The sequence below is a fragment of the Condylostylus longicornis genome, unplaced genomic scaffold (assembly GCF_029603195.1).
Source record: "Condylostylus longicornis isolate FDR11 unplaced genomic scaffold, ASM2960319v2 ptg000072l, whole genome shotgun sequence".
In the NCBI taxonomy this organism is placed as follows: domain Eukaryota; kingdom Metazoa; phylum Arthropoda; class Insecta; order Diptera; family Dolichopodidae; genus Condylostylus; species Condylostylus longicornis.
In genome coordinates, this window is record NW_026578040.1 from 3,238,308 (window position 1) to 3,447,025 (window position 208,718).

General features: G+C 25.2%; 3 protein-coding genes across 3 annotated transcripts; 1 reads left to right on the forward strand and 2 right to left on the reverse strand.

Annotated features, from left to right (window-relative positions):
* Positions 1–33,422: 33,422 nt before the first annotated feature.
* Positions 33,423–35,689, reverse strand: LOC129612428 (importin subunit alpha). Its single transcript, XM_055526014.1, has 5 exons — positions 35,474–35,689; positions 35,089–35,402; positions 34,371–34,941; positions 34,160–34,307; positions 33,423–34,099 (listed from the first exon to the last, which is right to left on the reverse strand). The coding sequence occupies exons 1-5, from the start codon at positions 35,534–35,536 to the stop codon at positions 33,627–33,629; spliced, it is 1,569 nt and encodes a 522-aa protein (XP_055381989.1). The 5' UTR covers positions 35,537–35,689; the 3' UTR covers positions 33,423–33,626.
* Positions 35,690–38,601: 2,912 nt separating this feature from the next.
* LOC129612470 (N-acetylneuraminate lyase A-like) lies at positions 38,602–40,049 on the forward strand. Its single transcript, XM_055526077.1, has 4 exons — positions 38,602–38,796; positions 38,898–38,974; positions 39,036–39,350; positions 39,451–40,049. The coding sequence occupies exons 1-4, from the start codon at positions 38,717–38,719 to the stop codon at positions 39,843–39,845; spliced, it is 867 nt and encodes a 288-aa protein (XP_055382052.1). The 5' UTR covers positions 38,602–38,716; the 3' UTR covers positions 39,846–40,049.
* Positions 40,050–42,661: 2,612 nt separating this feature from the next.
* LOC129612381 (uncharacterized) lies at positions 42,662–208,436 on the reverse strand. The gene is made up of 19 exons (XM_055525941.1): positions 208,374–208,436; positions 208,070–208,134; positions 206,843–207,005; positions 204,677–204,813; positions 171,653–171,758; positions 121,774–122,052; positions 120,526–120,816; positions 117,987–118,121; positions 108,430–108,546; positions 101,333–101,763; positions 101,098–101,247; positions 100,775–100,954; positions 98,097–98,235; positions 95,218–95,433; positions 73,273–73,916; positions 73,006–73,138; positions 49,985–50,177; positions 48,438–49,286; positions 42,662–45,081 (listed from the first exon to the last, which is right to left on the reverse strand). Exons 1-19 carry the CDS (start codon positions 208,434–208,436, stop codon positions 43,889–43,891), a joined length of 5,484 nt encoding a protein of 1,827 aa, XP_055381916.1. The 3' UTR covers positions 42,662–43,888.
* Between the last annotated feature and the right edge of the window lie 282 nt (positions 208,437–208,718).

The following is a 208,718-nucleotide window of genomic DNA, read 5'->3' on the forward strand; positions in this document are numbered from 1 at the left end:
GGATCAATGTCACTCCTGAGGATTTTATAAATATTTTGGATTTAAATTGACAAAAATTTTACTTTTTCGCTGTGAATTTATGATAGGCCGCTCGCTACTGTATACATAGTAAAATATAACAATAAAGCAATAAATTAAGAATTGATTTTTGTTTTTCCTGAAAAAAAAGAAAAAGTAAAAAGTAATTTTCAAGAATTTCAAGTTCAAATTTTCCATGAAAATGTGAATTTATTTGTTTCATATTTACTTAAAAAATATTGTAACATCCCTTTAAGATTATTGAGATTGAGAGGTTGACAATTTTAATAATGATTTTTGTAAAATTCTGCCGAATATTTGATAGAAACTTTTTTTTTCCATATTTAATTTTTAATTCGATGTGATTTACTCAAACAAAAATTTTTTTGGATTAAAGATTTAATTTTTATAAAGTTTGACAAAATAAATTTTGACATTGATTTAAAAAAATAACGAAGTAGTTCTTATCTTCATTGTAAAATCATAACCAAAACGATAAAAGCCAACCGCTAGCGATTTCCGTTGTTAACTCAGAACAAGAGCGGAACGACGAAATCAACTGAGTATTTCGCGTATAATGTCACACACACATAGAAACAAAGAATATAAAAAAAACCGCAAGCGGTAAAGAAGAAATTTAGCCTATTTTACTGCCAGTGTTGAAATTCCCAATAATTTCGCTTAATTCTGGGCAATCCCACTTAAATGTGTTTATTCTATATGTATTCTGACATTTCGCCGCGGAAAATCGCACTATTCTGTTTTCAAATTTTTAATTCTAGTATTATAAAGCAATCAAATAAAGTTCCTACCATATTAAACCCAAACCCAAAAAACCACGAGTTCGTATTGTGGGTATTTCGGATGATATAGCTGAAAATGATGTTGTTAAAAAATTAAAGCTTCAAAATGATTTTTTAAAAGATAGCGTTGTTGAACTAAAGGTATTCTTCAAAAATAAGTATAAATTTAACCCTTATGTGGCTGTGATAGAAACAGATGTAGTTTCTTATAATAATATTATGAAAGAAGGAAATGTTAGATTAGGTTGGAATTTATGTAAAGTATATGAGGGAATATACTTTAGGCGATGCTATAAATGCTTGGGTTACCAACATTCCAGTAAGGAGTGTACTGCTTCTACGAGGACTTGTTTTAAATGTGCAAAAGATTATGACGAAACTCACGAATGCAATATAGATATCTATGAATGCGTTAATTGTGTAAAAATGAATCGCGATTTCAAGTTAAATCTTGATACTCGTCATAATGCTTTTGACTCTGTGAATTGTGAAGTATTCAAAAGAAAATTAAACATGAAAAAGAAAAAAATATTTTAGCAATTAAATGAAACTTCAGTTCTAAGATGTGCTTATTTGAATATTGCTGGTTTACTGAATAACTTCAATGAATTAGAAGCTTATATAAAAAAACAAGACTTAGACATAATTTTTTTAAGTGAAACACATGTTACGGAAGAGATATATGAATCAGAGTTCTCGCATACTGGTGGCGTTTCTATTTATATTAAGAAAACATTAACTTTTGGCATTATGTATTCATTTAAAACGAATTATTTATGGATTTTGTCTATTAGAATTTTTCTCAGTGGTACAAGTTGGCTTTTTTCAGCTCTATACAGATCACCTGCAAGAGAATATTCCATTAGTCAATTTTATGATACATTTAGTGAATTTTGTAAAACCCATTTGGAAACAGAAACACACTGCTTAATTTTGGGTGATTTTAATATTGATTTATTAAAAGGAGAATCTCGCGAAATGATAAATAAAATAAATGATGAAGGGTTGAAGCAAATTATAAATGAACCTACTAGAATAACGCAAAATTCAATGACGCTAATTGATTATGCTTTAGTTAAAAATTATTGTGATAGCGTAATTTATAAAATTGATCATTGCAATCGTATATCTGACCACGAAACTGTTCAAATTGAAGTAAAAAATAGCAAATTTGAGAATAATAAATGTAAAAAAATCAGTAAAATTAAATATATCAGAGAAAATTATAATGAAATCTTAAATGCAATGAACTTTCAAGATATAACTTCATTTAATGACATACATAAAATGGCTTGGAACTTTCAAAACAATATGATAAAATCAGTTGAAAAAATTACAATATCAAGAATAATTACGCAAATAAATAAAATGCCAGGTTGGTATAACTGTGAGTTAGACCGTTTGAAACAAATAAAAACTACCAGTTACATGAATGCAGTATACAGTCGTGGAAATCCTGCTTGTTGGGATGAATATCGAAATATACGTAACTTTTATAAACAAGAAATAATAAAAACAAAGGACAAGTATATAAAAGACCAAATACAAATTAATGCAAAAGATCAGAAAGTACGTATTATGGAAGACTATAAAAAATTTGGTATTAAATAAAAGAAACGATAAAATATGAATAAAAAAAAGAATAAAAATATGAATAAGAAAAAAGATTGTAATGGTTTAGATATTAATATGTTACTGGATTCATTTGAAATTATTGGACCAGCGTTATTATCTATTGTAAATAGATCAATGAATACAGGATTATTTCCGGAAAGCTGGAAAAGGTCAATTGTTTTACCAGTTCTAAAAGTGAAAAATTCCACTAAAGCTGAAGATTTTCGTCCTATAAACATGCTGCCAATTTATGAAAAAGTGTTGGAAAAAGCTGTATGTATAAAATTAGAATCCTATCTCGAGCGGAACAATATTTTGGTACAGGAGCAATCAGGCTTCCGGAAAGGATTCTCTTGTGAAACGGCTTTAAACTGGGTTACGTTTGAATGGAAAGAAATATTTGATAATAATGGTGTTGTAGTTGCGGTCTTCCTTGATTTTAAACAGGCTTTTGAGACCATCGATAGGTACATTTTACTAGAAAAATTAAAGCAATATGGTATATGTGAAAAGGAGAATAATTGGTTTCGATCCTACTTAACGGGCAGATCACAAAATGTAAAAGTAAATGGCATCACATCAAGCAATAAATTAAATATTTTGGGAGTTCCCCAGGGCTCTGTGTTGGGAGTAATATTGTTTTTAATTTATATAAACGATATTGGTAACGTCTTACAATTTTGCAGAATCGCTTTACTTGCTGATGACTGTCTTGTATATATAACTAGGAAAAATGTAACGGAGTTGGTTTCAAAACTTAATCTTGATTTGCAAAACATTTATAATTGGTTAAATATGAATAAAATGAAACTAAATGTATCGGTATAAATACAACAGCAGAAATCAATTTGAACATAAATGGAGAAATGGTTGAGGTAGTATCAAGTATAAAATATCTAGGTGTTATAATAGATAATAAATTGAAGTTTGACGAACATCTAAACAAGGTCTGCTCAAAGATTTCCAAAAAAATTGGTTTTCTGAGGAGACTAAGAAATAGTATGAGCAAGTCAACATCATTAATGCTGTATAACTCCTTGGTATTACCTCATTTTGATTATTGTTCGACAATAATTTTTTCATGTTCGTCGGGGTTGAAAACAAGACTTCAAACTCTTCAAAATAAGGGCATGAGAACTATTTTAAAATGCAGTGTATATACACCTGTAATTTATATGTTGCAGAATCTTCAGTGGATGACAGTCAACCAAAGAATTGTATTTAAAATTTTAATTTTTGTATTTAAAATGAAATATAATTTGCTCTTACTTGGTTAGAAAACTTCAATATGTTAGCGATGTCTAACCGTACAACTTGAGAAACACAAACAATTTTAGACTTACAACGCAGAATTCTCTAATGTACAAAGGTTTACAGTTATATAATCATTTGCCAAATTTAATCAAAATTGAATCCAATATTAAAAAGTTCATAGCAGCAATAACTGATTTCATAAAACAAAATTTTTAATAAAAAGGATTTGGCAAAATCATTAAAGTTTTAAATTTTAAAATAACTTTGCATTTTACTTTCTTTGAAATTAAATGAATTACTTATAATATTAAAGTTTTAAATTTTGAATTTTTTATTAAAACTAAATATTAATTTGAATTTAATATTTTTCTTGGAAATTTTTAATCTAGATTTAATTAATTAAAATTGTAATTTATGCATTACACTTTAAATATAAAATTAATTTTACATTGTGATATGTTATAGACTACAAAAACTTGTAAATATGTATTATTGTTATATAAAGTAAAAGTTTTTTCAAAAACTAATAAATAAATAAATAAAAATAAAATAAATAAATAAATATTTATATTATTATTTTTTGAGAGAACACAAAGTGCTAGACTAATTTCGCAAAAAACTTGCAAATGACATTTCTGATTACAGATTTAATTCATATTGAATTTCTCGATTATAAACTTTTTTTACGGTTGTTACTCACTATAATCAATATAAAAAAGGTTTTCACGTAGCAATGCAAATAAGTCTAATATCGGAGCATCGGAGTCGCCAGAGCTATCACATCGGACGTCGGAGTATCGGAGCAGATATTATTGTTGTTTCATATAAAAAAAGTATGCATGGATGTTTTTTTAAAGACTAAAATATACTCGAAATTTTATAGTCAACGTTATGCATTCACCTGCACTTTTTTACTTTGAAATTTAAATTTTGTACTAGGTCGTTCCCATGAGAGACTGTGCACCAGTTTTATTTGATCTTACGACAATGAACAGCTTTGTGAAGACCCTCAATGTAAAGCACCATTATAATACTATAATATTATAATGTTAACATGTGCACATATATGTACATAGATATATTTAAGTGACTTACATTGTTTTGACTACAGAATAACGAATTTGATACTTTTTCGAGTTTTTGTTAGAAATTTGCTTTCATGTCCATACATTCAATTTTGATTTATCAAAACATTTTGTTTTTGTTCCAATTTTGTTTTTGGTGTTGTTGGCATTTTATAAAATTTATCATAGTATCTATATAGTTAGGCGGTTACTATAAAGATGAGACACATTAGTCTGGACACTACCATAAGTACCAATTTTTTAGATTATACGAGTATTTAATTAAATAAAGTGTACAACAAGCATATTGTGTAGGACATGAAAATTTTTTATTCATATTGTATTTATCAAAAAAAAAAAACTTTGTTAAAAGTTTTTGTATCTACAATTTAGTGTTCTAAATTATTTGAAAAGGTTTCAGGTTTTATTCTGCTTTAGAGTTAAATTATAAAAATTAATTTCTTGAAAATTAGCATTACCATTATGAAAATTAGATATACAAGAAAAATAAATAAAAATAATATAATAGAAACGCAATTTATAAAAAATTAAATAGTTTTCATACTAAAATTATTCTTTTATGTTCAGTGTGACAAGTCAAGTTGACAGCAGCAGCAGCTTCAGATGTAGTAACTGCGACTGTATTTTTGTGCTTTAAGATTCATAAAGTGTCACTTTGTTTATATTAGAATTATAAAAACAAGTGTAAATAAGTATAAAAATTAGTATAAAATTATTTTGTGAAATATAAAGCTATTGTCTTTGGTAGTCTCCAATTTTTCTCATGTTAGTGACATTTTTTGGGTATTGTTGGAAAGGTCACGAAGAGCATGGCCAATTTCGTTCAGCAATTTTTTTGAAAATTTTTATTAGAAGGCCTGAGGTTCCAAAAATGTGACACGGTCGCAAATTTTATCGAAGCGATCTAAAACTTTTGTCATAAAAAATAGCTTTGGAAACGAATTCTGGAATACATTTTTTACGTGTGTATATGTATATGTTTATTAATTGACATTATGACAAAATAATATCTTTATTAGCTACAGCACTTCTAGTTGAGTTGCCAAACATTAAAATTTCAATTTATTATGCCAAGATTCGTAGAAAATAATTATCTAATTATTAAAATAATTCAGAATTAATTTATATTTTATACATTAATGCAATATATACACATACATACATGCTTCTATATTTACAAACATAATTATGTTTTGATGATTTCTTGAAAAATATAGATTAAAAATAATAATTTCGCTTTCATATATGTAGACATGAAAATTTAATATTTTAAGAGTTTCATACTAAAAGAAGAGCATATAAATTTAATAAAATCAACACAAAAAAAAAAAAAAAAGTAGAAGTACAAAGATTTCCCAGAAAAATTTATTGAAAGCTTTATAATCACATTAACGTTTCGTTAAACTCACATTACTCCCATTTTCCTTGAAAATTTACTTATTTGTACAGCATTCTCATAATTTCATAGGGCTTGCATGTAAGTTAGAAAATAAAGTATGTGATTCTAACATTTGAACAATGATAAATTGTACAAAAAACAGAAAAAGAGGAGTTTGTATCACCAACTTAAAATGTCATATAAGGATTAAGAATTTTAAATACTATATAAAACCATTTTGAGCCCAATATTGTTAAAAGGCATGATAGAAAGGAGGAATGAAGATTTTTGTTAGTAAATGTGCACATGTAATAATAAAAGCGCGTGTATTAATAAGATGTATGTGAAAAGGGAAGAAAAAATCAAAGTTCCTTGCTTTATTATATTATATCAAGTATGTAAGTTTGTTAAACTTGAGTGATACAATTACGAGTTGAGGATAAAATTGGTTTGAATTTTATTACACCTATAAATTTGATTCGTTTTTTTTTTCACTTGGTTTTATGAAAGATGTTGGGTATAGATATTAGAAATAGACTAGAATTTCATATATACGTGTGTAAGTTAAACAAAAAAAAATTATTTTTCCATGTATTTAGATCAGAAATTCATAATCGGATATAAAAGACAGAAGAAAGTCTATAAAAGTGTAAATTCATCATCATATCAACACCCCAATCAACCTATTGTATGTCACATATGTATATGTTTTCAGTATATACGTTAGGTTATTTATGCGAGTTATATATGTGAATGTATAAAAAGAAAAAGAAACTGTTTAAAATTATAATTTATTTTTTACTTTCTCGTGATTATAAAGAAAATGGAAACACTGTCAATACTGTTTGTGGCTAAAATTATTAGCGCGGTCTTATTAAAGAACTTACCAATTAATATTAAAAAATATGATGTGGCCAGCACCTAACCAACCGCAAAGTGTGCTTTTTCGGCAATATATGAGGAAAACTCTATTAATCTAGCTCTTTTTTCTTACCTATTTTACTTTTCTACATCAAAATTAGTCATTTTTAATAATTAGTTTTTGTAAATGCAGTAACACTTGAATGCAAATTCAAAAAAAATTTAAAATGACAATTTTTTGCGCTAGTAAACCTGAAAAAAAAAACTGAAACTTATGACTTTGCAAAATTATGTGTAAATGACTTTTTAGAAAAGGGCCTCATTATTATTAGGAGAAGATTGTGAAAAAATATTCTTTAAATGCTTATTTAATCTTTTATGACAACGACTAGTACTAAGGGGGGTTTCGTTTATGTACGCTGCGTTGAAAGTTCTACTAAAATTTTTAAATCGCAGCGTTAAACAGTACCCAAATGTTTAGCTAAGTTTTTTTTTTGTTTACGCAGTCTACAAATTCTGAAACTTCTAAATAATCAGTCGTTCGAAAATAACAGAAATGATATTGTTTATGAAATGGTATCCCAATATTTTTCGCTTTCCAATTCACTGCAAAACAAGGAAATTTTAACAAGATTTGAAAACTGAAAGAAGACTTAGTTTAACAACCCTTCAATATCTGATTTTTGATTTTTAAATTAAAAAAAAAACAAAATTTCATGAGGCAGCGACAAAATTATAATAGAGGTTCGCGTTTTATTTTTTCAGGTTATGTACCGTGAATTTTCGAACGTACTACAAGCTAGAACTATTCTAGAACTGAATAATCGAAAACCCCCTAATCTTCTATTTAATAAGGTATACATCAAAATATTTAAATTTGGTTTTTAGAAGAGAATAGTTTTTAGTTATTCGATTTCCCTAAAAAGTTTTTCAGTTAGTTACGTTCGCAACTAGAACTCAAGTATTGACTTAGTAAAGAATTATGTTAAGGATTTTCTAAGGTATTCGACTGATTATTTTTCTATAAAAATGTCCCATAGCAAAACTTATCAGAAAGGTGTCAGAGTTGGTACAAAAAAACTATCGGAATTTTTTGAAAAAGGCAACCCTGAAAAAATGAGCTTTAGAAAAAATTATTTAGATTTCCAAAACCAACCGGGAAAGTTACTTAGTTTTTTTTTTCTTTGTTGAGTATAAAATGGAAGAAAAGAAAAGAGTGTACGATAAGCCAACAAAATTATCTTGGAAATGCTTTTAAAAATGATAAATTTTTTATTCATATATGCACTCAAGAGTCATATTTTTCTCCACAACTTTAGAACTCTTATATTTTTTATATCACTCTCCCCTGGAAATTATGTAAGAAAGTAATGTTTTTTTTCTCTTGTTTTGTTTTTTATCCTGATGCTTACTAAGTAGTTTATATCAGTTGGTGCCTTTCAATCTTGAATTTGTAAAAGTTATTTTGGCAGTAAAATGTTTCTGTTACTTTTATTAAAAAATTCTAATAAGAAAAAAAAATTCTTTTGATTTTCCAAATAAAAAAAAACAGAAAAGCAAAAAGATTTGAAAAAAAAAATTGGGACAAAATCAATTTTTAAGATAAGTTTGAGATTTTTAGAGAAAAAAAGGAAAGAACTTTGCAGATTACATACACAAATCGCATTTACTGTTATATTTAAATATTTAATGTCCTACTTTGGAAAATACATTTATGGTTAGCAAAAAAAAGTACAATTTAAGCATATTCTTTCAACTTTACAATGAAATAAAAATTTTCTTTCCGCCGTTGACCGCAGTTTACTAAAGAATTACTAAAATATTTTATATTGATCTTGGATTTAAATCTAAAGTTTATTTCTTCTTAGAATCAATTAACAAAAATTATAAAAGCAACCGATTTAGAATTCGGAATCATACTATGATTCCTAAGTCCAATTCTATGATATTTGCATTCCCAGGAAGACAAATTAATTTTAAGTTTAACAAAAAAAGTTTAAAAATTAAATTTAATTGATTGTGATCATAAAATTATTAATATAGCATAGTGTTGGAGAACAATCGATATATTGATCAATCGATATATTTTCGATATATCATCGCAAAACTGCCGCGATATATAGGCTGTTTCGTAAAGCAACCTTCATTTAATTTGTAAAGAAGCTTAATAGTAGTATATACATGATAGTGTGATTATAACCAAACTTGGAATGAATGAAACAAGTATATGAATAATATTATTTAAAAATTTACTAACGGCTTACACAGGCATTGTAATATGCATAATATTAACTTTCAATATTTTTATTATTTAATAAATAGTTTTCTTTTGCTAACTTTTCATTCTTTATTTTAACGATAAAAAAATATTTGCTGTTATGAACTTTTTGAATTTGTTATATGCTTAAGCAAAAAAAATTTTTTGTCGATTGTCGAAAAACTGGCAATTTGAGATATTTTAGAATATTAATAAAAGCATTATATACATTGCAACATTTATGCCAATAGTTCCTTAATATAAAGGTTCAGTTAAATTTGGTATTCAAAGGACATGTTGTGTGTTAAAATTTAACTTTGCCATAGCTAGTAGCAAGTTTTTTTTCTTGTTCCTTTGCAAAGAAGTGATATTAAGAATACAATGAAACTCAATGCTAAATTCACTTCAATTCACATTTTCACGAAATATTTAGAGTAAAATAAAAGAGCATAGAAATAGAAAGAAAAAATTTTCCATTTTCACTGACATAATAAATTAATGTGCGTACGTATGAACACAATGCTATGGAATTAATAAAATTCAAAACGATATTCTGTTTTTGCCCATTAAATTTATTAATTGCCAAAAACTGATGATTATTTGACGATAGTATTGTATCGACTTTAAAACCATCGATAGTTTCGATGGATGGATGGATGGTATAGATAGCACGATATTATTGATAAATATTCGACAAAATGAAAATCATCTTTCTCTAGTTGGACAGCTGGAAAGATGAGATAGAGTCTAAGGGCCTGATCGTCTATCTCGCTATTTTGTTGGCCAAGTGAGAAGAAAGTGAGTTACTATTATATATTTGTGTAATGTAATTTTCGAGTGATAAGAACTATTCGGTGTAGCGTATCTCGTTTTTTTTTTTAATGCATACAAATTTTATTTACTTTATTTTTGAAAGTGAGACGTTTAGTCGATAATTTGAGAAAAAATGCAAAAATCAATTTGAAAATATGAGTAATCTTACTGGAAAAATGAAATATCCATTAACAGAGAATTCTGATTTAAAAGTGAATAAAAAGTGAGTAAAAAAAGCGAGATACACGATTAGGCTGTAATTTTAATTATACAAACTGCTTTGTTAGAACCAAAATAGTATGGGCTTACAAAGTTAAAAAAATAGTTTTAGTAGCTGGTAAAGCTAGTAAACGTCCTTTGTGAAAAAGCAGTCAACAGCAACTGCGCATAAATTTCAAATTTGAAACTTATTCAGTTTTAACAACCGAATAATTCTTTTTATTCTTAAATTAATTTTTTTTAAAACACCGAAAAGCTGAATTTCCTGTTTCGTCGCATTTAAATCAAACTGTTTAGTGTTCATACAGTATTAAACTAAGTCGAATCAGGTAAGTCACTTTTATTAAGCTGATTCAACTCTTAATTTTATTTTTTCCTATTATGGAGCTTAATATTTTTCAGCTATTTTGGTTTGTACTCGTGCTTTTTCGGTTTCGAAAATAAATTATTACAAATATTTGTGTTATTAGAAATAAGTGCCATCATACGATAAATATGAAGTATTTAAAATTGTAAAAAAGTTTGTAGATTGCAGAATAGTGATTCATAGCGACATAAAAAAATTAGTCCTAGAATATTATCGGAATGGCATATCAAATAATTTATTTTGACGGGTAGATGACTCTATTACTGTAAATAAAAAAATTTGATTAAATCAAAAAAAATTCAGATTAAAATAATTAAAACAGTCTTAAGCAGTTTGTAAAAATTTTTACGAAGTTAATTTAATTTAAAAATTATAATTTTTAAATAATGAATAAAAAATAATAATTTAAAAATTAAAAGTTTCTGAAATTCTGAAAATTTCGAAAACATCATGTTAAAAAACTCACAATTGTCTTGCAATTTTGATTTTCCATAATCAAACAAAAATTTTTGGTTATCGAGTGTGTTTCACCTGACACCATTAGAGTTCTTTAAGTTAAATATCAACAATTATTATTAAAAATTATATTTTTGAACTCAGCATTTTTTATATAACATGGGTACGATTTAAATGCGCCGAATCAGCTTAATTTTCCTAATTTTTCCTAGTTCAATTTTGGTTTGTGTTTATGCTTTAAATTCGAATTCGAATATTGTTTTCTATATAAAATGAGCGCCATCGGGCGATAATGTAACGTATTAAAATTTAAGAAAAAACTTAGTTATGTGAAATATAGATGTCACTAGATATTCTATATGAAGATCGTGAAAGTATTTATTTTGACATTTAGATGACTCTGTTAAATAGGCTAAATTTGTAACAGAGTCATCCGTCATCTGTTCAATTAATTAACTATGCAATTGAGACATCTGAAAGTCAAAATGCAAAGCTTTCCGTATGTTTTACTAGGAATATTTACTGACATCTATGTATACTTTTCATAATTAATTTTTTTCTACATGTACGATCTGCAATTTTTCGGTTAAAAATAATAAATTAGTGATCTTATAGAAAGAATAATATTGATATTAATATTTCATAGAAACTTTTCTGGTTTATTCAACAGCGAATTTCCGTTTTTGGATGAAAATTCAAAAAATCGACAAGATCATTATTATTCTTACAATAAAAACTCGCCATAACCATTAAAATAAAAGTTTGTTGTCAGTATTTAAAATTATTTAATTCAAAGTTTATCTATTCAGCAAGTAGTTCGAATCTATTCGAGTCTGCGTCACACTTTCACAACTCTCAAAATATTTCATTTATATAAAGCAACAGAATATGGTAATAACAGAAATAAAATTTTATTAATGTTAAAAAAGTTGATTTAAAAAATGTTAAATAAAATTTAAATAAAATGAAAATAAAGATTAAATAAAATAAAAGATAAATATTAAAAAAATTGTTAGTTTATGTGAAAAAAAATAAAAATTTGATTATTAAAAAAAAATGCTTATATATACATACATACATATGTAGGTACAAACATAAGTATGTTAACTAACAAAACAAAAACAATGCAAAAATTACATACTTATGCTAAAAAAAATGTATGTATATCTTAAATGGCCATAGATAAGTTCGAAAATCATGAAAATCATTTCTGCCTTGTAAATAAAATATTTAACAAGTCGAAATATTTTTTCTCAAAGTTTTATATAACATGAACGTTTTCCAACTTCTTATAATTATTTCAATACGGATAATGATAGGATGTAAAGTATAACAATTTCGAAGATTTCCAATAAGGTCATATGAATGTTGTAATAAGGGTATAAAAATAGCTCTTTTAACAATAGCCCTTTATTGTTTTTCGAAATAAAATCTAGCTAAATAAAAACTACTTTGGTAAACATAGGTCTATCGGTATTTATATCAAAACAGTGTCAAATAAGAAAGAATTCAGAGTGCCCAATTATTTGAACGTGCTCTAAATATTTATCAATTCCTCAAAAAAATATTTTGAATTTGGCTACAAAATACATACAAAATTATTTTAGCCCATTCAGGAATTTTTTTTCTAACTAGATAATTTATTTTCAAAAGTATAACTAATTTAAAACAGTGTAACAGTATATGAAACTATTATAAGTAAATCATTTTCAAACTGAAAATAAGGGGGTAGAAAACAGATTTATGTGAAAATTAGTGATTTTGGATGGAAATATAAAGGTTCACTTTCTCCAGAGTAGTTCAAATCTCCATAGAAGTTCATCAGTTGTTTCCTGCTGTACACAGAACTCAAATATCAAAATCCACGGAAATCCATCAATTGGTTCCGTAGAAACGATAAAAAATGTAAAATTGCCCACGTTCGGTTTTGGAGTCCTCACATTTCCAAAAAAACTATTGGTTCATTGTTTTAAATTCTCGAATTTAAATATTAAATTGCAAATAAATTGGTAAATTATTTTCCTATATAAGTGCAAAAATGTAAAATTGGACCGCAAAATAGTCTTTTAATTTATTTTACATTTAACATTCAGTTAAATGTATATTTTTAGTTTTTTTGATCGGCGATTCAAGAAGTTTTTTTTTGGAAAAACAATGGGACGATGAAAGATAAAGTTTTGTGGGCCGTGCCTTAAGTGAAACAAACTCAAATGATGAAGTAAAATAAGTGGGACACCAGCTTTATTCAACCACCATCTTATTAAAGCTTCACCAAAAACCAGATAAATATAAAAGCTATGGAAGTTGCCACGGGACCTGATTCGGAAGATTTGGGTGAATTTGGGATTGTATTAGAATTATTCTCCTACTACTTCATAAATTTTCAATTACTTGAATTTTTGGAGAATAACTTAATTAATTTTATATATTTGTAGGTCATTCTACAGTATGCGTACATTTCGAAGCCCTTGTCCACCATCTCTACCACCATCAGTCCCACCACCATCAGTCCCAACACCATTAGTCCCACCACCATCAGTCCCACCACCACCAGTTCCAGAGTGACTCCAGTTCCACCACCATCAGTCCCACCACCACCAGTTCCACCACCATCAGTCCCCTCACCACATGTCTACTAACAGTCTCACCACCGCAATATCCACCGAAGCAGAGTAGAAACTATAAGAACAGAGTACGGCGTTTTTCAAATTTATAGCCGAAGCGTTGTTTACTGTAAGTACACAATAAAAATAAATATTATTTTAAAGAAAGTTTTGTTTTGACGCCGTTTAAGTTATGTTGTCATACGAAATATAAAAATAAAAATAACTACTTGTACAAATTTAAAACTAGCTACGATACAATTATTTATATCTAAAAACTTTAAATATTAATTAATTTAATACTAAGAAGCCGGACTATATTAATAAATTTGAAGAGCCGTGAATCGTTTACTAGGCTGAAAATGGGAATTAAGTTAATTACAAGCAATGAGAGTTCAGGAAAGTGAGATAAATTAGACAATGTTGGAGACAATTGTTAGAAAAGGTTTGGGTATCACTTACTTCGATAAATTTTCCTAACTTTTTTGCTAAGTTGGAGTACTTATTATTTTGAATATCAGGAATTAAAAACGAAGCAAGTTTTGCAAACCAAACGCGTAAGTTAATCCATTATGTCATCCTTCAACAAAAATTTGGAAATCATTCTAAAACAGATTATCTGTGATCTTAAAGTCTTGGAGAAAAAAATTCAACAGACATACAAGTTGATGCATTGAACACTTTAAAGATTTTTGCGAATTTGGAAGTTTTTTTCTCACATTTTGTCTTCAAATCGTATCGTATTGGTTGTTTGAAATGAAAAAAACAACTCAGTACTGGGCTTTCTGGGAAAATGTTTTGGAAAGAATAAATTGCCGCGCTCTTAAATTTGATAAATTAATCAGACTTCGACTACTTATATTTAATTTATTATTTAAGCATGGTGCTGTTTTTAAGCTGGGAAGTTGCTGTGGTGTAGAATTAGCTAAGGTTTTCAGAACTAGCAATTTATATAATTACAAAAAACTTAATTATTAATTTCAAAAGAAGTTTAAAATTAGCTCTATGCTATAATTTAATATTTTAATATTTAGTCCATAGTTTAACATAATTTAACATTATAATATTTAGTCCATTTAGTCCATATTTAGTCTCATTAAATTTAATTCAGATTCTTAAAAGAAAGCCTTTACACACATAATTGGAAATGTAAGGAAAAACCAAGGCCTTTATTTAATTAATCAACTTAAATTTTACATTATCTATTCAATGATTGTTAACATATGCTAAACTAGTAACACAAAGTTTCTACATAAAACAATTATTTTTTTCACATAAAAGATAAATTTATTACACAAAATATTATTAATTATGTTGTAATTTCATAAAAATGTCAAAAAAATAAATAATGCGATAAATGAAGGTATGTAAAAGAACTGGGAAAAGAAAATAATTAATTTTCTTTTTTCAAGGTTCAGGTCTCCCTTCTTTTGAGAAAAACCCGAAAAAAACAAAATTATCATACGAAAATGACATCAAAGAAATCCGATTGTGTATGTGTAGTGTGAGAATTGGGTTTTTTCGATTTATTTGCTCTTAAGAACACAAAATTCTAAATTTTATTATAGCGTTAAAAAAAAATTAAACTTGCAAGGGCTTTTCTAACGTAAGGATATAGTGGTATTATGCTGGTATATGAGTTCCACCTGCATAATTTTGCCTTCTGTGTTCAGTAAAATCATAAGTTATGACAATTTTCGTAGTTATTTTCTAAGAAACCTAGACTGATTTGGTGTTATTAAAACCGATTACGAGTACAATTTTCAATTAAAAATCGATGTTGAAATTTTAGATTAATTACAATAATATTGAATAAATTTTTATTACATCATATGATGAGCCTTAAACACGAAGAATTATTAGAGTCTTGTGAATCTCATAAAAAGTATTTTAAATTCACGCAACTTAGACTAAGATTTAAATTTAGATTCTTTCGGAAACGTCATTCTAACTTAGTACTAGATTGCAGTGTGTATGTTTAATATAAGAACGGCATAAAAGAAAATAACTAATGGAAATTGCTTCACACAACTCACAGAACAGATGGATGGCGTAATTGAAGATAAGTCAAGGCAACAAAAAATTCCAAAAATTGCTCCTTAAACTGGACTCAAACCAGTGACTTATCGATTTCTAGGTGGACGCTCTACCAACATAGCTACAGAATATGAAAAAATTACTGGCAAATTGTTCTTTGCATTGCTTTACAGTAATGTACATGATTACCAAGTATTTGTTTACATGTGATTGCTATATAAAATCTTCGAAACGTACAATCACAAGAACATAGGAATAGGTATTGCGCCTAATACTATGTTCTTGCCAATGTGTTTAGTTGATTATCTTTCAATGCAACGTGTAGTTGTTTATCTTTATTGTTGATTTCTTATGAGAATTTAATAAACTTAAATTAATTCTTAAACTTTACAGCAGTTCTTTTAAAAATGAAGAATATGTAGTTGTATTTTTTATGACTGCTACAATTACAAATAAGACATTTCAGAAATTTTAAGCAAATGGAGAATGAATCTCAACTTCCTTTAACAAGATTCAAATTTTTAATTAAAAATTTTTTTTGAAGAATGCATTGTTAAAAATAATTTAGCTAAGGACCTGCAAAAATATTTTACTTCTACAAATCAAACAATAAATTTTAAAAGTGGTAATCGGTGCAAAAAATTTCTTTTAGTTTTAACCTTGTTTTTGTTAAAAGAAGAACCTTGTTTTTATTAAAAATTTAAATAACCTAGACTCGTAGTTTCATTCCTACAAGCGGCTCTAATATGAAAATAATCACATATTCTGCATTTAGCATTAAAGTACAACGCGGTCTGATCTTTATTACCAATTGTTTACTTACAATTGCAATGACAACTACTTAGTTTTACAACCCAGATATTTTACCTCATTTCATAATTTTTATAGGAGTGTATCATCTAAAATTATTTAATAAACAAACAAAAAACCCATATGCAGTGAGAAGCAATGAAAAATAAAAATGCGATACCAGCAATAATATAAGGAAACTCGTACTCTTTAAGAGGAAAAATCCTTTTCAATTTTCGAAATTTAATTTGAAAACAAAAAAAAAGGAAATTTAAATTAAAAACGAAAAAAAGCAATAAAAAAATAAGATTCGTGTACTTTTAAGTATTTTTTTCTTATGAACCTTTTTTCGTTTTTTTCTCCTCATGTACGCGTAAAAGGAAATTTTCTTTTAAAAAAACACAATCAGTTTTACATTGTTTTCTTTTTGTTTCTGTTTTTTTTCTTTTTGGATTAAAGAAAAGTATCTGAAAATCATCATCAAATTTTGTTCCGTAAATAATGCCTTCGGACAAAGGATTTATCTTTTTTTTTTCTTTATTTAAGATCAAAAATGTAATTTGATCCAAAAATTAGGAAGAAAAAACAAAAAAAAATCCTTTTGAGTTTATTTTAATTTTTTTTTCATTTTGTTGTTGCACATATTATATAAAGAGTTAATCTTAACAATACTAAGAATGCTAAAAGAATCCAAAAAACGACAAGCTACAAATATCTGACCATTATTATAGACTCTTAGCTTGACTGGAAAGTGAAAGCCGGTGTTCAAATGAAAAAGAAAGGAAAATTTCTAGAATAGATTTTAGAGTAGATTTAGAATATCACAGCCTGAATATCACAGCCTGTAAAAAGCCTGTTGGTATTATACGATAGGGAGTATAGCAAAAACACGTTTTCATGAGCTCCAAAATCTGTACGGGCATGAGTACTGTACTCCAACCATGAATATAAAACTCGGTATACTAGCAATAAAATTAGAAATAAATTTCCAGATAAATAGTTAGACCAAACTAAAAATACCAATCAAGTTTAGGTAACACACAACAACAATACAAGATCTACAAAAAAATCACGTAACTACCTCTTCGAGCTGCACTAACTTCTTAATATTTTTAATATTTTTTATTTTCGAAATATTCAATTTTTTTTACATTTTTACTCTTTTGCTTTTAACACTGTTTTGCATAGTCGTAATTAAGTATAAATTTCAATACTAAATTAAATTCCTTTAGTTCCTGTTCGATTCCTTTTATTAGTACGATTGCTTTTTGTATTTAATTTTAAATTTTTTTATTAATTTGTAATGTTTAAAATCTCTAGACTTGCAGATGTGCTTTTTTCGAGATGAATTTCAAATAAATAAATAAAATAAGTAAAAACAAATACGTTCGTATGTGTGCGTAAATTAATAAATTTAAGGAAATTTTGATAAAAATTGAGTTGAATGTAGTTTATAATAGTGCAATGCAGTAGATAATAGTGCAATTTTTCTAATAATAATAATTATGGAGGCTAGAATTTTTAAAATCTTCATTTTAGAATTCTATAGTATTAATTATTACAGAGTAGTTGTAGAACACTCCAGAGTTAAAGTTGTATTCTACTTCACAAACCGGGGTAGATCGAAATACTAATCAAAAGTGAATTGAAAAGCATTATAAACTAAAATTTTACGACATATGTGTGTAGATTTCCAAATATTCAAAATCTCTTAAAATCTAATTTGGATACCTACATAATATTGTATAAGATGCCATGAGCTCTCATATCCTTTATCAAATATAATAATTATTCAAGAAGAAATAAAATTGGAAATAAAAGGAAAACAAATTTTTTTTTATTTCATTTTGATTCATTTTTAATTTAAAAACAATATTTCTTGTATTAATTTTGTATTTTTTCATGCTCCTCTTAATTCAATTTTAAGGTAAAGACAATACGAATAACAAAAATAAATAAAGAAAGAGGAAGAAATATTAAAAAATACGAATAACTCCTTAAAAATTTTTGTGTGCAGTTGTAGGAGTAAAATATATATACATATATATATATATATATATATGTACGTAGATTGAAATTGTTATATACGCATAGATGTAGTTTCATCATGGTACACGTGAGAATTTAATACTACACAGGTATATCAATATATTATATCAATTTGTATAAATGTATAACAGATAAATCTAATTGTTGGAAATAAAAGAATTCAATACAAATTGCTGGAAGCTGTGAGTATTAAAATCTTTTTCAATATGTAGAAGAGGTAAGGAGGTAGTACAGTTTATTTTCTAAAATAATGCCAAAAAGCGAGTGATATTTATAAATTGTTCTAATAAAAATTGAATGAATAGTTTTGATTTTATATAACTTTTTTTTTTAATTTTTGTAGGTATTTGAGGAAGAAGGTATTGTATATGATCTTAAAATTTTCAATTTGTATATGGAATTTTGCAAGTGACAAGAGATCTAAATGGTAATTATGAGATTTTTCATAATTTCTTATATAATTTGAATAATAATACTTTGGTAACTATAGTAAGGTGGATAATTGTTAATATTTTCAAAAAAAGTAAATGATTATGATTATATTTTTGATCTTACGAGTATATTAATTAGCATTAAATTCTGAAATTTCTGATTCGATATTCTGAAGTTTTGCTATTCCTGTTCTATTTTACACTACATATTAAGATATTTCGAAAATAACACTTTACTCGAACTAGTGTAGCAATAAATAAGCGCCTATATTCGCTTAATTGTGATTTCGTCCAAGTGATTTTACAATACGAATTGTGAAGTTCTTGCAAGAATTTTTAAGAAATGAAAAATTAGCATTTTTTAAATTGAAACAAAGTTTCATCTGCTAAGATTAAAAGCTCCTGATATTGTGCCAAATATTTTAGAAAATTTTCAATTGAAAAATCTCGAATTACTTTATGAATTATACTCTAGGCGCTAGGATAAATGTTATCAATTGGAAAATTATTCTAAATTTAATTATATTTCAAATTCTCTTATACAAAAAAGAAGTGTATCTAATTCCACAACCTATATAATGTTGAATCACCTTCAAATAACTATAGTTTTTCTATATTTTTGAATATTTGAATGTAATATTGGAAAATAATAAGAAAATGAAACACATTATAACTCTAAAACACCAACATGTAAAATTTGGAGTAAAATTAAAATAAGTTCTATATAATTGTATTTGTAGTACGTAATCATTTCCTTTCCAAAAAAAACTCAAATTATTAAAAAAATTTTTCATAAATTTTAAAAATTTTTACTGAATACCCCAATCTATCCTGGTCAACAAATGTAAATGCATCTTTAAGTTTTGTATTTTATTGTTATACTTAAAATTAGCTTCCTCACATACATAATGTATATAGTATTGTTATTCGTAATTTTGTTCGTAACATAAAACAAGAAATGATGAAAAATCCTTTATCTTTTTATTTCCTTTTATTTCATTTATTCATTTTTATATACGTTAAATCTTTATTGAATAAACATAAAGGATAATCTTGTATCTTAGTGTATTTGTTATATAACAATATTATGTATAAACATACTTATATATTTATATATATGATTTCTTAATGACCGTTATAAATATAACTAAGGAAATAATAATATTATTTTGTAGGTGAGCGAAAATTTTTTCACGATTGATAGAATATGGCTAGATATAGAATACTTTAGCTTTAATCAGTAGCCCATTTCATATATATATGTATGTATATAAAAGATAAACCAGAATCAATAAAAAGGATATTAAAGTAAGCATATAATATACATACAGAAAGTATGTCCATTCTTATGTATATTATGTACGCGTTTATTATATATAAAACAAAAAAGGATTCAATAGGGATTATAGTCTCGTATTTCGGTAAGAAAGAAGGCCATATAATCAATCGATCTTAAGAATATATTTCAAAACAATAGTCGAATATCCAAAAACAAAGTAAAACTAATCAAAATATAATAACCGAAAAACAAAACAAAAAAGAAATGGAATTAAGGTTTTCTTAAATGAGCCCTAAGAAAACGCTTCAAATTGGCATGGTACGTTTGTGGAAAATAAATTTGTATTATGAAATAAATTGGATAAGCTTCTTATTTAAGCTTTACTTAAAGAAAATTTTTAGAGTTGAATAACATTCATTCCAATTTATTAAAGTATTTTTTCTATTATTTCTGTTTTATCACCTGATGAAGATAAGAAGTACTCTAACATTTTATTAGAGTCACATAGTTTAGAACTAGTACGATAATGCGTATTGAAATTTTTATTTTAAAATTTAAAAAATAATCTAAAGCTGTCTTCAGGACTTTCTCAATTAAAATAACAACATCCTTGGGAAATTTAATTAAGAAATATTTGTTCTACAAAAAATAAATTTAAAAATTTATTGCAATATAAAACTCAAAGTTTTATGCCTGACTTACACTAGTATAAGTAAATATGCAAAATCTAATTAAAATTCAAATTTATAGAGCTAACTTTAACCTGTTAATTATAGACGTAAAGACTATATTGTTTCTTAATTGAAATTACTTACTTTAAACTAGCTTAATTTTTCTGGCTACTCCTATTCTGTCTCTCCTTCTTACCATGAACTTCACTTCCTTGTATTTAAAATCAATATTAGTAAAATGACCATTTTGATATTTTATTACTGGTTCCGTTTTTAGGTTGGCTTTCATCCAGGAAATTCAATTTTATAATTACGTAATTAATTTATTTATCATCCAAAAATCATTAAAAGATATGAAAAAAAAAAATGTTGTTTTAATGACCACAAAAAATTAAATTAAATTATTTTATAAAAAGTATTACTAAAAATACAATATTGTTTTTTGTTCTTAAAAAGAAAAAGAAAAAAAAGGAGTAAGTAGATAAAATTTTATCCAATAATGAGATCCATGTATATAAACTAATCCTTAAAAATTTACTCAGACGTTTAATTTAATTATATTAAAGGGTGATGAAAAATAAATGAATAACACAATTTATAACAAATTGAAAAAGGATATCTCTGATTATTGTTTTCTTCGACAGTATTGCACACAATAAGAAAGGTATTGTGTGACGACACTAAATTTCATATCTCAAGTTCACATATCAAAAATTTTACATTCAGTTTACTGGATTTGCATGGATTGATCTATTTTTGATTTACAATGAAATTTTGTGTTAAAACAATGAATTGAGAATTTTTTTAGAAAAATCAGGAATCGAAAACCGAACTTCTATTTACAATGACGATTTTACATTTTTTCGTTTTGTCTAAGTAACTAATTAACAGAATTTCTTTAAATTTAATATTTGAGTTCTTTTTATTAACAAACATTTTAAGAAAGTCGAATTTTTTAAGGTATTTTAATAAAAAGGGGTAGAATTTGAAATAAATGTGCTAAAACTATTATTTAATTTTACAATCTTGTCCATAGTTTCTTTACCTTAATAAAAGCTTAATATTGGAATTATATTATTCAAAATATCACTAATTACAAAATGTTAGATCGGAATTGTGCTAACCACATCAGATATTTTTTTAATGGTAGATATTTATTTTGTTAATGTAAAAACATATTGAAAATTTTAATTCTAAATTCCATTTTCTGTAATATTCTATAATCTTATATGTACAAAAATAATTTTATTTAAAAGAATTTAAAATTTATTTCTTTTGCAAATTAATTTTAGTATAATATTATTAAACAAAATGGGTGTAAACTAATAATTTAAACTTAATACGAGTATAATAAATTAAAAACTGAAAATTGTTTTATTCGAATATCTACAATTTCTACATCTAAATAAATAAGTACTTATAGAGTACATAATTTCAATTATACAATATAATTAGATTATATTTACACATATACCTATATACATATAGGCACAACTTTTCCACACGATCTTATATGGAAAATACAATAATTTTCATGTCTTACATCATGTTCCCACAAAACTTTTATACAATTCAACAGTATATTTATTTGTTGATTATATTTGTGCAATAAACGATTAGGAGAATATATGTATACTATATAGTGCAATATAATGCAATTAAGGTCAAAAATTAAAATAAATGCAAGTTTTAAACAATTCTTGTAATATTCTTTTGTTTGTAATAAATAAAATCTTATAGGGTATGTCCTTTGAATTTGATCCTATATTCTTAAAGGTATTTTAAATAATTTAAAACGCCTAAATTCAATTTATTAAATAACGGAACTCAATTATAGATTTGGGACGAGAGACAACTTATAACAAAATTTAATAGCTTCATTTGATGAGTAACTCTCAAGTTACTGAAAGAAAATTAAAGGTATTTAAAAATGAATTCAATTTTGTCTATGTCACAAACTTATGGAAATCTGCGTTTTTTTTTTGAAAATAGATCCTTTTACTTAATGAAAAGAACAACTAAAAAGTTTTTTTTTGGTAAATGCCATGTTGAATTTACGAATTTTTATAGATAATTAGAAATGTTCGATGTAAATATAAGAAATTGTCCTTTTCTCTGGTGTAATTATGCTTTTCCATAAATATTAAGATACCCAGAAAAACAATATTAAAGCGTAATTCGTCTTCCTATGCATTTTCCATGTTTATTTTAAAAATAAATTTGGAAAAATTAATAATAGTTCTTGTATTTTATAACCGAGGTTTTATGATTCTCCAAAGCAAAGATTCCGTGCTAGTGGAATGATTCAATATTGAAGACTTATTGATTTTCATTAAAAATTTATTTGAGTTCTTGCATACAGTTGTACACATAAATATGTAAATATAAATTCGGCCTCAAAATTTGGGAACACGATACTCAAATCAGGAACATGTTCAGCCTATGGTTGTTTTTAAATTTTTGATTCTAACTTTGTGCCGAGTCGGTAATTAAAAAATTTTGAAACTGTAATTCTGATTTTTCGACTCTGCAGCCATATGGTTTCAATGTAGTAATACTATGTAGTTCGTAAAAGATTAAAATAAGGAAGAAGTACTAAATTGTCTGTACTCTTTATGATTCTAATGAATTCGTAAATTCTTTATTTTTTTCTAATTGTTTATATAATTACTAATTCATTTGGAATAACACTGTGTAAAGTAAAAAGTGTATGCAACAATATAGTAAGAAGTGCATAATTAGTACAGAATCTAAAAATAAGAAGTCTACTTATTGCTCGTGTATATGCAATGATTCAGTAGATTTAATATTCCTTAACTTATCCTATAAATTAACAACTACTTTTTTTTTGTTTTGTCGTATTTTAAATTTCTCTTCTTATTTGAATTTTATATGTACAATATGCCTATGTATTGCAAGTTCAGTTAAAAGAAATAATGTAAATTTTCTATATGTGGGTATTTAATAAAAACTATTGTCGCATTATTAACATAATGTCTCTAGACATTATTTTATTTCACCTACTTGACTTTCAGAGTAAAAACAATATTCCATTTATGTATGTGTTAAACGTTTTTTTGTTTTGTCTAATATTCTTGTTAAGTTAAACAACATCCACATTTTTAAAGAATACGAAAAGACTGAAAAGAAAAAAACAAAATATTATTTTACTTAGTTTTAAAAATAATGTTATTATACAAAATGTATATATTAAATATATATGTGTAAGTGTATTTACACACACATTTGTTATAAGTTTTTGTGTGAACGTACGCCATTCAATCCATTTATACTACTGCTGCTTGTTGTATGAATGAAAATTGCAAAATTTTAATATCTGATCCTTTTAGAAACTTTAAATTTTTTAGTTATTTTATTGGATTATTACAGATAGTTGCTGGTTATTACATACGCTGTTATACATATGTTAGTTTGCTATGCTATTTAAGAACATTATACGTTTAGATAGATGATTTATATATGTATATATCGTAAATGTATATATATGTGTTATAAGATTTTGTGCAATAATATTAAAAATTTACATAACATGTCCTTTAGAAGTTGGTCAAACATGCATGTATACATCTATATATGCCCAAATCACATAATCATATTTGCATATTATACAACATAAGGTATTGTATAAGAAAATCATTTTCTATATACATACTACATATAAGTATCCAATAATATTTTTAAAGAATTTTCCAAAGTTTATACAAGAATTCCTTTGTATGAATGCTATCAAGAATTATTTTAGAATTAAATGCTTTAAGTACATATTATTAATATTAAATATACTACATTCATATAAACATGCATAAAATAAAATACAAAGGCACATATTGTATTCGGTAAGGATATTTGTAAAATCATTAAATTTTTGAATACCACTAGAATTAAACCAAAAGTCATTTAGACATTCTGTCGCTATTCACAATCTTAACAGTAATTTCCAATTGAATTGCTGCGCCATTTTTTGAATGACGAGAGGCATTTTACTGAGTATTAATCGTATCGTATAGCAAATAAACTTTAATGAAAACTAATCCAACTTTAATTATAAGTTGGATTAGAGCCGAGTTTTTAGAATTTGAGCTGATATTTTTATTTAATCTTAATTTTGGGTTAATCACCTAATCTTGTGTTTTAAACTAAATTTTCAACATCGTGATTTATTATTGGTACACAATATTTTTAAAATATTTTAAATTTTTTGATAGGCGAACAAATTTAATCAACTTTAGTTAGATTTTAGACTTGAGTAAAGAAAATTTTAAATTTCAATATAGAAACTAATATAGTTTAGGTTCCACTAATACAACAACTGAAATAAGTTCAAAAAACTATAGAATAAATGACAATTACATATTTTGGGCTACCATTATTTACTGCTTAAATCATTGTAATTGGGGCCCTTTTATGTAGATCAAATCAATTAAATAAAACTTCTTAATTAATAAAATTTTAATTAAAAAATTATAGCTATAATTGGTCTGTATATTTGTGAGAGCACTCTGAGTTTTCTTAATTCTGAGCTTTCAAAATCATATTTAATCATAGACGTACCTTAAACACCAACAAACCTAAAAAAAAATTTCCGTTTTAAATAAAATCAAAAAACAGTTTGAGGAATAATGAATAATGAAAGTTCAGAGTTTATAGAAATCGGTAAGGTTTTTTTCTTTTATTTCTCCACAATCAAGTTCTTTCAGTATAATTTTGTGTTAAATGGAAGATAATATAGACAGACAATTATTTTCTTAAGTGAAAGCGTAAAATTGTTTAAGAGAACAATTTCGAATAAAGGTAAAAATTTTCTTTATACCTATCTAAAGATTTCTTTATCTTTTCTTTACAAAAATAACTTTGAATATAATCACATACATAATACATTATATGTATATACATAAATGTAGAATGTACTTCTTTTTTCCATTCGTGAGAGCATTTTTTCCATTAAATTTATTCAACTTGCATGTACAACATTCCATGATTTCTAAAATCGATTGAAATTGTTGAAAATCTTAAATAAGAAAACTTTATTTTTTACAATTATAGTAAAATTAGAGATTATAATATGTATATAGAGAATGCACGAATCTTGCATCTTGAATACATTTCTGTTTTTGTATAAATTTTTCCTAAAGTAGTGAAACAGACTGATTTAAATTAACAAGTTTGTGTTGTGAGTGAAAAAATTAGAAATTGTGTATGTTTTGTTTCTCTAAACGCGTAAGCTGTTAAGAATTTTAAACTTGCCATTAGAATATTGTATTTGTGGTATGTAAATGAGTATATGTCCTTTTGTATAATAAGAAAACAAAATGAATAACTTATTTTAAAAAGTATAGTTTTGGAAGTAACAACCTCAAAACTATTTTATTTTCCCAATAGTGATAATTTTAAACATTCCAGTTTAAAAAAAATCTATGTAATCGCAGAGCATATTAAATGTACTTACAATATATCGCAATTTACTCAGATTTTTGAGTTACTTTAAACACAAATATTGCAGTATTCTTAATTATGAAGAAAATGGACTTAGATCATGTTCGAAACAGACGGTTTAAATATTTACGAGTAGTGTAAATTGTTTTTAATAATGATTAGCATTTATTTTCTCCTTGTTTTCTTAACGTATAAAAATTTAAAAAAAAAAAAAATTTAATTTCCGAAGCACTATTTCAAATTTTTTATTGCTAGAGAATATTTCATATAGATTTCGAATCTCTTCCAAATCTAGTTTCAAAATTTTTTTGTTCATTAATCGATTTGTAATTTTAGAATTCATTATATTTGAATTCTACTAATTTAAAAAAAATATTTATTTGCATTTCTAAATTTTAATGAAAATTCAAATAAAGACCCAAACATGCATTTTTTTAATTATCAAATTTTAAGGTTTTCTGATATTTTAAGTGAAGTTTTTTACGTATAGAATTATAAAAAATTCTTAAGATTTCTCAAGATAAGAATTAAATGTCCACTTTTTTTTTCTAGCTTTAATAAAAAAAAAGTTTTTAAAAATTTTATTTTTGTATTTTAAAGTTTCGTCCACAAATTACTATAAAAACGGTAGAGAAACATCCATAAAAATTTTACTAATAAAAACTAAAAACAAAAAAAAAGTGGAAAATCACGGAATAAAGCTAAAGAAATGATGAAGAAACTTATTACAGAAAAAGAAAACTATAACAATATTACAGAGATAGAATTGGGATGACAAAAAATAAAAAAGAACCGAAGAAAAACTCGAAAATGAGTAAGATACATTGCGTCAAAAATTAATCAAAAGTAAAGGCGCCATAAATCTCGTCTTATTTTGCAATTTTTAAATTTATTTCTTTTTTTTGGTACAAGAGCAACAGTAAAAATATCAATGTAAATATTTTTAACAAGGATATCAAAATATCGATAAGAATTTAAGGATCATATGACACAAAAAAAAAAATATGAAAAAAAATCATTGTAAATAATGAATTGACTATTTTGTTGCAGTCCCTTTTTTTTGAGCCATAAATTTGTTTCGTATTCAAAGCGATTTGATTTTGTTTTTAAAAAGCGCATATTACTGAAAAACTTATATTTTCTGATAAAGAAATTTTTTAAATTAATTAAAACATAAATGAGTTCTAGTTTGGATTTTATTTAAGAGCATGATTTAATAAAAATTATGTAAAAATTTCAGATTAAAATAGAAGCACTACAGCGAATCACATATCCTTTTTAATTAACGTTTAATTCTTTTATGCAAATGTTAGGCGTGTATGAAGTAGGGATTAACATATAACTGCTTTTGAATTAATAATAAAATTTTTTGAAATATTTCAGGAAGTCCAGGAAGTTTTAAAAATTTGGAATATAATTTTTAAAATAATTTGATTTTACTACATGATATATGATATGTATTTCATGAATTTCACTAAAAAATTTAATAATTCAATTGCAATTGTACAAATTTTCGTAACCACTATGATTCACATGATCCTTAAATTACATGAAAATATTACAAAATTGAAAAATAATTTTGAACTTAAATCCTTATCAATATTTAGTAATTTATTGTGTTCATATATAGAAATCAAAAATAATTTATATAATAATTTATCCATAGAATATTTGACTTGCAACAAATTTAATTCAAATTATAATTTTCTATACTTATACATATATACTCGTATTACACGATTTAGATGTGAAGAGTTCAGAAACTAAAATAAAAATGCTTGCACTAATGTGTTTGACTTCCAAAACGCAGTGAAAAGGTAAAATTTACGATGTAAAATATTCCAAAATGTATATTAAAAGCTCTTGGCATTCTAAAATTTATCGAATAACTAGTCGAAACGAAAAACAAAAGCAGAGCGTGTAGCGAAAAAAATTGAGATTGCTTTTTGTGTAAACATGTCATAAAAAGACTTACCAGAGTTTGTAATTCCCGAATTATAACATTTTTTTCAGAAAAAATATATACTAGTAAAAATAATTTTGAGATTAGTGAAATATTTAAAATATTTCTTGAAATAGCAAAGAAATGCGAGGACACACAAAGGCAAGAACAACAGAAAATTATTAAAATTAAATGACTGGTGTATTTTAGAAAATCTTTTAGTTTTATTATAATTATTTATTTACACGGGCACTTGTTTCAAAAATTTTAAATACAAACATAATACTCGTATTTTTTGGAACAAAGATTTATCAACAACAAATTTAAACAATAAAGAAGGTATAAAATGTGCATACTGCGTAATGTTTTTTTAATATACATTGATATTCTAAAATATAGCGAAAGTTTACATACAATGCAGCAGTTTCAAAAGCTTTTCGTTGTTATAAAACTGTACTTTTTAAATTTTATAATGAAATTAAAAAAATTTAAGGATTTGACTATTATAATATAATTGTCAGCAATAAATCCCAGGATAACTGAAATAATGGAGTAGAATTTAGATATTGCAAGAAATGCTTTTTTAAAAACTTTCTATCGCATGCCGGATTCTTTCATAATAAGGGCCAGTATTATTAGACTGTATTAAAATTTTTTATACTGCGTTTTGGAAGTCACGGTATTTAAAAGTGATTATTGTCAATTATATTTCGGGTATATTAACAAATATACTCGAAATTTAAGGTTTAAATTAATAAAAACAAAAAATGATATTAAAAATTTAACCATGTTTCCTATTCAATTCTAATAAAATGAGAATATTTCTGACTTGTATCTTAATATAATATAAAAATGAAAATTAACTTTAACGGCTTATTTCTTCATGCCTCTGTAGCTCAGTTGGTAGAGCGTCCGCCTAGAAAGCGGTAGGTCACTGGTTCGAGTCCAGTTCGAGGAGAAAAATTTTTTTAATGAATTTTTCTGCCTTTAACTCGTTCCTTTGATTACGTCATCCATCTGTTCTGCAGTTGCATGAAGAAATTTCCATTAAGATAAATTAGTAGTGTAATAAGCACATTCTTATTAATTCCGCAACTATGATGTTGTATTAGTAAAATTCATAATAAAATTAACTTTGATTATTTTAAAAATGTATAGTTTTTGAGATGATATACAAATGTATAAACTATATACTCGTATGTGTTACATCTATATGAACAACAATAACAGTTGCAGGTTATTCAATTATATAACACAAGTCATTCGTTAATATTCTATCAAACTATAATATAGAATATGTTTGTTATGTACTAGTATTCGTTGCATGTGTTATCTTTTTCTGTTGTCTTCTTCTTTAGATTTTCCATAATAAAAACATAGTAAAATGATTTCCTGTCAATAAATTTTATATTATCCTTTATATCGCTTGCAATTTAATAAACTATCCCTTTATGTATCTTTGATATTCTTATATAATTCTAAAAATAAAATAAAAAAAAACAGAGCTTTGTTTATTTGATTTCAAGCAATATAGTTCATACAAACAGAGGCAAATAGAAAATATTATTATAAAATAAAAAGAAAATTATAAAACACAATCATTATATTTGCTTTAAGGATACATAGCTAATAACACAACAAAGACAGATTTGAAATTGTTTCTCTGGTTACTCAATGATAATACACAATATAATAAAGAATAATATGAGAAATAAATATCCTTTTCTATATTTTTTTAGTTGAAATCAAAATATAAAAATGTTTTCTTTTTTTTTTTTTAAACCGATTATTACAAAGTGTAAATAACAGAAAAAAATAAGAAATAACCCATTCTCCTCCCCATATAATGACAAAAAATTATATGCAGAAATTATGATACTAGATCGATTTAGTTACTATATATTTTGGGCGGTATTTTGAAAAACAAGGAAAAATATTTAGTAATCTAAAATATTGACCAATTATTCATCATTAGAATAAAAAAAAAATAATAAAAGGACCTTGTATATCATAAATGTAATTTGTATTCTAAAATAAGGTTATAAATCTTTTTGTCGTATATAACACACACAATACATTCACAAATATAATAAATTTTTTAAGATATTGTAATAAATTTTCTTTCTATGATGTAATTTTGAAATTTATTTTAAAAGAAGAAAAGAATTCTTATGAAAAACAGAAAGAAAAATGTTTTAATTTAAAACCAATTTTCTACTATAAAATATTTTCATCCTGTTTAGGGTAAATTTGTTTCCTTGTTTTGCAATAATATTAATGTTCCAGTTAATTTCAGCTCTCCATTTGCCTAACTATGAAATATATTTTGTATGAGAACATTTATTAATATGGCAGAATGCGATCCGTCTAAAAACTTGCTTTTTCAATATAAAATTGAAATTTTAATAACTGCACAATTTAAAATCTAGTTAATTTTTCTAAAATTATCTTTAAGCTTTATAACTTTTTGTCTATTAAGCTACAAATATGAGCAGTTGAGATAAATCTGCAAAAAGTTATTAAAAGGCCATATGACATTTCTTAAATGCGGAAATCATTTACTAAATTTAAATAAGAATGCAAATATTTTTATTGTTTAATAGAAATTGAATTGCAATCAAACTTTCTAGTTTTTATTGATTATATTTTAAATACGATAGCTCTTGTAAGTTTCAATGATAGTGATGATCTTGACCTACTAACATAGTGCGATAGTTTTGCAATGAGTACCAAACGTTATCAAATTCAATAAAAAAAAACTTCAATAAAATAATTGTAATTTGGGTAATGTTGATATTCATATGTAGGTACTTATATCCTTACGAATCATAAAATAAAAAATTTTAATATAAAAACATTTCAAATCTATTGTCTCCACTTGTCAGAAAAAGGAAAATCCTTTTTAAGGATATTTTACTGAAAATATGAATTTCCCAGAAATTTCGTTGAGAGGAAATTTAATTTGCTTTTTACATATTTTGGAGACTTGTGGATTTTAAAATAAAATTAATGCGCATGTTTTTTTTAAAGAGTAAAAGTCCTTTCATAATTTCTTAGAGTTAGAATTCGCCGTATAGGATTTTACGTATCTCTTGAGAAAGGAATAAATACCTTTACATATTTCAAATTTAATTTTCTAGGTTATTTTAAAGTCAAATAAAATAAAATACAAATGTATTTTGAAAATGAAATCAGTTGAAAAATTTATTGTCCCCATTGAGGTAGGACTGTTTTTGCGTTAAAAGGATAATAAAAATATTGTTCGAAACTACAATTATGAATGTTCTGTGTAAGTAAATTTAAAATAAAAATTGGCAATTAAAAAATATTTTCAGGAATAAATTGCACAAACGCAATTGTGGTTAAATATTCCCAAATTCAAAATAAAATCGCAATTTTAAAATTCCTACAATGGAAACTATATACATATATATTACAGATTTAAAATGGTATGTTCATCTATGGGTATATTATGAGAAAGGACACAAAAGATAACTTTCGTTTAGGCTATCCTTTAAAAATTTTTTAGATGTTTGACTTATAATTCAAAAATTAAATTATAATAAAATAAGGAGATTTCGTTATTTAATCAGCAGTAAATATGGTAGTGATAAACACAGTAAAGTTAAATTATACCGATAAAACTAAATTTTCGGTTCCAGTTTAAACATATTAAATGTTTCCGTATATTGGACAAGGTTTACTAAATGCTACAGAATATTACTGAATAAGAAACCATTTGCGGGATATTTTTGTTTTTATTTTTGATCCAAAATATTAAATTTTTGAATGATAATGCATAATTTACATAATATATGTTTATTTATAATTGATGATTAAAGAAGAATTAAACTATTGCTGTTTACCGCCTCATATTAAAATTCTATTCATTTTTAGTGATATTTCAGTTTTAATAAACCACAATATACAATACAATTTAACATCAAAGAAGTTTTTATTTCCGCTCGAGTTATTCGAATTCAATTTTCTGTGAATAATAAAACATTAATCTCTTTGTTTTTTATATACATACATACTCTTTTGTTTTCACTTGTAAAATTAACTTGAAAAAAATTATCACTTTTTAAGCTTACTATCAAAAGCGAATTTTTAAAAACCAATCTGTAAAACAGTATAATCATGGGTTGTTCAAAACTTGAAGCAAGAATTTGACCCTTTTTAATGCCTAGGCTCATTCGTATATTTACCAGTTGAAACCCATAAACAATAAAAATTTACAAATTTCAATTCATCTATATTGAAAACCTTAATTCTATTGAGAAACTGTCCGTAATATGAAGCGATGCTTCTAAGAAAACATGGACGATTATAGAAAAAAAATTATGTTCTTTTTATAAACATCAATATTAATTAAGATTATTGAGCGATAAAGAAATTTTCCTATTATTATTTTTATGTACTTACATAATTTTTTTAATTTTTTCAAATTCTTTTGGTATAACAAGTTTCTGTAAATTTTTTTTGCAAACAAAACTTTTATTTGAATACTTATTCATTGAAAAAATAGCTATTATTGATGCAGTTTTTAATACATACATATAATTCGGTAAACACATAAAAAGCAATAAAAGCTAATTCTATGTTTATAGATTTTTAATGAGCTTGCTTGCAATTCAACTTAACATTTATGATTAACTCGAAATGGGCTTAAATATTTGTATAGGAACTTTTTTATGCTGGTGCATTGGCCTGTTGACTCACTCACATATAATTAAGATTTTTACCATTTTATATTTTTTTACTCATTAAGCATTACATTTTAATATATACCACATGCTTTAATGAAAATTGTACATGAACGTTCTAACAGATTTTAAAGCTCTTTTACAAATAGATGTTTAATTACAATAAATTATGTATAAAATAACCATTAAGTAACCACTAACTAAATAAGATATGGCTCTAAAGAAAATATAATTTAAGACTGGGATACAATTTCACATAATTTTGGAACTTTGTATAAGTTTTATTGAGATTTTAAATTATTTTCCAAATTTCCGTTCAAAACAAACGTTTTTTAAAATCTAAAAACAATTTATTGAAAAAAATTATATAATTATACATAAATTTTATAAAACTTTTTTAATTTAATAATTAGATCAAGTAATAAATGAAAACAGTAAATGAAACTTTTAAATATGTATAATGATAAGCAATGATTTTCAAATTTTAATAAAATATGTAAATTTTGTTCTATTTAAATAAATCAGACTTGAACGTCTCATTCAAAATGAAAAGCCACCTTTAGGATTATTTGCTGTTTGTGCGGAAAATTCAAAATTTCCTTCGGCTTCCTTGGGTTTTAATGCTTGTTCTACTTCATCACTTACATCCCCGAAGTATGTATCAATTAGAGCATAAGCTTTCTTATAAATTTCCTCATTTTCATGATTTTGTAATTTTTCCAATTTGTCAAGACCTTGATTTTCTTCAATTAATAAGCACAGATTTTCGGTTCCGCCTAATTTTTCAGCTAACATAAATAAGTTTGTTAAACCTGTCAAAACTACTTTTATTGTTTTAGGATCTTTTGACTCTAATAAATTACAAAATGGCAACAAAATATTATATTTCTCAATGAGATCAATTATTTGTTCAGCAGTTCCAGAAGTTGTGGTGTTTGTAACTGCCCAAGCTGCTTCTTTTTGAGCCCTGAAGTCACCTTTTTCAAGTACATTTCGAATGTGGACGAAAATACCTGTAAGACATTATTTTTTGTAATTGGTTTATGTTTCTAATTTTAAGAATACACACATACCAGCATCAATTACAGCTTGAATTTGCTTCTGATTCCCAGCTGTTATGTTACTTATTGTCCATGCTGCTTCTTTGACAATATTTTGTTTATTAGATTGCAAGAGTCTTCCCAATTTTTCAAGGCCGCCAGCGGCAATTACAGTATCTGTCTATATTTATAAAGAAATAAATTAATACTTATTGATAAAATATTAAATTATATAAATAGAAACCTGTTGATCAGAACCAGTTACAATATTGCCGACACTTCTTAAGGCAGGCACTATTACGTTCGGTTCATTTATATCCAATAACTCAACCAATTTTGGTACCGCATTAGTGTCAATAACAGCTTGTATTTTGTTATTCTCATCGTCGGTTACATACGATATAGCCCAACAGGTATCAGATAAAACTTGAAAATCACCATTATGCAATAAATGAGATAAAACTGGTAACAATAATTTAATTTGATCAAATGGCGGAGATGGATTTTTATTTCTGCATAGATTTGACATTAACCAAACTATATTTCTTAAAAATGATAATGGAGTTTCAGTGTTAATTAATGCTAATAAGCCCTCTACGGCATTGTGGTTTAGTACAATATCTCTTGCTGTAGCACCGTCACCAGCTATATTCCCAAGAGCCCATACAGCTTGTTCCGAAACATTCAGTACTGGAGACTGAAGTAGCGAAATAAACCTTGGGACTGCGTCAGCCTCAATTACAGTACGTGTTTGTTCCGAAGTTCCAGACGCAATATTTGTAAGTGCCCATGCTGCTTCAAATTGCAAAAGCGGGCTATAGATTTTGCAAGCAATTAATTTATTGTATTAATATATATTTAATATGACTCTTTTAATGTTAATCTTAATATATATTTGAAAAATAAAATACTAAGGCAATAGTATGCATAGCAATTGCTACTAGGTATAAACCACAACTTACTTGTCAAAACATTTCAAGAATTTAACACATATGGGAACTATTCCATGCCCAATGAGTAAATCAATAGGCGGATTTCTCTCCCTACTTAACATTTTCCTTGCAGCTTGTGTTCCATTATATTGACGTTCTGTTTCATTGCTATTCATAGCCGATACAATTTCCTCAATGCTCATTTGAACAGGAGATTGTCCATTATGATCTTTAAGGGGAGAAGTAACTTCCTCCTCATTTATATTCCTTCTTTTGAATAATTGATCATCTTTTTTGTTTTTACGAAGCTCAACTGTAAATTCATGGCGGCGATTTCTCAATTCCTTTACATTAAAAAACGGAAAATATAATCAAATTTTCTTTGTCTACGAGATGGGCGCGAAATTTCACTTACCTCCCTTCCTTTAGATGAATTTTTATATAATTGAATTCTTGAATTTGTACTATTTTCAGACATTTTGATTTTTAAATTAACTCAAGTTTTAGTGTAATATGTACGTAGGGTATATTTATATAAAAAATTTAAAAACGGCAAAAATATTGAAGAGTTCGGTGGTAAAATCACAAAATTGAAAGAACTATACAAAATAAAAGATGCCTTATTGCTCTCTCCAACAGTCTTCAATAAAATGATCAGTTAGAATTTCTAAATTCAAATTAAATTTCTTAAATATTCTCCAAGATGAAACAAAAAATCTACAAATCTGACATTCGATCAGTGTGACCGTCCTGACTGTCAAGAATATTGAAAAGATCTTCTTAGAAAGTTTAACCTGTGTTTATACCATTTAATCAAAATGTACGTATGTTTTTTAACAATTTTAAAAAACATTTTGACTTTTTGGATATTTTTCGAATTTTTATTATAATAATTTTCAAATGATTGCTCAGAATATCCAAATTTTTTTTTAAATATTGTAAGCAGTGATTTTTTATTGTATTGTGTGAGTTTAAAATAGCTTTTGATTCAGCATGACTTAAATTTTTGTTACAATTTACAAATCAATTTATTATATAAATGAAATTTACAATAAATGCGGTAAAACATAAATGCAATTTATGAATGCAAGGATGATATTTTTGATTTTTATGTGCGCATATACACGAAAACTGAATTTCTTTCAATTTCTATATTTTCTGCACGGCTATTTTTCTCCGTCTGAAGAAGTTGAATCAATTTTTAACTTTAGCACAGACGTTTTTGAAAATTTCATTTTATACTTCAAAAAATGACGTAAGATAATTTCTTTCAATTTTTTTTAAAATGGAGTAGACTAATATCAAAAAACTAAGTTCATCACTTTCAGACGAAACGATGAGAAATGAGATCATTAAAAGTAAAAATCTACCATTGAATTCACCTTTACTATTTCCAATTGAAGTTTATTATTATTATTATTAGTAGAATAATATGAAGTTAGTTTGTGTTGACACTACAGTATGTCGTTTCATACACTTATAATAATTTTATATCATTTCTTATATTATAAGATTATGTATTAAACAAGAGATGTAAGAACGAGAGATGCTGTATGACAAATTAACCTTACTCAATGAATCTTAAACACACAAAGTTTATTAATTGTCGCAGTATTAATATCCCCATATATTTTATATCTGTGTGCATAATTGCGTCAATATAATTTTTTTTTGTTTTTTGTTAGGTTTAGGTTTTGTTGTGCTCCTTTAATGTTTTTTGAACAATAATTAGAGTTTATAAGAATAATTATCCATGTAACATTTTTTATTATAAACTTTTTGTAGTACTTTCATTTCGTTGTGCGTTGTTTTCCATATTAAGAAATTTTTTTTTTTAAATAGGATATTGACGTAATTTAATGTAAAGGTTAAAAATGTATGTATGTTATTTTTGGAAAAATTTTGCTTTTTGCATAGATAAATATCAATGCAAAAGTAAAATATATTATATAAAATACTTTGGTATTATTATTCGATTTTTACAAAATTTTAAATTCAATCTTTAGAATCTGTGCGGATAACTGAATGTTTTGAGTAGCCAATTAAAAAATTTTTTAAATATATTTTTATTGTAAAGTTGGCACAAGTCAAGGTCTATAAATTATTAAGCACAACATTTATCACCTACAAAATTAGATCGAATCTGATGTGATTTTCAATTTACTTAGTTTTTAGTTAGATGGTTTTGGACCTGTGATGTTCACAAAAATTAAAGCATGTAAATAAAACTTAATAAAGTAAAATATATAACAGCTGTCAAAATTTTAGTTATAATAAAGTGTGAAATCTTAACTTTTAAGATGTGACAATTTCATATTATAGTGCTTTAATGAAAGTAATTAAATATTTACATTGAGATGGCGCTTACTTTAGTTACAAAAAATTTTTTTATACATTTTTGCATACATTTAGGATTGATTATTTTTTTATAGTAGAATGTGATATTTTTGTGTATAAAGATTCTTTTAGATATTCACCAAACGTATTGTGTGGAATATTGATTTTTGGAAAAAATTAAAGGTTACTTCCAAAAATAGAGGTCAAAGTTTTTATGGCTTAACTACTTACGTACGTATTATATGCGTATCTATATGCATAGGTATGTTATATATTAACATTAATACATAATATTAAGAATAGAAACTGTTATATTTAATGTATCAAATGTGTTACATTTAATTTGGTTTAACTCTAAATCATTGGCATTTTAATTCAAGAAAATAAAAATGGAAATTTTATTGTTAAAATCAAAACAAACATTTGCAATCACTTCTTAATTTATGTAAATTAAATATAAAAATTAAATTGTCAATATCTTTGTTTGTCTTAAAGTTAAAATCAATTAAACCCTCACAAAATGGCTTATTCAAATTGAGTAGAGGTTAACTTTTTAAAATAAAATTAAAATTGTTGTATCGTCTTTTAGAGTTAGTTTTGTAACTAAAACCTTCAGTAATTCCTTCTAATAGGAGTTAAGAATATTTGAAATTTTTGAGAAAGTATTTTTGAGAAGGTGCTTTCAAAGGCTAACTTCCCGTTTTTTTGCTTGGTAGAACAAATTAATATCTATAGAGTATATACTTTTCGAAATTTTCTCAAGCTAAAGACGTTAGTATAATACTATTATTATACATACAAAGCTTATATTGCTCAATTGCAATATGGTCAATGAAAAGGTAGGTATTTAATTCCTTTATGCTATTTTTCTAACTCGTTCAATTTTATGTCTGTCGTTTCAGCAGCACACAAATAGAAAGAGGGTTCAAGACGAACGTGCATGAGTTAAATCGCCTAAAAATTTCAGTTTTGCAGCACTCATGTCTCTTCATCTATCTCTCAAATAAACATTTATTTGTACGTAGAAATTTAAAAAAAATTTAAATAAATTTATGGTGTGTAAATATTTTTATATACGAGTTTTGATACTTTTTCAACTTTTAAATGTCCCAACTGTGCTTTATTGAATTATATTATTATTATCTTAGAAATAAAATACTTGTTTTGTTAGTGATAAGCATTACTCTGTTTTTGGGAATGATTTTGAACAGTTTGTTGCTCACATTCACGTAGCATAAACGCATTTTACAAGCATTTGAATTCGTTGAAAATAACTTTGTTTTTAAAATATTCTGTATTATTTTATTGTTTATTAAATTTAATGATCGAAATGGCTTATCGAATAAAATTTAATTTTAAAGGTTTAATGGCTCCTGTTTTCACGTTTTTCAATGATGATGTGTAGGTATTATGAATATTATTCCAAAAAAATAAAGAAAAAAAAAAATAAGCATCATTGTTTACTTAAATTTGTGTGATATAATTTGTTTTTTTAAAATTAGTGATAGGTCAGTAAATACTGATAGCATTGCAGATTATGCAGAATTTTTAAGTAAAAATGGAATTAAAGGTGTTCTAGGTAAAAATGTTTTATTTTTAATTTTCTCTTAGTAGCGCTTAAACATTATTTGCAATTTTAGTGAATGGAACAACAGGTGAAGGTCCAGTTATGTCAGTTAAGGAACGTAAACTTGTTACAGAAGCCTGGAAAAAATGTTGTCAGAAACTTGGTTTAACATTGATGGTACAAATTGGGGGTGCGCCACTACCTGATGTTATAGATTTGGCTAAACATGCTGAATCAATCAAAGTTGATGCCATTCTTTGTTTACCTGATTTATATTTTAAACCAAAAACAGTTGATCATTTAGTTTTATATTTGCAAAACATTGCAAGATATTGTTCAAATATCCCTATACTCTATTATCATATACCGATGTTTACTGGTTTAAATTGTAATTTTTTATTTTTTTATTTTATATATATATGATTAAAATTATTTTATCTTTTCTTATCTCTCGGTTTGCATACTTACTTTTTTATTATTATTTTTAGTGCATATGCCAACATTTTGTGAATCCGCTGAAAAAAATATAGTAAATTTTGTTGGACTTAAATATACTTCTGGTGATTTAGATCAAGGTAGTGATTGCTTAAAGGAAGGGCGTTCAGTATTTTTAGGAGCTGATACCATATTATCTGGTGCTTTAACATTAGGTTTTGATTCTGCCATTATGACAACATTAAATATTAGACCCGAGTTGGCTGTACAAATTATGAATGCAATGTCAAAAGGTCAAATAAAAGAAGCACAAAGATTACAAAAAGAATTAACTGATTTTGTTAAACATACTTTACAAATTGGTGGTGGTGAATGGGTACCATCTATGAAGAAAATTTTCAATATAGAAAGAAAAATAAATGCAGGGCCAGTAAGAATTATTGATTAAAATAATTTGTAACCACAAAATTAAAAAAAAATTATCGGAAGTCCAAATATTTTTTGTGTCTAAAAATTTCCCATAATATGTAATTTTCTAAAATTTGTTTTTATAAGATTTTATACATAAATATGTGTATGTATATGTGTTTACTAAAATGTATTTTTCATTTTATATAATAAATTGTTTAATAATAAACTTCATTATAATGATTTTTTCGTTGTTTTATAGTTGCAAATAAATTTAATTATAGTATTTAATCTTATTTAAATAATTTTAAATATTTCGAGATTTAAATACATAAAATAGGTATATAAGGAAAATTAAGAGTGGCATAAGGGGCAATGTAATACTCAATTTATTTAACAAACGTTTAAATTTGTTAGCCTTAAATATAAAGAGCGAAAATTTGCTATAGCTTAACTCAATAACAGCAACTATTTAAAAAAATTTAAAATTTTTGAAAGTTTATTGTTTTTTTTTTAAATGTTAAACTTTTCTGTAAAGTTAAACCTCTTTGTTTGGCGTCCAATCGACAATATCAAAATTGAAACACAATATAAACCATATTTACAAACTCAATTCATTCTCATTTTTTTGTAATGTTTGTAATAAAGTTTGCAGTTAAAATTTCTATTCTATATGCATATGAAGGTACTTAAAACTTTTTACTTGCTCTTGAAACAATGTAGGAATTTGCTCCGTTAAAAGTAATTTGCCCTTAAATATGAATATATTTCGTTATGGTATAAAGTTGAAATATTATTATACTTTAATAATCTTTATGTTATTCAGAAGGAATCTGCCTCTTTGAGTATTAGATTAGAATTTAAATTTGTTTTTATTCTTCTTTTTCTATACATTACCTCATTTCGATAGCTATAATGCATGTTAATAAATATAACATGTTTGTGTATTTAAAACCGGTTTGAAACATTTTAATTTTTAATCATTTTTTATATAATTATATTGCAATATAATATATTATTAAACTTTATATGTTACTATTGATTATTGTAAAGCTCAACTGAATAAACTGTTAAAATAATTAAACAGCTTTGAGGTACTAGCCGTAATATAGTGTATGACTTGAAATTTAAAATTTAACACAATTTCTTCGAGATTATTTTTAACGCTGTGTTCCGAAGTTTCAGGTTCGTCGGGTATAAATACCTGTTATTGCTTGCAAAAGGTCTATTTTTAGCACTTTTCCAAAAATTTTTTGAAAAAAAGTGCTTATTAGTTTCACTCTGTCCGTCCGTCCGTCCGTCCGTCCGTCCGTCCGTCCGTCCGTCCGTCCGTCTGTCCGTCCGTCCGTCCGTCCGTCCGTCCGTCTGTCCGTGTGTCTGTTTACAAAACTTCTACACCCTTGAAGATAGAAAGCTGAAATTTTATATGTACATAGATCTTTACTAGAAACTTATTTCCGTAGAACAAAATTTTTACCTATCTCCTCCCCTCTAAAAGTTATACCCCCCCAAAACCCTAAAAATGGCCTTTTTTAACTATTTGTTGCAATGAAACCATAAGCATTTTTGAAATTTTGCAAACGCAGAAAAGCAGCGGCTTGCTTCCCCTAGCGCGGCATACTATATTTGAACTTTAGAAAAATAAAATGGCCGTTCAAATTTACCGTTATCTAAAGTCCTTTTTTTGCAAATTTTTGATGTCGTTTTTTTTCCAAACTACAGCCTGTAGAAGCTTGAAATTTTAGGAGCTTTTAGACATTATCAAATAGTTCATTTCGCTAGAAGAAAATTTTTTCCCATCTCCACCCCCTCTCAAGTTATCGCCTCTTGAAATTTGTAAAATTTGAATTTTTAACACCTTATATTTCCGAAACCGCAAGCTTTTTCAAATTTCTATTAACGCAAAAAGTTAACGGTAAATTCCATGAAATTAAAAAATATAATTATTTTTCTTAACTCACAAAATTAAACCTTAAAATCGAGCATTATGTTAACCCCACTTTATATTAATTTTTGCTTTATTTCAAAGACTGCATAAATCATTCATCCTAAATATATGCAACCCTAGAAATAGTTTTGTATATGAATGAAAATAATTTTAATAGTGTGATAGGTACATAGACTACATAGACTGTATTTAAAAGCAAAATTTTCATTTGTTGAAGGGAAAAGTGCTACAATACAAACCATTGGTTTGACCCAACTTTATTAATTCAAGCAATAAAAATAATATTTCAATTTGAAAAGGTGCTCAGTTTTTTGCACTTTTTGCTAACTTTTATGACAGAAAATAGATTTATTACGTTATAATATAAGCAAAAATGATGTGTAACGGTGTTTAAAGATTTAGTTGCTTTACTTTTTGCCTTTTAAAAAATGAAAAAAAACTACAAAAAAATTAAATTTCAAATATTTTTATATTTCTTTCTTTGAAAACAGAGAAATAGATTTTTTTTATATAATATATTTTTTTATGATTTTTACTAAATTAATATTTTTGTTCACTTTTTATAATAATAATAATTTATTTTTTTTTTATTTATTTTTAAAAAGATGTTTTTCTTATTTTTATTTTTTCATTGTTGTTTTATTATTTCTAATTTTTCTAATTTTATAACTTAAAAATACAATTTTTTTTTAATTCTTTCTGGTTGAATATTATAATAATATTTAAAGGGATGTATACAAATTTCTATTTTAATTAAATTAATTATACTTTATAATCTAACTATGAATATTTTGCATGTAATGAAATATACATATATAAATTAATTATTATCTTATAAATTAAGGTTTTATTAAATTCTATAAAAAAAAAATCAATATTTATTAATAATCAGTAATCACTATGGAATGTACAGATTTTTCTTGTTTATACTATTTTAATTACCATTATATTTAATAATATTTATATTTTGTTTAATCCTATATAAAATTTATTTAGAATTTATTCTAACAATAATAATTTAATAGTCTCATTTTTCATTTTACCTTTTTTTCATTTTCCTGCTTAAATTAAGTTTATCTTTATTTAAATAATTTTACAGTCAACTTTAAATATGCATATTATGTATGTATGTATTTAAATTTTAAATTATATTGCAAAAACTTTCATACAAATTTCAAGTTTTTTAAGGTTATTCGTTGCTGGTAGTGTTTTTATTTTCTATGTATGTTTTTTCTGCATTAAGGATTTACCAGTTTTTATGACGTACATGAAATGTTTTTAAAATTTTAAAAAAATTTTCGGCAAAGTTTTTAGGAGAAAAACAAAAGTTGATTTTAAGTACTTTTGGGGTGTCTATTTTAAAAACTTAACGAGCTAATTTGTAAAAATTTACATTTTATAATTATTTTTTTTTCGTATAAATTGGTTTGCAATAATAAATTTTTAGATTTTTGTAAAACCTTTTGAAACTCAAGTAAATTCATTCAGCATAGCAAGAATTGAAAATTAATTTTAAATTAGGTTTAATTTGTTTTCAATTAAAATAAAAAGACTGAAATTGAAAATAATAATGGAAAATGCCAAAAAAATTATTCTTTATGCTAAGAATAAGGAAATTTTTATATTGTTATGTATAACTATATAACGTGCCTATACAGCATATCCTTGAAATGTGGTCATCTGTTCTTAGGAATTCAACGATTGTAATGTAATTTTATATGTGGAGAGTTGCAAATTTTAATATTTAACAGGATTCGATGCTGTAATTTCCTATTACCAATTAATATTTATAATTTAAGCAACTGAAGAAAATTAATAGATTTCGATACAAAAGTAATCTTTTTCTATTAAATTTTTATACAATTTAATAGAAAAATAAGAGAAAAAATTGTCTTCAAATTTGGTGCTCTTTCATGGCTTACTATAAACAAGTTATAAAGGGAAAAATGCATACACTGTGTTATATACATACATTAATGTATATTGTTTATATTTATTACTTACGTCTGTATATAAATATACCAACTGCATTTACGTATATATATATATATATATATATATATATACACGTAAATAGGTCTTATATTTATGCAATCTTATACTCGTAATATACTTAATTATAAATAAAAAAATTTCTATTCTTGTTCTGATTCTTCAATAATAACATCATGATGAATAATATTACTACTACGGCAATGTTGATTTGTTGATGATGACGGTGGTATATTTTCAACTGGTGGTAAAGTAGATGGTGGTAAAGGTGGAGGTGGTATAACATCATCATTATTACCACTATTTATACCGCTATTTATAGGACAATTAACACCAGTTTGTATCATGACAATTATTTCACTACCACTAGCGCTACCAGCACTGCTACTACCACTACTCATACGACGGATTGTTGAATTATTTGTTGTAATAGATGGAACTTCTGTTGTACGATTTAATAAATAATCTAAATCGTGTGTTATTCTATCTAACATGCTACCATCATTATCATCATCGTTAATAATATCAATATTATCTGTTGTATTAATATTATTGCCACCATTATTACCACCACTACTATTACCAATAATTATATTATCACTATTACTATTAATATTATTAATGTTTGTACTAGATTTATTAATATTATTATTATTACAAGAGTTTTGTGATGAATGTTGATGTTGTATAATTGTTCCTGATGTTGATCCCGAAATTCCTTTTCCTAATCCTATTAGTTTATTGGAATATGTTGTTGCTCCACTTGTTGGATCTGCATTACTACTATTTATATTACTATTACTACAACTGTTATTACTGCTATCATCTATAGATGATGTTGAGGTAATTGTTATAATAGGTGGTAAAGAAATGATATTTGACGTTGTTTCAGATAGACCACCACTTGTAGGTAATGTTGATGATGTTGGACCTATTCCTGTTACTAAAATTAAATTTGTTGATGATTGATGTTGTTGCTGTTGTTGTTGAACTTTATAATGATGATGTTGTAATATTGATGATGGTATATTACTGTTATTATTATTTAATGACTGTTTTGGTTCTTCTACAATTGTTACACGTTTTTGTGATTTTGGTGTTTGTGTTTTAACTGAAGATGTTATTGTTGTTGATGCATTCATAATTCCACTGCCGTCAGTTGAATGCTTTTTTAATGATGATGTTATTTGATTATGTGTCGAATCTACATATGATGATGATGATGAGGCTTGATGATTATGAGAGTATTGTTGTTGTTGATGATTAATATTAGGCCCGTTTGTCGAAGATGACGTTGTGCTTAATATTTTACTTGCTCGAATACCAATTATACTATCTGAAATAATAAAAAGAATGATATTTTTTTTGATTATTAAGTTTATTGTAAGTTCAAATTGCAAAATGTGGTAAAAAACTTTTACATTTAATTCCATACTTAAAGTAACTACATAAAACTACAAAAATTTCATAAAACAACAATATTATTTGTGCAGCTAGTAAAATTATCAAAGCATTAATATAACATTCGAATTCGATGACTAATTAAGACACTTATAACGGAAAATGATGTTTCTTTTTCTGAGAAGCTATTTCCAAAAACCTTAAGTTTTTTGCTTTTATAAAAATTTGAAAATATATAAAGAAAGGGAGCGAGGTAAAAATAAGTTTGTTGACTTTTGAAGTTGACTGAAAGTCTTAAACGATGTGGAAAATAGCTTGAAAAAATTAGCTTTAAGAAAACAGTTAATTTCAACTATCATTTTTCATCGCAAGTTTTGTCTCTACAGATCAAGAAGAAGCAAGACGATATAATAAATTATCAAAAAAGCCAATTCTATGCTTTTGAGAGGAAGTGGAGAGAACAATTTTTTTAAAAGTAATAAGCTATTTGCATAGAAAACTTCAGCTTTCTATCTTAAACCCTATAGCAGTTTGGTTAACAAACGGCAAGAGTGAAATAACACCTAATCGTAAAATGTTGTACTTTTGAAATGTGAAAGAAATTGAAACTGTTGCATGTCTTTGGAAATGCTTTTAATTTTACTTTAAAACAATATTTTTTAAGAATATGTCTAAATATGTTGATTATTAGGTTCATTACTGTGTTATGTTTTGTAACAAGTTGATTATGATAATAGCTTTTGTACATATTATTATAATCTTAATGAAATTTGAAAAGAACAAGATTTTAAAAATATTAAAACTAATAAACATTTATGGTTAAAAAAAGAATGAAATTAATAAAATGAAATATCGCGATACATGGTAGAAAGCAAGTGCAAAACCAGCAAAATATCATTAAAACTGTTCTAAGTAACGTTCTATATATAGATATGTACATAAAACCACCTTAATATTCGTTATAATATGTTATATTGTTTTAAGAGTAAAAATCTTTAATTACAAATTCATTTAAACTGGGATATTATGACGGTTTATATACAGCGGCACATACGAATATATTACATGCATTTAAGTTATATATATATGTGCATAAGAACGTAATATTGTAATAAAGGTTTTTGTTTTTCCAATTTTATTATTATGAAAGTATTTTACTTTTTTTGGGTACCGTTATTACTGCAGGTTGCTATCATATATGATTATATAAATATACACATATGATATTTATATGTACATTCACTTATACATGTACAAATTTTCCTGATTTTGGGTAAAAGTGAGGTGTAAAACATAATATATACCTCGAAAATATGTGCATATTAATATAATATCATACATATTATATTAATATGCACATATACATATATGTAGATACTAGCATATATAAATTAGGAAAAATGTGCTCATTAGTTTCGCTTTGCTTGTTCGATCACCATTTCATGCTTTCAGTTTACAAAACTTCAACACCTTTTGCGATAGAAAGTTGGAATAGTATACACAAGTAGAAAGAGCCGTAACAGAAAATTTTCCTACCTCGCTTTCTTTAAAAGTTGCAGTCCTACAAAGTGCTTACAGTTACCATTTTTTTGACAATTTGTTATATCGGAAAACAGACATTTAAGTTCTGCAAATACAGATAAATAGTGATTTGCTTTTCTAACAATTATGGTTGCTAAAAACATATAGGCAAACCAACTGTTTAACAATGAAATAACCATCATTACAAATTCTTTTTTTTTTAATCCCGCCTTTCTCAATTCCCTTCCAAATTATCGTCTCTAAAAACTATAGCGAAATTTAAATTTTCATGATCTTATTTTTAATTAACATTCTTACATAATATTGTTAGAATATCTCAGCGGTCGAATTCGACTGCTATTTTAAAACGTCTTTTAATTTTTGCTTTAATTCAAAGGTACGAAATTATTTTAATAAATTTTGATATATAAATGATAAAAATTTACCAAAGAACTTTTTTTCGAAAAAGCGTTTCCACTTGTTCCAGGGGAATGTAGTATTTTACAAACCATGGGGCTTGAATACAATTTATTTTACATTTATGTATAAATTTAAGAATACATACTTTCTAGCTAAAGAAATTCGTATAAAATTACGTACGTAATATTAAATAGAATATAAAATGTTTACAAAAAGGGGAGATAATACTTATAGAAAATATAATGTTACATACGTAGATATACATATTTTTGTGTAGTTATACCTGAGTATTGAGGGAAATATTGTATGTTCTTAAGAGAATTTTAAATAAAATAAGAGTAATGGAATATGATTGATTATTCAGTGTGAGCAGCGCAAATAGAAGTTCTTTTATCATACTGGTAGTTATACGAGTATCATCGCACGAAAATTTTCACGGGACAATTCCATTTTTTGACCGAGATGAATTTTTCAAGTCACTGTAAACAAAACAATTCGCGCTCGAATGACAAAACGTTCTGAGTGAAGTTGTCTTAAAAAATGTCAAACTTTCCAATGGAAGTGTCAGATTGCACCTGGCAGCACTAGTATTGCCAGGACCCGAAATATAAATAGTGACCCTCGTACTTTTATAAGAATTAAAAAAGGAAAGGAATTAAGTATGCAAACCCTGTAATTTATTTCTTCAAAAAACCTCTGAATGATTAACTATTGCATAATGATATTTCAATATTCTGACAACCAAAATGAACAACTGTAGCGGTTGAAGTGGAAAATAAGAAATTAAATCAAATTAGAGTATAACAAATTTTGTATATCTACTTATACTTGACAATCACGTTATGTTAATATGTAATTATGGCTTTTTATCAAACTGAATCGGAGATAATATGCTACATGAGTTTCATAATGACAACTCTGTAATTTTCAGTAAATTTTAATAATGAATTTGTAAAATGTTTTTGTGGTTGAAAATTAAATCATGTAAATTTTCCATGTATAGAATTAATTTTAATTTTATCGTTTCTGTAAATTTAAATGAAAAAGTTCAAAATTTATTTATAGTAAAGTAAATGAATAAATGTTTTAATTATGCTTATTATATTCTCGTTAACTATTATAACATTCTTTTAAAATATATTTAATGAAAACAATATATGTAATTAACAAAGTGGAGGTGAGAAACTTCATACATTAGAAAAACAAAAAACTTTTATTATAGTAAATAACATGATTGTGCCATTTAACAGCAATATAATTTTTAATTTTATAAAATGAGTAGCAGTGTGGAGAAGCATTAAAAATTATTTAAATATTTTTTAAAACAAAAAAAATTGAAGTTGTATTTACCTGGTGATACACCTTGTAAAATATCAAGTGTTTCAACACCAACAAATTCATGACTTTCTGCTATTGCCGATGTTGCAGTAGTAGTACCACTCTGATTTGGTATATAACGATGATATAAATTACTTGTATTAACAACATCACCCGTTGTTATAAGAATTTCATTATTACTATTAAATCTTATACAATCATTAACACAACAATTTGTATTTAGATTACCAATATTATTAGGATCACAATAGCAGCGTTTTGAATTACAATTATTATGTTCTGTGAATTTTTGATGATGGTATCCTCCAGCAGTTGTTGTTTTGGTTGTTTTTAATGAACCATTATTGGAGGGAATTTCCATTTCATGTAAAGATATGTCGCAAATTCCATCATGTTTTTTATTGTCAACAACAATACAATTCTTAATATTATTTGTAGTGGCAGTAACATTAGATGAATTCGTAACAGCAGAAGCAGCGGCCGCAGCGGCAGCACTTGCTGACAATATTATTGTATTACCATTGCCTAAATATGTTTCTACAGTTGACATTGTTGTTGTTGTTGTTGTTTGTGTTGTCTCACCAGCACCTACTAACATACCACTATTATTAATATTATTACCATCTATTGTTATTAATGATGAGGTTTGTGTTGACGTCGGTGGTTGTTGTAATGCACTACCACTATTTGAATTCATATTTTTACAAATTCCTGTCATTGTTGTTTGATGTGAATGTTGTTGATGTTGATGTTGCTGCTGCTGTTGTTGTTGAATTCTTTCTAAAGGACATCTTGATGTTGATATTATTGTTAATGGTAAAGGACCACTTTCGTTGTCTTTTTCTTTTTCATTTGAATAAACTATATAGAATAATATAATAAGAAAGAAGGTTATGTAGAATATATGTATAGCATGAAAAAATGACAATAATATTAAAAAAAAAGTTAAATAAAACATTTTACAACTGTGGGTGTGGGTGTGTGTATATATTTTAATATAAATAAGAGTAAAAGAAAAAAAAGCAATATGGCGGGATTAACATTTGATTATAATGTTAAAATAAGAAATGTATACAATACATAACGGTAAAAGTTATAAGAAAACAAATGAAAAGTTATATAAAATTTATTATAAAAAATAAAATAACAGTAAGAAAGATATTATTACATAGCTACATGAAAACACACATAGCTGTATGTAAATTAAAAAAAACCCGGTAAGGTAGAATAAAAATAAAAGAAAACATAAAACAATGAAAATTTATTTTAAAGTATAAAACAAAACAAAATAAAAATATGAAAGAAAACAAAGGACTACAATAAAAAGACAACAAAAAAGAGTAAACAAAAGTAAATGAAAATGAAAACAATAAATTCAAATCAAATAAATAATTATATGTTCTTGTAATATATTCAAACAAATAAACAAACAAGTAAGGAAAAACAAAAGGGAAAAAAATCAATTTCAAGACAACAAAAATAAATATAAAGAAAGGACATCCTTGAAAATTTTGTATTTTTTCATTTTTGTACAATATATTTGTATATGATGAACTTACAATTTAGAGGACTATTTATGGAACCAGAACAATATTCGTAATTGTCCTCTAAACTTGTTTTTGTACTTGTTTTCTTTAAATGAGTTCCTTGGGGATCTTTACCGCTACTGTTATTACTGCTATTACCACCCATCATAGATGTTCTCAAATTGAATTCAGCTTTTATAACAAAGCAAAATAATATCGCAAATCCCTGGTATTATACAACAAAAAAAAATTAACGAAATATTATTTTTTTATTTAAAATTTAGAATAAAAAAAATGAGTACTTACAATAAAAATTACATAGAATTTGGTTTTTTTAAATATATTTGCTAGTATTTTTTAAGTCCTATATTATTTTTTACTTAGTTAAGGTGATCAGATATTTAGAATTTAAGAAAAGTACCATCTACATAAATTTCAACTTCAATAATTAATCTTGTAACACAATTTAAGTAAGGCGCTTATTATATAGATAAAACATATGATAGCTATATGTAATTAGCAGTCTAAAGGCCAAGACATTCAGGTAGATATTGTAATTTTTCATTCGTAGACCAAAATTTCTTGTAACAATTAACCTCTTTCACAATAAGCGTTTTTGAAGAATGTAATTGTAGCATAAATTATCAGCTCCAGCTTTATGTATTTTTCAAAAAAAATCGGAAAATTGTTTGCCGAAAGAGAGATGGGGAAAGCAAAATTTTTCTTTTGTGTTACCATTTACTTTGCATACTGCTAAGCATTAAATGTAATAGTTTTAGAAATAAGCAAAAAATATTTGTAATTTGCGAAACTGGTTTTTAAAAACTGTTCAAATGAGTGTTATGCTGGTAAGCTTAAGATTAATACATATCTTCAATTAATAATTTTTCATAAATATTATAAAATTGGATTAATTGCATAGTTTCTAATTTGCTTTGAATTTTCCTGATCTTGTATTTTATTAGGACATGTAAGCTTTACAAAAAAAATCATATTTCTTAAGAAACGAAAAATTTGCTTAATAAAAATTGTAATTATTTTTAATACTCTTGTATGTACAAGATATTTATCAATTTAGGTTAAGCGCTTCATGGACTACTGTAATGGTGATTGGCAAATTACGATCAAAGATAAGAGTATTTGTTTATCTCCAGGGATCACGTATAATCAATTCCAACTGTTCTAAATAAATTTATTGAATGCGCGATTATAGCGATTATATATGTAACTTACATGGCAAATAAGTTGCTTGCATGCAAAGGTTTATAAACTCAAGTTTGTTTTTTTCACGCCCAATTTTTTTGATAGATAGAAGCATTTAACATTAGCAAATTGTATTTTAAGTGACCATTGATAGTTGAATTAATAAATAAATTTATACAATTACCATCTTTTAATTATTTCTATTCCTTTAACTTTTGTTTTTGAATTTAGGAGTTTTATTTTCCTTTCCTACAACTGATGTAAATACACGTTTATACGATTCGTATATGTATCAAAAATGAAAATCTTAATGGATTAATTTCCAAGTTCCAATAAGTACCAAAGAACCTCAAACAAATAATTATTTTTGTTACCCTTATACACATACATAGATGCATTCTATATGTCCCCTTTTTATAACCAAATCCTTATTTCAATTTCAAGCTACTTAACCGAATAAGAGAAAAATTAGAAATTAACCAGATTGTGCTGTCTTTATTCACAAATTTTGATTATAATGGTAAAAGAAAATTCAAAAAGATTTTCTATTTAGAATTTTATTTTCTTGTGTTTTGTTGGTTACTTTTCTATTTCTGATTTTGACAATATAAGCAGACAGTGAAAATATGATAAAAAAATTTTCGCCACTGAATTTCCAAAACATCAAATAAAATGAAAAAGAAGGAGAGAGAGAGCAAAAAAAAAACAGAAGAAAGTAAAATCAAAATTAAAGCTTTACGAACTATAATAAGATTTACTGTTATTCACAGTAGATTTATGGAATTCTCAATTTCCACTTTATACAATGAAAATTGAGAATTGTGGAAAAATAGAAAATTTAATGTTATTTAATAGGATTCTTTACATATGTATGTATATAGGTACTATATTTACTGATTTCGTTTATATATACATATGTGTCTCATTGCGATTAATATATTTTAAGTGGTTATGTGGGGAATGAATTATTTTTGATGGTTATTAAAACATGTATCTAATTCTAATACAAATTAATGGGTTAGGATTTAAAAGATTGCAGATCAAAGCGGAAATTTTTTTGTTCTTGCATTTTAATGTAACCGAATAACAAATGTGTAGGATTTTTTGCTGCAAAAATTGTAGAGGAGTGAAAATTAAAGTTGTTTAATAATCAATTACATTGTGTATTTGTAAAATAATATTGTATGTACGTATATTATTTGAAGTCAACCCATTAAAATTGAGAAATTAAAGACCTTTTTCATATTAATAATATTCTTGCAATGTAAATATTTTCATTTCATAAAACGTCTTTCATATTATGACGATCTAAGAGTACAATTATTGGAATATATGAAAAAGTGGTTAAAATGTATAAATCTTACGTTAGTTTGATTGTGGGTTTCTTATTGTAAACATATACGAGTACAGAATATTAAACCAAAAATTCTTTACAAAAATCCCTAATTGGAATATCAGTTAACCTATATTTGATTATCTGTAAAATTTATTTTATATAAGTTGATAGGAAAATGTTGGACATGTATGAATTTGAAGATACAGGAGGCAATCAATTTAGAAAATATTTTGTACTTAAGTGTGTAATTGATTTGACTTAGACGATCTGACACTGTTTTTATGCTATGCATAATGTAAGAGAGTTAAAAGTATGTTTAATTTTTAAAAGAGTTAAAGCGCTATTGATAAGAATATTAAATTGAATTTTTAATTAAAATATGAATTAAAAATTACGTTATATGGTAAATTTATGGTTTTCTTTATGTATGTAAGCGTATTTTTATTCTCTATATCTAATATTTGTATTGATAATCGCACTTCTATGTATTTTTCTTGACAAATATTTGCATCTCATAGGTATATTTTCAAGATGATAGATCTTTTTGCTCTTTAGGAAATAAAATATTTGTTTAAGAGAAAATGGAAATTTGTTTAAATAGGAAGCAAGAGTGCGGTCATATTCTATTACTGTATTAGATGCACTAACAAGCGTGAAAGAAAAATTTTTTCGTTTGAAAATGAAATCGTTTTTTATAAAATATTATATAGAGCTGTACTCAGACGCTGCTCCTTGTATTTAAAAAAAATTGATTAATTAAAAATTGAACAGCTCTAATTATCTTTTGAATTCAAGATGGTTTTAAGTTAAATGTGAACTTGCGGAAAATAAATTTTATTTTCAAGGAAATTTTTGGCGACTTGAATTATGCATATTTTTCCAGTTTCCAATAAAGTTTTGCTGTAGTACTTTTTTCAAAATGGTGAATTTTGTGAAATTTGTTTACTTTAAACTGCTCCTTGAAATAGTTAATCTCATTTTGTGTTACTTGATTAAATATTTTTGTTGAATAAATTTAACACAGAAGTTTTCCTTGTACTATATTTAAAATTTAGTTGTAAAGCACAACAATTAGAACAGTCAACTCATAAGTGTGACAGAAAAAAAATTGAAATATTTATAGCGCTAATAACTAAGTGAATGTATGTGTTACAACGGTAATTGTATTTTTCCATAACGGTAACAGGAAATATCTTTGTATACGCTATAATTCAAATTTTTTTTAAAGCGTTTCAATTGTGATTTATTATTTGTTTAGCTTTATTTATTTTGAAAATAAAATCAAAACATAATGTATAAAACTGCAATGTATCAATATTTATACATATATAGAAAAAAACCATTCTTAATCAAATAAAAAGTATATAGAGAAGAGAAAATAAAGGTTCAGTAGAAAGCTAACTAAGTATGTATTCGTACAAAGAGTGTAAGTAAATAAAAATGAATTAAATAGAATACAAAAATAAAGTTGAATCAAACCAATGGTTTGTAATATAGCACTTTTTTCTTTAAGGAGTAAAAGTACTGCTTTTAAAAATATCTATGTACTACATTATTAAAGTTATTTTTCATTCATATATGAATTTATTTCAGAAATTGCATATATTCAGGATAAGGAATGTATTCCATCCTTGAAATAAAACAGAAAAAAATTGAAAGAGGTTTTAACATAATACTTGAATTTAGGGGTTAATTGCGTGAAAAAAAAATATATTTTTTAAAGGCATTGCATTTATCGCTAACCTTCTGCTTTTATATATTTTTGGAAAAGCTTGCATTTTCGGAAATACAAGGTGCCGAAAATTTAAATTTTACAAATTTCGAGAGGCAATAACTTGATAGGGGTTGTAGGATGCAAAAAATTATCTACTAAAATTTTAGACCCTTACACCTGCTGTCTAGAAGAAAAACGACCTCAAAAATGTGAAAAAAAAACGGATTTTAGATAACGGTAAATTTCAACGGCCATTTTGTTTTTTTAAAGTTCAAATATACTATGCTGTGGTAGAGGAAGCCAGCCAAATTTTAAAAATGCTTACATTGAATGTTTGCTACAATAAATAATTGAAAAATAGCATTTTTATGCTTTTTGTGGACTATGACTTTTAAAGAGGGGAGAAAGGTTAAAAAGTTTTTTACAAATATAAGTTTCTGGTAAAAATCTATGTATATGCGAATGAAATTTCAACTTTTTATTTCAAGGGTACGAAAGACGGAGCGGCGAACAGAGTGAAACTAATAAGCACTTTTTTTTTAATTTTTTTAAAGAAGTGCTAAAAAGGAGAGATAAATGTGTACCCAAATAGTAACTATATAGCTTTGAGTTATTCAACTTTATAATAATTTGCTTCATACTATGAACTGTTAACTTTCAATTTTCACAAGTACTTGGATAATGTACTTAATTTCTATATGATAAATGTATGTACAAGTCTATGTGAACATAATATACGTGTTATGTTGATGGCAAAGCTCCGGTCTCTTTTAAAGTAGTATACATATATATATAATTATATAATAAATAGTAAATACAACTTAAATTAAAGATTATTGAGAGTTATATACACGGACGTTACTTATAAAAAAATTACATACCATAACCCAATATAGCATTAGATGACGAATTTTTGCAGGATGTTAGCACAGTACAAGAAAGGGGAATGGTATCTTTCAACTTTTTTTTCGTATCTAAGTATATAGATTAAAAGGAAAGAATATTATAATAATTCTTTTTAAAAGTATTATGAATTTATGAATATTGAACAGAATTTGCATATTATTATATTTTCTAAAATTATAGATTTTTTATTTTTATATACTAATATTTATTTTTAGTGAAAGAAAATTTGAATTATTGGACTTAAGTTTGTTGTATTGGAGAAGAGTTGGATTAATAATGCAAGAAAGCTACATTTTTAATTAAATACCGCGTTATTGCAATATAGAAGAACACTGCGTAGGAATAGAATTTGTGAAAACAAATTTTTTCAAGAAAATGAAATGAAGTTTAATTAAAAATAATAATAAAATTATTGGGTCAAACCAATGGTTTGTAATGAAGTACTTTTCCCTTCAGTAAATGAAAATGCAGATTTTAAAAACAGTCTAAGAAAGTGCTACATTGCTAAAATTACATTCATATACGAAACTATTTCAAGGATTGCATACAGTTAGGATGACGCAGCAAAAATAAATGAAAGAGGCGTTAACATAAAGCTCGAATTCAAGGGTTAATTGCGCGAGTTAAGAAAAATAAATTTATTTTTTAATGGAATGGTATTTACAGTTAGTATTAAAATTCAAATTTCGAGCGGCAATTAATAGAGAGCGGTGAAGGTGGAAAATACATTTCTTCTAACGAAATGAACAATTTATTAGTATCTGAAAGGTGTTAAAATTTCAGACTTCTACAACATACTAGAATAAAAACGATATAAAAAATTAAAAAAAAAATTGATTTTAAATAATGGAAAATTTTAATGGATATTTTGTTTTTTTGAAATTCAAATATAGTATGCCGCGTTAGAGGAAGCCAACCGCTATTTATCTGCGTTTGTAAAATTGAAAAAATTCTTACGGTTTCGTTTCAATAAATAGTTAGAAAATGACGTTTTTAGAGTTTTGGGCGAATATAACTTTTAGAGGGAGCAGATAGTCAAAATTTTTCAATTCTGCAATTTAAATTCTGCGCAAATAAATTTTTAAGTAAAGATCTATGGATATATGAATTTTCAAATTTCAATCTTCAAGGGTGTAGGTTTTATTAACATGTCCACGGACGGACAAGCGGGTGAACGGACAGAGCGAAACTAATAAACACCCTTTTCGAAATTTTTTTGAAAAAGTGCTAAAAAGGAATTAGTAACCCAAAAGTTTTCACGATCACTTGTTAGTGTAATAGCAATTCATTTATTAAGAATTTTGGAATCATTTGATAGAAATCTTTGTAAGGCTATTTTTGTACCACTTATATATTTAACTATACAATCAACAATTAAAGAACGTTATCAACAAGTTATGCCAGAAGTCAATTTTGTGTAAATTAAATTCAAATTTTATATTTATTTAATAATCACGATTTTCCTCTTAATTTTATTAAATTAAATTAAAAATATTATGAGAGTTAAGTATGTTTTATATTTTAATCCTATTTTTAAATTAGTATAATTAATTTTTCAATTCAATTTTTAGTTAAAATTTATATTTTTGATATGTATATGTGCTATTAGAAAAAAAATTATTTGATCACCGCATTCGCCCTACATTTTGTATAAAAAGAATTTAGTATGCTTAAACATGTTTAATTTTTATAAATATTTTTATAAAAATTTTATAATGCAACTGGCAAACAAGAGACTAAATAATTATCGTAATTAATATTTACTGATGCAATTGCATACGATAGGAGAAGCACTATGATCGCATCAAATTTTGCATATAAAATTTTAACGCAAACATTTGTTTTCAATGCAAAAACAAAATTAAATTTTTAACGGTATACTGAACAGATTTGCATATACAATATTATGCAAGCTAATCTCAGTTTCAATTAATGTGACTATTATGAAAATTTATATAAGAATTTATTTGTAAATGTGCTGAATTCTATGATTAAAATTTATTATTAACAGAAGCTGTTAACATTTCTATCAGTAGGGCTCTACTGACATTAAGGCGGTATTTTTGAATGTAATCTAAATGTTTTGAATTATTGTAATTAAATTTTCTTGAATATAAAGTAATTTTACAACGTTTTCACACCTTAACTAAGCCATTGTTCCATTTGATTAATATATACCAAAAGGTTTAATATTTTTTTCGAAATCATACAGAAATGCAAACTATGCGGTCGATAATGTGCTGTTCTCATCCTATCTTTCTTAATTTGTATATTATATATGAAAAAAATAATATAAGATATTCCTTTCTAAGTATTAAAACATATATGAGAATCGCGCTATTTAAATTAAATTTTATAATTCTAAAGTGTATTAAAATTTAATTTTTTTAGAGTTTATTAAATAACTCTACGCTCTATTGTAGTTTAAGGTTCCGATTATAAAATTATTTTACTTATAAAAATAAATTATTTATTAATTAGATTTTTTTTAAGAGGACTCTAAAAAGTGTTCTTGTTCTTTAGTACAGTGAAAATTTTTGAATTTTAAAAAATTTTCAGTGATATGTTCATATATATATTCAAAATTATATAATATAGTGGACACTTTTTAGCAAATAGGATATGTGCAAAAAAATTTAATTAAATTAATAGTTTAAATTATTTTTTCCTTAACATATTAAAATGTGTGATTGTTATGCATAAGTATATCGAATTTATAAAATGATAGAACATTTTTTATTTCCATATGACTATTGTACAAAGGTATATATAAACACTATTATTAATTGTATGAAATAAATACCCTTGGTTTTATTTATGTGTGATAAGATGTACAAAGTATGTGCGTTATCATACGTATAGATGCTATTCTAGTAAAAATTAATATAAAAATACCAACAAATCTACCATTTCTGATATACATTTTTTTTTCTAAAAATTATATACACTAAAATTTTCAAAGATAAATCAGTTATTTTTTTGGTTGGCTTATATCTTCTGAAGACCAATTTTATAAATTTAAGTATGAGTAGTAAAATTTCTTTTTTATTTAAATTGGTGAGTGGTGTTCTTTTTTATTTTAAAAATTTTATATAATAAACATACATAAAATTTTGGTCTCTCTATAATGTTAATACTTTGCTATTTATGCATGTCTTTATATTTTAATGACATATACACAATGTTAACGCGTACATATTCTATATACAGAGATATTTAGATTAATAATTTCAAAATTTATACAAGCAGATATTTTTATAATTCAGGTCATTTAATAGAATTATACATATTTATATATATACATATATATAAATACATATACATATTTATATATTTATATATTTCAGTTAAAACTTAAAACACAAAGTTAGGTGTCCTTAAAAATAATGAAATGAAAATATGATAATAATATACGCAAAAAATCTTTCATAAGAATTTGGGTCAAATCATATAATATGCATGCTGTATTATAATATGATGCAGGAGTTGTCCTGTACGCCTCCCCATGAAAAATATTTTTGATAATTTTTTTTTCTTTAATAATTAACCTAAATTCATGCTGGATAATGTATGAAAAGTATATGTACAACATAGGAAATATAAAATGATATGTATGGGTTATAGAATAAATTTTAAATTTGAAATAAAAATTTGTTAAAGAAAAGTTTTATGAATTTTCTGAAATATTTTGAGATGTGTGGTTTTTTTATAATAGTATTGATGCATATGTTTGTTGAGTTTATGCAATTAATATTTAATAATATAAAATTGAGAACTAATAAAACTACGTATACTTTAAAAATGTTATTGACCACAAAAATTTTTATGTGCATATGTATATGTACATATATTAATTGAAAAGTTGAGAATAAACCAATTATGATTCGGTCTTTTAGATATAAATAAGGGAACCATTGTACACTGAATCTTTCATTACTCAACTCTTTGACTCTTTTATTGCTTGTTTTAATTAGGTGAATTATAACTATAAAAATGCAGAATAAGTACAATAGTAACAATGCAAAAAAATTAACTATGTAGAAATGAAAAGACATTGCAGCTTAATAAACTGAACATATTTGGGTTGTATGAGATTAACCGCGATTTCAAATTGATTCAATTAATTTCGTTAAAAGTAGTTATTTTAATTTTAACTTAAAGGAAATTTCTTCATACAACTGCAGAACAGACAACCCGAAAACCTTTAAGGATTTTCTTATCAAATACATGCTAGTGTAAATATTATGCTAATTTAAAAACTAAATTGAATATTTTTAATTTAAGCTTCTATTATGAAAATTTTAAGCTCATTTGCTCTTTATACGTGTAGTCCATGTAGTATTTAATATAATAATAGAAACTTTTGTATGACGTGGATGAGGAATAAAATAAAGGATATGAATTGGTGATTTTATAATGTATATATTTTAACACAATGAATTTTAATTTATATTTTTAACAAAAAAAAAATTAAACAACATATTAATTATGAATGCAGAGTTTGTTTTATTACCTTTGAAATGTTAACAAACAATTTTTTTTATCTGACCTTAAAATTTAAAAAACTGAATACATTGACCTCAATGTAAAGTTTATTCAAATGTTAATCTCTCATACATATTATTATTTGTATACACTATTTTATAATGTGCATATTTAAATTTAAAAGTTTTAAATAGCTCTTTGAAAAAATAATAATAAGATAAAGTTGGCCGGATTAATTCAGTGGAACCCAAACGATAAAATCATTCTAAGAGACTGTCATAAGAATTTATATCATCTTAAACATTTCTTTTGGAACTATAGTATATGTAGAATTTTTATTAAAATAGTTGTTTTAAATATAAGTACTGTAAATGAAATAATTTCTTATATATATGATTTCATTATTTTTAAAGTAGTGTTAAGAACTTTTTTAATATCAAATGCTTTCTATGAGTTCATAAACTATATTGTATCGATTGTATTCGGCGATCGTAGTAAAAGAAGTTTTTGGCATTAATTGTTATGAATCATTTTGTGAAAATAGCTCAACAGTTTTAAGCAATCCTAAAGACCATCATTTTTCAGCGTTGGATCTGGAATGTTGAAAATTTTTTGTCAAGTCAACGTTTGCTTTTTTTGTATTTTATATGCGCCGAAACGATTTTAAAAACTAACATTTTGTTTGTAGTACACATTTTATATATATACGAGCATGATTATGAAACACAAAATGTGTAGCCATTCTAATTATTGATTACTAAGCTTAATAAAATCAAAATTTTATAATTAATTTTTTGGAGAATATGTTATATATACATACATTTATAGAAGCTTCTATAAGAATTTTGTACTCATATATTTGCAAACACTTCATATGCAGTATATTAGTTTTTATGTAATAATATATTGTAAATATTAAAGCAATAAAGAACGTTCAACTATGTGTCTGAAGGGTCTGCTTTGTTCTTTTATTTTTTAAATTTTTTCCTCTTTTAAATATAGAAATTACATAAAAAATGATTTTAACTAGCAGAAAAACTGAAAAGTTTAAAAAACGTGAGAATGATTGCCCCTAAAGCTATGCTATTTCATAAATCTACTATTTTATTTTTTTATAGTCACGTTTTTTTTACGATGAGAATTGAGTAATACATAATTTGTCTTCCTTTCTTTTTTTTAGTTCATGATTTATATAAAACTTATAACATAACTAATGGGCAGGATGTACTCAATGACCTGAATGTTCCACTTTAACAAAATTGAAAAACAAAAAAAAAAGGACAAAAAGAAATAATAAAAAAAAACAATCCCTTTTAAATTTTTTTTATATTTATTACAAACAGTTTTGAGAATCGTTTTCAATTTCAAATTCAATGAATTCACATTACAATTTTATAGTGGAATTTTAAAATGAAAAGAAAAAATGATGAAATAAAAAAGTTTTTTCTTTAATTTAAGTTGAGATCAGATTTTTTAAGGAGAATTTGTCTGTCATCAAACACATGTACTCGAAGCAAATTTAAAAACGTATAATATAGAGTGAATAACCAATCGTTTTATTGCGAAATACTATACAAACGAAAAATAACAAGAGAAAGGACCAGCTCTCGTGATGTTGAATCACAATTGAAATTACACGATGACAAGAACAAGAATTAATGAAAACAATAAAAAAATGGAGAGTTAGAGAATAGAGAAGCAAATAACGAAATTTGACTGATGAAATTATTTAAAACAAGAAAAAAAAAGCAAAGGAAAGCAAATCTTCCTTTATACCGCTTTAAATGTAGTAGGAGAAGGAGATGAATATAGAATTGATAATGTTATTTCATTATTAAGTTTAATTTTTTTTTGTTTTTATTATGGTTTTTTTTTATATTAATGCTCTGCAGTAATAATGAAATTATTCTTATTTTTGTAAATTTAAATAAGAAGACCAAAATTTAAAAAAAGGGAGAAGAGTCTTATTTACTTTTCTAATAAGTTGGTAAAAAACTAGAGAAGACAGTAATTTAAGAAATTTGTTTGTTTTTGGAATATTTTTAAGGAAATCGAAAAATAATGAAATTTCAAGGAAATCTTCGTAAAATTATAAAGAAAAACTCAAAGTACAAAAGAAAGTACTCTAAGTAAAACGGCAAGTTTAGAAAAATTCCTGGAAAGAAAATTTTAGAAGAAAAATTTTTACTTTTCTTACGGTAATGGCCGTCGAAATTAACCATTAATTACGTTTCTGTTCCAAATTTTTTATATTAACTTTATTCTACACAGTAAGTGCAGAAATCTGAAATTTAAACAGTTGGAGGACAGTAATAAATAGTTTATTTTGTGAAGAAAATGTTTTTTTTTTACATCCTACATTTACTAGGTTTTACCTCTTAAATTAAGCGAAATTAAAATTTCCATTTTCGGCTAGTTATGTTCTTGACACTGTAAGATTTTTTCAATTTCCATCAAAGCGAAAATCAGATCGGAAATATTTTTTTAAATATTAACTGACTTTATTTAGCATCTAACTTGACAGTGATATTAAATTTTATTTTTGACATTATATTTCTTTCTAAAGACATGCAATGAGAGGAGGAACATTCTTATAAAGTTAAGAAAATTGTATATATATTAATTTTAGCAAAGTGATTTTTTACTTGTTCTGAAGTTTTTGCTTGGAAAAGTGCTATTTTATTAAACATTAGTTTGATCAGAATCAGTTTGTTGTTGTATTTTATATCATTAGTTAGGGGGACATAGAATAGTGGGAGAAATCGAAACCTGATGAAAAAGCGAAGGAATTGTTAGCAATTGACAATTTGTAGAATTTAAGGAATTTATTTTTTCATTTCTTATTTTTTTTTTTATTTTAATAAAATTTAGTAAATGGAATGCGTTTTGAAAATTTATTGATTACAGTGAAAAAGAACAAATAGTATAAGCAGCTATATACCTACAAGTTGATGAACTTAATGTACTACAGCGTTTTTAACCTTAATATTTGTCAACATTATTATTTACTTACATTTCTTCCATACATATACAATTAACATAGTAAAAAATATAGTCAAACGTTATTTAGGAATTTTAATCAGGAGCAAAAATAAAATAAACAATGATCAAAAATTATAAAAGTAAAATATTTAATTTATTAAGTGAAAAATATGTTTAATTTATTTTTTAAATTACTTCAAAATAAATATTTGGTAGTCGTATAGAATATTAAAATAATTATGAAGCTTACATTTTTTAAGTTTTTAGGTATATACGAGTATAAGCTTTATGATTTTATCTAGGAAGACTGATATAATTTATACATTTCTAATAAAAAGACATGAGGGAAACAATCAATAGTTATAGCTTTCCTTATTTAAAAAAATAGTAATTAATAAAAATATACGAAATTATGTATAATTGCAATGTAAACCAATTAATTATTATTATTATATTACATGGCATCAGCTACAGTTAGAGAAATTCTTATAATTATAATATTCTCAATAATTTTCCATAAAAAAATTATATGTTTTTTGTTAAGACATGAAAACAATGGTGTACATATCGAGTGTTCGCCTATCATAAATGTGATTCAAAAAGACTTAAAAGACAAATTATTTTCTGCAAATACTCGTAATACTTTGTAATTTAATATGCTTCAACATTTTTCTTAAATTACGAAATTTTAAGTACTTTATTTTCAATTTACAGTAAAATTAATGAAAGATATTCAATTTTAATATTATAAAAAACAAAAAAAATATAGGTGAATGATAATTTTGTAAACATAATTTTTATAAAAAATACTACAACACGTAGCTACATACATTTTATATTTTTGTCAAATTAGTCTATATAAAAATATTCTTATAGAAATTAGACTATACACATTTAGAATACTTAAAAATATTTTATTAAAATTCATCATTGAATATTTTATTCATAATTTATATGTTTTTTTTATAGGAAATTTCTATTGTTTAAAATGAGAATCTTTTATTCAAAACATGAACGCAATCATATTGAATAGAATTAAATTTATGAATATTAAAAAAAAATTATACTTCATATTAAAATTACATAATAAAAGTAGTTATAGAAAATAAAATTTTATTCAATTGTATTTTTGTAGTGTTGTATGTGCTTGGAGAAAAATATATTTTTGTAATAAAAATAAAGTGTGAAGAATTCAATTTAATAAAAAACTCTAAATGAGTGTTTGTCAAAAATTTAATTTTAATAGTGTAAGAAATTTTTAAAGGAGAATAATTGAGAATTATTGGCGAAATATATTTTGATAGTAATAGGAAAAAAAACGATAAGAATTTAAAAATTTCATTATATTATTTTCGACCATAATCTTAAAAAATTGTGATTTTCGATTACAATACGTTTTTTAAATTTTCCCACATCCTGCGTTTAGCAAAATTTGTACAATTTTCATTTTGATTGCTTTCTTTCAGTTTCCCGTCATTTTCGAATCAGAAAAAAATTGTAACTGACCTTATTTACATTTAATTTAAAAAAGCTGGCTTTTTTAAATTTTTAGTACATTTTTATAAAATTTTGTCATTTTAGAATTACAATAGTACAGTTACGCTGCAATATTGTAATGCATTTATTCAATACGTAAAAATTAAGTTAATGCAATTTTTTGAAAAAATAGAATCTTCCTGAAAATTTTAACTTGAATATAATATATAATATAGATCATGTTCTGTAAGTAATTGAATTACGTCTTTACGTTTCTGGAAGCCAAATTTTGGAGCGCATCTAGGATGTAAATCTTGATACGTTTCGCACAATTTTTGCAGCTTAAATACATTTGGAGTGTATTAATTTTGCTTGAAATACATTAGCAAATCTGCTTAATTAAATAAATTTTATTCTCTATGTATGTATATAACTATGTATCTGTGACAATACTTTTACGTTAAGAGTAAAAAAGAAAGTCAAAAAAAAAGGACAAAACGACATTATTATTTCTTTAGGGCAATATCGGAATAATTAATTTTCTAAAAGCACAATATACTTTCATTCTTAGATTTAAATTTAATTTAGAACATTATTGCATAGATTGCTTATAGTGTACAAAGTGTTTCATACGTATTATGTAGATCTTAATGTGTTTAAGTATATATTCAAAAATGTGTTTCAAATAAAGTAAATAATGAGTTTAATTTGGAACATTTTCTATTCGAACTTAGGTCTTACTTCTTTAAATAAGAAAACTTGAATATTGTTTTACTCAAACATACTTTGTTTTACGTTATTTAGGTAACAAAATTATTAACTTGGAGTTAACTATTTTTTAAATGAAAAATACCTTCAAACTTTATTAAAATTTCATAATAGTTTTGTGTTTGCATTAAATGTTTTTTTGTGTACTCAATGTACTCATTTGAATACAAAACATCTTGTCTGTATACACAAACATTAAGTACATATTATATAAAATTTTTCTGTTGTTATAATATTAATTTAATTAAATTCTATTTAGAAATAAGGGTCGAAATTTTAAAACAATATGGCTGAATAACTTTTAAAAAATGTCCTCAACTCTTTGGTATAAATAAGAAGAACTTTTGGTCAAGAACAAATTATAACAATCAAACTTTTTTTTTTGCTTTCGAAAAATTTGTTCATTATTTTAAAATTTGTCTACTAAAATTACTTTTCATAGAAAAAAAAAACGAAAACAGAAAAAAAAACGACAACAAAAATTACAGTGAAAATGTTGGTCTTTCGATAAAAAAAACCAAAAAAAAAAAGAATAAATGTGATAAAAAGGATAATAGTAAAAAAAGGAAGAAATTTAGTTAGTATTTTCTTTTTTTTTAAATTACTTTTTAAATTTTCTTTTATAACTCTCCATACTCTATACGAAATTTGTTTTGTTTTTTGAAAAAGGATTTCAAAAGTTTAAACAAAAACATGTAAAAGTAATTTTGCTTTTTTTTTTCTTTGTATTGTAATTTTTCCAGTTTTTAAACTTTCCGTTCTTGTAAAAATTATCAAACAGAAAAATAATTTTCACTTTTATGATTTTTATTTCATTCTTCTATGGTTGATGCATTTTTATCTAAAGTTAAGCGAATACACATATATACATACGCATAGAGTAACATTTATATTTATATTTCATTTTTACTCTATTATAAAGTTGAAGTACTTCCGAAAGAATGTTACAATTCAAAACTAAATGTTGTATATATTTTTTAGTATGATAATGTAAAATCATTGTATTGAATTAAAAAATTCATTCGAGAACTCATAATAATTGTATATTATGAATAAAATAGCAAGTATAACATACATAAACTAGAAAATTTCAAAAACGTCCTATTGTTATAAGAGAAGGCAGTGAAGTAAATGTTTGCGTTGAACGTATGTGGTATTCCTGGAAAACATTTCATACATAATGATAACGAATTTCGATTCAAAAATCTGTGAATTTCAAAACGCAGTATGAAAAGTTTTAATACAGTTTAAATACTGTCTAAATATAGTTTTACAACAACAAAAAGAAACCTCTGCATTCTTTGTAAGCTTTCACTACATTTTGGAATATCAATATTGCGATGAAAATACATTACACAACATATGTACATACATGTTATGCGTTGTTTGATTTTCAAATTTGCTTGCGATAAATCTTTGTTCGAAAAAAAATATTTTTTGTATGTAAAATTTTTTTTTGTGAATAAGTAAAATAAGTAAAACAAATAATTATAATAAAAAAAATATACAAATATTTTATAAGACTTAATAATTTAACTTTAATAATTTGTTGTTCTGCCTTTATGTTTCCTCGAATATTTTAAAAACTTATTAAATACTTTTCTGAAATAATATCCTTAATGAATGTTTTAAAGAATATAATTGTAAACAACTAAAATATTCTAAACTAAAAATAATAGAAAGTATATTAAAAAAAAACCAAGAAGCTATTGCTATTATAATGAAAATAGACAAAAGATTTCAAAAACTCTAAATTTCTACCCTTTAATACAAAAATATCCAGATTAATACAAAAAGCAGTTTCAATTTTTTCGCTATATATACTACACGCTCTACTGCTTTTATTTTACGTCTTGATTGCGTATTCGATCAGTTTAGAATAGTGTGCAATGTCAAAAGCTTTTAATATACATTTTGGAATATGGTACATTATACATTTTAACTTTTCACTGATATTTGAAAGCCAAGAAAATTCACATTTCGTATAGTTGACAGAAAAATGTTTTCATCCTCTAAAAGGATAATCTCGGACAATATTTTTAAATATTCATTGTAATTTAGATCTAACCCGATATCAAATTTAATCATAAGAATGGTACTTTCAATCAATTATTAAAATTTAATTCTAGAATTATTCTTGCACTTGTAGCGCAAAATTTTGTACCTATGCGCTTAATTTCGATATATGCATTACACTGCACCATTTTTCAGGCAGTGTGACTGATCTTAGTAAAGAAAATATCTGATTGTTTCCAATGTGTACAATTTAATAAAAAATGCATACAATTTTTTTTCGTATATATATGTAAAAATTGTAAATTTTTCATCACTTCAAATATATATAGAAGATGAACACAAATTTAATAGTAATGAAACTTTAAAAGTTTGAAAAAATTGCTTTCAGCTGTTAAGTGCATGATTTCCTTTTGTTTTTTGTATTATTCAGAAAATTTCTCTTTATTTTCAAATTATTTTGTAATAATATTTAGGAAACTGAAGAGAAGAAATGTAAGAATAAGAATAAGAACAAGAATAATGTTGGAGTAAATGATTTGAAAAGCGCCTACAGTTATGCAATATACATTAAAATATTTATATAAAAAATTCTTTTGCTAATTTTAGTCTATTTTTTGCCTTTAAAATATGGAAAATTTTTTAAAAATGTTTTTTTATTAAACAAATGGCTTAAGAATTTTTATTTAATGTTATAAGAACTTTTTTTATATTTTAAATTTTTGTTTTAAAGTGTTAACAATTTTTCGTTGCTTCTCAACACTTAAGTATTGAATTTCTATTTTATATGAAATTTGTAACATTTCTCGTTAAAAGTAAATAAATAAAAAAAATAAATAATTTATTAAAAAATTAATTAATTGAAAGAATTCTATTATAAATAAAATTATAATATTTTTTTTTTTAATATTTTTTAAAAATAACGTAATTATCTTGAAAATCTTGAAATGTATCTTTTGTAAACCTTACTCCTGACTTTTTTTTCAATCTCAATGCGAAAAACGTTCTAAAAAGACACCAATTTAGTCGAAAATAGTTCTAAAAAAGCCGCCAATCTAGTATTACCAATATGGGAATTGAACTCAATCAGTGAGTCCAAATGGCCATAAAACAATATGGCCTAGTTATGTATATGTTTAACTACTTAATTAAAAATTTTAAAATGCTTTTTCATACATGTAGACATTTTCAACAAGATTGTAATTGGATTTGAAATATGGGAAAATTTTGTTGAATGTGACTAGAATATAAAGTGCCTCTGTTCTTGAAGATTTTTTGAAGAGAAAGGTTTAAAATTCGTTTTAAGCAAAATGGTAATTGGCATTTCGAACTTATATACCATCGAAAACGAATTTGAATAATTTGCAGAAAAATAATTTTTTAATTTTATTTCATTTCGAAAATTCTAAATTTAAATTTAAATGGCATTTCACATTCTCTTTTTCAAGAATGTACAAGCTTTCCAAGTTTGATGGTAATAAGGACATTTACTCCTACATCATAATTAGAGATTTTCAAATAAATTTCCTATAATTTTAAATATTACAAAACCATTTTTTTAATATAAACTCAAATAATATACAAATACAACGAATTTAAAATCTTCCAATTAAAAAAATAATATCTTCCTCCATATTGATTAATATAAATTTAAAATTTAATCAATATAAAACCGAAATTGATTATTTATTTTATTTATTTTTGTAATATTTTAATACTTAAATTAATTATGGTATCATAGGAACCATAAAAATTATTTTTTTTTATATAATTTTGTTATCTGATTTAATTCGTGCTATCATTTTGTCTCTTAATGTATATTTTGTATTAATTTATATATGGAGGTGTTTGTATCTATATATTGATATAATGAAGTAAATAGGTATATAAATTTATTTACACATTAAATATTTATCCTTTTTTTTCTCATGTAACCTAGTAAAACGGTATAGTAACAAAATAAATAAATTTTCGTTAATGTTTCTTAATTTAAATTACGCGTGAAATAGGATAATATATATAAGTTTATTTAGATATACATATACACCTATAGGTGCCTTTATTATGTGGTATACACATATTGTGTTCACATAACCTCCTATCTTGTCTTATGTGTGCATATAAATTTTTTATTGTAATTATATTAATATATCCGGATAATATCTTCTTATTTGCTATTAGAAAATATATAGAAAGAATGTATGTTAGAATTTATAAGTTGTATATGTACCTTAACATACGCGAATATATGTATATTTAATGATCTCACATTAGCGTTGGAAATTAATAAAACCAAACAAAAAAACAACTACAACGAATTTTAAGATTTTAAGATATTATGGCAACTATATTATAAAATAATATTATATATCAAGGCATTTAATAATATGTATCATTTTGTTCATCACATATTATATATTATAATATGAATTTGTGTATTTGTGTATACGCATAAATGTTAAATTTTTTGAAAAAGTTTAGGATAAAGGTAGGTGCTTTTATATTTTACTTATGCATTTTTTTTCTGTATCATTTCTTGTATAATATCTTAGTTTTAATTGAATATATATATATATATATATATACATATATATATATATATCTTCCTTAAACTCTCTGAAGTATAATAACATAGTAGTTATAAAGGTTGTTTTATAGAAATTTTGTCTAAATGATCAATTATAAGAATAGATTTACTGCCAAGAAAATTGAGTATAGAATTTTTGAGTAGTCAACTTTGATATTGTAATAATAAGCATGTGTGCGTGTAGTAACAAGGTATTAAATTGCACACAAAATTTTTAATACAAAAAATTATATTCGAAGTAAGTAAGATCGTATTAACAGAAGTTGCCATTGACTTAATTATCAAAGTGGTCCTCTGATCAAAATTAATAGGCTGTTATCTAAATATAAAAGAATTATTGAAGTTATAACGAAAATATACTGATTTTTTGCTCTCTCTTTGTTCCTTTAAAATCAAAATCTTACAAAAAAATTTAAAATGAAGTGGTGTAGTTTGTTATTCTTTCAATATGAAGTAATCTATTCAAATTAAACTCAAACTAACTGGTACCCCTTCAATTCAATAAAAAACATTAAATGAGTAAAAGGGTAAACTTTGTTTTCTAATTTTAAACTTGAGAAAGAATTAAAAAATTTCAAAAATTTAATGTTGTCTAGGTATTAAACTGTCTTTTCCTACATATTGGGCATACATTGCTCTTGCTTTAATTGAATGCGATAGTTGCTAATAGCTAAAATGTCAACCAACTATCTAATAGCAAATAAGTTTTGAGTGAATTGGTAATACCTTTTTTTTCGATTAAAAAGTAAAATGGAAGAAAATATTAAAATTTTCAGTTCATCTTGATTAACAAATACAAAAACCTTTCTTAAAGAAATTACACAATATCCTTTTATTTTATTTTAAAACCTAAAATTATAACACATCATATCCTTTCATATGAAAATTTAAAAATGTGAAAAATAAAAGTTACAAAAAATTAGTAAAAGGTATAAAAGATTTTTTTTTAATTTTTTTGTTCAAACATAAAACTCACTTTTGAGAAATTTTTATCTAGAATTTTTATCTAAAATTCTTTAAAGGAATTTTTATATTTTTAATTAAAAACAAAAAAAACAACAAAAAAATAGGAAAGAATAAGAAAAAAACATTTTTTTTATTCAAAAATTATAACAATGTTAAAAGTAGATATAAATGGCATTGAATACACACATAAACTCAAATTGAAGAGAATGAGAGAGGAAGGAGATTTGAGTGAAATTAAAAACAAAGGAAGAAATTAAATGTGCATATTGTAATAAAAAGCAAACAACAAAAAGAAAAAAAAAATAAGAGCGAATAAAATAAAAAAGGTTAAAAATTCTTTTGAGAACAAGGATTAACCTTTTAAGACAAATAAAAGGATGGTGGTAATAAGTGATGTTTTTTTTTTGGTAAACAATGAAGTTCTTTGTAATATAAATTTAAAGATTTTTTTTAATATTCCCTGTCTGCAAATTTTCTTTGTATTCATACTATTATAAAATATGTTAGCAAATATGAATTTTGATTAGTGTTGCCAAATATAAGTTAAAATAAAGTTATATAAGATTACCATCAATATATTTTATAAATTTAGTCATTACGATATTGTAGCAGGACTTTGCTTTTCAATTATTTAAATTTTGTCTTCAATTAAAAATTTAAGATAATTAAGATGAAGTTGGTAAGTATTGCGGTTTTATCTTGAAACTTATGCAAACTGCAGACATAATTTTTATCGACCGTATTGTGTATACAATAGGTATGTAGGTTATTTTCTTTTATAAGCGCAATAGACTTTATTTTGTGGAGTGTCTTTAAAAATGTATAAAATATATTAATCAGAATTTTAATCTTCCACACTTATAAAATAGAAATTTTAGTTTGATCGGTAAGACGGATCGCAATGTGTGACAATATTATTTTTTTTTAACTTGTATAAATATGCCCTTTGCTCATATAAAACATTATAAAAATATTATATTATATTGCATTACATATTTTTATTTATCTATGTTTGTAAAACACGCAAATTTCTATTAATGTAAATGAGTATGCGGTGATAGAGGTAATGAATACGAGATTTCTTTTGTTTTTGTTATTTTTAATTAGTAACATTTTGGAAAAATTGTAAATATATTACATGATGAAATTTTATACATAAATAGTATACTTGTGTATATGGAATAGGCAGGAATAGTGAGAAACACAGAGAATTTTTTAAAAGAGAAGAAAATTAAATTTTCATAAGATTCAAGTGAAATTTCTCGTTTAATCGTATATATATTCTGGAGCAAATTGAAAAAAAAACAAACAACAAAACAAAGCAATTACAGTATATTAAAGTTTGAATTTTTCTTTTGTTCTTCTGATTTCTGTAGCAGAAGTTTTTATTAGCACAAAATTTTGTTATTTATGTGATGGAATGTAAATAATGCCAGATTATATCCTTATTGTTCTGGTTTAACAGAAAATATTTATGTTCTTATGTGTTTCATAGGAGAAAACGAGAAATTAACTTGTTACCTACTTTAAAAAGAAATTTTGTTTTTTTTTTTTTATGTTTTGGTTCATTTTTCTTTTGTTTTTTAATTTTGTTTAATAACTTTTAAAGAAATTGAAAAGATAGATGACTAATTTTCAGGATATTTTAATTTTATAATTTAAACTGAATATTTGGACTATTTGAATTTATAAAATACAAAGGAAAATAAAAAGAATTTTTTTTAAATGATTAATCGTAAAGTTGATTTATAACTTTAATTTAACAGGATTCATTTACTTAACCGGAAATAATTAATATTGATAGCATATATTATGTATAATACGAGTAATTTATGTTAAACCGGACGGAAATTATTTTCTCACCGGAAGCTATAATGATATTTATGACACTATATAATTAATACAAACATTTAAATTAGGAAATAGTTTTGGTCAAAAAATTTGCTATATTAAATTTAATTTATTTAACATAATTACTAGTAGACAATAACACAATAAAAAGTTAAATACAAATTTTATGGGAATTGAATTTGTATAGAAATATTATAGCATTTTGAAAATTAAAGTGAATTTATTACAAGACAAATTTAGAATTTCATATAAACAGGTAAATTTATACTTATATGTATATAGCATATATGTATATGTAAATCTAGTACTTATTGATTAAAATTTATATTAGAGTATTGGGAAGGAATACGAGATTTAGAGTTAAGCTTTTGTGATATTGTCCACATTTCGTAAGAACAACTAAACTGTAAAAAGTAACTTTAAAATGAAGAAGACAGTCGGACAGACGGGCAGATATGGTTAAACCGACTCAGAATTCGACGGTGATCAAATACATGCTTATGTATGTCTATATCTCAGACCACCATTCCTTTGCGTTATAAACGGTAAGAGAAACATACTTTCGAACTTAAGTATAACGAAGAAATTTTTCACAATCTATTTCGAATTAACTTTCAATTTTATAGTATGCAACATATTTCATCGTCATTTCGAAAAATTATCTCCAAAATAATATAAGAATTAAAAGTAATTTAAATTTTCGCAAATATATTTAAAAAATTTTTAAAATAAAACTGAAAATTTGTTAAAATAACCATTTAACTTACCAATAATATACAACAAACTCCAAACATATGACTAATAATAACACCCTGATTAGTATTTAAATATATTAAAAATAGTGCATCCGTGCTCAATCTTATAAATAAAATAATCCCTGTACGATATAAAAGTCCAAGCCTATATTTATGCAAAAAATTTAAAATAAAACCACAAAAATTTTAAAATATTAAAAATTACGTACATAATTTATATATACAAAAAAAAACAAAATAATTTATATGTGCAATAAACATTGTAAATATCAAATTTACCTTCTCCATATTGAAGCATTATTATGTTTGTCATGTTTTTTTAATATCCAGGTTAATTTTTTTAACAACGTTATAAATAGTAATAAAAATAAACTAATTAATAATCCTTGAACAATGATAAATAATATAAAACCCGAACTATGATATTCTAACCACCAGAATAATGGCCATTTACCAATAATACTATATATAAGTGGTGAACATATTGCAAATAATATTGGAAACAACCAGCTAATACCAATAGCACCACGTATACCACCACTTGTCGCAGTACTACTACTACCACCACCGCTATTACTATTAAAACTTGTAACACCACCAATATTAATCCCTCCAGTACAACCAATACTGCTACTAATACCACCGCTATTGCCTCCTCCACCACCACCACCACCTCCTCCTCCACCGGTACCACCAACACCACCAGTAACAGTTAATAAAGTCGAAGGATTATTAATGCTGGTTGTTGTTGTTGCTGTAGATGCTGCTGCCGATGATGTTGATGATAATGCTGCGGCAGCAGCAGCAATATGAAATTTTTTTGGTACTAATTCTGATTGTATAACTAATAGCATTGCTACAAGAGTCGATAGACCTAAAATCATTAATGATGCCAATGTTGAACTAATTATGCTATGCCAGTCCTAAAAAGTACAAATATAAATGAAAATATATTTATATTTTATATTATTAAAGATTGAAAAAAAAAAAACAAAAAAAAAAAATAAAAAAAAATATTAACATTAATGGGTTTTATTAAGAAAAGTATAGTGAAAGCATTTTGGGAATTCTTAACGTAGAAATATATGGTATTAAAGGATTTAATATTCTAATACCCAAAGGATAACTATACATATATTCACATGTACATAGTATAAGTAGGTATATATGCATTAAATTGAAATATTATTTAAATATTAAAGACAGGCAGTGGTTCGGTTATAAGTGTATTTTATATTATGTATACATTTATATTGATGGAAAAATTTACTGTTACCAAAGAATAAAGAGATGATGGAGAAACTATTATGAAACTCACTTAATGAATTCTTGTTATTAATATGTATAAGATTATATTGTATGATTTCTTTGCAAAGTTAATGGAAAACATAACAATTTAAAATGCTTTCGAATTAATGTTAGTCGACATTTCGAATTATTTCAAAGAGTTTATTAGCAAAATATATAATTAAAAATCGCACCATTAGAATAAGTGATTAGTACTTTAGAAGTTATTTTTTATACCCGTACGAACTAAATTTGCCTTACCGTTTGTAACGCTGACAAATAATGCTCTGAGATATAGACTCAAATCTATGTTTTTGATCACCGTCGAATTCTGAGTCGATTTAGCTTAGTCTGTCTGCCTGTCGGTCCGTCCGTCCGTCAATCCGTCCTAACGACAACTCAAACATTAGTTTTAGAGCTAAGTTCACCAAATTTTCACAAAAAAATTATTGTAGTAAATGCCAGAACACTATTTAAATTGCACATGATCAGGGTACTGGTTGGGGTAGCTACCATACAACTTCAAAATTTATTTGACTATATCTTAGAAACTATAAAAGCATTGGTACTGAAATTTCGCACAAGTAAATATATAAGTTACGACAGGTTAATCATCTACCTAGTCAACTCTATGACGCTACGAAACTAAGGCATGATATCATGCACCAGCTCTTTGCTCCTCCTAGGAGTGAAGATAGGAAAAAAAAATATGTAAGTATATGTCTTTGATAAAAGTCGTTGAAATTTCTTGACACCTTCTGGTAGCTGCCATACAACTTCAAAAGTTATTTGGCTATGTCTCAGAAACTATAAAAGCTGTGATATTGAAATTTCGCACAAGCGAATATTCTAGTATTCGTATAAACAATGAGTTTTTTAACAAACAATGTGTTTGTTAAAATTCGGGCGAATTGCTTGCCTCTTCCATATAGCTGCCATACAACTTCAATAGTAGTTTGGCCATTGTTTAAAAAATATTGAAAACATAGTACTGAAATTTTGCATAAATTAATATGGTAATCTGCTATGATATATTTATTCGCACATACGATAATAAATTCGTACGGGTATCACAGAGTTGACACAGTCAACTCTATTTTTTCTCGTTTTAAATGAATTTTTCTCTTAAGAATTTAAAAAACTTATTAAAATTATTAAATTTATTAAAAAATTTAAGATCATTATGTTATCTATAGTTGAGGTTTTAATCAAATTGGCTGGTAAAATGAATTAGACACATGAAATAATGATTCTTTTATTTGTCAAGGCGCTGGAACCACTAAAATGCTAGCATAAGAGGTTGATTCTAAGAATTGAATTTGATATTCTTAAAATTCTAATTGCGGGGGTGCTATACGTTCGAAAACAGAACGCACGACTGCATTACAATTTTATATTCAAGGATTAACAATGATGTGTTTTCAATCTAGCAATTGAAATTTAATATAATTATCAATATTTTTTATATTTTAATGTACCTTATATTATATAAGTTAAGTTAATTATACACTCAATAACAATATTTGAATTTTTTCAAAACACATAAACAAATATTAAAGGGCTTTAATATTGTTGATGGTGAATTGTTAAGTTACACCACTTTCCATGCGTCAATTGTTTTCAAAATCGACATAAAAATTGTAATCGTATGTTTCTAAGCAGATTTTCTTGTACAAAACTTTTTACATATTATATATGGAAATAAAACTCGACTCACGTAGCTTCAAAAGAGAATGCTTTAATTAACATGCTGCAAAGGTATACAGAATTGTTTTTTTTACATAAAAACAAGGTTTTACCGAAAAGTATTATACATATAAATAAGATAATTTTGAAAATCTTGAGATCCTCTCCCAAATGCGTTCTTTCATAATAAGTTATTAAAGTTATTTGGTATTTCGGGCAGTTTCCAAACTAAATATATATTATTTAAGTGTTAGAGAAATTTAATATTAAGTTTTTAAAATTAAATATTACGATCAAAGAAAAGAACTATACGCGAACAGAATGTCCTTAATGCAAATGTATCCTTTATTTTGCTTTTTAATTTATTTTTAAATACATGTGTGGAATAATTTTGTGTGATAATTAAAGAAATCTATAAGTTTATACAAATTCGAATCAGAAATTGTATGAGCCAGAACTTGAATTGTTTGTGAAATTGGAGGAATGTTTATGTTGAAGGGCACTTGTAATTTGTTATACAATATTTGCATTTTGTAAAAATTCACACTTTTTTGATTGTGAATTTTGAGAGAGTGAACTAATTTGTGATTGTGGTTTGAAGGACTTAGGAGGGAAAATTTTATTCATTTAAGATTTTTTATTAAAAATTTTGTCATTAACAATTTTTTAATAAGTTTGGTTTAGTTTTTGGATTAGCAGCAAATTTCAGATGTAGAGTTTTCGGTGGGAACGCACTTCTCTATAGTAGGGAAGTGTAAAGAAACTATTTTTAGAGAGATGTCGGTCTGTTGGTCTGTGTGTGCACGTATTTCAAGATCGGCTAAACCGATTTTAATTAAATTTTATATGTGAGTTTGGTTTAGTTATGATATGAGCACGGATTGATCAACTTTTGAGACCTCGGGAACTGGACGTTATTAAGCAATTTCTTTGAAATTTAATATTAAATTTAGGGTGTTAAAACAATGAATCTATAATATTTTTTAGAAACCGAACTGGAGACCGATTTTACCATTTTTACCATATCTACGGAACGGACTAATAGAATTTCTTGAATATTGATATTTGAATTCTTGTTGTTACCAAACCAACCTGGTAAGCTTTTCAAGAAATTCGGGTGGCACAAAGTGGAATTTTACTAAGAGCCATATTCACACTTTTTTAGGTATGTTAATTAAGACTACATGAGATTTTTTTTAGGTCTTCTTTTTTGATTTTTTGTTCATATTTAAAATGAATTTTGAGTTATGAGATTTGTGTTTGTTATTTTTATTATTACAAGTCAAAATTGTTTTTAATTTTTACTTTAAGATGACTTAAAACGTTTTCGATTTACATGTACGTATTATTCTCATATGAGAGTTAATATTAAATTTCATATATTTCACATTTAATATCGCAAATATAAGAAGGTTCGAATTAAGATCGTAAACATTTAAATGTTTTTGAAAAAGGACTAAAGAGTTACAATAACAAAAACAGTAAAGTAAAAACCTGAAAAATATACCGAAAATGAACTTATCAAGACATAAGATATAATTGATATTATTTTTAGATAAAAAAAAATTATAGAAAACGTAAAAGAAAAACTTGTGAAAAATATAAAAAGGATTCATGTGTTATTTTTCGTTTTCTTTTTTTTTTTTTTTTTTTGTTGTTTTCACCATGGGTGAATAATCCGATTATGCGATTCGTATTCTAATATAGTATTATGGTAGTAAATTGAAAAAAATATTATTCTACAATTTATATACACAGACATGCAGGCAAACATATATTATAGGTGTACTGTGAGAAATATGTTTGCGACGTAAGGTGTGTATACAGCTTATATTAGAAAAATGCTGTATAAATAGAAGAAGTTAATAAAGTCAGAAATTTTGAAAGATGGATAGAGAGGTCAAGCAAAACAAAATAGAAAAAAGAAAAATATAAGGACAACAAAGTAAACAATTTTTATTGAGTCTTCATTTTCGCATCAGAACGATATGAGTTTTTATTTGCTATATTCGCTTGTTTGTTCTCTCTTGTGTAAAGAAAACATTGTTGCAATATGAAAGTGAATAATTTTTTTGTGCAACATAGTTTGGTCAATACCCATTCAAATAGAAATATTGTTATGTTTGATGGGTATGAAGAATTTTTGCTGTTTTTAAGTCGTATAGCACAAGAAAAAAAATTAATCTTTGAGAAGCAAAAATGCAAAAAACAAAAAATCAGAATTTTTATTATTATTTCTATGCTTTTTATTATAGTTGATCAGCAACAGCAGCAGTTTCAATAAGTTTGAGTAAGAGATTTCTTAGAAGTAAATTTTAAAAGTGAACTAAGAAAAAGAAGGACATCAGTTATGATTATAATCAGATTAATAGTTATCCTTTGAAAGAGTTTGAAATAGAAAAAGGAATAAATAAAATTTATTTATTCCACTTATAATTTGCTTGTTTTGTGGCATTGAGGCTCTATTAAATAAACAATGAGAAATTTATAATTTAATTCATATTTAAGATAGAAATGAACTTAAATTTGTCCTAAGAGACATAAAATGCAAATACTTAAGAATTAAAGTTTTTAAATTTAAAATGAAGTATTTTTTATAACTATAACAGAGAACAAAATATGTTTTTTTCTACATGGTTTAAATTAACAAAAGGGTTATCTCTTAATCCACCTGTTTTTCTTTTTAAAATTTTAATGCTACGCTTACTATTATCAGTAACTTCAAATTCGAATAATGTTTTACCAATTCCGAAAACTTATTAAATGTTGAATAAATTTCATATCACATACTCCTTTCATACCACAGTAACACAAGCCGTAGAAACGTAGATGCAGCAAGAAATATTCCAACTTCAATTAAAAATGTGAAAAAAAAATTTGGCTTTCTTAGTTGATAAAAATTTTGGTTTCCACCCGTGTAAAATGCAACAAAACCATTATATTCATCGCTGTTTGGCCCATCGCTGTTTCGCTGTATGTCACTCTTCAATCATCAAATTGTGCTTACTTATGAATTGCTTATATTAAATAACCGTGTACAGAGTGAAGCAATCGACAACTCGGCAAGATATTCTGCAGACCCTGCTAAATTTTGAACAATCTCCCTTTTTGATGCTTCAATGATTAATAATCCGGTAGCATTATCGAATTTATTAAAAATTGAAGATAGAGAGTCGCGCTGCACTCAAAAGAGACTGTTATCACAGTACGACCAATGATTTTTTTTTACTAGCTTCATCATCAAGACTATAGTTACGTAAAAATAGTATAAAAAATCTATAAATTTTTATTATTCAAAAAAATTAATACTGACTTGTACGTATTTTTCAATGAAATTCAGAAAAAAAAGGAGGAACCCTTTATCATTTTCACAGAGAAATAATTGTATCCATTTAGCTGACAGTTTAATTTCTGTTTCAAATTGAACATTATTTTGGACAAATTAATTTTCGTGACATATTTAATTTTAACATTATTTTTTGTAATAAAAATAAGTACATTCGTCTTAGCTAGATTGGGTTACACAATTGTTGCCCACTTTTAATTGTGTAGAATAAAACGAAATGTTTCGATACTGAATGGAAAATGAAAGAAATTTGCCATGTTTCGTTTGTTTTGTTTCTTCAATTAATTTTTTGAAACAATTGTTATAGACATCAATTTATTAAAAAGATTTTTTTCTTTTATATGGAATATTTATGCTTTTATGGTATTTTGTGTGGTTCAGGATCAATGAAATTTCTTTAATTATGGCTAGAAGAAATAAAGTTTTATTTTATAAGAAAATTAAATTTTTTTTTTCATCATATGCCTCTAGCCAGACAATATTTATGATACTGGAAAGCTTTATGTCTAAAAATTGATATTTATTTGGGTGTTCATAATATGATTTTTCTTTAGAAAAAATTTATTTGAATTGAATGCAATTAATCAATTTGAAAAAGAATTTAAGAATTAATTGCTGGCTATTGACTGATTTTTCGGGTAGATTTCTTTTTGAGATAATAAATAATAAGGTTTTCGTAATCTTTGTCTATTATAGAAAAATTATAAAGTTTAATGCCATTAGAACATTTTTTCCATAACAATGTCTTTGATATAACACAAAATTTTTTTTGTTATATTTATTTAAAAGGTTATGAAAAGTATTTATTATTCACAGTTATATTAAGACAAAAAAAGCGAAATCCTAAAAGTATGCAATTTTTTGTGGAGATAATATTGAACAGATTTTTAAAGGCCTGAATAAGTTTATTGTTCTCTAATAAAAATAATTTTTCAATTCTAATGACTCATATATTTAAATGATTGAAAGCCTGAGGAAAGGCTAGTCAATTTATTGAAAAGGTATTTGAGATTTAGTGTCTATGATAAATTAAATATATAAAATTGTTAATATCAAAGCATTGAATTTTTCATCAAAATCTTCTATGAAGGATTATGTATTTTGAACTCTTCAGAACGTTCAATACATTTTCTTTACTCTTAAATTATATCTATATTTGTTTATAGAAGTAAAGCAATATTATTTAATTGCGAAAATCTTGTCGGTTGAAATAACTGGAGCTTTAAGGCACAAATATAGACAATATATTTTTTTCAATAATCAGAAAAAAAAATGTTTATATGTTTAAAAAAGTTTAAATGTTACACGACTTCAGGCATTTTGTATTATTTCTCGTCTAAAAAAGAAAATATTGCCTGTAGAATAATTTCAATACAGTGAGTGTATAGCTATTAACAAAGTTGCTGTAATGAATATATTAATAATATAAAATAAAAATAATTGGGTAAAATAAAATAATAAATAAAAATGAGTCACCTAAAAGTATGCAATTTTGTCAGAAATTTTTTAATGTTATCCTTAAAGTTTTTTTTAATAATAACAAATTTAAAATGGGAGTGGCTGGATGCTAAAATAACCGAAACTCAATTTAATTTATCAAAAAAATGTCAAGAAAAATTGATATAGGATTCATTAATAAATTATCCTTACACAGCTTTCTAACAACTGAATTTGAATTTTTTGTTATTAATTTTAGCCTTAAAGTTTTAATTTTTTAATTATTTTTCAACAAAGGTATAAAAAACTGTTAAAGGGACCGCAATTCACTTTTTGTTTCAATATTTCTTTCATATTTTGTACCTTTTTTTGGTTCATTTTTTGTTTTGCTTTTTCTTCTCTTAAAATGTTTTAAGTAAGTGTCAGCTGAAGTAGGACAAAATGTTAACACTTTTAACTTTTGTTTGTTGTATAATAAGTATAATGACCTTTCCCATATTAATCAATTTATGTTCCCAGCGACGAAAAATTAGGGACATTTGATTTGTATTTAAAGTTAACGCTGTTATCTTGAAAAAATTTTAATTCCCTTTGTTCACAAATGTTATATAGAAAATTAAAAAAAAGGACATTACAATAAAATTGTAGATTATGGGAGAATTTTCAGAAGAATTTTTTGGTGTTACTTACAGTGTCTCTTTGGGTAATCGAAGAATTTCAAAATAGGAATAAAAAGAAGAAACAAAAAGTTTTTGTTTTCTGATAAGATTTAAGAAAATTGGAAAATTTTCACTTAAAATTGAAATTATTTTGTTTTTGTTTTCTTACTCTTGTTTTGTTAATGATCATTTGTGTACCTTTTTCTTTTTTCCATTCAATTTATATTAAAAAGTTTTTCTTTGTTTTGTGTCGCTACATTATTGTCATCTTGAATGTGAAACTTGAATTTTTAAAGAAAAAGGATTAAAATTGAAATACAATACAAGTAAAAGGTAATGAGATCATGATTAAACAAAAAATTCCGAATGCTACTTAGAAATTAATTCACAAAGAAACCAAACTTTTATGTATCCATTTTATTTTCAATTTTTGTTATTATTGTGCAAGGAAAATTTTGTTATTATTGTAAAATGTCCGCAACAAATAGCTAAGGATTAAATTTTGGTTATATCACATCGGGACCTTTTAATAAAAAGGTGAATTTTATTACTATACGCAAAATACAAGAAGAAACCAAAGAATATTCTAGAGAAAATTAATAAAGTCGTTAAAAAGTTTTTGATTGCCAAAAAGAGCATATTATGAAGAAAAATAAAAGTTTCTTAGTAGGTATTTTTTTTTTTTTGTTGTAGAAAAAGGGTTGACTTTAGACATTATGGTTATTTTCTTTTTATTTTTGTTTTTGCATAATAAATGGTTATGCCGTCGTTTTTGTGTAGTTAGCATTATTGCTGCGAACGTAAAAAAAACTTGGAGTTTTTAAAATCAAAAGTTATAGGGTCAGAAAAATTCATTTAGGAAAATAAAAAGAAAAACATGATGAAAATTTATGGTGGATAATGTTAATAAGAAAAGTACTCAACAGATGTTGGTTTGGTTGTTATTAAAGGAATAATAAAAACGAAATAAAAAAAAGGATTTTAGCGTAAATGGTTTGGAATTCCTTTGATGGTTTATCGGGACTCAAAGAAATATTTCTTCATTTTTACCATTGTTTTGTAATTGTAATGGACACTTTCTTAAATATTTTGACCAATTTGTTTTTCTTTTCGATTTGCAATATACAGTAATAGCTAAATATTTCTTAATTTTACATTTCAGTATTATGCAAATTAATTAATATATTGCATATTGTTAAGGTGACTGACTGACTTTTTTGTGATTTCTGTGGAAAAATTAAAGCAATATATGGATATAAGATGTTAGGGTTTTAAGTTAATATCAAAAGAAGTTTAATTAGTATCTGCTTTTAAATGACCTATTTCTGCATTTGATTTAGTAGATGTTATTAGAGGATTAAAATATTTCACTAATGGGTTGATAATTTGATTTATTCTACAATTTAAGTATATTTCACCTGCTAAGTTGTATATTGGTTATTTTTACTTTTTTTTTAAGTTTCTTATTGATAGAGTGCTTTTTTTTTTTAGTGAGAAACTAGCGTGTTTTTCATTTTTATATGGAACGATAATATATTTAGAAAAGATACTCTCATTCAGTCAACTAATTCAAAGAACATTTTTTTTTTAAATTAGAAAAAAAATTGTAAAACTGCGCATTAATGTTTGTTGAAGAAATTTGCAAATTGCATTGCATTAAAGCCATTTAAAAGTTTTGGTTTAGTTTTCTCGAATAATTCGAATGGCGAACTAAGCTAATTTAAAGTAATACACCTTGTTATTGTTCAAAAACGTTATATTGCTGCATTAACGAATCAAATCTGCCATGTGGTAGGGTAAATTTTACTACTCTTTTTTTTAAAGTGAATTCTCGTCCAATTGAATATATTTTAAAGTTTCTACCAAATTAATCTAAATTTTAAGAAAATTATTTGAAAATTATGACGTAAATTCAGAAAATTTTACACAAAATGTGGTATTGGTTTGTATATCAAATAAACTTCTTTTGTACGGTATGCTCTGATATTTTTAAATAGCTTTTGAAATTTATCCAGTGTAATAAAAATTTGTGCATAGCTGAAGTTCCAATTATTGCAGAATTTAGTTTTCGCATAGATTCTTGTAAATTTCCTTAAATTGCTTCTATTTCTTCTTCAATTAAATTTATTTTAGGTTAAAATCTTTTTTTCTACAAGGAAGAAATAACATACCTAGTTGGACAAACCAAAATATATACATACTATACAAATTATTATACGCAAAGGTATCAAAATTAATTATTCATATTATCATTTTTCTTTAATTTCTTCCTTGTATACTCGTAAAAAATGCAATTTACCGAGAATTTTAAAACATTTGAAATAAAAATTTGTTATAAATATTTGATTTTTTTCACTCAATTTAAAAAAAAAAGGAAAATATTTCGTACACTTACTCTGACGAGCACTTACGAATTTAAATTTCAAGTACTCAACAAAATGTCTTAAAAACGAATTGATAAATTTTTTACACCTTGTTTTAAAATATAAATTTTGTATTAAAATGAATATTTTAAATTTAGAATTGAAAAAACGTAGGTAAAACAGTAAAAATATCATGAGAATTCAGGAAAAGTGAAACAAATAAAATTTTTTTTATTTATCGTTCTTGGTTTTGATGACAGCTATAGATGAAGTAAAAAAAATTCAAGAACAAAAGAGAGGAACATTAAAAAAATATTTATTAAATTAAACATCTTCAGAATTAAATATCTAAAGATTTACATCAATTTTAGGCAACATTTGAATCGACAAATATGTTACAAAAAAAAATTTTTATGTCCACGTGTTTCATAAAATTTTTAATGGAATTTAAAAAGGAAAACTGAAATGAAAAACACACAAAAAATAAAACACAAATAATTTTAAACGTTTATCTATATTTTCGATATGAATTTTTTCAAGGAATTCTGGTTAAATGAAATGAAGGAAACGAAGATCAATTCATTGATTTTTCTCGGAATTCAATAAAAAAATATGAACAGACAGGAAACCTTTAAGATCAAAACACACAAATTAGAAATATATTGGCTAATTTTATTGGCCTTCTTTACCCTTGAAACAGAGTTCAAAAATAAACAAAAAGAAAACAAACGGAAAAAAAACCTTTTTAAAATTTTTGTTTTATAGATTTTTTTTTACTTTCCATCAGAGTTACCCTTTCAAAGTTTTAATAAATTATTTCTTCTTTTTTGATTTCAAAAGAAGGTTTTTTTTTCTTTTTTGATAAACTTTTGTACAAAGTTTGGAAAAATGTACATATTTAATATGAATTAAAACTTAATAAAAATTAAGGATTAAGACAATAAAAATTGAAAATATCTTGTGGTACAACATTTGATAGCAAAACCAAAGAATGAACAATGTTAATCTGTTACACAGCTAAGAAAAAAATTTCATTGTTTTTGGTATCGTATTGGGCCCTCTTTTCAGTTTTACCCTTTCAACATGTCTACTAGATGGATATCAAGTAATTTAACGAGTTAAAAAGAAAAAAAAACTTGGGATATAAAAACCATAAAATTTGTTTTCTTTTTCTTATAAATTTTTATAACAATTTAAAAAGAAAATATTAATTTAATGTTATAAAAAAAGAACTAAAATGGAAATGATGATGAAAACCATCATAAGAGAATGAAAATAATAAAATTTAAGAAAAGGATGCTAATAAAATTTTTTCTTAGTTGCCTCTAAAATATGATGAACTGAGATAAAAAAAAAATTGCCTTTTTCTTTCTAAAAAATGAGAGCTTATATTTCATTTATTTTTAGATACTCAAACAAAAATATATTATTACTAATTTATATATTTATTTTAAATTAAGAAAATTTAAATAATTTCAATTATGAGATTTAATTTTTTAATAATATGCATAGAGAAAACAAAAAGATTTGGATCAAATCAATGGTTTGCAAAGCAGCACATTTCCATTGAATAAGTGAAAATACGTTTTTTAAAAAATATTTGTTGTCATCTTAAATTATTTGGCTTTCCCATTAGGCATTATTTTATCGAAATTTCTATTAATTGTAAAATTTTTGCATAAGAACATTACAGGGTAAGAACAAAAATTAAAACCGGTATAATGATCGAATGCGATTGATAATTAAGTGAGTTGGAGTTTTTTAATGATGACTGGATAATTTTTTATTTTTAATTTTGGAAGAAATTTGGAAGAGCTTATAGATTCGCAAATATAAAGTGCCGAAAGTTAAAATTTTACTATAATTTTATTAGAAGGAGAAAGAGGTGGCTATAAATAAGCCATTTATGTGTAAATTTTTTTCAGATAGATTCAGATTTTAGATCTCAAAATTCTACAACTTAAAGCGCATGAAAAAAAGGAAATCAAAAATAAAAGAAAAAATGATTTAAGATAACAAAAATTATATCGGTCATTTTATCACTTTATTGCTTGCATATGCTGTTGTGTAGCATAAGAAAATTATCTTCTCCTTTTCTGCGAAACTTGAAAGATAATTGTGATTTCTTTATAATAATTTGGTTTTTTGAATGATCATGCAAAAATTTATTTCTAGAGAAATAGGGTTCTTGCACAGATATATTTGTGTATAAAATTTCAGTTTCTCTTTTAAAGAGTGCAGAAGTTTTATAAGCAAGCAAACGCATGGACGAACGAATATTATATTAGTGAAATCATTGAATAGATTATTTTCCAATGTAGTTGGAAATATGAAGAAATTTAAAGATCATTAATGCAGAAATAAATATTAAAATAAAAATAGTAATATTATTTTACCATTTCATATAAATCTATTGTGTGGGCTCAAACCTATTGGGTGTCACATTTTAAATTTAGGATCAATAATGAAATTTTTTCTTTGCCATAGCTAAATCTTTAAAAATTATTAGTAAAAAATTATGTTCGTTTCAAGAAAACAAATTCGAATTTCATGTATTTTTGAAATTTAAACACTTTACACAAATATAGTAAATATGTATACAGTTATAAAAAGTATGTATACAAATATTCAATAAATCAAAATCTGCAAAAAATAGGAAGAAAACTAAACTAAACCTAAAATTTGGAAGAGATTTTCATTTGAATAAAATTTTTCACAGCATTATTCGTGCCACACATAAAGTAATATGCACTTCAAATACGTGCTACATTAAATTACACAATTCTCGTTTTATGCTGACATGTATTGAATTAGAGCTTATTGTTATTAGTATGCTAAATGCTATGCCAAAAATTTAGACTTTCTCCGAATGAAATTTATTTTTGTTAGTTTTGTTATGCTTATACTACGTCATTTCTATTTATTTAATATTGAAACTACATATGTATATATAATATAATATATGTATATGTATGTAGTTATATTTATATAAATTTATATTTATATATACACTCATTTGTATTGAAAAAACAAAAACCGCACGCAAATTAATAAAGGACCATCTGTTGCATTTTTTATTAAATCTTTTTTATTTACTTTTTTTTTTTTGCCACAGCATTAATCCGATTTCATACTTTTGTATTTCCTTTTTATAGTATTTTTATTGTTTTCTTTTCATTTTCAATATTAAAAATTTAATTACTGTTCGTTTTTTTTTCTGAAATGTTCTATAAAAATGTTTTAAAACTAAAAGACTAAAGGAAATATAAAATAATTGCGATAAGAGTATGTATACGGAGTCATTCTTAACAATTTTCTTTTATTGCCAAAAATGGAAAAAAACGAGCTAATATAACACTTCTTAAGAAGTTTTATAACTACAAAGTACACGATAAAAATATCTTTCAGAGGAAGAACTACAAATTAGTAAATACAACTATAGCGGGAAAATTGAAAAGCAAAAATAAAATTTATCTAAAGTTGAAAATAAAATTATCTCCTTTTTTTTATTTTTTTTTCTTAAGTTTGTACATTTGTCCCTTATTAATGTAAAACTAAAATATAATCTGATTAAGAAGTGCATTTAGCTTGAACAGAAAAATGAAAAAAAATAATGATTATAAAATCCAAGTATCCACACATGTATACAAAACCAGAAAATGCACAAATAATTATATTAGTTTTTATGGCGGAGAATTTATACAAATTTTTTAGATTCAGAGAAGATTCAAGTACTTTCGAGTCTTTTTTATGATTACTAAAAACCGACTCAAAACTTATTTAATTTGGATTCGGTCCAAATTAAAAAACCATTTATTTCAAAACCCATTCAAACCACAATATTGAAATTTCTTACAACCAAGTTTAATAATAGGCAACCACTGAACAAAATTTTTCTAGGAGCTGTTTGTCAGTTGCGACTTAGCTCAATGATGACGAATAATTAAATGAGTACTACAGAATGGATACGGTTACAATTTTCTTTCGTTTCTCCTAAATCAGCAAAAGAAAAATAAAAATTAACAAAAATTTCATTTACAATTGGAGCTTACCAAAAATATTTTATAAAGGAAAACGAAGAATAATTTGTATGTGTTAGTTAAAAGTTTATATAAGCTTTAATTGAATGAGCCCCATGTTAGAGGATTACAAAGTCTTTAAACTACGAAAGGGAATTATTCACATTTTATTAATTACAATCTTTTGTACAATTTAAGAGGATTGAAAAATTTTGTATACAATCTTCATATTTTAATTTTGGCTTAAAAAAAAACAGCGAAATTTACCAAATATTCTTTCAGAGAAAGTGGAAAATATTAATAAAATTTTTAAGAAACTATAGAAGTAAGCAGAATTTTAAATAACTTATTTGAAGAATTTTCAATTTTGTTTTAAGTTGTTAAAGTGCTATGCATGCTTTGTTAAGTCCAATATCTGTATTGCATGTTTAATTAGGCGATAATAAATTTAAGAATACCTATTTGGTCACCATTAAATTTTATAGGATTACCAAGAAATAAATTTTTATATTACCGGAAAAATTTTTTGATGGAATCTTGTATGTACAGCTGCTTTGACCGATTTTGATCAATTGAACCATTGCTATAGAATATACTGGTTAAATTTGTTCAATAAGTATCAGATTTTCTCAAAGAGATAAAAAAGTTTTTTTCGAAAATCGAAAACAAGCTTTTTGCTAAGAATCAATTTTATAATTTCAGATCTTATTACACATTCTCAAGTTTGTAATAAGTTAATAAAAATATCTTTTGGTCCTCTTGTGTAGAATTTCGTCAAGATTAAAATTGATTAAATTGCAATTTGTAAACGTTATTCAGTTAATCAATTCAGATTTTTCATTATTTTCATAATATCTATAATAATATTTTAGAGAAGAGACATGTTATGTTGCATATTCTTATGGGCAGATTATTCATTGAAAATTCTAATAAAAATTTAATTTTTAAAATTTAAAGTTTTAATTCATTTAAATTTTCTTTACTTTATATAGGTATAAAAACAAACAGAGTATTTATTTTAACTTACATAATATAATTTCAACACATCTAGCCGCCTGCTGTTTTCCAATATATTGACAAAGAAGTAACATATGCATTGTTACATTATTAATAAATGGAACACAAGGGATGAAAAGTTGAAAATAATATGACACTCTAAATTCTTTCAACACTTCAAAATTGAAAATTAATTTTCTCTGTTCAATACTTTATACGACCATCTGTTGAGAACTAGCAGAACTATATTATATATGTATGTAAAAAAATCAATAAGATCACAATCATTTAATAGAATAGAAGTAGTATAGAAAAATAAAGTTATGATAGAAAAATAAAACTACACAAAACTAGAAAAGAACAATAAAATCACCTGTGGGAAAAATTCTGATCGGCACTTGATTTCTATAGTTTTACTTTGTTTTTCATATTTCTTATTCACTGCCATCGTCGTTATTACAACTATCATAACATATTGATGATAATTTAAAATAAATAATATAAAATAATAGGAATTTGGAAAAGGAGAAGATAAAAACAATCATACATAATAATTCGAAAAAAGAGAATAAAATTTTGTTCTCGTTTTCTTTATTGAAAGAGATTTTATATCTTTTATAGCAATAAAAACAGTTGACATTTATTTGGAATGAATTTTTACACGGTTAACAATCAAAAGTGTTGCCAGGTTGAATAACATATTTTTGTAATAGAATGAGGGGGGGACGGGGGTTAAAGAGCAGATTAATGGTTATTTGTAAATGTTCTCTAATAGGTCCTAATAGTAAAAATAATTAATACTTATGTCAAAGTTGTGGTGAGATTACTTGAGTACTTGTAATTTAATTTAAAAAATACATGTATGTTGAGATAAATTATAAATTTTAATTCAAATAATTAAATCAAATGCAAATAAGATTGAAAGTGGTTATAAGCCAAGGGACTTCAATATCTTTAACATAAAAACAATATTATTTTCTTATTTAACTACTACAATTTCAGTTTGGTATATACAAGTAGTATATTATACTACCATTGTATTTGTGGAAGATATATTACATTGTAATATAATTGAAATTGAAAATTAAAGATTTAAGGACAATTATGCTACATACTTGAATAAAATTATGGTAGGAATTCTAATTTTATTTGAGTTGATTTTGAAGTTTTGATAAGATCAAAACTAATAAGATGGTGCTAATAAGCTTAGATCTATATTTTCTGGTTAGTAATTCTTTATAAAATTATTATATTTTTTGGTTTTTATTTCTCCAGGAATTAACCCACAAACTTTCTGCCTCTCAAAATACGAGTAATATACTCAAAAATCTGCCCTTCATCATTTCCTTTTCAGTCCTCATTAAACGGTGGCGAATTTTCAAAGACTGTTTATGCTCTTTCATGTACTTTTAGCTTGAACAACAGTTGAATTCTTGCTTCAACAAGATTCAACAGTTGCTTTGTATAAGCAATTCTTCTAACAATATGATAACAATATAATAAAATAATAATAATATAAATTCAAATATAAATGAATAAGACAGTAAAACTATTGAACACTGAATACTTTTTTATTTTGGCCCAAAAAAATTTTCTAAAATAACTTTTATGTATAGTGAACAAAAAAGGATTGTTATAATCTTTTTCAATTTGCGGTTATTGGAAGGAAATATCAAAATCAAAATTTGATTCTAACTATCGCCGATTAAATTCATGAGCAAACGTCTTTATCAAATGTACCTTAACGATATATTTATAAAACAAGTACCACAGAGGATAATTTTTCACCGTTCTTTCAGTTTTAAAACAATTGTCTTGTTTCGGAATTTCCAATTTATTTTTCTCAAAATTTATAATTATTCGAATAATACAATTATAATATTATTTCTTTCAATTATTTTTTGAAGTACCTATCGTAGAAATTCAATTAAAGTTTTGAAATATTTACTTAAAGAAAATTTGTTTTCTTCAATTTTGTTGAAATTAAAAAATCTGCATAACTATTAACTGAGTTGATCTTAAAAATATTGAAACAATAAAAATTTTTTGCAACATCAGTTTTAATTTAAACTTTCAAATCTAATATTGCATTAATCAACATGGATTTAACTCATGGATGTAACGCAAATGATAATTTGATTTATCGCTCCCTGTGTGTGGAGCTAGTTCGCTTAAATAAATATTTTAATATTAATTTAGGTAACCTGGAAAAATTTAACAAACTCTTATATAATAAATTAATTTTCAATTAAACTTATAAAATTGATGTATCTAAAAAGCATTCTAATTCAGTGATAGACTAAAATGTATCACACAGTTTTGAATTGCAAACATCCACGTCATTGATTTCTACGCTGTGTATGTAAAAATGACTGATTTCACAAATAGTCTTCCCGTTTTTTCATCTATTTTTTCCTATTAGTCTTTTCCTTTCTATTCTTTTTTTTTTGTATTTCTTTTACATTTTTCTTTCATTTTCATTCTAGCTACTTTTTATTTAATTTCATTATTAGCATTAGAAATTGATTTTATTTTTGTGTAGAAAAAACAGAAAATTCCAAGAAAATTTCAATAGCAGGAAAACTTTAATTTAAGTAAAGTAATTTTTTTCATTTCTTTATTGGTTTTTATTTTTTTTTTTTGAAAATTGAAATGATTTTTTATGGACCAATTGGATTTTCAGCCTATTGTTATGCTATTATTCCTTCTTCAACATCATTTCGTTGCTAATGGAAAAGGAAGAAAAAAAATCATCGATTTTTTTTTCAATTTTATTGATTTGAGTTAGAAATCATTTTCTTGTTTAATTTTTTAGAACGGAGAGGGATATTGTCTGTTATCTAGGTTAAAACTTTGTAATTGCAAACTATATCGAAAGGGAATAATAATCTGATAAGTAGAGAAACAGTTGAAAACTTGTGTCATAATAAAAAATCGACTGAAATTGAAAATATTAACATCAACCACCAAGAAGACTTTTAATTAAAGAAAAGGTTTAGAAAAAAGCCAATCTACACGATCACAAGATAAGTTTATTCTTGTTATGATTATATGCTTATTGAAGTCAAAAAAAGTTTTAGCAAAATTTATAAGAAAGAGATACGGAAAATTTTGAAACCAACACGTATTCAGTAGGAAGCACTTAATTCTCTTTCAAGGTTTTGTTTTCAGTTTTAGTTTAATTTCTTTGTGCATAATTCTAGACGATAGATTTTTTTTCTAGTATTTTCATCAAATTTTTTTGTAATACTCGTACTAACACACAATATTTTTTTTACAGTTCGTCCAATTTTTGATTTCTATCTTGTTTATCAATTTACGTCTTACTTTATTGTATTACCTTGTTTTATTGCAATTATAATTTTTTAACTTAAGAGGTTTTAACTTTTGGCTGTACAGAATAAACTATAAATATTTTGCAAGCTAACATTTTCGTAATTAATTAGTTGCCAATTAGATATTTCATATTTAAAAGAGAAAAAAAATAATATCGTCCTTGAGCTCTATATTAAATTACTAGTGATCTAATGTAATATTTAAGTTAATGATTAAGCAATTTTAGTTTTGTTAGTAGTTAAATTAGTTATTTGAATTTTGTGTATATATTAAGTTAAAATTGCCAATCATTTTAATAAATTGAAAGTGATTTAGAATATTTGTATGTATTAATTTTTAGATATATGTACATATGTAAATGTATATATAAGATCTTTTTATACTCGTATTCATGAGCGTAAAGAAACAATTATGCAATATATTCAATACTAGATTTTTTTGCTTATTTTGAAAATTATTTTAAAAATCCAATTAATTTACGCCAAATAAGCCTAAAAACAGATTTTCGAAAAGTTAATGAGTTGGTGAAAATTCAGGAAAGTTTAAATCTCACCGAGGGTTTTAAGAAAATAAAGAACATTAGTACTATTATTATTTCAATAAATATAAAATAACAAAATTGCCATTTACTTGTAGCTATATAAACCTAACCAATTTAATTTCTTTACTTAAAATTTATTAAATATTTATTAAGTTAGAGTTTTTCTTTCTTTCTCCTTTGCTTCCTTTTATATATATATATGTGTACTAGTACTATGTAATATAAAAATTTGTTTTAAGCAATTTAGAAGTTTACAATTTTAATTAACTATACTTTAATCAGTACAGTACAAGTAGCTATCGTACTACTCTACTTTAACTGTGTATTGTATACCTTAATAAACAATGTACTTTGGAAATGTGTATCACCATCATGGGTACCTTAAAAATTAACGAAAGTATTCTTTTAAAAAATTCAAGGGGTACATACACTCACATACGGATATGATTGCCATTGAAGAAGGAAAAGATTGAGAAAATCTTGAAAAATTTTATAAATAAAAAATTATAAAATAAAAGTAAGAAGAAATTGAAAAGAAGAAGTTGAAAATTAAAAAAAGAATAGCAATTGTTTTTTTATATGTATTCTTCAAAGTTTAGGAATTTGATATCCTTAAAATTCTTATATTTGTTGTAATTTTCATACTTCTATCATCTACCTTGTTCATCCCTTTACATTATAATTTAAAAACTTAAATCATTACTGCAGCAACCATCATATAATCTGAAGTGGTCGTTGCGGCACATATACTTGCATGAAAATGAATTCAACCAGATCAATTTTAAAGTTCCTATAAATAAGAGCGCAGGACATTCCATATATGGAATTTGTAAAGGAGAAAATAAAAACAAATGAGTGAAACTAATGAGTGTAACCATGAATGTAGTACACAAGGACTATAATCATCTAACGTAGTGTTTCTCTATAATGTATTGAATTTAGTGTCGTTCTATTTGAATACATTTTTAAATTTCCCGCTTATTATACAAAAACAAAAATAAAATTTGATGATAAACATTTTATTTACTCAGGAAGTAGAAATTTATGTAAAACTTACAGTTTCCTTAAGTTAAATAAAAGGTCGAATAAAAAAACTTAACCACGTAATTTTACATAGCGATGATTTCTAGTTAAAAATTGCGTTTGACAGTTTTTATTGTGATACAAGACTAAAAATATTACACCTTTGCGCATAGTCTAAGAGGATTGCAAAGTTTCAAAGGTATTAATCCGTTAAAAGTCCAAATATGTGGTGTAGTTAATATTGAAAGGCGGTAAAATAACAAGTTTTCAAAAATATTTAAAACTAAAATGTGAAACTTATATTATTTAATACTAGTTAACCGAGAAAATTTCAAAAATTTCCTGATATTTGCTTTTTACTCGTAAAAATCGAAAATTAATTTGCGGGCTTGCTTATGTACAGTATTAGTAAAAATACATGCATGTGATGGTTATTTTAAATATTTATAAAAATATAAATCGGTTTTTTTATTCTTGTCGGAGAACCAACTAAACAATTTTTTGAAATATAAACAAAGTTTGCTTTGGTGCTTGACTATTTTAGAAATATAAGGATTAAAATTAATGGTCAGTTAAATTTTCCGTTGACATTATTATTTTATTATTTTTATTAACTTTAAATTGAACATAACGCTTGGTATAGCACAACAAAAATAATGATACTAATATTCCAGTAATTTCGAGTTGGTTATAAAAATTAAGAAAAAACTAGTGGAAATAAGAGAAAATATGTTGCTTCTATTCTAGTAGAATTAAAAATTACTGAGTCGTAACATGGTTATTGGTAGCATGGTTGATAAATAAAAATTTTTTCATGAATTTCTGAAATGTAGAACTAGTTTTATACACGTGGACACTTCAGAATTGGTTTCAGCTTGTAATGTAGAAAAAAAAATTTTCGTAATTTTTTGAATATAAAATTTTGGAAATTTATTTGGTTACCACGGGCACTGCTGCATATTTGCGATTTTTTTCAATTGCTTTAGAATAAATTGCAAGTTGAATAAGCATGTTTAAAATAATAATTAATAATTTCACATATGAAATTGGATTATATATAATAGAATTAAATTTGAGTAAGTTTTGAGCCGCTAGAAACAATAAGCTTTGTGTAGCTAGATTCATCGAATGCAATACTACCGAAATTATAAAGCATTTAACTATTTTAAGCAGTTTAGTTCAACTTCAGGCAAAAAGGATCTTTTTTTTTTACTTTTTGGAACTATTTTACAAATCGATATTTTTGTCTGTCGAAGAAAATTTCCGTTGTTTCTATCCATTAATCGAGAATAACAAAGAATATAGTAATAGGATAACATTTTGCCTCAAAAATGTTCAAGAAATTTTTTTAATTGCAAAAGATTATACAAGTATACTAGTATACTGGATATTAATTATGTATAACACTCAAATTATATATTACAAATATTTAAATAAACGTTCCATTAATGTATGCATATTGTGACCTTATATGTTAATGAATAATTAAAGATAAAATAAAATCACAGAAAAAGAAAAAAAAATTACTTACTTGTGGTAAAAGTTTTAAGAATCCTAGTAAATATATCGCCATTACTGTTGATGTTGATGTACAGAATTGCATTTTCAAAAATGTTATGGAACACTTTCTATTATATAATATTGGTATTAATATTGCAAATGCTGTACAAGATTGAAGGAAACAGCAACCACAACTGATTATCACAAAAATTGGACGTGTTGATGTACGATTTTCAATAGATGTTGGCTATATAAAAAAAGTATGTGTATTTATAAATAAATTTTTATACTATATTATATAACATTAGGTGAATACATATGTAGTACATATATTTATAAAATTAATGTATGTATTTAGTTTGTTGCTTGTAGGTATATTTAGACATTATTTTTTAATAAATAATAAACGTTCTGATGAAAGCTAAAATTGTTTTATTAAGAAACCCCCATTTTATCAATTAATTTTTTGAAATTAAGCTATTGCAGTTTTGACAAACTTTCATAATTTCCAGTTCTTGGCAATAACGTTGAAAAGTTTATATACATTGCAGTAATTGGGTTACTTGCCGAGGTACCTTATCTTACTTTTTTTTAATTCAAAAATTTCAGTTTCAGAAAAAGAAAAATATGGAATCTTTCTAAAAAAAAGGGCGGGCGGATGAACGTACTTAATTTTGAAGCAGGTAAAATTTTTTAATTAAAATTTTTGTTTTTTATTTATTTTCTTTAATTTTAATAAAAGTTTTAAGGTTTTGAAAATACCAGTTTATGTTAAATAGATTTTCAAAAATAATGTGTGTATGCTATAACAGATAATTTATATATGGTATCTCGGAATTAAAATGGATTTCTTAAAAGCTATTTTAAAAAGTCAAATTATATTTGATTTCGTGTGAATAACTCAAAAATAAAGTGAAACCATATAAAAAAAATCTGATTTTAGCTGTATTGCATTTTGTTTTATGGAAATAATATTGAGTTGGGAACTAATTAGAAAATTAAAATTTTTTAGAAAAAATTATGGATTGATTTTGCATCTATTACTTATACGTATATTATAGCTTCTCTATTGAGAATGTAATTGAGGGTTATGGTAAAAAAATATCTTTAATAAAGTAAGTGTGAGATATGTTTCTTTTAAATCATTTCTATTGAATTTTGTGTAGAAGTTTATTCTAAACAGAAAAGTCGCTGATTTTTCCAAATTTGAGGAAAATAGGGAAACCATGAATTAAATTTTTATATAAAATATTTTTTATAATGAGAAAACCTATGACTTCTGATACATGCTCGTATTAGCTGTAGTTGTAAAGAAGTCCAAAATTTTAATATGTGTATACGGTGCGGTGAAAATTTTTCCCTTAAATCGTAATTTTCAAGAAACTTTTCAGTAAATATAAAACTGGTAGGGCTTTCATAGTATTATCTATTTGGTGTCTCCAAACGTTAGGGTAGGGCTTATAATTTAGAAAAAAATTGACGGAATCATAAAAAAGTAATTAAAAAACGGTGTCATATTCCTAAACAGTAAGATATTATCAACATTAAAAATTGTAAAAAAAAACAAATTAGCGGGCTATATAAATTAATTGTATAGGATCCTTTTGAATTGCTTGAAATTCAACATATTTCAAGTAATTCTTTCATGCTCATCTGAAAGTTAAAAAATAAATTTTTTACTTAAAACATATTCCTCAAATATTGAAGTTAATCGATGTGAAATAAGTTTTTTTTTCTTTCTTATTTATTAAATAAAATCTTAGTTGACAATATTGTTCGTGTGTGCTAGTAGTTTTTCGGTTCATCAGTTTATTGAGAAAGAAAAAAAAAGTAAATTTTTTAGAATTGAATTCATACTGTTAAATTGAAAAAGATTGATGTCTAATCTATTGGTCACTAAATTTAACAATGTGTTAAATTTCAGATAAAAAAATCAAGGACTATAAGGTAAAGATCTAAAAAATAAGATGAAAATAAAATCATCATTCAAGACTGTAACAATATTAACGTAACAAAATATCCTTATTGATAATAACAATAATTTACAAAAGAATTGGAAAATTGATTGAAAATATCTTGAAAGATTTATATGGCTTTGGTTTTTCGGGTTAAACAACTATAATAATATGTGTGTATATGGAAAAGGATTAAAATGAAAAGTAAAATCTATCTTATAAATACGTTCAGGAATATGTTTAAATAGAAAAAAGTAGAATTATGAGAATTCCTTGAAATTTCCTTCGAAATCATTTTGACTCTGATATTTTAATGATATAGCAGATAAGTTATTGAAATTCAGATGATTTATTTAATAATACTAAAAGAATAAGAGGAATAAATTATGAGAATCAAGGTTTTCTTATAAAGATTATTAGGATGAAATTAATACTATTTCATAATATATATATATATTATGTTTCCCATAAGGATTTATCATATTTTTTTTTCAAGGAAAACATTTTGAAAAAAAGAAAAACAAAATTGATTGAAAAAAACTAGAAAGAAATTAATTACAAATCCTTGAATTTTCTCTCTTCGGGCTCCAGTAAAATAATATGCAAATACGTAATTTCTTCTTTTATAACTTTATAAAATGGTCTGAACTGAATCGTATTGAATCGTGAGTTTTTCAATTCAAAAACGCAATTTCACAAATTGATGAAAAGTTACAGTATTATTTTAATCATATGGACTTTTATATATATGCTTTCCGGTGGGTAGAAAAATTAAATTATTTTTATTAAATAATGTTATGCTATCTAATTTAAAATATACTTTTATTGTAAAAGTATAAAAATATTAATTTATGTTTTCTCTATGTAAAATACGTGTAGTAACACAAAACCATATCCATTAAAGATTATTTATTTATAAAATTAAATATTATAACAATTTATTTTGTATACTTACACCATAATTCTTCTTTGCCAACAATACCACAAATGTTCCTGACAAAGGACAAATACACCGGGTCATATTTTCCATTAAATTTTTTGTTATACACAAATCAGTTCGCCATGTTGATTCATACGTTGTACGCATTTCATGACTAAATTTCATAGAAGAAGAAAAAAAATACAATAGTCAAATTTTTATCTATGTTTAAATTTTACTCTTGTTTTTCATTTTTATATATTTTATAATAATTAGTTTTAACAAAAAAAATTTGTTAAAAAATCTAAATTTAGTATATAAATTTTCAATAAAAAAAACCATTTATACCAAAATAGCAAAATAATATTTTGATATCAAAAAATAGATAAGGTTTTTGTTGTATTTTCGGAAAACTAATATAAAAATAATAATTAAATAAAAAATTAATATCATCATCAAAGTTCATGACGATAATAATTATATAACGATAAAACAACAAAGAAAAAAAAATAGGTAGTAGCATAAAAATAGTATAATAGGGAATTAATAAATAAAGTTCATAGAAATGGCCCCCAGGAATATAGCAAGAGCAGAAATGTCCATTATTATTATTTTTGTTGGGAAATTAAAAACTAGGAATCGGATTCTCCAACAACAATTTTATTAAATGAACGTAGGCAATAAAATCAACATGAAAATATAATAAAAAACCCCCGACTACATACGCACATATAAAAGTAAAAAATAGAATAATAACAAAATTAATTAAAATTGTCAATTATTATTATATTAAATTTATGGTCTATACGATGAAACTGTACAGGATGTTTGCAAAAATACTTAAATTTCGCTTCTAAAACAAAATTTTACGACGGGAAAGTAATTATTTTACATACTTATTATTGAAAATTGTACTTATTAAAGTTATAATAACTTCATAAAAAAAATTTATTCCTCCTAACTTGAAATTTATTAGGTAGTTCGCATTTAAAAATCAATTAGATTGATAATTAAGTCTAAAACTAAAATAGCTACCAATCGAAATCATTCCTAAAAGATTTCTACAACGTTTTGCATATCTGTTGGAGTAAATTAGAGCAATAAATTATAATTAAGAGGGAGAAAATTAAGAAAATATTGTAATCAATTAAAATTTGAAAAAAAGTAAAGTTTCATTAAAAAAGATTAATAAAGCTTTAAAACTATCTTAAGTCCAAGATTTCATAAAAAACATCATAATGATTGGAATTTTATTGCACTTTCTGATATTTATTGAATAAATGCTGAGATTCCATCAGTAATCAGCCTCTTACGATGAAATTTTTCTTAAGTCTGATTTAAGCAAAATGTAATTGCATTTCTGAAAGGAAAATTCAGCTTTTCTCAATAAAGGTATAACTAAAGTGTGTTATACGAAATATCAAAAATTTCATTTCTGTATTAAATCTCTGTCAACAATATTAGAAAAGTTTTCAAAACTCTGTTCGGTTTTGAAAACTTTTTATTTGCAAACAAAATTCAAATGTAATAAAAGAAATTGGTTAATATTAAGCCCTTCTACTATTACGAACCCTTTTTTAAATTAACATGTTGATTAAAACAGTGCTTTTGTAGCTTTTAGTTTCGAGATAGACCAATGTCCATTGATTCTTCCGTTTCAAACAGAGTTTTTTATTAGATTGGAAAGGTATAAAATGAAAAAATTACTAAGTGTAATATTGTTAAGTAGAATGTTAAGTAGAGCAAGAAGACTGTTAAAATGCTGTTTTAAAAACCATGCCGTTCCCTTAAACCTTGACTATTTCATTTATTTAAAAAAAAACCAGAGCGAATTCGTCGATAACGGTTATCGAGAGCCATATTATACTCTTTCTATTTAATGGTTTAAAAAAATAAAAAAAAAAAAACAAATTGGTTTTCTATCAGTACAAAGACAAAAAAACGAACGTGAATGAATAAATTGAATAATTTTTTTTAAGGGTCAATTGAAGGTTTTATAATGTGTGAAATTTAATTATTTAAAATATTTGGAATGCATTTTCATATGAAATTTTTAAAATAAATTTGACTATGTGTGTTAATGATTATTTTATAAAAATAATCTATTAAATTTTAAATCACAATCAACAGTGTTTAAATTTTCATTTCCATATTTTTTTTCTTTATTGATTTTTTGACATTTTAATAGCTGTATCCTAATTTATATAAACGAATATAACGAGGATTATGTGTTCATAATTAAAATTAATTTATAAAGTGTTTAAAGGCTTGTTTACAACACAGAAATTGAGGTATTAATAAATAAATTTTTCCTTTTAATTAGATGAAAATATTGTGCCTTCTGAACTGAAACAATTTAATTTTGGGTAAAATTTGGTAAAGTTGGATTTTCATTATTCAAAGTGCATATATGTTGCATATTAAAGTTTTTTAAAGTAAAATAATTTTTAATAAATTTATTTAAAAATAAAAATAATGATGAAATTGATTTTTCACATAGAGTTAATTTTTTAATTATTTTAATTGCATATGCATAGGCGAACAATTTCTTAGATGTATTTAGCACTAAATTCCTTATATTAACATTTAGCGACAATAAATTTGAAATTATTGAATAAAAATCTGAATAAATAAGTAATACTGAGGAAGTAATTTAGCAATCTGTTTTGTTTCCAGTTCATTACAGTTCAAAAATGAAGTAAAAAAAAACTTACCCACAAACTGGTTGCCAATCGGTATTCTTTGGTACATTCTCATGTTGGAAAATAATTTCAACTCGACCCGATTCTAATGGTATATTTAATGGTTCAACATAATTATCATTTGACCGATTTGATTGAAATAACCATGTTGCAATTATACGTGAGGCTGGCATATAATCTGGACCCATATCGCTGTGAATATAACAAGTATTATAATCATTAATAGGGAAATGTTTAAAAAATATTTTTATGAAGATACTTCTCATATAATATTAATTTAATTTTAAAGGATGGGCACGCACATAATTATAAAAATATATGAATCTTTAACTCACCTTCCACGAGCATAATACGTTCTAGGCAAAAATTTTGTCAAATTTTTATATGAAATTACTGATGCAAAAACAGTTCCATTTGACATAATTTCCATAAGATTTTTTGTTGCTCGTATATCTAAATATAACTGGTCGGAAAATAAATCATCTCTACAACATAAATGAAAAAAAAATGTGTATTAAATATTTAATTGAGGTTATTATATTGATAAATATAATATTCTTCTTAACTTACCCATATATTCTTAAATTAAATGGTAAAGTTTTAATGGACGTTGTATAAATACGAAATGAATTTAATCTTTCTAATGTTAATTCGGTGTCAGCTATTGAATTATTATCATGATCATGATGATTAACCGATGATGATGGTGATGACCATTTATAACCTGAAGATATTTTACGTTGTATATCAGATGATAAATTAGATGAACTGGAAATTGAACCTGAATTGGATAATGATGATGATGATGAAGATATTGATATCCCTGTTGGCGATGATGATGATACACCAGAATTTGGAATTAATACAATATTTCCATTATTTATTGATGATGATTGTGACGATGATGATGATGAAGATGTTGATGTTGCCAATTGTGAAGCTGCTATTGTTTCACGATTTAATGCCGCTGATTGTGTTAACAGTTGAAATTTTTTTATTTGCTACAAAAAAAAAATAAGTTATAAAATTTAATTATTAGATTGAAAACAATTATACAATAATGACGTGTCGATACTTTTGTAATAATTTTTAAAATTTGCATGTATAAATTAAAAATTTTAAAATTATAAGCATTGAAAAATTTAATTTTGCTTTTTTCTCTATTAAATTTTAATATTAATTTAATGAGTATCGGATCTCTAAAATGTGTGTCATGAGAATTTTACAAAAAAAGAAAAATAATGTAAAAAATAGCTACAAGGAAATAATTAAAATTTCATTTTATGTACATAAATAATATACCTATGTAAACATACTTATAATTATATAATGTATAAAGAGATAAATAATGAATTATTTTCCTTTTTTTTAAACTTGGTGCATGAAGTATTCTTGTGTTCTCTGTACTCCATACTAAAATAGCGTAGTATTTATTAAAAATTTGAATTAAAAATTTTGTCGTTTTATGTTAATAGCAAGTTTATCCTTGAGACTATAGCATAATATTATATAGGATAATATGATGATATGAGAATGTCTGAGAATTTTTTTTTTTTTGAGTTTTATTTAAATATTTTTATATTATAAAAATAAATTTTTAAATTATATTTGTGTATTTATATTAATTGTATACAGTCTAAATAACAAACTTCATAGAATATACACTTTGATTTCTCATTTTCTGAATCAAATGAGATTATTAAAAATCATTTAAAAATTAATATATGGGTTAAGAATCTTAATAAGTCAAAATTATTTTGAAAACAAATCAGTTGAAGGAATAAAAAAGTGCAAAAAAGTAATGATAGTATTTAATTTAAATTGATTCATAATTAAATGATTAATTATTTATTTAAAATATTTGATTGTTTATCGTAATTATTATCGTAATTTTAATTAAATTTAATTTAAGATATAAGAAGGGACTTGATTTAAGAGAAATAGAAATGAGAAACTATCGCACGTTTAATTCCATAATTAATGAGATTTTCGAAATAAAACCTTTTTTCTTTTATGTATTGTGTTTAGTCTATTAAATTTTGAAAAATACCAATTAACTATGGTTAACTAAAATTAAATGTTATTTCTACTTATAAACTTATAATTATTGGTTTGTTTTGAATTGGTTGCTTTGCTAGCAATAAGTGAGGTAATGTTTTGGTAGCAAATTTGAAATGTTATTTTAATATCAGACGATTGCTTAGTAGAATCATTTGGTATAGAAAAATAAACATCACTTTTCCAACAAACAGATTCCCTTTCTCTTCCTTTTCTCATTTACAAATGGCGGAGAAAAAATATTAATACTAGTATTAATTGAATATTAATAGGTAAATAAAAATTAAACAGCCAAAACTAAAAGTATCCAACTACTGTGCGGCAAGTTAATAAAAAGCGTAACATAAATCAAGAATAAATTTAACACAATCAATGCTACGGTATAGTCTCGCCTTAAGCACACTCTTACTTATGTTCGTACAAAAAACAGACGAATACAAGTTAGCTTCGCGCAACATATGCATCACTGGCTCATACATCCCATAGTCTGTACTATGACGCAGAACATTATAAGCTCGATTGACCTTAAGCCACTGGGATTCTCCCTGTAAGAAATTTGATCTAATAAAACCTACTCAACCACATTACCAAAGACAAGTAATTGTAACCATAGTTATTTTGTATATTTTGACAAATTTTAATAAAAGTTTTAATAAAAATACAGTGTATACAAAATTTGGGAGTTACAAGAAAATTATTTTGTTCTAATTATTGAAAATTATCTTCTTTCCGTTTTTGTTTAATCGATTTTCATGCTAATTTTTATCCGAATTTTCTTTACAGAATTTTCACGGTTGAATTGGCCAAATTAAGGCAATAATTATACATATGTTCAAAAACTTTGAAACAGCTTTTTTAAGAAATAGAAGTTTTGGCTTTCAAAGGTATCTAAATGTGTAATAATTAATAATAATAAAGAATTCGACTATTAAATTTACTGAATTCTTTAAGTACCATTCTAGAGATATACGATGCAATTGGTTACGTGTCATGTATATGGAATTTGTTTTATTACTACACACTTACTATGCGAATATATTAACGAAAAATAAAGGGAAAATCCATATTTTCTATTAATATATTCTTATTCATATTTCTTTTTTAGTTTAAGAACAAAGTTATTATTCTAATCTTTAGCATGCGTTTCTTTGAGGTGTAAATAAATTGATGATTTTATCACTAAAGGAAATTTTGTATGTCGATTTAAAATTCATGTTAATTCGAGAAAAGAAATAGAGAAACTAGAACAATTTTCGATAGTTTAATAATGAAATTTATATTCGTCTTCCATGTTAAATTGTGCTTTAAAATTATTTTACTTGAATAGAAATAATTACATGCATTTATTTGAACATGTAAACGAGTATCGTCAACCTAAATTATATTTTTTGTAACATCATTTGTACACAAAATAACCATTAATCGCATAAAATATAACATGCAATACTAATTTAAAATAATTAAAAAAATTTTTGCTATATGTATATGGTAATCTTATGGTCTTTGAATGAATAGCATTTTGAAATAAAAAAAATGTTTAGTAGTCAGTTGGTTTATTAAAATTGAAACAATTTTCTAACATCAAATTGAAAAAATGAATTCAGTCCGAAAAGAAAGAATTTTATATTTTTTAGAAAATAGTACTATTAGTGGATTACGGTTTTTAGGACAAAGATGTAAAAATTGGGGCAGGTATATACTAAAATTGCAAGCATTAATAATTTTTCATTATAATTATAAGCCAAAACGTCTTAAATCTACTTAGTTTTTATTTCTTAAAAAAATTAGACGACATAACAAGTTTGTCTGTTAAAATTTAAATTGATTTTGAATAACTCAAGCGGTACATCCTACATCTTAGCTTTACTCAAGTGGTAAACCTCACCATTTTTATTCGGCATTAAAAATTCAAAATATATTAATAAAGATGTCAACCAATGGAATTAGTAAAATTTGCTATTGGATTTATTGGAAATTATTACTCTAAAGCTTTTTCTTCAAATACCTTCTTAATTAGAGAAATATTATTTAGTACTTTATCGGTTGGCAAAAGAATTTTATAAAAAATCTGGAAGCAAAAAAAAAATTGGCGTAGTTGATTTTCATTATGAAAAATAATAATTTGATTTTCAAAAATATTTTTTTTTGGCTTGAAAATAAAATAATTACTAATTTACTAAATAATTTAAATTTTTACACATTAAGATTATTTTATAAATGCATATTTTTCAGAGTATTTTGGGCGATTATTTTGACAGTTTCAATGATTGGTATGATCAAAATATTTATTTTGACATATGAACGATTTTACACAGGTCTAATAAGCATGGGCGTTAATTCTGATTATTTACATTGGAATAATACATTTGTTGCCGTATCAGTTTGTTTAAGACGTGGAATGTTGAGTGACACGCAAATTCAGAAGAAAATTAATAATGAAAAATTGGGAACGGATTTTAATTATATAAGACATATATTTCATATTCTTTTTTTTACTTCAGAAGATACTACAATTACGAAAGGTCCCTGTCTAGCACCAAATGCAACATGTGAAGAATTTATTGATAATTTACGTAAAAAGGTAAAAACTTAAACTAAATAACAAAATATAAAAATTAATTTTTAAATATGGTAAAATTTAATTACGAAATTAATTCCAAATTTTTTCTACAATTATGAAAGTATGTGCCAAAAGATTGCAATGATTTCATGGCAAATGTTGAATTTGATGGAAAAAAATACCATAAATGTGATGAGCTTTTTATGTATCGTCTAACATTATTAGGTCCTTGTTTTATAGCAAATGCTCTTATAGATTAGTAAGAAAATTTATTTAATAATTGTTTCCATATTTGAATTGTTTTTAAAAATATTTGGAATATATTCAATTTAAATTAAAATATTTAAGTGGTTTGGATCCAAATAAATTACCACTGAAATTTAATCGAGAAGCTAATTATTATCCAATCTTATCATTCCAATTGTTAAAGGATGTGGATTACGACTATAGGGTAATTTTTAATTCACTATATAAAGCTATTTTAATATTTTGAAAATTACACTTTAATTAATAATTAAACTGTTTTAAAATGTTATTCTACGTGAATATTATTGTAGATTTATATTCACAGTCCCGAAGATTTTCCAAACAACAAAGGATTTGAAGAGACCATTAAAGTTTCAAAAAGATATCGATTTTCAACAATTGAAATGGAAAATGATCCAGAGGTAATAGATTCTTTGACAGTTGAAGAGAGGCGTTGCCGTTTTCTACATGAAAAAATGTCAGCGAATGACTCTTTTCATTACAGGTTTGATATACATAGTATTTTCTTATAAAATAATTTTTTTTTTGAATAGGATTATTCGTAATTCTAGCTTATTTCATTTCTAATAATATCATTTTTCTACTTATAGTTTTACAACATGTCTGCAGGAGAAAAAAATTGAAACTGAATTGAAATTATGTAATTGCACCCTTCGTCTAGCGCCCAAAAAATGTAAGTTTTGTGTTGGTCTTATTAATACAATTAATCAATTGAAATTCATTTCGGGAAAACTTTTTTTCTTGAATAGAAAATGTTTATTGGAATTCCTATTTAACTGTATTTTTTTTTCAGATAAAGACAAATATTGTCCGATTCAAAAGTATAATTGCATTTTGAAAGGTAATTCTTTTGTATTTTTTAACTATTTCATTTTTGATAATAGCAGCGTTTAATTATTTTCTTATGTACGTAGCTGACAATATATATACTGGCTTGCCTTTACATAAAATGTGTACAAAATCTTGTATTACAGTTGAATACAAATTAGTGAGGTAAAATATTTTTAATTTTAAAGAAAAAAAAACATTTTTATGTGCCAGGCCTGAACAATCTGTTGTTCTTGCTAGTAATTCTTTTTTTTTTGATTTTGGTTATTAAAAATTTCAGTTTTCTTCATCTATCCTTTTTTAAATTAGTAAAATAAATCTAAAATAAAATCATATAATAAAATAAGCATAATTTTATGATGAGATGGATTTTAAGATGATGTAAGATGGTTTTTTTTTTTTTTAATTTTGGTTTTATGTAATATTATTCTTAATAGTTCTAAAAATTTTTCAATATCATCATTTACAATGTTAATCAATAAGTTTTCGGCACTGCTATTTTACAAGATCAATATCCGAACATCCGAACAGAATCTACTCTAATTGACAAAATTTTAAAAATTTTATCGAGCATGTAAAACTAAAAGTCAACTAATATTTTAAGTGCTATAAAGATCTGTTCATTTAAAAAACTAGAAAGTTACAGAATAATTTTTTCCTACTTCCATTGAATTTCTATAAATTTATTCTCTTTTTGAAATTATATTCAAAAATTTCAAATTTGGATTGAAATTTTTTAATTAAAAGCAAATACAAATTATTCTAGACCATATTATTCATTTTGATATCAGAGTTTTTCATGAAATGAATCTTTTGATAATCTTAATACAATATTGTTTCAATATAATCATATACGTACAATTATCTAGTGGAAGTATATTTATTATATGGGTCCACTATATTATCTTGTTTAGAGTCTGATTAATTGAAAAACCTATTAAATTTTTTAAAAAATTTACTTTTTAAGTGACGTAGAAGTTATTAAAGAACAAACACCATACTATCATAATGAAGTTATGATAACAAATATACCAACAATACGTTATATAAGAAGCGTTGCTAGAACTAGTTTAGATTTAGTTGGTGAGTATAAAATTGTGGCTTATATTAAAGATTATTTTCTATTAATTTTTTTCGTTTTACAATAGTTGCTATTGGTGGAGTTGCTGGTCTCTTTTTTGGTGCATCTATTATGAGTATTATCGAAATATTTTATTTATTTTTCATTCGAAAATTTTAAAATTTTATAACTTCTGTGCGTAATTCTATTAAATGGTTTGAGTACTCATATTATAATTATTATAAAAATTATAAGCTTAAAATTAAATTTGCCCTATAATATTAATAATATGGAATAAATAAATAAAAATAAAATAAATTTTAATATTTTTTTTTTTAATTAATTTAATATTAAAAAATAATTATTTCATAATTTTTAATTTGCGTAAAAAGGTGTGAGGACTACATGTTAATAAATCAAATTAAAAATTTATTGAAACCCGTTTTTTATGGGTTAAAACATTCTCTTAAAAACCACAAGTGTGTGAAAGTATAATATGTTTTTAAATTGTGTATGTACATATATACATACGTATGCAAAGAACTCGTGCAAGGCGTGAAAGTATAATAAATTTCCAAACGTTCATTTAAGACGAAAGCATTAATTTTATATGTTTTAAACTTCTCTCTCTTTTGATGCAACCCGTTTATTTTAAGTTTTTTCTAAAGTAGTTTTTCACTTTTTAAATATAATAACCATAAAACTAATCAAATAATGTACATATAAGTACATGATTGTAGTACAAAGATTTGTATATGTACATAAAAATTTATTGTATGTTCTAGTTATTCTTATACAACAAGCAAAATTATATAATATATAGTTACTTTATACGAGTATGTATGTATAAACGTATATATATTATTTTAATATAAAATAAAAACCATAACTCACCTGTTGACTATTTAATGAGACAACATTTTGCATGACTTTATCTAATATATGTAATATAATCTCTGCTGCCATTTCTCTTTCCAAATGTGTACCTTTTATTTTCAAATAACTTTCCACCTGTATTTTTAAGAGAAGAGAAAAGAAAAAGACAGAATTAAAGTTTATATATGAAATTTATGCATATTAGTTAGAAATATCCTTACGAATGTAAATATGTATTAATATACCCACTATATATTTTTAAGTATGTGTGTATATGAATGTGAATGTTAAATAATATTATTATGTAATTCTATTTAAAAATAAAACAAAAAAAAAGCTCAAAAAAACAAATATTGTAAATATTTTATAAAATGGTGTCTATAAACAGAAAAAAATAACAGAACAATAGCAAAAAAATAATTTACTCATAGCGATACTTTTAAAGAGCTTATATGTAGTAGTTATACATAAAAACTATGTTAAGGAAACTGTACGACATACTTGCGAATCTAAAAGGGACCATTATATTTCACTTTGGTTTTTCTTATGAAAACGAGAGCGAAAAACTGAGGAATAAAAGACAAAAACAAAATTTTTGTTTTGAAGAAAATATTAAGGATTGTAATTTTAAGGGAAGAAATATGTGTTGCCCGGAAATAAGCAAAGTAAATTGAATAATATATTTTATTTTATTTTTCTCTCACTCTTTCGTTTAAAACAACACTGGTATTATAATTTTTAAACTAACACTTGCATATTTAGTTCAGATCATTCGTAATAAATAAATGTAATTATTTCGTTTGTTTGTGATGATAGTTTCTAACTTTATCTGAAATTATGCCATTTACGAGGGAATTGAATAATTTTTAAGTTTTTTGCACCAATTTCGACATCATAAAAGTAAATGGAAAATGCCGAATCAAAGCTATTAAGTAATGAAGGTGAGAAATTATTACGGACATTAAAAAAAAGTTAAAGAGATTTTTGAAACGGTGAAAGATGTTTGTAGAAGTCGATTGTAATAGTTCTATATAATATCTTTTATTTTAATTAAAATAAAACTCTAGCGTAAATCAAATTTTGGTATAAATTAGTTTCTAGTAATTTCACTAAAAACATCATCCTCAACTATGCATTAGGCCAAACACCTTGTATCGTACAGCTTTAACTGTGTAGCTCAACTGAGCCAATATCGCGAAGCTGAATAATGATTTGTAAATATTTTCGATTTCAAAAATGTTAAAAGTTTACTAATAGAATTTTTTTGTTTTGTTTTATTTTCAATACAATCAAATTATCACGAAAAGCAAATCTTTTCTAGCACTTTTGAAAAATTTTTTTCGAAAAAAGTGCTTATTGATGTCACTGTGTCTATCCGCCCGTGGACCGGTTTAATTCCACACCTCTTTATTTCTACAGCAGAAAAGCAAAGTAGTCCCTCCAAGTTTTGACTTGAGCACTGAAGGCATTTTTTTGACTTTTTATTGTAACGAATCCATAAACATTTTTTTAAATTTTGCAAACATAGATGAGGACTTGTGTGCTTCTTATACTGCGGAATAGCATTGTTGAACTTAAAAAAAACAAAATGGCCGTTAAAATTAACCGTTATCTAAAATCGGATTTTTTAAATTTTTTATATGTTTTTCCTTCTAGATGGCAAATTAAAGGAGTTCGACATCATAAAACAAAACTATTTTTCTATACTCACGAAACTAACCCTTGAATTCATGCCATTCTGTTAACGCCTTTTTCAATTTTTCTTGTCACATCCTAAATATTTGCAATTTTTGAAACAATTTTGTCTATGAGTGAAAGTAATTATTGGCTGACTAGATTGCTCTTAAAAACAGTATTTTCAGTTGTTGAAGGGAAAAGTGCTACATTACAAACCATTGGTTTGACCAAAATTATTATTTTGTAAAATTAATAAAAATTTCATTTCAAAAATAAATTTTATTTTACATTTTGGTAAGATTAAACAATTCGTTTGTGGTTTAACCTTCATCTAAACCAAATTATTTTTTATTTTCTAAATAATTTAAAAGAAATAGAAGTTGATGGAAAATTAAGCGATAAGGAGAAAGGGCGAAATATTGCGTAACAATTTGGAACAAAAACTTTTTTTATATTTTATTTTATAAATTTCAAATTAATTTTATTATTTTATAATAAAAATTCAATTTTATTTTTAATATTAATTTTGTTTCAAAAATTTTTCTACAGCAAAAAGAAAATAGAAAAGAAAATAGAATAGAATTTTATTTAATTTTTTCTTTTTCTTCTGAGAAATTAATCATTTATCATCCTTCGCTTGAGAAAAAATCGAAAAATGTACATTTGAGTTAAAAGGTCGCTTAAAAAACATACGGAAAATGTTTAGAAATACATAATATTCATTTGGGAGTTGGCTATAAGAGTCCTTTTTTAATTTTCTTTTTGTAAAAAATTTTGAAGTTTCAACAATTTTGATATTTTCTTTTTCTAATAAATTTTGAAATTGATTTAAAAAAGAAAACTTTTCCGTTTCTTTAGCACTGCTATTATTAACATAATTTAACACATAAACGTTTTCTAGTATTTATAGAATTACTTATATCTTACTCAGTTTGAGTTAAAGATTTAAGGTTATTGTTTTTTTCGCATACATACGAACTTTCTGTATTTAATATTGGTTAGGTATTTGATATGGGTTAGTTTTTGAAAATTTATGCACATCACAAATATGTAAAGGTTTCCATTCTTTTTTTTCACTGTTATTTATTTTTTTTTTGGTTGTTGTATTAAGGTTCTTTAAAGAGATCCGCTTGAAGAATTTTTAAAAGAAATTATTGTTTTGCATAAAACACGTGTTGTAAAAAAAAAACAAAAAATTTATTTACGATTAAGAAAGAAAACAAAAATGCGAAGAACCTAATAAACATCTGACAGTCGATTAATTTTAACTATTTCTTTTGGTTTTCCTTGGGTTATGCCTTAATTTCTCAAGTTCTTGTGGGAATATTTAAATCTCTTTAAAGAATTTTTATATTTTTTGGATAATATTATGATCAAATATTCTACAGATATTGAATTAAAGAAGTAAATTGTTTTATTAGAGAAAAATTATCGAGTGTATAAGTTTTGATTGGGTTTGAAAAATTCATAGTACCTAAGATAGAGAGAGCACGAATTAGGAATTAGAATTTAACTGGCACTATTGCTTATTTGAACCAAGTTGAGTATTTAAAAAAATAGAAGTTAAAGATTGAAATTTATGATATTAGAATGACTATCAAAGGAAAAACAACAATGCAAATATTTTTTTATTTATCAAGTATTTGAAACATTGACGTTTAGAGAACGGTGAGCTTTAAATACAATGATAAAATACAATTTATTTGAGAATAAAAGTAAAATGCAATTTTATTTTTACTTTTATGTTTCCTTTACTTTCTCTTTCTTTTGATATTTTCTTTTATTTTCGAATTAATCGATTAAATTTTCTCAAATGTTTTTGTTTTAAGTATAAACGTAGGTGCTTAACAAAAAAAGTCATTTACTTCCTTGTGATTGAGGTCATTATCAAAATGAAATATGGTCAATATGAGAAGAATTGAGAGATTTGTTCAATATACATATATAAAAGTAAGTGGTCACACATAAATAAAAACGTGGCATGAGCACAATAAAAGTTTTTTATTTTACATACTTTTTATTATTCATTTCTTTCAGCATAGCTTAATATAATATTTATTAGTAGTGATGCTATATCTTGAAATTTTATTTTATGGAGAAAAAAGTTAAGTGGATTATACTAAAAAGTAGAGCAAAGAAATACAAGATCCTAATTAACTAGGCTAATTGAATGTTACTCGTATATATGGATATTGCAGGTAATTTGTTTTTCTGACTGTATTCGTATTTTCATAGTATCAAGATATAACAATATAAATTAAATTTGGTTTTAATAAAACTGGTATGATTGATGTTCTCCGATAATTTGATAACTTACATTGTCGATAAACAGAACTGATATATAAATGTGTCGCAAATGTTATGAAAGTTTGTACTAAAAGCCAAGCTTGTTGGTATATTCATAACTCAATAACTTATATTAAACAATTTCATGAAAGGAAATGAAGAACACATTTTTGTGAAGTCAATTCATACTTAAAATGCTTAAAAAAACACAAAAATAAAATATATAAACAAATATTTAGGCATGATAGATAGAACAAAATCTTAGCTAATCTAGTTTACAAGAAGAAGAATTTCGTTAAATTATGAGACAATCCATTGAAAAATTAAAAAAATGCAGTAAAACTTCACTTGATTTTGCCAATTTCCACGTGACATCTAAAATTTAGAGATAGAATTTTTATTAAAATTTATTTTTCTTCTTAGAGAGCATTATTTTAATAACAAAGTGTACTAAAGCACAAAAATACTATTTTTGAAATAGAAACACTATTTCAAGTAAATGTCAAGTAATTTTTATTACAATCGAAATTTTTTAGCATCTCTGATTTATTAGCATTGTTGATATGCTGCCATGGTAGTGACGATTGTATTATGTAAGTAATTTTTATGTTTTCTTCCTTATTTTAGCAATAAATGGAAAGTTTTGCTCATGCATAATATAGTTCAGCTATACTACGAAACATTAAATAAGTTAAGTAAAGTTTAAGATTAAATATTTTATATTAAAACCTTAACATTAAAAACCTTATTATTTTAGTTATTTAGAGATTAAGTATTAAATTTGCTTTAATTTTTCTTTAGTATATTTTCTTATTTATATTAATATGTACATAAAAAAATTCATACAGGTGTTATTATTAAAGAGAAACCACCTTTTTCACAGTGAATTGTTTCAGAATTCAATTGTTAATTACATGAATGTAAATTTATATGGAATCAGTATTATAATATTATAATGTTAAAATACCAAAATATATTAAATACCCTAATAACTTAGAAAAGTAGGGCACTTCCCGTTTCTAAAGCTAGAAGCTTTCAAAGCGAATACAAACTTAATACAGAGATTTCAAAGCTTTGAAGTTTTTAAATTATGAATGAAATATTCAGAAAATCTCCATGTTTTAAGATTACAAAATGTTTTGGTCACTGAGATTGTCTATTAAAAGCAAAAAAGAATGAATTTGAAAATTTTTACAAGTTTTAAAACTAGCTTATTTAGTTTCTATTGATTTATCAAATGAAATATTTTAAAGATAACAAATAATTATTGTACACTATTGGATAAAACTAAAAACATTTTTCCCATTCAAAAGGTAATTATATTATACAGATACGAGTATAAGATACTTTTCCGCTCTAGTAGAAACTTTTTAGGGTGAGAAGAAAAGTAAAATAAGGAAGGGGGCCTTGAACAAAGATGCATTCCACGGGACTCGTACCATTCAACGAAACATAAAATGGCGGCGTTCAACTCTATGATCCATAGAATGCTACCCACACCGATGGACAGACACGACTATAGATCAGAAGTAAACTTCATTTTGGACACGGCTGTGAAGAACGGTTATTCTACTGAACGTATTAACAAACTCATTGGGAAGAAAAAACGAAAAATTGAGCAGGAGAATATGAGCACATTGTTTAAACAGAACAGGATATTGGAAGAACAAAGAACAACATGGGCATCTTTAAGTTATGATCATCACTGTACAAACTTGATAAATAAACAACTAAGGAAACACAATATTCGGACATCGGAAACCATTAGTAAATATCAACTTGGGAGTTTGTTAAATTCGGCTAAGGATAAATTGAAGATACATGAAAGATGCGGTGTGTACAAAATCAATTGTAATAATTGCGATAAATTTTACATAGGACAAACGAAGAGACCCGTTACAACAAGACTTAAGGAACATTTAAGTGAAATAAAACGTGCAAGGAGAGTAGGATTTAACCGGATTTTCGATTCTATGGTTGCAAAACACATTTATGAAACGGACCACACAATCACGAAAGATAACTTAAAGGTAATAAAAGAGGTAAAAGGAAAACACAGGAGAGAAGTTCATGAAAGCATGCAGATATACAAATCAAACAAGGACTGCCTACTAAACGCGGACGAAGGTAACGCGGCTACTTGGCTCTTTAAATTAATTATTTGACCAGTTTTAAGGTTTAAAACAGGTATAAATTTAGTTTGTAAATAATAAAAAAAAAAAAAAAAAAAATAAATAATCAAATTCTAGATTAAGTCAGGTAGATTATATTAAGTCAGGTATAATATTCCTAATTTTAATAGATTTCAATTTTTATTGTTTGTTGTCTTAATTAGAAGAAAATCAGCTTTGATAAAGTGCGTATGTAGCGCACGAAATATATTAGCGAAAAATAAAAGTATTTTATTCCGAATAAAAGGAAGTTTTCTTTTCACACCAATAAAAAAAAAAAAAAAAAAAATTATATTTCGGAAAAATTATCAACCATTGGAAAAAAAAAAATTTTTGAAGGAAGGGGGCCCCCAAATATACAAATCGTATCCGCTATACTCTCTAAAAGTTAGAACTTCATGTGAAAAGAAAAAACATTTTATGAGTTTACAAGTTTATTGTTAAAGTTTCGTTGGAATCTCAATTTTTATAATACATGACATTAAAATATCTATTAATTACATTATGCTTTCTTTAATTTTAAAATAATATTTTCAATTTATTAAATGCATAGATGATAAACAAAAATAATTTATATAAACACTCAGCATAAAATTTTAAAATGAAATAAATGTCATAAAATTAAAAAGACAAAACAGGACCTCAATGAAAATAAAGTACGCATATAAGAATAATACAAAAATTTCGATATGTCTTCGTTATAACTGCAAAATAAAATCCTTCGGGATTTCTTTGAATGTATACTCTGATATAAAGTATGATATGTACATGCACCATTACTGTTTATAACGATTATATAACGTTTTTCTCTTTTTTTTCTTGATTAAATGATGGCAGAATGAAGACTAAAAAATAAAATTTTTGGGGAATGTAAGCCCAGATTGACGTTGCTCCTTCCTATTTATTTTGAAAATTTTTTTGATTTTTTTTTCTTTTTATTATCCTTGAAGATTTATTTTATTTTTATTAAGAACAACGTGCTGTTAATTTTAAAATAAAAACAACAACAATAAAAATAAGAAAAACTACGGTAATAGAATGGCAACGACAAGGAACAAAAAAATATATTCATAGTTGAATACCAACAGAAGGATTGTAAAGTAGCACGTTTCCCTTGAATAAGTTATAAAAACCGTTTTTAAAAATAATCTACTGCATTATTTAATGTACATACTTTCATTCATATACCAAAACGTATATTGAATTATTGCATACATTTAGGATTTAGTAATGGTCGAATCCATTTAAGTTAAGATATGTAAGTGAGTTAATATGATTATAAAGCTACAAAATCAAAAAAGTAACTCGTATAATATAGAGTAATAATTTTGTTTTTAATTTCGCTGAATTTTTCGTTAGTTTTTATAGAAATGCTTTTATAGCAGTTTGCGTTATTTTGGAGGGTTGGCGGTGGAAAATAATTTCCTTCTAATGTATAAACTATTTATTACTTTCCAAAAGTTAGTATTTAACAATAACTTGCAGGCTCCAAAGTCTTTTGAATTGTCCAAAGGCTGTTGAATTGCAGGCTTCAAAGGCTGTTAGAAAATTGTCAATAATTTGGAAGGAAAATGGGTTTCAGAGAAATGTCAATTTCAACCACCATTTCGTCATTTTAAAGCATAATTATGCCGTATCGCGAATCGTGATAAAAGAAGCCAGTTACTACATTTCTCCTTTTGAAGAATATAAAATATATTTTCATAAAATAAATAATCAGTAACGGATTTTTTAGGACTTAGAGGATATTACTTTTAGAGTATGGACAGAGTGAAACTAATAAGAATTTTTTTTCCAATTTCTTTGGAAAATTGCTAAAAACGATATAAAACAATAAAAATAAATTTCATTTTTTCTTTTTTGTTTTCTTATTTACAGGATATCAAATTTTCTAAAAAAAAAACAAACAAAAAAACAAAAAATAAAGATTTTAATATGAAGTTTTGATGATGATTTTCAGCTTCCAGCTTACAAGTATTCTTATATGTGTAACATAGGAGAATAGCAAACATAAAGTTGCGGATGATACGGTATTCTTATTGTGTTTAATACGGTTGTTGTGATTGTTGTTGTAATTTTTCGTTTTTATGTAGCCGTTTATCGTGATATAAATTTTGTTTGTTTTTTTTTTTTTTTAAAGAAGAAAGAGTGTTCTCTTTTATAGAATGATTTAATCACAAAAAATTTTTGGTAAAATAAAAACGAAAAACCCAATTACGCACTCTTTGTGCTATGTATGTGTTTAAACTGTATATGCATATGGTTTAGCAAGTGTACGTGGTATATGTGTAGGTATATGGACTTGAAGGAAAAAACAAAAAAATCCTTTCTCTAATATTCTAACATTTAAGTAATATTTTTTTTTTATTTCGTATCGTATAAATATTCCGAAAGATATTAAATTATGACAGCAATAAATTTTATTATGAGATGGTGATGCCACCACTGCCATGGAGGCTTAAATTTAATTTATACTTATATTATTTGTTGATCAGTCATTTTTTATTTATTTATTTAAAGAAATATTTGTTCGTATATAGCTGCTTGCATTTCAATTTATGAGTTTAAAAGGATATTGGCATAGTAATATGTATAAGTGCATACGAAATATTAATTTAAATAAAAGGTTATAATAGTAAATTATATGGAATTCTCTCTTAATAGATTTAGTAGACCTTTTTAAAATTTTATATAAAAACTTGTATTTCATGTTATTTATTTTATAATTCTTTAACCGAAGTTAATCGAATAATTTTTCAAATTAATTTCGTAATGAAATCCACTTAATTACAACAATGCAATTACAACAATTAACTCAGTAACTTCATAAGCCTATATGAAAATTAGACGTTGACTTTAACTCATAAGTAATACAGTAATATTTTACAAACACCTCAGATCGAGTGGTTTCTTTTATTTATTCTTTTATATAATACTATATTGACACATTTTAGAATTGCCAAATACTGTTTCCTTAAAAATATATAGCTCAATTTTGTGTATAGGAATATTCCTATAAGTTTATACTGTTATATTTATCTCGTAGTAAACCATAAACGATTAAAAACTTTCGAGTAAAAATAAAATTTTCCTTACACCTTAGAAAACTCTTTAAAAAAAACATTAAAGAAGATAAAAATGAGTTTTTAAAGATTAATACTCAAAACTTCATATATCGAGATATCTTACTATTTAGAAATCTAATATTAAAATAGGTTGGAATAACATAATATAGAAAAAGAATTCCTAAAATAAGGTAAGTAACAAAAAATTATAAAAACTTTAACTATGAGTTTTAAATTTGAATATTTCTAAATTTTTATACTAAAAAATTTTGGTTTCACAAACTAAGGAAAACGAAGAATACAAAAATATGTAAAAATAAAATGTATTTATGTATGCGTTATATAGTTTAACTATAACATAATATAATGTTCTTACCTCTTGTAACAAATCCATTAAGCTACTTGCTTCACCTGGATAAAAATCTGTATGTCTTCTGATTGTGAATTCTAAGCACGATTTCAAAATTGTTGAACAATTTGTTTTCTGATAGCCTAATGTTAAAGCTCGAAACTAAAGAATCAATATTTTAAGAGAAAAGCAGATAAGAATATTAGTAAATTTTAGAATATGAAGTAGTTTTTACATGTATGGGTCCCACATAATGGTGGCACATTAGAATACTAAAATTTTAATAAATTTAAATAACAATGAATGAAATGGAATAAAAGGTGACACTTTTTATGTTAATATTCTGTTAAATAGGCAAAAAATATAAATAATATTTAGTAAAAAATAAAAAAAACGGTAAACATGAAAACTAGGCAACATAAAGAAAAGCACAAACCCAAACATATTAAAGGATATTGTAATCCATTAAAAATAGGATGAGATTTTGAGAAATAAAAACAAAATGTTGAAATTTTCGTATTGTTTTGAATGAACACATGTGTGTGCTTCTACTTTAAAGGACTTGTTTTTAAAGATTTTTAAAAGTTTTTTTAACAAAATAAATTACAAGCTAAAGAATGAGTCATGTATAAGTATAATAGTATATTATAGAATAGTAATTTGGACAAGCATAAAAAATATATAAAATTGATAAAAATTTATGTTTTCCGGAAGTTTAAAAATAAAGTATTATATTTTGGAGACAGTAGAATATTAAATTGGATCAATAATAATCTAACATGTATACATACATGTAGTGCATACGTAATTTATTTTACTAAGCAGATACATAAATGTATGTCTTTTAGAATTGTGATAAGCTCTTCCTTGTATATTTTTTTATAGTTCATTAAATATATTAAGCCATTAAAGACTAAATATTCTGTATAACAATATACTTATTTCAAATCGTTTATGTTTATGAAACATAATTATATTATATTATAAACATGCTACATACGAGTATATCATAAAAATTTCAAAGGGTTCAAAATAATTCATTTCAGCATCAATCTATGGAGGTGTACCCCTTACGTTAAAAGCTCAATTGAAATTTGTTCAAGCACTTCTTTTTTTATACCCTGCACTTCGTGAAGGGTATATTAACTTTGGTATGGAGTTTGTAACTACTTGAAGGAGTCATCTGCGGTATGGACATATATATATATTCCTGATCAGCGTAAAATTCTGCGTTGATTTAGACATGTCCGTCCGTCCGTCCGTCCGTCCGTCCGATCGCACGATAACTCAAAAACGAATATTGCAATCGACACCAAACTTTCACAAGTTGTTTCTTTTGTGCCAAGGACGAACCCTATTGTTATTGGACCAATTCGGACAACGGGTTCGGGTAGCTGCCATACAACTCAAAGAGTTTATTTTAATTATTTCAAAAACTAATAAAGGTACAAATATAGAATTTTGTATACATGTGTCCAATTATATTCTACTTATGCTCTAAAAATTTTAATGAGATAGCTGCACGGGTTCGGGTGGCTGCCATACAACTCCAAAAGTAAATTTTTTATATTCGGCAAAATAATAAAGTCAGATTCATGAAACTTGGCAGTCGTGTGTCCAATTATAGGTCAAAGATATTTCTGAAGTTTTGGTGGAATTGCTTGACAGGTTCGAGCAGCTCTCATACAAGTCCAAAAGCTTATTTTAAATATTTGGAAAAATAATAAAGTCAGATTCATGAAACTTGGCAGTTGTGTGTCCAATTATAGGTCAAAGATATTTCTGTAGTTTTGGTGGAATTGCTTGACAGGTTCGAGTGGCTCCCATACAAGTCCAAAAGCTTATTTTAAATATTTGGAAAAGTAATAAAGTTAGATTCTTGAAACTTGGCAGTTGTGTGTCCAATTATAGATCAGATATATTAGCGAAGTTTTAGTGGAATTGCTTGGCAGGTTCGGGTACCTGCCATACAACTCCAAAAGCTAATTTTAAATATTTGGAAAAATAATAAAGACAGATTCATGAAACTTGGCAGTTGTGTGTCCAATTATAGGTCAAAGATATTTCTGAAGTTTTGGTGGAATTGCTTGACAGATTCGAGTGGCTCCCATACAAGTCCAAAAACTAATTTTAAATATTTGGAAAAATAATAAAGTCAGATTCACGAAACTTGTGTGTTCAGTTATAGATCAGACATATCCGTGAAGTTTCTATAGAATGGTTTCACAGGTTTGAGTAATTGCTATACAACAACGAAAGGTGCAGGGTATAATTCAATCGGTTCATACCGACTGAAACGTTTTTACTTGTTTTACTTTTCTTTCAAATAAAACTATTTTTTGCTTTATTATTTTGAAAAATTAAAAAATAATATTTACAAATAATATTTTATTAATTTTTGTGTTTAGAATTGAAGTATATCAATGAAATTGACTTCAAAAAATTTTGAAAGCAAAGCTTAAAATAATTTTATAAAATGAAATAATTGCAGCATATCAGTGTTTTTAATGATTCTGATAAATTTAAAAAATGCTATTTATACTGCTTGTCTTTAATTATACTTTACCTCAGTTAAAAGTTTACTTAATTGATTTGGTATACAATTAGAGAAATCTGGTTGCAACCATGTTGAGTTCGATACAGATCTTTGTTCGCATATTCTTTTAGAATATCCTTCATAGTTTGGTGGGCATTCTCCAATAATTTCAGCTCCAGGTGCAGCTGATTGCCAATTAATATTATAACGTTGCTCCGTAGGACACATTTGTATAACACCTTTATCTATAACTGTTATATAAACACTTTTGGAAACTGGTGAAACACTATTCGAAACAATACACATGTATTCAGCAGATTTCTGAAATAGAAAAATAAAATAAAGTGTTACTAAAATTAAGGAGTCCAAGGAAATTAAAGAAAATAATTGAAAAAATAAAAATTATCATCACAATTTGGACCATTGAAATTAAAAATTAATTTAAAAAATTTTTTCTTCATCTTTAATTTCTTTATTATTAACTATTAATTTAACATTTTAAAATTCTGCAATAACGCCTATAAATAACTTTCCAAAAAAAAGAAATTATTCAGGCTTCAATTTATCGAGAAATTGATGAAAAAATGATTTATGATTTTCATTTTTAATTTGACAAAAATTGAAAGTTCCAGAAATTGAATGTCTTTTTTTTCATTTATTTATTTCTTTCGAGTTTATATTAAACTTTTATATTAATGTATAAATGTAAAAAAATAATATGTCTGCATGTGCACATGTACATGTGTATGTTCTTAGAATTGTTCAATTTGCAACAAAGTGAAATGAAAAAAACAAAATTACATTTCGAAACATTAAAATTCAATTTGAGAAATGTCCTTGAAAGATTATTAAAAATGAATATAAAAAAATCGAAAATTTCAATTGATTCCTTTGAAGGTTCTCCAATGAGGGTGATGTTATTTATAAATACAAGATTTAGTGCTCGCTTTGCACGTGTCAGTTTCTTTACGAACAGAAAGTTTTTAGTATACTAAACAACATTCTACTCTATCTCTAATTTTTTCGCGTTATAATGTTTTTTCTCTATATTCTAAACAATTTCGTTATTTTCCAATCCATTGCTTAAGATTACAATGTATTTTTTTTAGGTTTATAATGTTTAATAAAAAATTTTAATTATATATTTTTAATTTAACAATTTTTTCTTATGTGTTAACATAATTTAGCTTTTACTTAGTTTTCTTTCATTAATTTCTTATTTAATAACCTTATACAGAAGATACTGATAAATGTGTGTATGCTTTAATAAAGACTCACCTGAATATTTTTTATTTTTAATATACTACCATCTGGATATAAATCTTCCCACATTGATGTACTGGGATCTGATTGAAATAGGACACCATTACGTGTCCAACTATATCCAAGACTTCCATGATGACGGTGATTATTATAGTTATGTGCTGGTGACAGGCAACGTACATTCAATGAATCACCTCGATACACAGTTATACTAGCTGGATCAACAATCAGATGGGGCGGTGTTTGAATATAAACATGCGTTGATTGACATTGTTCTACTCCCCAATCAATTACCTAAAAAGGAAAAGAATATTGAGAAAAAAAAAAAAAAAAAGAATATTGAAGCATTAATGTGAAACAAGGATTCATAGTTGAAATTTTGATCATTGTAAGAGAAACAACAACAAAGAAAAAACGTGATAATGAAATCATGATTTTGATTGATTAAGTTATAACATATAGACGCTTTCTTCAACAGAATTTTTAAGGCTCTGTACTGAAAAGTACGCATAATAACATGTTTGGTATGAATAAGAGGAAAAAGAAATTTGACAAAATTGAAATTGGTCCCTAATTTATTGGTTGTGTCGAAAGTCTTATTATTCACAAAGTTTTCTGAAAACAAAATCTGTTTGAGTACAGAAAACAAAAAATAAAAAAAATAAACGATTTATGCTTAATTTGCCTTTTTTCGATTATTTTCTCAAAAAGGAAGGAAATAACTTTATTTTCGAAATAATTGATTTTTGCTATTAAATAATATCGAAAATATTAATAATGTTAGTAATTTTAATAGAAAATGACCACAACATGTTAAATCAGTTTCTATAAATTTTGTATTTAGGCAAATTATGAATTTAGGAAAATTGTTATTTGTCAAATTAAAACCAACGTGAATGAAGGAAAATAAATTAATAACATTTACCTCTGAGCAAAATTTCCAGAATTCATTTCGTGCAATCCAATTAATAAATTGGGTTGATTTTAATTATAATAGCATAATTTATTTAATTGTAAAATTATTCCAAACTATAAGGGAAAAACTAAATCATTTAGAAGTTTACTTTTAAGTCAATGACGATAAAGACATGAAATTTCAAAGGAATTCACTAAAATTATTTAAAAAATGAAGTTGAGACTTTAATAATTTTGCCACAATACCTATAACCATCAATCGAATGCAAACTGGAATTGTTTTCAGGATTTGTACTGTGTAAATTTTTTAGTAAAGTGATCATATATAAAACTTTAGAGAGGTTTATGATTTATAGATTTTTTGATCATATTTAATGGACATAATAAAAAATTGGTTTAAAAATTTTATGTTGTAACTTGCAACCAAAATATTTTATTAAATTTTTATTTAATAGTGAAATTTTCTCACTTATATTAAGGTAAACGAAGTTGTGAAAATATTCAGAGGGCCTGAAAATAAGATGTTAATTATCGTTTGTTTTTAACACTTTTCTAAAAAAATTTTTAAAAAAAGTGCTTATTAGTTTCACTGTGTCCGTCCATCCGTCCGTCTGACCGTGTGTCTGTTTACAAAACTTCTATACCCTCGAAGACAGAAACCTGAAATTTTATATGTACGCATAGATCTTTACTAGAAACTTATTTTCGTAGAATAACGCATTTTTACCTATCTCCCTCTCCTAAAAGTTATACCCTCACAAATCCCTAAAAATACCGTTTTTCAACCATTTATTATAGTAAAACCATATAAATTTTTCAAATTTTGCAAAGGCAGAAAAACTGTGGGTTGCTTCTTCTATCATCACGGCATACTATATTTGAACTTTAAAAAACCAAAATGGTCCTTAAAATTTACCGTTATATAAAATGCGTTTTTTTCCTAATTTTTGTTGTCGTTTTTCTCCTAAACTCCAGGTTTTAAAAGTCTGAATTCTCCGCCCCCTCTCAAGTTATCACCTCACAAAATTTGTAAAATTTGAATATTTGGCACCTTATATTAGCAAAACCGCAAGCTTTTCCAAATTTCTATAGACGCAGATAGGTAACGGTAAGTTCTATGCCATTAATTATAAAAATATAGTTATTTTTCTGAATTCATAAAATTAACCCTTAAAATCAAGCATTATGTTAACCCCTCCTTAAATTAATTTTTGCTTTAAATATATGCAATCCTAGAAATAGTTTCGAATATGAATGAAAATAATTTTAATAGTGTGGTAGGTATACATCGAGTATTTTCACTTGTTGAAGGGAAAAGTGCTACAAACCATTGGTTTGACTCAACTTTATTCTTTCTCAATAATCTTTTTAAACGTTTAGCTCAAGTTAAGAGATTTAGATAAAAAATTAATTTTTTAATTTTTTATACGTCCGAAAGTTCTTATGTTGTTTAGAAGTGCTTTTTCCAGATATTTTCATTATGTTTATAGATTATGTTGAATTTTGTATAAACAAATGAAAAATAAAAATTAAAAATTTTGTTCTTTTACTGCATTTTCTATATCAATTTGTTATGCTTATTATGGAATCTTAAGAAAAAAGAGGGAAATAATTTTCAATTTGAATGAAATAATAAAATAATGAAATTTTTTTGATTGAAAATTATTGTTTTTTAGTTCGGAAGATTACGATTAGAAACTAAATTGAAAAGTGAAAAGAAAAAAGAATTTCAGTCGACTTGATTCATTACTAAATTATTTATCCTTATATCCTTTTCTTTTACCATCTTCCATTTTTACGCATTAAATATAAAACACAAACAGAGAAAATCCCCACATTCCTTTCATTTCCCACCATCTTTTTCTTTTTTATTATTCTCTGTACAAAATTCTTCACCTAAAATTTGTTTTTTTTTTCCTTTTGTTTTTAATCAGAGAGATTTTCTAGATGTCTGACTTAAATTATTTAATTTGTTGAACAATATGCTTTGTTGCGTTCTTTTGCTTATTTACTCGTCCACATTTGTTTTATTGTGTATATAACACCACAACACCATATTATCATTCTGCGTCTCGTCACCACCATAATATTCTGATCAGTAGAAGTACAATTTTGCTACAGAACCATGGAACGTTCTGTAGTAAGACCGAAATAAAAAATATACAAACAAAAAAAAACATAATGGAAAATGAAAAGTTAAAATTTAGAGCATTAAATTTTTTCCTGGAGCATTGGCACACATATACAAATATATAAAAGAGAAAAGCGTTAAACAAATAAAATATAAATAAAAAAGTTCTTAAATTAATAAAATAAAAAGAGGAAGAAAAAATTTATATTTGTATATTCATAAGATAAACTTGAGACAAAGGCAACAATAATTTAGAAAAGAAATTAGTAGAAAAAGCCTTAGAAAAAATTTAGAAAAGTGTATAGTAAATCTAAACGTACTTTATTTTCAACTTTGATGTTAAAAAATCTTTTATTGTTTGGAATGGGTTCTTGTAGAAGCTGTTTATAATAATAAGTTTTTTTCCTAAAACATCAAAATGGGCATACCTCTACAGAATAAATAGGAAGATAATTCTGCGCAACAAGATAAAAACAAGGGAAATCAAAATATTTATAATATATTAGAAGTTGAGTCATATGATAAAGGATATGCACAGACAAGTTTGAATTGAATAATATAATTTTTAAAGGCTCTTATAACTTTAACTCCAATTTGCCTGTATTTGCCAACTAAATCTCACGTACATAATTAAATGTGACTATGATTCCTTGGAGATTTCTGTTATTATATGTTTAGGGGGTTAATTAACGGAATTTAATATTCTGTAAACCTTCCAAGAATACAGAAAGTGAATTTCTAGCATGAACGCAATTTTGGTAGAATGTTATTTATTTTAAAAATTGCAATACTTTTTCTAAATTCAGAAGCATGGATTTCTTTTAACTTCTGAAGAATATCCAGCAAGTAGGTATTGTGATAGTATTTAATTTTTTCATAATGTGATTGCTATAAGAATTTGATTTATAATTTGAGTCATTGAATCCTATTATAATTAAGTATAACAGAACAATTATCAATAAATAATATAAAGTTGTAATACAACATCATAAATGTGTACAATGTGTGTTTCACAAGCTGATGTTTTATATATTATTTCCTGGATTTACAAACATTAATAAATAAATCTTTCATTTCTAAACTTTCAGATGATTTAGAGTTATTTTCCATATTAAGGTATATTTTAGCAAACATGTTATATAAAAAATTTTAAAGGTACTTGGAGTTCATCTTTAAACTTTATCTTGTCCAGTATTTAGAACTGAGTATTAAAATATTGAAAACAAGACTCACTTTTTCAAAAAATTTCTTCTTGAAATAATAATTGTTTTCAAATATTAGCTTCGTCGTCTCCAATACTTGTTAAATGATTTCAATAAATTTGTAATTGATCCTTAATAGTGGGAGAATTAAGAATAAAACGCTTTCAGCTTGCTTGTAAATTAGGTTATTAAATAATTTCATAATTTTTCTTAAAAATGAACACAATAAGGAAGCAAAAAAACATTTCTTTGCTTCATTTTTATAAAACAAAGAAAAAAAAAACTTTTATAATTTTCTTTTGGTTATAAAAATTTATCATAAATTTTTTCCCCAAATTTTCAATGTAAAATGGAAAATTCTTCAATTTTTTTGATGAAATGAAAGGGAAAAAATGATTTTTTTTCCTTTTGCCTTTTATTATTTAATTTTTTTTTGTTTCAATGTTGTTGTTTTAATTGAATGCTCGCTCCAGAGTATTTAATGACTGATAAACTTGATAATTTAAAATTATTATCAAAATGCGATGAGACGCAAGAGAGGCGATGCGATCAACGATTCAAAAATGAGTGAATATTATTTCTTTTTCTTGAATTAAAGGGGGAGAAAATTTATTAAATCATCGTTAAACATCATGTTGTTTTTGTATTCTTACAAAAGAGAGAAAAGCACATAAAACAAAACATAATAACGTTAATTAGAAGTTGGTAATAAAGTTGGATTTTAACTTTTAAGTACGGTAACCTTAATTTTCTTCCCAGAATAATAAAAATTAAAAAAAAAATTATCTTTTTGTTAAAATCAAAATTTTTGCAGTTATTTTGTAGACGGTTGACAAAGAATCATTTAACAAAGAGGAATTATTCATAATCATAAAGTCAAGAGGAAAACTTTATGGAAAGAGAAATTCATTTGTAATTCGGGACGCATGAATTTATTAAATTGCATTTTGCAGTATTCTACAAAATATTGATAATTTTTATAATAATACAAAATATGTGAAACTCAGTAAGTTAAATTATTCGCAGTGCAGTGAAAATTTTTGGAGGCAAAATAAGAAAAAATTATAATTTATTTTTTCGTTTTTATAAGGACATGAAGATTTTCATTTACAAAACAATTTAATTAAAGAAATGTTTAAGTTTAATTTATAAAAGAAATTAGAAAAATATCAGTAATATAAACAAGTTTTAAATGCTTAAAGAAAAATTTAGCGTGCTTTTTATATAAAAATTATTGATATTGTGGAAACTGCTACAGGTCATATTAAATATTATCACAAATTATTTATTTTCCAATTATATTCTGGCAAGAAGATGCAATAGAATAACGGCTAATGATCAGAGTTTAAATTTTGGTTGATTCTCTAAATATCAAATTCTATGCTGTTTAAAATTCAACCCATATTTTATTTAAATAAAAAATATTTTCAATATTTCCCTATAGTAGAAAAATGCGATTGCTTTCATGTTATGTCAAACTCGTCTTAGATTTCAATTTTCGATTTAATTTAGTTTTGATTTGAAAAAAGTTCATATAATTTTAATTGATGTTTTTGCAAATGTTTGGGTTTCGAAGATACCAAAACTAAGAATTAAACAACAATTGTTCTTACTTTATTTAAAAGAGAAACCAGAAACCCATTGAAGATATAAATAATTTTTTTTTAATTGATTAACATTGTTTGCCTTAAAAATTAGGTAGGTAATCAAATCTACATATAGGAACTTTGAATTTTTCGTTGAAAATTTTTTAAAAATTTCTATATTGCAATAATTTGTAGATTCACTTCAGATCAGAGGTTCACAAACTTTTTTCGTGTTTTTGAATTTTTGATAGAACCCTTGATACTTATTTAATTAAATTCATATCGTTTTGTAGACCTCTAGCATGTCTTCATGGACTACTGAGGGTCTGTATAGACCGCTTTGGGAATTACTGCTTAAGATTAAAAACCCTAATAATTTTAGTGTTATTACAGCAATGTTATTGATTATAATATTAATTATTACAGTATATATAAAAACTATAAAAATGTATTCTAACTAAACTAATTTATCTCTACTTTAATGTTAAATTATATTACTGCACTAATTCCTCTTCTTTTATTTACTTACATAATTTTTCATTTTACTATGCGATTATAAACACAATTAACAAGGAAAAATTATAAAAAATTAAAGAGAGAATTTGCTGCATAGTACGAGTAGCTGTTTAACTTTAAGAGATGTCATAAATTTGCATTAACATTTTTAGTGATGTGGTGTGGTGGCTTGGTGAGTGACGATAATGTGGTAGTATAGTATTTATGTAAATAAGTTAATCCATTTTTTTTTTATAATTTATAATTATAAATAATTATAAGCTAGTTACTGCCATGACAAGAGCTCTATTTAGCATTAAAAATGTTTCCATTTTTTTTCTTTTATTTTTTTACAAGTGAACTTTCTTACTCTTTACTTTACTCGTGTAACATTACTTATTTATCATATCATTGTCTTTAAAATATTCGTGAGCATGGAATTAAGCATGCACAATCTATACGTTTTATAAATACTAAAGTTATAGTGTTAGTATTGTAGAGACATGCTTGTCTTATTATGCATGTATTTGAAAGAAATATTCAAGATAAAAAAAATTGTTTTAATGCAATTTTAATTTTTGCTTTTTCCTATTTTCTTTTCAAACATGAACTGTAAAGTGATTGTTATCATCTCTTCAAGAGAGAGCATTTTAAAAGTTACAATAGTAGTAACAACAATGAAAATGATTAGTTCTTTGTTGAGATTTTTTTTTTGTATTGAAAAAGACAAGAAGTTTTTTTTTGAAATATTTCTGTAAAAGTAAACAATTTCTGTAAGTACATAGTTAAAGGAGTAAAAAAGTGGAATGCACTAATAACATAAAAAAAAGATAAAAAATGCTTTTTAAGTGAACATTAAAAAAATTCCTAATTAATTCAAAGACGTGAAAGAAAATAGGAAAGAAATAAAATTAAAAGACAAGTAGAATTATAAACTCTTGATTTTTATCACAAATAAAAAACAACCTTTCACAAAATACTATACCTTTGTATCATAAATACCTACATACACATATTAATGTATACAGTTAAATAAAATAGTATGCAATTGATATTATGAAGACATAAAAATATTTTGCTTAAAATTTAAAGTAAATTTCACATTTCGAGATGCAAATTTTGGAAAGAGGCGATTGCATTAAAACTGTTGTGAGTTAGCGAAATAAGAAAAAAAAAAGACAAAAAGAAAAAAAGTTTTTCTATTTGTCAGGACTTGTGACGTTTTGGTGAAATCAATTTTTAAAGAACACGTAAAACAAACGTTGAAGAAATTTCCTAGACCATTCTAACTGCATACCGCATAATCATTTTAGCTTCAGTTTTTATCAGCTCTTATCGGGGCCTGTTCTGGTTGATCGATCTTGCTCATTACAGAAACTGATATACGGACAGTAAAAAAATAAAAATCTGCATATATAAGATATTCTTATGCTCTGTTTTTAAAACAACACTGCAATGCAACAGATGTACTGAAGGGCGGAGTTCATAAATTTAGCATTGGATTCTGAAAAATATATAATATACTTTATGGGTTCTCAAATGCATTTTTCTTGGTGTGACATAACTCGTAAAGAAATGGAGCATAGGGAACATAAATAATATAAATTATTTTTCAATTTTATGTTAGTGTGTACAATTAAACATTATTGTAAAATTGAGAAGACCTTCTTCATAGTTGTAACTTATTGTCCGAATTTTCGCGTTTAATATTCTGTTTCGGTCTCTTTTCGTATCTTCCGCGCTTCTACTGAAGAGAAAAAAAAAATTACGCGATAAAAAATGACAAACAGTTAAATTTAACGGATAAAAAAATTTCTTTCTTTTTTTTCGCTATCATTTTAATGGCACCTAGCTATGCTAATGAAATTATAATGAGAATACTTTGTTCGCACTAATAAACACTTAAAAATTCTCTTCTTTTAGATGATAACCATTGCTACAATATAACTTTACAAAATAATTAGAACTATTAAAAGATGAAAAGATAGTTGATATGGAAATAATGAGAAAGAAAAAGAGAAATGCGAGTATAAAACAAAATTTTTTAGTTAGAAAGAAAGCTAGTTGCTTGCTGATATTAAAATAGAGTAAAAGTTATTTTGTTATTGTTTATGCAATAAAGTTTGAATAATTTCTTAAAATGCATTTTCATATAATGGCAATTAAAATACTCTTTCGTTTGACAAATAATTTTTATACTTAGATGTATATGTACGTTTTTATGTGTGTACCTATATTATTTATTGCAGTAATAAAAAGTAAAACGGCGATTGTATAAAATGGCATAAATAAAATTTAATAGAAAAATTTTATGCATTTTTAAATCACAGAAGCAACAAAATGCGAAGTAATAAAGGAAAAAATATTATGCTAGTTTTTAAGTTTTTTCTTAACTTTTCTCGTTCTTTTTCCAAGGAAATTTCTGCAAGGATAGAAAATTAAATTATCAGAAAAATTGTAGGATATATTTAGAGCATTTAACGATAGATTATAGAGCAAAATCTGCTGAATTAATAAAGATAATTTATATTTTTTTAGTTAAAGAATAGTTGGTTGGCCGAAAACAAACTATAATAGGTAGGTGGTGACCATGATGCTGTGTAACATTCATATATACATTTTTTACAATGCGTAACGGTTTTTAGCATGATTCTCAACAATATTCAATGTTATATAGAATGGATTATTTAATCGAATAAAACGCAATTTTATAAAATAAATTAAGTCTTTTTTGTTTTCCGCATTTTTTATGAGTTTTCGTATGAGAGAAAGTTTTTTTCCCTAAAGAGCATCCTGTTTTGATACTTTTCTTTATAACTAAGGAAACACTACAGATTGCGCCTACTTCTTTAACACGCTGTAATATGAAATAAACAAAACTTTAAATATAAACTACAAAGTTTTAAGAATATTTTTTAACAACTTTTAGTTTTTATATTAAATAAATGACAAAAATCTTATAATAAAACGATCGTATTAAGACCGAATTTAGGATTCAGAAGCATAGATTTCTAGATTTGATTTCTGTAGAAAAAATACAATATTTCAATCACATTATGAATGATATTTGAAATTTTGAATACTTACACACAAGAAATTACCCATGTTTTTGTTTGTAATGCCGATATTAAAAGAGGATCAAATAAAAATTAGTGTATAAGAGAAAATAAATATCTTTTTTCTTTTTCTCTCTTTTACGATTTTTTAAATAAAAATTGAAAATACTAAAGGAAGTAAATTAAAATAATGAAAAGCAGGTAATTGAAAATATTTAGCAATAAACGTTAAGTTGCACTTTTTTTCTTGAAAAGATTTTCGTTTCTTTAATTTTTTTTTACGTTTTTTATTTTTATAAGAGGAAAATTTTAACTGGGACAAAACAAACGCAGATTTAAGTTAACTAAAAGGTATTAAAATAAAATTATATTAATTTTTATGTTTTAATTTTTGCCTTTTTTTTTATATTGCAAAGTGAAATCGAGAGTTTAATTAGAAACGATTCAAAATAAAAAATGTTAAGTATCCTTTAATTGCTTATTTAACTGTTATTTTGTGATTTAGGTTAAAGATTTTTAGTAATAGGTCAAGCACTTAAGCTCAGAATTTGATATTAGGTAGATGATTTTGAGGAAAATCATATGAAATTAAAAGTATTGAAATTTAATTTCATATGCTACATTGCGGAATGTTCTGCTATATGTACACAATACATAATATATTTATGAACAGTTCCATTAAGATTTTGAAGTGTACAAAATATATGTCCTATATAATTACTGTAGATTAATAATTAAAAATTTGTTTAAAATACTAATTGATTTGAATATCAATTAAATTTGTTCATTTATGATAAAGTTATGCACATATACGCATATTATAAATGTATAACAAATTTGAATAGAATTATAATTTAAAATAAATACAGAATCCTTAGGAAATTAAAGGACTTGTGGTATATGAAAATTGTTCAAATTCTCTATTAATAACTTTTTACCACAAAATGAAATTAATTATCGTCTTCTGTTATTTTGAATTTAACTTTTTATTTCAATATCATAATTGATATTGACAAGGATGAATTTATATATTGTATGAAATCATATCGAAAATCAATTTTAATTCTCAAGTACTTAGTATGAAAGTATTATAGAACAGGAGTGGTTTTTAAGATAATTAATTTATTTGATTAGAAATGTGGGATATGATATTAAATTGTTATGAAGAAATTAATTAAAATTATTATGCTTTTATGTAAAAACTTTTAAGAGCACTTTAATAATTTAATAAGTTAATTCAAAATTTTTGTATTTAATACGTTCAACATTACTTTTGTTAAGTGCTACTTTAAATACAAAGAAAATTCATAGCATGATGTAGTCCTGAATATTACAGCTTATATTGGAGTCTAAATTTATTTAGCTAACTTGAATTATTTGAAAATTTAAACAAATTTTTTTTCCTGGTTTTGTTGATTTTAAAAAATTTAGTTAATCTACAGCATTTATAATATGTGACCAAAATAATATAAATAGGAATTATACAGAGTGTTTCGCATAAGGTGGCAAATAATTTCAGGGATGATTCTTTGATCAATTTCCCGCAAAAATTGTATAGGTGGAGGTGGTTCAGATATACTCTTTTTCGAGCCACAGCCTCGAAAAAAAGGTACCAGTGTTTTACTGCAGATAAATAAATGCTTATAACTTCCGAACCTTACAACATAGAGTTATCATTGGGAGCTTGTCTTGTGATTGATTGTTCTTTATTTTTGGTTTTACAATTAATTTGATTTGAGCTATAGTTTTCGAGATACAGCTCGTCGTCGTCAGAATTTTTCTTTACGAAACCCGAAATTTCTCGAAAATTTTTGTTATTATTTTTTATATAAAATCTCCCGGCATTTTAAGTAAAAGAATGTGAAAGTCATAGTTGTCTTTTCTAATTAAATTGTTGTTTTCTTTTAATAATTTTTGTAAGCTCCTTAAATAGAGACATAGAGTGTTTTCATTCTATAATTTTATAAAGATATATTTATATAAATCAATTGGAACTTAGTTCTTCGGTCAACTTTTTTGAGTATAAAATATTAATTTTTTCTCAAGTTTATTTGTACTTGCATACGTAATCCTTATCTGTTATACAATTTTCTTTGTTAGCGAACCATTTGCGATATTAGAACTTAAATTTATTAATGTTTCTGAGAAATTTCATTAGAGTTGATTTTTCTAGAAAATCTGATATTTATTTTTTCTACATTAAATAATAGAAATACATACATACATCAGTTATGTACAAGAAGTAAAAAAAATATCTTTCAAATTTCTGAAATTATGTTTTTAATTTCTCTAATATGAAATGTGCTTCTGCCCATATTATGAAAAGTACAGGTGTTAAAGTAACATTTTAAATTAATTAGAATTATACAGAAAATAAAAGAAATCTTAATAGATGACATCTTGTGCGTGTCGGTTTCTTAGTCTGAGTGAGTCCTGATTAAAATGTCAAAATTTTATAAATGCAACATTCACAATTCACGCGTGTTTTAGAAAACATGTTTGAAGTAAACGTATACGTTTTATATTATGAGAAATATTATTAATGCAAACAGATTTTTAGATTCTGTACAATAAAAGTGTCATAAATCAAATCAACTAAATCATATTTTACATGAGTCATGTAACATGACTATAAATTTTTTTTTATTAAGTACAACCGAATAGCAAAACGAGCATAAACATTTTGAAATTTTAAAATTTAAATTTAAAATTACTTATTCATACATATATATACGAATATGTTCTGCATAAGCCAACGTAAAATATAAATAATAAATTTCAGTACATGAAATGTGCAGCACGTTTTTAAAAACCCATTGAAAAATTAGACATTCTGCCATTTTGACGTTTAAAATGTTCCTCAACTTTTTGAATCAACAAAAAATTAAAACTCCTCGTGAGAAAAAAAATCTTGAACAAAATGCAAGATTTTTTTTGCAGTTCAGTTAAGATAATTCAGTTTTTTATGTATTTTTTACTAAAGAGAAAAGGGAAACTTTTGCAAAAAAAAATTTGGCTAAAAAGAATATTTTCAAACAGAAATTTGTAGCAAAGTGGAAATGAGGAACGTATAGAGGGTATTTTTTTAAATCTATAGAGCTAAATAGACAAATGTGCGTTTGGTAGAGTAAAATTTGCAAGAATATCTTTTTTTGGTTTTAGCTTATTTGGACTATGATGATAACGATATTTTACATAACTAACCTCTTGAATACTTGTTTTACATACTTTTAGGGGAATCTACAAATTGTAAAAGGTCATGAAAATAGTTTTTATGTATAAAAATCTTATCATTAATAAAGTTATTATGCAAATAGGTTTATATAGTTTTTAGTTGCAAGACATTTAACTCTTGGTTTTGTTTTTATAGGAATTAGAATCACTCACTTTTCTATCTTAAAGCGTGTGCAGTATTTTTAATGAGAAAAATGTTATACATTTCTAAATAAAATTTCCAGTGAATTTTTCTTTAAAATGCTAATAAGAATGCATTTTTTTTTTATAAAATAATTTTATAAAAATTTTGCTTTCTTTTAATGCTTCTTTCAAAACTAAGTACATAAATAACGAATTTTTTTATAAGAAAAATGTTGAACTTACAGTTTGCGTTTGCTTGCACAATAATTTCCTGTTTTTTTATTTCATTTCTGTATGGAACTGAATTCGCTGTCAAGAGCTCATATTGTGTTTAAAAATTTATATTATTGTTCACTTTTCAAGTGAATTTTTGTATTTTTATTCATTTTTGATGCACTCACATAATATATTATTTATCTGCATATATAGATACTATTTTGAATTGAAAACAGCTAAGAAATAAAGTTGGATCAAACCAATGGTTTGTATTGTAGCACTTTTCCCTTCAACAAGTGAAAATTCTGCTTTTAAATACAGTCTATGTATAGCTATCACACTATTAAAATTATTTTCATTCATATACAAAACTCTTTCTAGGATTGCATATTTTTAGGATGAACGATTTATGCAGTCTTTGAAATAAAGCAAAAATTAACATAAAAAGGGGTGAACATAATGCTCGATTTTAAGGGTTAATTGTGTGAGTTAAGAAAAATAATTATATTTTTTAATTTCATGGAATTTACCGTTAGCTTTTTGCGTTTATAAAAATTTGGAAAAGTTTGCGGTTTCGGAAATATAAGGTGTCAAAAATTCAAATTTTACGAATTGCAAGAGGTGATAACTTGAGAGGTGGTGGAGATGGAAAAAAATTTTCTTCTAACAAAGTGAACTATTTATTAATATCTAAAAGCTCCTAAAATTTCAAGCTTCTACAGTCTGGGGTCTAGAAGAAAAACGACATCAAAAATTTGGAAAAAAAGGACTTTAAATAACGGTAAATTTGAACGGCCATTTTGTTTTTCTTAAGTTGAACTATAGTATACCGCGCAAGGGGAAGCAAGCCACTGCCTTTCTGCGTTTGCACAATTTCAAAAATGCTTATGGTTTCATTGCAACAAATATTTAAAAACGGCCATTTTTAGGGTTTTGGGGGGGTATAACTTCTAGAGGGGGGGAGATAGGTAAAAATTTTGTTCTACGGAAATAAGTTTCTAGTGAAGATCTATGTACGTATTAAATTTCAGCTTTCTATCTTCAAAGGTGTAGAAGTTTTGTAAACAGACACACGGACAGACGGACGGACGGACGGACGGACGGACGGACGGACGGACGGACGGGCGGACGGACGGACGGACGGACGGACGGACGGACGGACGGACGGACGGACGGACGGACGGACGGACGGACGGACGGACGGACGGACGGACGGACGGACGGACGGACGGACGGACAGAGTGAAACTAATAAGCACTTTTTTCAAAAAATTTTTTGGAAAAGTGCTAAAAAAGGATTGTTACATTTCATAAATTTAAAGAATAAGTGATTTTTTTCGTGATTTTCATATTTTAAGTGCAATTTTATTTAACACCAGAAATAGCAAATTATGCCGTACAATACTAAGGATGAGTGGAGTAAGTAGTCAGTAAAGCAGTCAGTCCTACACTTGGCCTAAAAGCAGTCATTTTAATTTCTATAAATATTTTAATATTGAGGAATACTTAATTTTTGGAGATGTTTTTTTTTTGCATTAAACTTGATTAAATGAACGTAATATTGCCAATAATTAACATTGTTTAATTTAGAAAAATTCAAAGTGGAGTAACTCAAATAATGAATTCACAATTTCCAAATGGGAATTAAAATTCTGTATAATATTTAAAAATTAAAAATTTATTTACTACTTTTGAGTTTCTCGAGAATTCTTGATAATGTTGCATTTGTTCTGTAAAATTATGTAAGATTATATTCAACTTTTTTTATTTTAAAGCATTTAAATATTAAACACATGTATGAAGTGAGAAAACTTGACTTTATAAAATATCCATGTAAAACTAATGGTTTCTGTATTTGTAGTGATCTAATGTTTTTCTATTTTTGTAGTGAATTTTCAGTTCTGAGTTATGAACTCAAAAAAAGCTTCAAAATAACAGAACTGTAGCATTGTTTTAAATTTAAATATAGGAATATCTTGATTTATCAAATCTCGTTCAAGTTAAAAGTTTGTGAACAACAAAATACTAATAAAATATAAAAAAATCTGATGTGGTCAGCATATAACCGATTGTAATGTGTATTGTTTAGTTAAGTGAAAGAGTTACAGAATTTTTAGGGCACTAGTAAGCTTATAGTTAACATACCAAGAAAAATATTAATGTGCCTCTTAGTAAAGTTTCGCTTTGTGCTACCCGAATTCCTTGAAATGCTCGTCAGTTAGTTTTGGCAAAATCCAGAACTCAAATATCAAGTTTCAAAAAATTTCATCGATTTGTTCCGTAGATATGGTAAAAAATGTAAAATCGGCCCGCAGATCAGTGTGTAAGCCCTGACCCTTCCAAAAAATTTATATGTTTATCGTTTTAATACGAAGAATTTAAATGTTAAATTTCAATGAAATCGGTTGATTATTTCTCTTTATATACCCAAAAATGTATATTTGACGCGTAGTAAACGTCTAGTTGCTGACACCTGGTTTCAAGCTGACACCTGAGCCAAGCTTATATATGAAATTCCAAGTAAATTGGTTGAATATTTTCTTCAAAATGGTCGAAAATGTAAAACTGGCCCGTTTAAAAGTGCAGTTCCCGAGGCCTCATATATCCCAAAAATTTTCAAATAAACTTACATATAAAATTTTATCAAAATCGGTTCAGCCGAACTTGAGATACACACGTGCACGCACCGACCGACAGACCGACAGTTTATTTACGCTTCCCTACCATGGAGAAGTGCGTTCCCACCGAAAACTCGATATGCAAAATTTGTTTCCATGACATAACCTACCAATTGTATACGCAATGCGGTCGGTAGAAAGAAAGCACACCAGGTACAGGTTATTCGACATTGACGATACCTCTATTTATCAAACATGATCATGAGTAAGTAAAGATAACCAAATATTTTCACTAGACAATTTCTTAAAATTTAAATTTAGATTAAAATATTTTGAAAATTTACAACGTTATTGATTTCTTATGTAAACAAGGTCTTTCAAGATTTCTTTTATAATTCCTTAAAGAAAGTTAGCTTGATGGATGATTATTTGATTTCCTGAGATATAAAGGCAAATATAAAAAGACGCAATAAAAACTCACTAGTTATTCTTTTTACTTTTCGATCATCCGAATTCATTTTGTCACTTTATTTCAAGAATCTATAGTCTGTATTAAGTTTAATATGTAGAATACAATGTTTAGTATGTCGAATACAAGAAGATTTAAAATCTCTGGAAAACATGTTTATGCAAATCTTAAGCAGTTTTATTTTCGAAAGATCGAATTTAATATCGAGATGGTGTTGATAAAGAGGAAATATTAAGGAATCAAACGAATGACGTTTTGAAATATTTAAAATGTTGTTGTATTTGTATTTATACATTTTGCATATACAAAAAAATATTTTAAAATTTTATATTTAAATTCATAGCTCTTTGAATTTCTTAAATATGTAAAATTAAAAAATATTATTTATTTAAAAAATATAAAAATTACAAGTGAAAATACTGCTTTTAACAGCAATCTATTACATTAAAAAAATTCTTTTCATTCCTATAAAAAAATTTTAAAAATTGCATACATTTGGGATCAGGGAAAAAAAATTTAAAGACGCGTTAACAAAATGCTGGAATTCAAATTTCAATTGCGTAATATAAGAAAAATAATTATATTTTTGGATGACATGGAATTTGCCTTTAGCTTTCTACATTTATCCAAATTTGGAAAAGCTACCAATTTCTGGAATATAAGGTGGCAACAATACAAATTTTAAATATTTGGATTGGAAGTAAAAAATTTTTTTCTAACGAAATAAATTATTTATTAATATTTACGTAGATTACATTAAAAGTTTCAGAAAACTCGTTAAACTTTTTGTTTAGAAGAAAACCGACGTAAAAAATTAAAAACAAAAGTTTTAGACAACGGTAATTTTAACGGGCATTTTGTTTTTTTAAAGATCACCCATGCTAAGCCACGGCAGAAGAAGCTCGTCGCTAGTTTTCTAAGTTTGCAGAATTTGCAAAAATGTTTGTACCTTTGTGTCTATTTTAAAGAGTGTAGATGTATTGAAAACGCGTCAACGGAAAGAGACTTCATCATGGGTTTTCAAAAATTTTTTTGGATATGAAATTAAGTATACTTTGCATCAACATTTTTTCTATGTGAATTTATTGCCAGTTAAAACTTATTACAGTTGAGAATTTGAAAAGATTGAAATTCGTTTATAAACAATTAAATTGCATTCAGGCGTGTAGCAGTTTAAGTTAAGTTTAGGTTCAATTTAATTGTTCAATTTAATATTTTGGTTCTAAGTCATTTTTAACGTAGAAATAATTTTTAAACCAAATTGCTTACGCGAAAATCATACAATTTAACTTCTTTCACATGAAAATAAACTTTTACATGAAAATTGATTGTGTTAAAAAAGAACCTTAAATTTTCTAAAGTTTAAATCATGATTTTTCTTCAAATTAACAAAAGCTTATGATTTTCATGTTCTACCTCTTTTATATTTAAGTATTTTGCGTTGTAACAAGAAACCAGACAAAAAATGATTAAAATCAACAGAAATAAGTTGGAGAAAGAGTAAAGCTATATAAAGTACTGTACTATAATTGCCAGAGCATAACAAGTACTTATATGTAATAAAATAACAATAAGTTTAAAGAGTTCATGTTGCTTTTTTATTTGTGGCCATACAGTTTTTCACCCTACTTTTATAGTTTTAGTTTCTATATTCCCAAAAAAAGAAGGTCGTGACTCTCCACAGGAAAGCAAAAAATTCTGAATTTTAGGAAAAAAAGGAACAGAACTATATTAAAAAAAATAAAAAATAAGAATTTTTATACCCTACATATGAGGAAAAAAAATGATTGCAAATTCCATAGAATGAAAAATAAAAAATCTGATACGGTCAGCACATAAACGACCGCAAAGTATATTGTCCAGATTAGTAAAACTATTCCAGAAGATTATGAAAATGCGTTTTAAACACTTTTTTACAATTTTAAGGACACTAATAAGCTTTTAGCTATAAAACACTTAGAAAGATGTGATTGGCTCTTAGTAGAGCTTCATTTTGTGCCGTCTATGTTATACGAAAAGTTTGTCAGTAACTTGTGGTAACCAGAAATCAAATATTAAATTTCAATTAAATCGGTTGAATATTTTCTACAAAATGATGAAAAATGTAATACTGGTAAAAAGCGCAGTTCCCGAGCCTGATATATCCCAAAAGTTGATAAATCCGTTCCATAGTCAAAATAAACTCACATATAAAATTTTATCAAAATCGGTTCAGTAGAACTTGATATACATGCGTGCACACACAGACCGACAAGTTGCTAAAAATAGTTTATTTATGTTTCACTACTATGGGGAAGTGCGTTCCCACCGAAAACTTAACACCCAAAATTTGGTACCATTGCATAACCTACCTTATTGTATACACAAAGTGGTCGGTAATAGTGAGTAGAGGGTCCAAAACAAATATTTCTTCAAATCGGTAATAAAAATTAATTAGCGTATGTATGTCTATATTAAAATAGTTTTGGGTAGCTTATACCTTCAAGCAGAAAACAGCTCATAAAATAAGAGAAAAAATTCTAAAGATATTTAAAGTGTTACCTCATTACACGAAATATTAAGGAAATAATACAGCTAATAACTTGCAACATTTGCTTTTTGGTGGAACGTCTAAACCGAAATTCAACCTGTATCTGATGAGTTTTAAGTACAGTTATTTTCAACATTAATCTAACTACAAAAATAATAATTTTAAGAATAGTTAAGGTATTGCGAAGCTCATAAGAAGAACATTAAACCTGCAAAATTTACAATTTGTTTTTTGAAGTAAAAATCTAGTTTATTTCTAGATAAAGCATTCTAGCCAAAAATGTTTGTTTTTTGACATAATGCTTTATCCTTAAAACCTTTGCTTGAAGCTATGCATATAATGTATACAATTATGTACAAGATTCACAAGTATTAAAATTTGTTAAAGTTAATAAAACTTTTTTTTACATACTACTCTACATTATACATGTAGACGCTTCTTATAATATGCCGTCCTATTCTCTCATATATATTATGGTTTTCTAATAAAAAAAATAGGAAATAATTTCTTTTTTTTTATGAAATCAAAAATTGATATTCAACTCAAGTGTTGTCTAATTAGTTATCCTGGATGGAAATTCGAATAACCCTCTTAGGATGTTCATGATGTTTGAGTTTTTTTTGTAGTTATTTTCCCTCATAAAATGGACAATTCTTTATGATAATACATTTATTTTTTTGTTTGCTTGGTAATAAAGAGTGTGTTAAGTAAAAATGAGTCAAGTTGTGCGTTAATTTGATTTTGTTATCCTATCAAGAGAAAGAAAGAAAAAAGTTAAAAATTTCTGGTAGAAATTGATTGTAATCTTCATCAAAACATTTGTAACGAGAGAGATCTTTTCCGATGGTCAGGCTTTTTCTGTTTATTAATATTAATTTAAAAAAAAGGAAAGGTAAGTATCTATTTTTTTCATAGAAAATGTTGTAAAAAGAATGTGAAAGAGAAATTTTTGATACACCCTCATAGAACATAAAAATATGAACAAGGGTTTTATGGACAACAAATAATTTTAATGAATGAGTAGATGAATTTATGAAAATGTTTTTTAGTAAGTACAAAATATTAAATATCCTTATCTCCAATCCCTTGGACAATGCTATTAAAGAAGATTAAGACAAAAAAAACGAGAACAGATATATTTGATAGTGTCAACCCGGGTATTACAGGAATAAATAATTTTAAATATCGTAGATACTTGACATACAGTTTCATACAACCACTTGCTTCTAATTTAAAATGCTATTTTAAACATATACGATAGTTACCTTACCATATAAACCCATATAATTTGAAAGAGTTTTACTGAAAATCATGGCTACATCACCAAATTTGTTTGTTCAAAATTTAAGCGCTCTAGCGTTAATGGTTTCTGAGCTATTAACAAACAGCTTATGAGGTAGTATGGCAGCTATCACAAGTAATTGAGAAATTTCAAGGGCTTCTTAAACATAACAGCCCCAACAATATATTTGCTTGTGAAAATTTTTAAAACTATGTGCATGTCAGCTATAAGAATCGCTCATGAGATTTCAACAAATAAATATTATTTTTTTATACGTTCGTACGGGTATTAAAAAATAAAATTTAAAGAAAAGTAGGGTTGACCTTGTCAGTTTTACATTTGATTAAATAATTTTAATCATTTTAATTGAGGAGCTATACAGAGAAATTTCTTTTCTACATTCTGCGTGAATTTCTTTTGCATTTATTCCGAATGATTTCCAAGATAATAAAGTAGGATTGTTTATTGTCTATTAAGTTGAGAGGCATCTGTTCAAGGAACTAGCTCAGTGTGATAGTAAAAATTTAGCATGAGATGATGGAAATTGATGTAAAATTGGTAGAAATATATGATTTAATAGGTAAGCGTAATTAGTTAGCTTTTTTTGATCTATAGTTAAGATCCGAAGCTAGAAATTACTTATTTTACAACATTATAAATGTGGTGTTAAATTTATAATGCTATTCAAAAGCTCGTGGAACGGGAGGAAAAAAGAGAAAAAAAGATCGAGGACTATTTCATTTTATCTTTTTTCAACTTACTTTACTGGCGTTTTCTTTTATATTTCCTTTTTAAAATGATACAGTGTTTTTGAAATGATGCCCTTTGATGCAATTTATTTTGAGGTTGTGTATTGAATTTTCTGATAGATCATCAAAAATATTGATATACAACTACATGCGCCGATACAATTACATTGGTGAATTTTTTTTTCTTTCAATTGTGTACTAAAGATAAATTTTATTTTCGTCATTATTAATTTAATTAAGTAAATTGATTCCGTGATTATTTTGCAAATAAATACAGATATAATGTATTGGAAAAATCTATGTAACGAAAAATTTTTAATTGGAGTTGAGTTTTGTTGAATTTTTAATTGTTCCTTTGAGATAGACTTTTGGTCATTAAAGATATGTTTATAGTCATAAGTGTGAAGGATTTTAGAAAAATTGATTCCGATTTGTTGTTATGAATAAATTATTAGAAATTTATTTTAAGTTTGAAGACTAAAGAACGTTATATGTAATTTTACTAGTAAATCCTCAACGAGGCTTTTAATTTTTGGGTATTAAATTGGATAATATGGAAAGTACTGGTTCTAAAAAGAATAAATTAGAAATTGCGATTCTAAAAATTTGAATGTAATAGGACACGTAAGTCGAAGAATTTGTATAATTGGTGCAGATGCAGCTCATTACATTAACAATGCAAAAGTCAATTTCCCCATAACCCTGATAGCCTTTAATTTAGTTGGAAATCTCAAATTAAACCAAAAAATTAGAGAATTGTTTTGAGTTTATTAGTTCAAAAAAAGTTGTAAATTTTTCAAATGCAGAATTGACGATTTATTTGTATTTTATTTGTAGTATCTTGAATTAACTTTTCAAATCTTGGTTTCTTAAACCATTTTTCTTTTCATTTATTTTTTCCTTTAAGTTATTTCTCTCGAGCTAGACAACCTGCAAATTCCATAAGCTTACCTTATTATAATAAAATATTTTCATACTATTTTTTTCTTTCCGTGTTATCTCTTATCTTAGAATTTCTATAAATACAAAATTATAATCGTAATGGTCTTCTTATCCAAAAGAATACTTTTACATCTTAATTTAATTAAGTAAAAATAAAATTTGTTCGTTTATGCTGGCAGAACTAATAATAGAATAAGAATTTAAAGTTTTAGCGAAATGTCATTTACCATCCTTTTTATTTTAAATATTCAATTGCATTGCATTTCTAAGAGAAAATACGATTTTAGAAAATGAGCTTGCAATACAATGTTCAATATCAGTAAACTAGATTACATTAGATTCCAAGAGGTGTGGGTCGGCAAATTGACTCAATCACTGCAGACTCATTATAACATTCTACAAAAATCAAAAAGCATCTGCCACACCTGTGCAAATCAAAAAACCACAGATTCTCAGCTGCGAGGATTCACTGAGAATGTGCTCCATCGTTTCCTCTCTCTTGTGATAGAATCCGCACAACTAGCTCGCGATTAACTATAACCCTTAACTTAACTATCACAACTACCTTAACTTAACTTATAAACTTAACTATCACATGTATAAGCCCCGTCTTATACATGTGATAGTTAAGTCGGCAGTAGGCAACAACAAAACCAACTAGTACATGGGTACCTTTTCTGTTAAGCCCAAGGGCTCATCCGTTTTCTGCTTAAAGGGCCGGAATCAAAAGCTTAGACTGCTCCAGTTGAGGTAAATTTCCTCAACACCGTTGGTGCTGGAACATAAGTAAAGTTCTTTTTTATGCAAAAACTTTTAAGTAGAATTATTAATTTTAAATTGTTAACATTGTTTTACTAAAAGCAACTGAGTTCAACCATTTTTTCTTCAATGTTTTCATTGAAAGTCGTAAAAAATTAACATTATGTTAATTTAATTAAAAAGTCAATTTTGTTATCAGACCAGATCTTATCTTCAATAAACTATTATGTCTGAATAATTTGAGAAATATATTAAATTTATAAAATACAATATAGATTGATGATTTGTGCGAAAAACAGTGTGAGTTCATATCTCTTTTTATAACGCCTTTTGGCCTATAACTCATGCTTTACAAAGATTTTGTGTAACATCTAAAATATTTTACATATATAATACCCTTTTAGTATTGTAAAACGATACTAAATACCCTGTTAGCATTGCAATACGAAAATTATTGTTCAAATTGTTCGTGCCAACTTTAGGAATGCAGTTCGAAAAAATATTGTTCTAAATTCTTACTACTTCTTATTAAATTTTAGAATTATAAATTCAAACAATTTGTTGAGGAATGTTATTATATGTGAGTTCCACTTACGTAGAAGTCACAATAAATTTTCACTAAATTTCTAGTAATTGCTTAAGAAAGCGTATTTTTGGCAAAAGTTTGAACAAATAAGACTTAATTTCTCAGGATGCTCCATTATCAATGGAATAACATATTTACAATAACAACATTTTGGTTGAAAATTCGTGCACAAATATACAAATTTTTCTCTTTGTAATTTATATTTTTTGGGATGTGCGGTAATTAAAAAACTTTTTTGATAGTATGAAGTGATTATTTTCAGGATTTTATGTGCTGGTAATAGACAATTTTCACATCACTTAACAATTAATAAATCCCTGTTTGTGTTGTTGTTTTTTTTGGTGTTTTAAAGATTTACGATGGATTTAAAGTGTCCGTATATGCGGTTTCAATATAATTTCTTGGTCTATTAATAATAATACACATAGCTTGGGGTACATGTATGTTATACATATTATGTTTACAGTAATTTATGTATATATACATACATTCATGTTATAAAAATAATAGATAACGACGTACATGTAAGTACATATTAAATTTGTGAAGAATTTGTCTCTGGATAAAATTTTTCCAAAAGATGTTTTGGAAGTTTTCCTAAAATGTTGATATCTTAACTTTTACTGATTTTATGTTTATATACATACATTCATTCTTATGTTATACTTAATATTACATGTTTACATATTCTAAGAGCTAGAATCCGAATATATGTACATATATTTATTTATCTTACAAAATAAAAACAAAAATATGAAAGAATAGAAAATAAGATATTCCGTTGTTAAGATTTTTTCCCCTTTCGAGCATGAGTACGATATTGCCAGCATGTAGTGCACGCTAGTGTTATATAAAATGAATATATAAGTATATATATGATAAGCACAATGCGGATTAAGACTTGTATAAAAAGGACATAAGGTTTGTTTTAAATTATTGTAATACTTGAGCTAATCTCTTAAAGCTTATGTGGTATTTATTATTAGTGAGTTTTTGTGTTAAGATGACAAGCGAAAATTAAGTGAATACAAAATTCAATTTTAATATTATGTAATTATGTCTGTTGTAACTTAAATGAATTGGTGGTAACTTGCCATTTTTAGTTTTAATTTAAACAGCAATACTTCAGTTTCTGCACCGTTTCATTCCTAGCTATGTCTTCCTATACTAAAATACTGGTTCTAACTAAGAGCACTTTATATTTTTCCGTTATAAAGAAAACAATAGAGTTGGACTAGTAAGCTCAATAATCGTAAATTAGAATATTTCTGTATTTGAATGATATTATAGAGAAATTTCTGGTGATTTCGGTATTTTTTAGTTTAAGTTAAAAATTGAAAAATAATTTATTTTAGTCAAGTAGTTTTAATATCGCAATAATGATTATTTGCATAGTTCTATAATTGAACAATTAAAGTATAAGCAAGGTACTTAAAAAATGGTATTCGTTACAAATTTATGCTGCATACACGTTAAGACTCAAATTCCTTTATTATTTGAATTTTATACAAAATTTTTTATAAGAAAATCAAGGACTCAATAAAAAATTCTTTAACAACAAAAATAAATTTATTGAAGTTTACGTTTTCACTTGTATTAGTATATTTTTGTATCTTTTGCAAGGATACTTTTAAATTGAATGAAAAAATTTGTATTCCTTTTATATAACAGAATTTTTTTTCCTCTGTTGATGCTTGATATTTTTGACAGCATAGAGTTTCTCAGAACTTTAACTATTAATTCCAGTTTTTTAAGGTTTTCTTTTTTACACACACGTTATATGTAAAAAGGTGACAATATTTTTAGTGATTTTATGTGGTTGTTATTGAATAAAATTTTCACAATCCTTGTTATTTTTACTGTTCCTAGTTGTTATCATTTAATGTCAGTTTTTATTTTTTTTATTTTTTTGATTGATAAATGGCTCTAATGGTTCATGTAATGTTGTGAATATTTCCTGTTTTAATATTTTTCCTTTTTTGCATTATTTTTTATTCTTTTTCGTTACTTTTAGCAATTGAATAAGGAAAAAGAAAATTAAAATTGTACGCGACAAGGATAATGATTTTCTTTTTATTATTGTGCTTGTTTCCTATAAATTTAGAGATTTGTTTTGGAACGACTTATTATTTTTGGGCATATTAAAATTGGCAAAAGAAGATATTAGAAAATATTATTGCTCTTGTTTAGAGAATGGCAGAGAAAAATTATGAAAAAAAAAATGAAGGGAATGATAAATGTTTTGTAAGGAGAAAAGATTAAGGCAGTAGAAACGGTATGTTGTCTGTTTTCTTTTTTTTGTTGTAGATTCTATAGAGGAACAAGCAAAAATTTTGATACCCTCTCGAAAGAAGTCATCATTTTGTTTATTATTATGAAGGCATGCAGAAATTATAGCATTCCGACATATTGTAAATGTATAAAAATTTATAAAATAAAAACAAATTTTTTATACAATGAGTATCAATTCTAGTAATTAATTACTAAATTTTTATTACTATTATTGGTAGCAGACTATGTTTATTTGAAGCTGTTATTTAATTTATTCTAATTTAAGTTATACAGGGACGAGTTTAAATTTCTATCTTGTGGCATTGTAATATTATATGATATACAAAAATTCTACTACGAATTTAATTTTACGATCAAATTTTGCAATTGAAATTGAAAAAAAGAATCAAATTTGAAGTAACCTGACTTTGAAGACGTTATCAAGAGAATGACACTGAATCAAAGTCGAATACAAACAGCTTGTGATATTTTTTATTCAAGAGTGAAAACAATAGACATTTATGAACGGCATTGAAACAGAATGGCTTTAAAAATCAATGCTTATTAGAAATTACGTAGGCTGTTCTACGTTTGTTCTTTTTGTGACATTCTGTAGTTTTAGGATATCGTTTTTTACATAAAATATTTTCCATACATTACCAATTATGTAGGGAATACATTTAGATAGGAACTTTAGTACTACCAGAACTATTATCTTTGAAATTCCTGTCTCATAGTAACATACTGCTTGGATTTATTTGGATAAAGAAGATATCTTTCTTTAAATATGTATCGATTTGAAATGTATACGCTCGGGACACAAAAATGAGTCAAACATTCAAAGTTAATTAATGAATTTTCTAAATCAACCATATTAATTCAAACGAACACAATAAATATGCAAAGTCTTAGAAAAAACGAAACAATTTGTTGCTGAAAATTGACTAATAAGTTTTCATTAACAAAAAGGAAAAACATCAAAAAAGGAAGAATTTTCAAGGTGAAAAAGATAATCAAATGAATAAATATATGATTGTGAAGGAAAGTGAAATATAAAAAAAAATAAAATAGAAAATTAGTCCTTGTTCTTATATACCAGGATAATACAAATAAAAATATATGCGTATATAAAGTAGATATTTCTCAATGTAAATATTATTTTAGGACCTAAACCCATTAGATGAACACACATATTTGTTTGTTTGTTTGTTTGTACATTTGAACTTAGAAATTTTTTTAGATATAGTATGAATACATATTTATATAGACATCATAGATGTATTCAAATTTGTAAGAAGAAGGCATTTTGAAACTAATAAGTTGATATAAGAAATGGTCTACTTAAAGAGTGTTAAGGATATAAATTGGTATTATTCTTGTCTTAATGTTTCGAGATTATTTTATTCTTACAAGGATATTAAAAAAAAAAAATTTAGAAGATTTCTCTGACCATATAGAATTTGTCTACAAGAAATTTTGTGTATATTCGAATACTGTAATTGAAAATGGAATAATAATCCTCTTCTGATAACTGACTTAAAATTTCAACTTTTATTTTTTATTTTAAATTGAAAATTTTATTTACTCATTACTTAAAATATTAAATATTTACTATAAATTTTATTTTTAAATCTTTTTTAAAATTGAAATTAATTTAAGAAATTCTTTTATAAGTACAACATGTGAACAAAGTTATGTAATGAAAATATTAGAAATATTAATAATGATATCTCATAGCTAATCAGTCTTTCCAGTTTACTTGTGCGAAGCTGTGGTTCAACGTGAGTCTATTTTTATCTTTATTTAATTCCTTAAAATTGGTATATTTTGATTTTAATATGCAATTATATTTTACGCATAATTAATATGTAATAAACGATAAAATTGCATGGTCTTTACGTACGTCGATGTTAAATACATTTAATTTATTTTACTAAAAATATCAAGAAAACAAATAAAGAATCCAAGAATACTACATTCTTGTAAGTGCTGCAAAATGGTGAACTCACAAAATGTAAAATTAAAAATTGAAAAAATTCAATGTCAGCTGCTTTCAAATGGCTAATATCATCGAGTATTTATTCAGCAATATGCCCAATTCGTTTTGTAAATTAAAACCTAACCTATTTAAAATTTTTGAACCTAATTGCGCCATTTCTGAATTTCTCTCAAATCATAGTTTTACACCTTTATAATTTTGCTATAAAGGTTGGATCTAATAATACTTACACAATTTATCATTATTTATTGTTTAATAACTAAAATTCTGGACTTTTCACAACTCTTTTTTGTGGAAAAAAGTCATTTTTATCTCGTTTTCTTTCAAATTTGCAACAAAAATATTTTGAATAAAAAACTTATAAAAGAACAATATTTGATGAGAAAAGTAAGATTTGAGAAAGGATCTATTGACCTCACAATAATACGAAAATAAAAATAAAATGAGCAAAAAATTTAAAATATAAGAAAAAAAGAAAAGGAGTTTTATTTGATCAAAAGAAACAAAAATTGCTATGAATAAATCACACAATTTGCTTTCAAACTCTTTTTGTCCTTTTTTTAAAAAAAAAAAAGAAAACTATGCAATAAAAAATATAGACAATAACAATAAGGTTTATTTTTTAGAGCTTTTTCAGAAAAAATTTTATTTTATTTTTAGTTTATCTAATCCGTCTGTAAGTTATTCAAAATTTCAGGCCGTTGAAGACTGAAATGTTGTTGATTGTGTTAAATCAACAAAATTGGATTGTGTTAAAAAATTCAATCCTTGTAATAAAAGTTTAGAAAACTGTACGTTAAGCTCCTTTTTTAAAGGTCTAAGAATGCTGCTTGGAAAATTTTTAGTTTTACTTATTTTTTAAAATTTTTTAAAATTTCTTATAAATTTTTTGTAAATGCTTACAATTAAATAATGTTTTCTTTTATTCTTTTTGCTCCATGTTAGTTTTATAATGTTTAATGCTTAACTTAATTAATCGCTTGATAAAATTAAAAGGAGACTATCGTTTTTCTTATACTTAAAATAAACAATTTCTTTTTTATTTCTTCAGGTTAAATTTATTAAATCTACTAACACTAGCCTTTGGCAATTAAAATTATTGAAATGAAATGTGCTTCTTTCGGAAAACTGATTTACTTGAATTTTTTTTATTGCTTTACACAAGACCATAAATTTTTGTTTAAAGAAACTAAATCTCAACAAAAATAGTATGAACATGTCTATGTTTTTTTTATATCGAATTCATTCTCATAAATGTCAAGCATAAAACATTTTTGAATAATCAAAAAAGGACATTTCCAATACAACAATTGGAATGTAGGCATGATATGTTAGGGTATAAAATTGCTTCTTCTATGTACATTTGATAAGGAATTGAAAAATTTTCTCTTTGAAGATATTTTGTTTTTGTTTTTTGTCATATTTTAAAATATTTTTAATATTAGGAAATTTTTGTTGTATTATTTTGTTTTGAAGGAATTGTGCCAACATACAGTATTTAATAATGTCCTGACAGGACATAATTTTCACATTTATGTCAAATAAAATTTATTTGTATTTGCCTTTAATAATTAATGGGTTCATAATTTTTTCCTTTTCTGTTTTTCAAATGAGGATTTTGTTCATGTTAACAGAATTAATAATAATTTTCTTTTTTATTTAAATTTATTTAATTTTAATGTAAAAAAAAAAGATTTATATAAATTTTTAAGGTTATGTTGCTTTTGACATTTATATAATATTATTTAAATGTAAAAGAAATTTGTATATATTTGTTTTAATTATTCTCGCTTTTATAAAATTTAATCTTTTGTTTTTTAATTAAAATAAATAATTAATTTGTTGTAAAATATTATGAATTTATTTTTAAATTATTGTGTTAAACAAAGGAAAATTATTAAAATTTATTATTTTCGTATAATATGTAAATTATCTACATACTTATATGCATATACGTAAATGCAAAATTACATAATGTGAGGGATATAAGTAGCAATTTCACAAATAAAATTAACTTGAATCAAATTTTATTCGTTTATTGAATTGCAAACATGCCAATTTCGCAGGACATAATTTGCCAACATTTTGCAGGATTTGTTAAAATTCATTATTTTTGAATTTCAGTTTTTATTGTAAGCGCAAATCATTGTCAAATTTTGAATTGTTTTGAACTCATTTATATCCTACTGCCTTTTAATACTTTATTTGAATACTAAAATGGACTTGATACAATAGGTATGACTGCCAGATTTCAGAGAAATTACTATCATTCACTACGGTGTCTTAGAGTTTGTGAAAAACTTACAGTTTTAATAAATAAAATTTTATAATGTAAATTTCTAAAAACTGCGATATTTTTATAAAAAAAAAAACGGCTAATTATGTCAAATAGTCTTTAAATTGAAAAATTTTAGTTTTGTTTCTGCTTTCATTTATTTAATATCCATAAAGAAAACCTTGCTTTTGTTTAAACTGCACGGGGCTATATAGCACAGTTCATATTTTTATTACATGAAAAGTAATATTTTGCTGTAACTTTAATATTTAAATGCCATTTTTTATTAGTTTTTTTATTACCTTTCATGAATACCTTACAACATCTCTAATTAAGCTTAAATTTGAGATCTAAAAAAATATTTTTAATCTCATACAAAACATTTTAAGCTACCGATAAACATTTTTAATATCCTAGCTAATATACCTTAATTTTATATTACACAATTTATTTACCTACACCTTTCTTTTAGGTCTTAATCATTAGTCACAACTCATATAACAAGTGAGTGAATATCTTCTTTATTGCTATGTGTTTTCCTTTCTCTCTTTTTGTTTCAAACAATAGTCATTTTATTGCATTTTGCCTTATTATTAATGGTCATATTTTAACTTTGATAATTCATAACCTTCCAATACAATCATCCATTGGTGTTCATTTTTGGATAAATTTTTTGTATGTCGCTTTATGATGGGTCCTTTGAAATTTATACCTTGTTTTGAGATTATAAAAAAATTTTTTTTCTTCTTTCTCTTTTTTGTCGCTTTTGAGCAATCTTTAGCTTTATACTTTTTAAAAAGGATAAGTGCTCTGGTGCTCATAAAAAATAGTACCATATTAATAGCCAAAAAAATAAGGGATCGGAATTGTTTAATTCTTTTATGATCGCCCGCCAAAAATACAAAAAGGAAAGAAAACAAAAATTTATTTCCTTTTTTTTTTAAATTTTGTTTATTTCCGCGGGAAATAAAAAAATTGATGATTTCATTTATAAAACCGCAATAAAATATCCTTGATATCATTATTTTATTTGTTAAACACTCTTAATATTTGTTTCAGAAATGCGAACATTTTATTATTTAATGTTGACAATGAAAAAATTTGACGAATGAAAATTTGGTGATGAAAAATGAAAAAAATTTTAAGAATAGCAAAATGTCCTACTTTTGTAAGATAAAGAACAAATTCTGTTTTAATTATGTATAAATTTTATGAAAAACCGCTCGAATTGCTCATTGTGAGTGAAATAGTTTGACACTAATTCCTTAAATTTGGAAAAACCACTCTTTCTACAACCTGCGTGTATACTATTATCAAGTATTTTGTTCACATTCATAAACTCCCATGTTAACATGTCTTAACAAAAATTAAAGGTGCTTTAATTAAGAGGACATAGGTAAAAAGAATATTTTTGTTTTAAGGGCAAAAACTTAATTTTTTTAGTTTCAATTTTTACTCAGCAAATGGCACATGGACGAAAAGGAAAACTAATATAAAAGATTTATGCTTTAAAATGAACTATTTACGGGAAGAAAATCAACTTTTAATTGACAAAGGACCTTTTAAATAAAATTAATTTTTGTAAATTTGAAATGTTTATATTTTTTTTTTTAATTTGATTTTACAAAACAAATTTTGAAAAATCTTAAAAAAAAATTTTTCTTTTTGTTGAAACCCAAAAAATTTTTCATTGTTCAATTTATTTTAAACTTTGATTCAATTATAAAGTACAATTTACTCAAGGATTTTAACAAAAAATAAAAAAATTATGAAAATTTGATTCACTGTTATTAGATTTCTGCAAAAAAAAAGATGTTTACAAGAGAAAAATGTTTAAAAGAACTTTTCAATTAGAATGAATTTGAAATCTTAAACTTAATCAACTTAAACAACTTTAAGTTGTTTAAAAATCTGAAAGACAAAAAGTATTTTACGTCAGAGTTGTGTAAAGTTGTTCAACTATGGTGCCACAATTATCTACTTTAAGGCTTAACAATTTGTGCTCTCATTAAATTTGGATGGCTTTTTGGGATGATTTAATTCATTAGCTGATATTCACCTATTGGTGGCTGACGTTAACTTATATGGTGACTGAATAAATTTATAAACAAGAATTAAAAATTTCAAACCAAATATTAAAAAATTTCACTTGAAATTTACAAATTCTCGACAACAACGACAATATAATAAAAAAGCGTATCGTGTATTTCTTGAATAATTTGCTTAATTTAGAGATTTAGATTCCATTTTTACATTTCAGTACTGGAAAAAATTTTCATGTGTCCCTATGAAAACGATTTTTTTCGTATAAAATAATTAAAGTTTAAGAAAGCCCTCTTTCATCAACATATTGTGTCCTTTAAAATAACTTTTACAGAAGTGTTCCTTCTTTTTTAGCACTTTTCCAAAAATTTTTTTGAAAAAATTGCTTATTAGTTTCACTCTGTCCGTCCGTCCGTCCGTCCGTGGACACCTTTTTTGTTTACAAAACTTCTACACCTTTGAAGATAGAAAGCTGAAATTTAATACGTACATAGATCTTCACTAGAAACTTATTTCCGTAGAACAAAATTTTTACCTATCTCCCCCCCTCTAGAAGTTATACCCCCCCAAAACCCTAGAAATGGCCTTTTTTAAATATTTGCTGCAATGAAACCATAAGCATTTTTGAAATTTTGCAAACGCAGAAAGGCAGTGGCTTACTTCCCTTTGCGCGGTATGCTATAGTTAAACTTTAGAAAAACAAAATGGCCGTTTAAATTTACCGTTATCTAAAGTCCTTTTTTTCCAAATTTTTGATGTCGTTTTTCTTCTAGACCCCAGACTGTAGAAGCTTGAAATTTTAGGAGTTTTTAGATATTAACAAATAGTTCATTTTGTTGGAAGAACATTTTTTTCCATCTCCACCCCCTCTCAAGTTATCACCTCTTGAAATTCGTAAAATTTGAATTTTTGACACCTTATACTTCCGAAACCGCAAGCTTTTCCAAATTTTTATAAACGCAAAAAGCTAACGGTAAATTCCATGAAATTAAAAAATATAATTATTTTGCTTAACTCACACAATTACCCCTTAAAATCGAGCATTGTGTTAACCCCTTTTTATATTAATTTTTGCTTTATTTCAAAGACTGCATATATGCGTCATCCTAAATATATGCAATCCTAGAAATAGTTTTGTATATGAATGAAAATAATTTTAATAGTGTGATAGGTATACATAGACTGTATTTAAAAGCAGAATTTTCTCTTGTTGAAGGGAAAAGTGCTACAATACAAACCATTGGTTTGACCCAACTTTATTTCCTTTAATTTCTTTATGATAATGTTGTCCAATCAAGGTCAAAAATCTTTTTAATTGTATTTGTAAAATTTTCTAAAAACTTAATTTTCCCTTTTTTGTTTTCAGAAAAAAAATGCAAAATTATATCAGACGTCCTGTACTTTAAATACGTGCCTATGTAACGTGTAACAAAATTTTTCCGTTCATAGTTTATTTGTAAAAAAAATCAACAATTTTTTGGTTTTTTTGTTAAAATTTTTTCATTTATTTTTTAACCATTTTCAGTTTGTGTTCTCATAATTTTAATGAAATAAAAAATAAGGTGGGCAGAATGGTCTTCAAGTTCATAAGACCGAAAACTCGCCACCCACCTTGTAAAAATGAATTGAAAAAGTTTTGTTAATTTTTTTTTTTTTTATTGTTAGAAAAGTTTTTACAATTGTAAAACTAGAAAAACTTATATAAAAAAAACATAAAGTGAACCATTGTTGTTTAAATTTTTCTTTTATTATTTCTTTTTTTTTTTTGGTATGCCAATCTATGAATCAACATAATCATTACGATTCAGGGGAAAAAGTTTATAACCTACCATTTCTTCTTTAATGATGTAAACAACAAGTAGGTAGCAACAATATTTTTCAACTGGCCTTCAACAATAACATCAGAAAAAGGGAAATAAATATGAAAACAAAATTATAATAAAATTTTCAAATTCATCAGCCTTTTGAATTGACATAGATCCTTTTATGTCCTTCACAATTTAAGGTTTGATTTTTATTATTATTCTCAACATATTTACAATACAATGTTGTGTGCATATGACGAACATATTTTGTCGATTGGTTAAAAAAAATCCGGCTTAAAAAACTTTTATACTTCAATTTGGTAATAATAAAAGTGTGGTTTGCATAGATATATAAACACGTCCTAACCCGGAATATGTACGTTTAAAGAGAATTTTTGGTATTATTTTTTTCTTTTTCTCTTAATAAAAAAAAAAAACTAATTTTCTATTCGAAAGTCTTTATTTGTTATTTGGAATACTTTTGTATGGTTATAAAATTGTAAATATAATTGTAATGTGCCGTATAGAATTTTTTATAACCTTCTTTTGGTCCAGAAATTCTATGTTTTTATAATTTTGAGCCCAAAATTAAGCAGTAGTAGTTTTAAAAAATTTTTCCTATCATGGTTTTATTGTTTAAGAAAAATGACCAATTTATTGGAAAATATGAGCTTAAATGAAAATACAAAACAATATTCAGAATAAAATAAAGGCTATCGATATATTAAATACCATAATTATTTCAACCATTTTTATTAAATTTTAATAAACATGAAGAGTACTTTTAAATTATCCATTTCTGTATCAAATATTCATAATGTTAGAGATCAAAATAATAATTGTCAAAAAATAATTCGAAAATAAAATTATGTGAAAAAATTAATTTTGCGAGCTTGAAATAAATTTCTTCTAATGATATAAAAATTTCGAATGTTAGAAGATCTGCCTAAATACGAAATGTTAAGAATATATGTACATACATAGATATTATGTATTTATATATTTACATATGTGTGTACATATGTTCTCCTTTATTTAAAAATTTATGAGTGACTCATCAAATGAAAAATAATTTTTCCATAAGGCCGTCAAAACAGATGGATGGTATAGACAAAGGAATAAATTAAATACAGAAAAATTTAAAATTTAAATTTTTTTGGGTCCACAAAACGGAAGTTCATTGGTTTAGGATTTTTGTTTTTTAATTCTGTGGTTACACATAAAAAAAAATCATTCATAGAAAAAATAATACCATTTGAAGAAAATCCTAAATAAAAATTATTTTAGATTTTCTATTTGGTACAAAATATACGAAAGTATAATGGAAATAGTACGTATTTAATATATAAATATATTAGTGAATGCTATCACATTCCATCACACCATCAGAAAATAGTTTAATGCTTTAGTATCCACTTATTTCGCTGAACTTTAGCGCACATTGTAGTGTGGCAATAAAATATTTGAAGAATTGAGAAAAGCGCCTTTTTCGGTTTAAAGTTAACGGGATCCGTGATCACCTTTATCTCACTTTAATATTCAATTTTAGTTAGTACATCTAATTTTCTGTTTACAGTACCGACCTCAAATTCATACTTTCTTATTTAAATATATGTATTAATTTTTATTTAAAAAAACACACTTTTTTAAAGGACACAATTTCGATGTTTTCTTGAATATAAACTAGATTCTATTTTTTATTAAAAATTTACGTTTTCATTTTCGGTTTCACATTTTGTATTTGTTTTTTATTTAAGAAATAAAAAGTTTAACTTTGTTCCAACTTTTTATTTTTTTTTTGTTTGTTATGGAACTACATGAAACATTTTTTAAATAGGATAGAAGAGTTGTGAGCTGAAGGCAAATTATCGAACGTAAAGGAAAATTGTGCTTGCTTGTTAATATTTCGAGAGCGTTTTTTTTTTGGTAAAAAATGAAAGAGTTGCCAATTTCTAGGATGGAAAATTGCTTATTATATTATGAAGAATAAATTGAAATTTCTTGTATTTGACCGTTTATACTATGTATTTTATTTTATGTGGAATTTAAAATGATTGCGATCGAATTTTAAAGATAAGAAAAAATAATTGACAATGACATTTGAATTCCCGAATAAATTTTAAAAAATTAAGAAAAATGTAAAAAGTTTTGTGCTCTTAAGCTTTTCTCTACATATATCTTTCACATAGGAGGACTTTAACCCTTTTTTGGTCATTTATTGATTTGAAACAAGTATAAGGCAGTTTGTGTAAAAAGTTGTGCCCAGTATATACAAAAAAAAAATAGAATAACATAAAAATTTTATTTGAAACGTGGTAAAAATTGTTTGTAATTCTTCATTTTCTTTTTCACAAAATGAAAACTTTTTCATATTTTGAACTTTGTTTTTTTTTTTGCATCCTGTTTAATATTTCAGAAGTGGTGAAAAAACAAAATTAGAGCAAAAATTTTTCTGTGTAATATGAACACTTTTGCAAATTTCCATATAAATGTAAAGAAGGGACACTTTCATATTCTGGAGAATTTTGGCCTTTGTCAAATAAAAACTAATATATTAATGCTATCTGAACTTGAATTTAAAAAGTCAAACTGTATAAAATAAAACAGAATAAAACAGAAAATTTTGAGTTTCTGTGTCATATACAAAAGTCATTGTACATCGTCCTGTCGATTGTATTTTAATAATAATGAACAAAATATTCTTTTTATTTTCCTTTTGCATTTTTATGTAAGAGAAACTTTTGAATAAATTTTGAATAATGAGAGAAAATTGTATTTGTATAAAATCATGGGAAAAAAACCGAATAAGAGAGAGAACGTCAAGTTTATTATAAAGGAAAATTTTAAAAATTAATTTACATGTACACTTATTTTAAATACTGGAAAGTTTCTATACTGTTATGAAACTGTTATGTACTTATAAGGTTGTGATATTCACATACATGTAATTATGTTTGTGTTGGATTTACTACCGTAAATTTTCATTGGTTTGTAATATTAATAATGGTTGCATACCTTTAGGTAATAGTTTTTAATAAAAATTTAATAAACAAATTTAAAATGTAAATTTTATTTTATTATTACAAAAATTTTAGAGACAAAAATAATGAAATTATTTAAGTAATGTAAAAAAAAAAACAAAAATGAAAAGTTGATTAAAATTTAAAATAAAAAAAAACAAGGCTTTTTATTCATTCATAGCACAAATAAAGTTAAAAGTTTTGGAAAAAAACTGAACCTTTTTTTTGTAATAATAGTAAATTTCACTCTGTATGTGTATGTGTATTGCTATATATGTATGTATACGTAGAATTTATGAATTTTTCATATAAATTTATTAGAAATTACACTTTGTAATGTTTAAATGAATTTGTAATGAATACTAGAATGGTGTTAATATTTTTCTAATAATAGACGGTTTTTTTTTTCTTTTTTTTTCACATAACAACTGAATTTAATTAAATGTAGTGTTATTTTAATAAAAGAAATTGTGGGAAATATGAAAAGTATATACATTTATTCATAACATATTAATGAAAAAAATATTTATTAAAACTTTTCATATAATTATTCTCGATTACGATATGGAACACGTTGAAAAATCGCAGGTATGGAGTTGAGGAAAGGGAATAGTAATTTCGGGAAAATTTTATAATGTTAGTTTAAAATAATTATTTGTTAGAAACATAGGATTATTTTAAAAGCGTAATTTTGTTGAAAACATTATTTTTATATGTTTTGTATTAACGAATGTGAAATTTATAAGCCAACAACACATTTATAGACATTTAGAAAAGTGCAATGCTAAAAATTACCAGTAAGAGACAAATTAAAATTCAGTAGTAGTGTTGTTATTTTCAGCTTGTTTTTCGGTAGTAATTTGAGCTTATCGTTAACACAGAAGAAGAAGTAAGGCCTCTATATAAATGTGGCGTAGTGCTTGTATCAAAACGTTTTTATACCTGCGCATTTTAAATTGAGTGGCCTAAATGAGCTACACTTTACTACTTGTACATTTTTTTCTGTTTTAAGATTGTTTTTTTTTCTAATATCAAATTGATCTGCTCATTATCAATATATACATATTGTTAAGCGCCAATTTAAAGTTTAACAATATAAAATTCTTTTGGAGAATAATTTTGAATTTTTTTACGATTTAACGGAATTATATTGAAAACAAATTTTAATAAACTTAGATCTTTAATGTACCCGCTTTAAATTTCCATATTAGATGTTTTTTTGCGATAACCTTTTCAATAACAATGCCTTGAATTCAATTATTTTGTTATACAAATACAAGGGATATAATTTTATAACAATACGCAAATGAAGTTTTCATAAATAAATACGAATAATGACATTTTCCAGTATTAATGCAAAAAAAATAGTAAAAATAGCTTTGTAGTAGTACAGTATAGAATAAAATGCTAAAATGTAGTACAATTATATAAAAAATAACAACACTGGACTCAGTAGGGCTTCTTGAGTCTGTATATGTGTAGATGGTACACTGAAACTATTTTCAAGTGTATTGTATACTGAATATATTCGAAATTCGGAGAAGTTTTTTACATTCAAATTGTGTTTAACGGGAAACATTACACTCTGTGAATAATTTTTCGTTCTCACTTAAAAACTTTTTTTCATAATGAATATTAAAATTTTTTTATTAAGGCGAAAAAAAGAATTTTTCACTTTTATTTTAAATTAAATTAAAAATTCAGATTGTTTGAATGTTTGAAGTTTATTTTTTTTTTATTAATTTTAATTATGTTATTTTTTATGTTATTAAATTAATAAAAATTTTTTATTTTTAGTAGCATTTCCGACAGGTAATGGAAATTTTTACCTACAAGCAATCTGTCAAATAAAGTTAAAAAATTTTTTAGTCATTTTCATTTTTTTTTATATATTTTTTAATGTTCGTTTATCCTTGAATTCTTTTTGTCAATAACATTTTCCAATTACAACACTTTAACATTATATTAAAGAAAGAAAAACAACTTGAATGTAAAGAAGACATTTTCCATAAATATATATACATATATATATATATAATATATAATAATCATAATAACAATAATAATAAAAATAATTCAAAGGACTTTTTTTTACGGCTAACAAACATTGGAAATAATTTTCTTAATTTTCTTATCCCAATCGACAATAATATGCTTTATGTTAACTTTAATAAAGAGAAGAAAAAAGTGAAAAGAGCAGTGCACTTTTAAGTACCTTATGTACACATAATATACTCATTATAATTTATATATATGTATGAATTTTCATATATTATACATACTTTTAGGAACAGGATAATAAGTGAAATTATTATTACAATTCTGTTTAAAGTTGAAAGGGTCCAAGAGAACTCGTTATATAAAATAAAAATCACGGAATTTTTCAATATATTTTTATTTTAAATAAAATATAATAAAAAAAATATAAATTAATGCAAAGCGTAATCTTAAACTTCTTCATAGTCATTTCAGATGTTGAATAATAGTAAAAAAAATAAAATGAGAAAAGCAAACTTTTGTTCAGACTTGATGACATTAATCGAAATGCAAACAAAATATAAAAGAATTTTAATGAATAAAGTATACACTAATATTTGCTTTTGCTAGAGAATAAAAAATGCAAGTGGCCCCTAAGACCGATTGTTTTTACTAAAAACCAAATAATTTACATATATAAAAATAGCGCTACTTAAGCAAATTAATTTGTGCAATAAGTATGTTCCATTTTCAGCCGATTCAAGAAACGGTTCACATAAATATAAAATTGAATTTTTCCGCATTAAAGGGCATTGAAAAGTATAACAAATAACAGACCTATAAAAAATCAAATATGCAATTTAAAGCAAACAACTGACGTACTATTAATTCCTGTGCAGAATTTATTCTCTTGTATACTTTTCATTTTTTGTTCTTTTGAGAAAATTTCTTTACCCTTTAAGTTTTACATTGCTTAGGTAGATTTTTTATAGAAATCTATTTTCTTAAAGAAAATTTTTAACGCACTCGCAAGAAAATAGCGATTCTTTTCTTTCTTAATGAAACAGCATACCCAAACATAAAAATGACAAAATGGCCGTAGAAATTATCGTTATCTTAAATCGGTTTCTTCATAAATTTCTTATACCATTTTTCTTTGAGCAGGTACGCAGGTTGAAGGGTACATTTCCAGCTCTTTTACAAAAAATATGTAATTAATTATCTTACTCGCCTAGTTTTTGTTTTTCTCCGAAAAGTATGCAATAAATATGAACGGTTAATTGGTTTTAAAATTAATATTTTAATTTTCTCATGGAAAAGTGCTACTTCACAAAAAATTTGTTTCGTCCGAAATCTCGAACTAAATATTGTATCTACTTTCTCTTAAATAATGGAGGACCGCTCCAAACATTTGCCGTTCAAATAAACGTGATATGACATTCTCAATAGTTATAAAGAGTGTGGGAAATCATTTAAATTGTTTATTTGTTATTATTTAGAAAATCCAACAAATTATATGTAAATATAAAGGATCTGGAATGAAGTTATTTATAAAATGAATGAACTCTTATTGAACTTTGTAGAGACATTAGAAATCATAAGGGTGAAGTCATTTTACAAAGTACTATGCAAACAAAAATAAGGAATATAAAAAAGGAAAAAAATAAACATTTTTTAGTGTAAAACGCACAAATTGTAAACTATAACGTCTGATATTGAAATGAGTAAATTAAAAAATAAAAAATAAGTTGTTTTTCGAAATGTTGTTCATGTTTATGTTTAACCTAATTATTTTTTGTGCACAGGGCGTGTTGCTTATATAACCAAGTTGACTGTAACCAAAAATTCACGATATTCCATAAGGCTCTTTCTATTAAATTTTTAATATATTTCATCTTGAAATAAGATTTCTATCTACAATCATTTCAAAATAAAATATACAGAACTTTAAAATACTTGAATTTTCTGCTTTTAAAGTATCTCTAAATTTTCAGCAAAAAATTATTTATAAAAAAACAAATAAAAGAAAAAAGTAACAAAAAACCAAAAACCAATATAAAAATTTAAATATTTCAATGCAATATTACATTATACAAAACAGCCTTATAAATTGAAACGAAGCCTAAAAATATGCAATAAATTTTTTTATGTTTGAATTAACTTTATTTTTCTGGTTTTCGCTTTTCTTTTTTTTTTTTTTTAAATATTAAATAGGGAAATATAACATTGATAATAAAAATTATAATGTAAACATGTATAAACGTTTGATCCTGATGCAGGTACAGTGGCCTATTTATTACGTCATATATACGATGTATACGGAAAATTTGAATTATTGCTATGATTGAACAAATTAATTTTTATTTGTTAATTTGAACTGATTTATAAATGTTATCAGGGCGAGATCGAACAGCTATCCTAGAGAAGAAAATATTATGCTAGGTTCTTGTACGCAAACAAGCTTTACACCTGTCTTTGGGATAAATAAGACCAGCTTCTTACTATCGTACATTTTACATAATAAAAACATCTGATGTGGTCAGCACATAACCGACCGCATTGTGTATTGTCTAGTTAAATGAAAGTGTTACAGAATATTATAAAAATGTCTGTTAAATACTTCTTTCCAATTTTTAGGACATTAGTAAGCTTATAGTTAATATACTTAGAAAAGTGTAAATTTGGCTCTTAGTAGAGTTTCGCTTTGTGCTACCCGAATTACCTGAAATGCTAGCCAGTTAGTTTCGGTAACAACCAAAACTCAAATATCAAATTTCAAGAAATTCCATCAATTTGTTCTGTGGATATGGTGAAAAATATAAAATCGGCCCGCAAATCAGTTCTCGAGCCCTGATCTTTCCAAAAAAATTATATGTTCATTGCTTTAATATGAGGAATTCATATATTAAATTTCAATGAAATCGGTTGATTATTTCTCTTTATATACACAAAAGTGTATGTTTGGCCCGTAGTAAACGTCTAGTTGCCGATGCCTGATCTTTCCAAAAAATTTATATGTTCATTGTTTTAATACGAGGAGTTCATATATTAAATTTTAATGAAATTGGTTGATTATTTCTCTTTAATATATACACAAAAATGTATATTTGGCCCGTAGTAAACGTCTAGTTGCCGATGCCTGATTTCTTCCAAAACATACGAATTTTTATATATAAAATTTCAAGTAAATCGGTTGAATATTTTCTTCAAAATGTTCAAAAATGTAAAACAGGCCCGCTAAAAAGTGCAGTTCCCGAGGCCTGATATATACCAAAAGTTGATCGATCCGTGCCATGGTGGAAACAAACTTACATATAAAATTTCATCAAAATCGGATCAGCCGAACTTGAGATACACGCGTGCACACACAGACCGACAGACCGACAGACCGACAGACCGACAGACCGACAGACCGACAGACCGACAGGTTGCTAAAAATAGTTTATTTACACTTCCCTACTATGGAGAAGTACGTTCCCACAGAAAACTCGATATGCAAAATTTGTTGCCATCACATAACCTACCTATTGTTTACACAATACGGTCGGTAAAAATAAAAGAATTCTTCAATCACAAACACCATTTAGCAATTTATGTATACGGCTGAAACAAATCAGATAGCTCCCTTAGCTGACTACAATTTGAAAATAAATAAAGATATTCAAAATTATTACTTGGACATTTGAAAATTTGTCGAACAAAATTCAAGAACATTTGGATTTTGAATTATTCAAAACTTTCATTCATCAAAATAATATCAATTTGTGCCGCCGTATAAATGAGAATTTCTGTTAAATTTACAATACATACATATATTATACTGTTTTCTGTATTAAAGAATATCTTCATTGTATACATATTTACATAGAGGGATCAAAATGTACATGTCTATATAGCATTATGTAATATAAAAAATACGTCAACTTTATGTTTATATAGTGGATTATCTTTGAAAGTTATTCCTGTCATAAAATCGGCTGATACTCATAAAATACAAGTTTATTTTGAATACACGCTACATTTACATAGCAATATGAACGAAGAGGTTTTTTATTTTTTTTTTATTTTACTCGATTTTTCCTTATTATTCTTTTTTTTCTTCTTTTAACTTTTACATAATGCTTTATACTTTTCTATTTCTTTCCCACCAACAACATGTATTATTTTACCATAAACATTGTCAGCACATGTATACAACATGATGGATATTTGTTTGCCTAGGTTAGAAGACGAATATTTTACAATATATTATTTAACTTTAATATGATGAGCGAAAGTTATGCTGCGGAGTATACGCAATGTTAATGAAAAAAGAAGGAATGAAGAGTAAAAGTGGAAGGAAAAAATAAATGTACAAGACATAATAGACACGAACATTAAATTAAGGAGAGTGAGTGTATAAATGAATACATATGTAACAAGAATTCAAATCATAAATAAGGGAATTTAACTTTTGTTTTTCTTTTTTTTTTTAAATTGATAAAAACATTCAAATGCTATGCTTTGCCTCTGCTCACTGTAAAATATTTTATTTTATTTCAATTTATTTCCTCATATTATTATTATTATTACATACGTATTACTTTTATGTCTGTTCATGCTCTTGTTGTCATATGAAAATTAACAAGTACAAAATAGTATTGAAAATAGAAAATGAAACAAAAGAAAATTGAAAACAATAAACCAGAAAAGAGAGAAAATGTTGATGGGAATTTATTTGTGATCAAAAAGTTATGAAATAATTTATAATAAATTAAAGGTTTCTGTGATGTTAAAATAATTTGAGTATGATTATGGTGAGTAAAGAAAAGTGGTAAGTTTTTTGTATTCTTATTAAAAAAATTGTTAACTTAAAAAAAGTATTGGAAATTATAAAAACATTTGTGAGATTTTTCACAAAACTATATACATATGTATACACATACTACATAGATCCATATAATACAGGTTATAATCTTCGCTGATCGAAAAATTAAAGATGTATTTAACTATATAAAATATCATTGCGCATTTATGATTTTTGAATCGTTCCACAAATCAAACCACAGTGGTGTTGTGCAGTTGCAATTTTGTTGTAACATAAAATTGACAGTTTGATAAAAACATAATCATAAGGTACATATACATGTATCTATGTACCAGACAATTTTTTAAACCATGAATCAGTTATCATGCACAATTGAAATTGCTCGAAAAACAAAAAAACATCATTTCGACAAACAAAGTGCGGTCATCAGGTTGTTAGATAAATTTATGATCAATTAAGCAGGTAGAGGCAAGAGATGATGAGGAATTAATTTTGATTAAAAAGTATTAGTATGAGATACATAAAGTTATTTTACTAATAATTATTATTAAAACAAACAAAATAGAAAAAAACAAGAAAATGAATGGCAATACGAGTGAATACCATATAAACGGCAGTCAAACATTTAAATTACCAGAAATTCTTGTTAGATACAAATCGGCAGCATACAACATCTTAGTCATTGGCTCATATCTTTCATAATCTGTATTCAAATTATTCGAATATAATTCTATACCAAAATGAAAGCGAAAGCGACGAAGCAACTGGAGAAATAAAATTGAAGTATTTCGAAAAATAGAAGCAGGATTCTAAAGTTTTTTCTGCAATTTTATATTAAAAAATTTTTATATAAATTAAATATTTGATTACCTACTTAAAAAAGTGCTTAAATTTTTAAATAATTTTTAAGTTATTATTCATTATCTCTCTGGTAAACCGGAACACTAATATAATGAATGATACCAAAATCGAAAAGGAAACAATAAAAAGTTAACACCCAACTAAAACCTCGAGCTTCTGAGTATCGTTACATCGACATGTTTTTTTATCGATCGATCATCGAAGAGAGAGCGTAAAGTTGTTCTTAGGAATATAATTTATTCCTTTTATGTTCATGAAACATACATACAGAATTACTTTGCTGGTGAGTGGCGATACTTTTTATTGAAAGTTACTGGAACTAATATCTTAATAAAACTGAATTTAAACAACAATTGTAATAATTATAAATAAATATATAAAATTTAAATTTTTCACATTTTTGCACAAATATTCTTTCTTTTTAAGAGAAATTTTTCTAAAATAGTTACAAACATTTTTAGTTTTCTTTTGAAAAATTTTCAGTGAAATTTTAGTATAAAAATGCTAGTTAAAAACATACACACCTACATACATTATTGTATTATTAAATAACATTGGCAGAAGGAGAAATTTACAATTCTTGTGTAATTTGTGTGCTAAAAAAAATAATTTTTCTTAAATTATTTAAAAATTTTCTATGCTTTTATAAATATGCTTCATGGTTTTTAAATAGTACCTATAGGTTCATTTTATTATTTAGGTAAAGGACCTAACTTTGAAAATAGCCAAAACTTTTTATATGCAAACTTGCATTAGTAGTAGAAAGGCAATGAATTATTATTTCTGCTCTAGTTATAAAAATTTTGATTTCAATTTTATTTCAAAGTTTTCCAAATATTTTTGTTTTTGTTCTACAATTTAAATTTTTTTTTCATATTTTTTGTTTATTATTGCTGTTTTTTTTATATACTTAATATTTTCAATATATTTTATTATAATTTTTTAGGTTATGTATTTGTTTAAACAAACTTTATTTTTGCTAAGTACGGATAATTAAATTCCCTGAATTAAAGAGAAGAGAAAAAAACACAAGAAAAATTAAAAGAAAATATATATTTGTTTGGTTTGGTTGTTTGTTTAATATGTAAATAACCATTATTGAGAAAAAGAAAAAGCCGGATTATCAAAAAACAAAATTTTTATATCTATATGTGTTTGTGTATGTAAATTTGTTTATCTAGATGTTATTTTTGCATACATATGTAAATACCTAAAATTTTTGGTTTAAAATAATTTTTCCTCTAAATAATATTTTTTCCTTTTACTGACATCATTGCATACAATAAGGGAGGTTACGTGGTCTCATCAAGTTTTGAATTTGGATTTTTCGATTGAAAAGCATTTCTCCAGCGATATGTCACGGATTTAGATATTCTAGATATGTCACGGATCTATCAACTTTTAGAATGTGTTAGCTATCGGGAACTAGACTTGTAATACCACAGATTTTTGATAATTTTAAAGAAAATATTCAAAAGACTAATTCAAAAATAGAAAGGAAATTAGATACTCGTATTAACATAACAGAAATTTCCACAACGGCTCACATTTACAATTTTCTGCATGTAAAGAAAAATAATCAAACAATTTCCTTCGAATTTAATATTTATACTCAAACTGTTAAAACGAATTAATAACTTTTTTGGAAATATCACGGCTCAAAAATTAAACTTCCTCTAGAAGGCGATTTTATTTTTTTTGCGATATAGAGGGAACACATAGATTGAATTTCTGGAAATTTAATATTTGAGCTACGTGTGCTACTGGAATTTAATGATGAACTTTTCAGGGAACTCTAATGATAGTAAGGAAATCTTTACTAAGAGAAAAATGTCCTTAAAATTTAAAGGAAATTTTTAAAGGGCATATTTATAATACTGGACAACACTTTCGATAAACAATGTACTTTGCGGTCGGTTATGTGCTGATCACATTAGATTTTTGTATTTTGTAACATAAAGTAACATTTTAAGGGGATTTTCATTTGATTTAGAAAGAAGCAATTTATTTATTTTATTTATTTTAATAACTCTAAAGAGGGCTTTTAAGTGAAATACATGAATAAGAAATTTTCTGAAAATTTAAAAAAAAAAAATTAAAAAAAAGTAGAATGGACCTCTTCTTATGTACAATAAGGAATAAACAACTTTTATTTTATGTCAAGTACATTTTATTTTGTATATGTATGTATGTATAGGTAAACTTTATTTAAAATGTCATCCTCCTCGATTTACGCACAAAATATCTACATATATAGAAAATTACTTTACTAGAAAAAAAAAATGAAAGAATCAAAAATCTAATCAATTTATTTTTGTTAGAAAAATTCTTAAACTGAAAATTTTGTTTTTCTTTAGAATTCACTTCGTTCTTATATTCCTTTATTATGTAGATTCAATACAGCAGAGGAATTTAGGCAAAAATATTGACTATTGAGTATATAGTGTTCGTGCGGTCATATAATTTTGGCTTTTCAATAAAAAATCTTGAAAGTTTGTAATCCCATGTATCCCATGTAAAAATATCAACCTTATAAAAAAATTTAAAAAAAAAAGAAAAAATAGACTATGTGATATTTTAAGTACGTTAGTATGTGTGGGTATTTGAAGAGTAAAATAAGAAAAATAAACGTCATACAGATGTCTTTCAATATTTCAATATTAAAAAATAAAAACCATACATTGAATTAAAATCAAATAAGGCTTGTTGTTGAATTGGCCAGGATTTCAAAAGAATATTTTGTAAACATTTCATTTCCCAAAGCATTTCAGTAAATAAGTAATATGTATTTAATGCAATATTTGTATGTTAGTGTGTGAGCGAAGAAATAAAGTGATAAATTTTGTTGAGTTAGAATATTTAAAAGCTAAATATTTTTTTGCAATTTCTCTAAAAGCAAGGAAAAATTTATTTTTCAAGCTCATAAAAATTTGTGTTTGTTAAGTTTAACAAACTTAAATATTTTAATTGAATGTTAAATTGAAATTATGTTTCTTCATAAGGGTAATTTATAAGATAAAAAATCAAGTTAGGTCATACGAATGGTATGTATTTTTTATTCAAAATACTGTTTTCAAAAACAATCTACCACATTATTAAAATTACTTTCATTCATATATTATAGTATTTAAAGATTGCATACATTTAGGATAAGGCAAACAAAAAAATTTAAAGAGGCCGTTAGCATAATGCTAATATAAACACCGCGAGTTAAGAAAAATATTTTTTGATGGAATGGCATTTTCCGTCAACTTTCTGTATTAATAGAAGTTTGGAAGAGCTTACAGTTTCGGAAATAAAAGGTGGAGAAAATTCAAATTTTACAAATTTTGAACGGAGATAAAGAATATGGAGGTGGAAAAAAGTAAACTATTAATTAATGTCTAAAGATTGCCAAAACTAGGTCAAGACCGTAAGATTTAGACTCTTAAAACTTACGGTCTTGACCTTGCATAAAAAAACTTTATCAAAAATTTGAAAAAACGGATTTTAGATAACGTTTAATTTTAGCGGCCATTTTGCCTTTTTAGTATTTATTTATGCGGTGCCGCGGTACAAAAAACAAGTCACTGCGTTTGCAAAATTTCAAAAACGTTTATTGCTTCTCTAAAATAACTAATCAAAAAATGGCATTTTTAGGTCTTTGAGGGGCTACAACTTTTTAAGCGGGGAGCTAGGTGAACATTTTCTTCTGTGGAAATAAGTTTCTAGTAAAGATCTATGTACATACGAATTTGAGCTTTTTGGACTTCACGGACAGGCGGACGGGCGCAGTGAAGCTAATAAGCTTTTTTTTTTTAAAATGTTTTAGAAAAGTACTAAAAATGGCATCCACATGACCTAACTGCATGAAATTATTACGTAGATAATTTACAATGAATGTCTAAAACATTTTGTTCAGCAATAAGTTGAAAATTGAAAATCTTAAATTTTGGCCTGAAGTTGTTGTATTTTAAGATTCTACATAATGATTTGATTTATTTACGAAACATAAATTCACAAATTTATTTTGAAATTTTTATACAAGTACTCAAGCGAATATATGTTTGATGGCTGAACGGTCTGAAGTATAGACAAATTCATTTATTGTTCAGTGGAATTGAAATTGTGATTCAACTTCTGCCCGTTCTCAAAAAAAATTTAATTTTATACACGACATAGGTTTGGATAGCTGTCATATATGCAGCTTCAAATTTGGTCATATCACAGAAATTATTAAGAATGCATTATTAAAATATAACGGAAGCCGGTTCAGTTTCAGGTCTTAGTTTATCAAAGCTATGTATGCACGATCGCAAATTTTTTATAGTATTTGTATTTAATCTTTTGTAAAGTTTGTATTATCAGTTCGGAAATCATGTAATTTGATTTTTCATCAAAAAATATAGGAATATCTTTAAATTTATTTTCTCCTATTTACCTATATTCCGTAGAGTTTCCGTAGAGCTTATAGAAATGAGGCAAGAAAAATAAAATAAAATTTCCATTTGTTTGGTCTGATTCAATTTTTACCGACCGTATTGTGTAAACAATAGGTAGGTTATGTGATGGAGGTTATGTGATTTTGCATATCAAGTTTTCGGTGGGAATGCACTTCCCCATAGTAGGGAAGTGTAAGTAAACTACTTTTAGCAACCTGTCGGTCCGTCGGTCTGTCGGTCTGTGTGTGCATGCGTGTATCTCAAGTTCTGCTGAACTGATTTTGATGAAATTTTATATGTAAGTTTATTTCCACCATGGCACGGATTGATCAACTTTTGGGATATATCAGGCCTCGGGAACTGCACTTTTTAGCGGGCCTGTTTTACATTTTTGAACATTTTGAAGAAAATATTCAAATACAAATATTCAACATACAAATTTTTTGAAAAGATCAGGGCTCGAAAACTGATCTGCGGGCCGATTTTACATTTTTCATCATTTTGAAGAAAATATTCAACCGATTTACTTAAAATTTCATATATAAGCTTTGCCCGACCGTACGCGAAAACTCCTAACTTTTGGAAGAAATCAGGCATCAGCAACTGGGCGTTTACTACGGGCCAAATATACATTTTTGCGTATATAAAGAGAAATAATCAACCGATTTCATTGAAATTGAATATTTAAATTCTTCGTATTGAAACAATGAACATACAAATTTTTTGAAAAGATCAGGGCTCGAAAACTGATCTGCGGGCCGATTTTACATTTTTCACCATATCTACGGACCGAATTGATGGAATTTCTTGAAATTTGATATTTGAGTTCTGGTTGTTACCGAAACTAACTGGCGAGCATTTCAGGAAATTCGGGTTGCACAAAGTGAAACTCTAATAGGAGCCAAATTTTCATTTTTCTAGATATGTTCACTATTACCTTACTAATGCCCTAAAAATTGGAAAGAAGTATTTAACAGACATTTTTATAATATTCTGTAACATTTCCACTTAACTAGACAATACACATTGCGGTCGGTTATGTGTTGACCACATCAGTTTTTTTTTAATGTTGCGTGTGGAAAAATTTAAGATATTTCATGTAATATTCAAGAAAATATAAACTTTGTTAATATATTTTTTATAATAATATGTAGGCACATATTATGTATATATGAATTTTGTGGATAAAGAATTTCGAAACAATATGCTCAAGGGTTCTTTTTATTTTCATCGTGTCTCACAACAGTCAGACATATGCGTGTGTCTACAAATTTTGTTGAGATATTAAAAAAATATTGAACTTATTGTTTTTGAAAATTGAATCTTCTGGACATAAAAAACGTTTTTATTAATTCACTTTCATTTTTTGTATATTTTTGTTTCAAGTTTTCGGGAAAACAACAGTTTTTGGAGCATTGTGTTCAACACATTGTATTTTAGAAAATAATAATGGCTCTTAAACTTAAAAAAAATATGTAATACTTATGTAGATGTGTAAATTTGAAATATTTTTGTTTACTTACTTTACATGTGTATGTACCCTCATCTAAACGGTTCGCTTTACTGACACCCAATACTGATGTGTATAGATTCTCGTGTTCAGGTGGTAAGATAACAGTCCATATGTCTCTGAAAATAAAATTATTTTGCGATATTAATTTTTCAAAAAAAAAATTTAAATTAAATTTTATAAAAATAATATAATTAATTAATATAATGCAAACTGGACAGAAGTGCAACAGAAACAGCTCTATAACTGTTTCTGTTTGCATCGAAAGCAATTGGTTTTTCGTGTTTTCTATTATGTATAATTATGTTACTTTTTGTAGAATGCAACTACGTGATTTCAAAACCCATTAAAATTTTATGAATATATGGAAGCCGCCTAGTATGATAAGCTCATCTTCTTGAGCGGGGGCTTCCAAGCGGACTGTGAAAAAAACTTATGAAATATTTCGAAATAAAATGAAAATGAAACTTTTGAATATGTATATCTAGACATATGGGAAAAGTTGAGTTTTGAGAATTGCTTCAAACAAAAACTGCAGACTTCATTAATCAGATTGTATACAATTGTTGTTTTACACATTTTTATACCCTTTCGAATGTATATTCGAAGGGTATACTAAATTTGTCTTACAACGCTAAGAAATAACGGTCTTAGATATAAACTCAAGTGTATGTTTTTGATCAGCCTCAAATTCTGAGTTGATTTAGCTTTATCTGTCCGTCTGTTCCAACGATAACTCAAAAACTAATTTAGCTCAATTAGAACGAGTTAAAGGCATAATTTTTCTGCCTTTAACTCGTTCCTTTGATTACGTCATCCATCTGTTCTGCAGTTGCATGAAGAAATTTCCATTAAGATAAATTAGTAGTGTAATAGGCACATTCTTATTGATTCCGCAACTATAATGTTGTATTAGTAAAATTCATAATATAATTAGTGGAATAGGCACTATCCTATAAATATATATGTTCTTGTTATTGTGTATTTCAATTAATTGTATGTAGCAATCAATGTAAACAAAAAACAAATACTTAGTAATCATGTGAATTACAGTATAAAGCAATGTAGAGAACATTTCGTCGGCAATTTCTTCATGCCTCTGTAGCTAAGTTGGTAGAGCGTCCGCCTAGAAAGCGGTATGTCACTGGTTCGAGTCCAGTTCGAGGAGAAAAATTTTTTTAATGAATAATTTTTCTGCTTTTAACTCGTTCCTTTGATTACGTCATCCATCTGTTCTGCAGTTGCATGAAGAAATTTCCATTAAGATAAATAAGAAAATGAAATAAAATACTTTCGATACTAAAATTATGAAGGCAGGTTTTAATACAAAGTGGCTATTAATTTTTAATTTTCTTAAATAATATTTTTGTATAAATTTGAATTTAAATTTTTTTTTATAAAACCTTCTTGTGCTGATAGTCTTTTAAATAAAAACTCTTATAAATTAATTTAAAATTTTCTATCATCATTTTTGTAATATGCGTCCTTATTAATAAATTTAACTAATCTCTTGTTCATAAACTTAAAAATATATTTCATCATAAAATTGTATATATATATATATATATACACAGGGTGATTCAGAAAGTTATACAACAATATGTACCATTGGTTAGAAGATCGAAAACAGGTAAAACTTTTTTTCTGAACTGGGTGCCAAATCTCAATGGTTTCCGAGTTCCAGGGATCGAATTTTCACGAAATTTTTTCTTATTAAAGATTTTTGGATTATAACTTCCATTCTAAATAAAGTTGGGTCAAACCAATGGTTTGTATTGTAGCACTTTTCCCTTCAACAAGTGAAAATACTGCTTTTAAAAACAGTCTATGTATATCCACCACACTATTAAAATTATTTTCATTCATATACAAAACTATTTCTAGGATTGCATATATTTAGGATGATGCATACATGCAGTCTTTGAAATAAAGCAAAAATTAATATAAAAAGGGGTTAACATAATGCTCGATTTTAAGGGTTAATTGTGAGAGTTAAGGAAAATAATTATATTTTTTAATGTCATGGAATTAACCGTTAAATTTTTGCGTTTATAGAAATTTGAAAAAGCTTGCGGTTTCAGAAATATAAGGTGTCAAAAATGCAAATTTTACAAATTTCAAGAGGCCATAACTTGAGAGGGGGTGGAGATGGAGAAAAATTTTCTTCTAAAGAAATGAACTACTTGTTAATGTCTAAAAGTCCCTAAAATTTCAAGCTTCTATAGGCTGGGGTCTAGAAGAAAAACGGCATCAAAAATTTGGAAAAAAAGGACTGTAGATAACGGTAAATTTGAACTGCCATTTTGTTTTTCTAAAGTTTAACTATAGTATACCGCGGTAGGGGAAGCAAGCCAGGCCATTTTTAGTGCTTTGGGGGGGTATAACTTTTGGAGGGGGGGAGATAGGTAAAAATTTTGTTCTACAAAAATAAGTTTCTAGTAAAGATCTATGTACATATTAAATTTCAGCTTTCTATCTTTAAGAATGTAGAAGTTTTGTAAACAGACACACGGACCGACGGACGGACGGACGGACGGACGGACAGAGTGAAACTAATAAGCACTTTTTTTCAAAAATTTTTTGGAAAAGTGCTAAAATGATACGAATTTCAAACGAACAGTTTTTGAAAGGCCTAGTAAGGGGCTTAATAGACATACTGCTTGATTTTGTATTTTATGTACCTTTGGAATACTAAGTTTTCGAAGTTTGGGGAAAATCAAAATTATTGTTTTATTTTTTCAGTTTTTTCTAATAGATAGATAATTTCGTAAGAAATTTTTTAAAACTTTAAAATTTTTTTATTGAATTTTTCCCAGTTGTTTAAACATTAACTTAAGTCCTGAATCATTAAAGGAAATTTTATGTTACAGAAGATATAGTGCAAAAACCACAAATATTGTGAGCCATAGATTCAATTAAAATCAAATCAGATGTTAATGAAACTAAAATTATATTCAATTTTATATTCATTTATCAAAAAATTTGGAACAATACGAATTCCTTATCTAAAAATTTTACAAATTTGCATATTTTAAATTAAGCGTCAACCGATCATACCAATTTCAGTTTTTGTAGAAACATGTTTAAAATTTATTAACTTCATTAAAGTATTTATTAATTATTTATTAGTTACCTAATGTTAATACCATATCATTTACATGCTCCATTTTGTTGAAAAAAAAAAATTTCCTATTAAAAAAATTTTTTTTAATTAAAATAAATGTCAAAATTTATATGGCATGTCTTTAAAAATTCGCTTCAGCTAGTTAATTTTAATATCTTCAGATGCCAAATGGTGTCTAGATTTCGAAAATATTTTTTTCAAAATTTTAAATTGCACCCAATCTGAGAAAAATGCATTTAAAATTTTTAAACCATATAGGTACCATTTCTTATAAAAATTGGCAAAAATAAAAAATCTATCAATTTTCTTTACCAAGAAAAGTTTCGAAAAAAAATTTTTGATTACTAGATTTTTTTGTTTTTCCTAATACAAATTCTAGTTTTTCTTTTCAAAAATTTCAAATTTTTTAAAATCAATTTTTGTTTTTCAAACTTAAAGTTGTATAAAATTTCGTTTCAATTTTGTTATTATTTGTTTTATTTCAATAAAAATTTAGGTGCCTCATAATTTTCAGAGCATAATGGCTCTTAAAAATGTCAACTGTTTTTTTGAGTGACTCTTGTCATTAAAAGGTAATGATAGTTGATAATTAGAGCGCTTAAAATCTTTGACTTAAGGGCCTTTAAAATCTTGACATATAAATGGTTTTTGTGCTGGGCAAAATTCTATATAAAAAATTTCAAGATTTTAAAAATTTTTTTACGAAATGATCTAGCTAGAAAAAACTGAGAAATCAAGGGAAAAATTTTATTTTCTTTAAAGTTGGAATGCTTGGTATTCCAAAGGTACATAAAATACAGAATTAAGCAGTATTTCTATTTTAAGTCCTTTACTAAGCCTTTCTGAAACTGTTTGTTTGAAGTTCCTATCTTTTTCAGGACCGAAGTTATAATGAAAAAACTAGGATAAGTAAAAATTTCGACAAAGTTAAAATCTCTTTATCTCGGAAATCCTTGAGATTTAGCACCTGGTCCGGCACAAAAGTTTTGCCCATTTTCAACCCTCTAACCGATTTTATATGTTATTGTATACCTTTCTGAATCACCCTGTATATATAATGTATTTCATATTTAAATGCTTGGATAAAATTAAATTTTTCTCCCGAAATGAATCATTAAAATTTTATTTCAATTATTTAAAATTTTTTTATGCATTTTTACTACCTATACACTAAAATTTCAACTAAAATTTATTTTATTTCCTGGATATTAAATTTATTTTTTTGTTTTATACTTTTAGTACAGATTATGAACGTTTAACTTGCACTTAGTTTTCGTATGTTATGCTTGTGTTTCTTATCTATCTACGTACATATGAGTGAAAATATTTAAACCAGGCATGTACGACTATTTTAATTTGACGTATAAAGATCTTTAAAAAATGATTTATAATCATCGTTTAACAGTTTCATTAGACGATAAAAATAAACTAAAAAATATAAAGGACCCTCTTTATTATTACCATAATTCTTAATTTATGTGTGTTGTAGTATAAAAATTTATAAGAGATTGTAATAACTTTAAATAAAACTTAAAAATCAGAAAGAAAAAATTAAGGCTTTTGTTATTAAGCCTTAAAGGTGAGTGATTCATTCAAAAATTCAAATGTGAAACAGAAAATAAAACAAAGGCGGATCAAACCAGTCGTTTGTAAAATAGCACTTTTTCCTTGAGTTATTGACAATATTGTTTTTAAAACAATGTTCATATCGCATTATTTAAATTACTTTTGTATAAATTGTTGCACACATTTAGAATGAGCAAAAAACAGCGTTTAGATAACAATTGAATTCGACGGTGAGGTAAGTGAATAATTAATTTCTTGATAGAATGGCGTTAGCTTTTTGTTTTTATAGACATTTGGAAAAACTAGCAGTTTCAAAAATATAAGATGTTGTAAATTTAAACTTTATGAATTTCAAGAGACTGTAGCTTGGAAAAGGTTTGAGATGGTAAAAAATTTCCTTGATAAATTATTTGTCAATGCCATGAATAAACTATTTATCAATCTCAGTAAGTAACATAGCACTACTTTTCTGCGTTTGTGGAATTTTCATTACAATAAATTTTGCAGATATGCCATTATAAGATCTTTTATTTTTTAGGCTATATTTTTGAGGGAGTGAGAGCAGAAAAGTAAAAATTTTCTCTCGAAATAAATTTTTTGTAAAAATCTTTGTGCAAAATCTTTAGGTAGAGTATTTTTGTCAAAAATAAACTGAGCATAGACTACGGTTTATCTTCTTCTTACTCCTTTAATGTTTATAACAATTTTGAATGTTTCTCAATACTGTTTCAAAACAAAAAATTCTGTAAATTACAGCTGCGTCTTCAGATCAATTTCGTGCAAATGGCCATTTATTTGTTCTCACCTCAAAAAACTGAGTTATAGTGTTATTCATATAGTTTGCTCAATATTGTTTTATTCATTTGAAACGATTATTAAAGTTTTCAATTTTAGTGTACAAGATATTCGCGCAACCATACAAGAATTTTCAATTTAGCTATGACTTTTAATTTTATATTACGGAAATATTAATCATTTTCAACAGGGTACACGTTCTGTGTAATTTAAAATTATGTTATGTAAAGAAAAATTTGAATTTCTTTTGTTATAAGGAGCAATTTTGATTCCCATATGACTTTTTTTTATTTCTTAAATATTATAATCAGGATATGAATTTTATGTTGCCATAAAAAATTTTTATAATTGAATTTGTGTTCGTCATGTAAAATATTATGTATATATATTTTTTGGTGAAATTTTTATAACAATGAACGAGTAAACGTAAACGAGTATAAATAATATATTATGTGTACCTGCATTAAATGAAATTGCCCAAGAAAGAAAAAATTATATTTTACGATAAATTACAAGAATTGTGATAAAAAAGAAAAAATAAGCTAAGAAAAGCTATAAAATAACGATGGTTATATGCGGCTCTATTTAGCGAAAGCTACATTGTATATAAATTTATATCTCTTTTGCCTAAACAAAGGCACCAAAAAAAATAACCAAGGAATCTCCAATTTTGCCAATGAAAATAGAAATCAAATCCTTAAGGTAATAAAAAATTAAGATTTTTTATAATAATGTGCTTTATTTTAAGGAAAATGTTGTAAAAAAGCAGAACTTTTTATAATTATTTGCTAAAATTTTAATAAAATTTATGCAAAAAGGATAACACTATTAACTTAGTAATTATCAAGGATTACTTGAAAAACCCTTCACATTTATGATTAAGAAAATTATTATTGGGGTATGAGCCGTAAATGAGATACTAGGTTATGTTTAGTTTGCTGGTACTTGATTGGTTTTACTCGTGCTTAATAATATTTCTGAAGGGTTTTAACATCACTCTTTGTGTTAGCATATGAAAAATTTTAAATTTAAAAAAAATCAAGCCTGACCTTTATAATTGGTGGAAATTAAATTAGAAAAATTGATTATTAAACATGAAATGTAAATAGTTACATAAATTAAATTCGACATTTGTTGTATTGTGTATTCTTTTAAGTACGTTCTGATCAGAAGGCTGTAAAAAGACTACGCTAACTTATTGGGTTGAAAATTTACAGAAAACAAATAAAAATATATAATCAACATTCATTAAATACAAGTATATAATTAACATATCTTAACATTTAAAGCTAACAAAATTTTTATAAGTTTATTTAACGAATAAATGCGTTAAAGGTATAAAAAACAGTGTCGTATGAAGTTTCAATGACAGGGAAATAATAGCAGGCACAACCGTATTGCTTACAATAAAAAGGTTTTGTAGCGAGATAATTAACGAATTTCGCTGCAACAATTATAGGCCAATTTAATATTTTTTAATATATCTAAGGAACTAAAGGACGAAATTTAATATTTGAGCTCTTTTTAATGCCAAAATTTGCAGGGAAAATGGATAACAGAAAATGAGTCAAATGTTAAAAACCAAATTTACATTTTTCTAAGAGCAATAATTAAAAGGCTTGTTAGTTTTTATATAATCCGAAATTTGTGTTTAAAGACATTTTCATTATCTCATGGAGCACTGCAACAATTTGGTCGGCTTTGTGCCGTTCATACAAAATTTTTTCATTTAATTTGAAAGAAAGAAATAAAGGTATTTGAAATGGAGAGATTTTAGTGCCAATTTAAATTATTTTTAATTATTCAACTTCCACTATTTAATATGGAAAATCAGTTGGCTAGCAGAAGAACATCAATTGGCTAGCAGAGTATCATTAAAATAATTAGTATTTTTAAAATTACTGAGTGTTTACTTAGAACTGGTGATTTATGATGAAAATTATTTATAATTACAGCAATATTTACAGAAACTTCGAAAAAAATCATTTTCATTTGGCAAATACAGATCTTAAAGCAAATTAGAAAGGGGAACGATTCTTATGGTAGCTAGTGTTATAAGTAAGCCATATAAGTTATAATTTCTGCTCTAAGTAATATTTTTAAAGCATGTTGCAAGTAATAATGAAAATAACAATTTATTGAAAAGTTTATACTGAACGGTAATAAAATTTTGGAGAAAAATATTTTGGAAAAACATTTTGGAGAAAAATATTTTGGATAAATTATACATAGTAGACATAAATTTTATGTTCTCTTAAAAGTTATTTAAGAAGCCTTGAAATTCTCCTTTTTATTTAAAAAGCATTGAAATGGAGTAGCAGAATATAAGTAAAAATTAAAAATTGTGACAAACTTATCACGCCTTAACTCCTGATAATGTTGATCTGAAGCCCAAAATAACAAAAATTAATTTTTCCATAGAATCGAAGTATTATCAAATTGATATTCCAAAACTTTATTACACTATAACGTGGTTTGGAAAAATTAGGTTATAATATATTTTTAAATATTTCACATATCTTCGTATAAGGAATTTTTGTGGTTGTTTTTCTATGAGCCTATTAAAAGAAAACCAGGTTTAAGCTGTAACTTTTTTATTTTCGATTTTATGTACATGGCCACTTATCAAAAGATTTTTAATTGTTAAAATAAACTTTTCTATGTGTGCGTTTATATATTAACGGATGTATACTCTTAAAACATACAATATGTTTATAGATCAATTAATTCCATATATATGAGGGACTATTTTTAAAGGACATTTTGTATTTGTTTTATTAATCATAAAAATTTAAGAGATGCCCTCTATTAAAAACTAAGTTAGATGTTAGGATTTAGATACTATAAAGTAAATTTATAATTCAAAATAACAAATTCAACTGTGGTTTCAAAACATATTTTGTTGTTGAAATTGTTGTATTTGATATTTGATGAGAAATTTCGATGAGCTTGCAATATTTTATATTTTTAGAATAAAAATTTTTTATTATATTAGTAATTAGTTTGACCTAAAATTGTAATATAAGTTTAGAGTTGATTAATTAAAGGTCAATAAATAAAGTTTATGCTTAATTTCACGGTCTTAAATCTCAAAATATAAGAATTTTGTATATAAAATGTTGACTTAATTTTAAATTTGATATTATACCATTTAAATTCTTTAACTTTATCATTAAAAATTTTGTTGTATTGCAGATATAACGAGAAAATCATATTTACATTACATGGAACTTCCTGTACTACTTAGATTAACGTTATATACACGTAATGTTATGTACAATATAGCACAATGAACCATTGGTTTCTTGTCTCTAGCAAATCATTTATAAAACAATAAATAATATCTTTTCAAATTATTATTGGACTGTAGAGTACAGATTTCATCAAATCGATGTTTGTTCCAGTTTGCAGCGAAACTATTTCTCTTTAGAAAAATATAGATTATATATAGATTAAAGTAAATAATTCAGAGTGTTCCCATTTTGCAGTCTTAGAAAAGATTTTACTATTTCACAAATTATTATCAAGAGAACTTCTCTTATAATATGCAAAATCATTACAAAATAAAAAACTTTACAAAATTTTATTTTAATTTCTAAATTTAAGTTCTTTTTTAGTCAAGTTTCATTTGTCTAAAAATTTAGATTGAATTTAAAAATATTAAAAAAAATTAATTAAATCTTTTCCGCTAATTCATCCAACTAGATTTATTTCTACTTTCCTGTGATTTTTTTATTTTGATTTTGGCAAAATAAAAATTTCATGTGGGAATTTAAATCATTTTTTTTCCCAATTGTGTGTTTTCGAAATATAAAATAAAATTTAATTTTTAAATTTAGTTTTAAAATGAATTGCGCTAATAATAAAGGATTTTGTGCCTATACTCGTATATGAGTGGGTTTTGCTTTTGAAGGAAGATATAAAAAAAATTTTATTGAATTGTGTTGTGAATATGAATAAAGTCAAAAAAAAAAAACGTAAAGCATCGGTCTATAGAATTGTTTGCTGTAGTATTTATTTGATCTAAATTTAGAAATGCAAAAATCGCGGAAGCTATAAAAGGATTTTTTAGTATTTAGTTGAAAAATCAAAAAAGAGAAACTATAAAAAATTAAATCTTTCTTTTATTTAAAAAAAATTAATTTTTTTTATTGGAAAAAGAAAAAAATACTCGTACTAGCACTTGGAATTTTAAACTTTTATAACGTATATAATAAGCTTTCGAAAATCGAACTCATTAACACAAACAGTGGGGAATTAATTTTGGCTAAAATCTATGTTACCGAAATGGTTCTTTATATATAAAAATTTTTAGTTTAGTGGCCGAATTCAGAAATCGTGCAGTTTTTATGAAATATTTCGTATTTTCGATTTCTTCGAGCGTAATAGTATTAGCCATTGACGAATCAATCTTGATCAAAATGTGACTAGATTTATAAAGTAAGTGATGTTAATTCGTTTATGCAATAGTTATTTTTCTTCGATAATCAGTTGTTTCGTCTTCTTCTATAAAATCTTTTGTAGATATATACACAAAATCTTGGACAGCCTATAGTGTTAAAAATTTTTTTAAATAGAGGAATGGGGATTATATGAAATTAAAACTGAATCGGTTCCGGAATAGATCTCCATATATTTAGAATTTGTTAATAGCATTTTTATGCAAAATTATTTTATTTATGGACATTTGAAAAAAACAAAAGAATTTTTATTTAGTTTTTTTTCTTTAAATCATATTTTATTAAAAAATTTGTATGTGTAAATGGACTTATACGCAATTGACTTAGTACCATATAGATATAGAAAATAGTGTTAATAAATATTTTAATATTTCAATTTCAAAGTTATCAAAATAAATAAAGTTGGGTTAAACCAATGGCTTGTAAGGAAGCACTTTTCTCTTCAAAAAATACTGCTTTTAGAAGCATTCTACTATATTAAATTAGTTTCATTGGTATACCAAATTATACATAAAACTATTGCATAAGCTTAGGATAACAAAAAAAAAACCCGAAATAAGTATTAATATAATAGTTGAATTAGATGGTTAAGCAAGTGAATTAAGAAAAATAACAACATTATTTGACAGCATGATATTTACCGTTAGCGTTCTGCGTCTAAATAAATTTAGTAAAGACTGCAGTTTCAGAAATATGAGGTGCCGAAATTCAAATTTTATAAATTTCGGGGCCGATAATTTGAGAGGAGGTCGAGTTAGAAATTTTTTTTTCTAGCAAAATTAACAGTTTATTAGTATCTAATATTTTATAATTTTAGCGGCCATTTTATTTTTCGAAAGGTCAGCAAAGATTTGCCACTGTAGAAAAAGCTTCTCACAACTCTTCTTTGTTTTCAGAATTTTAAAAATGTTTGCGTTTTCTTCACAGTAAATAGTCAAAAAATTGCATATTCAGAACTGTGAAGGGCAATTACTTTTAGAGGGAGAGACACGGGGAGGTTAAAATTCTCTTCTACAGAAATAAATTTCTAGTAAAGGCTAATTCATATATAAAATTTAATTTAACTTCCTATCTTTAAGGGTGTAAGAGTTTTTTAAACAAACACAGGGACGGACGGACAGGGTGAAACTAATAAGCACTTTTTTAAAAATTTTTGTGGAAAAGTGCTAAAAAGTAAAAAATATTCAATTAAAAACTGAATTTATTAAAAAGTTCAGTTACTTTAGTAAAAACGTAGGGTTAAAAAACATCAATGTTTTTTATTAAATATTTTAAAAATTTAGTTTTCAATAAGTTATTCCCGTTTAAAACCGAATAAATTTAAATTTGTGATTTATTTAAAGATTTTTCAACTTAAACTTTTCTATACCAATATTTGAGTAGTTAGGAATGAAGTTTCTTTTTTTTGTAATTCATGTACAGTACTGAACAAATATGGGAAATTCTGAAAATTCGCGTTTTAACAGACGGCTTATGGCTTTTGTAATTCTAAAATTAAGATAAAGTACAAGTGAGCAAAAGAAAAAAATTGGGTGTGTTTAAAAAACCTCATATAATTCCGAAAATAAAAAAACTAAATTATATTTTTGATACAAACAAGCCATAGCATATAGAGGGTTTTGTAAACACGTTATAATCGTTGATTAGAACATTCCATCCATAGTTTACATGTTTTTTCACAAAATCCCAAATAATATTTTTGCAAAGAAATATTAAAAATATTACAAAATTCCATTAAAAAATTAACTAATTAAAATAAATAATTCATTTTGAAAACTTTTTAAATTAAATAAAACATATTCCATAATATTATTTCGTATATGAAAGAGGAAGACCATTTTATGTTAATAAAACATTGTGTTATTTTGTTAATTAAAAAGTTCCTTATTGCATATTAAAAAGCTTGTTTTAAAGGTCGAAAATACAACAAAACAATAAGTTGTATTAGGTTTTCAATTTTGAAGTTACTTCGTCATATAAAACCCATTTAAATTAAACTACCTTTTTTTTTATTATTTTATCGGTTCTGGTTGCCTTTTTGGTTTTTGTTGTGCGAAATCTAAATTTTAAATTCTATTTTTTTTTTTTTGAATATAAAAATATATTGATGGCAATTTTTCTCTCAGTCTGACCGTTTATGAAAATCAGTTTTAGTTTTATAAGTTTCTAACATAATATAAGGGATATTGCTCAAAAAAGGAACTGACTAAAAAGGAAATTGAAAATTAATGGTGAAAAGGAAGTTCAGAACATGAATTTAATGGCCAAAATTTGAAAATACTTCGAATTTCAAGAGACCTGGCTTTAAAATGAATATTAAAAGGTTTATAACAATTGATTATTCTACTTTTAATAATAATCGAAATTTATTAATAAATCTTAATTCATTGACTCTTAATAATGAGAAAATGCTAATGATTCATGTGACTGAGAGTTGAAGAAGAAATCAATACTTAATTCATGCAAATTTTTCTGATATTCCATTTATTCAATTATTTCATTTTTAAAATATCCTCAAATTAGCTTGATCAACCATCTTATCTTAATTTTCTTTTTTAGATAGATATTATTTTTTCTTTTTCAACATTCTTTCTTTTCCTTAGAGATTAATTTGCTTAACTCAACAAAATTAATTTAATTAATGATTTAAATTTGTATAAATGTCCAAACACAACCTTTTATTTTTCAAGACAGTATCCTTTTTTTCAATGTTATTGCTATAATCGTACACTATGGTTATAAAAATGATATGAGCAATTGAAAAAATAAAATTCTCAGTCAACATTGTACATTCCGATTTTTTTTTTTTTTGTTTGATTAAAAAATTAAAATCTCAAAATGGTAGCATCAGTTGAGGCAATTATATGATGAGTATCAGACTATAAAGCTGATATTCATCTCTTCCCAAAACGAGCGTATTTTATTGCGATATTTATCAAAATTTTCTTTGAGACAACTATGGTTCAATTCAATTTACAGTTATTTTGGAAAATTTCATTTTCCTCTCTTTATACATTTTAGTTACTCATGATATAGTACGTACAATTATAAACTGATGGAAAAAAGTAAAGAATAAAAGGAGAATTCAAACTTTTACTGACCCATTTCATTGTTGATTGATTTAATTCTTTGGGAATTAAATTGGTTTTGAACAGAAACATGAAATATATGAAAAATAAAAAAAAAATTAAAAGAAATGCGTAACCAAACCAACTACTCTAGTATGTATGTGCCTCTTCCAAACCAACTACTCTAGTGCCTCTTCTTAGTATGTATTGTTTATTTAAGACTAAAAATTTTTAAAGTTTTAAGACTAAAAATTTTTTAACTCCGTTTAACAAGTTGTTAACTGTTTTCAATAAGGCAGTTAAAATAGCCCGTCGAATTTTCTGTTACTTAAAGAAATTGTTAGAAATCAAAATTTTCTTCGCTTTATTGGAAAATTTCTATTTGATAATCTTTTGGAATACTCGAAAATCGAAATAGCGGACTTCACTTGTAAATGAAATTATTTCTAAATGAATGAACGCATGAACAAAAAATTTAAATTGTCAAACGCTTTATTTGGAATCATTGCAACTCCTTTTAATATTATGAATACATTATATTTTAATTAAATAATATAGTAATTAGAACGATGATTCTAAACGTTTCAGAAAATAAATAAAATCCTTTATTACTGTAAGAATATTCAAAAATACTAAAGAAAATAGAGAAAACAAAAAAAACGAAATGAACAAAGATGCCCGATGAAGTTGAAATATTTCCATCTTGATATTGACCTTTCTGATTAGAATAAGAAAAGAAACGAAAAGAAAAGAATGAAAAAGTATTATCACTTTTGTGGACTTTTAGCTGCGGGACTATTTATTTAGGATTTTGAAAGTTGTTTTTTTTTATACTATACCGCTGTTCTTTCCTATTTCTTATTTATAATACTCATTTTCACGTTCATTCCCACTTGCAAAATATATTTTGGTTTGTAGTTCATGTAGTTGTTGACAGGCTTATAAAGTGGTTAAGATTTATTTGTTATAAATTTTCAGTGAAAACAAAAAAAAATTTTTTTTATTAAAGATCATCCTTTTTTATCCAAATCTGACAATAAATTCTTCCCAAAAATTTTCACCTTTGTAAATATTTTTGGATATGAAAAGAAAAAACTAAAAACTGTAACACAAATGAGGATTCAGCATTGAAATATTGAGGATTTTTAAAATTAAAATAAAATTCTGTAGCGAAATCCGTTTTTTGTTCTCAATTATAAGAATAAAAACTGAGCCACAAAAGAATTGCTTCATTGAATTTTATGAAAGCGTAACAAATAATTAGGGAGTTAGAATAAGGATATTAAAATTGATTTATATTCATTATAAGCGAAATATCCGACCTACTATATATAAGAAATTTCAATGGAAGAACAATAACAAACAAACAATACAAAAAAATCTGATGTGGTCAGCACATAACCGACCGCATTGTGTATTGTCTAGTTAAATGAAAGTGTTACAGAATATTATAAAAATATCTGTTAAATACTTCTTTCCAATTTTTAGGACATTAGTAAGCTTATAGTTAACATACTTAGAAAAATGTAAATTTGGCTCTTACTAGAGTTTCGCTTTGTGCTACCCGAATTCCCTGAAATGCTCGCCAGTTAGTTTCGGTAACAACCAGAACTCAAATATCAAATTTCAAGAAATTCCATCAATTTGTTCTGTGGATATGGTGAAAAATGTAAAATCGGCCCGCAAATCAGTTCTCGAGCCCTGATCTTTCCAAAAAAGTTATATGTTCATTGCTTTAATATGAGGAATTCATACATTAAATTTCAATGAAATCGGTTGATTATTTCTCTTTATATACACAAAAGTGTATGTTTGGCCCGTAGTAAACGTCTAGTTGCCGATGCCTGATCTTTCCAAAAAAATTACATGTTCATTGTTTTAATACGGGGAATTCATATATTAAATTTCAATGAAATCCGTTGATTATTTCTCTTTATATACACAAAAATGTATATTTGGCCCATAGTAAACGCCCAGTTGCTGATGCCTGATTTCTTCCAAAAGTTAGGAATTTTTGCGTATGATCGAGCAAATCTTATATATGAAACTTCAAGTAAATCGGTTGAATACTTTCTTCAAAATGGTGAAAAATGTAAAATCGGCCCGCAAATCCGTTTTCGAGCCCTGATCTTTCCAGAAAATTTATATGTTCATTGTTTTAATACGAGGAGTTCATATATTAAATTTCAATGAAATCGGTTGATTATTTCTCTTTATATACACAAAAGTGTATGTTTGGCCCGTAGTAAACGTCTAGTTGCCGATGCCTGATTTCTTCCAAAACATACGAATTTTTGCGGACGGTCGAGCTGAGCTTATATATAAAATTTCAAGTAAATCGGTTGAATGTTTTCTTCAAAATGTTCAAAAATGTAAAACAGGCCCGCTAAAAAGTGCAGTTCCCGAGGCCAAAAGTGATATATACCAAAAGTTGATCGATCCGTGCCATGGTGGAAACAAACTTACATATAAAATTTCATCAAAATCGGTTCAGCCGAACTTGAGATACACGCGTGCACACACAGACCGACAGACGGACAGACCGACAAACCGACAGGTTGCTAAAAATAGTTTATTTACACTTCCCTACTATGGAGAAGTAAGTTCCCATCGAAAACTCGATATGCAAAATTTGTTGCCATCACATCACCTACCTATTGTTTACACAATACGGTCGGTAAAAATAAAGCAAGATAAAATGCTATTTGTATATTTGTGTGTATGGTTTCTCTATAAAATAATCTTTCTACATCTCCATGTTGTTTGTATGATTTATTCTATGAATGATTGAATGCTGAGATTTATAATACAAAAAAAAAAACAAAAATAAAAAATGAAGGTTTCAAATTTTATTGATGGTTACTTGTTTTGTTTTCCAATTTGTTAACACAAAACAAATACAATAATACTTTCAAGTTGAAATATTAATGCTTTTATATTTTATTTTAATAAATAAATCTAGATATTTTTTGATTATTGGGTGTTCGAGTAAAAAACTTGAATGGTAAGTATGCAAATTGGTGAAAGAAGCAAAAAATTTTGATTTAATTTTTCTGTTACCTGTAAGAATGGCATATTGCAAAATATTGTACCTGTAGAACAAGGCTGTTACAAATTATTAGAAATTTATGTTAAACTACACCTGCAGAAATTCAAAGTAATAATGCATAATTCTACAATACAACTTATATTATTGAAAAACCAGCCTTGGATATAGCCAAAATAAAGCAAATGAAGCGCGACTCTATTTACTTATATTATATAAAATTGTTATTGTAGTTGTGCTATTCTGAATGTTAGGTACAACATGTATTTGTACTCATTAATATCAAATATAACACTACAAAATATCATCTTTACCATGTCAATGTAATTTCTTGAAAATCGGATGTCATTGAAATTTAGGTTCATTGTACCTTACTTTAAGAAATATCACAAATCTTAAAGAGGTACTTAAAACGAGGTTAAACAAAAAAATTCCGAAATCATAAGACTATTTAAGTCATTACAATGTATTCAAGACACATTAATATTAGATAGTGATTTATAAAATATAGTGACACCCTGTACATTTTCATGAATTTTTTGTTTTTTAATAAGAAAACAAAATAAAAAGTATTCGCATAGGAAAAGATATTATTTTTGAAAATTATTGTTTATTCAAGAAGATATTATCAATATTAAATAATTCTCTAATTGATTGTTAATTTATTCTTGAGGATTTTAAAGTTATATACAATGTTTGATTAACGTTTACTCCTTAATTGATAGGAGAACAGAGGAAATAAAGCAAAAACTTTTTTGCTTATTTCATTTTGCTTCGTTTCATTATATTTAAAATAATGAGTAAATAAATAAATTTTGTTGGAATTTTAAATTTTATGTCTTAATTAATAATAGAGAAGTTAATAAGAATTGATACATACGAAATGAAAGTACACACATTATGACATATATATTCTAACTAATACCACAAAGTAATTTTGAATTTAGACTTTCAATTCAATATTAATTACATATTCTTTAACATTAACTTACTTAATATTTATAAATATAAGAAAATATAATAAAATATAAATTTTGTAAAATTTTATAAAATATGTACTTGAATATGCATAATAATTATTATATCTAAAAATATATTTGGGTATTGACCCAAAAGTAGGATGGAAATTTATTTGATTTTCGAATCCAAATTAGTTTTACTTGTGGTGCTTATTTTGTGCATAGTCTAAGTAGATAATTTATTCTTGTGATGCAGATAGTTTTACTTTTTTATAATCTATAAATTATGGTTTGCTTTTTTTATATAATAAATATAATTTTTATGTTTTTATAATTAATTACAATTATTTCAAATTTTCTATTTAAAAACTATAAATTTATAGTAAAGAACAAATAAATATTAAATTGCTTATTACAATTAATTGGAATTTGTTTGCTAAGTGTTTGACTTGAGTATTTAAGAAACGTTATAAAAACGTGGAAAATTTTCGGAGATTTATTTAGAAATACGTATAAAGGGAAAAAATCCATTAGTATATATTATACAATGTATATTATGATATTGCTGCCAAAGAAATTTTAAAACATTTTTCCTTGGTTTTGAAAGATTCGGTCGTTAAATTATTGAAGGCTATGTATGTTTAAAATATTCAGTGAAAGGCTTACTCTGACTTATTATAATAGTGATTAATGTCTGTTCAAAAAAATTTTAAAACAGTGTTTAGAGCTTTTTAAGGGCTTTTTAAATTTAAAGTCTGTAAAAGATAAAAATATTATTTCCATCATAAATTAAGTGTGATGAATAAAACCAAATAATTGATGACGAAAAAGAATCAAAACTTGAATCCTTATTTTTTCTATTTAGAAATAGAAAATTCAATTGCTAGGTGAATGTACAGTGGACGCTCCGCATTATTATTCCATTTTGTAAGAAGAGACTTTCAAATATTTGAAATAGTTGATGTTTTACAAAGAATGTAATAAAAATTTATTTCAGGTTTATAAAAACCTTAAAGGAAGTAAAATTTCTATACGATATTTTATAAACACCTCTTATACTCGTATTATACATAGCGATTTTATGCTTTTAAAGAGTTTGTTAAATATTTGCTGTCTTGTCAAATATATGAAAAATAATGTGGAAAAATTAAAAAACAAATTACACGGATACGAAATTTTCGTACAAAAGGCAAAATGGGATTATTTAATTATGTTTTGCAATATGTTAATATGCTATAATGATACAAAATTTTTTTTGCATCACATGGATCATTATAGTACTATAAAAAGTTTAAAAAAAAATTAATGTATGAAAATTTAACCCCTGCAATTGATCTCAAATTGATTTAATAATGGAGACCGATCAAGTAACATCTGAATATCTATGAAACTAAATGAGATAGTAAAAAATTACCAAAGCGGCGTTTTTACCAAAATAGCACAGAGGCGACGACTAATTAAATTCATAGTGGAAACAATCTTTTCCGATATAGAAAATATATGTTCACATACTAAAAAATATAAATAGGTACGTAAATAAAAGAGCCTAGGCAAACTATATTATGTATTTATTTTCCTTTATCGGAAAACCTTTGATTGATATCTTTCATTCATGCAAAACTATGTGACGATAGAGTAGTGCTTCTCTGATTTTAAAAAACATTATATTATTTACTCTAACTTTTGCTATTGTTTTAATAAATCGAAGTACACTTAATGCTATGTTATTAATTTTTATCATTTACATTATTCAAAGATAATTTTAATTAGTGAAAATTATTTGAAATAGTTGTTTACAATATTGTACATAATATTTTTAATTTTATCTATATTTAATTGCTCTTTTATACAATCAATAAAATTCTACAAAAAATTTATAAATATTGTAATTATATGTATGGATTTAATAAAAGGGCATAAAATCAAAGGTATAATTAAGAAAAGTAGCACGTTTTTCAATCAAGTGATGAACAAAGATTAAAAGGCGCATCAGGAAAGAGTCGAATTAGACGGTCATTTATTGATCAATTTAGAAATGCATTTTTTGTGTATTTATTAAGTATTGTATTAGAATGCATTTTTTGTGTGTAATATTTAAGAAAATAAAAATTCTACAGTCTATTTCTACAGCCATTATGTGATTTTACCTAAATGGCGAAGCTGATTAAAAATTTAGATTAAAAAACATTGTTTATGTTTGGAAAACAGTTTGTTATAGTTAAATTCTAAGGTTTTGGCCTCAGTTATCGCCTGATAGACATGTTATTTCTAAAATTTATTCCACATTATGTTATATCAAAATGAAGGTCAGAATATGGGCTCTTAATTCCTGTAAAAAAAATATAGGGTGATAACGCGCAATTATGAGTAAATGACGAAAATTTAGAAAAAAAATTTTTAACAAATTTTGATTTTGCACTTGAATATCTCTGAAAGTAAAAAAATCTTTGCAATCGCTGGTAGACCGTTAGAATGATGATTTCATTGGCTTTAAAATGAGTCTACAAATATAGATTTACCTGTGATATTTCCCGAGTTATAAATAAAATGTGAAAATAAGACGGCTTTTGCATATTTCAACTTTGAGGCCCCATAACTCGAGAACAAGGGCCCAAAAAGAAAAATTTCACTAGGTGTTTTTTGCTCGTTTGCATACATACTATCACTCTGCTTCGGGAATACCATTGAATCTCGGATACTCTGCATTAACTGTTTGGGTTAATATATTTTAATTTTTCTGGTTTCGAAACATAAACTTCCAAAAGTTATTTTTATGTTTTCGTGGAATAACCATTCTGTCAGAGGAAATGTGGGTTGTTTAAACCTATGTAAATTTCCGTTTTTTAACTTTCATAGAAGTTTCAAAAGCAGACGCTGAAGAGAACTAAGCTCGTTCCCCTTTTATTTTTGGTGGGAACGTGCCAGAGATTATGATTACAATACATATAAATTCTTAATACTCGTAGAAAAATTTATATACATACAAGTAGGTGTTTTTTTAATATATGCACGTATATGTACACGTTTTCAGTAAAGTATTCCAGGTATTCAATATTATCAGTAAATATGAATGCACAAATTTGAATATTATTTAAATAAATAGTTTATATTTTCAATAATTTAAAATTATACTTTAGAATTTGAAAATAAATGAAAATTTTCCGAATGATATTTAATCCTTTGTGTTTTGTTGGTTTAAATATAATAACATTTTAAATAATCTGACTTTACTACTTTTTATATTTTTATACGAGTACTTATTATGAAACGCATTATTATATTATTTAAAGTAATATAGTATTGGGAATTAAAATAAATATTATAGATTTAATTTTTTTTTTGAAATTTCCCAATAATAAATTTAATTATTATTTTTAATTTTATAAATAAATTTTATTAAATTTTAATTTTATCATATAACTCTTGATAAGGAAAAAATCGTTATATGTGTATTGTTTTGAATGGTTTATTAAAATGTGCATGTGCATAAGAATAATAATGTACACACACATTATCATTTCAACTGTTTAGTTTGCATTGAATTGTTATTACCACAGGTTGGCACAGAGGAAGAATTCAAGACTATGTGAGAGGGCATAGGAGACACAAAATTTAGTCACAAATTAAAACTAAATTTAGTTTCACAAAAATTACTACCAGAGTTAAAACAGAAATGCTCATCGTTTAATAGGAACGAATGAGAGAAGGAAAAGTAATGAAATGTTGTATGCCGATAGTAAAAATTTATGAACTTCTAAAAGTTGGTTCTCTTTCAATGAGTTCGAAATGCGAGTCAATTCAAGACTGAATTGGTAAAACCGTTGAAAGTATCGTTTATGATATGAACTTATCTGTGTTGCCATCTTTAGCACTTTTTCGTCATCAAAATAACACTAGAGTAACATGAGTTTCAAAATAACTTGAGCTTTCTAAATAATATTATACAGTTTTAGAAAAAGTGTGCTTATTAGTTGCACAGTTCTATTTATTTCTATTACACAAGTTTTATGCCGTTAAATTTAGAAAAACAAAATTTTGGTGATGAATAAATCTTCATGATGAAAACATTATTTCCCTATAGAAAAAAATTTTTATTTATTTTAATTTTCTATTGTTTTCTATATATTGAATGTACTCGTATAAAATAATGTTCTTTCTTTTTAAACTCGATTTTTGGCAAACATACTCGTATAATTTTTGAGTTTTTCTGCTGTAATTTTATATGATCTAATTTCTTAACCATTAGTTATTAGTGTTCGTTAATTCAAAGATTTGGATTCATGCTTATTCATCAATTCAAATTTTCTTTATAAAATCCACACTATTGATTCCGAATATTCGAATTAAATTTTAGGAAATTAATTCAATTTTACAAAGTTTTATTTGCAAATAATTATGATTGATTTTACAAAGAGAATTACTGTTAGAAGCAAGTACATGTTGTAAAAATTAAATCGAATAACGAATTTTCTTAGGCTATTGTTGAATTAATTTTTAAATTCAAAATTTCAGAAAATAATTAATCAACAATTTGACACAATTACATATCCTATTATAATCATTTATATTGTGAATTATGTCTACTAATAAATACAAAATATAAATTGACTTTTCAAATATGATAATCCTGAATTTATGACATGATTTCTTTAATGTAATATGATTATATATTAAGAATATATGAATATTTTACACCTTTCCAATTTTATTATTCTCTTTTTATATATAGAAAACTTAATTTGCATTTTGTATTACAATAAACTTTATTAAGTTACAATATAACTTGTTGTTTTTGAATAAAAAATAATATAATACAGGGTGAATCAATAAAAAGAAGAATAGGATATGTTGTACAGATACTTAAGAATTGTGCACTTTTGAGTTCTATCAAGAGAGTATAATGGAATTATACAATTGAAGAGAATAGCAAATGACACAGCTATCTTTGCATACACTCATCATTCATTATTACATATTTTGTACACATTTGTATTGAAAATATTTTGTTTGCGCACGTTGTATGTCTCTAAAATTATGTGCACACGTTGTATGTCTCTATATGTATTGTATATAAATTGTGCAGGTATAATAACATATTTGCAAATGAATTGAATACTATAGAAAGCTCTTTCAGTAGGTATTGGCTCTATTGACTTCTCAAGATTATTTCTGTGAATTGTTAGTTGGCATAATCAGTTTAGTGAAATTTCCATTGTTAAAATGTTGAACAACTTTTTCTTTTATATAACTTTAATTATTATATTAAAATAAATAAAATTATATACTTTTGTGGATACATTCTATATTTAAAATACGTATATATGTATATATATATGTATTAGGCTTCCCATAATTTACTTAAATACCTTTAAGCCATATATATATAGATATATACATGTATATTATGAGTGTATATATATTTAAAAGAGTTTATTTTAGGTCAAACAAGGATATTAAATAAGGATTGAAAATTACTTGTTGCATTAAACTTGTTAAAGAGTTTATATAGGTATGAATAGGTATTTGCATAACCTGAAGTTCAAATTTATATTAAACAGTAAATATTTATGTTTTTTTTTTTTGCTATTTGCAAATATAATTTTATATTTATATAATATAGAAATATTGGAATTATTCAAATTTTATCCTTACAAATAAATATTATAAAAATAAATATGTAAATGATACATGAAAATACGTGTGAGTACATTGATAAATATAATGAATGTAAACAAGAGAATATTATGGTGAATATTAGAATTCAAATATAATGCACACATTAATACGTACATACATTTATGTATATATTTTTATTTCAAAAAAACATGTAATAATTAAATTTTAAATGAATTTCGAAAATAAAATTAAATTTAAAAAAAAAAAAATAATTTGTTTTCCCATTCAAAAATTCTAATATCGATGGTGGAATACAAAGATATGCTAGGTAAAAAATTTTTCAAAATACTTTTAATACAAAAATACAAATTTGGAATGGTATGCTTTCTGTATGCCATAGATTTCAGTGCCGTACATGTATTAGCTTAGGATATCGGTGTGGTTGAAGTAGGCTAAGTATAAGGTCGAAGTGGCAGAAGAAGGATAAGTCCTTTTTGAGAATATTTCTATTACACAGATTGATGTAGGGATAAAACACAAATATTCTAAGTACATAAGCTAGTATTAGCAATTTTAACAGTATTAGCCGTTTTATGTTTAGTGGCAAAGTTTTGTGCAAAAACTGAAATGTTATTAAAAAAAATATTTGAGTCAAAAACTAATTAATTAGCTAGTTCAATTAGAAAAACACAAAGAATAAAAATTAAATAACATAGCATTATTCTAACTGACCGGCTTCTTTCCGCAAATTTGCAAACTTTTTGAAACGCTATCCTATGAAATTTTTAATTTGGTACTTAGCATATCTTTGCGATTTTTCATCGATATATATTGTAATATTCATGTGTGTATGTACATACTCGTATATATTAATTATTTACTTTTAATTATAATTGAAATTGTACATACTATTTGTATTTGTTTTTGTGATAGTATTTCTGGAAAATCAAAGTTTTAAGTAAGAATTCATACCAACAGTTTGACTACCCTAAAAGAACTGCAAACTAATGCTAACATGAATGAATAAACCAATTATAAAAATATACTCAAAATAGTAAATTGGTCCTACCCGGTTTAAAAAGACAAATATTATAATTTATTAAATACAATGTAAAAGGCGTTTAAGAACTTTTGTTTTTTCTATAATAACGAAGGTTATGTGATATTTTGGATGTTCAGTTTTTGGTGGCAACACACTTTTCCATAGTGGAGAAGCGTAAATAAACAATTTTTAGAGATATGTCTGTCTGTCTGTCTGTGTGTGCACGTATGTAAAGAGAAATATTCAATCAATTTGCTTTAAATTTAACATTTACATTAGGGGTGTTAAAGTATTGAACATACAAATCTTTTGGAAAATCAGAGCTCGGAAACCGGGGCCGATTTTATATATTATACCATATTGACGGATTTAATAATTGATGAAATTTCTTGAGATTTAATATTTAAGCTCTGGTTGTTAACATAACTAACTATAGGGATTTTTTCAGGGAATTCGCATTGCCTAAAGCGTAACTCTACTAAGCGTCAAGTTTTAATTTTTCTAGGTATGTTAATTAAAAGATTACTAGTATTATTAAAATTTTGGTTTTAAAAAGCATTTTCAATGTAATACTTTCACTAAATTAGACAATATACCCACCGCAATCGGTAATTTGGAGACCACATTTTTGCGTTGCAAAAGAAAGAAATTTTAATAAAACTTAAAAAATAATCTTTGATAAAAAATTTGAGAGTGATATAGGTCAAAAATGTTTGCTTTCTTGATTTACTTTCTATTGCACTATATTTTCAAAATGGTTAGTATGAATTTTTAATGCATAACAATAAATAAACAACTGAAATTCGGTGTAGTTAATATCTATTTTACCAATTTTCCAAGTGTATTTTAAAAATTTTCAAGAAATTTTTTTATTATTATAATTTTTTAAAATATCCTTTTTTTTCAAATAAATTTAAACTCAATCGGAAAAATTGGTAAAAATTTTAGAACTTTTATTCCTTTTTATTTTATTTGCATCTTCTTTCCAAGGACATTCGAAAATTATTTTCTGAAAATACTACATTATTGTTTGAAAGCCCGAGAAACGTGCAGTCTTTTTAAATAAAGTTATGCCATAATTTGTATTTTCCTAATATTAAATAAATTACAAAAATAAAATATATTTTCATTTTCTTGATGGAAGTTGCAAAACAAGGATAAACATCCTTAAATGTTGTGATGTAAAAGAATAATAAGAATAATATCTTGTGTTGTGTCATTTATTTTTCTATTTTTTTTTGGCTCGTTTAAATTTTCGGGTATGAGTAATTAAAAATAATTTCTCCTTAAAATGGTTATATCTGTCAGTAATAAAAAGACGATTGATAACTGAAAATATTTAAAATTTAAAATAAGGGGAAAAAAGAGAAAACAGATTTACTTTTTCTATAAAAAGCAGAGGAAGCAGGCTGTGTAATGAATGATTAATTTGTCTTGGAAGGGAATATCCTTTTTTTTATTTCTCTTTACATTCAATTCATAAATATACGTATATATATGTATGTATGTATAGAAACAAATTTGGAAGATTATATTACGTATTTTTTTTAGATTTTTTTTTGTTTTCTTTACCCTTAGAACGCGTAGTTTTAAATTGAGTTAGAAATTTGTGACTTCAATCAAAACCTTGTGAAACAAGTGTGTTAGATACGATTTTAAAAAAAAAATTTTGTTCGTGTTTCTCATTGAAGTTGCCATCCAAGAAATTGCTGTAAAAATTTAGTCGTATATGGAATATTGTTCAGACTATCAGTGATGAACCCTTTTTATCACTTTTCCAAAAATTTTTTTGAAAAAAGTGCTTATTAGTTTCACTCTGTACGTCCGTCCGTCCGTGGACACTTTTTTTGTTTACAAAAGTTCTACACCTTTGAAGATAGAAAGCACTAGAAACTTATTTCCGTAGAACAAAATTTTTACCTATCTCCCCCCCTCTAGAAGTTATACCCCCCCAAAACCATAAAAATGGCTTTTTTTTAAATATTTGTTGCAATGAAACCATTAGCATTTTTGAAATTTTGCAAACGCAGCAAGATAGTGGCTTGCTTACCCTTGCGCGGTATACTATAGTTAAACTTTCGAAAAAGAAAATGGCCGTTCAAATTTACCGTTATCTAAAGTTCTTTTTTTCCAAATTTTTGATCTCGTTTTTCTTCTAGACCCCATAATGTAGAACTTTGAAATTTTAGGAGATTTTAGACATTAACAAATAGTTCATTTTGTTAGAAGAAAATTTTTTTCCATCTCCACCCCTTCTCAAGTTATCACCTCTTGAAATTTGTAAAATTTGAATTTTTGATACCTTATATTTCCGAAACCGCAAGCTTTTCCAAATTTTTATAAACGCAAAAAGCTAACGGTAAATTCCATGAAATTAAAAAATATAATTATTTTTCTTAACTCACACAATTAACCCTTAAAATCGAGCATTATGTTAAGCCCTCTTTAAATTAATTTTTGCTTTATTTCAAAGACTGCATAAACTGTTCATCCTAAATATATGCAATCCTAGAAATAGTTTTGTATATGAATGAAAATAATTTTAATAGTGTGATAGGTATACATAGACTGTATTTAAAAGCAGAATTTTCACTTGTTGAAGGGAAAAGTGCTACAATACAAACCATTGGTTTGACCCAGCTTTATTTAGTATTTCCTTTAAGTAGGAATCATAGCATTATTTCAATCAAAGTTATTATTAACTCAAACGAGAAGTACAGAATCAACTCAGTCAATTCGAATCAAATCTTGTTATTTTAATTTATCCTTTTTTCTTCTATTTGATATTTTTATTTCAGGCGGTTTATTTGATGATTTCGTTTTTTTTTTGAGTTTCTCGTTTTCGTTCGAACAATAATATTTTATATAGAAAATTAATGAATATGGCTTTAATGATGCCTTCAATTATTTTTATTAAATTAAGTTTTATACCACTTCTATATTGTAAAGATATTTTTCTATCTATAATTGAATCCTTTCTCATCAATATCTTCATTTTTTCGTTTTTTTTTTTGAGAATAATAAGAATAGAAAATAAAGAAAAATGCCCTTTTTTTGTCTTTTGAAAATTATTGTTACAACCCAATAGATTTTTACTATTAAATTTTACTTCCCGTCCAAGATGTATAAAGATAAATATATAGAAAAAGGCGGTTTCATGATATGAACGAGAGAAAAAATGAGAAAGTAATGGTAAAACAATAAAAAAAGGATGTCCATTAGCATTTTATATTGTATTTCCTTAAAGGATTTTTCATCATTTTCGGACAATGCTATTTATCATCATTCCTTTTTTTTTTAAATTTTTTTTTTATATAGAATTTTAATATACAGTAATGTTATATGGGAATGGACAAAAATTGGAAATATGTTTAATGAATTATGGTGAGAAGGGTATGTTGAAAATTATATTCCAAGTCGTATCTACACAGAAAATGTTAATAGACATGTATAATATACATATAATATTCACATATATGTATATAGATATTTATTCTCATACGCTTTTCCTTCATCTAATCCACAATATTTATGATATTCGATTTTCTGTTACTCGTATAACTTTTTATTTCCCGACAGTAGAGAATTAAGAATTTTTAAAAAGAATTTAGTAAAATTTTTATATCGTTAAAGCCTTCTCTCTTTTTCCTTCCCTCTTTTTGTTTCGCTTGTTTTAATTAAACCGAGAAAATTACAAAATGCTGCTGATCCACTTTTATTTATTAGTATTGAATAATATGTTTTCAAATATATAAAATGGTCTTATATTCTTGTGTCTATAATATTACATAATAATCGGACTATCTATGTGTTATGAGTTTTACAAAAAAAAAAAAAATTAAGAAATTATGATGAACTTTAGTGATGCGTGTTTATGATTACTGCGTCAGAAGTACATATAATATTTATTAAGTCCTTTTAGATTTTCTTATTATCGCTTTTTTAATACACGGTGTATATGTGTATTGAAAGAAAACTGCAAGTAATGTATTTTATTGTGATGATAATTTAATCTTTTCTTGAACAATTTCTTATGTGATGAGATATTTTTTTCTTCTTCAGATTTAATAAGGTTTTCTATTAAGTAAGAATATTTTCCTTTACTATGGAATTATTATTATGTAACTCCTTTTAATATACATATATAACATGGTCTGGGGCTCTTATAAACGAAAAAAAAAATTTGTTTTGGTATATTCGTGATTTTATTGTTCTAAAAATTTCTAAAGAATAATATTTAAAAAACTATCGTTGTTGTAAAATTTCTTAATTACATCGACGATAAAAAAAATTTTAGCAGGAAGAATGACTGTTTTTCGGTTAAATTTTTTTTTGAATTGATTTTATAACTTTGACATGCTTTTATAAAATAAAGAAGAGGTCATTCTAGACAATGATTTTGTTTAAATAGAAAATAATGTTAATTGTATTTGTTTTGAGTATAGTTGAATCACTAACAGTGAAAGAATACTCATTATAATAATATTTTAGTACCACAAATTTAAGATTTATCGTTACGGTTTAACTGATTCTGCATTGACAACTCTTTCTCTAATCTATTCTATAGATAAATTGAACATTTCATTAATATTAAGCTCCATAATATTGTTCTTGAGCTCAATTCAAAAATTTTCAAGTAAATTGAATTTAGTTTAAAAATCATTTAATTGCATAACGAGACCCAAGATAATTCATTTAATAAATTTTCTCTTAAAATAAAATTGACTTTAAAGACATTTTGTCAACTGTAAATTAATTTGTTTTTCTGTTTCAAAATCTAAAAACATCAATACGAGCGTATTGTGTTTCCTTGTTTACGCATAGCATTAAATCGAATTTAATGACATTATCACATTAATATTTATTTTTGGTTGATTTTTTCATATAAAATTTATTTGATTTTTTCTATAATTTATTTATTTATTTTTTTTTTGTAATTTTGAATTTTGATTCTGGAAATGAATAAAAATCCTTTCAAAAAAAAAATAAACAAAATATAAAAAATATTTTTGTTTAACATTTTCTACGATCGTGGTTTAAGAAGCTGGAAAATTGAAGATGTTGAAAAAAAGAAAAGAATCGCTTTGAATGGGAAAAAAAAAGAAGAAAAACTAAAATCATACTTCCGGTAAATATATACTGTTTTTTAAGGCTCCTGTTTCGGGAAAATAAATTTTTATACTTTATACTTTAAACAGTAATATTAAACGGATTTTCATTTTATAGCAAATAAAATGTAATGAAAAATTCAAAAATAAAAAAATTTTTTTTGTTGCTTTAAAACCCCATAATGCTTTCTACAATTTTCCCCGGAGGAACTTATTACCATAAAAAAGAATGACTGTAAAAACACATTTGAAAAGGAATGGTGGGATATTTTAGGGGTTTTCTTTTCCTCTGAAACGGGTATAAGACAAGAAAATTGCTACTTAAGAAGGTTTTGCTTCTTCTTAAAAACAAGCATAAAATAATGTGAGAGTAGAAAAATCGAAAGATATTAGTATTAAAAGTGAGAATACAAGAGAATGAGGAGTATGTTGATGAAAAATTGTTTTTGTTTTCATTTGTTGTTTAGGAGAGAAAAATAGGTTTTTTTTTGTATACCTAAAGCTAAAAGCATAACTTAACTTTTATAATTTTTTTTTTGTTTATTTGCTACAGCTTTTTTTGTTGCTTTTTTTTTCGAAATGTCAAAAGAGATATCATGTTATATCACTGTTATGAAGGTGAAGACAAATGAATTAATGTCATGATGTCAGCAATCTTCATATTACAAAACATATTTTTCATTTTTCTTATAAAATTTAAAAATTTTTTTCAATTTCTATAATAATATTGCGTGGTTTTATTGTATTTGATTTTTAGTAAAATTAGATTGAGTTTGAAATATAATTAAAATTTGGTTTGTTGTGTTAGAAAAATGTTAGAAGATTGAATCCAAATAATATAAAGAGTGTGTTTAAGCTCAATGAGATTTTAAATTGCAAATACTAAAACAAAAAATTAATTTTTAACTCAAATTTCACACACACAATGTAATGACATTTTCAAAATTATTCCTTGCCACACTCTTACTAGCCTTATATTATTGACCTGAAAGTTTTTATGGGAAACCAGCAAATTTAAGTTCTATTAATCGATGGAAGATTTCCAAAACTAATTTCAACAATTTTGCAAATTTTTTTTCAAAATTTGGATCTATACTCATGAGAATTTTCTATAATATATTGGGGATAAATGACAAGAAGCGAAAATTCGCTTGTGGGTTAATTCCTTTCTAAGTTCTATCAACTAGAAAAGCAACTGCCTTTTGTAAAACTAATAAATAAATATAAATAATATTTTTAATCAATCAAATTTTATTATCATTATTATTAAATTTCTGTAAATTTTTAAACAGCAACTTCAACAGTTTCAGTCTCAAACAGCAACAGTTTTCTAATTTCTTAAACAGTAACAACTTTTCTATCATATGGAAAATTACTTAAAAATTCTTTCTTAAACAGTAACAACTTTTCTATCATATGGAAAATTACTTAAAAATTCTTTATGTATGACAGAAAATCGATTAAATCGAATTAGCATTATTGAAATTTAAAGAATTAATTTCAGAATTACGAATTCAATAATAACACAATTCATTTCGATAATAAAATTTTTACAGTATCTCTACTGATGCTATTCTTTTCATTATGCCACTTAACATTTTTTTCTAAAATTTTCATCTAAGAAACACAAATAAAAAAATTCTGCGAAGGAAATTATGTTTCAAGGAATCAAAAACTGAGATAATATTTATTTTTTAAGGATAATATAAAATAAACATGAAAAAAAATTAAAAAAATTGAATAATATATAAGAAGGTATAAGAGAAAAAAAAACATTGTAAATATGATCAAATTCTGAATGAAAAATGATGAAAATATCATAAGAAAAAATAATAAGGAATCGAAATCAAAAGATTACTTTATTTGCTTTGATTTTTTTGTTTTTATTTTTACATTTGTTTTTATCATTGCTATCATATTGCATTTGTAAGTATATCAGAAGAATGTATAAGAGGTAATTCAGCTCACATTTATTACAATCCATACAATAAGACAATTTATATGAAGATTTAAAAGAAAAATAAAAAAATAATAAAAAAAAATAGAATAAAATTCTTGGTTTTTTTTTGTTTTGATACTTATAAATACAATTTGAAATATTGTGCTTACTATTATTAAATTTTGAAAAACAGAATTGTAAAATAACATAAGTGTAAAAAGTTATAGTCGGTTTTGTCGAAGATTTTAAATAAACGATTTGCTTTTCTCGGATACCTTTATATTGAAGCTCTAAATATTCCTCCCATTCTAAATATTTTCCGAACTATCGAAATAATCTAAATTATAAATTCTTATGCACTGCAATTAAAATTCTAATAGAAAAAGATTTATTCAAAATTGCAATTTTTATTGCATACCTCAAGGGTTATCTGAAACTAAAAATTCTTTTTACTTTACGGTCTTGTATCTTTATTTAGTACACGTATTTGTACACATATTTGAAATAGCTCGTATTTGAAAACAAAGTCCTACATAGTTTTCCGTTTCTCCTTGTTACTATTTTTATTATTGTAAATTCTTATTTTATCAAAGTTACTACCCTACAATTGCCAAATAATAATTACCAACCCTATAACTGCCAACTAACTAACGTTTTACTGATATTTTTAACAAGCCGATAAAATATTGCAATGTTAAGTGTTGTTAAATGAAAAATTTTTTGATGATTCTTGAGAAGGATTGATACAAGATATCAAATTAAAAAAGAATTATTTAAATTGTGTGATTCGATAACAAATAATATTATTATGCATATGTTTTATAAACATACATATATGTTAATGTGCGTGATTTGTATACCTTTTTCGTATTACATTCAAATACACATACTTTCGCTTAGAAACTTACATACAAATATGCATTTGTGTGTTTTTTAAGACAAATTGTATAACAAGAAAGTTTTTTGTTTTTTTCAAATCTTTTGATATTTTCATTTTTATCCCTATTTGTTCAAAAAAAAAAAAAAAAACAATAAAAATAAAATAAAGTATTAAAAATATCAAAAAATCAGAAAGGAAGGTATGAGGAAGAAAGCCTTGAATTGTGAGACGAAAATTAACAGAAACATAGAAAGAAAAAAAAAATGATTGATGTCATAAAGCCGCTGATTCAAAGAAATTTTTTTTTGCCGAATCCCAAATTGATCATTTCGATCAATAAAAATGTCAAAAATTATATTGTTGAACTTTAAGCGAAATGATTTTGTTTATGGCATTTTTTTGCTGCTTCCGTTTTTCCTTTCTATATTTTTATATTTTATCATATTTGTAATTAAATTCAAAATCCGAAAATATATTTTATATTTTTTATATATTATACATTTTTAATATTATAATGTAATTATGAATATTGATAGAGTATTTAATTTATGCGTGTAGTATCTATCAAATATGAACAATGTAGGAGACATTTTTGTAAGGTTTTGAATGTTTTGTTATTTTTATTTATTTGGGTTTTATTCATCTCAAAATGACCCCATAGGAGTGTATATACAAATGGCATTATTATAAATTAATATTAAATATCGGTTAACCCATAGTGACCCATAGTAACCGATAGTGCCACATGTAGTACAATAGCATTTGCAGCCTTTTTTATGTTACGAAGGTTGAACTATTTCGATAAATCTTCTGCGTTTAGTAAAGCTGAATTGAATGAAGAAAAGAAGAAAAGAAGTGTGTTGTAATTGGTTTTAAGCAAAACCTACAAGTATGTTTTTTCCCCACAAAAAGAACAAAATTATTTTAATAAAATATGGAAAAGGCAAATTTATGATGTAAGATTTTGATCTTGTTAAAACTTTCGTGTGCCACGAAAAATGTAGTCGGAATTTATGTGAGCGAAGAACAAATTTTTATTATAATAACTAAAAGTTAAAAAAGGCTGCTGATAACACAAAAACACAGATGACATTTTAAGAGAAAATGTGATTCCAGTAATTTTAGAAGCTATTTTAATGAAAGATAACATTAAAAAATCATATCGACAAGATTTTTAAAAGCAATCTATCACGTCTCATTTTTTGTGACAATTATTGTATATAGGGTAATCATTGAAAAATCGTTCTTTTATAACGTTTTAAACGTTCGGTCTTAAAAGCAATATATATTAAATGTTTTTAAAACCAAATCGGAAATTAAAACTTGTATTTGTCTTCAATGGGTTAATATATTTTAATATAATCGAAGAGTATTTATGCAATATAATTATCGAAATAATATGAAATGTACGAGTGTACAATTTTATATACTTACCGCGTTGCCTTTGAAGCATTCACCAGAATACCGTCTTTATACCAACGAAATTCAATTTTTGGTGAGCCTTGTGCTATACATGATAATATGAATTCAGTGTTCTCACGGATTGGTGATTTTTGATTTAATACAATTTCCTGGAATTGTAATAAAAGTAAAAATATTATTTATTTTTATTTTTATATAAAATTTCGGTACATATACAAATATATTTGTGTATATACATGGCATGTATAAGCACTTGTAAGAATATTATGTACAATCAAAATTAAAAACGAAATTAAAAAGAAATCGAAAAAAAAAATTTTTTTTTCTTCAAATGATTTTTGTTTTTGTTTTTCTCAAAAAGGACACTAATTTATTTGAATGGATTTTTAATGTTTAACTGTATTTTTTGCTTTTTGTTTTTTTTTTTAAATTAATATTTTAATGAGTTTTTTTTTTACAAGATTTTCTTCTTTCTTTTTAAAAAAATAATTCAAGCTTAAAATTTGTACTAAAAGATACTTTGTATTAAAATTTTTTTTTATTTTAATGTTAAATTACATTTGATATGAAAAACGATGGAAATTTAATGTAAGGAGCGGAAGAACTGCATACCATGTTTCTCTTTGGCATAATGTGAAATTTAATTACATATAAATTTGCGAAAAAGTTGTAGAAAATTGTTTATCGTCATAAGATTTGAAATCAAGTAAAAACCTTGAAAAAATTCTAATATTTCGGAAAGTACTTACGTAAAGATTTTTCATAAGGAATTTTAATAATAAACTAAATAAAAATATTATTTTAAAGAAAAAATATAATATAGACATTATCTTAAAATATTATGCTAGGACTTTTGATTTAATAAAATCTTATGTCTTATATACATGATTTTGTATTTAAGGGGGAAATATGAAGAGACCCAAAGAGTTTTAAAGTTTCAAAGACTTTCTTCGAAATTTATAAGGACAACTTTATTAATAGTTTCTTAAAAACTTAATTAATGAGATTGTTTTTCCTTTATAACGATTCCTAAGCTAAAATTATTTAAATATCAAAAGTGCCAAAGCAAAGTATAATGTCTATATATAAAACTGTTTGCAAACTAAGTTCATCGTTACAACTACCTAAGGGTTTGCCTAAAACCAATCTGACAATAATTCAAAATACATTTTCTTTAAGTTCGACATGACACTGCAATTACCTTTAAATAGCTTATTATTGGAAAATTGTGAACTTTTTATTTTATTGATGAAATATATATAAATAACTTGAAATACAAGAGTTCTTCAAAAAGAAATTAAATTTTATTTTATCGAAAAATATTTTATTACAAAGAATTTTGATTAGAATTAATTTTTCATTTGAAGTTTTTCACAGAAGTCTAATTTTTGCAACCAAAATTCATTAACAATTTTACTGTATTAATGTCAAAAAGAATAAAACAATACTATAAGTAGCTCTGCAAGGCCATTTAGTCTTCGAGAAAAACTAGTGCTTCATTCACAAAGTTGTAACTGCTTTCAAATTTTGCTTCATTACTCCAAATCTTGTATATTTAAATTACTGTGTTTTATTTGCAGATGACTGCAAATAAAAACTTGTTAATAAAATTGCTTATAATGCATATATGCGCAAACTCAATTGTATTACAGCGACTTAAGCGGAAATATAAAATAAAGGAAAAGTTAAAATTAATACTTTCCTTTCATTGTAACCAAGTCGCGCTATTTTGTAATTATATGACATTTCTATAAACACGAAATGTTTTTCTTCGGCTGACATAAGTGTCCTTATCCTAAAATAATAATAGAAATATGCTAAAACAGTAAAGGGTTAAGAGTGAACAGTAACGAACCAAAACTTAAAATAATGTGTTAGCAGTTAGTTATTACTTCTGAGACAAAGAAATTTATAAAATAAATTTTTATATAAATTCTTCAATATGTAACTCTTTGGTATATTGACAAGAGTCTCAAGTTCATTTCTCTAAAATTAAAACATAATTACATTTTGCGTAACATAACAAAATTTACTTTAATTTAAAGGAGTGTATGAAATTTTTAATATTATTAATTGAAAAAATTTCTACAATTTTGTTAGGAAATTGTGTAATTCTGTATAACACTCTAACATATTATATATGGTATAATTCCATTACATAAATATTATTAAACTTACTTGTAAATGCAATGGTGGATTTTCATCAAATAAATGAAAGTTTGATACTAATGTAAAATTTCCAAGTCGCCCACGTTCAACCATTCTTGTAATAGCTTCACGAATTCGATTTGAATCACTTTTAACGCCAAAAAAATGAAACGTGATATCAAGCCGTTTCGATCTGAAAAAAGAAGTAGGAGAAACATTGAAAGTGAATGTTAAAATAAATGATGAAAGGATGAAAATTTAATAATGTTGATTCTGTATTTTGCTATACATTTGGGAAAGATTGAATTTCTGTAAAAGAAAAAGATATTTATGTTTGTATGTTTCACTGCATAGATAATGATTTTCAGAGAAAATAAAAGTTTGAATGGTAACTTTGGGAATTGTGTTAAATGAGCATATAAGGTAAAATAATCTAAAATTAAGGTGTATAAATTAAGGAGAGATTGTATGTTAGTAATTCTAAACATAAGATTAATTCAATTTAAATCAATTTAAGTAATCAAGGAATTTTCAAATTTATTCTATGACTGTCTCGTTTTTTTGGGAATATTTGAGTCACGCGTTAAACTTTTATAAAATATTAGTTAACTTGCTTATTATTATACTTTCCATTCCATGTGAATATAAGATGAAATTTTTTTTTTAATTTAATTGTTTTGAGAAATCATTTCGATTTCAATTTCGATCGATTGCAACTGAACCCAATCCGTCTTCACTTGAAGTAAATTTCAAGTAAATTGAAAAGCATAAATTTTAAACATTAAATATTTTTGAGCTGGTCAAAGTTTTACTCTATTTAAATAGGGTGAAAGATTTAATGTGTTCTTTAAAATATTATCAAAATATCAGTTCCATAAAGGACATTCGACATAAATATTGTCACTTGTGGAAATTTTGAATTTCTTCATAAAATACATCTTATAGATCAAGCTAGAATACTTGATAGTATAATATGTATACGTACGCATGTTAATACAATTTAAAATTAAATGAGAACAAGTACAATTTATTATTCTTTGGAATTTTATGTCATTATTATTGTACGTACATTGATAGATGTTCTAGAAATCAATCTTTATAGCACTTACAGACAATATTCGGTTTGTTATTGGTTTTAAAAATTGGATGTTGGTATACTTGAACCATGATAAGTTTTAGTAAATCATAATTATCCTGCACAAGTCCGGGAAATTTGCAAATCATGTGATGAAAAATCTAAATAAAAAATTCACTTACGAATTGCTGATTAATTCCAAATCATTCACTTTTGTTATGTTGAAATTCCTTAAGGCACGACTCATCTGTAAGAGAATAAATATAAAATTTTTTATAGTTATGCGGTAAGAATACAAAAAATAATTAAGATAGTTTTTATTTGCATCAAAAGATTTAAAAAATTTGTAAACGGCATCAAAATTTCATTTAATTGCATGTGAGCACATTTTTTAAATATCTCCATAAAAACTTAACTATTTAGCGGCTTTTGTAGTTAAATTTCTAAACATTCTGTACAATAACAATACTTAGCTTCTTCCCAAACCTTCGAAATCACTCTAGCCTCTTTATCGGTATACTTTATTAATGAAAGCGTTTCAGGGGCCATTGTGGCTCCTTCTTTGTTAGGGCAGGTTTCTATTAGGGATAATGTAAGTAATCTTAGGTCTGTTGAGTTGTCCAATGTTCACTATTACTCTACTGATTATTGTAGGAATGAGCCGGTCACTAGAATGTTGCGTTCTGTTAATTCTATTTCTTTGGTATTTGATCCTGCTATTAGTAAGGGTACTCTTAGATCTAGACTTTTGTGTAATTTAAATTTGTAGTAATATTTTCGTTTCTTCTTGTTCTTGTCTTTCCCTCTCGTCTTTATTCATCTATATTATCT

What these genes read in the sequence shown, in the direction of transcription:
- LOC129612470 (XM_055526077.1), top strand. Translation starts at nt 38,717, where the DNA reads ATGATCGAAATGGCTTATCGAATAAAATTTAATTTTAAAGGTTTAATG. An exon ending in TGGAATTAAAGGTGTTCTAG is followed by an intron (nt 38,975 to 39,035) that starts GTAAAAATGTTT and finishes TTGCAATTTTAG; the next exon opens with TGAATGGAACAACAGGTGAA. An exon ending in GATGTTTACTGGTTTAAATT is followed by an intron (nt 39,351 to 39,450) that starts GTAATTTTTTAT and finishes TATTATTTTTAG; the next exon opens with TGCATATGCCAACATTTTGT.
- LOC129612428 (XM_055526014.1), bottom strand. Translation starts at nt 35,536, where the DNA reads ATGTCTGAAAATAGTACAAATTCAAGAATTCAATTATATAAAAATTCA. An exon ending in TAACTGGTTCTGATCAACAG is followed by an intron (nt 34,308 to 34,370) that starts GTTTCTATTTAT and finishes TTATAAATATAG; the next exon opens with ACAGATACTGTAATTGCCGC. An exon ending in TCAAGCTGTAATTGATGCTG is followed by an intron (nt 34,100 to 34,159) that starts GTATGTGTGTAT and finishes AATGTCTTACAG; the next exon opens with GTATTTTCGTCCACATTCGA.
- LOC129612381 (XM_055525941.1), bottom strand. Translation starts at nt 208,436, where the DNA reads ATGGCCCCTGAAACGCTTTCATTAATAAAGTATACCGATAAAGAGGCT. An exon ending in AGGGTACATACACATGTAAA is followed by an intron (nt 122,053 to 171,652) that starts GTAAGTAAACAA and finishes TTTCCTTTTTAG; the next exon opens with GTAATTGATTGGGGAGTAGA. An exon ending in GATTGGCAACCAGTTTGTGG is followed by an intron (nt 98,236 to 100,774) that starts GTAAGTTTTTTT and finishes TATGAAATTTAG; the next exon opens with TCATGAAATGCGTACAACGT.